General features: G+C 38.2%; 7 protein-coding genes and 1 long non-coding RNA gene across 14 annotated transcripts; 6 read left to right on the top strand and 2 right to left on the bottom strand.

Moving 5' to 3' along the window:
- Window positions 1-62,831: 62,831 nt before the first annotated feature.
- LOC132103226 (membrane progestin receptor alpha-B) lies at window positions 62,832-72,205 on the bottom strand. The gene is made up of 2 exons (XM_059508153.1): window positions 72,048-72,205; window positions 62,832-64,315 (listed from the first exon to the last, which is right to left on the bottom strand). Exon 2 carries the CDS (start codon window positions 64,277-64,279, stop codon window positions 63,215-63,217), a length of 1,065 nt encoding a protein of 354 aa, XP_059364136.1. The 5' UTR covers window positions 64,280-64,315; window positions 72,048-72,205; the 3' UTR covers window positions 62,832-63,214.
- A 749-nt stretch (window positions 72,206-72,954) lies between these two features.
- On the bottom strand, window positions 72,955-76,675 carry LOC132103227 (stathmin-like). The gene is made up of 5 exons (XM_059508154.1): window positions 76,582-76,675; window positions 74,864-74,909; window positions 74,556-74,728; window positions 74,288-74,479; window positions 72,955-74,185 (listed from the first exon to the last, which is right to left on the bottom strand). The coding sequence occupies exons 2-5, from the start codon at window positions 74,877-74,879 to the stop codon at window positions 74,120-74,122; spliced, it is 447 nt and encodes a 148-aa protein (XP_059364137.1). The 5' UTR covers window positions 74,880-74,909; window positions 76,582-76,675; the 3' UTR covers window positions 72,955-74,119.
- A 445-nt stretch (window positions 76,676-77,120) lies between these two features.
- On the top strand, window positions 77,121-84,534 carry LOC132103681 (uncharacterized). Its single transcript, XR_009423432.1, has 3 exons — window positions 77,121-77,316; window positions 77,395-77,448; window positions 84,448-84,534. It is a non-coding gene; the product is annotated as an uncharacterized LOC132103681 (long non-coding RNA).
- An 18,458-nt stretch (window positions 84,535-102,992) lies between these two features.
- Window positions 102,993-112,539, top strand: LOC132103225 (serine incorporator 1-like). 2 transcript variants are annotated; one of them, XR_009423350.1, is made up of 11 exons: window positions 102,993-103,149; window positions 104,746-104,907; window positions 104,990-105,177; window positions 105,295-105,374; window positions 106,613-106,750; window positions 106,872-107,041; window positions 107,532-107,622; window positions 108,046-108,196; window positions 109,440-109,649; window positions 109,933-110,868; window positions 110,900-110,948. XR_009423350.1 is itself a non-coding variant. In XM_059508152.1 (11 exons), exons 1-10 carry the CDS (start codon window positions 103,111-103,113, stop codon window positions 110,069-110,071), a joined length of 1,368 nt encoding a protein of 455 aa, XP_059364135.1. In that variant the 5' UTR covers window positions 102,993-103,110; the 3' UTR covers window positions 110,072-110,081; window positions 111,265-112,539. The 2 variants fall into 2 exon arrangements, 1 of the variants encoding a protein (XP_059364135.1); XM_059508152.1 differs by lacking the exon at window positions 110,900-110,948 and adding an exon at window positions 111,265-112,539 and having other exon boundaries at window positions 109,933-110,081.
- A 9,148-nt stretch (window positions 112,540-121,687) lies between these two features.
- Window positions 121,688-204,800, top strand: LOC132103224 (transcription factor HIVEP3-like). 2 transcript variants are annotated; one of them, XM_059508150.1, is made up of 7 exons: window positions 121,688-121,943; window positions 191,891-196,462; window positions 196,600-196,742; window positions 200,272-200,447; window positions 200,588-200,689; window positions 201,846-202,459; window positions 203,550-204,800. In XM_059508150.1, exons 2-7 carry the CDS (start codon window positions 192,287-192,289, stop codon window positions 204,210-204,212), a joined length of 5,874 nt encoding a protein of 1,957 aa, XP_059364133.1. In that variant the 5' UTR covers window positions 121,688-121,943; window positions 191,891-192,286; the 3' UTR covers window positions 204,213-204,800. The 2 variants fall into 2 exon arrangements, with proteins under 2 accessions (XP_059364133.1, XP_059364134.1); XM_059508151.1 differs by lacking the exon at window positions 121,688-121,943 and adding an exon at window positions 175,305-175,461.
- A 3,155-nt stretch (window positions 204,801-207,955) lies between these two features.
- LOC132103680 (endothelin-2-like) lies at window positions 207,956-212,583 on the top strand. Its single transcript, XM_059508778.1, has 5 exons — window positions 207,956-208,651; window positions 209,347-209,497; window positions 209,833-209,946; window positions 211,025-211,204; window positions 211,311-212,583. Exons 1-5 carry the CDS (start codon window positions 208,594-208,596, stop codon window positions 211,378-211,380), a joined length of 573 nt encoding a protein of 190 aa, XP_059364761.1. The 5' UTR covers window positions 207,956-208,593; the 3' UTR covers window positions 211,381-212,583.
- Window positions 212,584-220,275: 7,692 nt separating this feature from the next.
- On the top strand, window positions 220,276-279,540 carry LOC132103223 (phosphatase and actin regulator 4B-like). Of its 5 annotated transcripts, XM_059508148.1 has the most exons (16): window positions 220,276-220,427; window positions 231,153-231,267; window positions 231,711-231,755; window positions 262,050-262,220; window positions 262,646-262,726; window positions 265,999-266,448; window positions 268,244-268,633; window positions 272,621-272,752; window positions 274,283-274,793; window positions 275,549-275,832; window positions 276,137-276,317; window positions 276,632-276,687; window positions 277,029-277,090; window positions 277,650-277,787; window positions 277,985-278,061; window positions 278,169-279,540. In XM_059508148.1, the coding sequence occupies exons 3-16, from the start codon at window positions 231,743-231,745 to the stop codon at window positions 278,182-278,184; spliced, it is 2,562 nt and encodes an 853-aa protein (XP_059364131.1). In that variant the 5' UTR covers window positions 220,276-220,427; window positions 231,153-231,267; window positions 231,711-231,742; the 3' UTR covers window positions 278,185-279,540. The 5 variants fall into 5 exon arrangements, with proteins under 5 accessions (XP_059364131.1, XP_059364128.1, XP_059364127.1 ...); XM_059508145.1 differs by lacking the exons at window positions 220,276-220,427; window positions 231,153-231,267; window positions 231,711-231,755 and adding an exon at window positions 243,972-244,215 and having other exon boundaries at window positions 266,005-266,448; XM_059508144.1 differs by lacking the exons at window positions 220,276-220,427; window positions 231,153-231,267; window positions 231,711-231,755 and adding an exon at window positions 243,973-244,215.
- Window positions 279,541-280,431: 891 nt separating this feature from the next.
- On the top strand, window positions 280,432-287,514 carry LOC132103222 (regulator of chromosome condensation-like). The gene is made up of 10 exons (XM_059508143.1): window positions 280,432-280,591; window positions 281,227-281,332; window positions 281,960-282,147; window positions 282,269-282,448; window positions 282,528-282,624; window positions 282,704-282,826; window positions 283,407-283,553; window positions 283,650-283,769; window positions 283,881-284,033; window positions 286,754-287,514. The coding sequence occupies exons 2-10, from the start codon at window positions 281,257-281,259 to the stop codon at window positions 286,927-286,929; spliced, it is 1,260 nt and encodes a 419-aa protein (XP_059364126.1). The 5' UTR covers window positions 280,432-280,591; window positions 281,227-281,256; the 3' UTR covers window positions 286,930-287,514.
- The last annotated feature ends 844 nt before the right edge of the window (window positions 287,515-288,358 follow it).

Here is a 288,358-nt window from a genome sequence, read left to right as displayed (position 1 = left end):
TGTACTGGCTCCCAAAATAAAGAAATTGCTGCCTCCAATTTGCCTTCAGCAGAGAATAAAAAAACAGCCGCTATTTGCTCCTGGGGACCTGGGAGATGACGCAGGCATAAATCATCCAGCGTGCACCTGTCCAAAGCATCAGGCACAAAGTCATGTGTCATTGCGTTTAGGATTGTGCTGTGGATCCCTTGCGGTTTTGAACCAAAGCACCTTGTGGTGCCCTGAAAACCTGCCCCCACACCTCTGGCAAAGGAAAGACCAAAAAGAGGCAGATGTCCATAGTTTGAGGCGTCATTCATTTTGGTGATTTACCATATGTTGTTCACCCTCTAGCTGATTAATTTGTACATCTATGTCAATTCTATAATAAAATCCCTAGACGGCTGTCTGTTTGCTTTCAAACCAAACGACAGGTGAAAGGACATGCAAAGGAACAAATATAATTTGAAATGAATACCACAGAAAGACACTTCGTTTAAGAAACAAAATGGGTCAGTAAACTTAAAAAGAGGTATTGCATCACTTGTCATTTCATTGCTGTGGTGGAGGTTGTTTGAAGTGCCATGGGCTAGTAAGAAATCATTATAAGAAATGGAGTTGTGTGAGACAATAAGAGATCGATGTTTTCCCTCCCTCCACAGTTCTCTGGCTATCGCAAACTACAAGTTTAGCATTCCCTGGAGTGAACAGTAGTCACGTTTTTTTTTTTTTTTTTTAGTTTTTCCTTTTAACATGTTTGTTAATACGTTTTTGTTATATAATAGCTGAAGCAGCACTTACAGTTCTTTTGATTCCACTTTGCTAACAAGTTCTTTAGTTCCAAGATTTTGTTGGCTGTGAGCAGGTCACACTGGAATAAGTGACATTAAAGCTGCCTGGCATCTTACCACTGAAACAAAAAAATAAAAATAAATCCTACGGTTCTCATCTTCCACACTGCCATACCTTTTCTCTACTTTTATTCATTTGGCACACCTGCTTATCCAAAGCAACTTAAAGTGCATGCAAAAAATCTGATCAGTTCACTTGGAGTTAAATCGAGGATTTTGGATGCTGAACTTCTGTTTTTCTTCCGTCAGTAGGAAACAATTTAAATCATGCAGAATGCACAGAAAGGGGTTATGATTAGCAAGTATCAGTAAAGAAATGCCATTTTTTCAATTATTTATTTCTATTGTTCATCTGAAACCCAAATCCTACTGTGTATCTAAACTACTGTATCATGGAATTCAAACTGCATGGTCCAAACTGGTTCACAAATGTGTCAGAATGTATGGATTAATGTGAAACATTAATTATTGAACTATATGTGTATGACAAACCAGGTTGCTTAAAAAACATCACGCTATGCATGGTGCTCCACAGAAGCTGTTAGTGGGATTTAAGTGGGTTTTTAAACATGGGTTTTAAAAGTTCTCAGCTTATTTCAGACAAATAAGTCCTATTACGTTAAGGATGTTACTGTTTTACTTTGTACACCAAGTTTGTTTTTCCAGCATCTGCAACTGTTATGCTTTTTCAAAGCTATTTTTTCACCCACAGTAGTGCACACAGAATTGCTCAGTTTTACGTTGAGAGCTTAAAACGTGCTGGACCAGCCACATGTTGACAATAAAACCAATTTTCTGAGCATTTTAAAAGTGGATAGTGTGTGTGTGTGAACACATGCTTTTGAAGATAAGCACAATTACAAGGACAACTTCTTGGTTTTTGTTTGAATCTTACACTGATTATTAAACACATTATTTTCATGTTTGGATGAGCTATCCCTTTAGTGTTTCTTTATTGTGAATGTTAAAAGTGGTTCAGGAAAACTTGTTGGACACATTTTTTTGATTTTTGCCTATTACCCATATTTTGTGTAAACACTATTCTGTTGGCGTATTCAATGTCAGTGCACAGCTTGTGCACGTCTGTGTACATTGTGAAGGAAAAAAAGGATTTAAAAATCTGTCGTGTTTGATAGTTTTCAGCATTTTATTGTGCATGTAAACACACTAAAAAACTCTACCACAGAGATAAGCAATGATAACAGGAGGGGACCACAAAAAGTGATTTTAAAGTGTTGGTCGGCCAGAGTCTCTAATCTTCTACCTACAGAGGTTTTTATTGTAGAACAGGCTACAAGCGGTTCTGTAGATGGGCCAAAAACAGACCGGAGAGATCTTTGACCACCTCATGCTGCAGGTGTGTAATTGAAAGAAAGCATGGCAGGGAAGACGCAACGGGGGTTTGGGGGTGGAACAGATTTCCAATTGTGTAACTACCCATGGGAGAAGCCTTCACATAGCGATTTTATTATATTGCTTTATATTTGTCTCTGGACTGACTCATTAATTAAGCCAGTTATCTTCTTAAGCAGCCTGCTGCAGAAAGATAATAAGGTTAGCTACTAACATTATGCACCTTTTCTACAGTATATAGATGCTCTCTATACATTTTAACCATTATTAAATATTTAAGCTGTCAACAGCTGTCCACATTTATTATTAGCATGCCACACCAGAGGTCCACATTATCCAAAATAATATGATAAGAACTTATAGGGATTACATTTACATTACAAATATGTGTGAGCCTTAGACTTATTTGACTAAACCTCATTTGTTAAAATGTTTTGGTGTGATCTGGCCTGCTTTCAAACAAACCAGACCTTATGGAAAGCAAGAGATAATTAACTGTTTTTCATCCACTATAAGCAAAAAAGAAAACTTGTTTCATCTTTTGCATAGTAAGTAAAGTGAAGCTGTTTCTACTTATAAAGACCACAGTGATAGTAACAACTGTTTATGCTTTTAATTGACACATCAAGGTCTTGGCTAAAGAGAAGCCTTAAGGGCTTTGCATGTCAATGCAGATTATCTTGAGAGGGAGATCTTTAATTTGTGTCTTACAGACTCTCAGAGGACAATTTATGCTCTCAGAGAGAAGAACATAACACCACAGCCAGCAGAGAGTCACAAATTAGTTTCTTTCACTGTGTTCTCAACAATCAAGTTCTTATTTCTTTATTAACATTTTAACTAGAATTGTAATAATATGGACTACATTAAAATTAAGATGGTTTAAACTATTCATTGAATGTTTTAATGCTGAGGCTTTGTTCAGACAGGCAGCAAATATCAAATCAGCCTTAATCAGTACAAACCAAACTATATCCATATGTGGTTTGAAATCCAAGTAAAACCAGATTTTTTGGAATGCATCTGCAGAACAGATCAGACACGAGAAATGCAATGTTACACAACATGTGCTTTATTGTCTGGAGCTCGATAAACCGGATTTCAACAAATAGATCAAATTTCATCACTAGTAAGATGACAGTGTGAGCTCCTAAAGAACGGATTTGAAACCCAAATCAGATTAGTGAGGACTGACTGCCATTGGATTCTGTTTCCTAGTGTTTCTTATATAAGGAGGTTCTAATATTGATCAAACTGATACTGGTTAAGATCTAGGCTATCCCTATGCAAGCTATCAAGCCACTACAACAGCAGCTCTCACCATGAGGAAGGGAAGATGGATTTCTATTGCTCACTGCTGGATTATGTGGCCTGCATGTTTCTTATACAAGGATGTTCTAAAATTGACAAAACTGATACTGGTTAAGATCCAACCCCATACAGGATAGCATCTCTCATCATGAGGGAGGGGAAACAGTTTCTAACAGTCATTTTAAAGTGATGGTTCATCCAAAATGTAAAATTCTATCCTTTACTTGCCCTCATGTTGTTCCAAACCTGCTTAAAGGCCCGTTCACACCAAGCACGATAACTATAAAGATAACGATAAAGATATAGTTCTAAAAATCGTTCTCAATAATAAAGAATAGCGGAGTCCACACCACAACTATAACGATAAAGGCAAAGAGAAACGATATCATTGGAATCACTTTCAGAACAATTTTTTTATCTGATGAACGATAAAAACATTGCCAACCAATCAGAATCAATCCTGCTGTAATGAGCTCGAGAATTTAAAGCAGCAGACGCACGTCCGCTTAGAATACACAGACAATATCGTTCGCTGGTGTGGACGCTAATATCGTTATCTTTATAGTTATCTTTATAGTTATCGTTCTTGGTGTGAACGGGCCTTAAGTCTTTTCTTTTTCTTCTGCAGAACACAGAAAGTAATATTTTGAAGATTTCTGGAGTCCAAACAACATTGTTTTCATTTTTGGAAGAACTATCTCTATAAGGCCCCATTTGAGGTGGTTGAGGCCAGATCAGATTTCACATACTGGTTGTCTTTCCTATTCTGAAAGCATCGAAACCATAAAAAGTTATTTCTCCTGGTATGAAAGAACCAGACAAACTCCATTGTACTTTGCTGACATCATACATTGAACTGTAAAACACAGCAACCCATCTCTTAGTGTTTTCACCATGATATATAAGCTGAATAGAAGTGTGGAGAGTTTCTTTGGAATTGACCACAGGGATCTTTACTCAATCTGCCAAACAGTCTTTCACTAAAGGAACTAGTCCAAGCAGTGCAGATGAGTCAATAAACAAAAGGCAGTGCAGAGGTGGTCCGCCCCGGGTTGCTGTGAACTCTACATCAGTCTGGTGGCCTGCACATCAAAGGCTGAAACTGGTACTTTCATCTAGTGCTGAAAATGAATTATTCATAATGAGTTGTCGCTGCCCCCTCCAGCCACTCCTACCTATTACCTCTGCACAGATTCATTTTTATGCGGAAAATTCATCTCTTTAAACTCTTTCATTTTGAAGTTCACAAATTAATACCTCTAGTGTTTTTATATGGCTCATTTACCATATTTGCATTATACAGTAGTTTGAGTTTCCATCAGCGCCAGTTTGAGATCAGGTGGCACACATTAAGTTTTGGGGAAGCTACTTCAAAGCTTTAGCTGCTTTACAAATGTAAAATGCAGCAACAGTGTCAACACTGAAAATGAGAAAAATGACTTCAGACTTTGATGACTGAATTCTAATTGATCTAATACCCTATTTCACAGCTTAGTTGAAAACGATCATTGTCTACAAAACCCAGTTTTGATCGGGAAGCTGCATGTGCAGTTCCATATTAGAAAAATAACAATGGACTACTAAAAATGTGGGTCACTACTTTAGTGTAAAAAGTTTGATTAAAATAAAGTTAGTTAGCAGCGTCACTACTTTATGTTTGTTACTCCACAACACAGCACAGATGGAGAATCTATCAGCAAAGAAAACAGGATCAGGTCATATGTGTAAAATACACTTTTTTTTTTTTTTTGTAGGATGTAAACAGAGTAAGAACTTATTAGGATTACCCAGCCTTCCTTGCTCAATCGATTACACCAGAGAACTGGCCTCACTTTCAGCTCATCACCTGACCTGTGTGTGTGTGTGTGTGTGTGTGTGTGTGTGTGTGTGTGTGTGTGTGTGTGTGTGTGTGTGTGTGTGTGTGTGTGTGTGTGTGTGTGTGTGTGTGTGTGTGTGTGTGTGTGTGTGTGTGTGTGTGTGTGTGTGTGTGTGTGTGTGTGTGTGTGTGTGTGTGTGTGTGTGTGTGTGTGCGTGCGTGCGTGCGTGCGTGCGTGCGTGTGTGTGCGTGCGTGTGTGAGGGAGAGAGAGCTTTCAGTAACTGAAGCATCTCCATGTAAACCTGAAACTTACTCTGACATAGTTAGTTTCTCCCTGATGGCGCTATAATATATATATAGTCATATACATATAATTGTGTTCTGCAGAAGCAAGAAAATCATTCACATTTGGAACGACATGAGGGTGAGTAATAGACATAATTTTTTTTTTTGGGGGGGGGGGGTGAACTATCCATTTAACATTTAATATAATCATGCATAAAAGTGCCTTTTCATTTATGAAAGATGACAGACAGCAGAGAAACATACTTTGGACATACTATATATAGATAGATAGATAGATAGATAGATAGATAGATAGATAGATAGATAGATAGATAGATAGATAGATAGATAGATGATAGATAGATAGATAGATAGATAGATAGATAGATAGATAGATAGATAGATAGATAGATAGATAGATAGATAGATAGATAGATAGATAGATAGATAGATAGAAGAAAACAAGATAAAAAAGAAGCCCTGAGAATTCCTAAAACAGTTCCTGAATTAGTTTATGATCAACAAATAATACTAATTTATACAGAATTTTAATAAATTACCTTGAAATACAGTTAATAAGTAATTAAATTACAGCAGGTTTCCAGAGCAAATTGTTGGCAGTGACAAATGAATGACATTAATTTGCTTAGTGAGTAATTTGATTATTGTTAGTTATGACACTAATGATGATTATACTTTAGAAGCTGAACAAAAGCAGCAGGGAGGAAAAATTAAAAGAACTAGGAGAGAAAAGGGGTGACACCTGAAAGAGAGAGAATGACATAACAAAAATGTTTTACTGAGTTAAACTGCCATAAAGCAGACATACATTGTTACATAAACATCAAAATGTGAATTCACACAAATGCCATCAGGCTTATCAGAGGTGCATCAGACTGCATCATGCTTCACTTTGAAATTCCTCCAGCTGAAAATATCCACGCTCCAGATGGGAGAGTGAAGCAGATGTGGTTTCTTTATAGCTCTCTCCAACAGAACTTTACAGGAGACCAGGGCTCGGATCTGCTCATCAGAACAGCTGGTTATGGATGAAGGCGTCTGTCACATTTCAAAGCTGGCCAAACAGCAGATGCAGAAGGTCACTGTGGGAGTTTAGGACAGCCGTAGTGATAATTGTGAAATGTTCATATTCAGTAATGAGAATCTGTGTTCGCTATGCCAGTGAAAGGCTCTGTCATCCTCTAGTACCAACCAGAAGTCTATAATATCTGCAGAAAGCTGTCTGCTTGCATTAAAGATCAATTCCCCTCATCCAATCAAAGCGAGTACACAACAGACTCTTTCAGTTCTTGAACATACTCCATTTGGACACAACATTTTTTTTTTTAAATAAATGCATCTCTGAGGCCCCTGACCCACACCAAGTTTTTCTATTACTATAAGAATTGTCTTCGTTTTCTTTTTTGAATTAAAAGTGGCATAACAGGGAAAACAACTAAATTGTTGAGTAAGGTTATTAGCAGCCATAACTTCTGTCTTCATTATCACATGATCCTTCAGAAATCATTTTATTATGCTGATTTGGAGCATAATAGAGATTTTTCATTTCATTATTATCAATGTTGAAAACAGTTGTGCTGCTTAATATTTTTGTGGAAACTATGACATTTTTTTCAAGATTCTTTGATTAGTAAGAAAAAAGTAAAAAAGGACAGGGTTCATTTGAAATAAAAATCTTTTGTTACATTATACGTCTTTACTTTTATAGCATCCTTGCTGAATAATATGTGACCCTGTTTGTGAAATCCAGGCTAAAGTCTCAGAATCTAATTATGACATAACAAGCATCAAAATTTGATTTCAACCATTAATTTCACTATGATTTCAATCTTTGATATGGCCTTACTCAGGCAATATTAAAGATACAAATGTTATATTTTCATAGATTGTTCTACATCTTTATGCAGGATGATTTCTGTAGAAAACAGTAAATCACACAAAAAAAATAAATAAATAAATAAACCGAGCTGGGTTTTCACAGGCAGGGTCATATATATATATATATATATATATATATATATATATATATATTAATTCTAACAAGTATAAATTTTATTACATATTACTGACCTCAAACTTTTAGATGATAAAATATTAGTAATTTATATTAACAGAAAAGAAGAAGAAGAAGAATAGCAGTGTGAATTCAGGATTAATTGAATCTTCTGTTAAACTTGGTGGTTTCTGTTCACATTTTCATTAAGATCTTGATCTGAAAATAAAAAACTGCCATTGCTGTAAGTCTCTTAGAAAAGATAACAGTGACTGCTAGTTGATAAATGTAAATGAAATGTAGGAATAGATGAAAGGTCCGAGCTGAGAAGAACAATGAAGGGCAAGGCTGTGTTATGGCCAAATTGCAGTGCCACTGAACCTTGAAAACACTCCCCACCTACAGTCCTGGTGAGGAAAAGACAGTCAAACTCAGTGCTAATGAGGCACCAGGTGTTTCTCATCACCATCAGCTCCATTTTTGTTCCACCCAACAACTGTAGACATGGTGCTCGGATGTTTGGAGACTTGGAGAGAGGTGGTTTCTACAACAAAAAAGAATAGAGAAGGTGAAATATCTGTACTTTGTGAACTTTTCTTTTGCAAAGCAGTAACTTGAATTTTCAAATGCTAGACAGTTTAGAAGGAAAACAGCTGCAGAAGACATCTTACATGTTAGAGATGTTAGAGATAGCTCATGCATAGCCAGAATAAACAGGGAATTCCAGATAAACCTGCATGCTGAAACTACACAGGTTTTAGTGCCATCTGTCTTCTCCGGTCTGCACTAAAAACATGAGAAGCATTTAATATCTCCAGCTGCTTCTGCTGAGGTGCAAAGCAATGATATGTAACCCTTAATGGCTCCATGGATTTAGATCTTTTTAAAAGTTTAACAAGTGGTTTGTCCTTTAAAAAAATATCCAATCTTTTTACTTCCTTCAAAAACACCAAAGTCAAACAAAAAAGTTATTAAGGTACTTTCACATACAACAATGTCAGCACTTTTTAAGAAGAGTTTAGGGACTTTTAGTCTGTGGGAGTTTGCTTCTATATTCTAATGTACTCCAATAATTGGACAAAATTAACCATTAGCAGAAAAACATGAGTGAAATCATGAATAAGAACTAAAAAATTGATGCAATTATTTTTGTCCCCTATAAACAATATGGACACTAAATACATCCTGAGCAACGAAAACAGGGCCCCCGTGGTCATATAAATGAATTTAAAATGTCTATAAATCTTTTTTAATAAAAAGAAAGATTTCGAGTGATAATAATAATGATGTGATATTGATCCAAAGCGAAGAAAATAATGAGGTCTTAATGAAACTTTCTGCAGCATTGCACATCAGTAAACTGTGATAAGATACATTTCCATCAGAGATGCCTGTTCATATTGTTTATATTCTATAATTTTCTGAAAATGGGAGAGGAAGGGAAAGACTGTTTCTTCTCTTATCGTGCAAAGGCAGAGCTTCCCCCATGGATCATTCATGTACGCTCGTGTTCTGCTATCTTATCCCACATTAAAAACCATCTTTCTGCAGAATTTCTCTACTGCCCCAGTAACCAGTTACTTATTAGATACAATTTGACCAACTCCCACAGATCACATCCTTTGTTATGTATTGCTTGGATGAATTTTGCTCTGCATGTAGATCTCTCACTTGGGGTCTTGTGTTATTTATTTTGGGGTGCTTAGTGCACCTGCCCTGAACACCTCTCCACACAACCGTTCACACCAATAACAACTCCTGCAACCAACCCTGAATGCCTCTCCAAACAACCGTTCACACCATTAACAGCTCCTGCAACCCATCCTGAACACCTCTCCAATCAAGCACTCTCACCATTCACACCTCCTGCATCCCCCCTCTCCCCCACACCTGCAATACAGATCAGCGAGGATGCGGTGCGCCAGGTCTTCCGGAAGCAAAAAAGGAAAAAAGCACCAGGCCCAGATTGTGTTACACCAGCCTGTCTGAAATCCTGTGCTGACCAGCTGGCCCCCATCTTCACAAAGATCTTCAACAGATCGCTGGAGCTGTGCGAAGTCCCTTCATGCTTCAAACGCTCCACCATCATCCCCATCCCAAAGAAATCCAAAATTACAGGACTAAATGACTACAGGCCTGTGGCTCTAACGTCTGTAGTCATGAAGTCATTTGAAAAACTGGTGCTGGCCCACCTGAAGGACATCACTGGACCCTTGCTAGATCCTCTTCAGTTTGCCTACAGAGCAAACAGGTCTGTGGACGATGCAGTAAACATTGGACTGCATTATGTTCTGCAACACCTAGACAGACCGGGGACCTATGTGAGGATCCTGTTTGTGGACTTCAGCTCGGCTTTTAATACGATCATGCCAAACCTCCTCCTGCCCAAACTAACTCAGCTCTCCGTGCCCACCTCCGTCTGTCAGTGGATCAACAGCTTCCTGACAGACAGGCAGCAGCTAGTGAGGCTGGGAAAATACACATCCAGCACCCGTACAATCAGCACCGGAGCTCCCCAGGGCTGTGTTCTCTCCCCACTGCTCTTCTCCCTGTACACTAATGACTGCACATCTAAGGACCCCTCTGTCAAGCTCCTGAAGTTTGCAGATGACACCACACTCATCGGCCTCATTCAGGACGGTGACGAGTCTGCTTACAGACAGGAGGTTAAAGAGCTGGCTGTCTGGTGCACTCTCAACAACCTGGAGCTTAACACGTTCAAAACAGTGGAGATGACTGTGGACTTCAGGAGAAACCCCCCTGCACTCCCCCCACTCACCATCATGAACAGCACTGTGACTGCAGTGGAGTCATTCAGGTTCCTGGGCACCACTATCTCTCAGGACCTGAAGTGGGACATTCACATTGACTCCATTGTGAAAAAGGCCCAGCAGAGGTTGTACTTCCTTCGCCAGCTGAGGAAGTCTAACCTGCCACAGGTGCTGCTGAAACAGTTCTACTCCACCATCATCGAATCCATCCTCTGCACTTCAGTAACTGTCTGGTTCAGCTCAGCTTCTAAATCGGACCTCAGAAGACTACAGAGGGTAGTCCGGACTGCTGAGCGAATCATCGGTTCAACTCTCCCATCTATTCAAGAACTGTACTTATCCAGAGTGAGCAAAAGGGCTGTTAAAATCACTCTGGACTCCTCACATCCAGCACACTCCCTCTTTGAACTGTTGCCATCTGGTCGACGCTACAGAGCACTGAGCACCAGAACGACCAGACACAGGAACAGTTTCTTCCCTCAGGCAATCCATCTTATGAACAGCTGATACACACTGAACACACTGAACACACTACACTTTATATTTATATACACATACACTTAATTTATCTAACACACATACTTAGTATACACTTAAATTTTGCACATAATATACATGTACATACATAACTGCATTTTTGTAATATACCTGCCTACAATTGTAAATTTTTATATTGTCATTCCTTGTCTACTTATTTGTATTTTTGATATTTTTATATGCTTTATGTTCTGTCGCTGTCATTCTGTTGTACTGCGGAGCTTCTGTCACGAAAAAAATTCCTCGTATGTGTAAACATACCTGGCAATAAAAGCTCATTCTGATTCTGATTCTGATTTATGTATGCGTTCTATTTTTTTATTTAATTTTTTTCTCCTAGTTTATATTGAGCTTATGTTTGATAATATTTGCAGTACATCTAACAGTACTCTCCCTCTATCTTAAAGCTCTGTTGAATCTTCATGGTCAGTGGATGACAGGCCATTACAAGGACAGGCAGAACACCTTATTTTTTCACATAATTGGTTAAATTTTTATAAGGAAATACATAAATAACACCCCTTTTACAACAGGGTGAGAGCATAGTCAAAACAATGAAAAAACAAACAAACAAAAAAGGTCCTGCATACTATTGTAGAAACATTTCCTGAAAATAACTGAACACATGTTAATTAAAGAAATGTGGTTATTCTTTTATTTCCTTCAAAATGTCCTCAGTGGAACACAAAAAGAGCTTTCTTTTCTATAGATGATAGTGAAATGGGCAGATTAAGTGTGAATCATGACATACTGTATATTCAGCCTGTTTCTAACGCAACTCTATTGTATGTCTTAATATAAGTTAGTATATAGTGCACAAGTTACTTTAGTGATACTTTAAATTTGCTTTATATATATATATATATATATATATATAATATTCTTAATTTTAGAGTATCACAGCCAGACCACATTAAGATATTGTATTAAGTTTTTCTATAAAAAAAAAGAAATAAAATAAAAATATTTGAATGCCACAATAATATGCAAGACTTTATTTTGACTATAAAGAGATCTATAAAAAATATCATAAAAGGTGCTGCTTGTGATGAGAATAATGACATTTTGTAAATTCCCAAACAGATCTATTGTATGTTTTAATATGGCTTGGAATATAGAGCAATAGTTACTTTTATGGTACTTTTAATTATTTAGTTATTTGTTGTTGTTTTGATGATGATTATGATGATTTTAGAGCCTGACACCATTAGGTTAAAAAGAAAAATGACAATTTTCAATTTACATTTTAAGTATTTCTATTTACTAATAATAATAATAAAGGATTTTAAATCTATGGTGTGCAGGGATCTATTTTGTCTATAAAGAGATGAATAAAAGATGTTCTCTAAAGTCCAGGTAGGAACAGTAATCTTTCTGAAGCAGAGGCAAAGAGCTGAGAGGTGTTGCTGTAGGTGTACATTGTCACAGAGTGACAGATATGGGGAGTGAGAGAGTGTAAAAAAATGATCCTTTTAAATGTGATTGAACATTCCTTTACATCAGCAGGTGAAATCGTCAAGTGTCAATTTTCTTGTCCTTGCTCCTTTGCTAACACACTCGGCTGAGCTCAGCTGATATGCTTGCGTTCCGCTCCTCCTTAATCCCATGCATTTTTAAACAGGCACACCACCTCAATCGCACAAAGTCATTTACAAAGGCTTAGCAACATTGTAATGAGAGAGAGTAAAAATGCTTGTTTGACACTTCTCCCCAGGTTTCCCCATTCATCATAAAATAAGGCCATGGCAATGATGAAATAAATATTCAGGACAAGAATGAGGACAGAAAAGCCAAACAATTTTCATAGAAAGAAAGAATGCAACTTTATCTTCTTTTTTGTGCTTTTATGCTTCCTGGTCTCTGACGTCACCCGCCTATGACGTCTCGCCCATCCATTTTACTGATTACACACATAATTCAGAGACGTCACGCTGGAGGCATTTCTCAAACATTCTCGATGCAGCTCGAGTTCCTGAAGAGGAACCAGGGTTACATACGTAACCTTAGACGTTTTTGAGGCAATATTTAAACAACTCTATTTGCTGTTCTTTCACTGAGGCGGTGTTATACTTTTATAGACCCCTTAGCTGCTCAGTCCAACAGCTCATTATTCTTATGAAAAAAAAGGAAGAAAATGCTGTTTAACATATTTTACAACCTTTAAATTAAATATCTTTAAAAATAGGAATATGTCCAGGTACATTATGCATAACCAAAACTAGTGCCTGTTTTTCTAGACCACATCATGAAAATATTTTCTCCTTGTAGGATTAATGTTTTTTTATAGTGCTTGCAGCCTGTTTGAAAAGGGAACTGTCTGTGTCAGTGTAGACAGCAATTAAAAACAAAAAAGAGCATTTTATTCAAACTGACCCCTGAAGAAACAAACAACAAAGTAGCAAGCTTTAAATAAGCCCACAGTTGCATTGGTGATTAATTAAACGTGTCTATAGTTTATTATTCTTTTTTAAAGTAATGTAATGGGTTCGATACAAGGCAAACTCCACTGAGAGAGCATGTCTTTCTATAAAGCCCTGTTTTCATGGAGCAAACAAACTCCACTCACAAGTTCAACCAACTAAGAGGTGACAAAACATTACCTCTCTTAACATTGACAGGGTTTTACTGAATAATTATAATTATGTTTCAGTGCTTTAACAAAATACAAGCTTCATATTTTTGCTTGTAAACCCTCCTGAACACTGATCTGATCTTATTTACTTGCTTTGTAGGTGTTACTGTAACCAGGGATAGTAACCAAAATACTATTTTGTTTTTAAATGCCATTTAAATCTTAATACATTTAATCTTAGTATTTTTGTAATTTCCAAATACATAAGGTACTTTGCGAATCAACCTCCTAATTAGACTGGTCATTTTCTGCAGGGATGGGCAGTATTTTAAATACATGTATTTGAAATATTATTTGTATTTTATATTTAAATACCTTTGTAAAAAAGTCAAATGTATTTTGTTTTTAAATAGCCTACATTTAATCTTAGTATTTTTGTATTTTGAAAATAAAAAAATACTAAGATTAAATGTATGTAAATGAAAAAATAGCCTAGTATTTTGTATTTCAAATACATGTATTTGAAATACTGCCCATCCCTGACTGTTACCAAGAGTTTCACTTTTATGAGAAAAATTTAGACTGCTTCACTTTTTTATGTGGTTTCAAATATGCTACACATGCTGTTGATAGAGATTTCGTTTGACCAAATGTTGAAACCCCGTTATCATTTACGCTGTCAATGTTCCAAACCTTTATGATATTCTTTGCAGAACACAAAAGCATAAAATCTCAAGCTCAAGCTTTCAAACTTTAAAAAAGGACAAAAAAAGTATAAAACTATCATACAAGTCAAAAATATTCTGAAGCTGCATGATATCTTTGTCTATGGAGCTTAGAATATGACAAAACTTTAGGAAATTTAATTGTGTACATTTGAATTATTGACAAGTTTTATTTAACAAAACTGTGGCATTTAACAGTTTCTTTCTTTTTTTTCTTTTTTTTTACAAAAATATTGAACATTTGAAATTTAACACAATTGAGTTTATGGCAACATTTTATAGAAATGTATTTTCAAACAGCCGATTTTTGTTCTGAATTCATAGAATGCAAATATCCTGTTTATAAAAATACAGTTTCAAGTTTCAGAACATCAAATTCAGTATTGTAAAATTCAAACCGCAGAAATTAAGATCACACAGAAAGTAGGTCAGTAGTCATATTTTTAGTGAATCATCATCATTTTTTTTGTTAGTTTTTTTGTTAAATGTCAAATGTTCAATATTCAAGTTTAAAATAAAATAAAAAAATAGAACTATGTTAAATCCAACATAAAATGCAGTTTTGTTAAACGACATAATTAACATGTACACAATTCAAATTCAAATAGTTTTGTCATATTTTAAGACTGGTATTTAAGATATTGTTCAGAGATATACTCCCAATTCAGTGAACTCTTGATTTGTAGTCAGATAATTGAGATCATTGAAACTGTTCCTCCTTTAGTATACCATGGAAAAAAGAAAACCATATTGTTTGAAATGACATGAGTGAACTATTCCTTCAATTTACATCCCAGAACACACTTTTTTTTAAATTAGCATTGAAATATGCATTTACATTTTGCCACCACATTATTTTAAGAACGCTGCTACAGCGACATCACTTGTTACTTTATGCTAAGACGTTTTCTAGCTCTGTCAGATCATTCTGCCTTATTCAAGTTAACAGGGCCAAGAAATTTAATGGATTGTGCAAATGATTCCAATTCAACTAGAAATCCTGAAACTATGCCAGCCGGACAACTCAAAGCACTAGAAAAGAAGTTGTGAGTATCATTATTATTAGACTATTTTGTTAATCGGTTATATCCCACACAAGTCTCAACATACAGTATAAAAAAATCAGTTTTCGGATGTAGCATGCCATTAAAAGCACAGTATACAGAAGTAGTTGTCTTAATGAGACATGATATACCCCATGAGAACTGTCAAAGGGTCCAACAACAAAACAGCAATGCAGAAAATGGAGCCAAGTGAAATGGCTAATAAAGTGATATTAGATCTTGCTCAGAATGGATACTGGGAATTCAGTTAGAGGTACTGTAGAAGTCATTTTAGAAAGCACAACAACAAAACTCCCCAAAGCAGTCCTCCATCTTCATCTGCGCAGCAGAAGAGTCTCCGAGCGTGACAGGTAGAGATGAGGAGGCTATCTAAACCTTCGTCCTAATGAGAGTAGGGAATGAGCATTAAGGCTTTAATCTCACCCTGAGAGCCAGAGAAACATTAGTGGACGTCAGCCATAATGGAAAGTGATAGGATATTTTAATGAAGTGACACAAAGTGATATTAATGGCGTGTTTAGCATGAGAAGTAAGACAGAAACACATGGTGGCTGTGATTGGCATGGAACTACACGGCACAAGTATCGATCCAGCAACACATGAGGGGACCAGGATGCAAAATCTGCTATTGTTGAAAAATGCTTGCTGGCCACTTTTAACAGATGTTTTTTGACAGAGCAATGGTCAAATGTAGAATCCCAGCCCAAACTGACAGGATCAAAGCAAGTCAGCTTCGTAGCCCCGGGGAGGTGATGATGGGATTCTGACATCAGTGCCAGGTGCCATGAATATGTTTGCTTTTCCGAAGAGCAGCATTCAGTGTGCAGTGTCTACTGTAGAAGTCACTATGATCTAAAATTAAGAAAATAAATTCTGGAATGAACATCTCTTTTCTATATAAAACTTGATTGTCAAGTTGATTAATACAATTATTTGAGTGCTCATATATAATGTTTGCTGGTAAAAAAAAAAAAAATGTTTAGATATGACTCATTTATGAGATATGACTTCTTAAAACTGCTTAAGTTCTCTCTTTTTTAAATATGACACATTGTTTGCATCTATATCTCTGAGTTGTGCACATTTGTGGATTTTTGTACGTTCAGTCTGATGTTGGGTTTTTTGACAGTTAACACATCATTAGTGGTCTCGCTGTGGCTAGACCCATCAAAGACCCAGCTGTCTAAAAGGGAACAAATAACAAGCATTGTCTGTGCTATTTCATTTGAAATGCCTCCAGTCACTGCCCAAAAATATGATGGATAGTGCATATTTGAGTTTATGATTTGCTGTGTGCCAAAATCTTTCTGAGTCTCTCTCTCTCTCTGTTCTATATATATGACAGACAAAACATTGACATAAGCATAGCTCATATTTATGTTCCTGAAGTAAAGGTGTTTTGAAATCTTTCTGAATCTTTTTTTGTTCTGTACATAAGTGGATAACAAGCTTAGCTGTGGGCCCAGATGAAATCTGCAGACTTTTCACATTTTATGCTCTGACTTTGGAGGAAAATACAGGATTCTGTAGAACAGATTATAGGGTAGTAAAATGTGTTAAATGGCATTAAGAGGACGACCCTCTTGTTGTTTACTGAAGCCTTATAATACTGTGTCCTAACCAGATGGACAATCTGAGAGCAAATTAGCCAAAATACTTTTTAAAAATGCATATGGATGTTGCTACACTGCTTAAATCTGCAGGGTTCTGTGGACACAAATTTCATGTGGAGTCTGACCCATATTCAGAATACTTTGGCTTTGTTCAGTCAGTTTTGGGAATAGTCAGCTGCTTTTAATTACAGGTATGAGTCTCAAAATGTCCCATTTACACAGTGCCTTACAGTAGTGTCTCGAATAACTGTATGAATGTGCAAAGGGAGTCAAGCCCGTAATCCTTACCGGTAACCATAGCGACAGCACTGACCAAAGTAATATCAAAGATGCCAATGTACATAAAACTGAAGAGTCTTATAACTTTTTGACATGACAAGAGTTCAGTCGAACTGCGAGCTCATCTGTCAAGTCTTTATTATCTGACAGCAGCTTTTATGTTTGGGTGGAGAGCGGAGCATTTGTGCCACCCATAGACCACAAAACTGATCGAAGCAGCTCCGGTAGAGAACAGTGACAGGATCTGAACCTTCAGATGACACACAGCTCATATCTGCATCTCTGTGAGTTTAGGGAACCACACCTGAAAACTCACAACACAGGCTCTCATCTCTCTCTATCTCTCTCTCTCTCTCTCACTGTTTGATGTGACAATCATCTATTTGTCCAGTCCTGTGCTGTACACAAAGCACTGGTTTTTCCCGAGAATGTGGTTGTGAGTCCTAAAAATATATACAGTATGTATCCTGGCAAGAGAAATTCAATTTATCTGAACAGCACACAAGCAGATGCACTGCACTTGACCTCTTGCTCAGCCCAGTTTTGTGCCAAAAGGTAATTGTCCTACTTCACGTGCTTGTAGTTATTCGATGTTGTCTGCACTGCTTGAATCTGAAATGCCATGGATGGCAAAAATAATTACAGTTTACTCGAGTTGTGACCTTGCTCTCTGAATGAAATGCAGTAGGATAAAAGACCACAATAAGAAAATAGTCTGCATTGAATTGACTATGCAGGCTGCACACAAACAAAAACAAAAACAATACTTTCTCATCTGCACTCATGTTTATATTTATAGTAAGAATGCATTGCTCTCTCACTGCCGTGCATGCGTCTAACGCCTCGTCTGATAAGGCATATGTGCTGCTTCAAAATAGATATATATGAACGCATGCATCTTTGTATTAGCATGTGCAAGTTCGTTTGTCTCCAGAGGAGGCAGTGTGGGAATTTCACAGGAGAGAAGCCAAGTGGGAAGGGAACAAGTGCTGGCGATAGTCTCCCCTGCAGTCTCTGACAAGTTCATTTGTTTATAATTACTTACACTACCCGCACAGGAGAACAGACATTTGTCACCGTCAGCATGACGCTTGGATTTCCGGCGGAGACGAATGTGCCTGAAGTCTCTTTAGTTGTAGTTATTAATCCCTCTCTTGGTCTCATATTAGCACAACTTAAACCTTAGTAATAAGGCCATGGGTCTTAACACGGACCTTATTGGTGCAATTTATCAGGGACCCACTTCAGTGGTCCCAACTTCAAGTTCAAGATCCTGCATTGACTTGAATTTACAAAGCTATATTAATCTAAAACTGAAAGAGACTTGGCTGATCAGACCAAGCAAATTCATCGTGTTTGTGCAAAAGATGTCTGCTTGACTTTTGTGATGGGCATAAATGGATATTAAGTTATTAAGTAAGCATTTGATGACTTTTTGGTGTAACTAATATTCGCCTTGAACAGAGACTCTGGTTGAGGGGCTGCTGTTTTACATTTTAAGGGTTGTCATTATTCCACCTACTGTAGCAATCCATTAAAGTTTTTCTGAGAAGTTTTCCTCTCAATTTGCAGAACATTTCAACCTTAAAGCGCAAAGAAAGGACATTAACACAAAAATTTGAGGTATAATTGTATTTCTGTCATGACAACCCGGAGGGATTGGCATGGTAATGTACATGAAAATGATAATGTATTTGGTCTTGGTGGAATAGATCTGTGTTGTGAAGGTGGGAGGTTGAACCCAAAAGCAGACTGTTGTCACAGCAACACAGTTTATTATACAAAAAACAGGAAAACAAACCCACGAGGGGGCAAAACAAGGGCAAGACTGACGAGAGATAAACTAGACTAACACTTGACTAACTACACTATAACAAAAACAGGATCACACTACTACTTAGACAAGACTTTCAATACACTTACTCACAGACAGATCTCACACAGATTGACACGCAATGTTAGACAGTATTTGACAATATTTGACAACAGTTGGCAATGAACCGACAAAGGACAGAGAAACACACGAGGTTGTAAAGGGAGGCTACTAATGAACACAACAGGTGGGACAGGTAAATCAATGATGACAAAACTAGGGTAACAAAGGGGGGCGGGGCCAGGAAACGAGACAACACAAGCACATGGCCCAAAGACAAGGCCATGTGCTTGTACACAAAACACGGGCCTGTCATGATCCTGCCACAAGACTAGAGAAAAATCAGGACATGAAGGCAGAACCATGACAATCTGCTACGCTGCTGCTGCGACAGAGCAAGTACCATGACTTGCTACTGCCAATACATCCACAACATGCTGCTTTAAGCATGTAAGAAATATTGCTGCTGCAAATATAACATACATGAATATAACCCCATACCATACATGAATCACCTCGTAGCAGATCCATACAGGTGGTGCTGGGGAAGGTGGGGGGTTTCTGAAGCCAGCTGCACTGCTATGGCAAGTTCTAGTCATATATTTGAATGTTGAGCAGCTAGCTCATTGGCTACCAATACAGGAGAGAACTATTCAGCTGTGCCATGTGATGATGTCATTACGTCAGACTGAGTTAGACCCATTGGACTGCTCCATCAGAGTTTCATGCTAGAACTCTGTATTTATTCATGTGGAAATAACTGGCTAAAAATAACTCTTCTACCTTTGATCCGAACTTTGATATATAACACAAAATTGACCGTAATAGAGATTTTACAGCTTTGGGATACTCAATTCCAAATTGACAATTTAAAAGGGGGTTGTGAGTGCAGTCATCTTGTCTGTTCTGCTACCTCATCGTCAAATGCATTTTTCTTTTTGAAAAGATAATGATGGATACTCACTATCTCATTCCCCATATGAATAACCACTAGCAGTAGCACTTAGATTCAATGGGTGCACAATTCCCATTGATGACTGATGTATTTCGATCATTTAGGAGAGTGCTTTTTGAGTGTTCACCAGATTTGATGGCTCACTTCTTTGAGACTTAGCTAAGCTCTCTAAAACTGTACGTTTAGTTGGACTATTGACTCGTCATTAAGCAAATCAATTCATAATGGACAATATACTTCAGTTCTGGAGCTGTGTGATTATTATAGTGATTCATGCAGTGAAGTAATTTTAAGCTTTTTTACTTTAATGGTGCTGTGAACTTTTCTGAACTATATAGTGATGCAGTTTGAGCCTGCTGAGAAGATCAGCATGCATGTAGCTCATCACATTGAGTTTTGGATATTGGTGTCCATAAGGGTTTGACTTAACTTGCAGTACTCCCCAGATAGGTCAGCACCACCACACTGGATGACATGGTCTGTTGGCTCCCTTTTTTACTGAATGAGTGTAAAATACAAATTGTAATTAACATCTCTCTATCTATCCTGCTGTCAAAGCCTATTCACACCAAGAATTATAAATATAGCTATAATGCTCACTATTTTAGCATCCACACCAACTCACAATAACATTCTGATTATTATAAGCATGTGCTGCAGTTATGTCATCTGCGGCTTTAAGTGCTTGTGCTCTGAAAAACAACAAAGATTCTGATTGGCTGCCAATGTTTTTAGAGTTCATCCACTGAAAAAAAAAATGTTCTGAAAGTGATTCCAATGATACCGTTCCTCTGTTGCGCTATTGTATAGTTGTGGTGTGGATTTTCTTATTTTCATAGAATTGGAATCATTATTAAAACTTTGTAGTTGTTGTTGTAGTTATTGTCGGTATAAACAGGCTTCAAAAGCTAGAAACCTTCGAACTTCAAGGCTTTTATTTTTCTAAAAAGAAATGTATGTATGTGTGTATATAATTTTTAACATTCAAATCAATTCAAATGTTATTCAAATTCAGGAATTCCCAGTTCTTTTTTGCATGGTGCTTAATGATCATGATCCAGCCAGACGATTACAAACTCACCAACTAATATAAACTGTAAGAAATGCTGGTCTGAGATGGTCTTTTTAACAGTCCATTTTGTTTGCTACCAATCAGACAAGTTAATTCAATCTGTCTGATCTTATCCAGATAGTGTCTAAAGAAAATGACTTCATATTCGATTACATAATGTATCTTTTCCTGTACTGTCACGGCTATCATGTTGTATTTGGGGATGTGGAGTAAATTCAGGAGATTTATGCTAGTCAGGATGACTAGATTATTTACAGGCATACAAAAGACACATCCATTCTTTGAAAAAGGTTTTCTGCACGAGTAAACCATCTGAGACTGCTTACCCAGTCCCAGGTAACTAATTTTACTCTTGGTTGGTGTTATTGAGTGCAAATTTTTTACATTAAGCACTGCTTGCTGTGGCACCATCTGAATATCAATGTTACTTGTTGGAGAAGCTAAAGATAGAGCAACATATCTGCAAAAAAGGTACGAAAAAGGCACAAAAACGACTCCACGAGTGTCAGATGCGCAACTGAATTGGCTCGACACCAATTCAGTGTTGCAAGCATAGTTCAGCTTTTGAGACGACTTATGTTAAGCAATTTGACATCAGTATAAAAGATTAACAAACAGGTAACAGCTGGCTTTTAGCTATCACGGCAGTCCTGTAAAGCAAAAATTAACCCCCTCCCCTTGAACACGAGCCAGAGATACAGAGGAAGACATCCAAGTCATAAAGGACTAAATGAGCTTTTCAAGTCTACGGAAAAGAGAGCAGATCTTCTCTACTTCATTAATTTGACGCACCCCTATCAAGCCCTGTTCAGAGGAGGCAGCACATGCTGGTGTGTTAATGTGACGGTAAGTGATGCTGAAGCGGCTGTAGCAATCAGTGTAGTGCAGTGATCTCTGACGAGAGAGCCATTGGCGAAGCTTCAAAGAGTATCCATTAGCCTCCCTTTAATGAAACATGCTTGTTAATGATAGCTATCTTTCTCATTCTCGACTCCTCCGAGAAAATGCACGAGAGAGTTTGGAACTTATATTTTTATCTACTTATAAAAATATTTAAGACGTGTAGCAGGTTGCAGGAAGGGACTCGCAATACCCTCCAGTATCTCACCTGCTTACATGTTCTTTGAGGAGGTTGCAGTGATTGTCTTTTGGAGAGGTGTGCAGTATGTGGGGCAGTGTCATGGGCAACTGCGTGCTGCTAATGCTCTTAGTGTTTTATACTCAAACCATGAGTAGCATGTAGAGGCCAAAATGAGACAGTAGATATGGACAACTACAGTAATGAGACCATGTGTTCATGCCCATAGATTTTTGGAGGAGGTACATATGGAAGCTAATTTGCACCTCAGAGTAAAAAATAAAAAGTTGTGATTGTGTGACTATGTGATGAAGTTTAAAAGAAGAAATAAAGTTGCAGTTGTGACATATAAAGTTGCATTTTTGAGAAACATTTTAAAAAAAGTATTTTTAATTGCTGTATGATCCTAGTATGATATTACTCTAAATGCATGAACTTGAAGTGAGATGGTGAGATATATACAGTGAGATATATACAGTACTGGTCAAAGGTTTGGGGTCAGTAAGATTTTTATTTATTTTTAAAAATACATTTCAAATGCTGTTCTTTTGAATTTTCTATTGAAATAATCCTGAAAAGAAAAGAAAAATACAATGTTTTCCTAAAAAAGCTGTAACTGTTTTCAACATTGACAGTAATAACAAATGTTTCTTGAGCACCAAATCAGGTCATCAGGATCCTTTGACACTTAAAACTAGAGTAATGGCTGCTGAAAATACAGTGAAATATATTAAAATAGAAATCAGTTTTTATTGTAATCAAAATTTACAATCTTACTGTTTTTACTGTATTTTGATCCTATGAATGAAGCTTTGTTGAACATTAAACACTTCTTTCAAATGCATTTGAACAGAAGTGTACCTAATTGAGAAGCTCCTTATGAATAATTTTTGGTAGGTGACTGCTCAATAAATTACTCAATCGTGGTCAGACATCTTTCAGTAAACTTCAGTGACCTTGATTAAAATGGTACAACAGTTCACATGAAAGTAATGGTGCATTGTGTAATCAAATTGCGTGTCACTGAGAATATTAGCCTAGGTGTGGTGTTGACAAAACAACTTGAATTAATTTATTCCACAGCACCTGATCATTCAACAACATTATATCAACCAGTTCAGGGACCAATTTACCAGAACAAGACAAGTTTTGTTTCACTTTTCAAACAACTCTCAACATCATCATCAGATGCTTTGTAAACTTGCATATGATTTATTCACAGCCATATCTGTATGTGTTACCAAACATTGAGATCTGATATTGAGAGCAGGTGCAAATTACATTCCTGCATTTATAATAGGTGAGCAGTAAGTAATCTCAATGCAAGGTGAGAGACTATCTTGCATTTAGTGCAAATATGACTGATATTAAAGGGATCATAAGTGATAAAAACATTTCTTATGACATTCATGGTGAGGTAAAGGGATATCAGATGCCATCTTAAGTGTGAAATGTGTATTTTTCCCCGGCTGTCAAGTTAGGTAAGGTTCTTAATCCGTTCTCTCTCATGGGCTTTATTTTTTCTAAGATAGTTTCTTTCTTTTTTTGAGAATCGCTCACAGCATTGACGTAGATTTGAAGGAGGACGTTGGCTTTTAATGACACATGAAATCCGCTAATATTTTCTAGCTACTACTAAGTACTACAAAACTTTTCATAAATCAGAATGAAAGTTCGCATAAAGCAATATCTGTTCAGTAAGTCAGATCCCATAGCAACACATTCTGTGGACTGCTCACCGTTTTTGCTTTTGCTCATATATAAGCCCAACTGAAAGGTTAAGATTCTGAAATGTTTAAGTCTGTGTGTTCTTGTAAAGTCATCAGCCATGTGCCATTAAGTCAGTATTTATGACTCTTGAGTCATGTTTTTCACATGCCATTTTTGGCTCAGAAGATTGGCTCAGAGCTAGAACTGAATGATTTATAAAAATATATTGTTTTGCTTTTAGAGAGTTCTGTGCCAGATGAGCAACTGACACTGAGATGAACAATAATGTTAACAGTTGGCTTTTATATTTAACTAGATATTATAGTCTGTGGTTCAAAGGAGAGACTTTTTTTATCAGTTTTGCTCATATGTCTGATGAAGTGTTGCTTCATGAAGGTGCTTGGGCTGCTCATTGTATTTTATTTATTAATATATACATGATTTGGTTGAGATTGCATTTTTAGGGCATATGGTTGCCGTATATATGAATAATAGTCTTGACTGTTCAACATTATATTTTTTATTTTTCTGAAACAATCATCCCCCGGAAGGCTTGTTAAGGGTCTTGTAAACAGACCTCATGCTGCAATAAATTGTGCCGACAATGAATCTGATTTACACTTTTAAAACTAAAGGTTTTATTATGGCCATTTGTAGTTGCACAAAAGGTTCTTTAGCATGAAAAAAAGGTTCTTAAGATTTTTCACATGTAATTCACAATGAAATGGAAAAATATATATATTTTTAAGAACTGTGCACTGAAAGATTCTTTGGAGAATTCTTCTATTCAGAAATCCCCCTTTGAAACCTTTGAGTATGTGGTTCTGCAGCAGTATTGAAAAGTCTTTAGAGAATGCGCTGTGCTTGGCAAGTGTGTTGTTCACTACTGTGTGTAATCTAGTGGGTAGAGTGAGAGTGAAGAGTGAAGTGACATTTAGCCAAGTATGGTGACCCATACTCAGAATTTGTGCTCTGCATTTAACCCATCCAAAATGCACACACACAGTGCAGTGAACACACACACACACTGTGAGCACACACCCGGAGCAGTGGGCAGCCATTTATGCTGCGGCGCCCGAATGAAGTATAGTCTTTTATACTGAAATCTCCACTAAATCTACTAACTAAAATCTCCTCTGTTTCTAAAAACATGTTTTACTTATATAGTGGCTGAAACAGACCTTGTCCCTGCTTCATTGTTTTAACTCACTATAAGATTCATCTGTGTCATTTGACTGTGGCCTTTAAAAGGGCAATAGCTGCAAAACAGCCCCAAAATGCTCCAGTGGACTGGATAGGTCTTTTGCTAAAGCCCTAGGGAACAGTAGGGCTGAAACCTCTGCATGTGCTGTAGTGGTCAGTAAAAGCAGGACCACGTAAACTTGATTTCTGGCTATCTTGCTCCTCCTGCTGAAAGTTACATGTACTGCCGCTGAGTGAAAAGCAGATTTTCAGATAAGGGGAAGCTTTGATTTCAGGAGGGAAATTGATGGAGGTCGTAAAATAAGCTATTATAGTTAAAACTAGAGAAAGTGGCCTATTGCATGAAGCTCTGTCGCAAGTGTGCAAGAAATAATATCGTGTAGGAAATATATACATTTTAGATTCATTAACTTTATGTATTTGCTAATGGAAGATTGCTATGTTCTGCAAAGCATGGGGAAAAGAAAGATACAACAGAAGCACAGAGAGGCAGCAAGCTTAAGAAAGATTGAAAGAGAGAGAGAGAGCTAAGACAGGCTCTGTCTGATCATAACACATGGTAGTTTCCCATTTTCCTCTCAAATAATCCATGTTACGACCTACTGTTCTCGTTCCAGCTCTGCTCTGGCTTGGATCCTATAGCTGTAAAAAGAAACAGCATTTACAAATAAAGTTTTTATTGCATATAGCATTATCAGGGACTAATAGTGCCAGACCTAAGACCTTTCGCTCCACCTGTAGCAAAGCTTTGTTGCCTCCTTCACTACAATAAATGCCTGTTACCTCTTTTCTCATCCTACAGAGATGAAACAATATGATCAACATAAGTACCACCTACTTACTGACTGGCACTGCTTTGTGTCTGCCCACTACACAATCAATGTTCATGAAATTCTTAGCATTAAAGGGCTCATGCTGGGGGAAGTGAGCATTGAGGCCATTGTTCAGTGTGTGGGTGTGTGGCTTGGCAGTGCTGACTACTTTGTCTCTTTGTTTGGCACGCTGTGATTTCGCTTCAATGAGCTTATGCCGAAGCTGAGCTGCTCTGCTCAGAAAGTGATAGCATAAGAAGAGAAGTAAAAGATGGAAAGAGGGAGAGATGAAACGAATGTAGATGAAAGAGAGGATCTTAAAAGAAACGGTCAGTGCCGTAAATAAGCTTGTGAGGAGCACAATTCACGGTCAGGGAACATTGCTCTTATGCTACTTATAGTAAAGAGACAAGCACACTAAATGTTATCATTCATTTCTTCATTTTGTGAATTAAATGCTGGTGTGATGATGGGTTGTCCCCAACAGGCTGCTTAATTAGTGTAACCAACAAAACTATCTTTTAACTATTGTGGAAATTCATGCAGGTGTAACCTAGAGTTTTGAAGAAACACCAAGGTCATGGGTTTGATTCCCAAGGATTATATAAACTGGGAAATAAATAGATACTTTGCATTCACTGTAAGTTGCTTTAAATAAAAGCACCACCCAAATGCTTATATCTACAGTAAATGTAAATCGTAGCATGCATATGCATGGTTGTTAGGCTGTTTCTCAGACAAAATTGTATATTGTTGTATTTTCTTACAACATACATACTCTTAAATATAGAGGAATTATTGTTGGGAATGTTTTTCCACTATAAAGCACTAAAATGCCATGCAATGGAAAGGGTTCATGGGTGTTAAAGGTTATTAATGGAACCATTGAAATCAATCATCTAAAAATGCATAATCATCTTTATATGACAATAGAGATACAGATTTGAATGGCTTCATATATAATTAAATTATATATCTTTTTCTTACCTCCACTGGCTTTTTACTTTCATTTTTTGTCTTAATAAAGCTCATAAAATTTTTGAGATTAATGTTTAAGACAAAGATATTTTAGCAGATTTATGCTTGAGACAAATAAAAATAAAAACAATTTGCCAATGGAGTAAGAAAAATATCATTCAATTTTTCTTCCCAAGTGCTTCCCAAATGTTTCTTGTTTTAAGGATGCTATAATAATTATACAGCAAAACAAGACAAAAAAAATTAAGAAAATTTTGTTTTACAGTGAATACTGTGGAGCAGAAATAATATGCATCATTAAACCAGTGACAGTATCTCACTCTGTCAACAGATTCCCACAGAATTCAATACTTCAGTTTGACAGCATATTTTAATGCTTTTATGTGCTGTATGATGATTTCCAGATGACAGAGCAAACTGGTCCATTGGGAGAGTTATGTGCTTACTTGTGTTAGTTGTGTAATATATGGCGTAACATTGAAGCATAAATATTGTTGCTAAAAATAAATAAATAAATCTCAGTTTATTGCTAAATGAAGTGATTTGATTACGCATGCTATACCCATATTGTCCTCAGCACCAGACTCTGTTAAACCCAGCAGTCATTTTCTCATCTTGGCTCTAATAATGGACAAGAACTGCAGCTGTGGTTGATCAGCACATTTTGGCTTTCATTATTACAACTTTAGCTTTACCCCCTCACAGGAAATTAGAACTCTCATTGCATGTGATGATCTCAGCTCATAAAATATAGAGGACAGGGATAAAGGGTTTCCTGAGGTATGGCTCTTTCATGGAGAGAAGAACAACAGCTCGTTATCTTGTGTCAGTTCTACCTGCAGGTATACAGCAAACTTTCCCTCAGCCTCAGACACTGAACACCCACTGGCATGATTTCAGGCACTGTGTATATGAGAATTAGAAGTATCTACCAACACGGCTCTGCTCTAGATCATTTGCATATTCAATGCGGTGTTGGATGCTTAATTATTTACATTAGTGGGGACAGTTGAGATGTATGTATGATTGGTTGTGACATCAATATAGTAATAGCTTAGATCATGAATAATAATTAGAATGTACATGATTTTTACTAATACATAAATAATCCATGTGATGTATTAATATGGATATCAGATCTGGCAAATTTGCTCATTGACTATAAAAACAGAAATGTGGTTAGAGTTATTGATATTACATTATATTCATATATATATATATATATATATATATATATATATATATATATATATATACAGTACAGACCAAAAGTTTGGACACACCTTCTCATTCAAAGAGTTTTCTTTATTTTCAAGACTATGAAAATTGTAGAGTCACACTGAAGGCATCAAGGGCTATTTGACCAAGAAGGAGAGTGATGGGGTGCTGCGCCAGATGACCTGGCCTCCACAGTCACCGGACCTGAACCCAATCGAGATGGTTTAGGGGTGAGCTGGACCGCAGACAGAAGGCAAAAGGGCCAACAAGTGCTAAGCATCTCTCGGGGAACTCCTTCAAGACTGTTGGAAGACCATTTCAGGTGACTACCTCTTGAAGCTCATCAAGAGAATGCCAAGAGTGTGCAAAGCAGTAATCGAAGCAAAAGGTGGCTATTTTGAAGAACCTAGAATATGACATATATTCAGTTGTTTCACACTTTTTTGTTATGTATATAATTCCACATTGTGTTAATTCATAGTTTTGATGCCTTCAGTGTGACTCCACAATTTTCATAGTCATTAAAAAATAAAGAAAACTCTTTGAATGAGAAGGTGTGTCCAAACTTTTGGTCTGTACTGTATATATATATATATATATATATATATATATATATATTTGAATATAATGTAATATAAATATAAGTTCTTTTTACACAGTGATTCATATTGAAAGGAATTATAATTGCTGATCATTTTAAAATCATTTGATCTGATTGAAAATAAATTTTAAAACTTGATCCCCACATCTGCTATTCATCTGGGATTTTTTCATCAATTAATAAATGGTAAAGGGATAGTTCAGCAAAAAAGGAAAATTCAAACATTTACTCACCATTCGTGTCTTTCCAAACTTTCTTCTGTGGAACATAAAAGGTGGTTTGAATTTTATTTTATTTATTTATTTATTTTATATATTTATTTTGACTGGAGGTCAATGGTAATTAAAACTTTTTCAAAAAGCCTAAACAGTGAATCGTTTTTGAGTGAACTGTCCCTTTAAGAATGATTAATTCATCTGGTGGTTATGTTTTCACCTTGACTGTAATCCACTATTATAAGATATTCTATTTGATTATTACTTTTATGCACCTTAGATGTCACATTTGTTAGCATATTGCTTTGTGATTTAAATAAATAAAATATGCTGTTGATATTAACAAGCTGACATCACAACAGCCACAAGGCAATTGTTTCAGCTTAGCTTTAGTTTTTCGGTTCCCTGTTTTCTCTGCATATGGAAGACAAAAGTGTTTTGTTGTCATGTTGACTACATGTATATCCTTCTCCACAGCCAACTACATATATGGCTGTTTGCCCAGGTGGCAACAAATCCAGGAGAAAAGAGAGGGTTCTCCTGAGGCCTGTAATGTAACTGCCATTTTGAAGTTTACTCTCACATCCATCTATTACCACCTGAGTCAGCAGCTGTCAGAATAAATTCCACATTCGTCTCAGCCCTTTTGTTTTCATGTTGAAACCAAGGTTGAAGGGGTTGGCAAATAGAGCTCTCCTAACTAATTGTGCTTGCTTAAGTCAAGAATGCTTAAGAATAAACTATTGAAAAGAAATTCAGTCGCATTAGGAAACATTTTGTTTTCTGTAATGAGTTTCCTTTAATGAGTATGCTCAAAAGTTAGGTGAGCTTGTTAGTCGGAAGTTCAAATACAAGACTTGATTAAACAAGGTCTTTACTACCGATTTGCTCAAAGCAGTAACTAAAGTAATTCCGAAGCCTTTTTATTATGCACATGAAAGAAAAAAGTGGCTACAAATTCATTCCCATATCAAACAAGGCTAATTTTGTCTGTGTTTATGATTAACTTTTATCCTCTAACAAGTGCCAAAATGGCTTATAACATCTAATCTCGAGTGATATGTTTACTCTCATCCTCTGCCCCTTTCTAACATTCGTAATTCCCGTAACACCCCCAGAACACACAAAAGCCCCAGCCAACTGCACAATAAAAGAGATATCATCTCCATCTCATGCGCCGTCTCTACATTGTACTGTGCAGAATTGTGGAGGGAGGCCAAAGCTGAAGGATGCATTACCTGTTTGGCTCATGTTACGCTGGCCCATGGAGAGCCACGGATCAAGATTAAGTCACATTTGCATTTTAATATGCTATTCGGCACAGCGAATTTCCTGTTCTTTCCTATTTTGTGCTTGTTTAATGGTCTTCCGTGAACCGAATGCACAAGTTTATAATAAACAGAGGACTTTATTGTGTAAATGCAGGGTCTGCATTACACCCCAGAGTGGTTAAAGTGTCTCTGGGGATGGACTGTGAAATATGTCCCGTGAAATTCCACATCAAACTGGTGCAAAAAAAGGCAGGTTGACGTTATTATTGGATTAGATGGAATTGCTGACATAAATAAGAAGCTGCATGGGATTTCAGGAAGGACGAATGCTGTAAAATCAGAAATATTTGTGTTTGTATTATTGGTCATGATTGGGTGGCAGAGGATGAAATATTACCATGCACCTGCATGTGTACTTTGAAAACGTATTTTGTATTCATAGCATGTCACTGAGCCACTTTTGGAAATGTTGCCTTTTTAATGTTGCCTACATATCAGTCAGCTGGTGGCACGCAGGACTTTTTTTTTTTTTTTTTTTACTCCTAGGATTTATTGGACTGAAGGGAATGATAATTAGACCTGTAATTGGCATTTACATTACCCAGTCTCCTTTGGAAAATATCTTATCTTAATTCAATTTTCCCTTTGCTATGACCTTGTCAATTATGTTACATTTCTAGATACAAAATATAAACAATTCTCAGGGTCTTGAAGAGAAACTAAACACATGCTACTTGCACATGAATGTGCGACTTGATGATTAAAATCATTCATATTTAATTGACCACAGCGTGGAGGAATCTGGCATGTCAATGCTATATGTTCTGCTGTCTGCTATGCAGTATAAATATCTCATATTTTGTTTATGAAACATTTGTTCTGTTTATGCACTCCATGACTCTTCATATTTGGGTTTGTGTTGCAACAGAAAGTAATTGGAGGTGGAGAAGGGTTTGTATGACTTCCACGTCTTTATACTGAATTGAAAATGAAAACTAAAAAAAAAAAAAGTGTCCTCAAAACCATCTACAGTAAGTGTTTACTTGAAACCATTTCAGTGGAGTCGTGGATATGATGTTTACTGTGCGTTTATACTGTTTCAGATGATAACTTTTTTTATATTTGCAAGGAATCAGTCCTCTTACATTTTTATTTGTAAGTGTCTCAGAGTTTTTGATTTTTTTCTGTTGATCACAAATTCAGCTATAGATATACTACTATAAAAGCATGTTTATCATAAAGTTCCATAATAATAGTTTTTTTTTCTGTAAGTATTCTTGACATTTTTTTTAATGTACATATTCATAGAGCATCTCATTTCTGTCTGGACAGAGAATTTCATCCACATCACATAAGCTATGCATTCAAGGAAAGAAAAGTGTGAATGTTGAATCCAAGCCTGGCACTCATGCATCGCAGTATCTCCCAACCCAGTCTCACGACAGTTCGTGATTTGGTCACGTAATTTAATCTATTTATTTGTGGCAGAGACACGTTTATTTCGTTATTTTCGTGATTGCAGCACGTTTTTTAAACTAAGGCATTTCAATTGGATGCATCTTTCGTGCATCAGCACGATACTTTCTGAATTTTTTTTCTTTTTTTTCCACAGGACAACAAAAGAAACTCACTGAAACTTAAAAAAAAAAATCGGAGCTTAACTTACTGAAACAAAACTGAGCAACATACTGTATTGCTGGTGACAAAAATACATATTAACCCTCTATGGTACGGAGTTGCCATATGGCAACAATTAATTTATACTCATTTCCTTGTTATTCTGAAAAAACTACGATATATCACATTATAGGATCATGGTAACCATGACACCTACAATAGTAGGTAAAACCCAGTAAACAAGACATTTACCATGTTTTTTTTTACCACAGTAACTGTAGTTTTACTATGGTATAGTAATAGCACAATAATCACCAAAATAACTATAGTTGTACCACTGTAATGGTATTGTTTTAATGTGCTTTTATATGACATATTTCAGAGTAATCACATTTACTGTACCATGCTTGTAATACCTTTTTAATGTAAATCAAAAAAAAAAATCCCATCTTGCAGTTCATTCATATTAGTTTATATCTTAAATATTTTGCTCACAGATCACTATAAACATTCTGTATATAATTCTGTTTTATTTTCTTTCCCCTTGTATTTATTTTTTAGCTGAAAAGACGTAAAGGAAGCAGTCACCCCAGTCGTGTTTGTGGAGAGGTATTCCTTCAGAAATGGAGAAGACAGAACGTAAATCAAACGTTCCTGCTGTTATCATTTAGCACAGCATTTATTGTTTCTTAAACTGTTGTACGGTCCAAATACCCACACTTGCCATCTTTGCACATTTCCTTTATTTGGCCCAAGTGAGCATGAAGATCACAAGTGTGTGTCAATCTTAACATGACAAAGTTCGTTTCAACTTTGCATTTTAAAATAAACTTCTAAATGTCTTTTCAATAGTCCCTATTAAAGACGACAATTTAATTTGTGGTGCTTCTAATTAAGTGATAAAAAGCAGTTGCAAATGATGTACAAAATAAATATACTTTTCTGTGCACCAAGAAAACGTGCAACACTTTGTTTTACTACTAAATTATTCTCAATATCTAATTATTATTATTAATATTTCACATACATTGGAAAGGTTTGCGTGACCTCTTGTGAGATCTCTGCAAAAAGATTCCAAAACATGATGCATGATGGGATACACTAAGCGTTTTACAGCGCTCCGGAGCAGTATTGGAGAGGTTTAGTGTGTGTTAAGGACGCTGCGCTTTGGCATTATTAAGACCGGGGACAGTCTTGTGCATGCACTGTCACATACACAAGCTTTCAAGTGACTAAGACCTCAAGTGTGGGTATTTGGAAAGGGGAAAAGTCTTTAAAATGATCCCTAAATACAGTCGCACATCAAAGTCTTAAAATGACATTTTAGTAAAAGAAGCAAAATGTATTTTCTGTCCTTACATAGCTATACATGAATATACACTAATGCAGTTGATGTGAATGCATCAGTTTTCAGTCAAGCAATTAATACACGAATAGATAAAATCTTTAAATTTTATTTACTGACAACAAGAAACATGTCTAAATGATTAAAAAAAATTATAAATGTTAGCATCACAATAAATGCATACATGTACAAGTCAACAACACATGAAACAAAGCTTCATTCAAACTTGTTCTAACAATCATGTATTTACAGATGGTGAACCCCACATCTTACTATCATCTCAACACAGCTGTTCTGATTCTGCTGCTGCGCTGTGCTTCACAGTCTCACTCTTCTCAACGGGGATGTCGTTGAGCAACAGGATGAGGAACACCATGATGTCGGCTCTCTGAACTTTTCTCCAGGTTGGTCAGAGGATTGTAGGCCCCTGTAATAAGAGCACTGTCAATGACTTCAGATAAAAGCTCCATCACATTTTTTGATTATGCTTTTGAAGCTTCTGAAAGTCAGCCTTCATTGTATAAACAGAAACCAGCAGAACAAACTTTACCAAAATCAAATCCTCAGTGTCTTTTGGTCTTTCTCTAGATGCTCTCGCTGCTCTGGGGCCACTGATGATGAAGAGACCACAGCAGCATCTGGTCCTGATGAGACAGTAAGACCTGGAGTGATGGTCATCTCATCCCTATCTCTGGACCATTTCCGGATGCTGCAGTGGACTTCTCCATCCTCAGTGCACACACCAGTCTGCAGACATTTTCATAACCTACACAAATACACACACACACAATACAAAAAGTCATTGCTTTATTCTTTTGTTTCAGGTATTTCCTTTTTTCCCCCTTTACTTGCAGGTCCTGCTCCACCACAAAAGATATGCAGCAAATGCACAGAAATCAACAATAAGAAAAGCGTGTTATAACTCTTTGAAATTACACTAATTAAAATATTTCATTATTGCAAATGGACAAATAAAATAGATAACCTGTGTTTAGTTACTGTATGTAGATTTGATTACATGCCTTACACTCATCTAAAGCAGTGTTGACAACAATGAGTGAACTCAGATGCCGGTTTCATGTCTGTTAAATGTGCTCACCTGCAATACTTATCAAAGACTATCCTGTCAGATGATAGACATTTAGTAATAGTCTTCAAGATTTATATATGGTTTATGTAAATTCACTTTTGAGTCGTGTACTTAATGGAGCTCCCCTGTTAGTTATTCATTATAAAACGTGTTTTTACAGCACAATCACAAATATGATATATTATGTAAGTAACAAACAGGGTTTAGATTAAGCCAGGATCAGGCCATGGCTCAATTAGTCTTGTCTGTGAAACCGGAGGATAGCGTCTTTACACCTTTTGCTTATATGTTGCTGACTTTACACCTTAGATTTAATAGATTATTAACTCCAAAATCAATATCACTGTATGAAAATAACTTGTACTCTTAAATTGAAATAATTATTTCGTGAAAAAACATATTCTCACCATTGTAACTCACAGCAAGCTGTCAATTCTCTTCTTCTTTCCAGTTTAACGGCGGTTGGGTTGGTATCCAGCTTATTGGTGCAATACCGCCCTCTTCTGTCCCGGAGTGTGGATCAGATAATATGTTTTCCTACTAAACGTACACATCACTCACATTGTTAATATCACATTGTCACATTGTTAATATCTACACAAACCTTATGCATCAAATCCTGCCTAAAACCCCTGCTTCCCTTAAAAAACGTAATCAATATTCTACTCTGTGCCCTCTGTGAAAGCAGTCATATTGCCAACAAATTATCGTTTTGACTTCATAGACAGTAAAAGAAATGGACACAGCGACCCCATTGGAACTCAATTGAGACAAGTGAAGCCCATTTTTAGCGATTTTTAGCACTTCCGTTTCTGACGCGCAGACTCAAACTAAGCTTGATGACGTCAGCAACCTGTCTGAGACGGCGGACAGGTGCGGGGAGTTCTTTGGCGTGAGTGAGCAGGAGTAAGTATTCTGATTAATTATTTTGTATAGTATTTTAAAATGTAACGCCAGTACGCCATATTAAGTTAATTGCCTGCGAGCTTCTCCTCCTGTCTGTACGGTAATGCGACAGAAAGTCGAGTGGTTATGACGCAATCGTTAGCCTATTTTTACAAAAACTGTTTCTACGGGGCCATAATGTAACATAGAAGGTAATGGAGCCCTTTATACATTGTCGTGTATCTTTAGAAATAAATAATGGACAAATGGAGTCTTTAAACGCCTCAGATGTAAAGTTATTCGTCAAAGTGACGCCAAAATGAATGCAAAGTCAATGGGATGCTAACGCAAGTGAAGTTCTGCTACAAGATGGCAGCTCGCGGCCGACTTCAACTTCCGGTCGACTTCCTTGCCGCCTGTTTGATTCTGTGAGATTTCGACAACTTCAAGTTACGCCTCTTTCAAGTTACGCCCCTGTCTTGCAGTCTGCAGACGTACACCTGCAAACTAAGCAGTATATAGCGCCTCTCGCGGCTTGTAGACGGTACTGTTTTCTCTTGGTTCTTGGGTCTAAATAAATGCGACTTATAGTCCAGTGCAACTTACAGTACAGACCAAAAGTTTGGAAACATTACTATTTTTAATGTTTTTGAAAGAAGTTTCTTCTGCTCATCAAGCCTGCATTTATTTGATCAAAAATACAGAAAAAAATGTAATATTGTGATATATTATTACAATTTAAAATAATTGTATTTAAATTTATTATACTTTAAATTGTCATTTATTTCTGTGATGCAAAGCTGAATTTTTAGGATCATTATCACATGATCCTTTAGAAATCATTCTAATATGATGATTCATTATCAAAGTTGGAAACAGTTCTGCTGCTTAATATTTTTTCACGTGATACTTTTTAGGAAACTTTGATGAATAAAAAACAAAAAAAGCTATGTTTTTAAAATATAAATATTTTGTAATAACAATATACACCACTGGCCAGTAATTTGGGGTCAGTAATTTTTTTTTCTTTCTTTTTTTAAATAAAATCAATACTTTTATTCAGCAAGGATGTGTTAAATTGATAAATAAGTGATATTAAAGAAAATATATTATTAGAATATATATTATTAGACTTTTTTTTTTAATAAACGCAGTTCTTTTTAACCTTTTATTCATCAAATATATTAGACAGCAGAACTGTTTCCAACACTCATAATAAATCAGAATATTAGAATGATTTCTAAATGATCATGTGATAGACTGGATGTTACATGTGACACTGAAGGCTGGAGTAATGATGCTGAAAATTCAGCTTTGCATCACAGGAATAAATTATTTTTTTTAAGTATATTCAAATATAAAACTATTACACATACATACATACATACATACATCTTCTTCGGCTTATCCGGGGCCCGGTCGCGGGGGCAGCAGTCTAAGCAGAGAACCCCAGACTTCCCTCTCCCTAGACACTTCCTCCAGCTCTTCTGGGGGGACACCGAGGCGTTCCCAGGCCAGCCGGGAGACATAGTCTCTCCAGCGTGTCCTAGGTCTTCCCCGTGGTCTCCTCCCAGTGGGACGCGCCTGGAACACCTTCCCGGGAAGGCGTCCAGGAGGCATCCAGAACAGATGCCCGAGCCACCTCAGCTGACCCCTCTCGATGTGGAGGAGCAGCGGCTCTACTCTGAGCTCCTCCTGGGTGACTGAGCTTTTCACCCTATCTCTAAGGGATCGCCCAGCCACCCTGCGGAGAAAGCTCATTTCGGCCGCCTGTATCCGGGATCTTGTCCTTTCGGTAATGACCCAAAGCTCATGACCATAGGTGAGAGTAGGAACGTAGATTGACCGGTAAATCGAGAGCTTCGCCTTGCGGCTCAGCTCTTTCTTCACCACGACAGACCGGTACATCGACCGCATTACTGCAGAAGCTGCACCGATCCATCTGTCAATCTCCCGTTCCATCCTTCCCTCACTCGTGAACAAGACCCCAAGATACTTAAACTCCTCCACTTGAGGCAGGAACTCTCCACCAACCTGAAGAGGGCAAGCCACCCTTTTCCGACTGAGGACCATGGCCTCGGATTTGGAGGTGCTGATTCTCATCCCAGCTGCTTCACACTCGGCTGCAAACCGTCCCAGTGCATGCTGAAGGTCCTGGCTTGATGAGGCCAACACGACAACATCATCCGCAAAGAGCAGAGACGAAATCGTGTTGTCACCAAACCTGACCCCCTCCGGCCCCTGGCTGCGCCTAGAAATTCTGTCCATAAAAATCATGAACAGAACCGGCGACAAAGGGCAGCCCTGCTGGAGTCCAACACGCGACTTACTGCTGGCAATACGAACCAAGCTCCTGCTCCGGTCGTACAGGGACCGGATAGCCCTTAGCAAAGGGCCCCGGACCCCATACTCCCGGAGCACCCTCCACAGGCCGCCGCGAGGGACACAGTCGAATGCCTTCTCCAAATCCACAAAGCACATGTGGACTGGTTGGGCAAACTCCCATGAACCCTCCAGCACCCTGTAGAGGGTATAGAGCTGGTCCAGTGTTCCACGGCCTGGACGAAAACCACACTGTTCCTCCTGAATCCGAGGTTCTACTATCGGCCGGATTCTCCTCTCCAGTACCCTGGCATAGACTTTCCCAGGGAGGCTGAGAAGTGTGATCCCCCTGTAGTTGGAACACACCCTCCGGTCCCCCTTCTTAAAAAGAAGGACAATATTACAGTTTTTTCTGTATTTTTGATCAAATAAATGCAGGCTTGATGAGCAGAAGAAACTTCTTTCAAAAACATTAAAAATAGTAATGTTTCCAAACTTTTGGTCTATACTGTATATATGTTTTTTTTTCCTCATCATGACGTATTTTTGGACTGATGCGACTTATACTCAGGTGTGACTTATAGTCCGAAAAATACGGTACCTAAAATAATAAACATGTTTGGAGAAACTGTATTTGAAGAGTAGGCTAGTGTGACTTTTATGAAAAGTGTGGGGCTTATGATGACCTGTAGCCATAATAGCCAGCCACAAGGGGTCTCACTTTGACTGAATGTTATGTCCTCACCATAGACTGTATCACTCATCATGTCATCACTCTCTGTCATGTTCGCATGTTTAAACGGCTGCAAGAGCCTATTTCCCCGCCCACCCCTGACCAGGTACGGTAGCTATTGACGCTACTGTCATTCAAAATGTCCAACGAATGGGCGTTAGCCGAGAGCATAGGCTCTTGCTGGCGTTTAAGCATGCGAACCTTTTCATAAAAGTGACACTAGCCTGCTCTTCAAATACAGTTTCTCCAAACGTGTTTATTATTTTAGGTAGTCATTATCACGATAATCCATGTCCAAGAGTCAATTTCCTCGGATGAGATGGTTTTTATTCGTTACTTATTTGACACGATGCTATAAACACACACTGGCCTCATCGAGCTTTTATTTTGGCACTTCCGGCATTTTAAATTTGCATATTAGCTAAATATTTAGTTTCAACCGAAACATTTAGATTCAACATTTAGATTTAGATTTAACATTTAGATTTAACATTTAGATTTTACATTTAGATTTAGATTTAACATTTAGATTTAACATTTAGATTTAAAATTTAGATTTAACATTTAGATTTTACATTTAGATTTAGATTTAACATTTAGATTTAACATTTAGATTTAAAATTTAGATTTAGATATAGATTTAACATTTATATTTAACATTTAGATTTAAATTTATATTTAACATTTAGATTTAAATTTAACATTTAGATTTAACATTTAGATTTAACATTTAGATTTAACATTTAGATTTAACATTTAACAATCAGGTGTAACATTTAATATTTATAATTATTTAAAATATCTCTAAGTTGACAAATATTGTTGTAAATGTGCTAAAAAGTGACCGTCAAAAATTCATACCAGTTTTTTAAACATTGTTTGAAGCTAAATGTGACAAAATGTTGCTGCTATTTTCAGCGTGAGCCGCTTTACAAAGGGCGCCCTATAACTTGTGTCGTCTGACTTTGCTGCTCTTGGAAGTATATATATATATGTTTTACTTAACAACAGCTGGGCTAGAAGTCTCAACTATAATCATGATACTGATGTGGCTTGTGGGCTATGCTGATGATATCTGGAAAGCTCTTTTGCATGCTGTTTTGCAATTCCTTGTTGAATTCAACATCACACTACAGGGTGGCATCCTCTGCAATACCGTGGTACTCCACCCAAAATGTCATATTTCACGATACAATTTCCCCATGTGTTCTGATCGATTTAACACCCACAATATAGTCTACAATAATAAAATGAATTATGAAACTATCATCTTTGAGCAATAGCTTGAAGCAGAGGTGGATCATAAAGTGATATTGGATTTCACCATTAGAAAAACATTTCCACCATGTGATGACATGGTAATATTGTGTATTTATAGTTCAATTCAACATTCATCATTTATCTGTATCTTTAATCTCTTTTGTTTCATTTTATATCAAGATAGAAAATACAATTATATTTATTGCTTTGTTTTTTGTCTTCATCATATACACACTGAACTCTGACAGTGATGATAGAACACAACTCATTTTAGCAACATTACATTTAGGGTTTTAGTTTTTCAATGCCATTTACTTCTAAAACAAAGCTGAAAAAGTTGCGTGTCACATGCATTGTGGGTTTCTTTGGCTTCTTGTGGTTTTGGGTTTGTCTTCTAAGATGCAATTTGGTTCAACCTCTTCACCTGTGATCGATTCCTTCAGTGCCCCAGAGACCTGTAAGTAGGGCTGTTCTTCTTTTTTTTTTTTTTTTTTTTACTGCTTCTGAAGCAGCAGAAGGACTGATTTAAGTTTTTAAAAGACAGATGGTAATCTCTTCAGCTCCCTCTCTCTCACACACACTCCTTCTCTTTCTCTGTCCAGATTCAGTCCAGTCTTTTCTCTCTACTGCTTAAAATAAGTTGTACGCTAGTGATTTGTCTCTGTCCATAGCACCTGCTCATTATTCCGGCTGGATGTTAAGGGACAGCTTAACCTATGCTGCTTGTCGACGAGAGCATTTGTCAACATTTAATAGCATCGTCCGCTGACACACCAGCAATCCGTACAACCAAAAGCAGAGAGCGGCAATAGAAGATGAGCCTAAACAAATGTCACATACATCTTAATGTCTGTAGGACAGCTTCATCAGTCATAGTCAGTGCATTATATAAGAACAAACAACTAAGATAACATCAATGAAAAACTGGTAACTGGCAGATGGATACATTATTTTGGAAAAACTTTCTTAAGAAAGGAAGCTTGTTTCTGTTTCAGAGAAAAATTAATTGCTTCTGCATATATCATATATTGTTTTTGGAACTATTTCTTTTAAGTTTGTCTTTAGATCTCAAAATTGTGGCTATATATAGATATATCTCACAAATGTGAATTCATCCTTTTTTTCAGAATTGTGACATTATATGACAAAACTGCGACCTCATATCTAACAAATGTGTCTGTTTCTTAAAATTGTGATTATAGTTATATCACAAAATGTGACTTAATGTCTCACATTGTAACCTTATATGACTATCACAGTTTTATTTCTCGTAACTGTAACATTCTAACAGTTTTCGATTTCGATTTTACAAATGTAACTTCATATCTCAATGCAACTTTTTTTTTTTTACCGCACAACTGTGACTTTTCCACAAATAAACTTTATTTTTTGCAATTGTAATTTTATATCTCATAATTGGTAGTTTATATCTCATAATTTCTTCTAAAAAAAATTTTAACTGTGTATATATCTCACAATGCCACTTTATATTTTATTTTTCACATTTTCAACCTCATATCTAAAAAATGTGACCGTTACTCACAATTGTGAGCTCTCAAAATGTGACTTTATATCTCAGTTCTCACTTCTGGTCATGTGCTGCATATGGAAATATTTCTTATAATTTTGCCTATATCTTCAGTCTGTCCTTATACTCATAACTGCACCTTCAAATCTCACAAATGCAATAGTTTCTCCTAATTATGAGTACATATGTTTCACAATGTGACTTTATACTTATTTCTCACAGCTGTGACTTTATACTTAAAAACTTTATCTCGCAATTACCCTTTTTTAAGTTTTACTTTGAGGGGAAATCGGTCTTCCATTCTCAACCACTGTCTATTATGGAGCACTTTGTATGAATGAGCTCACTTCTAGTTCTGACCCTGCTGGATTCAAACAACTTAGTAAATTTTTGCCCCAGTTGTTGCTTAGCCTGCATTTTTCACTGTCCTATATCTTGTGGGCAATTAGGCAAATAAAAATTGCATAGCCTTACTTGAAAAGTAACTTGATAAGTGAATGAATATCTTTGTAGGCAGGCTAGGATTGAAAAGAGGTCAGCCAGGCAAACTATGCCTACAGCATTCACGACATAGTGAACTGGGCTAATCTTACTTTTCAATCTAGAATCAAGTGCCTGATTGGTAATATGTATCACATATTTACTAACAAATTGTGCAGAGATAAGTTACAGTGAAGTCTAAAGATAGTTAATGTCCCCTAAAACCCCATTCAAAGCAGAATCGGTTAAAGGCTATTATCTGACACTGTCATTAAGACTAATTACCTGCCTCAAGGGCAAGTTAACCGAGGATAAGTGAGATTAGACCTTGTTTGCACAACTGATGAGTCCTGAGCCTTATTTCAAGCAGCTATAGACATCCAGTGACAGCTGGACATCTGGACACAAAGTCAGTGATGATGTGATGGAATCGTGCGTATGGTCATAAATGCATGATTGCTTCATCACACCTTTGATCACAGAGGTTTGTCCTGTGCATATGTCCTCAGTGGAGGGGAAAATCTGGAAAATGACAATCAAGGCCCATGTGACAAATCCATGCAGTGAAGCGGTATGAAATCGATTTTTCCAGAACCAAGATGAATGACGGAGTTACGGGATTGAAATGTTTTACAATCCAATTCCCTTTTTAAACATTTGTATAATATCACACACATGCTACATAAGAAAGCTAAACAAAGATTATATCTATGAGACACTTTATTCAGAATTAAAACAGAAGTCACCGAGTGATAAAAAAAAGTATTATTATTAGATTGCTTTATCCATACTTCCTAGTATATTTCATATTCTTACAAATTTGTCATGCTTGTAATGAAATTGGTTGGTCCAGTTTATACAGTTAACAGAGGAAATGCAAAGATTGAATAAATTGAGAAATAAGCATGTTTTTGAACACCACTGCATTTTCATTTTCTGGTGTTTTTCTCTCTTCATTCAGAATAAGCAAGAATGCATTACTATGATTCATACTAGAAGGCATGTTAATGGAAGCAAGGGTTGATGAGGCAGAACCAGGTCTATCAGTCTGCAGTAGTCCCATTTTTGGAATCCAATCCATCATAGGAAAAGAGATATTAAAGGTGAGAACTAAGTAGTCTTGAGCTTATACTAGTGGTGTGGATGATGCATGCATTACACAAAATTGTAGAAATGCTTTACTTGCTTTTAGCCATTACTAATTAATTCCACAAACGAAAGTGGTCGTGTAATCTCAATATGATCGTGCTAGCGTTTAATATTTGATCTTTAGCAGAAATGTTTGTTTAAACTCTGCTTCTGATGCTTTAGATCAAGAGTTTGTAAGGAGTTTCATCTCTTAACACCTGGCTTTTGTTGGATCTGTCTTTTCAAGCCTTTCCTTTAAATCTCTTGTGCCTGTTCCACTTCCTCCAGCCATCTGCCAGAGAGGCAGAAAGGCCCCATTTCTCTGGCAATGTCTGTCAGGAACCTCAAGGCCCACCAGTCTCTGCTAGTGCATCGTTCTTGGCAAGCTTTCCCCCATTCCATATGTCTGATTTGCAAGGCTGAGAAATTGCCACGGGAGGACAAGGTAAGAAGGAGTATATCAGGGGGTGAAGAAAGACAAGCTGTTCCTCCAGTTTTCCTAAGAACATGGACAGATAGTGAGAAGTTAGGTCACAGAGCAGAAGTCTTTACTGGTGGGAATGCTCTTAATGTTATCAGGTGCATCACGGCAAGGGCACATCTCTTAATTACTGAAATAAAAAAGGAGTAATTAGACAATAATTTGTTTATAGAAGGTTGTAAGCAGTAGCTTTCTTTGTAGTATATGTAACATTACTGGAGGTCAAAGTTTAGCTGATTATCATGACACAATTAGCTCCTGCTGATAAATGTTGGAACTACACCATCTGGATGAAAAGATGATCTTACTCCATTAATGGCCATTCAGAAGTAGCTGTGTATTATGACTATATTATTTGTCTAAGCAACATAATGTATATTTCGTTTTTGGTTGGGTTTTTTTTATTGATTTTTTTAAATGTACATGTTTAGTCCTGAAGCCATTTGTTTGTAATACTTCTGCAGCACTATGTACACTTTACATTCTGTAACTTTCATGGCGCTAGATACACATAGCATTTCATTAAATACTCTCTAAAATTCCTCAGTGTTATCATCAATAGGCCCAAACTCCTTATCACCCTCTGCCAGCCTTCACAGTAAATATTTACAGCAAGGATCGCTGGTCTTGAGGAATACTAACACAAAGCCGAGGCCCTTTAAACAACATGGGAGGAGTGTGTAGCAAGCCATCAAGTCTACTTTAACATGACACTGATTAATACTACAAATATTCCCTCTAGCATTATTCTGCAACCCCTTTTTAATGAGTTTATTTAGGCTTGAGTGAACTGAAAGCGAATCACGCCTTTCAAATAGGTTTTCTGCGTTCAACACCATCTAAAAAGAATGAATAGAAATTGGCTTTTAGTCTAGAAAGCATAGGTGAAAAGCAGCCTAATCTCAATTTAGAGGGCCCTTGAGAGACAGAAATCATAATGTTGAAGATAGAGTGTATTTTTCTGGCTAAAAGCCTACATAAAGAGTTGAGATGTCTTATTGGAATTAAGGTACTTTTATGGTATAGTGCAGGAAAATTCTGTAAAATGTCAGAGGCACTTTAAGAAAAGATCCATACATTCATCTTGCCATCAAATTTCACAGTTTTTACTTTATGTTAATGCATGTTAATGTTTTGTGAACATCTTTTTTGATGTATATTTAGCAAACTTACTGAACATCCAAAACAATGTGCTGGGGTAAATGCGCTAGATCTGTGTAGGGACTTTCATGCGACATCATGTCCTGATTTTTGTTCGTCTTTGGTCTGTGTTACAATCATTCATCATTAACCGTCCCAGAGTTCGGACCTGTCAAGTGTAAACATCCTAACTTGTTCTGCACTTTCCATGCATGCAGTTGGATAATATTAACCAATAGCTATCAACAGAGATTAAATCTACAGAGTTCAATCCGACTCCATTCTGATACTATATGGTACATCCGCTTTTCAAAATCCAGATTATTTCTGCATGATTATCTAGTTTCAATAACAAATATGTCTAATTGTTGCAATTAATGTAGACTTTACATCTATTGAAATGGCAAGCATGGAAATAAGTAGCATGTGTCGTGTTGGAAACAGAAACATTGTTCTGCTGTTCTAATGTGCAATGTAACTTCATTTTTTTATTTTATGTCAAATTCAGGGCATGCCATTCTTTGAAAGAGCAAGGCTTGCTCACTGGTGACCCTATTACAATAGCAGAAACTCGGTTGCCATTTTAGAAATATTTTAGCATTTGGCATATTGACATTTATAGGTGAGCGAACAGAAAGAAGGGAATATGGCTTTTGATAACTCAATTGTTATCAATATCTTTGAGTCCTGCTTCTCTTGATTTGTACTCTGTTTTGAAGCTGTCAGCATCTATCCCTCTGTCAATCCACCGAGCTGATTTCAAACTTCAGCAGCTAGACCCCTTAATTTCCTTGTTTTCTCACAGACACTTTCATTTAGATTTTGTCAAGATACATTCAGCACATTATGTGTTTTGTTGCTCAGAGATTACAAAACGATTCAGCCTTTTTCCCCCTCCCCTTTCCTTTTGTGATAACATCAGGTAATGGGAGAATGTTGTAGTACTCTGAAGAGGGTCGTTGATGAGAGCGCATTTTACTCTTTATGAAACCAATATTGTTACTGTTTTTCAGAATCATTAACCTGATTTACAGTACTTTCTGACTATCATAACAGTCCACCTCACAAGCTACAAAACCGAATCTCTTGAAAGGCTGGCTGCAAGGCTTTGAATTCACAGGAAACAAGCTAATTAGAAGGAAATTAGAAGTTCATTGAATGAATATAGCTAAAATGCTATGTTGATTGTGATTCCAATATATCACCCTAACTAAGTTTTCCTTACAATCTAAACTGCATATACGTAGATGTTATTGTCACAAATGATTACTTTTTGTGGCCATTTTATTCACAGACGGGAGACCGACTATTACGTTTGAGCAAGCATAAGAGACAAGTGAAATATAAAAGTACAAAAAGAGTTGAAAAGAGTTCCAAACTGGCAACCATCTACAACACAGTGGCTTCTCCATACAATGTTAAAATATAGTTGCTAATATAATTAATGCTACAGTTAATTTCATCTGACACAGTTAGTTAGGTTACACTTTGGTTTGTGCTTTGTTGACATACAGTACAGACCAAAAATTTGGAGTTTTCTTTATTTTCATGACTATGAAAATTGTAGATTCACACTGAAGGCATCAAAACTATGAATTAACACATGTGAAATTATATATGGAATTATATACATAACAAAAAAAGTGTGAAACAACTGAAAATATGTCATAATCTAGGTTCTTCAAAGTAGCCACCTTTTGCTTTGATTACTGCTTTGAACACTCTGGGCATTCTCTTGATGAGCTTCAAGAGGTAGTCACCTGAAATGGTCTTCCAACAGTCTTGAAGGAGTTCCCCGAGAGATGCTTAGCACTTGTTGGCCGTTTTGCCTTCTGTCTGCGGTCCAGCTCACCCCTAAACCATCTCGATTGGGTTCAGGTCCGGTGACTGTGGAGGCCAGGTCATCTGGCGCAGCACCCCATCACTCTCCTTCTTGGTCAAATAGCCCTTGATGCCTTCAGTGTGACTCTACAATTTTCATAGTCATGAAAATAAAGAAAACTCTTTGAATGAGAAGGTGTGTCCAAACTTTTGGTCTGTACTGTATGTATTTCTAGGATGGATCTTTTGTAAATAAGTATAGTGTTTTGTGCCATTTATAGCTGGTACTGTTTCTACAGTATTTCTATGAAACAAAACAAAATATGCACAATGTATTTAGTGCATGTGTCATAAAGCGCGTAGTATGTAATGTAATGAGGTTATTCATAATTATATTCAAATATTTAATTGTACAGTGTGGTTTTTCAGTGTTGGTTATAGCGGTGTTGAATTATTTGTTTTGTCAGGGTCAGTCAGATCTGAATTGCTGTTCTATGAATGTTTTAATGAATGTTTTATGAGAGTTTCATAAATTTTTTCTATTGATGGTCTGATAGTCAGTTGCGATTGGTTATAAGGTGTCTGAACATTGTGTGTCCATGTGTGTGTTTTTTCTGAGGTGTGTTTGCTCACAAGCAAGGTCCTTGTATCGATTCTGTCACTGTCAATATCATTCACTATTGTTTGTACCTGCATTATTATGTATATGTGTTTTTGACAGACAGTGAGAAACGTCAATGTCAGCACTTTGTAGTGTTACAGAAAATGTTGCAAATGATCAATTAATACACAGAGAGAAGTAATAGCTTGATGCTAATTGAGATTTATGAATTAAGTTCAATATACACTGAGCTTAATTTACACAGAAAGTGTGCATGTTTATGCAGAAAAGAATGACATTCATTTAAATATAGTTATATGCATTTGCTTTTACGTAATTGTGAGTATTTAGTGAATAAAATGCAGGTTTTTGTACTGACATGCTGTGTGCTAAAGTGGTACAAGCATTTACTGAATGTGCCACTATGTGCTTGCTTCCTGACAGTTGATGAAGCATCTTGGATGAGTGCAAAAAAAGTCTTTGAATCACAAGAAACAACTGAGCCTTTCCTGACGGTTAATGTGTTTTTGATTACTAGATAAACAAAACTCCATTAAAAACATCTCAACAAAATTAGACCTTCAAGAATCATAAGGACAAGCCTTTGAGGTCAATTAAGGAATATTAACGGAGCAAGAGTGCTGTTGTACTACAATTTAAGCAGTGATTTTGAATGTTAAATGTCAGCACAGCACTCAGCCAATCAAATTAGAAGAGCTAGCAACCACAATAAATGTTTCATGTAAAAAAAAAAAAAAAAAAAAAATATATATATATATATATATATATATATATATATTCTCAGATATCAGTCTGATGTGGATTGGGAAAATAGAAACTATTTTCACTTGTCGCTGTTGTTTTGCATCTGCTTATTTTCACAAGAAAGGATTTCGTGGCAGCAAATTCATTTTCCTTTTTCTGTTTAGATTTTTGGCAGGTCGTCGACCTTCAAATAGAAATGTGTGTGTGTCTCACCTACTCTTCCAAACCTTTTCCCAGCCAGCTGTCATCTTTTCCATGATGAATTGGCCTGATCAGGAGGCAGACTGGCCGATTAGCTGAGCAGGTGGAATAGCCAAACAAGCAAAGGTGTGGAAGAGCACAAACCAAAAAATATAAGTGCAGTCTGTGCTGTGAACAGGACCTTTCATGGGTCTGCTTACTCTGTTTTTCCCAGTGCTTATTTGCTGTTTTATGTAAGCATCATTTTGAGTAGTTTCAAGTGCCTTTTAGCAATCTGTGCCATCTTGTCAAAATGAATAGCATATAGTTGATATGTGTGCCATGTAAACAGAGATGAAACAGCCTGCAATGTGCCGCCGGCCTTAAAAACAGATATCAGTTCCTGTCAGCTTACCTCAGAGCACTTCTTACATAAAGCCATGCATAAATAAAAGTGACCCAAGAGCAAAAGTTGCCCGAGGTTCTGTTTAGTATGGTAATTCTCTAAATCTTCCTGCAATCCTTCTACCCAATCTAATGCTTTCATTTAAGTTTAGCCTAAAAATGTATGTTCGCAAAAATTGGCAAATATATCTTCAGTGGGCCGGTGTCCTACATAAGTGTTTTAATTCATATTGAGTTAAAGGCGAGACGAAATTCACTCGTGTTGCTTTGGGGTGGGCAGAGATGGAAGTTGGAATTCGGAGTTTCTTTGAATCTGATGGTAATATACCTGTCACACTATACTGTCAATAAACACATGAAGATGAAGGTTTAGAAAGTCTTTAATCCAACACATGGGTAATCCATAAACACTGGGTAGAGTTGACAAGACCAGACCAAATTAACTGGAACAAAGAGAACTGAAATACAGGTGATTAATGAGTGCACAGGTTTGAGGATTTGTAAATGGATACGTATCACCCATAATCCTATTAATCTCATTGTCTCAAACTTTTGGCTGAGACATGTTCGACCTGCGTTTTTGTTTTCATCAGTTTATAGGTAACTCCAAATGCCAAAAATCCAGTGACTAAATGCAGTTTTGGCTTAAATAATGACCAAGGTTTCACTAAAAGAAGGACATAACAAGTAGAATTTGTCACAAATAAATAGCATAATTAAGTTTTTGCATATATATTTACTATATATACTAATTATATTAAACCACCAATAAATACTACCATTAAAAAACAGAAATGTAAATTAAGTATAATTAAATTGACTGTAAAAGTAATTTAAACTACCTGTACTCAGGTCCTCCGAAGCTATATTTATTTGTGACCCTGGACCACGAAACCAGTTTTAAGTCGCTGGGGTATATTTATAGCAATAGCAAAGAAAAAAAATTGTATGGGTCAAAATTATCAATTTTTCTTTATGCCAAAAATCATTAGGATATTAAGTAAAGATCATGTTCCATGAATATATTTTGTACATTTCCTACTGTAAATAAAATTTTTGATTAGTAATATGCATTGCTAAGAACTTCATTTGGACAACTTTAAAGGGGATATTCTCAGTATTTATATTTTTTGCACCCTCCGATTGTATCTCAATCTCAGATCAAATAGTCTTAACAATCCATACATCAATGGTAAGCTATTTATTCAGCTTTCAGATGATGTATACATCTCAGTTTCAGAAAATTGGCCCTTATGACTGGTTTTGTGGTCCAGGGACACATTTGATCAATAATGCTGAAAAAAAAAAACAGTACTATTCTAAAATATAATTATAATTTAAAATAATGATATTTGTGTTATTTAAAATAATTATAATTTATTTTGTAATATACTTTAAAATGTTATGTACAGTATAGCTATGTTAAGTTACAGCAGCCATTATACTCTGGTCTTCAGTGTCACATGATCCTTCAGAAATCATTCTAATGTATTTATTAATACAATATACCAATTTTTACTGTATTTTTTAACAAATAAATACAACATTGGTAAGCATTAGAGACTTAAAAAAACATAATTATATATATATCAGGTCTGATATTTTTCATTTTTCAGGATGAAATATTAAGTATGAAATTCAAGCTTTGTTTACAAAAATGTGCCTACATGCAGGCCTTATCTGTACAGCTCAGAAGATTAAAGAATACATATTCCTTGCATTATATTCCACAGTTATTATTCTTGTTACAGTGTAGTCAACACTATTTCATGGAGCATTTTTATCATTTGTTTTGTTTGTTAAAATAGCATGTGAAACGTGTAAAATTGGCTGTGTGATGTAAAGCGTTCAGCAGAGGATGGAGTAGGTGCTGGATGCATCATTAGTCCACTGGAGACAAGTGACCTTGTATTCTGGTATTGATCATATCCGTTCACCGCTACACAAAGTCAGTCTGCCTTTTGATTACCTCCAGAAATGAAACGGTGAGGGAAATGCTTGCCCTAACCTGTTCCTGTTTTCAGACAGGAATGTTCATTTTAAAGTTTTGTGTTACTAAAAGCAATAATTGGAAAGAATAGCATCTCTGCACATGCCCTCTGCCATGAAGCCATTACTCCATCTTAATGAGGCCATCCATGTCATTTAAGTCAAGCAAGACGGAGCACCTCTTAGCCATGAGCTAAAATACACCCCCTCGCACAATCATTAGACAGCTAAATACACGTAATGTTTACACTGATCTACAGGCTGGGTGGACAACGAAAGCACTTTATCCTCTCTGCATTGATTCTGCCATGAATCCTAAATCTCCTCCAACTGTTATGGGTGAAAACTGCATTACATGATTCCCCCCAAGCATTAACATATTTTCTTCACCTTTTTTAGTAATTAATTCTGTACAACTGAATAATGCTGCCACTTCCATGTGGTCTGTCATTAAGTGAAAGTGACATGACATACAGCCAAGTATAGTGAACCATACTCAGAATTCATGCTCTGCATTTAACCCATCCAAAGTGCACACACACAGAGCAGTGAACACAAACACACACACACACACACACTGTGAACACACACCCGGAGCAGTGGGTAGCCAATTATGCTGCAGCGCCCGGGGAGCAGTTGGGGGTTCGGTGCCTTGCTCAAGGGCACCTCAGTCACGGTATTGCTGGCCCAACACTTGAACCCACAACCTTAAGGTTAGGAGTCAAACTATCTAACCACTAGGCCACGACTTACCCTTAGGTCGCAATATCAAATAATTGCTTATAAATTATATACGAATGGCCACAAAATAGATTGAAAAAATATATTTATTATGTATTTATTTTATTATATCAAATATATGGAATTTATTATATTTGAATCTAGAATATTAAAGTATATACAGTAAGTATAAACTTTGGGATTGTTAAGAGTTCGTCAATGCACTCTAATGGCAATTTGTTTTACGGTTTGGCAAATTGGTGGCTAGTTTTATGAATGTTTCACTGATTTGAACATTTCCATATGATTCCGTATTAGTTTCAGATTAGACCTTTGTGCTTTTTTTCTTCTAAAAAGTATGTTTTCATACAAATCACATTAATTCATTAAAAAAATCATCGCTTCACGAGATTGGGTTGGATTTTGTAATATTTTTGAAAGAAGTCTCTCATGCTCACTAAGGCTATAGATTTATTTGATCAATACAGTAAAACAGTAGTATTGTGAAATATTCTTACAATTTAAAATAACTTTTTTATTATTTTAATATATTTTCAATAAATTCTATATAAACTTGACACGATGTCACATTTCTTAAGAAATCATCCTAATACGCTTCATTGCTACTTGAGAAACATTCCTTTTATTATTAATGTTAAAAACAGTTGTGCTGCCTAATATTTTTGTGAAAACTTTGATGCATTTTTTAAGGATTCTTCAAATCGAAAGTTCAAAAGAACAGAATTTATTTAAATATTTATATCAATTAATTTCAATATTATAAATGACCTTTCTGTCACTTTTGATCAGTTTAATGTCTCTATTATCCGTCTCAATAAAAATTTGAATTTCTTTCATTTAAAATGTAAAAACTTGCTGACCCTAAACATTAGTTAGTGCTTTGTCCTAATTTAGTAGCAATGTTATTGATGAATCATGTTTTTTGCTCAAAATGTTCTCACACATGTTTTATGCATGTTATTGAATGAGTCCAATTATATTAATCCTTTCAGTGCCTGGGTAATGTAAGTTAGCTTAATCTCTAAAACTTTTAAGACCTTCTGAACCTCTGGCGGTTTATTATTATAGCCAAATGCCATGTGGATTAAACACTAGCCTCGGGCACATTTAGGTGTTATGAAAGCACAAGTTTTGTATCATATTGAGCCAGAGGGCCTCTCACGACGTGTGTGAGCTGCATTTCTAAATGTCTCTCCAGGTTTCTTATATCATCTATGCTTGAGCAGATTAGTTTTGAAGAATGTATTGATTTCTGCTTTTGTGATTTTCTCAGTGAGAACATGAAAAGGTGGGACATGATGGAAACGCAGTAACAACAAAGGGAGGAATTTAAGGCGAGATGCAGCCCGTCTGGCAGAAAAGCCAGAGGTAAGGTGTCACAGTGAAGGGTCCTGCGATTGAACTTTGAACAAAGACCTAGTGTGATCTTTAATTATGCCACATGGAGATTGCCAACCTCACCAACCTCGGTCCAAATGATTTAGAACATTTAGAAAAGGAGCTGTGAATGTGCAGATAGCCAAGGTTCCTTGGACAGAGGAAAGGTAAAAAAGATGGTTTTTTAAAGGTCCTTTACATGCAGTAATGCTTTCATTTAGAACAATAGCATTCTGAAGAACCATTTTATGCTGAAATGATTCTGTGTGTTAGTCAAATCTATAACTGTCAAAGCATTTCATTACTGATTTTCTGGAGTTCAGTGATCCAGCAACACAGACTGTCAACAAACTCTCAACAGGTAAATGAATTCATTCTTAAATTTAAATACAAATTGAATTTTAAAATTGTAACTGGTTTCCAAACAAATATGGTTTTATTTCTTTTATTTTTTGTTTTTTGGTCACATACAAGTGTGAGTGCAGCAAGCTGTGGAAACTTCTCTCCTCTTTACCATAAAGTTATTAAAAGGGACATTTATTTTATAATTCATATTGTTAGATTTTTTTAATTATTACTTGGGTTTTTTATTAATTATCTGGTACTGTTTAGAACCATTTTTCGTTAGAGTGTAGTGAAGTAAGAGTACATTAGAAGAGTAAAATTGATGGAGACAAGGGAAGGAATTGATGGTTAGAAGACAGGAAGCAGCCAGCAAGTGATTATACCCATCTCACCTGTACGATTTAGAGCCCTCTGACCATATAATACAACAGAGAGAATTCATCAGTGCACAGATATATGGCACGAGGCAATTTACACTTTAAGTTTCAGTGATTTTCTCAGATGGATTTGCTGAAAAATATGGATCCTCTGTGAATACACTCTAACTCCTGCTGGCTCTCATATTGCATTATGTACGGCTGCTATGTGAGTAAAAAGGAAGTGATGACACATGAACAAACAAATAATGCCGGTACCCTGGATGCCAATCGAATGTTTTTCAGCAGCACTGGTCCAATTGGCAAATTTGTGTAGGAGAACATGACAAAGTCGTAATTGCTCTTACCATTCATTATCATTCATTATCTCTAGCATCTTTTCCCATAACTGAAAAGTCTTACTACAGTGTGTGTGCTTGTGTGTGTGTTTATGAATTCAGTGCTGTCTACACATCAATGTCTGAATAATATTCATAAATTTTTATATATATTTGTCATTTACAATAAGTATTTCAACTGTTTTATCTAATATATATATATTAGGGGTGTAACGATACGCGTATTCGTATTGAACCGTTCGGTACGAGGCTTTCGGTTCGGTACGCGGTACGCATTATGGACCGAACGGTTCGTTGGACTAATTAATTATATTTGGAAAATAAAAAAATTGTGAAATATAATGATCTGCGTTCAACAAGGTAGCCCAATAACCCAAACGACGTAACAGGCAACGCCCCTGACACCCCCGAAGAAGAAAAAAACACCAACTTATATGTTTATGTTAGGCTACTCAGTCAGGCGCTCGCTCACTCAGTAATACACGCTGAAGGCTTGTTGCAAAATGGCCAATGCGTTTAACAGACTAGAAATAGAAGATCCTCCAATAACCAACAGGTCTGGTGTTTGGGTGCACTTTGGATTCCCTGTAAGCTATAATGGTGATGGCAAGAGAGTGGTGGATAAAAAAAACAACGATATGTCGCATCTAGGGTAGGCTACACCAGCCTTCCCAGTATCTGGGAAAAGACGGAAAAAAGGAGAAACATACAAGCAAAACAAAACAAACTATCCCCGCAGCATTTAGACAGACATTTCCAACGGATTCAGACAGGGCAAAAGACATCACCACGGCGATTGGTAGGGTACATTTACGTTATAGCCGCGGATATGAGACCTTACTATTTACCATTCATTCTATCATCACCATTATAGCTTACAGGGAATCCAAAGTGCACCCAAACACCAGACCTGTTGGTTATTGGAGGATCTTCTATTTCTGGTCTGTTAAACGCATTAGCCATTTTGCAACGAGCCTTCAGCGCGTACTGAGTGAGCGAGCGCCTTACTCTGTAGTGGAAAACGTAGGTTTTAAGAACATGCTTAATGTAATTGAGCCCCGTTACAATATTCCTTCACGAGCCCATTTCAGACAGACCGTAATTCCTGCTTTGTTCCAAAAAACATAAGCCCTATAGAGAACCAATTGAGTAAAAACACACTCAATATAAAGAGTTATAGAGTTCCATATAAAAAGTTACATCTGTGTATTTGTTCAAAACTAATATTTTCATTTTTTTTATAAGGAGCTGTTTTTGTTTTATACAGTATGCTGCTAAGAAAACACCATAGAAGATGGGTAAAGAATAGCTCCATCATTGTTCAATGTAAAAAAAAAAAAACATACTTTTTTAGTTTTAATAAATAAAACATTTTTTAAAAATCAAGGAAATTTATCTGCCAATTTTTTCTTTTTGCTGTATCTAAAACGTACCGAGCCGTACCGAACCGAACCGTGAAACCAGTGTATTGTATCGAACCGAACCGTGAATTTTGTGAACCGTTACACCCCTAATATATATATATATATATATATATATATATATATATATATATATATATATATATATATATATATATATATATATATATATATATATATATATATATATATATATATATATATATACATGTTTTCACTGTTTTTGTTCAAGTAAAAAAATAATAATAAAAAATATATATATTGAACAAGCAGTGTTAACATAATATTATTGTTAACTAAAATTATTTAAAAAATTGTTCATTGAAATAAATCTGAAATAAAATATTAAATATTAGATGGGGGAAAAAATTGCCTTGCCAACTAAATAAAATAAGTCTGTTGAAGCACTAAAATAAACTGAAAATTGAAATAAATAAATAACAGATAACTTCTACGTTTTAGTTTCCCTTGTGTTTTTGCCATGTGCTTTTGTTTTCAACTGCGTTTCATTCTCATTGGTTTCATTATTCAAGTGATTCACATTTTCTCATTAGTAGTTTGTATTTATAGCCCTGATTTTGCCATGGATCTTTGTCTAGCTTTGTTATCTTTTGATGCTGTAGTCCACTGTTGAGAGTTTCATAGGGTGACCATATGAGCCATTTTACCAGGACGCGTCCTTGCCAGGATTTTTATATTGCCTAAAATATAACATTTTTTGGCTGTTTGTGCTGTGCAGATCGATCATTGTATGACATTCATAAGAGCTATAGAGAGCAGAGCAGATGGCTCCTTATGCATTCAAATCACTCTCTTGGTACTTTGGTGTCATACAATGATCGGTGCGCAGCAACGCTTCAAGTTGAATGAACGAACAAACACCTAACATGTACGTGTATTTGCATTGCTTTGATCATTCTCTGTAGATCTCACCTTCTCACACGCCACGATTGGTTGATTATGTAACATACCTGCATGTTATTGGGCAAACTACTTTGGATGTTTTAGGCAATATAGAAATCCTGGCAAGGACGCATCCTGGGAAAATGGCTCATAGTCACCCTAGAGTTTCATCTTCCATGCTTTATCTAATTAAGTTTAAGTCGTGTTTATTTTCAAGTTATTGTTTTGTTTGTACACTTTTTGAATCATGAAAAAAAACTGCATTTGGGCTCAGCTTCAGTGGATTTATATATATGTGTGTTATATATATACTGTATATAAGTGTTTTCAGAGTTTTAGCTTTATTTTATTTTCTTCAACAGTAGTTAAATTCAAAGTGGGTGAAGAAGTGTACTAAACACATTAGTACAGGTTGTAGCTTTGACACCGCTTAAAAGTGTAGGTTTTCAATTTTAGCGGGTAGCACAGTATTTTTACAGTGCAAAAAAGCCAACTCCTCGTCAACATGAGTCAGCCCACTCTGACTGACCTCCGAACAGCCCTCCCACAATCCCTCAGTCATCAGAGCATTACTCAAACTCCTGTGTAACCCATCGGGAAGTTAATCAAAGGAGACTCGGGATGTATAAGATGATAAAGGAGCCCAGAATCAGTTTATACTACTGAGCTGGTCATGGTTGAGAAATAACTTTTTTAAACCTTGACGATGAAAGCTTTTCCTGTCCACCATAATTCTGATGCAAGAATGACATGTTAAAATGAAATGACACAATTCTGTTTCAGACAGATTTACAGATTATAGCTTCAGAGAATTTTGATCAGTTTGTTGCATTATTTTATTATGTTTTGCAGCATTAAGGCAAATTGACATCAGTGTTTCGGAATATTAAGCACTGGGTAGACAAGCAGGCCTTTGTCTTTAGGACTGAGTGAAAGAAAGAGGGGGAGAGAGAACAACAGAAACTGAGTGGGAAGGAACAAATGCTTTATAAAGCATATATTAAATCTAAAAAAGATATGATGTGTAAGATAGAGCCCCTGTTTCATGTGACTTGCTTTAGACTGTCAACAGTCGTCCTGGACTTGCATTGGACCTTGGAGCCGTTGTATGCGATCAGAGCCTTGAATGCTGCGTGTCAAGCCATGCACTTTTCTATATACTGTAAACCCTAATAAGTTGTGACTACTCAAATGATTTGAGGAAAGTGATTCCCTCAGTTTAACTGAGTAATGGGAAAGTGACAACTCAGTTTAATTGAGTTCACCTAATGTGGTCTTCTCATTGAATTAACTTATTTTTTAAGTAAAGATAACTTAAAAGGCAAACAGACTAAACACAAACATTCCAGTTTATATATTGTTGTGTTTATTGGCTTTAATAAAATTGTAAATCATGAAAACTCTTTTTTCTTCACATCAACAACTTTATTTGGGTTACACTACAATGGAATTTTGATGATGTATACTGACTTAACTGCATAATAACATTTAATAAAAAAAATAAATAAAAAAAATAACAACAGACATATCTATCACCTTAATGTATTTAACAGAAACAATGCTTTTATAAGAGTAAGCTCATATTGTTAAGTCACATTTTCAACAGAAACATCTTAACAGTCGCCAAAATGTGAATCTGTATGGAGCATAGAAATTCGCACAGTATTTGTGAATGGAAGTAGCTATTCAATGTGTGCAAAAAAAATTTAAAAAATAAAGTGTTTTACTTTTTAACTAAATAGGTTTGCCAAAGACTGTATTTTAGGATGCAGGTCTTTCTGCCCCATGGAAAGTAGAATCCATTGAACACATCAAGGATCATGCTGCGATCATTGGTCATCTAGAGAAGATGAATAAACATCAACATATTAAAATTGATTCACATGCATCCAAACTCACATACATTTCAAAAGGTGCAAAATAAAGGAATATTTCACCCAAAAAAATAAAATTTGCTGTTAATTTACTCACCCTCAAGCCATCCAAATGTAGGTGACTTTTCTTCTTCAGTTCAACACTAAAAAAGTTTTTAGCTTAAACTGTGGTGCTTTGTGATATATATATAATGCAAGTCAACGGCTACTTGCACTATGAGAGTAAAAAAAAAAAAAAAAACATACACAGGAAAAATGTATTTAATAGTGTGGCTCCTGACGATAAATTGAGGCTTTATGAAGCGAAGTGAGTAAATTAACAGTAAACTTTCATTTTTAGGTGAACTATCCCTTTAACCTAACAGCACACTTCATTGAGTCTCTCTTCCCGCCTGCTTCAGGATGACCGCCTGTCTGCTAGTCCTGCTGTCGGAGGAAAACAGGAGATTTAACACCACTCCAAATGTGTTTATACCATAGACTGTATAAAAACAGGTTTATACCTTGGAAATAAGGCTGGGCGATAAAGCCAAAAAAAAACGCTATAGAATTTGTGGTGATACACGGTCCGTTCAGCTTGCAAAAACATTATTTTTGTTCAATGTTGTCTTTGACAACACTGCCATCTTGTGGCAGATGTATGTGCTTTTCCATAGTTCAATTTCACAGTAATAAGGGGGAAGTCGTGGCCTAATGGTTAGAGAGTTGGACTCCCAATCGAAAGGTTGTGAGTTCGAGTCCCGGGCCGGCAGGAATTGTGGGTGGGGACTCCCAATCGAAAGGTTGTGAGTTCGAGTCCCGGGCCGGCAGGAATTGTGGGTGGGGGGAGTGCATGTACAGCTCTCTCTCCACCTTCAATACCACGACTTAGGTGCCCTTGAGCAAGGCACTGAGGCCCCAACTGCTCCCCGGGTGTGTGTTCACTGCTCTGTGTGTGTGCATTTCGGATGGGTTAAATGCAGAGCACACATTCTGAGTATGGGTCACCATACTTGGCTGAATGTCACTTCACTTCACACTAAAGTGTTGAGTGGCATTAAGATGATGATGATGAACCATTTAACAGCATATATGACTCATTGTCACTACGTCCTCATGCTATATACATTTTGTAGTAATTAAAATTATATATATAAATATATATATATATATATATATATATATATATAAAATAATAATAAATATATATATATATATATATATATATTTTTTTTTTTTTACTTTTTTTTTTTTTTTTTTTTTTTTTACTCATTTATTTTTTCTTCATTTAAATATACCTATACATTTCGCCATAGCTGTTTTGAAATATATATTACTGGAAAATGTTGTAATACAGTGCAAAACATAACTGATTTAAAATTTGACATTGACCATTTCACAGATGATGATACTACCCAATATCTGTTCCTGGCTATATAATGCAACATTTTTAACACTTCAAATAAACGATGTAACACCAAGCTCATTTCTATTAAACACTATTACTGGCTTAAAAGTTTGAAAAAAAAAATCTAAGAATGAGAAAATGTATCTCATGAATGTCTTGAATAAATTAAATGTCTTATCGTTAACGTCACAAAAAAAATAATCATCATCATTTTTTTAAAGAATAAAATCATTAGGAAATGTTTTCCTTGTTAACTACTTCATTACAGTGTATTAAAACTGTCATAGCATGGTACAATGCTTCATTAAACAGATACAAAAGGGACTGAAGTAAACTGTCTCTACACTTTTTCTGGGATATTGTGTTATTGGTTGGACATAGACCACAATTGAAGTCAGATATATTATGGAAATTTGTTAAAAGATTTTTTTACAGTTAGAACTATGATTAATCAAAATAATAATAATAATAGGCTCAGTATAATAATGTCTAGAAAAGTTAAAAAAAAAAAAAAATCGTATTTGGCATATATGCCATCCTAAAAGGTATGGATTTATTGCATCCAAACATGATCAGAGTGATGATTTAATGGAATAAGCTTCTATTAGACAGACTAATTTACTGGCCTGTGAACTGTTAATTCATATTCAGACAAAAAACAATAATAATAATAATTCACTGTCATGTTGTTCTAAGTGTATAATGAGAGATTTTTAATCCTTTGAAGTGATCTGACGTTGTTTTTCCACTTCATTTGACACTGACAGATGCTGTAGCTGTGCATTGAAAAGATAACAATAGCTTTATTGTGCACAATAACGGATTGTAACTCACTTGTTATTGTCTGCATATATCAAACTGATGTTTTGTTACTCCCATGTATAAAGAACTCTATACATTGTTTTGAACTTTTCTGTCTAGACAGGAAACACGATGACATTAAGTGGAATATGGGACTTACAGTTTATTCACTTAAATACACCATAGTACATCAACACAGCCATTTCCACACACAACAGTAAAGGTAGGTTACCACCCGTCTTTATTGTTCCTGTTCTGCATTGCAGCAGAACATGAGTGTTAGTTCCGCTCCGTGAAGAAAAAAAAAAAGAGTTCCAGTGCTGAAAGAAAATCAAGAGGTTCTAAAGTAACTTTCTGAACAGTTCTTCCTCTTTACATAAGTGCAATACCAAAAGAAAGACAATCGTTAAAACAAACTCTAAATATGGTCATGTTTCAAATAGTTAAGTCTTTTGAGATTCTGTAAGTTTCTTCGAGGTGAGTAGATTAGTACAATTTTAAGAAAAAGTTTAAGAAAGAGACGCTTCGCAGTTTAGAGAGTTCCTTATAATTCCACTTGGGCATTATGGGAAATGAGGCTTTAGATCAAATCCCGGTGATGGCAGGAGGCAGATGACCTCATCTTTTGTCTTTCTCAGTGACATCAGCTCTTGGAGGCTCCCCTGTTCACTCTACTGTGTGATTTCAAATGGTGTGTTTAATAATTAAACTGTGGTACCGCAGTAAATACAACATATTCTGTTTACAGTTTACATTTAATATCTACAGTATGTAATTAATATTATAAAATAATTTCCTAATTGTATTGTTATGGTATATACCTATTAATTAAATAAAGCACCCACCATGTGATCATTTTCGGCGATATTTGCCTTGAGCCAGCTGACAACATGTCAGTCATACGTTCCAGTCTTTGATGACATCATCAATCTGTGACATCATTGTCTGCTGGTGCTGTGCACACTAAAGGGCCATTCACACATTTTTACATAAAACTGTGCTGCTTTCCCATTCCCGTTCTTTGTAAATATGCACTACATCTCACGTCTTTTACAGCATCTCACACATGACACAGCATTCTAAATATACATGCTCAAGTTAAAAGAAGTTAAAAGAAATTCAACTTTTTAAAAAAATGCCACTCTAGACCTTAAATTTTTTTTTATTATTCCACTGCCCTGCGTCTTGTATTTTCATACACAAAAATACACTTGTACATTATTGTACTATGTGTTGCGCTAGATGGTGCATTTGTGTCTTTTGCAGTGTCTCGTGCATGAGAGCCATGTTTATAAAAGGCTGTGTCATGTTAAGTGCAACTTAAATGTCTCTACACCTTTTTTTTAAGTGTTCTGTATTCCACTGTATTGCTTTTCATTGGTTTTCTTTTATAAACATGATAGATGTGTGTCTTCGACCGTTCTGCTTGCATCTCGCATCTTCTGCAACATCGTGAACTGGCTTTCTAAAAAAAAATATGCTTCAGCACTGCATTTTAAAAATGCAGTGCTAAAATAAGATATGCTTTAAAAAAAAAAGCATCTCTAGACCTATCTTTTTTTATATTCAATTACCTCGTGTCTAACATTTTTAAATGCACAAATGCATTCGGTGTGAATGGCCCCTTTTTGTTCTCCGCATGTTCCTGGTTGCAAAAATAAATGCTGGTCACCGTTAATCATGACTTTGCGTATTTGCTACTTCACAAAAGGCTCATACCGCAGGGACAATTTCTTTTACTGGGACCGGATCATAAACCAGCTTTTACACTACATCGCACAGAACCTTTACTGGTTAATGCAGCAGCAGCCTAGTGACACAATATTCAACTCAAGGGAATATGAATCACTTAAATGGGAAAATAAATCATCCTTCCACCTTCTATCTGATGGATCTGTGTTGGCTTATGAACAAGGAATAGGACAAGGGGAGCTGCACAATTCATGATACAACAGCTAGATGCATTTCATGGTCATTAAAAGGCCAGACAGGTCCTTTCTCTTCAGTAGCCATCTCACACAGGTATACATTAACATTCAAAAATGCACACACACACACACACAACAAGCACCTGTATGCATACTCACACAAGGACGCATGCATGTAGTCAGGCACATTAGAATATACATTTAACACAGATTAGTTTTGATGCTCAGACTGTTCTTGTAGATAAAGTGCTGAACTTCGAATAGAAAATTCCACATATGCACAGAACACACAAAGGCATTAATATCAGGGCATGAGTAAAGGCAAAGGCCATAGTTATAGCCCTTGTGTACAAAAGGAACATTTTCATGACAAACGGAGACATCATAGCTGTAATGGACATAATTCATTGTTTCTCAAAAGCCACTTTGGCTGGGATAGTTCACCCAAAAATGAATATTATGCCATTATTTATAAAAAATATATTTTTTATTATTAAATTTAAAGGAAGGAATCAAAAGTTGTTTTTGAACCCCAGTGACTTTCATAGTATGGGCAACAGTTGAAGCACTCTTCAAAATATCATTGAGGTTTGGAACAACATGAAAGAAACTAAATGATGGGTTTTCATTTTTGAATGAACTCACCCTTTAAAATGTTCCAAACAAAGAGTGTTTACTTTCTAATAAATCTGAAGCATAAAGATGAGCAGAACACGCTCATCTTTTCATTTTTGTGTTAAATTATGAATCAGCCAGGGTTGCATCTGATACTGCAATCCAGTGACATCACATTCTACTGTACTTTTCACAACATCCGGTAATTTAGCGCTCTTCACAAGTCATACTTTAGGGAAGTGTGCACTGGCAGTGCAAAACCAATAGATTGCAATTCGCAGGTAATTATAAACTAACCTCAACGTGGCACTTGATGGGTCGGACACTCTGTAAGGCAAGTCAGAAGTCAATTTGACAATAATTTGCATTGGTTTATGAGTTAATAGTAGCCAAAACAGAAAATTGGAGTCTAAAAAGCACTGCTAAGGGGTAAATTTGATCTGATTAATGAAAAAAAATATATATACAAATACATATCAGTCACCTCTCAGTAAGGTATTGCTTATGAAGTTTGCAATATTTCAGTCATGATTTAAGAGTTCATCTGAGCTCCACATTTTGCTAATTGCACTGGTCTAATGGCATGGGAACTTTATTTACTTTATTTATCTACTTTATTTTACTTATTGTGTGCATTCCTGTAATTCAAACAGTAGCACATGGTTCTAGCAACACCAAAGTCATGGTTTCGATTCCCAGGGAACACATGAAAAAGTGTATTTGGTGTATTGAATGCAATAGATGTCTGGCAAATGTGTAAATACCATGTGAGTAACATAGTTAAGAGCAGCACACGGCACCAAAATGAAGTTGGATTTAGGAGGTATGAACATCTCCAGTGATCCAGTCTACCTAAACTATCTTGTATACAAACTAACCTGTCAGCAAACATGCTGACATCCCTTTACAGATCTCATGTAAACCCGGTTAAATAGGTTGTAATGGCACCTTTCAGCGGGCAATCCATTCTTTAAATGTAATGTGGTTTTAAAGCATGTCACCAGTTTGGTAAACAGAAAGTGGTTGGTTCAAAATGCATTGGCAAGCCACAAAAAACAATTAACGACAAATATAACATACACTGAAAAAAAAAGAAGGGCCTTCATTGTTTGTTGCTTCAGTTGTTGTAGACCAGTTCAATCCTTCCTACATGGGCAAGCAAGTGTCCCTGCTTTGATATCTACTCCTGTTTCTCTTCTAGATACACCTTCACCCGTTTGCGCACATAGAATGCAGTGAGTGCGCTGCAACACGCTGTGAAGATAAAAAGAGCCACTGCATCGTGAGCCAAGTCTCCATGGAGACTTTCATAGAAAGATCTCCTCTCGCTGTAATCCATTCGCACTGCTTCAATCTGCACTAGAGTGCAGAGCACAAGGAACACATGGAAGATCTGATGGCCCTGCCCGATGAAGTCACAACATCCCGGGAACCAGCGCTCAGGATGGGGGTATGAGAAGAAGTAGGCGCTGATCAAAAAGAAGAGGACCTGGTAGCAGTGGTACACCACCGCCTGGTCGGCACAGCCTTGTTCAGAGCTGTAGCATTTATAGATGCGATGGAACACTGGGCTGATGTCTAAACAGTAGGCTAGGCCTGAGGGAACCACTTGGAATAGCTTGTGAATGAATCTGGGCAAGTTCGGGCTGGCGTATTTGCCATAGCAGCAGCCCGTACAGGACAGCCAGGCCAGGAAGGCCGCGGCTGGCAAGAAAAAGCTTCGCACTTGAGCGTGCCATTCTTCTGCGATGACGTAATAGAAGTGGGCCAGGGCGCTGCCATACTGGTATACGGCTACGCCAACGTAGTCCAAAAAATAAAAGGTGTAGTGGGAAAGCTCAGACTTGGCTGAGAGCAAGTGGGCAAGCGCACTGCAGCCCAGGTAGGTGAACGCGGCTAGGAGCAGAATGAACAGCGGCTGGGCGTGTGGGTCCCGCAGGAAGTCCACAGTTTCAGACAGCTCCTGAAACTTGACTAAAATAATGAGGGAGGCCAGCAGGTGTGTCCACACATTTACAGACTCATTATGCCTCTGGAACAGGGTGAGGAAGTAGTAGCGCCAGTTCTGTTCGGGCGGCCTGTAGCCCGTGACTATGTGCGACTCACGGAAAACCCACGGAACATCGCTCACCATCACAGTACAAGGCAGTTTAGGGAAGGCTGACTCCAAGAAACGGGGGATCTGGCGAAGCTGCTGTGCGTTGATGAACAGCCTCCCAATCTGCTCCATCACAACCGTCGCCATGGTGAGGACTAATTAAGAGGCAGTCTTCTGTGAAATCTGTTGGGCAAAAGTATAACAGTTATATATAGTATCATTGCATTTGTAAATTTGTTCACATGGGAAACAAAATTGTAATATATATATTTTTTTTAATGTAATTTTGAAATGGTTTTCAAATATTTTAGGTAATTATGGTTTAAACATCAAGAAAGTAACTTTTTTAAAGTATGCACTGAGACAAGGGTAAAATCTTTTTTTTAAATACATATTTAAAAAAATAAAAAATAAAAAAATCATGAAGACATATTACAAAGTTACCAAGGAAATTCAATTCTACGTTGAAACCTGTTAGTTTTAATACAAATAAACTCCTGGGACATGAAACTTTCGAATCTTTTGCCTGTTACTGGTATACGTCACTGGGTAACATATTTGCATAATCCCGCCTGCCCACAAAATAGGAACACTCTGACCTGCCCACAAACACTTCTGCTAGTTAGTGTGTTTACATCATGTTGAGAAGACGCTGTGTTCAAGGATACCACAGAAATAAAATTCAAAACTTTTGTTGTGCTCGTCATTTTAACGAGGACCACTTCTATAATCTGTCTTTTTATCCTCTTTGGCTTCTAATCTTATTTTATTTGGACTAACAAGCATCTCCGAACCACAACCTGTAAGTATGATTGATATGTTATTTGTAAATTTTCAATTAAGTGCTCAAAATATCAAGTTTTTGTGCTAATATGTGATGCATACCTGGTGCAGCTTTAGGTGTCCAGGTAAAGCACGATATTACTGTCTTAATGAAGTAGTTCACATAATTCGCAGTGAACCTAAGAATGTGTCGATTAATGTAGACTGAGGTTGTTCTAATTACTTCGTTTAAAAATAAAGAATGTAGTGTAGCACACAGACTTTATAATCACTGTGAAATCGCTGTATATTTTGCTGCACCCGTCAGATTTTCCTACTCGGGTTTACTCCGTATGCGCACATCATAACCGCGTCCTTTTTCTCATACTAATCAACGATATTTAATGTATCTGCATTACTGTAACGGTAGGTTTAGGGGTTCGGGTAGGCGTAGGCTTTAATAAATACGCAATCTAATTGGTAGAAAATAATATTTAGGGAGAGACGAGGGAGTTAGCTATAAATAAGGCTGGTGCTCCTGTGATACTGTTCTGCATTTTGTTTACAAGATAAGACAGTGTCTTTTTTCTGTCCTTCTTCAAACATTACAGTAACTGTTAGACATATTTTGGTTTACAAACTGTATTGTTTCATCAGTCACGTTAGCACTCGGCTAACATATCCACCATTATTGTTTTTACAGTTTAGCAGCTAAATTTTAGCTGTTGGCACAATTTGCTTGCATAAGTGTTTTTGTATTTTATATCATTATTATAAGAAAGGATTGGAGCACTGTATTATTGTTTTATGTAAAGGTAAATGGTAGCTGGCTAACTGGCTCAAGGACTCCTCTCTGTGCCAATCACAACAAACGTGGCCAGCTGACCAATCAGAGCAAAGTAGGCTTTTGGATGGGAGGGGTTTGCTCCGAACATGCTTTTTTTTTTTTTTTTTTTTTTTTTTTTTTATTCAATTTTGAAAGTAACAATGACAATTTACATCAAACATAAGACAAACATACATTGGGGAAAACGTATAACAGATCTTACATTAGAAAGAATAAGAGTTAAATTCTACAAATAATTTTTTTCAACAAAAGAGATGTTTTTATGCATTTCTTATTTCTAGTGATTGAATTCAATGAGTCATGGAATATTTTAAGATCTTTACAAAAAAAATTAAAGGAGGGTGTTATAGACATTACTTTAGCTTTATGTATATGAAACTTCCCAAGAAGAATTATTAACTTTAATGTGTTATCAATTATATTTGAACCAGTATTACAGTCCAAGAAGAAGATCATAGCCTCATCTATTCTGATTATTTTGTAGAATGTATCAAAAACCATCATAGATACCTGCTTCCAAAAGTCTTCAGAGTGTTTACATTTATAAAATAAGTGTATAAGCGTTTCAGATTCAAGATTACAAAAACAACATTGTGGCGAGAAGTCTTTTATAAATTTACTAAGAAATACATTACACGGATAATACCTGTGTAATATTTTAAAATGAGTTTCCTTAACCTTATTTGGCAGTAAAAATGCATTACTTGCTGACCAGATTATCTCAATTGAAGGTATAGAATAAAAATGTTGTTTCCATTTCAGAATTGTTTTAGGGTAACAGCTGATATCTTGATTAAGACACTTTCTGATGTAAGAGTTATTACACTTCATATCCAAAATATGAACACCCCCAATAACAAGTTTAGGGGTTTGCCGTAACACTGGGTTGTAGCTGAGATGCGCTTTCACAAGCTGAAGCAATTTAATGGAGATGTTTTTAACAACCACATTGTAATCTCTGCATGTAGATTCAACCCCTGAGAGAGCAAGAAATTGTTGATAAGTATATATCTCACCATTACAATTTAGTAAGTCAGAAATAAAAATAATTCCTTTATCAAACCATTCTTTTTTATATATACTTTTCCTTTTAGATAATATATGTTGGTTATTCCATATTATACACTTGTGAGGGGAGAAATTGTGTTTAAAGGCTATTTTCCATGCATCTAGTGATTGCTTGTGAAAATTAGATAATTTGATGGGAAGTTTACTACATTTGAAGTCACATGATAATAAAAAGTTTAACCCACCACACTTTTCAAAAAACAAATTGGGGATATAAAACCATATAGAATCATTATGGGCCAAGCAATGTTTCAACCAATTGATTTTAAAAATGGTATTAAGAGTACTGAAATCAAGAACATTAAGCCCACCCTCTGAAAGAGTTCTGATAATCGTTTTTCTTTTTATATATTCAGTCTTATTTTTCCAAATGAATTTAAATATGGCCCTATCAATATCGGAGCACATTTTAGAATTTACGTACAATGAGAGAGCCGGGTATACCAGCCTCGAAATTCCCTCAGCCTTGGAAAGCAGAACACGTCCATGGATAGACAGGTTTCTCTGAGACCAGCAATTAAAAACCATCTTTGCTTTATGTAAACACGTAGAAAAATTATTTTCAAGTCTTTCATGTGGACATTTATTGATTATAATGCCAAGGTACCTAACCTTTTCTTTTACCTTAATTCCACATATGTCTGGGATAGCAGAAGGGTGAATTGTCATAATCTCAGATTTATTCTGATTAACAGAAAGGCCAGAGGCATGTGAAAAAAGTTTTAAAGCCTCTAATATAATGGGGACTTGACTTTTATCCTTCAGGAAGATGCATGTATCATCTGCCAGTTGACTGGTTAAAATAGTGCGGTCTGCTATTTGGATGCCTTCAATTTTCGAACAATTCACTACATAAAGATTAAGAAGCTCTGCAACCAACAGAAACAAAAAAGGAGAAATAGGGCAGCCTTGCCTGATGCCTCTCTCAATGACAAACCGTGGTGAAGTCCCACTAGACAAGGATACATTACTATTGATGTCTTTATACAGAGTCTGTACAGTTTTCACAAATTTTGGACCAAAGCCAAATCGTCTTAAGGCATCATACATAAAGGCATGCTCTACTGTATCAAATGCCTTGTAGAAATCTAAGAACAAGATTAGTGCATCATCATTAACCAACTCAGAGTAATCTAAAAGATCCAAAACAAGACGAATATTATTTGAAATGTGTCGACCTTTCATGAAGCCAGATTGTGTGAGAGAGATAACTTCTTCTAAGCAGGGTTTTAGTCTCCTAGCATATACTGCAGCTAATATTTTGTAATCAGAATTAAGCAATGTTATAGGGCGCCAATTATCTAAAAAATTTTTGTCTTTATTTGGTTTAGGAATTAACGTAATAAGACCTTGCTTCATCGATGCAGATAATTCCCCTCGATCTAAACATTCTTTGAAAAAGTCTAAGATTAAATCTTTTATATCACTCCAAAATGATCGATAAAATTCAAACGGTAACCCATCAGGGCCCGGACTCTTATTAAATGGGGTCTTTGTAATTAGAATGTCCAGTTCTTCCATAGTTATTTCTCCCTCACAAACAGCATGACTATCTTCACTTATAGCTGGAATAAAAGGATCCACATTCAAGAAAAATGTATTAGAAAATTCAGAATGAAAGGAAGAAGTATACAGTCGTTGATAAAAGTCAGATACAAATTTTGAAATCTTGCCTTCCTCAGAAGTGAGATTACCATTAATATTAAGGGTTGTAATCCTTTTTAATTCACCTCTTCTTTTTTCTAAATTAAAAAAATATGTAGAATTCTTTTCTCCAAATTCAAGCCATTTTGCCCTTGATCTGATGAATGCACCTTTGGCCTTTTCTGCATAAAGAACATCAAGGTCTTCCTTCAATAAATACAACTTCTCCTTGTCTTGTTCACTGGGAGATGGCATACATAAAATATTATTAATTTCTTTTATGATCGCAGAGCTTCTTGACTCCTTTGCCTTAGAAAGTTGTTTACCAAACTTTATAGAGAATTTTCGGGACTCATATTTAAAAAATTCCCACTTTGCAATAGCAGAATCTGAATTAACTTTACATTTTTCAATAATATTTTTAATACCTGAACAATATGTAGGAAGTTGCAAAAACGAAGTATTCATCTTCCAGTATCCTGGTCGTCTCTGAGAACTGTTACGAAGCTCAGATATTTCAAGATCGATACAGGCATGGTCAGTTAGAGGGGCAGGAGAAATAGTACAAGAGCTATTAAAAGAAACTAGCCGGTCAGATATAAGCCAAAGGTCTATTCTAGATTTTTGAGACATGTCTGCTTTAAACCATGTAAACGACGAGATACTGTTTCCATGGACGTGTCTGTAAGCATCCAACAAGGAAAGGCTGCTACAAAAATCACTTATAACTAAATTAAGGTGATTAACATTAAGTCTTGGAGGGAATCTATCTAAATGCAGATCAGGGGCTTCATTAAAATCCCCTCCCACAATGAATGCTGCTGAAGGAAATTTCAAATTTAAAGCAAGTAATTTTGTAGATAAAGATTGGAAAAGAATATGATTTAAGTTAGAACTGTTAAAGCCATATACATTACATAAAATAATAACAGCTTCTCCAGACTGAACAACAGCTATTATCCATCTGCCCTCTAAAGAGAAGTGTGACTCAAGAATTTTACCACTAAAATTATGGTTAAATAAAATTACAACTCCCCCTGAATGAGTAGACCCATGTGAAAATAAAGTTTTACCTCCCCACTGTGCTGACCAAAAAGACTCATCATTAACACTAGAATGAGTTTCTTGTAGAAAATAAACATCTCTTCTTTTAGAATTACAAAATAAAAATAAAGCTTTTCGTTTAGTAAGATCGCGAATCCCCCGAACATTAAGAGAGAAACAAGAAAAGTTAAATGACATTTGTACAGAAAACAAACACACACAAAAAAAGAGAACAATCTGCCCTAGAGGGCAAAAAAGTTAACTATGCGAGAAGGAACAAAGTGCAAAACTTATCTCTTTAACCTTCCATATCAAGCATCAATGGATTAGAGAATATCCAAACCTATAAAACTAATCAGGCCAACATTCAAAAAGAAATGCTATGAGAAAAAAAAAAGGACACCATCTTAGCAAGAGTTTACTTTAAAGTCATACTTGTAACTAAGATTCAATGTCACTTTTTTGGCCAAAAAAGGATAGAGGCGTTAATATGATTCACATATTATCCGCTGTAATCTTCTTTCCATCAATAATGGCAGCCGAACCCTTGAATCCAGCTCGTTTTCCATCTTTCCTGGCTTGACTTACCAGCGGCCACAGTTTATTCCGTGCGTCCCTCGCCCGTTGTGTCAGATCTTCTGTTATTTTGATGCCTTTCTGTTTGAGGACTTCAGAGTTTTTCGCGTCCATCCATATGCGATCCCGATGAGTGCGTGACAAAAACTGCACAATAATCCGCCGTGGGCTCGCGCCTCCCGCTTTCGGCCCGATTCTGTGTGCAACATCAATGGAAGTCTGAAGAACGTCTCTCAATCCCGGCGAGATTTGAGAAAAAATATCCATTGCGATCATTTTCACGTTTTCTCCCGTCTTCTCCGGAATACCAGACATTTTCAAATTCCACCTTCTTTTATATGCCTCCAGTTCGTCAACTTTTTCCCACAGTTGGTTGTTTTCATTGATCACGGCCGCTACTTGAACACCTAGTTCGTTAGTTTTAGTTACAGCCCTCTCCGTTTTGACGGTCACTGAATCAACTTTGGTGGCGAGTTGAGATATCAGGTTCGAATTGGATGCAACAGACCTTTCAATGTCCAGTAACTTCTCCATGAAATCATCTTGCTTTTTTCCCAGCCTCTCAATCGCCTTCAGTATATCATTTAGTATATCCGTATTTAAGGGCTCGGATACCTGCCGTCGTATCTTCGGAAGAGGGCTGTTGATCGGGGTGTCTGAAGATAAACAATCCATGTTTAAATCCTCTTCGACGTCGGGAGTGGGTTTAGCATAACCATGCACACGCTTCACACTCTCCGCCATTCCTTCCATTTGTCTCAGGTTATGTTTCGGCAGCGCGAGTTTCAATCAACGCACTCTGCAAGCCGCGACAGACGTTCAATTCTAACAGTCCCAAAAGGCAAATATTCTCAATTCCAGTTTAAAAACGTTGTAGAGTCATTCAAAACATAAAGTCACTTGTAGAATTAACGCAAAAAATCAAGGAAGGAAAAAAAAGATTAAGTTTTGCACAAAAGTTTATGCGAGACAGAAACGGTTTAGCTACACAGACGCCATCTTGGCGCAGACGCCCCCGAACATGCTTGGAATTAATCGTTTCGAAATCATTGGCAAATGACTCTAATATGAATGTATATTCTGAGAAAATTACAATGTTTTCTGATTTTAGATGCATTTAAACCTGTTGTAGGGGTCTCCAACAATAATAGGACACTTTAAAATACCATATGACTTGCTCTTTAAAATCGTGGTCTAGTTTTTATTGGCTTATTTTCATTCTTCATGAATGCATGCAAACGACGCCACAATCTAAGCGATGTATGCAAATTGATACGTGTTCAAATAGAATCATCATGAAAACCTTATTTTGTGAGGGGGAAACACCTGTTATGGATTCAAAGGTATTGCAAAGACTAAAAACTGGTTTATCCTGAAATTAAGGTAAGTTAACGTTAACGTGATGTAAAACGGGGGGTTTCTTTTTGGACAACGAATAGACATCACCGCTTACGTAACATCAGATCTCTGCGTATAGCTCGAGCACATTAATTAATTAGTATAAAACTGATTAAACTAAAATCATCGTTCATAATGTCTGGAATACAAATGGTCTGCATCTCTTAAAACGAAGAGATTTGGGGGGGAGGCTGTGTGGATATAATTTTAGTGATGACATCCCAAAAGACAGACGCTTCCCACACCCTAAAGCTTCTTTCGTACAGTCTATGGTAAAATCCAGAAAAAGAAACGTGACACCCCGGAAGCTCAACAATGAACTGTCTTGAGGAAATTTAACGTCTAACAGATAAAAGCACTTCAACAAAACGTTTTCTTCCTTGTCACCTGTACACGTTTCAACAAATGTCGATAAGCTATCTTGGATTCTCTCATCGTACACACTACACAAAGGCTATATCTGTTTTTGAAAATTTTATCTAAAAGCATATAACTTACAGTGCATATAGGCATTTAATTTTTTTGCTTTCATCTTGCCTTAAACCTACGATCTGTAACGTAAATTAAATGATTTACCTTTTAAGAGGACAATCCCCTGAACGACATTTAACCGCGCCTTCACATTCGTCTTGAGGAAACGTAATTAAACAAAGAAACTTTAATTTACAGAAAAAAATATTACGTGAAAAATTGTTGAGCGGGAGAGGCTCCCGTCAGCTCCCTGCAGTAGCGCTGTCAAATAGCCGTAATCTAAAGATGCCTGATGGGCAGGAAAACTGTCCAATCAGACAAGCCGAAGAACATTGTCCCCGCCTCCGTCCAGAGTAACTCGCCAATAGGAAACAACCTTTAAGGTGGCAACACCCTCTAAAATCTATGGGCTGTGAAATGTGAAACTAACCTCTTCTTATTAATACAGCCTACATGCCCTCTTTAATAAAGGACGAAGTTAAGAGCCAGTGTGATATAACACAGACAGAATATATTTTTTTTAAAAAAGCATTTCACTTAATTGTAAAGGCAATTTAAATGTATTCATTGTTTAATATGTTTACAATGTGAGTGTACTGTTGTTCATTAATTATGCTAAGATATGTGACAGCTTATCTCATCACCCAAACAGGCACTCTGCTGACAATGTGTCCTTGTCAAACTCGATGTTAACAGTGGAAACAAAGGTCCATGTTGTGAATTTAGACACAGGAAGACAAAATATAACTTCATCAGACAAGTAATAATAAAAAAAACAATTCCCTCGCACTTTGCAGTCTTGTACCAAATTAAAGTTATCAATGACAAAACATTTCAAGAATTCCTGTTGTACTTGTCCTTTTAGTGTTAAAATTAATTCTTTTCATATTGATAGGCTTCTCCATCAATAATACTCTGAGTGATTGGATGATTCAGACTGGGTCATAAATAACAATCTGTGGGTGCTTTGAAGGTCATTTTGCTCCTTCCTACAACACAGACAAGCAAATTATTTCATTTTTATTTTATTCAATTTAAAAAAACATTTATTTACACAACATATTACTGGACATGATCAATTTTTGGATGCATGTAATTGCTTCTACTAAGGGAGTTCAGAATTTGGAAATAAGATATAATTTATTTATTTTTAGAAAAGATTGATGCACTATTTCTGAACACATAATAATGTGACAGCATGTGGACAACAAGCCATTCATCACTGCAAAGCTGTTTACAACTAACATACATTTTCATGCATCTAACTGTTTTGGCAACAAAGGATAAATCAATAATAGTTGTCATCATGTCAACAATAGGAATTTTTTTTTTTGCTGAAATATTTAGACCCTTTTGCGAAAAAGCCTTGTCTAATACCTGTTCGACGAACTCAAAACCACTAGATGCCAGTATGGTTCAAATACATTCTCAAGCAACAAATTTTATTATTTTTTTAACACATTAACCTTTGCAAGTACTTATTGGAATGCATTTTTTTATTAGTGCATATTGATTATGAATTACTATAAAAGTATTAGCTAGTAAAGGAAAGGTGTATGGATACTGAAATGTTTAGTTTTCACACTAGGATCTCATGCAGATTATAAAGAGCACATCAAAAAGATCTCATTATTGTTCTGGCAAAACATAATTTCCATATAGAATACAGAAACTGCCATTTATCTTAATAGTGTACCGATTTTAAGAAGTTCTTTTACTCCACATTACAATCTGGCTGACTGACAGATCAACAAAGAGGCAGTGGCAAAACTGGTACAATAACAAACAACTGTGCAACTTTAATAAGCTCATAGGATGGCAGTACTGACATACAAGGGAACAGGTGGACTTGCACAATGCAGTATACCAAGTATATAATAGACCTAAGCATAACACAGCCATGCTTCCCTATCAGTAAAACACTGCTCATTTTAAACGCTATAGAGCTGCAACTGGACAAATCTACAGGTTAGTTGGGACGATGAAATACAGAACTGAATACACAAACTGATGAAATGTTGTGCACCAGCTTTTACCCAAAACCCCTTAATAAAAAAGTGGCAAGTACATGGATCCAAACACGGAAAACAGGCCAATTTAATGGAACAAAATATATTTGGATACATTAAAAAACCCAAAACTATACCCTAAATGAAAAGGAAAATGAGAGCGGAAACTTAGTTTTCACCCTCTGCCCCATCTTTTGTTTCTTTGTTCTTTCGTACCTCTTCGAGCTTCTTGTCCTAAAATAAAGAAAAATACATACATTAACATAATGGAAATTCAACAGAACTGAAACTTTACAAAGTAACATATAATGCATATGCATTGATCCATTTACAGACCTTCTCTTTGAACTTCTCATTCAGTGCTGCCATGCGTGCTGTGCGGTTTTCTTTGTTGGCTTCCATTTTCTGGTTTAGTTTCTCCTCTGCCATCTTGCTAAAGTTGTTGTTCTCCTCCATTGCTTTCTGAAGGACTTCCTTCTCATGCTCTCGTTTTTCAGCTAAATGCTTCAGGACCTCTGCCTCATGGTTCTAATATGAGAAGGTAAACAAACTAGGGACAGAAAGCACAATCACTAATGCAACAGATCCTTAAATGACCACTTACCTTGCGTCTTTCCTCTGCCGCCTCCAGTTTTTTCTGGATCTCGTCCAGAGATACCTCCTTCTTCTTGGGGGTGGAAAGTGGGAATTCTCCCTTGGCATCTGGAGCCGTAGGACTCAGGATGACTTCAAAAGCCTGTCCTGAGGCACGCTTGTCCAGTTCCTTAACCTGAATGTCTGTGAACGATATGCCATTGCATTTAATTATCCATGCTTGACTTCCATTGCAGAATGATTTAAGTTAAATGACCTTATAGAGAAGCATATTGATTTCGATATTGGAGCTAAGCTGCTCATATTTTCATATCTTACCTCCAGAGGACGCCATTGCACTTCCAACCTCAACGGTTTCACACACCTGCCAAATGAATGCATATAATAATATCAAAAATGGAAACGTTTTGCTACTAACGCTGATGCAAATCTTTTCTCTTAACTATCTGTCTATCCCCACATACTGAAAACAATTCTCAACAACGGCAACATCTTTACTGTCACTGAAAAAAAAAAATCTTTAAGATAGCTGAATATGAAAAAAAGGAGTGGAGACTGGCCCTATTGTGAATTAAATACAATAAATAATACATATACCTAATAAATATCTAAATAATAACTAAAATACACTACTCAAAGGAGTGGTGTCGCCACAATAGACATGCATAATAAGTAAATGATATTATGGGAAGGAAACAAGCTGGAATACATAAGGTCAAACAAGGAAACAAGTCTATTAAATAGCAATATATCCTTTTTTATGCTGGAAGCAAAGAAGAGGATGAGTCGCTGCCAGCACAACAAGCACCGGATCCATCTATTCAGATGTGCTGTCATCATCATCTAATTAAACGATAACAGTTTAATTAAAATATATAATGCAGGGTGTACACTCGGGTGAAATGTAGAGACAAACAAATCAGCATCATACATAATGTAATGAGATCCAACTGGCCACTGAGAGATTAAAACAAAGGGGATATTGTGTAAGAATCGAACAAAGACAGCCTAATCCGTTGAAGTGGTTTGTTAAATATTAAGTATTAGACAAACTTGTCATCTTAAAAATGACCTGACAACATATTATCTCTTCATGGCTGAAAATAAAGATCCAGCCCCACTGTCTATCCGATGGGATGCAGGATCTCATAAGACAATAGATGGCCGAGATACACCCTGAACCCCAATTATTACAGCCTTCAAAAATCCAAAATACCACACACTATACTATATTAGGTATCAATAAGACCCTAATAATGTTCCAAGAAACATGCAAATATGGAATGCAACATTTACAAATAATGGTATTTTGGTGTATCCCCCGTTTAATGCAAACCAGATCACACCCTAATGTCTCCCATTTTACACCAGACACAACTGCACTGCCTATTGTACAGAATAATCTCAGTGTTGACATGCAAAACGCCTAATTTCATGTTTATTAATCGATGTCATTGATGCATTAGAAGGTAAATAATATTATTTGACAGCACGGTTGGTGAATGCACAAATAACAAAGACAAAAGACGTCGAGACCCATTAGATCACCTGTCACTGTACTGCGGGCTATATACTGGTATTGTTGTTAAAACTGTTGAAGTCTATGGCTGACAATAGAATTGATTTTGCACTAGCAAAACAGCTAAATAAACAAGCAAATCTCAACTAAACGAGAGCCAGACGGCTAATGGTGAGCTCGACCGTTTAAACAATTCCCTCCCGATTAAATGACGTCAAACACAAAACCTTAATGGTCGCACAACGACGAGCAGTTAGACTGCTGCGCGTGCTAATTTTAAATTAATAGACTTATTTAGTTATGGTACGTTAACTCTATACCTGATGTTTTTGTCTATTATCTGCACCCCCTCCTCAAAAAGGGAGGTAAATAAGGGTGTAACTGAAAATTAAAATCTTACATCTTTGAATTTTTATACTGTAGATGCCTCTTCCTCCTGTCATGTCAGAAACAGTTGATATGTATTGCAAAATAATAATAATAATACTTTTTGACAACAATAACAAAATACACCCACCTTTAGATGCAGTGGAAATCAGAGCTGGATTTGGCCGCGCGCAGATTCTTCTCTCTGCCTCAGCATCAACTGTTCGCGCAAAAGAGGACCAAAGTGTATTACGTCACATTTGAATGTGACCAATGATCATCGAATAGAAAATTCTGGGATATGTAGTACGCTATAATTTCAATAGAAATTATGTGATTTACTTTAAAATTATTCTCATAATATATATGACTGCATTCACATTAAAAGTGTACAATGTTTATTTCTCAAAATCAATTATCATAAATCATAAATGGACAATTAAAAAACAATTAATTTCTTTCGACTAGCCTATAATTTCAGACGCCATTTTTATTCTTATTTTTTATTGAACATAACCATTTTTTTATTTCCACTAGCCACTGAACCACACTTACAGAATTGTTTGATATCATAGTAAAAGATACATTAAAACTGACCAGATATACTTGTGATGACCACTTAAGCTGAGGCTGTCATGGAACGAGTCCTGACATCACCCCATTGTTAGTGTAACCGGCAGAGTAGTCACTGTCTGGGTGAAGTTTGTCCCTCTGCAGCCATGGTAGCCCTCTGATGTCATGGTGCCCAGCTGGCTGCTCAGTGATTAACAATTCATTAGCGGCCAGGCTGGGTGCTATATAACAGTCTTCACTGTTTGGTTAAGAGAGATTCCCTGGTCTACAGTTTTGTTGCAGTTTGGATGTGTGGCTCTTTTGTGTAATCAAGGTATTTGTAGATCTCTATACGATGTAGCATGCTAAGCATTTGGTATTGTTCGTTTAACACTGGGTCATTGGAAAGTAGGTGTTGGACCGATTGCCAGACGCTTCCAGGTAGTCGTGCGGTGTACTACTGAAGGTATTTGTGTGCATTTTACTGCTTTATTACGTGCATGTCATTGTTGGACATGCTTTGTGGTTTAAGCATATTTGCACACAGGTCTTGGGCAAGGCACCTGCCGGGTAGCTGTACCACAATTTAGTCACCGCATCTAAAAGGTAAACATTTGTCATGGGTAGAACCAGTGTGTTAGCCAGTATGCTAGCTTTGAACACGTGTAAAATGAGTTTGTGTTGTCCTGATAATGCATGGCTGTTAACAATTAATCCTTGATAGAAATGTATTAAATCTACTTTGTAACTTATGTAGGCTCGTGAAGATTGGCACAAGGGCTCCTTTTCCACTGTTACATGGAGACAGATTGCTCCTGCTGCTTTGCCTTGCCTAAATTAAGTGTATTGATAGCTGTGCCTTTTTATATTTTCTTTTCTTTTTTTAGTTATTTTGTTGTGGGCTTTGTCTAGTGCCCCTGTCAGACTGTTGTGGTATTGGCTGTTCCAGTAGTATACAGTCTTAAGATTGTCTAGCTGTATACCTTATCCAACTTGCTAGTGATTACGACTTTGCCTTCCATCTTTTTCCAGAGTATTAAAGTAGCTGCTTGTAGGAGAGGTTCCTGGGTCCATCTTCATGCACTGCACCTCGTATTGTAGTGGTAAACTGCACCTCACAATATTGATTGCCTCACTTGTTTGCAGCGGTTGTGCCTATGTCTGTGCATGGTGTGTATGCTTTTGACCGTAGGCACCAGAGTTTAGAGCAAATTTGTCCCGGACAGGTAACCTATCCTGACCGTGACTTAATATGGCCCTGTTACACTGCTAATTATAGGTTCCTGGTAGCAGCCAATACCAGTCCTGGTCATCCTCTGTGAGCCAAGTGTTTTGGTTGCAACTACTGTGCCTTTACCATGACTGTGGCTCTTTTAATTGTACCATTTACTAAAGTGTCTTCTCTTACTGAAAGCACGTCTGTTTATTTCATATTTTGGTGTATTTCTATGAACCTGCTTGCCTTAGGTTAGGTATTCATCAGTTAATAAGGAAAGTATATCTTGGTGTGAGGCACCAGGTGGCGTAGTCAAGAACCGTTAAGCCTAGATCTGGTTAAAGTTCTCCAAGGTCACAAAGTGGCGTCGTCGCCAGGATCCTTGCGCACACAGACATTTTTTTTTTTTTTTTTTTTTTTTTTAAATCTGGGGGGGGGGGGGGGTTCGGTGTATGTGTATTTTGATTTGAAAGGCATAGTAATAGGTTAAGGGCAAAGCAGCAGCAGGCATGGCGTGGTACTGAAAGGAGCAGCTGGTAGGCTGCTGACTATTCCACTGCCTCTCCAGTAACGTGTGCACTACTCTGCTGCAGCAGTGGATCAAGTTGAACCGCTGAGGGAACAGATCCGCAGGCAGACAATTACCGCCTACAGCAGCAACCACCGCCAGTTCAGCTGGAATGTTTTGCTAACCCGGTTTCCCATGAACGGCTGGTTTATCTCCCTAGGGAACGGGTCCTGTATTTAGGGGTAGGGTGGGTATTGGTATTGCTGAATGGGTGGAAGAGGTGGAGGTTTTTGCGCGTACCAGACATTTAGGTACCCTTGACAACGCTTCATGTTTGATCATCTGGATGGGGAGGCTAAAGATGAGATTCGTTATAGGCCAAGGGCAGATCGGGAAAACCCAGAAAGGATCGTAAATATACTCAAAGGACTCTATGGGTGTTCCCAGTCGTATGTTGCCTTACAAGAGTTTCTTTTCTAGAAAACAATTAGACGATGACTCTTTACAAGAATATTCACATGCTCTTTTCTCTCTGATGGATAAAGTTAAACGGGTTTCCCCTGACTCTGTGCCCCAGTCTGAGATGCTGCTCTGTGACCAGTTTACAGCGCATGTTATTTGATTCTGACCTCCGCAGGGAATTGAAGAGACTTGTTCATCAGACCCCAGGGATGTCCATGCTGGAAGTGCGTGCTGCGGCTATTCAGTGGGAGTGTGAGGGTAGGCCCAGTGATTTGAATAGAGGTAGGAGTTATTCAGTTCCCTCCCTTTGTGCTACGCAGTATTCCAAAACTCAGCCAGGCAGAGCCTCACCACCTGTTAGTATGGCAAATTTAGAAATGGCAGAGCTGCGGTCCATGTTGTTGAAGCAATAAGAACAGATCAATAACTTAACTAGTGCCTTAACTACTTTACAGGGAGCAACTTGCTTGGCCTATTCTAGTCGCCCCTTTCCAGTTAGTCGCCCTTCAACTGTCATTTGTAAGCTGTATTTAAAGCCTGGTCACTACGCTCAAGAGTGTGACAATGAGAGTGGTAGCTCCTAATCCCATCTCCCAGGCCCAAGCTCAGGCTAATGTTGTCTCCATTTCCCAGTCGGAAAACTAGCTCCCTTCAGTGTGCAGAGCCACACGCTGAGAGGGGATTTTAGTGGCTCTAAGAATCCGGACACTGTTAGCCACCCTGTAGCCTCCCTTGTCGCTCAGTGCCCAAAGGTAGTTGTGAGAGTAGGGGGGAGTAGTTGTCAGTTGTCTTTTAGACACGGGATCTATGGTATCTACCCTGGTGGAGTTTTCTTTGTGCAACACTTCAAGGATCAACTTCAACAATGTAATTGGTTGCAGCTGCAAATGGTCTAGACATACCCTATACTGGGTATGCTGAGTTTACGGTTGAAGTGCTGGGGAAGGTAATCCCCCAACGAGGTTGGCTAGTGGTTAAGGATCCCCCAGGTCAGCTCACCCCTCTTGTGCCAGGTGTGCTTGGGATCAATGTTTTTCGAGAATGCTATGCTGAACTGTTTGGCCAACATAGTTCTTCTTTGTTCGATCTTCCACTGGTAGTTCATGCTTCACCGCCATGGCGGCACGCCTTGCAGTATTGTCATCAGGTCCAGCTCGGCTCTTCTCTACCCAAAACCGGTGTAGCTAAAGTTAGAGGTCGAAGGCCCATTCATATACCAGGAGGCACCGTACAATTGGTGGCTGTCACCTGCTCTCCTCACTTCTGTGATGTTCCTGCTGTCCTGTTGAAACTGGCTAGCGGCTCCTTACCTGGTGGTCTCCTGGTTTCGCCTGCGCTAGTGCGTGTAGAACAAGGTACAGCTTTCATCCCTGTAGTCAATGTGGGGTTTACACGCGCTACATTATACCACCGCCGCTTGCTAGGGTTGCTTGTTCACGCCACGGTTGAGGGTCTGCCTGTGGGGATTTCTGAAGACCCACCAGAAATAGAGGCTGTTGTATCTAGCATGCAGGTTCCTAATGGGGAAGCCAGGCCCGAGTCAGTGAGGAAGCAGATACAGGCCCTTGATTTGTCAGTGTTATTGGAGGCTGAGCAAGAACCGGTAAGGGCATTCCTGTTAAAACATGAGTCAGCATTCTCTGCTTTTGAGGGTGACCTTGGCTGTACTAATCTGATCTCCCATGATATACCTTGGATGACAAACCAGTCAGGCGTCTACCCCCTTCTGATTATGATGCTGTTAAGGCCCACCTGTGACAGTTACTAGATAGCCAGTTCATATGGGAAAGTAGTAGCCCCTATGCCTCTCCCATTGTGATTTGTGTGGAAGAAATGTGGTGGCCTACGTATGAGTGTTGATTACAGGCAACTTAATAGTAAGACCAGAAAAGATGCCTTTCCTCTTCCCCGTATTGAGGAGTCCTTGGATGCACTATCAGGAGCTCAGTGGTTCTCCACATTGGACTTGGCTAGTGGGTATAACCAGGTACCTGTGACCGAACTAGACCGTCTAAACACAGCTTTCTGTACGCCTTTTGGGTTATTTGAATTTAACCGCATGGCCTTTGGACTGTGTAATGCTCCAAGCACTTTTCAAAGGCTGATGGAGAGAATGTTTGGAGCACAACATTGCCAGTTCCTCTTGCTATATTTGGACGATATAATAGTTTTTTTCTTCTAGTGTCGAATACCATATACACCGTCTGGATCTAGTGTTGAGCCATCTACAGAAGGAGGGACAAAGTAAAGCTGGAGAAATGCAGTTTTTTTCCAGAAGGAAGTCCAGTATCTGGGCCACCTTGTCTCCCGCGAAGGTGTATCCACTGACTCGGCCAAGGTGTCCGCAGTGGCTAAGTGGCCCCGTCCCACCACTGTGTCTGAACTGAGGTCTTTCCTTGGTTTTGCAGGTTATTACAGGCGATTTGTGGAGGGTTTTTCCAAGCTGGCAGCTCCTTTAAACCACCTGGGGGTGGAGCTAGCCGGCACAAAGTCCCGGAAGGGCCAAGGGCGTGTGGACCGATGTCTGTGAGACCAGATTCCAGGCATTGAAGCAGCGGTTGGTGAGTGCCCCTACTTTGGCGTTCGCTGATTTTAATTTACAGTTTATTCTGGAGGTGGATGCCAGCCACACTGGTCTCGGAGCAGTATTATCGCAGGAGCAGCAAGGAAGGATCCAGCCAATCGCTTGTGCCAGTCGTAGTCTTAGTCCAGCAGAAAAGAACTCCAGTTCGATGAAGCTGGAGTTCCTTGGAATGAAGTGGGCTATGACTGACAAGTTTCGGGAATATCTGTGGGGCCAACAATGTACGTACTGTTTGGATGGATAATAATCCTCTGAGCCATCTGGGGACTGCCAAGCTAGGAGCAACTGAACAGCAGTGGGAGGCCGAACTTGCTGCTTTCAATTATAACATCCGGTATAGGCCTGGTTGTACTAACAGGAATGCAGATGCCCTCTCACGACAACCTGCAGGACCAATGGGACCGACCACCGAATCGTCCATACTGGGGACATTTATACCAGTCCTCGTACAGCAAACATCCAGATGTCAAAACCTATCATTGGCGACCCAGATGGCTATTTCTGCCTTCCCCTCCCGCACACTTGAGGAGTTAAGAAAACTACAAGCAGCGGACCCTACTATCGAGGCCTTCCTGCCGTTCTGGCTAGCACAGGGACCGCCTGACCCGATAGTGCGGAGGAAATTGCCTGGCTCTACCCGTGTGCTGTTGCAACAATGGGACCGTATTGTGGGAGCCGATGGACTGCTCTACCGCCAAATTTTCCGTCCAGATGGGGGTGAGGAGGTGCGTCAACTCTTGTTGCCTGCATGCCTAAAAGAGGAAGTTCTGCAGCAGCTTCACAACAACCATGGCCACCAGGGTGTTGAACGTACCACAGAGCTGATAAGACTGCGGCGTTATTGGCCAGGAATGGGGGAAGATATAAAGCAGTGGTGTCAGAACTGCGAGCGGTATACTCTGGCGAAGTCTTCGCAATTCATACCCCATGGGGCATCTTTTGGCATCCTGCCCAAATCGGATATTGGCTGTGGATTTCACCTTCCTGGAGCCTGCAGTGGATGGTAGGGAGCAAGTGTTGATCATGACTGATGTTTTCACAAAATTTACACAGGCCGTGCCCACCAGGGATCAGAAGGCAACAACTGTTGCCAATGTGCTCATCCGGGAGTGTTTTTTTTGTTTTGGGGTCCCGGCTCGGCTGCACTCTGATCAGGGACGCAGCTTTGAGAATGCGGTCACCTACCAGCTGTGTGCCCTGTACGGGATCCAGAAGACCCGGACAACCCCTTACCATCCTCAGGGCAATGGCCAGTGTGAGCGCTTCAACCGCATGATGCACAATCTGCTCCGTACTCTGCCCGTGGACCTAAAGCGCAGCTGGCCAGAGCACCTACCTCAATTAGTGTTTAGTTACAACACTGCTGTCCATCAGACAACTGGCGATTCACCGTATTACCTGATGTTCGGGCAAGATCCCCAGTTACCGGTGGATTTCCTGCTTGGCAGGGTACAAGAGCCTGAACACAGGCATGTGTGTGAATGGGTCCGAGAGCACCAGCTTCGCCTAAATCTGGCTTTCCAGAATGCTAGGGAGCGTTTGCAAACCGCTGCCTCTAAGAGAAAAGAACGGTATGACCAGAAAACTCAGAGTGAGCCACTGGTAGAAGGACAGCATGTCTACATCAGAGACCATACAATGAGGGTCCGTTCGAAGATCCAAGATGCCTGGGGCGCCACGGTCCATCAGGTCATCTGTGCACCTCCACCTGGTGGGGTGGTATACTCTGTGGCTCCAACACAGGATCTAAGTACGACAAGTACATCGAACCATGCTAAAGCCTGCTCACTTGGACCAGGACCCACAAACTACTGACAGGCCTGTGGAACTACAGGGGGAAACAAGCCAGCCAGCAGAAGGTGATACCCCTGGCCAATGGGTCCTTGTCCACTGCTGAGATGTTGTACCTACCCAACTTGGTGTAATTCCTCCAGTGGATGCCCCTTGGCTGGCTTTTCCAAATTCCTCGCAGGTTGCCTCAATCACGGATGAGATGCAGTCTGGTTCAGTGGCATCCCGGAGGACAGCCTGGACCAATGCAGGAAGACATGCCAACCCACATCACCTCCCAGTGTCAGTGGTGAGTAGGGCAGATGGGGCTACGAATTCTCAAGTACTTGGGTCTAGTAGTAAGGTGACAACGGTTTTCTGTCCTTGGTATTAGGTTCCCCTTTTGGTTTTTATTTATTTTTGGAAGGTAGGGTTATGGTCTCGAGTTTACCGACGGGACGCCGATAATAAATCTGGGGGGGGGGGGGGGGGTAGAGTGTAACCGGCAGAGTAGTCACTGTCTGGGTGAATTTTGTCCCTCTGCAGCTATGGTAGCCCTCTGATGTCATGGTGCCCAGCTGGCTGCTGAGTGATTAACAATTCATTAGCAGCCAGGCTGGGTGCTATATAACGATCTTCACTGTTTGGTTAAGAGAGATTCCCTGGTCTAAAGTTTTGTTGCGGTTTGGATGTGTGGCTCCTTCGTGTAATCAAGGTATTTGTAGATCTCTATACGATGTAGCAGGCTAAGCATTTGGTATTGTTCGTTTAACACTGGGTAATTGGAAAATAGGTGTTGGACCGATTGCCAGACGCTTCCGGGTAGTCGTGCGGTATACTAAAGGTATTTGTGTGCATTTTACTGCTTTATTACGTGGGTGTCATTGTTGGACATGCTTTGTGGTTTAAGCATATTTGCACACAGGTCTTGGGCAAGGCACCTGCCGTGTAGCTGTACCACAATTAAGTCACAGCATCTAAAAGGTAAACATTTGTCATGGCTAACACACTGGTTCTACCCAGTATGCTAGATTTGAACACGTGTAAAATGAGTTCGTGTTCTGATAATGCATGGCTGTGTTAACAATTAACCCTTAAGTTAAACACAGTAGATTTAATACATTTCTATTATGTAGGATCGTGAAGATTGGCACAAGGGCTCCTTTTCCACTGGTCCTCTCGTATGTTACATGGAGACAGATTGCTCCTGTTGTGTTGCCTTGCCTAAACTAAGTGTATTGATAGCTGTGCCTTTTTATATTTTCTTTTCTTTCTTTTTAGTTATTTTGTTGTGGCCTTTGTCTAGTGCCCCTGTCAGACTGTTGTGGTATTGGCTGTTCCAGTAGTATACATAGTCGTGCGTGCTTGCTAGCTAGCTAGCTAGCTACCATAGGCACCAGAGTTTAGAGCACGTTTGAACTTCATGTTTGTCCCGGACAGGTAACCTATCCTGACAGTGAATTAATATGGCCCTGTTACACTGCTAATTATAGGTTCCTGGTAGCAGCCAATACCAGTCCTGGTCATCCTCTGTGAGCCAAGTCTTTTGGTTGCAACTACTGTGCCTTTACCATGACTGTGTGGCTCTTTTAATTGTACCATTTACTAATAAAGCGTCTTATTCTTTTACTGAAAGCACGTCTCTGTTTAGTTCATATTTTGGTGTATTTCTATTAACCTGCTTGCCTTAGGTTAGGTATTCAGCAGTTAATAAGCGAAGTATATCTTGGTGTGAGAGGCACCAGGTGGCGTAGTCAAGAACCGTTAAGCCTAGATCTGGTTAAAGTTCTCCAAGGTCACATTAGTCATCTCACAACAAGTAACCTAGACTATACATTACAGCCCAATCAATTCTTAGAACAAAACCGCGACATGTCTGTTACCTGCTTTAACATTGTTTTTGGAGCAAAGCAATATGGCAAATAATTCTTCCAATGCCTCAATGAATCCTGTCAGTGCATGAACTTTAGCTAAATGACAGAGCTTATAGTCTCAGCAATGTGTTTCAAGCTGACTGGTTTTACTGCTGGTGTTTGTTTCCGTGCCATTGGAAGATCTTGGTCTCTGCTTGAGAAAAGCAAATGTGGGAATCAGTTGTTTTGACCTATTTTAAGTACGTTTTAATGCATTCATATTACACTGCATTCGTTAATTTGGCATGCTCTTATCCAAAGTGACTTCCAAATGAGGAAAATACAACAAATACTGGCATGCATTTGCATTAGCCTACATGAGAGATTATTTGAGAATTTTTTTTTTCCTCCTATCTCTTTAATATTTTCCTGTACTGGCCTCATCTCTGTCCAAAAGTGCTTGTATCATGCTCTGCCAGTCTCCTCCTGCCCCTCCCAGGATCTCATTCATCCTGTTTGAGGAAGACATTTTGTAAGCTGTCCGGAGCAAGGGGGAGCAGATGGTGCTTAGATGCCTCGCTCTGCCTAGGGTCTCTGTGTCTTACACAAAGACACAAAGAGAGCTGAGAAACCCCCTGCCATGGACTTTATTTTAACTGTAATCACTGGGGCCAGAGGGTTTCATAAAAGCTATTTTAAACATTTGAGTACAAATGAGTTCATTAGCAGGCTTTTCCATAACTATAAACATACTTGCTACACATGTGTTGCTTCCCACACGCTGCTGACTGTTTGGAATTAAGCAGAGATTTTTGGGGGGGGGGTTTGTGAGAGTCTGACCCTCCTATTTTTTTCTATTTATTATTTTTTACAAACAAGTTAGAATAAAATAGAAAAGAGTATTTATTTTATTAAGTACTTTGTAAATAAATAGAATAAGTAATCTATACATGATCAAATATGGCTTAGTTGCACATTTATGTTAAATTAATTTATTTTCTATATGTGTATGTATATATGTGTGTATATATATATATATATATATATATATATATATATATATATGTGTGTGTACAGACAAGTACTGTAGGCTATACATACATTTAAATAGTGTAATTAGTTGCTCATATTTAAGCTGAATAAACACTAACAAACTAAATGTGTGTGTGTGTGTGTGTGTGTGTGTGTAAATCGTATAGAATACATATTAATATACATATGATTTAGTTTTGTATGTATATCTTTCTGGCACCCAGTTAGGCAATGTTTTTTTTTTAACAGAGTATAAAAATATGGCAATACAGTCAAGCATTGATTTGTGTCGCCTTTATTATTAGTGGACTAGACACACTCATAACAGGCTAACATTAGATCTGTTTTAAATCCAATTTATCCACAGCCAGATGTGCACTTTGACTGACCCACGTGCACCAGATGTGCATAGATGAATGTAAGCTGGAAGACTTTATGCCAAAATATTTTCTGAAAATGCACTGGAACATCTATTAGCTGGATTGTGGATCATACTGCTGGGAGGCAGACAGACAGATATCATGCATTTCATTTCCCACCGCTGATAGTGACCCACTTTACAGAACCACTGTGCAACAGAGAAAATCTCTCTCTCTATGATGGACCACTGAATCCACATTAGCCTGAATGAGTACTGCATGAAACGCCTCTACTTGAATGTTGGTATGCTACTAATTTGCAGTGTTTGCTTTTTTTTGAGACAGATTTTTTTTCCTCTAGGCTGAAGTCATCTCATTTTTTGTTGGATGCATGGATGATGTCATAATACGTAATGCCATAGTTTTATGTAATGTTCCTTCTCTTTGGACAGAGTGGGGGCTGTTATGCTCCCATGAGAGCGAAGCCCTTCCCCTATTCTAACCACAATAACATACTGGTTGTATTTCAGTACTTTATTTATTTATTTTACTTTTTAGGCAAAACAGAATTTTGATTCGATCATAATTTCTATATATTTAAAAATCAGTATTTAGTTTTATATAATTTTTTTTTTTTCAGTCAAGGCAAAATGTATAAATTGATCATCATTTCAATATTCAGGAATATGTGAGGGACTGTCATTGACTAGCTTTATCACAGTCATCCGTCACTAATGTATTAAGCAGTTAACGCAGTGTAAAGCATTAGTTTGCCATTACATCACTAGGATCTAAGTTTAACATGTGCTCTGTGCCACCTCCATTAGAGGCTGAATAAGCTGGTGATGAATTATAGATGAATGAAGCCCTCAGTTCTGAGCTAAATTGTCAAATCCCTCTCCAGAAACTTTTTTTGCCCCTGTGACCTGAGTGAACCAAGGTTATTGTACAGTCAAGGTTGTTGTATATTTTGATGCTTATGTAACAGGTAATCATTTATCAATGACTTTCCATCAGTATTTTTTAATTTTTTTTTTTTTTTTTTTGTGGATTAATGATGTCACTCATCTGGGGTCACAAAATATTCGCAATCTTTTCTGTTCACTTCCACATATATACTGTCTCAATATAAAATAAAATGTAAATTTAAATTAGATATTTAGCAAGAAAGTCTGTGATGCCACTTTATGCAGATTTTTTGTCCATGTGCAAGCCAGAAAATTCAATTAATTGCATATGGAATCCTGTTTCTCCCACAAAATAAAAAAATACAAACTTTTTATCTCACAATTCTGAGTTTATATCTCCTGATTCTGAGTTTACATTTAGCAGTTCTTACTTTCTCTGATTTGCGAGTTTGCATTTCACAATACCAACATTTGAAAATACACTGTAGTATCTAAACAATCTAAACTCAACTGCTCCCCTTGGCACTTTCCCTTTTTTTTTGTCTGTCCCAACGGTGCCCAAATGGAAAAATACCAGCATCTCTTGGGAGCGAGCGCTGAAAGGCTGACGGTTGCTTCAGTATAAAGTTGTAATGCTGGTATAGCTGCCTCGTTCAAACAGCACAATGAAGAGGCAGATATCAGCTGCCTGGTTTCCCTCAGCCCAGAAAGGCTCGCCAACATTTCAACAAAAGATCCTATTATAACGGTAAGAAAGCTGGTGAGGTGAATACCCAGTCGGTCACAAGGGAGGGGGTAAAATCTGTCTCCTGTTCTTTAATCCCTATGCATTGAATGACACCAAACACACTGTAAACTGATCAGGGGACAAGTACTGTTCTTAGCATATGATAGTGATGGCAAGACACACTTAAAGGGTTACTCCACACCAAAATGAAAATTTTGTCATTAGTCACTTACCCACCCCCATGTCGGTAAGTGGGGGTTCAAACCTATAAAAGATTTGTTCATCTTCGGAACACAATTTAAGATATTTTGGATGAAAACTGGGAGGCTTGTGACTGTCCCATAGACTGCCAAGTAAGTTTCACTGTCAAGGTCCAGAAAAGTATGAAAGACATCGTCAGAATAGTCCATCTGCCATCAGTGGTTCAACCGTAGCAGGCAGCGTACGTTCTTCTGAGTCAGCAGCGCTACAAATTTGCACGTACGCTGTCTGCAGGTTAGGAACGACATGGGGGTAAGTGATTAATGCCAAAAAATTCGTTTTGGGGTGGAGTATCCCTGTAACACAGCAACTGAACTTGATCTTTAACTATACTGTAGCTACAGCACAATCTGTGTTTAATTCTTGAATGAATGCGTCTAATTCGGTTGTTTTTAGTAAATAAAAAACATTCCGAGCAATCGGTGAAGTCCAAATCCTGAATAATTGACTTTAATGAGTCGGTTCTGTTTGGTGAATAAAAAAACATATAGTTTACAGCTAAAGTCATATTTATCATTAAATACTGACTGATTGTTCATATGACAAAATGTAGTCAAAGATGAGCAGGAATTACATTATGATTACATTATGTATTACACCAATTACATTATGAGTTTTGTCAGTACTTTATAAAACTACTTAATAAATAAAATTATTTGATACACGGTAAAAAACCAAATCGTTTGAGCCATTCCTAAGAAAATCAGACTACATGGTTGCGCAGTATGTTTCTGATTACCTACAAAGAACTGGCCAATAAAATAATTCATTCTTTAATAGAACTACAGCAGTTGCGGTGTCTTGTTTTGCTGTGGATTATGTAATGGGTTTGTGGTCCAATGCACTTCCGTTTATGGAACTGAACGTCATTTCCGATTAGTTTTTAATGGCTTAAATGCTTGCTTACCTCATTGTTCTTGACATTCACATTTATGATACAATTTTATACACACTTTTAAAAACATTCAAGGTATACAATATGTGGGTTCCATGGGAATAAAAAACCTTGACCTTGCCACTGATAATGCCATGTTATTGCCAGAAACTCAATTTCCATTTAAATATGCTGTTGACATATACGATATTGTCCAACACAGGCTTTTACCAGCTTGAAGCTGCCCTTTTGAGTCAGAACATCAAGTGTCCAGATCCAGGCAATCCACTTGTGTTCAGTGATTACTCATTCATTCCCTTTGATGTTTGAAGTCATTCAAATGACTGGTCATCAAATGGTGGATTGCAGGAGTACAGAGAATAAATGGGATTAAATGCAACTAAACAAATTATCATGCAAGAAAACCTTATCAGTTAGTAATGAATGGTTTTGTGTTCAGTTGCCACATATGTTCAGTGTAAATCCTATTTCCAATTGCAAAACCAGTGATTTAAGCCATTTCATAATTTAAATGTAAACCATTTTCCCATTTTGGATCACCGTGACTCATGCAGTAAATCACATATAAGAATTCATTGTAGTTTTCGCCAAGAGGTCCGACTAAATGTTTGTCTGCATGTCTTTTTCCATTATTGCACCTCTGTCTCACTTTTGCTCTCCCCTCCTCCTCTTGCTCTGTCTCTTACTCTTTCTCTCTCTACCTCAGGCAGTCTGACTGGCACGTTAAATGGCATGTGCCATGTGTCTGAGTGGGTACCGCCACCCCACACCCTTGAGCTGCAAAAGCTGATGATTATTTTTCATTGGCTCACGTCAACACATCATCATTTGCGACAACACAGCAAATTCCTCCACCCCAGCAGAGACAAATAGCCACAAAATACTATTAGGCTCAGCACCGAAGAAAAGGTCACCCCTCGATTAAGGTCTCCACCTTTATTACAGAAGATCTGAGGGTGCCGTCGTGGCTGATGTCGGCACTAATAGCTGTGCTTTCACATGACATGTAGTTATTAACTGATGCATGATGCGTGCTTCTTGTCTGCACATCATGTGGGCAGATGGGATATTATCGTGCTGCTGTAAGGATGTAGCCTTTTGTTCAGCTTTGCTTCGGGTTTCACCCATTCCACATCCACTTAGTGTCCCTCCATGTTGTGCTTCTGTAAGGACGAACAGAATCACGTGATGCATGCAGGCTGCTGTTGGTGTTTGGCCCTTGTCCTTGCAAGATTTCCGAGTACATCAGATCAAAGAATCTTGAAAATGTTCTTTGTGCAAAACATACAAGACAAAGCATTTTTTTTAGCTGAGGCGGTTTCCTTGGCAACATGTTGCCATAGCAACGGCCCAGGCACCATTCTTTGTTGGTTTGTTATACAAGTGTGAGGCGGGGGTGGGACTACACTCCCTCACAGCATATTTGGGTGACTACATGGAAGCTAACACCATTCTCAGACAGCCAGACACAAAGCCAACGCATGTGCTGGATGTGTCAAGGGATCTGCCAACCTGCCATGTTTATCACTCACATAAATAATAATAGATGTTGTTGACATTTAACAGATTGGGGATTTGACAAACGTTTTGTTATAGCGAACACTGTATAGGGATAAATGTGAAAATATTATGAAAATATTCATTTTGATTGCATTTCCAGCTATTTGTACATTAACAATGGGGGATTTTGTTATCCTTTGACAAAGTTTAGTCATAGCAGATGCTGTATAGAGAGAGAGAAGAATACATGCAAGGCCTCACATTGTAAACAAATAAATAATAAATAAAAAATAATAAATAAAATAAGCTGCTATGTCCCTATGAACATAACACGATGCATGCAAATCTTGCATTTCCAACAATTTGTATATGATATAAATCATATAGTTATGCACAATGTTGCTAGGCACAATGCAAAGTGCAGCATTTAAATTATATTTTATTACATAAATTCATTAAAGGAATAGTTGATTGAAAAATCTAAATTTGTCGAAAACTTACTCCTCTGATACACAATACAAATACAGTATTAAATGAGATTAAATGATAAAGGCTGAACACAAAACCTCAAATGTCCTTTTCATTTCAGATTAATCACAGATGTTGTTGCCTCAAACTTTCAGTGTGGCAAAGATGGGCAGATGTTTACGAATGGGTGTTATCATGACGAGAAGCCTCCTTTAATATTTATTGGATGTTGTACTCACTCAATAGAAATGTTGTAATGTTGTACTCAATAGAACATAGGAGGCACTCCATAATGTCAGTAGAATGTCACTGTCATCTAATTAATAAGTGAAACTGAGGCCATATGAAGAACATTATATGAAGATCTTTAGGACGATTAACAGAGAGTGTGAAAGAAAAAATACTGGATGACTCTAAATCAGTGCTTTTCAACCGTTCTGATATCCTTCCCATTACCGAACAAGAAATTTGATCCGGTATTTTGCTGTATGACAATGCTGCTTATTTTTAGACTTTTTTTATTAACAAAAACTGAGAAGCTCAGGTTTCATACTCTCTTTTTGGATTAATTTTTTGAGCCTATGCACCGTTTTACACCATCATTGCCAGTCTTTGATTATGTATGTTTTTCAATATAAATAACAGTTGTTGAAGAGACAAATCCTGTGGCTCCCCGGGGGGAAATTATTCACTAAGAATTAAGTATAAGATAATAAAATAGGCTCCTATTTTGTAAAATATAATAATTAAGAATATAGATGCAGGTTTCAGGAAAGATTTACTGGGATAATTAACTCAAAAAAATACTATTCTGTCATCATTTATGCATCTTCATCTCATTCCAAACCTCTATACTGTAGCTTTCTTCCACATACAAAATCAGATGCTATAATGTTCATTCTAGTGCCAGAAAAGTACCATAACGGTCACTACTTTATATAACTAGTGTGCTATATTTCAAGTCTTGTGCTTTTATGTTTTTTCTATGGTGAAGCTTCGGTGTTCTGGAGAAAACTGTTCCTTCAAAGAGTTAATAACCTTCTCACCTCCAGACTTTTCTCAAATACTGCACTGTCATAAATTGTTTCCTACAAATCTAGATTATCTTTGACTGCCAGGCCTCACATAGTGCTCTGTGATTTTCAGACAGACCATCAGTAGCAAAGGATCTTTCCTTTACCCTGACTTACTTGTTTATATCCTCTGCTTGGATGCACTACCCAGAAATAAATTGCTTTTGACTGTAGAGCCTGCTAAGATCAGTCCATTCGTATTGATTGTATAGCCTACTCAAGAACAGTTTCACGTGCCTTCTTACTTTCTGTAAAAAAACAAGTTAAATATATTATGGCATACGTGTATGACATTAGACGCTTATTGCAGAGAAACACATGGTCACCCTCTTATGGTTTCATAATGACAACAAATGGCATTTAGATTGCAATGCCCCCGTGTGAATAGTGGCTCCACCTGGTGGTAAACAACAGCACTTCATTCATTTAAATGGTTTCTGAGGTACAGCAGGTTTCAATTGATTTTCTAATACTGGCCCCTTTCAGTATCATTCATTTTTGATATATGCGTATATACAGATACAGCTTCTATGTCTTTGTAATGCTAGATGCAATACACACATTGTGTGACTTCATTGATGTGTTTTTAACAGCACAGTTACTGTAGTGTAAAAACATACAAAGGCAATTTTATCCCAGTTTGGCAATTACAACAATTTACACTGATACATTAAGTTACCAGCGTAGAGTATTAAAAACAAACAACATCTTAATAAAGAATACCAGTTTCATTCACATCATGACACAGACACTAAAAAAGATCTCTCTGGACTTGTCAAAGATCACAGTCATATCCCTCCCTTTAGTTTGCATGTTTACGTTATACAGACCTTAAAAAGGCTATGGCTCTTAGACATCCTTGCACCACACCCAATGAAGGTACTCTTTTTTTATCCTATACTTTGGATTAGCTCAATTACTCAAACGTGAGTTTGAATCAAACAGACATCAAAGATCTACTAAACATAAACATATATTGCAAGTACACTCTGTTCAGTACACTCTATACAAAACTCTGTACATCACATACAGTATGAGTTTATAGAGATTACAAAGTGGACTTTTTTTTTTTGTTTGTTATAAAATCTTTTGCATGCTCAGATTAAATTCAGTATTTTTATTTATTTAGAATCCGCTGACCCATTCAAATTTAAATCAAAATTCTGCCTTTGGAGGGCATTATGAATATTTCTTAAAATCCTGCAAACTATTTTTATCCTAGTACTGTATACTCTTAACTTTCTGATTATTCTTCCCTTCCTGATTTATGCTTTTTCTACTGCATTTTGTGTTTGGCAGTTCTGATTACTTTACTCACAAATATCTATTTTTGTTTTGCAATATATATATATTTTTTAATCTTTTTAAATGTATTATTATTAGTATTATTTGAAGGCTGGAGATAATGCTACATGACGCTTGAATATCTGCAAACATCTGCTCATATTCTTTCATGGTTACCCTTTCCAAAATCTGAGGCGATTTTTAAAGACACATTACTGAGATCACATAATATCATACAATATCAAACAACAACTGGATGTTTACGTAACTCACAATAGTCATTATTGGATAGAAAGCTCATAAAAAGAACAGCATTTTGTCAAACAAATGCGTAAAATTCATTAAAGCGTTCCCAAGCAGATCCCCCAGCGTTTTGGCTTGTCTGTGTTTCAAAAAGTGAGGATTGCTCTTCCTCTTGCAATTTTCTGCTTCCATTACTGTCTTTTTTTTCACTGCTCAAACCCTTTGAAGACCTTGTCCTTCATTTAGCATTTTAGCTGCCCTCTGTTGCTTCCTATAATGCAGACTGACAGGCATCAGGAACAGCCGGTAGAGGATGAGCTCCAGGGGAAAGGCGGGGGCTGTTGAGGCCCCATCTCTGTGGTTTTGGCATAGACTCAGCCACCTAGGAACCCTCCTTCACCTCTGGGCTCTCTGTAGGAGTGGGGGGTTCCTCCATAGACGGGGACTGAGCATCACCTGGACCGTCTGAAACGGAGAGACATAAAAAATAGACAGTAACACTTTATTTTAAGGTGTCCTTGTTACACGTTACATGTACTTATTATTATAATAACAGTGAATTATACATAATTACAAGCAAGTAACCCTAAACCTAACCCTAATCCTAACCCTAACCATATAGTAAGTACATGTAGTTAATTAATATTATTCAGTACTTTAATGTATAATTACTGTAAAAAGGACAGCTTAAAATAAAGATTAACCAAATAGACTGAGGAACAACTATTTGTTATTGTTTCTTATTGTTCAGAACTGAGATTTCACACTTTTGGAACTTCCAATCAGTTGTCATAATTGGATAAGTTTCAGAAATATTTAAACCAAGTGAGATTCACTAAAGAAATAGTTTGACTAATTCATTGAGAACCAATATTTTTAGAATACATATTACAGAACTACGCATAATAAAAAAAGAATTACTTTTTTTCTTATAACCGTTTAAGATTTTATTAATTCAATTATAATAAATTTTTCTAGACTGGAAAACTGATATTTGTATGAGTTCCATGACTGAGGAAACCCTATATAACTACTTGCATACTTAAGTTGTATTGACATCTTAATAATATGATAATTGTTTATCATTTCTGCAATATTTACTTTATTTTCACATTTTCAAAAATTTTAGGCTGTTACAGGTTATCATAAAAAGCTAATAGTCTAATGTCTATAAGCCTTTATAATTACACATATATTTTTTTTAAGTTTTATAGTTTAATTTATTATTAAAAATATTTAAAATGATTCTATTTCATATATATATATATATATATATATATATATATATATATATACATATATATATATATATATATATATATATATATATAAAACCAGCAATTATTATAATAAATTTAATAAATACAATCATTTTACTGAATAGATCTATTATAATTATATATCTAATATTTTATTAAAATAATAAATATTACATAAATGTTCATTAAAAGAATACATAAAATACAAAGTATAAAAGCATTACCTGTGAGGGATAGTTCTGCCAGTTTAAGAGACAGGTCAGGCGGGACTCCAACAGGAGACCCCAGGATGTCCGGCAATGCGTTGCGACGGCCAGAGCGGCCCGATGAGGCAAAATCCAACACCGGCTCCACCTCTGTCATCTCTAAAGATAAGGCAGAGCTGACATGAAGTTTGCAATCAGTACAATGGGGAAAACTGATCATGCATTGTCTTCTCTGACCACTAGATGAAGCTGACACCCCAGAAATTGTTTCTCGCCCACAGGAGGAATAGCAGAATTATATAAGCAAACATTTTTTATGCTTGACCCATCTGTGGCCCAAAGCTTGTCTTTCACGAGCACAAACAGGCCACTCTAGAACGCAAAGCCTTCCCAAATTTCTCTCCATTTTCTCTCAGACAGGAAGCAGTTGCCTTAGCAACAAGATGAAGCACCTATATTGCATAGCAACAGGTAATCTCTTCTAACAAACAGTGCTGAGATGCACTTTTGCTCGGTTTTCTTTTGACATGCGTTGTCTTTCCATGCGAGGCTTGTCTCTGTATATGTAATCACACGCATGTGTAAGTGAACACTTGGGTGACTTGACCATATGCTAACATTCATATCCCTGTCTTAGCATGTGCTTGCCTAAACATATGTCTGTGCATAATTATAGCAGAATGCACATTGCACGGGTGCATCTTCGGACCATCAGGACTAGTATCAATCTGCTGATTACGTCATCAGGGCCAATTCAACTGGTTTATAAGACTGGGGCCAGTTGCATAAACAGCCACTATGACTGTCTTAAGAACTAGTTTGACCAACTAACAGTTAGTTAAGGGGTAACCAGTCTTATTTTTCAGATTCAAGTTAGAACAAGCTACATTTGTATGTAACCGACTTTTTAAAAAATTATATATATATACATATATATGTTCCATAAAACAGACTAATAAATCAGTGCTTATACAGTGTGCAGTATAAATAAATAATTGACACCTAAAGCCATGGTGAATAGAAACTGAAAACTGAAAGTAGGTGTTTTTTACTGAGATTTTCTTTGACTCATATTATCAAAGATAACATATCTTTATGACGGCAAACATAAAATATAAAACTTTATTTGTTCTTATGGCATAATTCAAGTGTTTACTGCAGTGTAAAAGCAGCATAATTTAAACGTGCAAGTTTCTATTTACTGAACCTTTACCCTCTGAGCATCGCAATTACTGTTTATACATACACTTTGTTTTTCAAAAGGGCAAATTAAGCATCATCCCTTAAATATCACATATCGTACTATTTTATCACTTTCCTAAACACCTTTTTGTCTGGTGGATGCTAAAACATCCATACAACACTGATAAACCACACAATAAATGTAGGCATCATTTTACAGCCTACTAATGCTATTAAAAATTATTATTCAAGTCTCTCTCTGCTGAGGATCTCAAAAACTCTTCTCAGGTATATACAGTAATAGTTCACCCAAAAATTAAAATGTAATGAAGATTTACTCAATCTCAGTCCACTCATCAGTGTTCAAACAGCTCATAAAAGCAGCACAATAATTCACAAGTAATCCACACGAATCCAGTCCATCAGGCACTGTTTAAAGTGAGTCGGTAAATTTTGTTTAGGTCTGAAGTTATAGGGGTCATATGATGCGATTTCAATTGGAAAATTTAAATTCAACTTTGGAGTGTTACAAGCTCTTGGCACATAAAGAAGATCTGTAAAGTTGCAAAGACTAAAGTCTCAAGTCCAGAGATATTCTTTATAAAAGTTAAGAATCATCCATGCGCTCCTAAAATGTCTCGTTCTAACACGCCCCCACATCTCTATGTCACTATGTGGGAAGATTTCCATAACGTCGCCCATATGTTCACTCAAAGAAAGAAAGCTTTTATTCTCATTGTAGTATTGTTGTTGCCGCCGCCACCATGTCATATAGATGCTGTGTGTTTCACCGTGAAACTACTTTGTATGGCCTTCCAGAAGAGGACACAACTAGAAATCATGTTTATATCACGTTTGTAATGGGTTTTAGGTTTATGTCTCATCGATCCAGCCGGACAGGACATCACAATATTTTAAGGGGCGTAACATTTCTTTCACACACTTGAGGTATGTGGCCAATCACAATGCACTGGATAGCTGGCCAATCAGAGCATACCTCGCTTTACAGACCGATGAGCCTTGTAAAATTGACGGGTTTCAGAAGTCAGGCCATAGCGGAGAAACAATAATGTACAGTTTGTGGAAAATAATGTGGTTTTTTTAACCTTAAACCGCATAAACACATTTCAAAACACAAAATACACCAAATACTGTTCTTTTTAGCAACATCATATGACCCCTTTAAATCGCCTTAATGATGGATTTCACTTCAGTATTTCAGACATTAATTGATGGACTGGACTGGATTATTGTGATGTTTTTATCAGCTGTTTGGACTCTCATTCTGACGGCACCCATTCACTGCAGAGGATCTGTTGGTGAGCAAGTGTTGTAATGCACAATTTCTCCAAATCTGTTCAGATGGAAAAAAACTAACATTTTGGATGGCCTCAGCAAATTTTCATTTTTTGGTGAATACTCCCTTAAAAGCACAGCAAGGCTAAAGACAGCTTAAGACCGCATCATTCCCGCTCTCATTCTGTTTGTCTGTCTCCTGGCAGGCTGTCTGACTAGCTGTGGCTCTTGTAGTTTTATAATCCATATTGTAAGAAACTGTAGGATTATGGATGAGAGACAGCGCTGGATTGGATCCGCTGCAATCTCAGCTAAACACTTTATTTATAGTGAACTCCTTATTTTTACTTAAACTTCTCATTTGTCCAGACGTGCTTAATCACAGATCTTCAGCTAAACTTGATGTCATTGTCTTAAGGTACAAAGAACAGTGTCTCTTGATTTCTGCCAAAGCCTCACCCAAGAAAAGTAGATAAGTAATAGTAGATAAGTAGATGGGAAAAGGTGAAATCTTCTGCTTTCAGTGAGTGTGCCTGTATCATGCAACTGCAGGAAAGACAGAATAAACAATTTTCACAGTCGCTGATTCAACTTTTATGTACAAGTTGGAGAAATGCAAGAAAAGATGATGTTTTTGCTTGAAGATGAATCTGTAAATAACAATTATAAAATAATTGGTTCGTTTGAGCAGCTTGTGCAGAATTACATCATCTGTACCTGTTTGCTTTCTCACACAAATAAAAGTAAAATAAAATCTGTGTTTGGGTAACATACTCTAACCCGCTGTACATTGAACATGGCGTAGATTGAATGCTCTTTTTTTGAGTGATGTGTTTGTTTTTCTGTTAGACTCACATGATCAGTCAGGCAACAGCTGGAAGCCCAAAGCAATGACCTTCACTCTGAAAACCTAATTCTGTTAGAGGGGACACGGTGCACCCAGATTACTGATATCACATTCTGTTGAAAGATCTCATTTTGTGATTGTTCTACAGAAAAGGAAAATATCATGCTACAAGTCCATCACGGTAAGTATCCGTTCAACAAGAGTGTAAAGAGAGAGTGTTGCATAAGACGCAGAGGAAGTGACAGACTTTGTATGACAGTCTTTGTAAACAAAGGTGGCCCGCAGGAGTCACTTCACTTCTCCAAACATTCAGACTGAACAACTTTGGCCACGCTTTGGGCATGACCTCATACTGTCTCTCAAACTGGGCAACACACATTTGGACACTGCATTAGGGGAATCTTAGGACAACAACATGAACGAGACTAAAGTCATCTTAAGAACTGTCGTCTGATCACTCTCAAGATGACAGATTCTTCTTTCGCTTCATTTCCATGTGTCCAGATGAAAATAATGCAGAACATTATTGGGCACTTTTTGTTTTCTTTAAAATGCAGGCCTTAATTTTTGAAAAAAATTGCTTAGCCCTGATGAAGTGAAGACTTGAATCTGAGCTAAACTGGAGCAGATGATGTCATGTTAAGCCTATTAATCATGTTTTACCGTAAAAAAATATTTAGTGACAATGACTGTGTCTGGAAGCTAAGGCAGCTGCCTCACTGCCAATGTACTTCTCAGGCAGTGTTTGTGTATGAAGGTATTTCCTTAACTGGTTTCACACAGACTTCCAAGGCACCATAACATCATGTCTAATGATCTGGAACAAATTCGTATTCGCTTTAGAAATAATTAGGCAAATTACACACTAGAAATAGAATCACATGTTGAAAAAAAAACATTAATGTATTAGTTTACTTCTTCAGCTGCTCCAATAAAATGCCACTTTTTTTGTGGAATGACTGCTTTTTTTTGACAATGTAGAGTGCAAAGAGAGAAAAATCTAATGAGATAAAAGCATCTTCATGAAAATTATGTTAAACAAATACTACCAGCGTCTTTCAGCGTGACTGTATATTTGTCACGTTTGGGAACATAGGAGACAGAAGATCCAAGTGCAGTGTGAGTTTTAATAGGGTAATCCAAAATCAGAAACCAAACAAGCAGGGGTCATAACCAAACATCAGTCAAAAACAAACAAACAGGGAACAAGAAACTAGAACACAAGGAACGCGAGGAAACGCGTGGAAACAGACCGGATTATATAGGCAGGGTAATGACTATCAAGTGAAGACACCTGAGTGCAATTAACAGGAGTGCAATTACTGTGATGAAGGGACAAGGCTTTGTGGGAATTGTAGTGCCTGCGGTGAGGTGCCTATGGGGAAGTGAGACCACTAGTGGACACCCAGGGAAACAGAGACCAGACACCGTGACAATATTTAACCGTTTCTAACTGTATTTCATGTAAATTTAATGCACAAACCTATTCAATCTGCAATCCATTTCTAATTATAATTATAAAAATGTGTGATGGCAAGTGGGACACAAGTTCAAAATGGGCCTCTCGGTAAACTGTATCCAACAATAAAAACATTTAAATAAAATAAACAGCACAGTGTTACCCAGAAAATCTGTGTTTGGGTAACAGAATCACTGGTAACACACAGGATAATAAAATAATAAATAACATATGTTGCTGTTATGTGTTTTATATAATATATATATATATATACACACATACACACACACACACACACACACAGTAGTCAACATTTGAAGTCGATCAAAAAAGTTAATCAAAATTGTCCTAAGATAAGAACACATTATGGATTTAGGACAACTTTGATGAAAGGTTTTGATCCACTTCAAATGTTGACTACTGTATATATATATATATATATATATATATATGTGTGTGTGTGTGTGTGTGTGTGTGTGTGTGTGTGTGTGTGTGTGTGTGTGTGTGTGTGTGTGTAACAATGTAATATGTAAAACAAGGATACAGTGTTGTCCTAAAATATAAAATTAATTCATACTATTTTCTTCTATACTAAGGTAATAAACAGTTAGACAGTAACAAGAACCTACTCCAGCATTTAAATTTTTCCTGTTTTTACAGTGAATATATTAAAGTTGCCCTCGGGTTACAGCTGAAACTGATCTGACAGCCCTGGGTGTACAGTACATGTCTAAAGGTTGCTCACGCGTCCCCTGATTCTCACCTCTGCGCTCTGTCATCACACAACAGTTTGGCAGCTATTCGTCTAAGAAGTGCGTTTATTTTTGTATTTGTAGAATTTTGCTAGTATCCTTATTTTATTTTTTGTCAATAAAAAGGGGGCGATTATTCTCCCGATATGTCGTTATACTATTATTTATCTTGAATGTATTTCAGTGCAAGTGATCGTTACAGCGAAGCCTCGAAGCCTCGTTTCAGTGTTTCACATTAATAATGATAATGAATGAATGTCATAAACTGTGATAGAAGCTCAAACAGCCAAAGGAAGAGGCGAGAACTTACCAGCGGTGTAGACAGATATCCACAATATCCCCGACGGGTGCAGATTTTTCACGTTACTGATAAATTAATGCACCTTTTTCACGGGAGACGGTGTGTTTTGAGAGCACCTGCCCCAGTCCTAAGGTCTGACATCATCTCGGCTCCCGCTTGCCATCGTGATTTCAGAGGAATAATTGACAGGCAAAGAGGAGAGGACGATACCATTAATTATTCGTAGGGGGGACGCTACACTGCAGCGAGAATGAATAGGCTGAAAAAATTATAATCTTTGTCGTTTAAAATAGCCATGGCATAAAGATGGCAAAGTAATGATTTTCTGGTTATTGATTATTATTTATTATATATGTTTTTTTTCTACAAACGGATTAGCTTGATTCAACAAGTCAGAGAGGTGGGCCTCCGATGCACAATCTTGCAAGTAAAGTATAATATATATAATTCAGCTTGAAATGTCAGCACAAATCCCCATTGCGCACACAAATGTCTTTCCAGTCAGATTTCAAAATATGTCGCTTCATTAAAATGTGTAACTAACGTTACTGCTGTTGGTCAGTGTTGGTTATGGTCAGTAAGAGTGAAATCACATATCTTTAACATATACAGTTGTTGTGGGTCTAATAAAAACTCACAAAATCATAGATGGTCGTTTTGTCAAAATGGTAACAATCAAACTGACCCTGAGAGTCTATGGTCCACCTTACATCTCAAAGATGGAGCTGGGACATTATCGTTACTTAAAACTGTGTTATACCAGGATTTCTATATAAAATTATTATGATCAACACAGTTATGTTTCACAAATACTGACATTATCACATATTCTATGTATGCCTACGTTCTCTGGAATCGTTATCTAAATTAATCTACTTACACATTCATAAATCCAATACAATTTTCACTTAAATATTCACTGCAATGTCAAAAAGAGATGTAGGTTAATTACATCAGTTTGTGAAATACATGCCCTACTCAATCAAAATATGTTATCAGTTTGATAGAAATATACAGATATCATAACTGGAATTTAATTATCTATAATATCAAATTAATTTAAATATCAATATCACATATACTCTTAGTGCACTGATTTATATAGATACACGGCTTAATATATATTTTTTATACTTTTTTAGCTTAATATATTAACTATCATAAATAATATAAGTAATATAAAGGTTTATTTTGAACTAAGCTCACTTTTAAAAATTAAAGTTACCGCGTCCTAAAACTGCCTAGTATTCTAAACCGATGTAAATATGAATAAGAAATTAATACTATTGAAATACAGTATTTTAGGCATTGTTATAGTTATATCCAATAACAAATAATTTAAAATACATTATTATAGACATTTTTGCTGAATTTACATGTTGACTTTAGCAGCACAAGCAGGAGTTACTGAATATAAACATATTAATATGAACATACCCAAGCCTACTAGTAATCTTATGTTAATGAGGAATACTTATGTTTTTCAATCTATTTGTAGCGTTTATGGGGGAATTGGAGGATATGGACTTTTATTATGAAATAGAACGAATTGCTCATTACAATCGTCACCTTCAAATACCGGAATCAACTGCCAGAACGTTAAATAGCTCATACTGTAATTTACTGTCAGTTTATCCTCTGAAAGTTCGTGGAGTCGTTTGTTGTTGTTGTTTCTAATACAAAATGGGAGCCTGTATGGCTTTGTGTTCTCTCGCGAGCTGTGTAAGTGTTCTTGTTTATTTTTCATGGTTTAGCTAACCGAGTTGCTATCCAACAGCGTCTCTAAACTGTTAATTGTAAGAAAACATATGAATAAAATAAATAAGGTAACGTTACTGGACGGCGATATCTAAATAAAAACATGTGTGGTTTCGAAGAGTTGTAACATTACTCTGAAAAACAACAGCATACTGAGGTGTGCTCATATTTGCATTACGATTAACGTTAGTTATAGATGATCCTCCATGGCTTCCTGACAAATAAAAACTATATTATTAACTGAACTATTTATAGAAGTTATACAGCAATGCAGGGGATGATATTTCAACCAGCCAAGCCAGCTATTAGGCTAATTTTTTTTTTGTATAGTGTAGTCTTTGGTGTGATTTGGTCTTTTTGTAGGTTAGTTTCGATGTTATTTTATTTGAGATGATTTGCTCATAATCAGGTTATACAGGATTTCAGTTTTCGCAGTCAGTTTTTGTAATTGAGGATAACAATTAGGGTTAAACTGTAATAATGTCCCTTGCCCAGTTAAAAAAAAAAAAAAACTTTGACGTACACATTAGTTTAATACTGAAATGTAAAAGTGAAGGTCTGACTTGTGTCAATAAAAAATTTTAAAAAAATTCCGAGCTGATCAACCACTCCCAGCATGAGTAACGGGTTTAAAATGGCATTTATACAGTATGCATAACTGGATTTACAAGCGTAATTTCCTCACTGTTTCCTGCAACAAAACAAACCTTCCTTCTGAGGTCATATACAAATTAGGCCATGAATGTCATGAAAATGAGTAGAATACATTTACACTTTAAAGGAATTGTTCAAAGTGGCCTGGAATTTTTTTTAACAATCATTAGATCAAATGTAATTATACATTAGATTTACACACACTATAGGTTCTCATTATCAAAACCCTTTTTTGTTGGGGGTGGGGGGTATATCTTGTAAAAAAAATATTATAGGGTGTGTGTGTAAGTATATAATATAATATATATATATATATATATATATATATATATTTTTTTTTTTTTTTTAATTCATGCTTTTATAGTTATTCAGAATAAAAGATGCATTAATTTGATCAAAAGTGACAATGAAGACATTCTTAAAAAATATTTATATTTAAATAAATGTCGTTCTATTAAACTTTCTATTCATTAAAGGTCCCTGAACAAAATGTATTATGGTTTCCACAAAATTAGTAAGCACCAAATTTTTCAGCATTGCTAATAATAAGAAATGAGCATATTAGAATGATTTCTGAAGGATCATGTGACACTGAAGACTGGAAAATATTCGTCGTTGTAGTCAAAGGATTAAGATACATTTTGAAATATAGTAAAATGCAAAACTTAAAATAGTTACTTTAAATGTTAATAATATTTCAACATTTTAAAAAGTTTTTGTCAATTAAATGCAATATCTGTGAGTGTAAGAGACATCCAAAACATAAAAAAAGAACTCACAAACCTAAGAGCAATATATATTACATTGTATAATGTTCTGCAGATTCTTTTGTGAACTATGGCAATTTAACAATAAATGCTTGAACTGGTGATAAAATTGCTCTTTCTCTTACTCCCTCTGTTACAGGCCTCGTGTTTGTGTGGCTCCGCTCCATGTCTGCTCTGTGGCTGTTGTCCTTCTTCCAATAACTCCACCATCACTCGGCTGCTCTTCTCTTTCTTCCTTCTGCTGGGGACACTAGTGTCTGTAATCATGATCTTGCCTGGCATGGAGACGCAGCTCCGCAAGGTGGGCCCACCATCAGTCTAAATTTGTCTCATTTGTGCTTTCATTGCAGTGTGTTCATTTTCTGTTTTTAATGTCTCTTCAGATTCCTGGCTTTTGTCAAGGAGGAACCACAATACCAGGGATCGAGAACCATGTCAATTGTGATGTGATTGTAGGCTACAAATCAGTGTACCGCATGTGCTTTGCTATGGCATGCTTCTTTTTCCTTTTTTCTGCAATCATGATTCGTGTAAAGAGCAGTAAAGACCCTCGTGCTGCTATTCAGAACGGGTAAGCCCTTTAATATTATTTATATACTGTTACATTAATATGCTACTATTATTGTAACATTTGCTAAATTAACTGAAAATGAAATTAGCTTGATTTTATCATTGACTGTCTTGTCAGGTTCTGGTTTTTCAAGTTTCTGATACTTGTTGGCATCACTGTCGGAGCCTTTTTCATTCCGGATGGAACATTTCATGATGGTACGTTTTAGGTTGAACTATTCTGTTAACAGCACATAATATAACAATTTCCAGTTTCATATATTCTCATAGGGAAATAAAAAAAAGGCAATGACAACATGGCAAAGATGTTAAACTCTAAATGCAACAATAGTCATGATAATGTTATTTTGGGAAGCCGTTGTCATAACGCAGGGTTACATTTCAAGGGATGCAGAAAACACCTAGTCTCCTGCAGGGAAGAAGTCAATTACTTTTTAATGACTGTTTTGAATGTTATGAGATGCATGGGAAAAGAGCGTATTAAAAGTGGAATAGGATGTTATTATTTTTTTATAGCATATTACATTAGCAGTGAGAACAGGTTGTTACTGTCTTGCCAGAATTCTCATGGTGTGGAATTAAAGATGCAGAACATGAGTGACTTCCAGAACAAGATCTTGACATTAGTATGTTTCATTGTGAATTTAAGTATTAGAATATGGGCCCTCCAGAGAAGCATGTTTTATTAAGCATAGTTATAAATATAGTTTAACGTGTTTACCCAAAAACTAAAATTCTTCCCCTTGTGTTGTTCCAAACCTGTGTGAATTTCCTTTATATGTTTTTTTCTGTCTGTAAAATAAAAGTCGATGGTCTCTAGAAGAGTTTGATTACCAACATTTTTTTTTAATATCTTCGCTTGTGTTTCACTGAAAAAAAGGAAATGTCGCCGCAGTAACAGACTACAGTGTAAAACTCCCTGACATATTCTAAAGATTCTATGCCGCGAACTTTAAATATTTTACATACTTTTGAAAATCCAGTGTTTAGTTGATCCTGATAAGTGCTCGTTGTCACAATTGTAAACACGATGGTTTTCTTCTTTCGTGAGGGGGTTTGGCGCCGCAGTATCTTTGTTGCCAGGCGGAATGTTGAAGAACGAAACACACACGTCTCGCGGAAATCCTGTAGAATTCAACCAATCCAATGACGACTTCATAAGGGGTTAAATAAGGGGTGTCAACTCACTTCCTGGAGGTCCAGAGCCATGCAGAGTTTTGTCCCAGCCCTGCTTTTAATTAGGGTTAATTGTGGCCCTGCAGGAATTTAGTTTGACATCCCTGCATTAAATTGTTTAATAGTTACAAAATATTTCTATTTCAATTAAACACTATTCTTTTCACTTAAAAAAACAATTCTCGATTTTGATGTTGTGTTGTTGTTAAGCACACTTAACCAGTATACTACTGAAGCATAACATCTTTTTTTAATCACAGTTTGGTTCTACTTTGGTATTGTGGGCTCCTTCATGTTTATCCTGATCCAGCTCATCCTCCTGATCGACTTTGCCCACTCCTGGAATGAGGTGTGGGTGAGGAATGCTGAGGAAGGCAACAGCAAATGTTGGTTTTCAGGTACATAGAGAGCACATACACTGCAGGATATCCTGTTCCTCACAATAGTCTTGCAAACAAGTGTGTCCCAATCCACTCTTTTCAGAAAAAGATACTATGAGACTATTTTCTATGTCTACAGGTTTGCTGTTCTTCACTATCCTGCATTACGCCCTGGCCTTTGCTGCAATTGTGCTGTTTTATCTCTACTATACCAAACCTGACAACTGCGCCGAACACAAGTTCTTCATTAGCTTCAACCTTATTCTCTGCGTCATCATATCTGTGGTTTCCATTCTGCCTAAAGTGCAGGTAAAAAGAAAGTACTAAAGCATGTCAGAATGCATTTCTGCACTGCAAAATTCCCCAAAAACTATTTTAATCAGCAATACTGATAAAAGACCACCATATTAAGCAGCATTAAGTCCTTCAACGTAAAGCACCAAACAGGAAATGACTAAACCGCTTTAACTAGCTGTTTCAAAATATGCGATTGCCTCAGCACACAAATTCTGACATGAATGCTGATTTATAATAATGTGCATAAGAAACAAGCCTCTCCGTTGTACTAAAGGTCATCTGCTGTTGACATTACCCTCCAGCTTTTGTCTTTGTAAGGAAACTTCTTTGTTTCCTTCTTTGCATACAGAATATCAATGCTGGCCTGCCACAACAGACAAGCTTTCTTCACTGTGCGAGCCATTATGAAAATCTGCAGTTTATATTCAGTTGTTTCTTACAAGGGTAGTGCAAATCGGATGTATGCATTACTAAATATGTTGCTATTTTTTTGTGTTTGTAGGATGCCTCGCCTCAGTCTGGTCTGCTTCAGTCCTCTATTATTACTATGTACACTATGTACGTCACCTGGTCCGCCATGACCAACAATCCTAGTAAGTCACATGCAAAAAAACCTCAGTAAATATTTACTGTCTGACTTTTTTTCCTTTTTTTTCGTTTTATGAGCTTTCCTTTTGTTCCTACTCAGGTTGATGCAATTTTTGGTGAGTTTTGTGGTTTCATGCAAACCAGCTGCTCAACCTTTATAGTCTCCTGATGCTTGTTACTGAAAGAAGTCAAATTACCTATTAGAATCCAGATTTTAAATTTAACCCACTAGCCCCACATTCTGTTATGGTCTAGTAAGTATACCTATTAGCAACCTAGATAAGTTAAAAAAAATATTAGCTCATCACTAGGTGTTTGATCATAGTCTTTATTAGAGAAGTATGTGATTAATTGCCGTAGTTGTATTATATTATGTTTCTGTATGTTCACTATGTTCAAACCTTTTGTTTGTCTGGCTCCACCCATAGATCGTGAGTGTAACCCTAGTTTGCTCAGCCTGGTGTCCAATATCAGCACCTCTGAAGCCATGCCCACAAGCTCCCCTGGGATGGTGCAATGGTGGGATGCTCAAGGCATTGTGGGACTGGTGATCTTCCTCTTCTGCACCTTTTATGCCAGGTACATCAAGCAAAAACATCTTTGAACATGACTTTTGTTTCTTTAATTGAGATTGAGTTTATGAAGACCATCTATTACTACATCAGCTACTGTAGTTGACTGGTGTTTTCCACGCTGATTCATTGTACAATTACAATTTGACATTTGTATCCAGCTGCACAGAGACATGGGTTGATTGATTGATTGATTGATTGATTAGTGGTGTCAGAAGCTGAAACCTGAAAATTATCATTTGCCAAGCAGCAACTATGAGTTCAGTTTGGCCTCGGCAAGTAGACAGTAAAGAGTTACTCGCTCATTAAATGGTAGCTTTGACCTTTAATATGGTTAGTGTCTTATATGTGTTATTTTATTAATTGTGCTTCTTAAAATCTTAAACATTTATATTCATATTGTGTCAACATTTCTTTCATTTTTTCAGACTCCTAAAGTTTTTAATAAATTTTATTTCCAGATTTCCAATCAGATTTTTCTTCATTTTCATTCAGACTTTTGAAAGGCACTTATATATATATCTGAAAGAATACTCAACAAGACTGCATTTATTTGATTAAAAACACAATTAAACAGTACTATTGTGAGATTTTGTTACAATGTAAAATAGCTTTTCTCTTTATTAAATTAAATTTAAATTTATGCATTTAGCAGACACTTTTATCCAAAGCGACTTACAGTGCATTCAGGCTATCAATTTTTACCTATCATGTGTTCCCGGGGAATCGAACCCAATGCTCTACCAATTGAGCTACAGGAACACTTTATATATAAGTTCAAATGTAATTTAATCCTTTGATGGCAAAGCTGAATTTTCAGCAGCCTTTACTCCAGGTTTCAGTGTCATGTGATCCTTCAGAAATCATTCTAATATGATAATTTGTTGTTCAAGACACATTTATTACTGTTCACGTTGTTTACATTGTGCCGTTTAACTATGATCATTAACTTTGTTTTTTTAGATTCTTTCATGAATATAAAGTTTAATAGAATAGCATTTATTTAAATTATTTTTTTCTTTACTGTCAGTTTTAATGTCTTTTAAGTATTAACGTTTAACCCCCAAATTTTCATGCCATTCATTGGCAAGTGTGAGAAAATGTTACATTTTACCATATCAGAAAAAAAAACAACCTCTCTGTCTTTGAACTCTACCCCAATATAGCTCAACATCAATTAAATCTGAAATTGAATCTGAAAGATTTGAACATCATTGTCATGCTAGTGTCCATGTCTATTCTCTTTTCAGCATCCGTTCATCCAGTAACGCTCAGGTGAACCGGCTGATGCAGACGGAGGAGGGGAAGGGCACTGTGGGAGGAGAGGAGGTGGGGGAAGACGGACTGCGGCGTGTCGTGGATAATGAAGAGGACGGCGTCACATACAATTATTCCTTTTTCCACTTCCATCTCTTACTGGCCTCTCTCTACATTATGATGACACTCACTAACTGGTACAAGTAAGTGCTCATTCTTCCCCTTTTTGATTCTGGAGTGAACCGAAAAGTTAAAGGTGAAGTTTGTCCTTTTAAAATACTTTCACCTATCATAGTTTAAAGGGATACTGAAGTTCTCAGATGAAAATAGTCATCATTTGGGCACCATCATGTTGTTTCAAACCTGTATGACATTCTTTACTTTTGATTCTTTTAAATTTTGAAGGATGTACTGGCAATTTTTTAAGCAGTCACAAAGCATTCAACAGAACTGTACCATAGACTAGCTTTTGTTTTTTATCTTCAGACCTGACACAAACACTCAGGCCATGCAGAGCACTATGCCTGCAGTGTGGGTGAAGATCAGCTCCAGCTGGCTGGGTCTGGGGCTTTACCTGTGGACGCTTGTGGCTCCTGTTATTTTCTCCAATCGAGACTTCAGCTGAGCTCCAGTGGGTGAGACTCTCTCTCACCTGTTCAAACTACTCATGTTTGTGTTGTATAGAAATATTGCAATCTGCAAACACCATTAAATCGCCAAGACTTAAAGCAATTCGAATCTGAAACAGATGATTGGTGACTAGTCTCATAGGGCTGGTAGGTACTTAGTCATTTAAAAAAAAATGCATGGACAACAACAAAAGTATATGATTCCATGACAAGTATTTAAAAACGCAAAAATGACACCAAAGTGTTTCAGTTGTTCAGTAAATTGACGCATAACATGTAAGGATTACTGCTGTGCTGAAAGTTGCCATTCACCGCTAGATTTTCTTCTTTCCTTAGTACTGATAGATATTTTTTGAAGTAATATAGGTGCACAAAAATGTCAGTTTGAAGTAATGCTCGAGTGAATAGCATATTCCGTTTTCCTTTGATTCCTCCGTCCTTTTATCTCATACTCGCGTCCTTAAGATCTTAAGAGAAAGGAGCTATATTGCAAGAAAAAGTAAATTGGTTGGACAATAAATGAAATGAGAAGCAACCTTTTTGCTTAATGAATGATTCACAGCTGTCTCCCTTCTTGCACTGTTCAAATGTTTGGCATCTGTAAGATTTTTTAAATGTTTTTGAATGAAGTTACTTATGCTCAAAATAACTGCTCTCTGTTTATTTAGTGAGAGCGAAGCTGAATTTTCAGAAGCCTTTACTCTGGTTTTCAGTGTCACGTGATCCTTCAGAAATCATTCTGGTGCTCTAGAAACATTTATTATCATTAGCAATTGTGAAAACAGTTTGTGTTGTTCATTATTTTTGTAAAAACGTTTATTTAGCATTTATTTGAAATAGTCTTTACTGCCATTTTGATCAATTGAATGCATCCCTGCTTAATGAAAGTGTTATTTTATGACCAAAATATCTTACTGACCCCAAACGTTTGAGCAGTAGTGTACTTCTATCATAGGGGTCACTGTGTCTCCACACATGAAGGATAAATGAATGAAAGGACTTTTACTGTACTTGTTGTTGTACAGTAAAAGTACAACACTCTACCGTGTTGTTCATATCCTCAATAATTCACTTCTCATGGTCCTTAAGGGTTATTTTGCTGTCTTCTTCGCTGATGTTTTATAAAGTCTATATTGTTAGTTTATCTTGTTAAGCATTAAGGTAACAGCACTACTCTTCGGTTTAACAGGTGTAAGCTACTCAAACCTAAGGCCACACATTTCCAGTGCTACAAATAAACTTAATAACTATCCTACATACCATCAACAAAGTGGTCCTAGCTTTGAATTCGATTATGCATGATACTGCTGCTAGAAACCTACTCTACCTAAAGAAGAAACCTTTTTTTACAGTGAAAGCATTTCAACTTCAGGGTTCAACTTCTTCAATGCATTGTACAGTAGACACTCTATAATATACACTTTCGCTAGATACAATTTAGCAATGTGGAGAGAGGGCCATGGGGGCTTAAACAGGGGGCCGTTTTCACTCATGTCCTCTGCAGAGCCCCTGATACTTGTGCATCCAACAGATAAGCCCAATCCGACACACCCTTCACCCGTACAGCTCACTCCACCGTGAGGTCACACGCTCTGACCGGGGTCTCCCGCACTGCCATGAACAACAGACTGTGCTGTAATATTAATCGCTGATCCAAATTTATATATTATGGTGCTACCAGTCCATCAGAGGCACATGTTAGCATATCTAGCTTGTTGTTTAGCAGTATACTTGTGTAAAAGGTACTTTAGTGTGGCAATAGGTCATTTATTGTGGAGTAACACATTTAAATATCACTTATATATAAATTAACAGTTAAGGGCTGGGTACTATGTTAAATATATATATATTTAATGGGTAGATGTTGTTTCTGAAAACAGATTGTTAATCCTTCAGCCTGTGACACTTGGTCAGTTTTTTTATGTTTTTGTTTTTTTAAGTTTTTGTTTATTTAAAAAAAAAGTTCTAAAAGTGACCATACATTTAGTTTCACTTTTTTTTAACACTGCTAAAAATATATGAAAGCAAAATATGAAGTAGGCAAATTTCATAACTCTTAAGTATTGTAGGTGTGTCTGTCTCAAGTTATTCTGTATTGCCTGTGTTATGCTTGTGACATTGGAAGAAACTGATTGTGAAGTATGTTCTGTATATATAAAGTATATTTGAATGTTTCCCAAAGTAATAGATTAACACAAGCATGACGGTTCATCTGTAGTCTATTATTAGGAGCAACATGCAAGATGAGTATCTCTTCATGTGCCTTTCTACAAAAACTTCTTATCAAAAGTGAACAGGTTTATTTCAGACCTGTGAAAAAGTGCCTTTGCTGTTTTATAACATTTCATTTTTCTTACCATGGACAATATTGCTCTTTTCATTATTTCAGTAGAAGTACTATTTCAGTGATATGGTGTTGTTCAATCTGTGCTAATGCTGTATTTCAATAAACTCATGCAAAATGTTGGTTAGTCAGAGTCGAGTCTTTACAAATCAAATTAAAAATCTTGCACTTCATTATTGGATGTAGACTGAATGCCAGGGCAGTGATTAATGTTCAGGGCTCAGCAATTATAACAATGTTCCATATAAAATTGTTTCCTAAAAAAAAAAAAGCTTTGTCTCTCTCCATACAACATTTAAATACATTAAATGATTAAAAATGTAAAATAATTAATATACAAATAGAATTACAAATTGAAAATTATTGCAAATAATTTTAATTGTATCTTATATATATTACAAATACAATATTTTAAAGGGGTTTAAATTGTATATTTTAATATTTGTTATACTTTATTTTTATTTTGAATAATATTGAGCACTGATATTGGATGTCAAACATTTAAATTAAGTCTGAAACAACAGAATGAGAAGGCTGTATTTTTGTTTGTCTCTCTGCCCACCAGGTGGAACTGATGTTCTGAATGATATTCATTGCTCAGTATGGATTGACATCACTGGTTGAACAATGTAGCCTTTAATTATTGATGCTACTCCAGTTATGCAGTTTCATATCAGCGCTATTTCAAAGATAAAAAGTACCATCAACGACTTCACATAGACTCAATTATTGTTTTTACCTCCACCAATATGTCATTTAATCTGTTTATCTTTTAATTCGTTTTTTTGGTCACCCAATTTAATCTCAGTGCACCAAACTGGCTTAATTGTCCATAAACCCCACATCCAGTTACAAGCAATAATCACACTCAGAATTGTGTAGCCTTTGGCAGTTCTTACAGCAAAAAAAGTTACTTTACTATTGCCAGACAAACTTAAAAAAACAGGCTTGGAATCGTTTTCGAAAGCAGCGATACCAAAAGGCAGTGAATTCGTGAATTCCTCTCAGTGCTGGAAATGTTTTGAGTGGCTTGCGGTCGGATAAGGAAGGTATTGAACATTAAGTGCTTTTGGGCCCTGCAATTCAGGCCCCTCTTCTCAAATGTGTGGTTTATCAGTTGGCAGCTTGACTAAGCATAGATAATATTTGCTTATGCAATAGTGTTTTACTAATAGTGTGATATGTTTATGCACACTTGTGTAATACTAGCGCAACAGAAGGTCGGCTGAGGTCTGTATCTGTAGGTCAAGGTTCCATGATTCTCTCTGTGGTTTTCCTTTAGAACCAGGTGGGTGTGTTACAGACCAATGAGATGATGTCAAGAGCTCAGTGGTGCTTTATTTACCTTCTGTAGGCAGACTCTGGGGTATTTCATGTAGTTTTATAAAAACAATGGAGTTTAAATATTGAATGGCATAAAATGAAACATTTATAAAAGTCATTGCTATTTAAAGCAAATTCTAGGATTGGCCTTGCTCTTAAAGGGATACTCCACCCCAAAATGAAAATTTTGTCATTAATCACTTACCCCCAAGTCGTTCCAAACCTGTAAAAGCTTTGTTCCTCTTAGGAACTCAATTTAAGATATTTTGGATGAAAACCGCGAGGCTTGTGACTGTCCTATTGACTGCAAAGTAAATTACACTGTTTTACACTGTTAAGGTCCAGAAAAGTATGAAAGACATCGTCAGAATATTCCAGCTAAAATCAATTCAAATCAAAGCGTAAATACACATAGAAAATTTATCCTAGTGTCGTGGCTGACACAGAATAACGTATGCAGTTTGAGTTTGGCAGATGTTCTCCAACATGGCACTATGGTGATGCGGAGAGACACCGAGGAGACAAATTGTTAAATAAAGTCTTTTGTGTGTGTGTGTGTGTGTGTGTGTGTGTGTGTTTGTGTGTGTTTGTGTGTGTGTACTCTTTCAAAATCTTACTGAAAACGGTCACATAACCGAAGTTAAATGGTTTGTGAGTCCTGTTTCACTTTGACTTAAAATAAACTAAAGAGAGATAGAGGATTTAAATGGCCATAGCTATAATTTACCGACACTAGCAGCCAATGAGAAAAGATGGTAATGACTCTGATGCTGAAAAATAAAGACAGAGAGCTAATGTGTTTTTGCACAGATAAAGCTTCCCAATTAGACATGAGATATTGACTGAATGCTCTGTAGGATTTTACTCTTGATCCACATAGCTGCTGTGTCACAGAACTCTCTCAGCTTGGCTACCAGAGTGTATAGCTGATTTTGGCTGCGGTAGTGGAATATAACATTTCACATTGTCTATGTTCGTATTTTTAATCAGGTCTGTCTCCTAGCTGATGCCTTTGGTTTCTTCTTGTTAGAGTTCAGGATCTTGTGACTCTGCCTAGTATGGAACAGAGATTCTAAGAACTATATGAACTTGGTGCCAACACGGTCAGAGGATAATAAATGTGTCAGTGAGGGTGTGTTTGTGTTTGTCTCTCTATACTTTTCAAATGGGGCTTTGCAGCTGTTCAGGGCCGGAACTATGTGTCTTTCTCCATGTCAGACCAAAACAAACTTGATATTACATGAAATCAGAGTAAGCATGAAGCATTCTTCTATGTTGTTTTGATTTTACTATGAGAATGACAAATATTTTCATCCCTTCAATAATGCCACAAAATGAAATTCTGCAGTAAAACCATGTAGGAAAAACTGTTTTGAAAGTGACGTGACCCATACTCAGAATTCATGCTCTGCATTTAACCCATTCAAAGTGCACACACACACAGCAGTAAACACACCCGTAGCAGTGGGCAGCCATTTATGCTGCGGCACCTGGGGAGCAGTTGGGGGTTCGGTGCCTTGCTCAATGGTACCTCAGTCATGGTATTTTCGGCCCGAGACTCAAACCCACAACCTTAGGGTTAGGAGTCAAACGCTCGAACCATTAGGCCATGACTTCCACTTTGCTGGTCTTAACTGGCTTTCTAAAGCTGGGTGGTCAGCTGGTCTCATGGCTTGAACCCTCTAAAACCTAACATGTTTAAAATATGTAAAAAAAAAAAAAAAAAAAAAAAAAAAAAGATTTTTGTTATATTAGAACGATTGAAAATTCAGCTTTACCAGAAGAAATTACATTTTAAATTACATTAAATTTACATAAAAATAACATTTGCAATGACATTTCACAGTATAACCTTTTTAATTTGATTTTTTTAATCAAAAATGCAGCCTTCGTGAGCACAATAGACTTCTTTCAACTGTTGAACATTGATGTGCGCCTTTCCTGTTTTCTCCATTAACATTTTGAAAACCCCAACCTAATATGGTTAGCTGGTCTTTCAGGCAGGCCAGCTGGTTTATTTGAGGAGATTTGAGTGCTTTCTAGCTTGGGAGACCAGTGTAAACCAGCTAAGACAAACAAACCATGCTGGGTATTCATCTCGGACATTCTTTAGTTTTAAGTCCGTATAATGCAGTGTTCCTCCCTGAATTCTGAAGTAATGTGTTCTCACTGTATCATTTCCCAGCCCACTCTTCATCTAAAGGCTTGTGTTGTTCTCTCAGCTGCACACACAATGTCTTATTGCTATATGAGAAACAAACTTTGGAAGAGACATAAAAGAAAAATAACTTCCCTCATCAATTCATATAAACTACTTACTCCTGTCTGGAAACTCTCGCTTTCTGGCAGGCTTGCCTAACATTGAACAAGGGAGAGAGACACATCAACAAAATGATCTCACTCCCTCAACACCAGCACACACACACTGACTCAGCAGTGCTGCAGGATGTTCTGTCTCTGCTTTGACCCTCTTTGCTCCTGAGTTCCCAGAACCAGACTTGTAAGTGTATCTCCAGGGATCCCTTTGACCCAGTGTGAAATCACAATACTGATCCTCAGCCTGCTGACAATGGGATGAGACGTGCAGTTGTGCATTTTCACAACAAGTTTCACTAAAGAAATTCTGCATCAGTTGTTGTAAAAAACTATATTTCAACATTTCAGGGACCATAAATCTGTTACATATGCACAGTACAATATTTTATTCGTTTTTATCATCTGAAAAACCAAAAGTTCTCTAAATTCTATCTGTCTGTGTGCATGTCTATTCATCCATCTGTACATCTATACATATTTACCCACCCAAAAAACTTGTTCACTTTCTATATCAGTCAGATCCCTATTTCCTGTCTAAGTGGGTGGTTTACTCCAGGATTAGCCACAGTATGACCCATTGATTGGCTTTGGGAGGCTACTACTTTTCTAACATGATCCAGGAGTTACACCACAAGCAGTAGAGAAGTTTTAAAAAACAATCATTTCCTGTGAGTCTTCTGTTTTTATGTGACCATTTGAGAAAATGTAAAAGAGAAGGTGCAACTTGTTTTTAGATCAACATCTTTTTGAGAGGCGAAAAAATCATTTCGAGAGCAACTGTACTCTATTTGCAGGCACTGCTCTTATAGTGAAATGACTTAAACTGGCTGTCAGAGGTGTTATTGCATTCTAAGTGTAAAACCCAAGCACATTGAATTAGACTGCAGTATGGAGCAGAGCTAATTGAGTTTTGGTCCTGCTGGCATATGTATATGCTGGAAAAATTTACCCAATATTACCACCCATTAAACTCCACAAAACCCAGAGTCTGGCAGCAGAGTGGCAGAGGATTGTGATGCCTTCCTATAAGGGTGGATTATCTACTCTGAAGCCAAAGAGCAAGAAACCACCTCTGGCTTTTCCTGCACTATGCAAATACACTACATAAATTATCCACATGGGCATGATACAACAGGAAAATTCTGAGGGAATGTAAAGGTCATAGATGAAAACACAAGATAATTTTTGTAATTCCTCACTGTTAGGCTCACATCTTGCATGTGTGTTTATTCACTATTTTGATAATATGACATTTTACTATGTTTAAATCCATTCTGCAGATCCTCTTTCATCATTTGTTTTCATTTCAGCCTGTTCATCAAATTATACTGTCTGCCATTATATATGGAATACATTTGGGACAATATGAACTCCATGTACAGTAGGGGAGAAGGCTCAGATGTACTGTACATACTGCAACTAATGGACACATAAAAAAATCAGATACCTGGTGTGTGAATTACCAACATAGAGAGATGTATTACAATCTATTGATTTTACTTTCCACTATTATATTGCATGTATATCATAATTAAATCTTATACACACATAATATGTAGGGTCACTATATAAAGTCTCATGTCCCTTACAAAAAGTATTCTGAAAGTACTGCAGTGTTATCAGTGTCGCCATTGTTAACTAAAACTAGAATTAATCTAAAACTGAAAAAATTTGTTAATTGAAATAAACTACAAATATTAGATGAAAACCATTGACTTATGATTTATTTAAAATAAATAAATGTTGCCTTTGTAAATAACTCAAGTAAAATAGCTTTAAGTTGAAGTACTAATATCACTTAATGTAACCATATTACTACATATGCAGTGTATCACATCTGAAACAGACATTTTGAAATCAAGATTTTTTTTTTTATAATATTACATAACACTATACAAATATTGAATTATTTCTGAATATATAACAGTATTTCCATTGTTCATACATGCCCCCCAAAAAACTGTATTACATGAGCGATGGCTAGATTATTTAATGCATTACTTTTATTGTGACTCCACTGATGGTATCCTTTTCCGAATGTTTTATTTCACTCCTGCATAGTCTTTGACTCTCTTTGTGTTCCTGCAGCAGGCAGCATTGTTTCTCTCTATCTTACTCTCTACGTCTCTGTCTCTCTCTTGCTCTCTTTGGCAGGCTGCTGTGTGCCGTGCATAGGCGCACCCTTGCTCTGTGGGGAGCCTGATCTAGTTATATAACAGTCTGTGCAGTCGTTGTCTGCTGGAAGATAAGCATGCAGGCATTCCTGTTACATAAGACGGTTAGGATCAAATTGTCACACTGTGGTGCATTTACAACGCAGTGTCCTTGCTACTGTGCTTCTCTATCTCGCTCGGTCTTGGAAAGAAAGCCCAACATAAGTGGTCCAATGCAGTTCAACTAGCATGAACTGTGCAATCACGGTTCTGCCAATCACAACAGACCTCTCTGTATGGCCTAAAACCCCCACCCACGCGGCGTCATGCACCTCACAGCCACACGCCCAACCAGGTGTCCTGTTTGACTCAGGCGAGGAAGGTGGCTGTCATGAAAATGGAGCCAGCAGCCCTCTCATTCTCCATAGGCAGTCTGAACGACAGTGGCATCCAGTGACAGGATCAGGCAGCTTAGGGATAGGACTTATCACCAGAATGCCGGGTGAACTTTACTGTACACCGAAAAGGCTCCAAGAGTCTGTCTAATCCTTCTAAATTCACAGCGTTAACCCCACTGAGATGAGTCTCACCTTATCTCTTCGCAAATTTTAGAGCCAGAACATTGACATACGTTTTTGTGACATCACTGGGCTTTACAGTGGAAAAATGCACAATAACACACTAGTTTTGTCATGCAATGTCACTCTAATTGACCCCATGGTGACCACCTTATGTGTTCAAGTTTTGCTAATTTTCACTCAGTTCCTCAAGCACCACTATGGTGCTTCCTTGAAAGTAATTTGACTCTTGTGAAATAAATATAAAAAGTACACTAACACGGCAGGTGCCAAGTTGAACTAGAATGAAAATTAAACAAATTATTTTAGTTAATTGAAGTAAAGCTGAAATAAAATAGAAATATTGGATGTAAAAAAACTTACATAAACTTAACTAAAATTATTAAAACTGAAAATATAATATAATAATATTATATAATAGGCTATACTGTAATATAATGAAAATAAATTAAAGCTAATTTTATAGTAAATGGAAACAAAAACTATATAAAAAAATGACAAAAGTGCATAGCAAACTTTCTATACAGTAAGATCAAATTGAAAACTGAAAATATTCAAATAAAAGTTATATTAATAAATACTGTAGTATTACATTAATAATCTTAAATTAACACTGGGTGGTATCTGATGTAATACAAAGGTACCACAGTGGAGTCCCAAAGTCTGAGACCACATTAAAAATATGGTTATTACTCTTACACATTCAAGTTTTTGCTCAGTTCATCAAGCACCACTACTGTGCCTCCTTGAAAGTAATTTGACTCTTGTCAAATAAATATAAAAAAGCATAATAACAGGTTGGAGGCCCAACAGGCGTAGAGTTTGGAAAGCTATATTCATGCCCAGTAATTAAACTGCCCTTGGGGTATCGACCCAGTACTGAATTCGCATCCGTTAAACAAAGCATTCCTTTGTCGACCATTTGTCATATGGTAGTCAGGGTGACTGTTTAGATTCATAGCGTGTTGTGAATACTATAGAATATTCAGAGACAAACAACAGAACAGATACCCAAGCTTCATTGTGTTTTGCTGAACTCAACTGCAAAACACTGTGTTCAAATCGAGTCCTGTTTTAAAAGGTGGGGCAAGTAATCTGATGGGAAATATAAATCCAATATGGAAAATGAAAAGAGAACTAATTCTCAACAGATTTGGTGAGGCTTTGAGCTACTTAGAGCTTCTTTGTTAGTTCCTTAGCTTTGGAACTGGTATACAAAGAGACTTTGGAAAGTTTAGGGGAAACACAGAGTGAGTTTTTATAATATACTTGGGAATAACTGCACTTTCCTGGGGGTTTACTTTTCCTCCATCCCCATGGGAAAGGGTTAAATGAATGAAAGTCCATGCTGATGGTTAACCCCACTAATAGTCCCTATGTGGGCCATGCTACCATTAGTGCAACTGAGAAGCTTCATCCTACTAAAGAGCTCAACTTAGTCAGGGAATTGTGCTGACATAAGCAGCCCAGTACGCATCCCCCAGTAGGGCTTGCCCCTGAAACACTTGCTCTGTGTGTATTAAGGCATTCTCACCCTTTATTCCATAAAATGTGACTTTGGTTATGATCACAGTTAATAATACCAGTTTAACCGATATTCCACAAGCAATTAGAAATAACATAAACTATTTGAAATTATTTGGAGTACTTGACCCCGCCGCCCCCCCAAATGTACTCATCGAAACACACACTCACATGTATCGTCTCACACACAGACATTCCACATTTCACATTCCGGACAGTCCTTAGCCATCTTCAAGAATCGGCTTAAAACACAACTTTAACACTCACTATTCTAATTCTATTCTTTAAAAAATCTAACTACCTTTCTAATCTTTTTGTATTCTATTTTCTTTTCATTCATTATGCAATTGTATGTGTGTGTGTGTATGTGTAAAGACCTCTACCACTAGCTTGCTCTATTCTTTTTTTTATTCTATCTGTTTTCTTTATATTATATTATTTAAAATCCCATGCTATGTGTACTGTGTTAACCTAACTGAGACTTGTTATAACACTTATATATCATTGCTCTTTTTGTTGTTTTTTATTGCTTCCACTGTCCTCATCTGTAAGTCGCTTTGGATAAAAGCGTCTGCTAAATGAATATATATATATATATATATATATATATATATATATATATATATATATATATATATATATATATATATATATATATATATAGGCTGATTTATTAAGAGGTTTTACACTGGCAGGAAAACGGGGCAGGCAAACATTTATTGCTGCAGTACCTTCAATGGGCTGATGGCCGTGTTGGAATGCTGAATAACCGGTAAATGCAGTATATTACATTGAGGCCAATTTGGTTAGGAGTTTGACGCAATTAATTAATACACGTGTGTGTGTGTGTGTGTGTGTGTGTGTGTGTGTGTGTGTGCGTGCGTGCGTGCGTATGTGTGTCATTTTATGTAATAAAGTACATAAAATAATAATACAACTTTTTTGAGTATTGATTGTGAATATCATCTGACTACACTTATAATTACTCATACTCATTTGGTTACATGCCCACAAACTGTTTAATGGAGAAATCTAAACACTTTTAAGAGTTATTATTATTATTATTATTATTATTATTATTATTTTAAATACAATACTGCAGAAAGAAAATAGAAAATCAAAGGTTTCGAACAAAATGAGGGTGAATTCGTGACAGAATTTTAATTTTGGGTATTCGTAACTAACATCTACACATGAAATGAAGAATACCGGGACAAGGAATTTTTGGAATGTTCCATGACGTCACCTCGCAGCGGACGAAAGCGAGGAGGGAGCTAAAAATTAAGGTACTTTCTTCAGCCAATGGGCGTCGCGGAAGCATACTACCTCATGATTATTAATCGCCTTTATAAGTGCGAGGGCACGGAAGGGGGCGAGACCCCCGGGGCGTGAGTCGCGTGTAGGGTGGTGCGGTGTGGACTGTTTGCGTTGCGCGACACTGGCTGTTGCGCTGATCAGCTGAACGCACGATACGTGCTTCGAGTTTGACAAGCAGGAGGGGAAGCCCTGTTGGCTCGCGAGCGTCCAAATAACTCCGAGAGGCGTCAGCGGCGATTCCGTTTGACAAGCGATGGGATGCGGACCACGACACGTTGCCCTGGAGAGTAAATGGTTACAGCATCCGTGTCAGGTATGGTCTAAAGTGTAAATTTTTTGTCTTTCTTTATATTCGTCTTAGTTGATGGACGAGAATTAGTAAGCATATTAAGTAACGTTAAGTATTTTCCTTTGATGACTTGATTAGGCAGGAATAACATTTTTGAGTCTTTCAGTAAAACTTAGACGTGGCGTTTTGCATGAAAAACATGCAAAAACATGAAAAAGCTATACACTTTTCATACGTTAAATATGAAGATTGACTTCCTGTTAACAATGCGGCACGATATGAGTCAAATCAGCTGTCTGGGTTGTTCAAACAAGTTGAAAAATGTAGCGCGAGCCCATGGTTTGGTCCCGACGGTCAGCCAGGAATAATAACGTTTTGCTACATTAGAGTAACATTGCAAACCACATCTGACGCTTTTTCCTAATTCTTGGAAACGACTGAACGTATATAGACGGTGTCCCCTGTCTGGGGAGTAGCTATACATGGAGCACTGGACGTCTGCTAATAGAGAAATTATGGTAAAAGGGGTAGTTCATGTTTTTCCAAACTCGCATGACTGTCTTCCATCGAACACAAATCGAGATGTTAGGCGGGATGTTAGGGATTGACAAGCCTCCGTCATCATCCACTTCCATTGCATCTTTTTCCATTCAGTGAAAATGAGGCTGTCATTGTTCCTTACATTTCATTAAATAAAGTCACGCAAGGTAGAAATAACACGAGGTTTAGGAAATTATTGAAGAACTAATGTTTTGAACTGTTAAAAAATCTCTGGGGGAGAAATAGTTGGTCGAACATGTTTTGTGAACGATTATGAACCATATGAGAAAAAAACTGGAACAATACAGTCACTAATCCAGTTCAGTCATAGCCTACATATTTTTTTAAATGATTTTTGAAGTGTAAAGTTGGCATGAAAATGTACACTTTATTTTCTAAATGCATGTATAGATCTTTAAATGTATAAAACAAATTAAGTGCATGCTTCATTTAAAAATATATATATATTGACCTCGTTATGTTTAATGTTTAACCTTTCAATGAAAAAGACTGACTTTTCAGGACTTATTCAATCATTTTGTCCATTTAAATCCTGCCCCTTCGAGCTCACAGTCATCTGCCTCCAGTTTTGAATTTAACGCCCACATCTCAAAATCCAATCCACAACTAATGCATAGAACCACAGATGTCCCTGCCCTACATTTTTCTTTTGCAATAATCAATTTCACTCAGATGTATGTCACAATAAGAGAAAACAGATCTGTCTCTACTTCTGTTCATTGTGACTTTAACATTGACACTGGTTTAAAAGGTGATGTTATAGTCTGGGAGGTTTGCTTAGAAAATGTATCTTAATTAACTGAGTATGATCATCTTTCATATTGTGATAATATAATCATGCACTGTTCTTGATGTCAGGGACTATATGTTTGATACAGGCTGGTTTTGTTTGGAGTGAACTCTCTAATGTGATGCAAACAGTTTCCATTATATCAAGTAACATAAAGAACTTGGCTTCGTTCGCCTCCGACACAGTTGGCTAGAGCTAGTTTCCTTTAATGCAGTGTGTGGTGGTGTGGAGGGAGAGCTTAATGATATTATTTTCGAGTGTATCAGCACAAAGCGAAGAACTCTGTGATTGAGACATGTTATTGCTTGAATTAGGTTGCAATGGTGCTTGAGCAGAATCTAAAGGGAGGAATGGTGTTGGCCTCTTTCCTTTGTTAAATTTACCATAATGTCACGATTGTTTAAATATATCATAAGCAACACTATTGCAAAGACAGATAGTTTGTTTTTCTAAAACTCAGGAAAAAATGTTTGCTTTTAGCCTGCTAATTTGGAGTTACTCTGCAGTCTGCATTAAAGAATCCATTTTTTAAGCTTTAATCTTCCTTAAATGGACTAGAGACTAAATTACTCATTGTCTATATGCATTGTGTTAAGTTAAACCACTTTTCATTTTCATTACGAATACTTTTTTGCAATTTGGAATATTTGTAAGTTACTTTTTGGCAACAGTGATTGGATAGTCTGATTTATGGTACTGGCTCTGTTGAAAAGAACTCATTCAAAACTAACTTCCTGCATTTGAATATGCCTACTTCCCTACTATGGATGCTAGAAAGTATGCTCTTTGTAGTGCAAAAACATAAAGGTGCCAAAGAAGAACCATTTTTAGTTCCACAAAGAACCCTTCAGTCAAAGGTTCTTTAAAGAACCATCTCTTTCTTACCTTTTTATAATCTGAAGAACCTTCTTTTGCTACAAAGAACCTTTTGTGAAACAGAAAGGTTCTTCAGTTGTTGAAGGTTCTTTATGGAACCATTTAGACAAAAATGTTCTTCTATGGCATTGTGAAGCACATTTATTTTTAAGAGTGTGTGGGCAGTATGTTTGAATACTAAAAAACAATAAATACCTGGATTGTGTTCTCCTTCCATTCCTTTTTTTCCTTGTAGAAAACAAAATTATACAATTTTGGAATGACATAAGCATGAGTAATTACTAATTAATACATTTTGGGTTAACTATCCCTATAACTCTCAAAGATGGCCCTATTATGTTGAAGTAAATTTTATTTCTAAAGAAACATAATTTTAATTGCGTATCTTCCTTCTAATGGTTTCATTAGAAAAGAGCATGGCATGGTCAAAAAAACATTTGTAACTTTCATAGTCAAACTCTCTTGAAATCCACGGAGGTTGCAGAGGTTAACGGCCGTGTGTCTCCAGTAAGTGTGAGAGAATCTTTAATGACCGTTTCTTTCCTCGTTAGGCAGGACACCGGAGCACCTGTGGTGTGTTCTAACCATCAGACTAATGAGCTGTTGGCTGAATTTTTTTTGAAGTTTTCCCTGGCTTTAACTACTCCATTTACATTTCTTTCACATGCAAAATGGAGGACATGAAAGATAAGTCTAAGTAAAACAATGGCATTGAAATTCACACTGTGAAGAAAAATAATAACGTTCTCTGCTGATGTTAATGTCCTTTGTTTTATGCCAGCATGCCACGTGGGCACCATCAGTGGCGAATGGCATGAAGTGTTGTAGATCTGAGGAAGAACTCAATGGCCATTATCACAGTAGGCCTATCTGCCTAGTGCCTTGTCCTTATTAGCCCTCACTGCATGTTTTTTCTCCTCTTTTACTCATTCTCAAACATATTTACCACCATAAATGTTTGTGGACATCAAGTTCACCGTTTGTTTCTCCCCCTGCCCACACTCCTGTAGCAAGTTGTTTTTTTGTTTTTTTTTTACTTCGAACAAGCTTAGTTTACCTAAGGCATACTGCAGTACAGATACTTGTCACCAGAGGCGTCGCACATGCCCCAGTATAAATCTGCTGTGCCCCAGTATAAAGCTCAAGTTTAAGTTTTAACAATTTACATTATTAGGTAGGCTGTGAAAACATGACCAAACAAAAGTAAGTCTCTAAATAATATTGATGATCAATCATCTTATTTTGACTATCATTATTATCTCCTTTAGATGAAGATCAGATTTTTTTTTTTGTGCGAAAGAGAGAAGATGAGTTTGAGGGAGGTAAGAATTGATAAACAAACTACTGTACATCCCCAGCCAGACAGGTCTCATACATTAGAAGAAAAAGTCTCAGGAAAACCTGTCAAGTCTGTAGAACTGCATTGTTGCTGAAAAAAAAAACATTTATGTGTTCTGTACTTTCAAATATAAAATGAATATTTAATTCACTAGCTCTAGTTTAGGACATAAATACATAAAAAGTTGGCAGTAAATAATTATGATTGAGATAACTACGTGCTAGGCAGTAGAGTTTAATGCTTTAAAAAATGAACCAACCTTGTTTGGACTTGGCTGGGAAACCGGGGAATACATTTGTTTGTTTGTTTGTTTGTTTTCTAGATTAAATTTGCTCTTTATTAGTTGCAGCCATAAAATGACTGGTTTCTAGAAATATTGTAATTGTAATTTCTTGAAAAGATGTCATTATTCATTGTTATCATTGTGTAATGTAGAAGAATGCAAGAAAAATTCTCTCTTTTATTATTTCCATACAGTGTATGCCATTTATGCCTTAAACAATGTAATTGTTCATATTAAGTACATAAAAAATACTTAAATATTTTCAAATAGATACATGTTTACCTTCCTCAGTATTGTTGCACTGTAAGAATAGTGGTTTAAGCAACGGAAGTTTTTACAGTGCATTGTGTTGCGCACACTTGCACACAGCAGGCTTACAAGAAAAAAAGTGATAGAAAAAGACATGGGGACCTGGGCCCCAGCAGAGTTTTAGATCTAGCAACACCCCTGCTTGACATATTTAAAATGTTGCTTGAATGCAGACAAAAATCATTAAAATAACTTGACTGGCCAGACAAAAAAAAAATCTCTTCTGATTTGGACACAGATTATTTAATTATTAACAGGTCAATCATTCATCATGCATCGTTTTTTTTTATCATATCATTGAGAACTTGCATATTCTTTCATTAAATATTATGGCTTATTTTGTAATGCTTAAGTCCAGTGTTTTTTTTTTTTATTAAGGTAGCATCAGTGTTATTTTAGTATGATATACTGTTATAGTTTTTGTAAAACTTTGGTATGAGGAACACACATTCATTATTAACTACAACTTTTGCCTCAATAAACTCCTAATCTACTGCTTATTAATAGTTCAGTAATGTAGTTGTTTTTAGGTATGGTTTAGGATTAAGGGATGCAGAATATGATCATGCAGAATTAGCCATTAATACTTGCTTTATAAGTACTAATAAACAGCCAATATCCTAGTACAAAGCAACTAGTTAATAGTGAGAACTGAACCATAAAAATACAGTGTTACAGTGTTGCCGTTTTGGTTAATACTTTGAATTTGATTCTGTTTTTATTGTCTGGTTTCACTTTAATTTTAGTTAAAGATTTAGTAAATTAGTTGTGCTTTGCCATTTTTTTTTTAAATACAGGTGCATCTCAAATTAAAATGTCGTGGAAAAGTACATTTATTTCAGTAATTCAACTCAAATTGTGAAACTCGTGTATTAAATAAATTCAGTGCACACAGACTGAAGTAGTTTAAGTCTTTGCTTCTTTTAATTGTGATGATTTTGGCTCACATTTAACGAAAACCCACCAATTCACGATCTCAACAAATTAAAATACGGTGACATGTCAATCAGCTAATCAACTCAAAACACCTGCAAAGGTTTCCTGAGCCTTCAAAATGGTCTCTCAGTTTGGTTCACTAGGCTACACAATCATGGGAACACTGCTGATCTGACAGTTGTCCAGAAGACAATCATTGACACAATTCATAAGGAGGGTAAGCCACAAACATTCATTGACAAAGAAGCTGGCTGTTCACAGAGTGCTGTATCCAAGAATGTTAACAGAAAGTTGAGTGGAAGGAAAAATTGTGTAAAAAAAAAAAAAAAGAGTCCTAGAGTCTGGAGGAAGGGTGGAGAAGCTCATAGCCCAAGTTGCTTGAAGTTCAGTGTTAAGTTTCCAGTCTGTGATGATCTGGGGTTCAATGTCTTCTGTTGGTGTTGGTCCATTGTTTTTTTGAAAACCAAAGTCACTGCACACGTTTACCAAGAAATGTTGGAGCACTTCATGCTTTCTTCTGCTGACCAGCTTTTTGAAGATGCTGATTTCATTTTCCAGCAGGATTTGGCACCTGCCCACACTGCCAAAAGCACCAAAGGCTGGTTAAATGACCATGGTGTTGGTGTGCTTGACTGGCCAGCAAACTCACCAGACCTGAACCCCAGAGAGAATCTATGCGGTATTGTCAAGAGGAAAATGAGAAACAAGAGACCAAAAAAATGCAGATGAGATGGTGAATTGGTGGGTTTTTGTAAAATGTGAGCCAAAATCATCACAAATAAAAGAACCAAAGACTTAAACTACTTAGTCTGTGTGCATTAAATTTATTTAATACACAAGTTTCACAATTTGAGTTGAATTGCTTAAATAAATTAACTTTTCCACGACATTCTAATTTATTGTGATGCACCTGTATGTATGTACAGTTTTTATTCATTTTTATTACTTTTAGTTATTTTAGAACTTAAAGTTAAACTGAATGAAAATGAGAAGTAGTTTTGCATTATTTTGGACTGCAGCAGTCAGTAAAACTTATAATAAAAACAAAATCGATACTTGAATGCTCAGTCAGTGCTGTCTCTGGTGCATCATCTCAAAAGATGCCATTTAAGCACAATTACTGCACGCTTTGCTGTGAATAAGCACTGTGACCACAGCTGCAATGGGTTAATAATTAGTCCTTCCATAACAGTTCCACATACCAGCTTGGGTGCCGTCACAAACTTTACTACCCACATTTTAACCACACTCTCTGCATTGTATTTTCACAGGTCAACTTCTTTATCTTCATGATGCATAACATTTCAATGAGATCTTGTGTTGATCCTTAAGGGTTTTAGAGTGTTTAGAAACATAATTTCTGTTCATAATTTTTGCATTGGGCTTGAAGATTTTGTCTTTCTGGTTTGGCCTTAATAATATACTAATGCCTTTGTTATCTTCAATTTTAATCTGTGTTTTATTATTAGCATTTAGGCTGACACTGCTGTAAATTCTCAAATGGTCATAATCTTAAAAGTACCACCGTGACTGTTGTTTAAATGTTGGTCTGACAAAGCAAATGGAAGTCATTCATTTTTAGTGAACGTAATTGAATTAAAGTGACATGGACAACCATTGCTGATGCAATGTGGGCGTGCCCACCAATGTGGAAAAGTTTTGAAAAGTTTAACTTTATGCAAATGAAAAACAGAAAACATTTGTGCATTCAGGGTGGGTTTGCTTATGCCTTGAAAATGCCTCATGTCTTTAAATTGCATCATTCTATCCGCAACACTTTAGTTAAATCGTTTAGCTGCATCTTATTGTGCAAAATTTGGGTCAGGTGTTAGTGTTTGTGCTGTGCAGTTGTGTTGAACATCGTCTGGCATGATCCCAGGGAACTGTTGGCTGCCACTGCTCATGAGGATTGCATTTCCTTGTCTGGTACAGGCAAGGATGGTAAACTCCCATAATGCAAATAACTATGTGCATGGCCAATACTAATGACAGCATAAACAATAACACATTGCAGTCTATATTTTGTGTTGCACGTTTATTAAAACAGGTAGACATAGATCAAGAATTATGGCTTGGGAGTTAATAAAGTAGGAGCAATAATTCCTCACTGTTCCCTTAGGTCCTGTGTTCTTTTTAATACTGAATTTTGTGTGTGTGTGTTTGTGCTCTTTTAATGGTTCATATTTTGTCCTAAACCGTTTCAAGACAACAAATGGCTCCCATTTGTCAGAGGCTCTTCTAGGCCATACATCTTTACAAACTCGATTCCAAGTAAGTTGGGACACTGTACAATTTGTGAGTAAAAAAGGAATGGAATAATTTACAAATCTCACTTGTATTTTATTCACAATAGAATATAGATAACATATCAAATGTTGAAAGTGAGACATTTTGAAACGTCATGCCAAATATTGGCTCATTTTGGATTTCTTGAGAGCTACACATTCCAAAAAAGTTGGGACAGGTAGCAATAAAAGGCCAGAAAAGTTAAATGTACATATAAGGAACAGCTGGAGGACCAATGTGCAACTTATTAGGTCAATTGGCAACATATAAAAAGAGCCTCTCAGAGTGGCAGTGTTTCTCAGAAGTCAAGATGGGCAGAGGATCACCAATTCCCCCAATGCTGTGGCAAAAAATAGTGGAGCAATATCAGAAAGGATTTTCTCAGAGAAAAATTGCAAAGAGTTTGAAGTTATCATCATCTACAGTGCATAATATCATCCAAAGATTCAGAGAATCTGGAACAATCTCTGTTCGTAAGGGTCAAGGTCGGGGAAAAACCATACTGAATGCCCGTGATCTTCGGGGCCTTAGACGGCACTGTCTATTACTGTCACTGATTACTTTTTTTTTTTTTTGGGGTAAAACTTTGATACGCATCGTCTCGGTTTAATATGTGGACATAGCAAATTATGCGATTGCAAAACAATCAGGAAAAAAGGCATTACATGCAAAGTTTTAAGTTATAACGTGTCAGTGATGACCTCAGCATAAACTTCACATGTAATGTTTTAGTTACAGTTTGGAGCCCTGTATGTACAACGTTACCCAAAAGTAACATTTTGGTTATTTAGATTGGCCACAGCTGTGAGTTTCGCTGGAGTGCTGAGACATTTGTCTGATGGGCATTTTTCCTATTGTTTGCGGTTTACTTGCATAATTATTGATTGGTCTGAAATGGATCATATTGAACGGGAGGAGAACACTCGGCTCTTCCAGACGTACGCTGTTGATATTTTAAACTGTCTTATCCTGTTGCTCTTAGGGTCAGATGTATACAGTTTCCCATAATCTGAGTGCTGACAACCATGAACGTCTCTTGACTTCAACATCATACAAAAATAAGATTCTCTACCCCAAGGAAGGGCAATCCAAAATCTCTACTCTCTGCCTAAGACTTCTCCGCCTCTTGTCCTTTTCTCACTGAAAACGTGTGTATCTGCATGTGTCTTCACGCTTGACCTGGCCTTACTTCTTCCTTGAATATTGGAGAGATCTGTGTGTGTGTGAAAGAGAGCGAGACACTTGACCACGGCTGAGCTCAGCAGTCAGAGACAGACACTCACTGTCTGTTTCACTCTCGCACACATTGCTCCTCCCTATTTCCCTTATGGTCTTACTAGGGATGCAGTAAACTATATATTTTTTAAATCGACAAGTAAAAATACATGTACAGTTATAATTAAACAACAGCTGGTATTTGTGTCATTGAGCTACAGGTTTCATTGGTCTGTTCAAGTATACTTGACCAAATATAAAGGATTAAATACATATTATGTGACTAAGATGAGCTACAGTTGCATTATTTTCCAAAAATTGCATTGTTAAGGCCAAAGTATACTTGGAATGTTATGCATTTAGCTGTACACATTTTCTAGAATTTGCATCAAAACTTCGCTTGGACCTTAGTCCGACTTTGCAAAAGACAGACAGATTCATAAAATATTTGTCCAACTAAAGCATTTATATAATACTATAGAAATAAACTTGACATTAGGGCTGCCCGATTATGACAAAAATCATAATTGTTGATTATTCTCTTAAAAAATTGTAATTGTGATTATTAATTAAGATTATCACAGTTTACATTGAATGACAAGCTAAAAACATTTTACATTTTTTTAAAACATAGTATTAAGCCTCAAATGTCTACTATACATTGGATTGGTTTCTTCTTAAAATTATAAAAAAGTAAAAATATGATTGGTATTGTAATGTTATAATAAATCTAAAATGTAAATAATGGGAAAAACCCTTAAGATAACATTTAGAAATAAAAAACACATCTTAAGCATGCAGAATAACGTAAGTAGACTTTGAATGATTAATTGCCACTTTGAACGATTAAATAATTGTGGCCTCCAAGAAATTTGATTAATTGTACTTGGACATGATTTGAGAATGTAAAATTGCAGAGCTAGTGCAAACATATCCGCATCACTATGATCGGATGCTTTCTTAAATGTTGTTTTTGCTGACATTTTTGTTTTGTGTTTATTTTGATATTGAGAGGAAAGCGCATTATTACATATTATTCAGCACATATTTAAAAATTAATTTAAACCAGCAGCATGAACCAGCAGGGTGGCATTGAAATGTTCGCTAACAAAGGTTTTTTAAACTTCTTTTTAAGAGTAGCGAAGAACAGAAAAACTTTACCAGTATATCAGAGACTTTATTGGTGGCTAGAAACATAATCAGATTAGCCAAAGTAGTTAATAAATGAGCATGTAGGAGGTGGCGAATATGTAGAACTTGGCTGATGAATAATAAATGTGTTTTAGTTCAGTGGAAATCAACGCACTGATTGGGAGCGGGCCTGGTGATCGGCCGTGTGACTGGAGCTGCTTCTTTTCTCTTCGCTCAGATGGGACGAGGGCTTTAGGGGGCTTTGGCTGGTAAATCCCCAGGCGCAGAGGGGATCAACAGCACCAGGCTGTGCTCCAGCAAAGCATCTCTGGCATCATCTCTGTCATTAGCATGGGCCACTTCAATTCCCTAAATCTCTGACGGGCCTCTCAGCGTGATCTAGTTGTGATATCCCGCACCTGTGATTCTGAGTTCTGCCTTGCCTTTTATGTCTTCAGTGGTCTTGACTGAGTTTGGCTGTGTGCACAAGCATGGAAAATTATGGGGGTTTTTTTTCATTATTTGCTGTATATACTGCACAGTTTGCTGCACAGGTTGTCCGTGCATCTCTGCCACCTCTGCATATTTGTATCAGATGTCAGTCAGTGCTGGTGCTGGTTGCACAGACGCTGATGCACAGACTGCATGTCTGAATCTATGTTGATGGTTACATAACCACACATCCTATGAGTCGCTTGTCGCTGCAGCTGTCTGCCCAGCTGCCAGCAGTCAGAGAGCTGCCAAACATCCTCGCAGTCCAACAGAAGCTGCCTATAGCACCGAAGCCGACTTTACACCTTCATTTGACAGTCCAGTCTTTCACAGTCTCATGCCTTGTTGTGATGAATGATCGGCCCAGAAACACTTACATGGTGTGTCAATGGATGATTTAATTATTTAGTCACTCTTTACCCGGCCTTATGTCGTTCCAAACCAGTGTGACTTTTTTTTCCTTCTGTGGTTGATTGCTCTTTTTTCGACCCAATTACAAGCAGTGTGGACTGAAGCTTCCAAGTTTCAAAAACATATTAGAATTGTTGTATACAAGTTTGTATGCTATATTACTGGTCTTCTGAATTCAAACAAAAGCTTTGCATTGGAATCAGACTTTCTGTTTTTTTATTTCTCACACAAAGCTATCAAATGACTTTGGAAGACTTGGAAAATAGTGAACTTGAAAGCTGCTGTCGCCCCTGGAATTGCATAAAAAAGCGACTAATTACATTTTTCACATTTTTCCCTTTCATGTTCCACAGAAGAAAGATTTGGAGCAAAATGACAACTTTTCATTTCTGGAAGCACCTGGTAGCAAAAGATACAAAGTAAATAAAAATGCAAATACTGGCTAAATGCAAATGGCAGTATTTTGTGGTTTGCGCTCAAGCTGAACTCTTTTGTAATGCAGAATGGATTCGCATAATGTACTTTTGTTTGCGTTGTCCATCACATTGCCTGGTTACAGGAGCAACAAACTCATGACTCGCGTTTGTCTAAGTATTTAAACTAGTGTGCACTTGAGTGTTTAAAGATCAGGTATCAGTTTGTCTATGTTATGTTGGTTTTGCCATTGTGCCCTAACCCTCTGTAAACACAACTCAAGTAATGTGTAAAGTTAGACTGCAGTGTGAGGCCACTGAGCTTCCTCAACTGAGAACTACCTGCCTCTTGACATAGTACAGCTGTTATCAGCAAGAGAGTGCACATATTCAGACTCGTCTGTGCCAACTTAGACATGTGCCAGACTACAAGAATAACCTGATTTGGATCTACACAATGGCCATACAAAGCTAAATGACAACAGATATCTTAACCATCTCTCACCAATCTATCTATAGCATCCTTTTGTCTTTATTATCAAATAGATGCTAAAATCGCCAGAGGCAGGTGAATTGCAAATGTTTACCGGGCATGAAACTGTATATTAAATTATTATTATTTTTGACTGTATCACATTAGAATGTAGCTTTTCTGTTGCAAATTAATAACAAACACATTGCACTTCGTATTGTTGTAAAATACATTAATGAAAAACAAGTTTATACATTTATATAAAAATATGTATAGCACAGTAATAGGCAGCAACATGTGATAGATACGCCTATATAGAATAAGAAATGCTATTAATAATCTTTGATTTCACAGAAAAGTATTATAATACTAAAGGCGCCAATATAGAGCGGAACAAAGTGTTTATGCGCATCCCGTGTGCAGAATGATGAGCTTGAAACAACACAAACTCACAGTGTGCAGGCTGCGCAGCCCTCCGAGTTCACATAGAACAGTTAGTACAACACACAAGCTGCTCGGCTCGGCGTTCATCTTCAGTTTTCTCTTCACAGCAGTTCAGTCAGTGTACCGTTTCAGTAAATTAATTGCGTGAAATGAATCAGAAAGAGTGTCAGCCACGTTAAAAAAGTTAACATCTTAAGTAATTTGTGGATTAATGCTTCCTGGAGACGCAAACCATTTTAAACGATTCAGTATGATTTGGTGAACTGGTTGAACTGGTCCACTAAGAAGAACCGGTTAAATCGAACGATTTGTTTGCGAACCGGATATCACTAGTACAAAGGGAAGAGCTATTGATATGTAGTAAATTAAATGTGTGTTAGTTTATTGAGCCTTTTCTTTGAACAGTTTTAAAACTCAGTTACTGTTCACTCTTGAAGAGAGTTTCATCGTTTTGACTGTAACCGAATGTGACACACAGTTTAATTGCTGAATGGAGGATGACAACTTTATTGACTTAAATATTAATCTGTACCTCACACTGAACTATGGAACAGTTTCAGAAGACTTGAAATATAGTGCACAAAAAACGTTTTGGTGCTTTATGTTTTTGTGCCTTTCGTGGGTCTCAACAATAACACAGAATAGTATATGCACAGTATCGGATTTGGATCGGTCTCGTCTGACCGATACCCAGTCCGCAGAAAATGGCATTATGGAACCGCTAATTTTTATTCTTCGAAGATTTGAGAACCAATTGTTTTTTTTTCTGCTCTGCATGAACCACTTTACCTGTAAAACAGAATCTTGAATGCACAAAATCTCATTTCCTTTGATTCACCCCAATAATGGCCCGCGCTGCATTACGCAACATCCGTGTGGTATTTCAGTGAACAGAAATTTTCTGACAAATGAACGCCTACTCATGTCTCTGCTCTGCTTCTCTGCCAGTTCATCTTTCCATAACAGCAGCTATTTTCAGCATTGCTGTAATATCACATTGTATGGCATGAGCCAATGGAACGGATTTTAGCTTGTAAACTGCCCGCCATTAGCGTTAAATTCATTCCTATTTCCTCAGCCCAAAGAAGAATGGGACCCCATTTGATAGCGAGCTGAAGTGCTGCATATCACAGCCAAGTATTGATAATGCTTTCTTAAACGCAGCCAGATTTATTAATAAGTGCTTGAATTGTTTTATAACGTGTGTCTCAATGCGCCATAGCTCTGCATGCACACTAAGGGTTTAGCACTTCTCCAGGTGTATGTTTTTTAGGTGTAGCCCAAATTGAGCTACTGAAGAGCCATTTAGGCCTCATGCTGTGTCTAGTGTACATTGCTGAAGGGCCTTCATGCTGTGGCGTTACAGGGCAACTCAGAAAATCCCCCCGGACCCATAGGGAGGCCTGGGTTCCCCTCGTTCTTCCCGCTGATGCAAAATATATAGGGAAAATAAACATTAGATTAATGCTAGACCATGTGGCACTGACAGTGTGTTTATAGTAAGCCTCTGTATTTGAAAAAAGCCTGTTTGTCACACTGTAACATTTGTATAGGCCAGGTTTTATGAATGTTCAGGCTCCATCTCTGAATATGAGGAATATTCCTGTGAATAGCAATTATGTCCTTTAGAAGACTAGATCTGTGGTTTTTGGTCTCTCTTTTGTTTGACAAAAAGGCTCAGTGTTTGGAGAACGGATTGCCAAAGGATCAAAGAGGAAATAAGACATAGGCCTAAACTTTTTATTTTTATTTTTTCAAATGTGTTGATATCCATGTTTTTATTAATAATTGAGAGTATTTGATTAGAATAGTGAGGTGGGAAAGAGAGTTCCAATGGGCTGAAGTTGCTAGCATGTAAAAACCAGCTTGAACCAACCTAAGCTGGTTTCCTGCTCTGAAAATGTCATTTTTACATTTATGTACTACAGTATATTTTTATATTATATATGTTAAGTACACAGTTTAAATCACCTTAACATTGTTGGGAAAGAATAGCATAGGTACTATAGATTATATTTAATACTATATCCAAAACAGTTACCTGGGGTGTCAGTAAGCAGTGATTTTTGCAGGCTGGAAGATTCAAATATACATTAATTTCATGCTAAACTCATCTGAAACGTTTAAAATTATGAACTGTTGTTATTATGTAGTTTTAGGTGATATTTTGTCAAAATAGGTATTTAATCGCTTTGTTGCAGTTTTTCTGCAGTGGGTCTTTGTGGGTTATGATCTGCAAAGCACTGCAATCTGGTTTAAGATGACAAAATAGAGTACTTGCTCTGTCTTAGCCATGTGCTCATTTTTGGCTGCGATTAATCGCACTAAAATTGCATTCATGGAATTAAAACAAAAAAAGTGTTAAACAAATGTCACACCAGTTTCAGGCTTCATCTAAGCTCTATCTTTACTGAGCTGATATTAAACTTAGCAACCTAAAACGTAATGAAAACCCAGACACACTTGCTAAACCAGTAACCATGGAAACACACTGGAAGTCTCAGATAACTCCTAATTCAGGCTCAGGTCCCAACTGTTCCCACTCGTGAAAAATAGACTGTTTTGGAAGGTCAGTGAAGTACCAAGCAGAATGTTTTGTCAGCGATCACTGACTTTGAATAGGCTGAGCGCTGACACACTGACCCAAAGCACCATCCCCGCATTGACTGAGCCTTGTTAATAACTTTACAGCTCAACAGACTTATGACTAGTCATGAGTGTATGCTGGGTCAGTATGTGAGGTGTAAAGAAAGCATGCCTGGCTCAGTCCAGTCATTGACTCATTTCTCAGAAATGAATTTCACCCTGATGTGTTGGCCAGTTTTGAGATTCTGTGATCACACTTCTTTTGGTTTATGGTCTTTCGTGAACTCAAAACAGGGTCAGTCTCCTTGAAGCAACCATAGTTGAAGTTTTTCCATTTGTTCTCTAAAACGCATGTCCTATGTAGTGTTTCGGGCCAACGGCAGGGAAACACTCTGAACACGTGTTATTGTTATTTTTTTTTTTGGTTTGGTTTTGGTTTGTTTGATTCAGTTTAAATACAGTTTCATGGCACACTGCAAAAAATCATTCACCTCGTTGGTGAAAACCCTTATTGTTATTTTATTTAAAAAAAATTGTCCTGTCCTATCCATCAATTGCTTTTCCTCAACAAAACAGTACTCCTTCATTTTTTAGTTTTTCTTTTTATCTATGATTTCTTAGAATAGCAGTCTCACATTCTCATTTTAATGGAAAATGAGACAAAAATACTGTGAATTTGATTCAAGATTCTTTGTCACTATACAAAGTACAGCAAAATTAGGGAAATCCTTATTGTGCAGTCTAGGGCTGGTCTGAATACCATTTTCTGAGCTTCGAAGCTTCGGTAGTAATCAACACCGAATATTCGAAGCTCCGGAAGGAGGGGCTGAACATATTCTTCCCTCTAATAAAGGCAAAAATCTCTGCGTGTCTGTCTGTCTGTTTGCATTTTTATTATGTCGAGAACCATTCATCCAGTCGACTTCACGCGTGGCGGGGCGGGTGTGTTGCTGCGGACCCAAGGGAGTGAAGTTTTCCATTTTGGTGCAACACTTTTAATTAAACTACAGAACAGCACGAGTCGGTAGCGGTGCGCCACACATGGTCAGGGATTGTATCCTCAGAGAACGGACACTGCACTACTGATACAAAACACACAGGTTTGTTTAGAGCAGGTTTAATATAGACAAATTATTATTAGGCTGGGCTACTGCCGTTTTTTTACATTTATTTTTATTGTCAGGGACCAAACAGTCCGGCAATGAGGAAAACAGAAGTTTCTTTGGAAAATGGGTTATTTTATTACACCCCAAAAAAACTACTGAACAATAGAAACCAAAATATTAACAACTAGGCCTATAAAAGAGGTCAACAAAATATAACTATACTCAAAACAGCATACAACAAAACAGGATATGAACTTAACAACCTGACCTCACAGAATGAGACACCAGGGAACATATATAGTGGCTTGGCCAAACCAATTTACACAAAAAGGGGAAAACGAAAAATGGGAGACAAATACAAACAATCACAAAGCCAACAAACTAAACCCAAAACCCCCCCTCCAACATGGCAGCACATGGTATGGCTTAATTGGCCGGTCATAGGATATCACAGTCCTCCACCCTTGGCCACACCTTTCCTTCCCCCAGGACAGAGCTCTCTCCAACACGGTAACAAAGAAACAATGATTAATAAACAGAAAATATTTACATAGCCCTACAATGTGGAAATGTGTGCACTCCATTTAAACAGTGTATGGCTAAAGCAAATAATATTATATTATAACTGAAATAAACTATATTATCAATGTTTGTAAATCATGAATTGTTTGGGGGGTGGCTATTGCAAAAAATTACTTAACCTGTGTACCTATATATATATATATATATATATATATATATATATATATATGTGTATATGGCTGCCGTATTCGCAAGTATTTTCCAAGTAAATTAAGTGCACATTTTTATTGTGTGTAAAATTACTGATTAACACGGCGGACAAAAGCAGCTCGTTTTTTTAATGCCAACAATATACTATAGGCGTAGGCTACTACTTACAGAACTTTTTCAAACTTGATGTACTGTTGTAGTAGGACAGTTAAGACTGCATATCTTTCACACTGCCTTTGTCTTTTAAAGTTTTTAAATTTAAAGTGCTCTAACACAGCTGAGGTCTTTCGGCATTTTCGTCTTCTCTTCTGAATCCTGACGATCACTCTTAGGCAATTCATAAGCCACTTTTCCACTTCAATAACAGAAAAAAAGACTGTTTATTTGCGCAAATGTTTCCTCCAAAGAACAAAATGTCTATATTTTTTTCTTTTTTATATTAAACTTAGCGTAATGTTAGCTGTTTAACTTTGCTGTTTGATTAAATAGTGCGCTTCCACTTATCCAGCTATGGAGAAACTGGTAGCCAGGCAACACAGCGGTTACATCACGTACTCTTACAGCACAGCCGAGAATTTGAGAATTCCGGGTCGAGAACAATTTGCAATTGTGCTGCTCAGTACCAGGTTCACGTAGAAATACAACTGTAACTGTATATTCAAACGCAAATGTAGACTGTTTCGCAGGGTATGCCAGGTGTTCATAAAAAGAAAAAATTATTATTCAAATCTCAAATTTGAAAATCGAATGCCAACACGCCGAAAGAATATTCAAATAACTTATTCAAATAACCTATTATTAAGAATTGAAATAAATAATTACTCTTAATAAGATTACCCACAACACTACACACAAAGCAATTAGCCTAATTTCAATTACCACTTTTGCTTTGCACCTGGTTAGTACGCTGATTTACACTCTTTCTGGATCAGCTTTTTGCAGCTCTTTAGGAACATAAAAGGTGGTTTATACTCGCTCATGTCCTGAATGGTCAACCTAGAAGGCCATTTGTAATAGCATTGTGTTTTTGTGAGGAATTCCCTCTGCACACGAAGATGGATTGGTTTGTATACGCCTCATCCTCCCACCCCACAACTGACCTGGCGGAGATCACAGGATGCAGTAATTCTTGTTGCATGCAGCGTTGTTCACCAGAGAAATGGCTGTTACTGTTTTCGTTACATTTTCTAAAGTAGGCTCAGTATTAAATTTGGAGGGACTTTGCTTATCTGAATGCTTTGATTTTCTGAAAATTGTGCGGTGTAGCACAATAACCTCAGTGTCTCTGCCTTAATTTTGTCTGGGTGTTTGCATTGGGATGTACAGACTTGCATGCTGCAAACACATCATGCAGATTCCTTTCGTCTAAAGTTCCTCAACCATGCCAGGCTGTGACAGCTCCTCTCAGCCGCCAACAGGAGGGAGCGGAGTGGATGTGTACATCCATTATTTATTTTCTTTCACTCCAATCTGTTTTCTCAACTTGGAGCAGCTGGGTTGTGTCAGTAGTCTATGGAAGACTATAACGGAACGTCTGTGCTTAGCCACTGTAGAGGTTTTCCACCCCGAAAACTCATTCCAGCTATTTATGCACTTAAAAAGCAATGTACTCTATTTTGGCTGGGGCTCACAAAAGAGACTTGTGATTTTCCAGTTTTTTAAATTTTCTTTTAAAAAATCTGTTCAGAAATTTGTCTGAGAAATTTTCAGGTTATGTGTTTTTAATAGGTCTTCCGTTTGTTGCTCATTTTCATTTTTGCTTTATAAACTTAAACATTTGATGTCTATTAGTAAATGTTGTTGTTGTTGTTGTTGTTTTTTTTGGTGAATGATTTGTCTAGGAAGCATCAGTTGCAGCAGTTTGACTGTAATATTATAAACCATTACCTATCATTACCTATATTGATTATATTGTTTAGAAGTGTTACAATTATATTGTTATACAATTATATTGTTTTTAACTTAAAATTTAATTAGAAACACACAGCAGCTTTCTGTTATTTAATGCCAAGGTAAACACAAACACACACACAAAATATAGTGTTAGAAATTTATATTATTTTACATATATAAAACTTTGCTAGATTTACAACGTTAATAACTTTGGAAATGGATCATCACATAGTCTGTGAAAAGCATCCATAAGTATAAAATATTGCATAATAATATTAATAGACGTATCATTTCATTTTTATATTTAATAAAAACGTTTAATAAATATACAAATTTAAATGATATTGTTATTAATATTATTATTTATATATTTTATTATGAGTTTAACTGTTATGTGGGTTAAAGGAATAGAATCCACATAAAAGCGTATAAGTCACAGTCACACCAGACTTTGAAACTTTTATACGGACACTGCAACAGTCGTAATATGATGTCATGCTCTGACATTCAGTGCTCCCCATAGGTTTAAAATATACTTGTGGTGGTAGCCTAGTGGAAAATCCTTCTATTACCCACGGCACAAGAATACATGTAACAAATAACGTGTGTCTACAACATGTGACAAATAACAAATAATGTGTGTTTTGAACAGTATTTTTATTTATTGAAATTCATTTTAATTGCATAGGCTATTATTACATTTAATTACATACTCATATTATGCATCATTATGCATGGTAAATTATGCAAAATGACAACATTTAAATGGTACAGTTCTCCTTGTTTTGTCATATAGTGTCTCTCTCAGTAAATGGGACACAGATAATGCCAAGGCCGATATATCGGCCGATATTTTTCAAAATGGCATTTTTTTGTCATTGTTTTTCTGCTTGGCTGATATGTTCGAGGTGGGGGATTTATTTTGATGGTGCTAAACATTATTTTAGATAAAAAGAAAACACACAGTGCTCACATTCTCCATCAACAGCTGTCGTCGTTAACAGTTCTGTCTAATACCGATAGAAGTCTTACTAATAATCAGATTGAACAGTTATACAAAGTAATTAATGTATACAAAAAATATTATAGGGATTGCTTTTATATTAGTAGTAATAGAAAGGCGAACATTTATAATACTTTCTCGTTTGCTGTCAGCATTAAGCAAATATGCATTTGTATCATTTAAACAAATCTTTGAATGGCTAATGAATATTTAATTTCACAAACCTTGCAAACTTAGTCAAATCCAGCTGTGAGATCTTGTGAAGTGTGCATTTTTATCCAGCATGATCACATGGCCTTTGTGTGACGGTTGGTCTGTGTTAATTGAATGCTTTAAACTTTAAACTTGTGATTTCAAATTATGCTGCGCTTTATGCATTTGCCCACTGCCATATTCATGTAATTTTCTCTGTGTGCTGTATGAAAAATAAGTGTTACCCCCCCCCCCTTTATTCGAAAAATATGATTCACAATGCACACAAACTTCCCAGAGTACTGAATGCCCTGTTGGTTAAAGTGTTCACTTCATTTTTAGTTATATTTTTATTAAATATTTATTTGTTTGTGAAAAATAATTTGTCATCTAAAGTATATTTTACACATTTATTTTTTAATCCATTGTCAAATTATTTCAAATTTATTAAATATTAATTAAAAAAAAGTAAAAGATTATATCCGCTATCGCCCCCACCCCTGCTTTCCAAGATACTGGCATTGGCATCGGCTGTCAAAAAACCAATATCTGTCGACCACTGCTAAGAGGATAAAAATAATAATAGCAAAAATGTTTCTCCAAATAAACTTGGGCAGCCATTAATATAACTGGATGGCCCGCTCAAGTAAGTCTATGTGTGGCGAAACACTGACGTTTAGTTCAAAAGCAGCTCAACGGAGGCGCTGTACAGTATGTGGACTCTTGGCCTTGTGTCTGTTAGAGCTGACTCAACCCTTCAGTCCCCCTGGAGGAGACCTCCCCACCTCAACCCATTACAGCCATGCTAGCACCCAGAAAATGGACAAGTCAGCTCACCAGTAAATAAGATTAAGGATGATATGTGTATGTGTGCTGGAGTGTTAGGGGGGATGGCTGTGTATGTGTAGCTGGATGAGGGCCAGAGGAAAGGATGCAGTCCTGTTCTGCAATAGTGATGTGTCGTTCTTGAACGATTCGTTCATTTTGAACAAATCTTTAATGTGACTCGGGAAGAACGAGTCGTCTTGGGGAGTGATTCGTTCAGTCGCGCATGCGCATTATTCTATAGGTTCTGTTCTAGTAGTAGTGATTCACCTGTCAGTCAATGCAGTCTTGAGCCGGAAAGAGAATTGATTAGTTCATAGTTCGGGTCTATCGGGTTTTTGACTCGTTCCTTAATCACGTGACAGCCACATACGCTAAAACCAATGCAATATGAGCCGGAAAGAGAATTGATTAGTTCATCTCATGAGTCTTCGGGTCGGGTCGAGTCATTCCTTAATCACGTGAAAGCCCCATACCATACGCTAAAACCATAGACAGTAAAAGAATGCAGTATTGAGCCGGAGAGAGAATTGATTAGTTCATCTCTCGGTTCTTCGGGTTGTTCGTTCTTTTGTACCGTGATGTGACAACATTGGCTAGAGTAATTATTAAATCAGATTGTCTGTATAAACCATACTTTTGTAACATATGACACTTTATAAACATTAAAAAACACTGTGTACATACTTTTGAATTGTTGTTTATTGTTTATTTTTGTGCCAGAAAAGCTTTGTAACAAAGAGGACAATTATTCCAAAATAAATCAAAATAATAAAAAAGTAAATAATTAAAAATAAAATTAAAATTAAAAGATAATAAAGCCACAGGGTCTAATAACCTTAACAAATGAACTTTAAAAGTACAAAAAAAAAGAAAAACTAAATATTGCACAACAAGCTTTGCTTTTTTTTTATAATAATTTAAAATGAATACATTTTAAAATAAATAACACTTTTGTGCCAAAATAAAAACTTTATATCAAAGAGGATAACTATTCCCCAAATAATTTTAAACCATTTAAATAAAAATAAATGAAAATTAAGAGATACTAAAGCTACGGAGCCTTATAACAATAACAAATTACCTTTAAAATCACAACAACAACAACAAAAATATTGCACAACAAGCTGGTCTTTTTCTAAATAAATAAAAATAAATAAGCTTTAAAATAAATAACACACTGTGGCTATATTTTTAGGACTTGCTTTAAGGCATGTTTGCATTAAAAAAAAAACAAGCTCCCTGACCTTGGATGGGCTGAGTCTGTTTCTTCTATCTTAGATAATCTGCCCAGTTTTAGAAAAAATTCTTTCAGATGGCACAGATGTAGCCACAATGCAAAGTCTTGTCTTTGTGACTTCAGAAAGGCTTTTGTATACTGGTGAACATCTGCTCCACCAGGCCAGAGGGTCTGATGTGCGGGGTAAGAGTGGCTCTGCAAGGTAGGCCTGCACCTTTATAGCATCTGAGGTCTTAGAAGAGGTAGCAGAAGGCCTCAAGCTTGCTACCCTCTCGTCAAAGTCTTCCCAAAACATGGCCCCTGCACTGGATCTGAAGTATCCTCCTCACTCTGAGCTGGGTTAAAACTGTTAAAGCTGAAGTTATCATAACCTTAATGTTTTAAACTAACATTAGTAATTCAAATTCAAAATTTTATTTGCTTTTAATGTATATGTCATTATGTCCTTTTTTGAGCAATCTTCTTATACATATATTACACCAATATGTCAAGTCTACCTAGGAAAAGCAATTATTATACCAGCAAACTCAAAATTGGAGTAAAAATGAACAAACTAGTATAAATACTTTTTATTGTAAACTTGAATTATTATATTATTATATAGCCTAGTGTTTATTTACCGATAGACAGTCAAAAAGACAAATTAATCAATATTTTATTTATAACAGGGTTTTATTTATTTATAAAATAATAACAAACCACAGATCCTCAACAAACAGTAACAAAAACACAGTGACAGAAAATGTCAGAAATAGCGTATGGGTCTGTCACGTGATTAAAGAACGAGTCAAACTCGACCCGAGACCCGAAAGACTCATGAGATGAACTAATCAATTCTCTTTCCGGCTCAAGACTGCGTTAGTTATGCGTATGGGTCTGTCACGTGATTAAAGAACGAGTCAAACTCGACCCGAGACTCGAAAGACTCATGAGATGAACTAATTAATTCTCTTTCCGGCTCAAGACTGTGTTAGTTATGCGTATGGGTCTGTCACGTGATTAAAGAACGAGTCAAACTCGACCCGAGACCCGAAAGACTCATGAGATGAACTAATCAATTCTCTTTCCGGCTCAAGACTGTGTTAGTTTTGCGTATGGGTCTGTCACGTGATTAAGGAACGAGTCAAACTTGACCCGAGACTCGAAAGACTCATGAGATGAACTAATCAATTCTCTTTCCGGCTCAAGACTGCGTTAGTTATGCGTATGGGTCTGTCACGTGATTAAAGAACGAGTCAAACTCGACCCGAGACCCGAAAGACTCATGAGATGAACTAATCAATTCTCTTTCCGGCTCAAGAATGCGTTAGTTATGCGTATGGGTCTGTCACGTGATTAAGGAACGAGTCAAACTTGACCCGAGACTCGAAAGACTCATGAGATGAACTAATCAATTCTCTTTCCGGCTCAAGACTGTGTTAGTTTTGCCTTTGGGGCTGTCACGTGATTAAGGAACCAGTCAAACTCGACCCGAGACCCGAAAGACTCATGAGATAAACTAATCAATTCTCTTTCCGGCTCAAGACTGCGTTAGTTTTGCGTATGGGGCTGTCACGTGATTAAGGAATGACTTAAACCCGAGGACTTCTTGTCAGATAAGAGGTGAGGTGAGCTAATCACAGACTGAAGATCCAGGTAAAGAATGAATTTTTTTTTCTGTATCTTATAGCATTTTAGTTTTGTATTGTTTTTAGTGTGATCAACGTTCGCGTAAGTACTAGGTGTGTTGGGGAAGTAAAACATAACATTTTCATTACATTTTGCTAAAATGAACGAAATGACTCGAAAAAAGATTCGTTCATTTTGCTGAACGAGACTCCGAGTCGGTAAAATGATCCGAACTTCCCATCACTATTCTGCAACAGTCTGCCTGTGTCTCACACTCAGTAGGAAGCGCCACACTTTCTTCTCACACTCTCGTGCCCCTCCCAATTACCACTGAGCCCTCCCATGTGTTTCAGTTTGTGGAATATTGTATTACATAATTTAGAAAAAGGTCTTGAGCTCTCTTTGTCTTTTGGTTATCTGTTCCAGTATTTTTTATGTGCTGTAGTAGTATTTATTGACACTCTGAAAATACTTAATATTTTTTATATATACATTTTATTATGAATTATTATTAGTTTTAGTAATTTTGTTATGTGTTTTTTAATGTAATTTTTAATTATTATTTTTTTTCTACAGCTTTAATGCATTTTTTAAAATGTATTTCTCAATTAATTTATTAGTTTATGGAGCTATTATTATGACAAAATTATTTGAATTTGAATTGTGTAAGTTTGAATTATTTGCAACAAAATTGAATTTTAGGTGGTAGTTTAAATAGGAATTAGATTTTTTTTTAAATAATATTGAACATTTGAAATTTAACAAATTGAAATGTTTTTTTGTTCAGCTAGTTTTTTTGTTCTGAATTCTTATACTGCAAATATTCATTTAAAAAAAATTCAGATTCAAGTTTTCAACATGAAGAAATTCGGAACTTCAAATTCAGTTTTCTAAAATTCAAACTCAAAAATTCAGATCTTACTGAAAGTAGGTTACAGGTGATCCACAGGGAAGAGTAGATGATCTCAGAAAAGTCAAACAGAGCATTTTGGCCAATTGGGGACTGCGGAAGTTTTCCAGCGCGAACATGGTGGTGGTTCAAGAGGTTGCCACTCTCTGACTCTGATCATGAATCGCCCGTAGGTAAGTGATTCTTAAACATAAATGATTTTGTGTTTTTATGTTAGGTTAGCGTTCTCAGCACGTGAGACATTTGTCTAAGCGGTCTCTGGTGTTTGTTTTAAAGTATATTTTGTGTAAAATTGATTAGAATGCCACCATGTCTAGTAGACACTGTCTACTAGGCCTAAGTTACACAGACAGGACGCGAGCGGCGCGACGCAACACAGTGCTTGAAGCGACTGTTGCAAAGAGCTGGGACTAGGTCAGAAATAGGATGGGGAATCCGTGTGCTGTTGGGGATTTCAGGGTCGCGTCGCACCGTTCGCGTCCGGTGTTGTGTAATATTCGGTTCCCGTGAAAAACTGTTCCCGTGGGTGGAGTTTACATGAACATTCATTAGTTCCCTTATCAGTGCACGCTCCTCAAATCGCTACTTGGATTACTTTGAAAAGGTGACAAAGTGTCTATCTTAAGCACTGAAGCATTGAAACAGTGTCAAAACAATGCAGTTTGTGTAATATTAATTGTCTGTAAGCTGATTTGCTTGATTGATTGCAGGCACACAGAAAAACAATAAGCGAATAACCTATGCTAACCTTGAGATATATAGTTTCTTAATAATCATATTAGTTTGTATGTAGCCAGTGTTTCTGTTACCTAAATAAGTCACATACATAGGCTACTGAAAACAATTTTCTTGCAGTGAAAATGTCAATATTGTAATCAATCTAATTTGTAATTGGTTATATAAAACGGTGCATAAACCTTAAAGTAGTGTTCTGATTCAGTCTTCTTGGACATAGGTGAGCAGCTACTCCAAGAATATTATTTTTACATTTGGATAAGAAATCATGTGTCTCATCATCACCAGTGTTATAGTATGGCTTTGATTTGCTTTTGTGATGTTTCCACATATATTAATCATCATGTAAAGTCACTGTCTGTTTCAGACTGGATGAGAGAGCTGAAGTCACTGGTACAGTAGCTGATCATTGTATGAACTGGACATACATGGAGGCTGTTCTCATTGAGAGACAATAAATATCTCAGACACTCACCTAATTTTGCATTGCTTCATTCCATGCTTACTTTCACACAACCTTCCTTGTCTTTTCAATTTGAGTTATATTCATAAAGCAATTACTTCTGTACTTGTCATAGGAACATTTAATGAATGTAATATTTATGTGATCTACGATATCGTTTTTTGAGTATAATTTTAAACGGTAAACATACTTAAAGAAAACATGTTATTTGTTAACCTCCATGTCATGTTACTATTAATACTATTAATACTATTTAAAAATGTTACGTGGGAAGTCGTGGCCTAATGGTTAGAGTCGGACTCCCAATCGAAAGGTTGTGAGTTTGAGTCCTGGGCCGGCAGGAATTGTGGGTGGGGGGAGTGCATGTACAGTTCTCTCTCCACCTTCAATACCACGACTTAGGTGCCCTTGAGCAAGGCATTGAACCCCCAACTGCTCCCTGGGTGCCGCAGCATAAATGGCTGCCCACTGCTCCGGGTGTGTGCTCACAGTGTGTGTGTGTGTTCACTGCTCTGTGTGTGTGTGTGCACTTCGGATGGGTTAAATGCAGAGCACAAATTCTGTGGTATATATATGGGTCACCATACTTGGCTGAATGTCACGTCACTTTCACTTTCACTTATACACATCAGAGAACTGTCAACATTAAAGAGTGTTGTAAAATTATTGAAATATTAACTTTAATGAATCTCAGAGGATACTAATTTCGGTAAGCGACAGGAGAACAGAGTTTGGCTGACAAAGAAACCTTTGGGTTTCATTGTATGTAATAGTTGTAAAATGTGAAAAACTATTTTGAATAAGATTTTCAAATGTTAAACATTATTTACACAATGGATCACTATTCACTATTCTTAAACATGACATGATGAGGTTGTTTTTCAGTGCCTATGGTCAAAGAACAGACACAATGTATGCTTAGACATACAGATACAATGTATGCAATTTATGCTTATGATATTCATTATTGTTATATTTATTATTAGTAGTTCCTTCTCAGATTGTCTAAACCGTTAAGCTCTGTATTTGACTGTTAACTCAATGCAATAAAGAAAAATGTGTCCATTTTAAAAAGACTGTTCATTTAAATATAAAAATTAACTCACATGTTGTTTCAATGTTGCATGACTTTAAAATCTTAGTAATAGGATAAAATATGTGACAGGTAAATGTGCATTTATAATAATAAATATACTGATGGGGCTGTGAAGGCTGGTAAAAACTGGTTATAAAAAACAAAAAAAAGATTTTATTATGACACAGATACATTTGTAGTGGTTTGTTTCAGGTTTTGTATACAAATTGTACTAGTCTCTCTCCAATGACAACTTGGTAGTCTAATCAAAGCAAACTATTATAAAAAAAAGCCCCACAAATTAAATATATAAAAAGCGAAATACACCAAACAGTAAAAACTATATTAGGTAAGATAGGTTAGATTAGCTTATTGATTGTTTTTCTGTGTGCCTGTAATCAATCAAGCAAAACATGAAAGACAATTTATCATATTACACAAACTATCCATTGTTTTGGCACTGTTGCAGTTAATGCTAATTAACGATTAACATTGACACTTCGTTACCTGTTCAAAATAATCCATTAAATCAAATAGAGATTTGACGAGCTTGCACTGATATTTTTAGTTCCATTCGTTTGCATGTTGTTTCAAGGTGACGCCCACAATAAGGGAACTAATGCATATTCATGTTAACTCCACCCACGGGAACAGTTTTTCACGGAACAGAATATAACACAACACCGGGCGATTCATGATCAGAGTCAGAGAGTGGCAACCTCTTGAACCACCACCATGTTCGCGCTGGAAAACATCCGCAGTCCCCAATTGGCCATAATGCTCTGTTCGACTTTTCTGAGATCATCTACTCTTCCCTGTGGATCACCTGTGACCTATTTTCTGTAAGATCTGAATTTTTGAGTTTGAATTTTTGACATTGAATTTTAGAAAACTGAATTTGAAGTTCTGAGTTTCTTCATGTTGAAAACTTGAATCTGATTTTTTTTTAAACGAATATTTGCAGTATAAGAATTCAGAACAAAAAAACTAGCTGTTTGAAAATACATGTCTATAAAATTCAGTCATAAAAACATTTCAATTTGTTAAATTTAAAATGTTCAATATTCGTTTGAAAAAAATCAAATTCAGAACTATTTAAACTACCACCTAAAATTCAATTTTGTTAAATTACACTTGCAAATAATTCAAATTTACACAATTCAAATTCAAATCATTTTGTCATAATAATAGCTCCATATTAGTTTTGGTAATTTTAAAGCACTTAAACTCCAACTTATTTGTTTTAGTTATATATGTAGAGAGATAGGTGCGTGTGTGTGTGTGTGTGTGTGTGTGTGTGTGTGTGTGTGCGCTTTCCTGGCAAAGGGTGTGTGTGAAGCGTCTAGTGCAGTAGTGTGGAGTTGGAGGTGTTTGTAGTTAGTGCATGCTGTATGCTGCACGCTGCTTGCAACTTTCTGCTTTTTAGCTACTGCCGCTGGCTAGCCCCCTTATAGGGGTGAAAAGAGGAGCCGAGTGCGTAAGTCTCCTCCACCAGTACACAGCCTCTCCACCACCAAGACTTTTGCAGTGCCTCCACGTGGCCACACATGGTAACTGGGTACCTCGCAGTCCCAGGCTGAACTGCAGGGGATCTCGGAGCAGCAGTGGGCCCCAGACATGTGGTGTGCAGGCCCATAACACATCTGGTTGAAGTCTGACGACGGGGGCGGATTTGAATGGGCTGGGAGCTCTTAGTCAGAGCCCTGCATGTCAGCGGCACAGGGTATTGGTCGCTAACAGCTGGGGTTGAGTGGCAGCTGTTCTCGGCAGACCCCTGTGCGACTGAGCAGCCCTATTCAGGGACCGCACTGCTCACCTCAAGTTGAGGAAGGGTCTAGAAAAGGGGGCCTAAAAAATATCCACTCAACTCATACCTGGACAGGATACCGCACCTGTCGGGTCATTCCACTTCTGTGGTCGAAACAGAAGAAACAAATCCTACAACCTTAAACTGGCAACATGGAACATAAGAACTCTCCTGGACTCCTATGGCAGGTCTGAAAGACCCCATAGAAGAACAGCGCTGGTTGCAGCCGAGCTGCACCGCTATGATATCGACATTGCTGCCCTGAGTGAAACCAGGCTCCTTGATGGGGGGTCTCTAACAGAGGAGGGCATGGGCTACACCTTCTACTGGAAAGGCTATCCCACAGGTGGACAACATCTGCATGGTGTGGGACTGGCAATTAAGAACACACTACTGCCAAGACTCACTGAAACTCCTGTGGGCATCAGTGAAAGACTGATGACCCTCCGTATCCCCCTGGTGAAGAACCGCTATGCCACACTTCTAAGTGTGTATGCTCCAACTCTACCATCTGACAGTGAGTCTAAAGACTCTTTTTACCAAACACTGGATGAGGCTCTCCACCAAATCCCCAAGAACGACAAGATCCTCCTGCTTGGAGACTTCAATGCTCGTGTTGGGCAGAACAGTGGGATATGGAAAGGAGTACTTGGCAGGCATGGGATTGGTCAGGCCAACTCAAATGGAATGAGGTTACTTACCCTCTGCTCTAAGCACAACCTGACCATAACCAACACCATCTTCCAGCAAAGGACTAAATACAAAACATCATGGATGCACCCACGTTCCAAACATTGGCACCTGATTGATTGTCATCGTGAGACGTTGTGACCTCAGAGACGTTCTCATTACCCGGGCCATGAGAGGTGCGGAATGCTGGACAGATCATTGAATGATCATGACCAAGGTCCTCATGAAAGTGCGCCCCCCCATGCGAAAACGAGGATCTAGTAGGAGGCGACTAGACTGTGTCCGCCTGGAAGATACCACTGCAAGGAATGAGTTTCGTCGCTCCCTGGCTGAGAAACTAGGGGAGCTAGAACTCCTCCTGAGGGATGGTAATGCCACAGAACAGCAGTGGGCCTCTATTACTACAGCCCTTCATGGAGCAGCAGCCCAAACAATCGGCTATAAGAGCAAAAACCATCAAGAATGGTTTGACAACAACTCAGAGTCCATCCATAACCTACTAAGCAATATGCACATCAGGAAACCCTAAGAAAACCCTTATCCAGCACTGCCAAACAGAATTGGCAAAAAGTTTGTCGGGAAGTCCAGAGAACTCTGCGGACCTTACAGAACAAGTGGTGGATGGAGAAGGCTCATGAAATTCAGTCATTCACTGACAGAAATGACATGCACAACTTTTATAATGCAGTCCTGAAAGACCAGAATAGCATCCTGGAGAGGTGGGCTGAACATTTTAACACCTTACTAAATCAGGACTCTGATGCAGACTATACCATCCTGAATGAATTGCCTGAATTTCCCCCTATTGACAACCTTAGCCAACCTCCAACCTTCCTGGAGGTTCTGTCAGCTGTCCGCTCCCTGAAGTACAACAAGTCTCCTGGCTCTGACAATATTCCTGCAGAACTGCTAAAACAGGGAGGGTATCTCTGCACAAGAACATTACATCATTACATCACCAAGGCCTGGGCTGATGAAAGCATCCCACAGCAATGGAGAGATGCTAGTATTGTCACCATATATAAGAGCAAAGGGGATAGGACCATTTGTGACAACCATAGGGGCATATCACTTCTTGCTGTGGCAGGCAAGGTCCTGGCTAAGGTGATGTTACAAAGACTGAACAAAACCATCACAGAGTCTATGCTACCCGAGTCACAGTGTGGGTTTAGAAAGAACAGAAGCACAGTCGACATAGTCTTTACAACCCGGCAACTTCAGGAAAAGTGCATGGAGCAACATAAGACCTGTTTATGGCTTTTGTCGACCTCTCCAAAGCCTTCGACACTGTGCAGAGAGATCTCTTGTGGGAAGTCCTCCTCCGGTTTGGATGCCCCACTAAGTTTGTCAACATCCTCCGTCAGTTTCATGATGGAATGACTGCTATGGTGACAATAGGAGGTCAACAGTCTAGCCCTTTCCCTGTGCGCACAGGGGTAAGGCAGGGGTGTGTACTGGCACCAGTGCTTTTTAACATCTTCCTCATTTGTGTCACCCAGCTTCTCCACAAGGAAATACAAGACAACAGTGGAGTGACAGTAGGATACAGGCTGGATGGTAACCTCTTTAATATCAGGAGACTGCAATCAGCCACCAAACTGCACAGAGTGAGGATACTTGAGCTGCAGTATGCAGATGACTGTGCTCTCGTATCTCACTCTCCACAAAACCTCCAGTCTGTCCTAGATGCAGCAGTGAGGGCATATAGCAGGATGGGGCCTAACATCAACACCGCCAAAACAGTGGTAATCTGCCAGTGGAGTGCCAACATCCCACCCGCACCACCCACCCCAAATACCTGGGGAGTATTTTCTCTGAAGACAATGGCATTGACAATGAGGTCCAGAACAGAATCCATATATATATATATATATATATATATATATATATATATATACATACTATTTTTAATGTTTTTGAAAGAAGTTTCTTCTGCTCATCAAGCCTGCATTTATTTGATCAAAAATACAGAAAAAAGGAATATTGTGAAATATTATTACAACTTAAAATAATAGTTTTCTATTTGAATATACTTTAAAAAAAATAATTTATTCCTGTGATGCAAAGCTGAATTTTCAGCATCATTACTCCAGCCTTCAGTGTCCACATCCAGTCTATCACATGATCATTTAGAAATCATTCTAATATTCTGATTTATTATGAGTGTTGGAAACAGTTCTGCTGTCTAATATATTTGATGAATAAAAGGTTAAAAAGAACTGCATTTATTAAAAAAAAAATTCTAATAATATATATTCTAATAATATATTTTCTTTACTTTCACTTTTTATTTATTTAACACATCCTTGCTGAATAAAAGTATTGATTTTATTTAAAAAAAAAAAAAGAAAGAAAGAAATAATTACTGACCCCAAATTACTGACCAGTAATGTATATTGTTATTACTAAATATTTATATTTTAAAAACATAGCTTCTTTTTTTTTTTTTTTTTTTATTCATCAAAGTATCCTAAAAAAGTATCACATGTTCTGAAAAAATATTAAGCAGCAGAACTGTTTCCAACTTTGATAATGAATCATCATATTAGAATGATTTCTAAAGGATCATGTGATAATGATCCTAAAAATTCAGCTTTGCATCACAGAAATATAAAAATATAATAAATTTAAAAACAATTATTTTAAATTGTAATAATATATCACAATATTACATTTTTCTGTATTTTTGATCAAATAAATGTAGGCTTGATGAGCAGAAGAAACTTCTTTCAAAAACATTAAAAATAGTAATGTTTCCAAACTTTTGGTCTGTACTGTATATATATATATATATATATATACATACATATACATATACATATATATATATACATATATATATACATATACATATATATACATATATATATATATATATATATATATATATACATCTATATATAGAAATAAGGTGCTTTTTTACAGCAGTATTCCTTTTACATAGTAGCAGTTAAAATATTTCTTGTAAATCTTAACTTATAACATTAATGTAATGAAATATAAAACAAGCTATTTGTCACTGCCAGGACATTGACTTTTTTATAGCAAATATTTTATAGTTATAGAAAAACAAGTTATGCTCAGAGTCCAGAGCCTCGATCATAACATTATAACAGGCACCTTCCTTTAAGAGACCTGCACGATCGCGGGACCCATCGCAGCAGAGTGCGGCACGGCACAACACTTGAGGAGCAGGTAGAGACTCGTGTGTGCAGGAGAATAATTAGGGTGTGCTCACACTAGGCAATCTTAACCGTGCCGGAGCACATTTGACTACCAAAGCCTGGTTTGTTTTAGTAGTGTGATCATTCCATTTAGCAGTCCTTGGCTCGGTGTTAAGAAATGGGCAAGAGCGCGGTTCAGTTAAGCTGCGTTTCCACCGCAGGAACTTTACCCAGGAACCAGGGACTTTGGCCTGGTACTCAGTGTGTTTCCACTGCAGGAACCAGGAACTAATTAAAGTTCCAGGTAAAAAAAATGCCCCTCAGAAAGTCCCTGCTGGCGAGGTAGTACTTTTTCAAAGTTCTGGAACTTTCGGGGACAGGACTTGGGCGCTAAACATCCTGATTAGTTGAGTTCAGGCAGCATTAGTTGAGTTCAACCACCATTTATTCAGATCATTTTCAAAATATTATTGTTACTGTGTCATGAAATGTAATTTTAAATGTATTTCAGGCGAGAATGTAGTTGTTTGAAACTCAAATCTGTGGTTTGTTTATAAAGACAGCGCCTATTTAAAAAATTTGTTTCGCCGATTTCGGCGACGGTCAGCTCCACGCGATCAGCGGGAGCTCAGTGCTCATGTATCCGCCGAGAGCAGCCTCACTTCGGCTAGACCTTCTGGTATGTGCTGCTGGCTCTGATGTCTCTTTAGTGGTTAAACATAAAATATAATTCGTTTTGGGTAAATCTCACAGGTAATCTTTGGTCTGTATTCAATTTATCTATATGTTAAAATGAAAATAAAAAAGGCAAAGTGATATTATATTTCGTTTCATTGTAATGGCTGTAGCCTATATACAGTATACACATATAGCAGTTGTTATTATGTTTAAATGAAAGCGAAAGGAGGCAGTAGTATTTGATATCATAATTAGTTTTATTGTAAATATACAGATAGGTAAATTGCAGTAGTCAAGGCGAGCTGACTGAAGTTATCAAGTACGCTGCTGTTTGCAGAATTACCGGATTTGCATCGTCGCGGACATCACACTCCCGAGACAAATGCACAAAGAATGAACTACCGAGGATGCACGTCCAAAATCAGCGTTCTCTGTGCGCGCAGACCTACGTCACCAGTCTATTTGCCTAATCTTCCCGGTACTTTAGACCGCGGTGGAAACGCAGAAAGCAACAGGTCTGGGGGGAAAAAGTTCCTGGGAAAAAAAGTTCCTGGTACAAATGTTCCGGGTAATTGTCGGTGGAAACGCGGCATTATATACAGATCAGTGAGTTTGAGCACTAACCACGCCGGAGCCCAGATCTTCTGATACATGCTGCATGATTGTGTGAAGCATAAAGCGATAGATGTGTACAGCAATATATTGTGAGAGGGCTGTATTACCGCATCATACAACAAAATTAATAAACCATAAAGTAAACAAAACAATGCACTCCACTGTGCTGAGTTAGCGCTTCTCTGCTGTCTTCACATGCTATAGGAAACTTCCTATAGCCCATTTATGAAGTTGTGATTACGAGCTCGTTGCATTCTTTTGTGTTAGAAATAACAGTGGACAATGGTTTGTGAATGCTGATGCATAGCCTAAATAATTTGATCGGGAGCATGCCCTCATGTGACCCATGTTTTTTCTGTATATGTATTCAGAGCCAGTGAGCAACAGACTTTCATAATAATACCAAAACTGCATTAATGCGCGATAAAATAATTATTGGCATTAATCAATTAATGCGTTAACACAATAAAGCGATACAGTATATATCAGCTTTATTTAAATTGCCGAAAGCAATTTTTATTTTAGTTATAGTTAGTTGTAGTTAACAACACTTAACTATTCACACCCTGAAGGGATAATTGTTCCCTAATACTTCACATACTCTGTATTTTTCCAGTGTAACTGAAATATGTTTATGCAAGGATGCAAAAGTCTATTTTGAAATATTGTATATAAATTACAAAAATAGTGATTGGTGTGACGAGTGGGGCGGGGCCGAGGGACATGGGAGCGAGGCCGGGGGAGTGATTGGAGATGAACTGCACCTGTTCGACCCACCGGTCTCGAGGCCCATGGAGGAGATGGAAGGATATAAAACTGGAGCGACGACAGTGAAGGACGAGAGAGGACCAGGCCTGGGCTTTTAGTTGTGTTTTGGTTTTTATTTTATGCGCACCAGTCGTCCGTGAGGGGCTGGTGCGCTGTTTTGTGTTTATTTTGTTATTAAAATGTTTTTGATTGTCCGCCGGTTCCCGCCTCCTTCTTCCGGATGAATATGAAGGTTTTATCGTTACAGTGGTGCCGAAGCCCGGGAGAAGGAGGGACGCGCTGCTGAAGATCCCTCGCCGCTGTGGTGAATCCGCGGTGCCATCGAGCTGGCGAGGAGTGTGCCGCCATGGACGCTCGAGGCGGTGGACTGGAGCGAGTTGCCGGGGACGGGCGAGCTCGCTACCGGCCGCCCACGATGTGGAGAGACGGCTGCCGTCCGTGAGGGAGCGGAGGAGTCGGCGCCGTTCGCCAGGTGGCCGGAGCCTGCTGCCTCCGCCGGAACGGGGAGGAGCAGGGAACGGGGGACTCCTGCCGGCTGCCCAAAACCGGAGGAGCCGTCGCCGTCCACCGGGCGGCGGAGGAGTGTCGTGCCGTCCGCCGAGGGCCGTCCAGTGCCACCGCCAGGCACCGCGGAGGAGATCACCCAGCTGGTGGAGGGCCGAGCAGCGGTGCGTCTGGGAACCGGAATTTTTTTTTTTTTTTTTTCCTCTCTCCCCTCTCTCGTCTCTGTCGCTCCTCCTTCCATCTCCTTTTCTCTCGCCTCGCCTGTCCTACCCCCAGGTTCCCGCAGGTCCCCGGGAGCGGCCCCCCCGGAGGGAGGGGGGGGGGGGGGAGTAGAGCGCAGTCTCGGGAGTACCCCCCGGCCTGCGAGGGGCGATGGGGGTATGTGACGAGTGGGGCGGGGCCGAGGGACATGGGAGCGAGGCCGGGGAAGTGATTGGAGATGAACTGCACCTGTTCGACCCACCGGTCTCGAGGCCCATGGAGGAGATGGAAGGATATAAAACTGGAGCGACGACAGTGAAGGACGAGAGAGGACCAGGCCTGGGCTTTTAGTTGTGTTTTGGTTTTTATTTTATGCGCACCAGTCGTCCGTGAGGGGCTGGTGCGCTGTTTTGTGTTTATTTTGTTATTAAAATGTTTTTGATTGTCCGCCGGTTCCCGCCTCCTTCTTCCGGATGAATATGAAGGTTTTATCGTTACAATTGGTTTTGAACAGGGTTTCATATACACCCTCGGTCAGGAAGCCCTGATCTAACTCGAGTCATTGGTTGGCATGTCAGAATCAACAAATCAGAACAGTGATTTGAAATCTTCACAGAGGTTTAGTGTTTATATTGTTATCAAAATACCCTTTCAGTGAACAGTTCTTAAAAACATTTTTGGCCAGAACATTTTTTTTTTTAAAATAACATTTTAATGTTCTGAAGAACTTTTTTTCCAACATAAAAAAAAAAAATTGTGCAATGTAAAGTTTCCATTGATTTTTTTGAGGTTCTTCATGGAATCAAAAATGGAATCCCCACCTTCACCCTAGATGCCGTTGAATAATGTATTACTGAGAGATTATGAACACTTTTTTGAACACCTGTAGGACACAGTGAGATGGTGGTTTTCAGATCAGCAAATATGGCCCGCAGCATAATAGAGCTGTTAAAATTGAAATCTTGAAATCAAAGTGGACATTTCATTATTGTGATCAAATCCTTTTTGTTACTGGAAAAAAAGGTTTGGCATTTCAATCAAAGGACCTTAAACGCAGGCCAGATGTTATATTCAAATATTCATTCACATTTAGCTTTCATTCTCAGAAGACCTGTTGTTTCTTCTTTCTTTCTCCCTGGTCTCATTATACAGCAGTTTGGTTTTAAGTCAAAGAAGTTGATCAGTTCCTTGAAATAAAAAGATTCTGGCAGGAACCCAGGATTGGGGTGCTCGATAAAACATCTCTGCTTGATCTCTGCTTCCTCTGTGTGTTCTCCAAACTCAATACATACTGTAGATTGATTTCTGAGTGCAGTGCTGGAGTTGAAGGCCTTGGCCCATTCCCATTCTGTGGCAATTCACGAGTAGAAGAGTTAGGGAGTAAAGAGAGAGAGAGAATGTCTTTTCTTTGTCTCCTCATTTCTTGCTTGGAGCTGCTGAGGTCATTGGGTGGGATCCAGAGATAGAGGCCCTGGGATATCAGATATTGTGGTTTAGAATCCTTATATTGGTTCCCTCACTTTTCCAAGAAAAAAATTATATTATGTTAAAAAATATATTATGTTGGTAAAAATGGATCACAATCATTAGTAGCATAAGTTTGCAGCATTTTTGAAGTTACATATGATGTTTTCCAGGAATATAAATGGTAAAAGCACCAATCTAATTTCACAATTGTTTTTGCTGCACACACGTCCTTAGGGATAGTTCCCCCCCAAATTTAAATTGCATCATCATTTATTCACCTTTCATGTCATTCTAAACTGTATGAGTTTCTTCCTTCTGCAGAATGAAGAGATTTTGAAAGTCAGTGCCGTCAAAACAACACAAAACCAAAATAAAACGACAGGTGCGTTCCATTTGAATTCACAGGGTATTCTGCCATGTTATGTGAGTTCCCAATCAGAATGGAATGCACATGTTTAGTTTGAAGGGCAAAATGAACAGCGTAGGGAACAAGGGAACATCACTTCACAGGAAGTGGAAAAGGAAACTTACATACTGACTGTTCATTGCGTATCACTTCAAGGGATAGTTCAATCAAAAAAATTTAATTCAGACATCTTTTACTCACCATCGTGTCATTCTAAACATTATGAAACCTAAACACAAAAGATGCTTTTGAAGAATGTTGATAACCCAACCGTTTTGGTTCTCATTGACTTCCATTGTATTTATTTATTTTTTGTCCATATATCTTCTATTGTGTTCAACAGAAGAAAGAAAGTCATACAGGTTTGGAACGACTTGGGGAGTAAATGATGTCAGAATTTTCCATTTTGGGTGAACAATCCCTTTCAGAATTATTAATGACCAGGTATGTTTTGTATATGGCTGTTTGTGGGTATAATGTTTGTGAGATGCAACCAATACAGGTGCAACCACCATAATTATAGTTAAATAACATAAAATACACATATAACCAAATTACGTTTCATATTAAACATATTAGCACTTTAAAAAATTACAGTTTATATTTTATGATAATGTTGTATTTATATAAATGCACATGTGTAAACAAATGTATATTAAATGAAACCACAATAATTTATTACTTTTATTTACAGAAACCTTCTCTAATGTGTGCAAATCAAGTTTCGTCTGCCGGGTTTTGTGAATGAATGCATTTTTTCAAGTGAACTGAAATTTAAGTAGGGAGCAGCGAAAACTGCGTAGGAGCCCTGTCAAACGCAACACATATCAAAACATTTTTTCAAAATTGTCCACAGAAGAAAGAAAGGGATACAGATTTGGAAATGTTTGGGTTAACTATCCCTTTAAAATGACTGATATTTGTGCACATGTACCATTTATACCCCATCATAATCATTCAGATGTGCCTGCGGATCATCAGGAAAGATTAATGAAGCATTATGTCAGCGTTAAGACAGAATACTTTGACTATGTCACTCTTGACTCCATAACAGCAGGATGTCGTTGTACAGCACATTTAGAGTATAAAAAAGACAGGCTGTGAGCTCAGTGGATCAGAGTCTTTCCTCATCTATTTCCTCTACACACACACACACACACACACACACAGACACACAATGCTCTTCAAGCAGCGGGTAGATCAGAGACATAATAGGCAGTGTTTTAAATTGCAAAGCGTCTTTATTGGAGCCCAGTGCTTGAATGGTATTAAATCAGTTTGACAGCATGAGGCCAAAATCAATAACCCAAGGACCTATAAAAACTGAATCATAAACCTCAGGTGGTTTATCATACGTGAATGTTGTATAATCTAATAAATGCTTGCACCCAATGCATTTGATTTTTTTTTGCACCCAATGCATTTGAACTAAACAAATTTTGGGCTGGCTGGAACAATCTCTCTGGGGTGCTGTAACATTGACATCCTTCTACAGCTGTTATCCTAGGGGTGGTGTTGGTGCCGTGGATAAGACACATGCCTTTGGTGTGAGTGACCCGTGTTCGAATCCACTGTGAGTCACCAATGTGTCCCTGAGCAAGACACTTAACCTCTAGTTGCTCCAGAGGCGTGCGACCTCTGACATATATAACAATTGTAAGTTGCTTTGGATAGAAGCGTCAGCTAAATGAATAAATGTAAAAGTAAATCCTTTGTCCTTGCTCTGAAGTATGAAAAATAAGTATGCCTTGCTGAATACAGATCCGCATTTTCTCAAAGTTATATGTGGAGATGTTACCTCTCAAATTGTTACACGTCTTCCTTCTAACTAGGTGTGTTGCATCACCGTGTGTGGGATAATTCAGCGTGATGCGTTAAAAATAGAAACCAAGCATCCGTCAAAACATTTTAATGTGCAACATTGTTGTGGCTAGTCAGGAGATGTCATTTATCACTTTATAGTTTATTGATAGGACATTGCACTGCTTTTACCTTTGACATTTTAAAATTTTTTACTTTTTTTTTTTTTTTTTTTTATCGGTTTACCCAGACTTTAGGTCAAATTTTACAGGCAAAAATGCCCATTGCCGATTGCCAATAGTGAAGTGATGTTTGCACATCTCAGCACAGCTTCACTTCACAGAAACACTTTAAAACCAAGCACTTTCCTGGTGGTCAATGAGGAGAATCCACATGAATAACTTGAATTGTTTTTGAAATATGTGTGGGGAAATCTTTTGCCTCCATGCAAAATTCCTTAATGCATGAATTCCTATTAAAGTAACTGGATTTCACCCACAAAAAATTTATTAACAACAGTGCATGTGACCACCACACATTAACAGATTAACATTGTATTATGTTGGTCTAATTCAAGGGTCCTCTTTATTTGAACTGGGCATGCACAATATTAAATTCTGGCCAATACCGATAAGCTGATATTTATTTCCAAGTATGAGTCATAACCTCTGTTCAAATTCTACACTATTTTCTTTAAAAGAAATTCAAGTAAAACATTAAAATGGATATTCATTTTGAAATTTGCTAAAGATTACATTAAGCCGTGTTATTAACAATTATGGTTTTTAAACTTTAAGTGAGTGTTAGATGACTGCAAAGGGCATTTAAATGTAAAAATATAGAAAATGATACACTATCCAATATTGGCCTATATACATTGTGTTGACAGATTACAAAACAAATATAAAAAAATCTAATATCGGCCAATATATGATATGGTACAGTACATAATTACTGTGAATCCATAAAAAAAAATTAAAATAATGGGGCTAAAAAGAAGTATGAGGTTAGTTAAAGTAAAGTTACTCAACTATACTGTAGATGGTGTGGGTTTTTTTATTTTATTTTTTTATATTTTTTTCATTTGGTTCCAACTATACATTTAAAGTGATTCATTTGAAGTATTCCTTCTCTACGCCCATTTGTTCCCAGTGTTCAAGAAGTAGTCTCCTTTTCCCGTTTTGTTGGTATTGGTTGACACATTGACTCATACAAAAAAAAAAAAAAAAAGAGAGCGAGAGAGACAAAACAAAATCGATACACAGCAGAAGCTCTGAGCCATCAACCAAAGACACTTATATGTGCCCCCCTCCCAAAGTGAGAGGGAAGATGAGATCCTAGGGGTTTTGTTTGAGAGCTGCTGGGAGCGACGGGCCATGGTGGAAGCGAGGTCAGATTTCCCCTCAACAGATTTTTATGAGTTGATGACAGCTGCTGGAGTGTGGTGCCAATCCCCCTGACAAGAGTCATGTGACCCCTTCCTCAATTACTTGAGCCAACCCTCAACTTCTCAATGACACATGTGGCATAGTATGGAAATGTAGGCTAAAGTTGCTCTGTCAGCAGTCATTTGAAATGCATTGCTTGTGCAGTAGATCAGGGTTACTGCTTCAGCCCGTGAAAGGGATCCCCAACCACTCCTCTTCCTCTCTGCCAGTGTGACTACGGTGAATAATGTTGCTTCTTGTTGGGTGTGTGTTACCACATCCCTGGAGTCCATTCTAACCTGATTCCAGACACCGGCGAGCCTTTCTCGCTTCTCTGACACACTTCTGCCTTGTTGATGGTGGAAAACTGGGCCAGTTGGGTCTGTAATTGAGAAGAATCTTTCACTAATGCCAGAGAGGGTTAATAGTGCCATATCACATCATGCCAGATTCTTTTTAATTCATCTTTATGTTCAGTGTGACCGATAGCCACCACATTATTGTCATTATTATTTTTTATTATTTTGCGCCTTTGCAAAAATTTGTATTTTAAAAAATGCTGTTCAGTTGAGTTTACCATTTATCAAAGAATCCTGAAAAAAATGTATCACAGTTTCCACAAACACAGTACAACTGTTTATCAAAAATAAGAAGAAATCTTAAGAACCAATTCAGCTTATTAGAGTAATGTTTGCTGAAATTCAGCTTTGCCCTCACATGAATAAATTGGAGTTTGAAGTATATTAAAATAAAAATAATATTATTTGTAATTGTTATAATATTTCACAATATTATCTTTTTTTACTCTATTTTGGATCAGTAAAACGGTAAATGAATAAATGTATAAGTAAATCTTCTTTCAAAAACTTTTTTTCTTTAATTACAAAACCCCAACATTTTGAACGGTAGTATTAATGTAAAAAGATGAGTGTAAATAAGTATGCACAAATAAAATAAATTTTTGACTTTTGACTGATTTTGGTAAAAAAGTATATTTGAAAATATATGCCACAGATATATTTTGCATAAGCAAAAATTAGTTGCTTTGTTGCTGCAAATCACTGTCACCCCTTTAGAATAATGACCTAGAGTTACTCTGAACTATGAAACATTAGCTCATTTTCACCACAATGATTGATTGATTTGTCTACAGGAGGAGAAGTTTTAAATGGTCTGTTCATCATGTTTTTCCTCCAAAATGGAGTAATAGGTTCTGGTGGTGAATGAGTTTGCTTGCCATTAACCCCTGGGGTACTTTTCAGACCCCTACTTGAGAAATCCCCTTTTAAATGATATTTGTCTGCATGTGTGTGTTCATACGCCATCCATATGCTCCCCATGGAGGCTTGCTGGGGATATCGTGCACAGTCAATCCCCAGTTTCTCTGCTAGCTCTAGTGAGCCAGGAGACCAGAGCGAGAGAGGATGGAAATAGACGCCGTTGTCTGGGGAGAGTCCTCGAGACTGCTCTCATCCAGGAACATAAACCACACAATGTAAAGTAACCTACCCTGGCTTAATGTGTCTCTGAACGACAGCTAACTGCGAATTAAGCCTCATTTTGTTCAGGCCATTGTATAAGAAAAACTACCAGCAAGTCACTGACTCCCAACCATTGTGCCCTTATTGAAAGCTTATTAAGCGTTTCCAACGGGCAGATGAGAGTTTTTTTCCCTCCATTTAACTTGTTTATGTTTGTGGTTCTTCCTTTTTTTTGTGAATGTGCAATTTATTTGCGAGAAGAGTTGTTTGGGACCAAACTGCAGCGATTTTTGCACTGGAGCTGCACTGCACTGATGGCTGCCAACTGTAATTTAATGTGCGACTGGCTGAACTATCCCTAATATTATTGCCATGCCTGATTATCAGTGTCTGTAGCTCAGCGCTCGACGAGAGATGGAGAGCAGATGGTGCACAGCTTATGTCTGCTGATTAGGAGAGCTTGATGAGATGATATCTGCTTTCTTGCAAACTATGCTAACGTGTGTTTGATAAATGCAAACACGGAGATGGCCCTCTAGGAATGAGAGCCTTATGGGGAATATGCTGTGCATGATTTGAGCTGTGCAAATAGGCGACAATAGGCAAGCATGATGCTGTACATATGAATTACAGAGGAATAATTTGTCCAGGAAGTCGTTAAATTAGCTTTTTACAATTGAGGTCTGGCCTTGCAGTCTGATTGGCTGAAAAACACTGGTAATCTTTTGTTGTCCCCCAGATTTACCCTTTGGACATAAATCTACAAAGATAAACAGAAAGCCTTTCAGCATGGAATAGGCGAAATAAAGACAAAAGTATTTGATTGAATTCAATTCCCGTTTCATTAAATGTCTGTCTCCATCAGTGATACTGTAAAACCCAGTGCTAACACTCGTATGTGACCTCATTATTTGTCAGCAGGGGAATTACAGGGAATTTATTGTATCATTAGCCCAATATTAAATTTACAACTGTGCATATTAATGTCATTTTGATGTTATTGGTATTGGTCAGTGACCACTGATGTGACCACATTGTCATTTACTACTTACAGCCTTAATGGTGAATAAGCATTTTATGTATTCAAATTGTATTATGGGGGGGAAATTTTGTGTGAAAAACATTTATTGAATTTCCAAAATGTTTGCGTGTATTTTTTTTCCTCAGTGAATTGTATTGCATACACCCCTTTAGTTCATCAAGGCCGTGTTATTTTATTAAAGTGCAGTATAAACAGAATAACTTAAAATAACTCTTTTCAATTTGAATGTATATAAAATTGTAATTTGTGATGGCAAATCTGTATTTCTAACAGCCATTATATTACAGTCTTATTATTATTATTACAGTGCCACATTGTTTAGAAATAATTTTAATATGCCGATTTGGTACTCAGGAAATGTTTCTTCTTCTTATTTTTCTTGGAAACAGCTGTGTTCCTTAATTTTGTTTAAACTGTCATACATTTTAAGGATTCTTTGTTGAATAGAAAGCTCCAAAAAACATTTATTTAAAATAAACAGCTTTACGGCAGTCATTGCTAAATATAGTTATTATATGGATTTGAATTGGCCCAATGCTTTATAGATTTTAAATCAGCTGTTACTATAGCGATTAACAACTATAGATATAGTTATAGATATAAACTTATGTCAGTTAATAAGAGTGTTGTTTAACCTCTAACCTCAGCTCTAAGCTGAGCACTAACCCTAAAAGTTGAATGGTTGGTGATCTGTCAGTCCTTTTAGCTCATCAATGGGACAATACCGTTAAAAGTATACTTTGGTAGCTGTTCTCTAACCATAAAGGGTGCATATTACTACTTTTAAGGGAACTAGTATGCACACTTTATGAGTAGACAAGGCACAGAGACAATGGTGTCTTTTTTTTCAGGACTGACAAGGATACTGCTGTTCTGGCCATAGGTTTTGGATCAATGTCTTGCCTGTTTATATTGTATGTTTTTGTGATATACTCCCACATAGTGCTGGACTCAGTCTAGTGCAGTTTAGAGGCAATGCATGCAAATGAGTTTAAAAAAAATGAGTTAGTCTCCGTGACCTTGGCTGTGTTTGCTTTTTCTTCACACACAGTTGGAGAAGCTCTGTTCATGTGCCAAAGTTTAGAATCAGACTTGCTTATTTTTTTACGCTTTTGTTGTTTTTACACTGATGAATTCCCTCTTGGATCATGGTCAGGTTGATGTCTTTGAAAAATATCTGACAAATTTGAAAGGAGCTAATCTAAAAAAATAATGACCAGTAATGTTCAGAATTTAAAAAAAATCAGTAGTTAGTTAAAGCTGGCCAATTCAGATCCCCTCATTTTTAACCTAATGCAAGTGAAACCAGTTTTGTTCTTTCTGACTTCGTGCCCCCTCTTTAATTTAATGTCACTTCCTGCATCAGTACCACTTCCTGGTCTTGTCGGTCATGTCTCAGCAAGTTTAAATTGTTGCTGGGGAGTGTATAGAACAGTGTGTGTTGTGGTTTCCCTGTGCTTTTGAGTCTTGTCACCCACGCAGTGACAAGTGAAACTTGTCGGCTTCGAAATGAGTAGGCGGCTTCTAAAAGTGTGACTTCCTCCTTCTATTTTTATCACTTGTGTTCTCTTCCCATGACATGTCATGCTTATTTCTCTCTCTCTCTTTCTCTCTCTCTCTTTCTCTCTCTCTCTCTCTCTCTCTCTCTCTCTCTCTCTCTCTCTCTCTCTCTCTCTCTCTCTTTCTCTCTCTGTCTCTCTCTCTCACCTTTGTTGCACCCTTTAATTTTTCTTCTGCTAAGTAACATGAGATTCTGATTGTTGCCATGACAGCTGGAAGTTTCTGTCAGAATGTGTCCCTTTACTTTCACAGACGTCCCAGTTTTTTATTTATTTTTTTTATATGGTTGCTTTCCGAACATAGTTTTATCCCATCCTCTCCAGTATTTTTAGCTGTTTCTTTTCTCTCATAATGACAATACAACCAAAACCTCTATAATGTAACACACAGAAGCCAACAGTAGTTCCTGTAGCTGAACTGGTAGAACAGTGCTAGTAACATCAGGGTCATGTCATGTGTCCAATTCCCAGGGAACAAACCTACTGATAAAGTGTCTTCCAAAGGCATAAGTGTAATGCAAATGATTGGGAAGGATGCACAAGTGCTGTATTACACAACACATACCACCGAAGAGCTTCACTCCTACTCATGCTTCTGCTGAAAGCTTCAAGCTGCAGTATTGCACTGTGCCACCTGAGTTTGAACAGACTAGATTTGTGTGTACTTTGAATTTGGCATTGAGCCCAAGAGTTTTTTCCTGGCTTGGTTAAGAGAATTGTGAGGGATATTGGTGCTCTAGTGCAATGCAGACTACACACAGAATCGGGATTACTCTGTTCAGACATAATCAGATTACATATAAAAGCCAAAGAGCAGCCTTATTGATCGTTCATAAAACAAAAAGGACTTGCATGCAGCAGTCAGTCAAGATCTTATTCACATTGGGCACAGAGGTTGGGAGGATGTCCATGTGCACCTGTCTGTGTGTGTGTGTGTAGTATATACAGTATGAATATACATATGTATGTATGTATGCATGTCGACCTGATATTGGGAATAATTAAGGTTTTTTTAATGTGTTTTAAAAGAAAAGAAGTCTCACAAATGCTGCATTTTTCACTTTAAAATATAATAAAAACAAAAGTGTTGTAAAATATAATTACAATTTAAAATAACTGGTTTATATTTAAAAATATGTTTTAAATGTGATTTATTCCTGTTATCCGAAACTGTTTTTTAGCAGCCATTACTGCAGTTTTCAATGTCATATGATCCTTCAGAAATCATTCAGATATTATTATTGCTGCTCCATTATTAATAATGGTTATTTTTTATTAATGGGGTGGTTCGGGATTTTTGACATCGGACCTCATTTTTAAGTCAGCCTGGTTGTTATTCATTAGTGGAGACATTTTTAAAAAAAAAAATTATCCAGTCTTTATATTTGGATAGATAGCCGATGCTAGGCTAGCGCGAGTCAATGGGTATATGTTAGCCAGCCATTAAAAAACGTTTTACCCGCACCACAGTGCACCAAACGCAAATCAATTATAACACTAGACTATCGATGCAAATGTCCGTTGATAGAATAATGTTAGAAATCAAACTTACCTTTCATCACATTGCATTAGTTATAATTTGTTCCCTGTAATCATAAGCCTTGTCGACAGCAGCAGCGGAGTGATATTGATTACCTAGGCAACCGAGTGAGCCGGTCCACACATGACGCAAGTGTATTTACCTGCCGCTGGCACACTGATTATCACTAACATCACATAAGCAGAGCAAAGTAGAGCCGGAGCAAAGTAAAATTCTGCAGCGGCTGAGAAACTAGTTCCTTTAGGATCATTGAGATGAAAGGTAAGTTTGATTTCTAACATTATTCTCTCAACGGACATTTGCATCGATAGTCTAGTGTTATAATTGATTTGCGTTTGGTGCACTGTGGAGTGGGTAAAACGGTTTTTAATGGCTGGCTAACATATACCCATTGACTCGCGCTAGCCTAGCATCGGCCAACTATCCAAATATAAGGACTGGATAATTTAAAAAAAAAAAAATGTCTCCACTGATGAATAACAACCAGGCTGACTTAAAAATGAGGTCCGATGTCAAAAATCCCGAACCACCCCTTTAATGTTAAAAACTGTTATTGTTGCATAATATTATTGTAGAAACTGTGGTTATTCAATAAAAAAAGCTTTTTATTTTCTATTGTTTTCAACATTAATAACAAGAAATGCATATTAAAATGATTTCTGAGAGATCATGTGACACTGACAGCTTTGCCATCATAGAAAATTATTTTTTAAATTTGTTTATTTTTCTTTTTTCTTTTTTGGTCAAATAAATGTAGCTAGGGTATTTTGAGAAATAAAATCTTAATTTTTCAAAATCATAATTATTTTACCACTTAATTACAGCCATACACATTCTGTACTGTACATTGAATGTCTGTTTACATGAATGCATTTAGCAGATGCTTTTATGACACCAAATGTTCAATCCAAATGTTCCTGGGAAATTATTTTCTAGTTCTAGCCAGAGGAGCTACTAAAGTCGCAAGCTCAGTTTTAGGTGGGATTTGGCATTTGAAAAATGCCAAATATTGGCCGATATATCGGCCTTGGCGATATATCGGTCGACCACTATTGAGCATTACTGAATTGTTGATTTGTTCTTTTTTTTAACTCCAAAACCCTGTTGTCTATTTAGTCCAACATTTGAAATCTCTGAGCAAATATTTTCACAAGCAGATCCACTTATACCTTTTCCCTTTTTATAGGTCCTCGTTTTGTGGGCGGCAGTGCAAAAATACTTTTTATCTGTCTACAAATCTAAGACCGCTAATTTGATTTAAATTACAGTCCAGGATTGGGCCAAAATGACATAAATGTGCCTCATAAAGCTTGATACATACACGTTGCATCACATTGCCCGTCTAGCAAGTATAACTCAAGTCAAAGTTACAAGATTAACCATGCAACCTTAATGACAGAAAACCTGACGGGTTATGAGAGAAAATAGTGTGGAATTACCCAAGGAGGCACATAACGGTCAAAATTAGGGGCACTGTGGATGCTTGTTCCAAACCAAACTACTATCTCTGTTTGCCATCAGTGGTGTAAGTGAGTGTCATTGGCTGTGAGTAATTCATTTTTTCATGTGTGGATGTTTTACTGTTGGGGATCGTGCTATTTTTGACTTTCAATCCCCCACCTTTATCCATCTCCCCTCTGAAGAGAGGCTGGGTGGTGACATGGATGGATTCAATTCTTTTTAAAGAGTGACTTCAGCTTTCGAAGGGGTGACATGATGACCATGTTTACTTGACAGCAAAACTCAGTTGTCAGTGCTGTTTTAGAGCGCTAAATACATTTCTGTAAATGCACAGTTTAGTTAAAACTGAGAATGATGTCCACATTCTATAAATGACTTTCCAAAATTTTCAGGACCACACCTGTTTAAATTGTTGCTTTAGTGCCTGCAGCTGAATTTCCGGAGAAGATGCATTAGTTGCATAAGAGTCTCAAGGAGAATAACAAACAGGATTCATGTGGAGATGGCACCCTGGAGGTATGGCAAGCTTCTTTATGCATGTCATTCCACCTGGAGGAAATGCAATACCGACTTTCAGCAACCACACAAAGCTCATTCTTAGTAGTAGTGCTTGCTAAGTAATTACTATTGCTCATGCTTTGGGTAAGGGTAGGATGACCAGGTGTAAAATGACAAAGTGTGTCTCCTCTGAGACAGTCTAAAAAGCTGAACTTAAGCTTTGTGCCACAATAGTCTGGGAATAAAAAAATCATAGAGAGGTTTGGCTCTTTTGACTTTGGAAAGTAAGAAACCCCCTAGCAACACTGTTAATGCACATAACAGCCGCATAGCAACACTCTGGCAACCACTGTCAAGACCAGGGCCATGCACAGACCTTTTGAGGGGCATGTGCTGAAACTGAAAAAGGGCACCCCCTCCCTTTTTTTAATATCAATTATATATATTCTCTTTTTTTAGCTATTCTGTTTGGTTTTATAAGCTAATTTGTATTATTTGGTTAACATGATTATGAATGACATTGAGAAGAGGGGAAGGTGAGCAATGAGTCAAGTATTTTTGACAAACTTTTTTGAAATATAATTTAAGTAATTATGTCCAACTCAATTCCAGATTATAAGAAACTATAGCCATACCGTTACTATAACATATCCAACATGTATCCGCCTACCTGGCAAAAATTTGATACTGTGAGGGATGTTGGTCTCTTGAAGGTCTCTTATTCACTACACTTTCCCTAAAATAAGCCAGCAATGAAAAAATAAATAAAAATAGTGTAAAAAGTACAGTTGCAATGAAAATCATTTCTGAAGGATCATGTAACACTGAAGAGTACTGAACTGGAGTAATGATGCTGAAAATTCAGCTTTGATCACAAAAATAAATTACATTTTAAAATATATTCAAATAGAAAACACATTTAAAATTGTAAAAATATTACACAATATTACTGTTTTTGCTGTATTTTGGATCAAATAAATGAAGCCTTGAAATGAATCATGAATTACATTCTGCATGATAAAATATAAAGATTTCACGGTGATCTTCTGTAATTTTTTTTTAGTTACTACTACATTACTGTAGTAAAACCATGTTTTACTACATTTTATACATGTGAGGACGAGCGGAGAGTATACCATAACACGATTAGCCTAAATGTTAATAAATTAAGTGTATCAGCAATCATAAATCAAAGAAGAAATTTCTTAGAAATATATGTTATCTAGGTGACGAGGATCACTCGTCGCTCTGTGTAAGTTCCAGTACGACACAGCGCGGGGGCGCACCTGTTATGATTTTCCGATGGTAAAAACAAATTATATGTTGTTGTATTACTTATCAATATATAGTTTTTGACCAGCGAATGTGTGCAAATGTGATTTTTTTTGTCCGTCATTAAAACGGCGACGGTGCCTGCCGCTGCCGGCATCACATTACATTTTCATCTACAGGTTACAAACTAGGTTTTGTAGCTATATAGACGGAGCGCTCAGTTTTTCCTGTGGTAAAATGCATTTGGCCAAAATCTTATTTTATAAAAGATTAAATGCTACTATATGCACAGGCTATTTAAGTGTTGGCTATGTATTGGCTATGACTAGATGGCAATTGCTAGCCCTCCTTCTCAGGCATCGTCCCACATGTCTCAGTCAGTGAGTCAGTCAGACATCAAATAAATAAAATATGAGCCTTTATAGACATAGTGTTTAGTAGTACTTACTCAAACAACAAGATATTTATTTACCGTTCGGAAAACTTTTTTCAGGTCAGCTGTTGTCTACTGTGCGGCTGCTGTGGAACTTCAGTTGATGAATATAGAGGGGGCGGAGTTATCAGCTTACTGACAGCTTGAGGATCGAATAAGATTAACACAAGCTCGTTTCAAGAAGTTTCATTTGCTAAAACAGACAGACAGACGTAAAAGGTGACCAATAGCATTGATAAAAATAAAAAAAAAACACCACCACCAAAAAAAGGGCACTTCGGCGTGTAAGGGCAAAAAGGGCATGTGCTCTGCACAGGTTGAGCCCTACCTGTGCACGTGCCTGGTCAAGACTCTAGCTTGAGGGCTGAAAGAACTTTTAGAAACTTCTATGTAGAAACGAAAATAATCTTTGTTGTGTCACAATGCCATTTCCTTAAATTCTTGACGTACAATGTGGTGTGAAGCAAACACATCTGGTAAAGTAATGGTCCTTAAGCACCCTGTCATGTTTAAACAGATGCCTCAGCAGTGAAGAGCCTCAGGCTTAAACCATTTATCTTCCAGTTTGTAGAAACAACACTGGCTCAAAACCTAATTTTATTTATGTAATCGCTGTTGCTTTTGTGATATCAAGGTATACCAATAGTTATTTTTGTTTTAGTGTGGAAATGGCAGTCTACAGTAGATTATTTTCTAATTCAGTGCAGTTTATTTTATATTGTCTAACCAGGTCCAAGGACACTGGCCTAGCTCTTTTCATATGCTGTGGCAAAGGAGATCGCTCTAACAAGACAATCCATCATGCCATTGTTGTACAGTACTCGGCCTGTTGATCAGATCTACAGAGCCTCTGTTGTTGCATCTTTTCTTGGAAAAACAGAAGACAAAAAGATGATGGAAATGTGAGTTCCCCTTCTTAGGGGGATACAGTATGGGCAATGCCTGGCCACGGGCCACCCTCCTTTAAATAGGCTGACCAGTGGAAAGAAATTAATAAGGGGGGGATGCCGTGGCCTAGTGGTTAGAGAGTTTGACTCCTAAACCTAGGGTTGTGGGTTCAAATCTCGGGCCGGCAATAACACGACTTAGGTGCCCTTGAGCAAGGCATCGAATAGGGGTGGGCGATATCTCGATATTTAAAATATATCGAGATATTTTTTAAACACGATATGGATTTTGACACATCGCATATATCGATATATTGTTTATATTTAATTCTTATTCCACCACTTTGCTTCTTTGTCTTCTCTGTGCTGTGCTCGCCCCCCGCCTCCTTGATTTTGTTCCCCCTCACCTCGCGTGTTGTCTCATAAACATGGCGGGGTCCGCAACCAGACTGGAGGCTGGAATCGCGGAATCCAGTCATAAAAACGGAATTTACAGTTTAACGTGGAATGTCACGGAATTTGTCAAATTTTAAATTAATTATCAAAAGTAGGTCATTGCACTCACATTAAATCGCGATATGGGCTAATATCTACAAATATTAAGCCGGAATAGTCTATTTAAATATGAATCCTGCATGTTCTGCGTGTCTGTGTTAATGAATGGCGCAGAAGCGCATCTTCAATCATTAAACACACGGAAGCGCGCGTGACGCTCTGGTGATTTCAGCTTCTGTCCTCTCACTAAATAAAGACGTGAACACATGAACAACATCTGTGTGTGTGTGTGTGAGTGTATGTGTGTGTGTGTGTTTTCACTGCTGTGTGTTTGCACTTTGGATGGGTTAAATGCATAGCATGAATTCTGAGTATGGGTCACCATACTTGGCTGAATGTCACGTCACTCACTAAATATTTCCATGAAAAAAATCTCCATGTTTGGTATTTTTAGTTATTTTTTATTTTATTTTATTGCACATTAGCAACACATTCAACAAGCTTTGTCCCAGCATTTTAAATATCTATGCAATTTTTGTTATTTTTAGTTAGATTGATAATTCCTTGGCCGAAATGTCACTTTCTGGGTCCAATTGTCCAAGAAATTATCGCGATAAATGATAATATTGTTGTTCTAAGACCAGTTTCAACTAATATAATGATGATGGCATAATAACGCAGGTACACCTTTTCAAAGATCAATAAACTTTTATTTTATGTCAGATTCCGAGCAAGAAATTACATGTGGACTTTGTGTGGCTTAAAATTAATAAATTTTGTATGTTTGTATGTTATATTATGTTTATATGCCATTATCCAAAAGTAAACATTTTGACCGATGAAGGTCCGTTCACATATCACGTCTTTTGGGCGCTCAAGATCGTTATTTCAAATGCAGTATGCACGCTCATAATGGAAGAGACGCACGCAACGCGCACGCGGTGCGACAAGCTCGTTTTTCCCAGGCACGTCCCCCTCACATCTAGTTAAAAACAGCTGTTCAGAATGACTCAAGCACACCAGGTCATGTGACAAGAACCAACTCAATCAGCTTCCTTCGGGGTGAAATTCCCCGTTGCACCTAAACACTGCAGAGTTTTTTTTTTTTTTTTTACTTTTCTTCATAAATAGATCTTGTTACAGCAAGCAAATCTTGTCGTTACAGCAAGTGTTTTTCGGTAGTGGAAACCCATTACTGAAATGTCCTTGTTGAAACGGATATCGCGGCTGATGGATGCTTAGCAATGACAGACGCCTTGGGAGCACAACTGCACGAGCGCTTTGGAAAGAAGGAGAAAACGACACGTCTGGTGTTTTCCACGCGTTTTTAGGTGCGAAATTTTGAGCCCCTTATACTATCAATTAAAATTTTTTGTGTGTGTGTGTTAACTCACTGGGCGAGTTGACACGCAACTACACGCCTACAGACATATTTAGATGAGCAAGCTAAATGAAGCGAGTGAAAAGTAGGCCCACTTCGACAGAAAGGGCAACGAAGTTACTTGCAAAATATGCTACGCGGTATTAAAATAAAGCAGTAGTGCAAGTACAATGCTGTATCACTTGAGACGCATCCACTAACAAATGCTGGTCCCAAAAGGACCAAAGCTGGCCACTCAAGACTTATCTCTTTATTCCCGGGACATCTGTGCCATCGGAGAGAGTGTTTTCTACTGCGGGCTGTCCACAGGCTGCGCTCCAGACTAAACCCACATCATGACATGTTACATTTTGAAAAAAGGAAATTATCATGGTCAAAAAAATTATTGAGCTAATTTTTTTTTATCGGGCGATTAATTGATTTATCGACATCGCGACAGGCCTAGCTGGGCGGAAGTTTTCTGTAGTGGTATTTATCTTGCTTTGAATCTTTTGTACAATATAGCAAACTCTGATTTTCCCAGAATCCTAATTGATCTCAATATCTAGGAACTACTCAATGTTTTAGAGCTTCTTTTCTGGCTCAAAATCAGTTTACATTTCTTTATATTAATTCTTACTTGTGCACCCAGTCAGTGGTCATTTCATCATGATGTTATCACCAAAATATGGACCTGCGCTTTTTAATTGAAGAGTGGAAGTTAGTTAGGCCAGACTGAGTTGACCTGGCCGTAATGCACTAACTGTAAGTCTACAAATTCCAATATGTGTAATGAGATATTATGATCTACTCACTGTCACTGATTCCTATCTACAATGTATAATTTATCTAAAGTATTTTATTGTAAATAATAGATAATAGTATAGGTTTAGAGTCAGTAAGATTTAGAAAATTTTGAACTTTCAAATAGGAAAATTTAACATATATATTTAATATATATTTAAAAATGATTTAATATATAGTTAAAATATATTAAATATATTTTAATATAATGTATATCTATTTATATACTGTATAATTATAATTATTTAGAAATATTAATTTTCATTCAAAATGGAAAGAAAATGAAATGGGATAATTAAGTTAACATTGTAATGATAATTTCTCAATCATGTCAAAGTGTAAATGTCTCTCTCAGTGTCTATGATGATCATGGCCCTGTAATCTACGTGACCAACTGACAAAGCCAGAATACATAATTGGTTATCACAGCAATAACACTCCTGGTTGTCCTTGTGCATGAAGGAGAAGCTTGTTATTCACTCACTGTAACCGTGTTCATTCATACACCCTTTTCCTCTACCTCATTCCTGCCATGTGTCTCCATGTCTCTCTCACACCCTCTCGCTTTCTTACTCCTTGTCTTTCTCTCTCTTACTCTCGCCCTCGCGTCTCTCTCTGTCTTTCTCCCCTCTTCACCCTCCTCCCCCTTGCTCACTTCACAGAAGTACACCCACTCAAACACAAACATTCATATCCGCTGTGTCGTTTGGTGGCTTTCATTCATGCTTTAGCAGTGTGAGGTGGCAGAACTCCTCAGGTAATGGACGGCACTGTCATCTATCCAACCGTGCAATCTGTTCAGTTTGGAGAATGAATGCTTATTGGAATTATTAGATATGAGGGGATCAGCTTTCAGAGTGAGTATTTCACTGTTTTTGTTAATGGTGCATTTAGGTTTAACATCATCGCATTTTTTGAATATGTGGCATGTGAGTTAAGTTACACCAGACTGAATGTGTGTGTTCACTGAAACATTTTCTTAATCTTGTTTTGTTTGTTTGTTAATTCTTGTTAATTCTGCTTTTCCAGTAAAGATATCTAATCATCAAAAATCTAAAATAAGATTGGATCTAATGTAGTTTTGCTGCTTAAGTCAATTTAAGGCATTATTATGTACCTTGAAATTACATAGTTCCTTTAGAATGAAATTCCTTTCATTATATAGTCTTATATAATCTTCTTATTTTATTCCAAACCGTTTTGACCTTGTTTTGTGCTTCCACTTTAATAGTGTGGAAAAGAGTAGCTTGGACAATCTGTTAAATATCTCTCACTCCAAAAAACAGGTTTGGAACGTCATTAATGAAAGTAAATAATAAAATATTGTTTGTTTATTGTCATTTTATATAATTCATTTAAATTAGATGTCAAATCATTTTTCTAATTCTTGTTTTGTATAAATAAAAAATAGTGTTTTCGTTTTAACCATGTATTTTATATGTATTTTGTATTTTATATGTACTGTATATTGTATGTATTTTACTATATAAATAGTAAATCCACAAAATTTTAAATTCATGCAGAAGAAATATAGCTATCATGGCCACAAATGAATAATTCATTCCCAAGACTAAGTTTGTGGCCACGTTTCACTGATTCATTTCCTCATTTCAACGTAGCCCTGATTTAACTGAACCTAGATTGTGGGAGCGAATTCTTAAATCATGGTCACGATATATATATTTTTTTGCCCTCGCATGTTATGTGGAGGCATCTATTTGACCTCAAAATTAAATATGTCATCTTAATGATGTTAATGATAAAAAAATAATGACTAAGAACATTAAAAAAAATTTTGCCGTTTTTTTCACATGTTTTGCGCATTCAGGGAAGGGAAGCTCTAGCCCCTGTCCCTTTAATCGGCAATACTAAAGTGCCCTCGATCTATGTGCCCCCGGACCTCGATTTCAGCCCCCGCCAACCACATCCACCCCCACTCCCACACACACACCTGAATCACGATTGTGCTCGTAATGCCACTCGTCCTCTGCCCCTCTGTAGGGCTGTGCAGTGTGTTTCAAGGAAACCTGTTAACTAAACAAGTTTTTTTAAGAATCTGTTAAGTTTAAACCTCATGATGCTGTGTGATTGTAGGATCTTTACCATGTCTTTTTAACTGGGTGTGCTAGGTGTTGAATTTGAGCTTGAACCCTTTGCAATGTCCGATGCCTTATATTCCATGTTTTAGTTAGCGAATCTCTCCATCTGGAGAAAGATGCCGGAGTACAGGTAAAGTGCACTCTTGAAAAGCCCTGTGAGGCTTCCTCATTAACGCTGCTTTGTTTTTGGAAGGTTAAAGCCAAGAGAGACCTGAGAGGTGGCACTAACGAGGGAATAAAGAAGCTCAGAAATGCAGCCGGAGTATGACTAATCATGTCAGAATGCTCAGCGGCGGCTGTGTGGGCTGGCCCGTGTATCACTTGTGTGCTTGTTAGAGTTCTGGAGGCCACCTGATTCACCATCGCTCCCTGTTAGAAGCACTGCTTGATTCATTTCCTGATGTGGGCGGAATTTTCCTATCAGCCCTGTGCTCTGAAAGCCGAAGGGTTAAGGTGATTGACGGGCCCATGAGCATGATGATGTAGGTGGCATGGAAGACTGAACCATTCCACTTGTTCCTCTGTGAATGTAAATGAATGAAACTCACACAGCTCATCATTCTCATTCTTTGTCTCAGGTTACTATGGAAGCCCTGAGTGGCTGTGTTTAGCAGTACACTTAAAGTAAGCATGTGTCACCCAGTATTTTTGTAGTCTAAAGCTTTTTAAAGGAATAGTTCATCTAAAAATGAAAATTGTCATTATGTACACAGGTGTTCCAAACTCTTTCTTTCACACCGTAGTGTTGAATACAAAAATAATTTTTGAAGACAGTTTTCCGTGTGGTTACAAGGAATGTACACTATTGGCCCTATCATACACCCGGCGCAAGGCGCAGCGCAAGAGTATTTGCTAGTTTCAGTCTGGCGCCGCTCGCATTTTCCCGTCCAGCGGTACATCGTTTAATTAGCTAATGCATTTGCGCCCATTTGTGCACCCATGGGCATGCTGGCCTAAAAAAGAGGTGTGTTCAGGTGCGTTGCCACATTTTCCGTCGTTAAAATAGCAAAAGTGGATTTGGACATGCCCTGAGTGCACCTGCGCAATGCGCTTTACACTTTGCATTTACATCGTTAAAATAGAGCCCTATAGCTTTAAAAACGATGAAAAGCACCATAGGTATATAAAAGTGTTTTGCATGACTTATGTGAAGTATTTCAAATCTTCTCAAGCTAAACGGTAGTTTTGTGTGAGGAAAGGACTCAAATGTATATTTTTACATAAATTGGGACTCGATTATTAGGTCACTGAACCATATCAGTCTGATTTGCGAATAAGTCATTTAAACTAGTTTTGTGAACTGGTTTTAAAAGAATGATTTGTTCATAAACGTAACTACTTCTGTCATGATCTCTTTAGAATCTCTTAGGATGAATGAAAAATACTTTGTTAATAACTGCATAAATTTTGGGCTGTTCCTCACAGAAAGCTATAGTAGGACTTCAGAAGACCTGGAAAGTATTGCACAAGTCGTAGACCACATGATACCTTTATGGTGCTTTTTGAAGCTTAAAAGTATCAGGAAAACTTTAGATTCTGAAGTTTAGAGCTTGGGATATGAGAAATATTCACAACATTATTTGGTTTTGGTGAACTATTAATTTAAAACCATTAGTTTCCTATTTAAATAAGGTGAGGCTGAACAAATAAACTGATCAAACATGGCTTGGTTGTTTTTGTTTTTTTGCTGATATGTATACCTGCTTAGAAACAAGCACCATGGGCTGGTGAAACTGAAGACCTGCTGACTTGATTCGCCCTTGTTGCTTCTTAATCAAAGTAAAGCCTCTTGAACTCCCCTGTTCACAAGTCTGTCTGCCAGCATCTGAAGGTCTGTGAGTTATTCGGCATGTGTGGTGCTTTACAAGTGGTCTTTCTTGTGATGCATGGTGATATTAGGCTCATTTAAGTACAACCCGAATTCCGGAAAAGTTGGGACGTTTTTTAAATTTTAATAAAATGAAAACTAAAGGAATTTCAAATCACATGAGCCATTATTTTATTGTCAATAGAACATAGATAACGTAGCAAATGTTTAAACTGAGAAATTTTACACTTTTATCCACTTAATTAGCTCATTTAAAATTTAATGCCTGCTACAGGTCTCAAAAAAGTTGGCACGGGGGCAACAAATGGCTAAAAAAGCAAGCAGTTTTGAAAAGATTCAGCTGGGAGAACATCTAGTGATTAATTAAGTTAATTGATATCAGGTCTGTAACATGATTAGCTATAAAAGCTTTGTCTTAGAGAAGCAGAGTCTCTCAGAAGTAAAGATGGGCAGAGGCTCTCCAATCTGTGAAAGACTGCGTAAAAAAATTGTGGAAAACTTTAAAAACAATGTTCCTCAACGTCAAATTGCAAAGGCTTTGCAAATCTCATCATCTACAGTGCAGAACATCATCAAAAGATTCAGAGAAACTGGAGAAATCTCTGTGCGTAAGGGACAAGGCCGGAGACCTTTATTGGATGCCCGTGGTCTTCGGGCTCTCAGACGACACTGCATCACTCATCGGCATGATTGTGTCAATGACATTACTAAATGGGCCCAGGAATACTTTCAGAAACCACTGTCGGTAAACACAATCCGCCATGCCATCAGCAGATGCCAACTAAAGCTCTATCATGCAAAAAGGAAGCCATATGTGAACATGGTCCAGAAGCGCCGTCGTGTCCTGTGGGCCAAGGCTCATTTAAAATGGACTATTTCAAAGTGGAATAGTGTTTTATGGTCAGACGAGTCCAAATTTGACATTCTTGTTGGAAATCACGGACGCCGTGTCCTCCGGGCTAAAGAGGAGGGAGACCTTCCAGCATGTTATCAGCGTTCAGTTCAAAAGCCAGCATCTCTGATGGTATGGGGGTGCATAAGTGCATACGGTATGGGCAGCTTGCATGTTTTGGAAGGCTCTGTGAATGCTGAAAGGTATATAAAGGTTTTAGAGCAACATATGCTTCCCTCCAAACAACGTCTATTTCAGGGAAGGCCTTGTTTATTTCAGCAGGACAATGCAAAACCACATACTGCAGCTATAACAACAGCATGGCGTCGTCGTAGAAGAGTCCGGGTGCTAACCTGGCCTGCCTGCAGTCCAGATCTTTCACCTATAGAGAACATTTGGTGCATCATTAAACGAAAAATACGTCAAAGACGACCACGAACTCTTCAGCAGCTGGAAATCTATATAAGGCAAGAATGGGACCAAATTCCAACAGCAAAACTCCAGCAACTCATAGCCTCAATGCCCAGACGTCTTCAAACTGTTTTGAAAATAAAAGGAGATGCTACACCATGGTAAACATGCCCCGTCCCAACTATTTTGAGACCTGTAGCAGAAATCAAAATTGAAATGAGCTCATTTTGTGCATAAAATTGTAAACTTTCTCAGTTTAAACATTTGCTATGTTATCTATGTTCTATTGTGAATAAAATATTGGCTCATGTGATTTGAAAGTCTTTTAGTTTTCATTTTATTAAAATTTAAAAAACGTCCCAACTTTTCCGGAATTCGGGTTGTACGTTTATAAGGCCTGTTTTGCTCTGTTGCAATATTAACATTGATATTTTCCTTTTCACTCAATTCAATTCAGTGTGTTTATTTTTTTATTATACATTCAAAAGTTTTTTCTTTTCGAGAAGTCTTATTTTCACATTTATTTGATAAAAATTTTTAATAAAACGGTAATATTTGGAAATATTATTGTTTTAAATAAAATGTTTATATATAATATATTTATATAATATAATATAATATAATATAATATATATATATATATATATTTTTTTTTTTATGTAATTTATTCCTGTGATGGCAAAGCTGTATTTTCAGCAGCCACTACTTCAGTGTCACATGATCCTTTAGAAATCATTCTGCTGTTTTGGTTCTAAAGAAGCATATTTTCTTATCAATGTTAAAACAGTTGTGCTTCTTAATATTTTTTTTTTTGTGAAAACCATGTTTTTTTTCCACCCAGGATTCTTTGACGTTCAAAAGAACAACATTTATTTGAAATCGTAATCTTTTGTTACACTGTAAATGTCTTTCTTTGATTTGATCGATTAAAAAAAAAATCGAACTGACCCTGAACGTTTGAATGATGTTGTATTATCTTGTTTTGATTCGATTGATTTACTATTATTTTCCTTTGTGTTACACAACTGCATTTAGCACTTTTTTTGGTTATCCTAAATCCCAAAGCCTATTAATTTTTTCTACTCCTTTGTCCAAGTTCAGCTGTGCTTTTGGACTAAGTATTCACACAAAGTTGGAAAGCTCATGTTTTTGTTCAGATTTAGAACAAAAAAACGTACTCGGTTACTAGCGTAACCTCGGTTCCCTGAGATGAGGGAACGAGTACTGCGTAAGCTAGCTTACGCTATGGGAAAAGGTCCCCTTTTCTCGAGAATATGAAGCCAAAAATTATCCTTAATTTTTAAATAATGTAAAACGCAGTGCTGCAGCACAGCAGACCCAAGCGAAGCGGCTCGCGCGCTTATTGGCTGTGCTGCGGCAGCTGCAGCAACCTATGGTGAGGCGGCGGAGAGGAACGAACCAATGGGGGCGCTTCGCGCCCATTGGGCGTCAGGGCGCGCCAAAATAGGCGTGGCTGGAACTATATAAGCCACCGCTTCACCATAGGGATCAGGTTTTAAATCGACTGAAGCGATCACCCGGTCCGAGCACATAGCACGGCAGGTTACGCAGTACTCGTTCCCTCATCTCAGGGAACCGAGGTTACGCTAGTAACCGAGTACGTTCCCTTTCGATAGTACTCTCGTACTGCGTAAGCTAGCTTAGGCTATGGGAACACAATGTAAAACGCCGTGCGTGCTCGGGAACTTCGACCTGTCACAGCCCAAGGCGAGAGCCCGGGGCTTTATAGCAGGAGAAATCCCAGTCCCAACAGCCAGCCTTAGTGAGCTTTATATAGGGAACGAAAAAAAGGGGGACGTGATAAGGCTTAGCACGTCTATATAGAAAGTACCCTGGCCTGCAGGGCAGGGACTTGCAGATTATAGAATCTAATAAATGTGGACGGAGAGGCCCAGCCTGCCGCCGCACAGATATCATCCAGTGGTATCCCGCAGGACCACGCCCATGACGAGGCCATACCTCGGGTGGAATGGGCTCTGATGCCGAACGGGCAGAGCAGGCCTTTAGATTTGTAAGCCAGCGAGATAGTGTCTACTATCCATCGCGATAGGCTTTGCTTCGTGGTGGCGAGACCTCGGGTGCGCCCACCAAAGCATATGAAGAGCTGGTCCGACCTCCTGAATAAGGCGGAGCACGCAATATAGGTTTTGAGAGCCCTGACGGGGCAGATGAAGCTCGCGTTGCTTTCGTCGCTTTGCGAGGAAAGGGCTGACAGCGATAGGACCTGCGCTCTGAACGGTGTTGAGAGCACCTTGGGGACATAGCCGTGTCTTGGTCTGAGAATGACTCTGGAGTCATTAGGCCCAAACTCGAGACAGTCAGCGCTTACAGATAGCGCATGTAAATCCCCCACTCGCTTGACTGAGGCCAGAGCCAGTAGAAAAGCGGTTTTGAACGAAAGAAGCTTCATATCGACAGACTGAAGCGGTTCAAAAGGGGGGCCCTTTAAGGCCTCTAGGACCGTAGACAGGTCCCAGGAAGGGATTGAAGGGGGTCGGGGAGGGTTCATCCGACGAGCTCCCTTAAGGAAACGAATGACCAGTTCGTTTTTTCCCAGTGATAGGCCGGCCACCGGAGCATGAGAAGCTGCAATGGCTGCCACATACACTTTGAGCGTAGACGGGGATCTGCCCGCATCTAAACGCTCCTGTAGGAAGGAGAGTATCTCCGTCACGTCACATAAGTGAGGGTCTAGGTTCCGTGTCCCGCACCAGGTGGAGAACACTGACCATTTCTGCGCGTACAGGCGCCTGGTTGAGGGCGCTCTGGCTTCCGTAATGGTCTTTAACACTCCCTCAGGGAGGTTCCCGGGTACCCGTTGAGGGGCCATACATGAAGGGCCCAAAGTTCGGGGTGGGGATGCCAGAGCGCGCCCTTCAGCTGCGTGAGGAGATCTTTCCGCAGCGGTATTGGCCATGGAGCTGTACTGGACAGCTGCATCAGCTCGGAGAACCAAGATTGGGTCGTCCAGAGTGGGGCTACTAGCAGCATAGCACATCTGCTCTTCCTGACCCGATCGATGACCTGCGGTAGCATCGCGACCGGTGGGAAGGCATAAAGCGGGCGTCTGGGCCAATCGAGGGCCAGCGCGTCCCTGCTCTTTGAAAAATATATTGGGCAATGAGCGTTGTCTTCTGAGGCGAAGAGGTCGACCTCTGCCCTGCCGAAGATGCTCCACATCAACTGAACCGTTTGTGGGTGAAGAGACCACTCCCCAGGGGGAACATTCGCCCTGGAAAGCATGTCCGGGCCCCGGTTCAGGATGCCAGGTACATGCGCTGCCCTTAGCGAGCGCAGATTGTAATGTGCCCATGTCAGAAGACGTTCGGTCAGGGTGTGCAAGGTTTCTGACCTGACACCACCCTGGCGATTTATGTAGGCCACCACTGACATGCTGTCTGATCTGACCAGAACGTGGTGGTCCTTTAAAAATGGGAGGAAAGCTTTCAGGGATAGTTCGACCGCTATCATCTCCAGACAGTTTATGTGTAACAGTCGCTCCGGGCTCGACCAGGCGCGCGCTGGAACACGGTCTCTCAGCCAGCGCTGTAGTGGGCGCATGCGCAGCAGGCCCAGTTTGAGAACCGCAGAGGCTGATGCCATCAGACCTAGCATTTCCTGAAATCGTTTGAGCGGGTAAAGAGACCCGGCTTTGAACGACACGGCTAGATGCTGAATAGTGAGAGCGCGCTGTGACGTCAGACGCGCTGTACATGTCACAGAGTCTATGTCTATCCCCAAAAAGGAAATCCTCTGGCTGGGAGACAGAGCGCTCTTGACAGTGTTGATCGTGAGACCCAGGCATTCTAAATGGCTGAGGATCCAGGATCTGTGTGTCGTCAGTAGTTCCTCGGAATGGGCTAAAACTAGCCAGTCGTCGAGGTAGTTCAATACTCGCACTCCCCGCATTCTCAGGGGTGCGAGAGCGGCATCCATGCACCGTGTAAACGTACGGGGCGCTACGGAGAGGCCGAATGGAAGAACCATGTACTGATAAGTCTGCCCCTCGAAGGCGAATCTCAAGAATGGCCTGTGATGGGGTGCTAATTTGCGCGAGTATTTGTTTGGTAGTTAACATTTTGAACGATCGCGTCATAAGCGCTTTGTTCAAACGTCTGAGATCTAGGATGGGTCTGAGACCGCCATCCTTTTTTGGTACGAGGAAGTAGCGGCTGTAAAAGCCTGACACGCGCTGCGCAGGGGGGACAGTTTCTATCGCCCCTTTTGCAAGAAGGTTTATCAGTTCGGCGCGAAGGACGTGTGTCATTTCGCTTTTCACTTTCGTTTCGACCACGGCGCGAAAGCGCGGCGGTCTGCGAGCGAACTGGAGCGAGTAACCTCGTTTTATTATATTCAAAACCCAATTTGATATGCCGGGGATGGCCTGCCATGCAGCGGCTCGTGCGGCTATGGGTTGAATGTGCTTCGGGCACTGGCCGCCTGTTATGAGGGGACCAGTAGCTCGAGTATGCTGTGCTTGTGACACTGTGGTGACAGCGCTTATTTGTAGGGTTGCGCACTGAGAAGTGGGCACGCGCGCTACATTTAGAGCACCTCCGGCGCGAGCGGGAAGTTGGGCATGAAAGGAGACCCGAGTGTGCCTTTGTGACACTTGGGGGAGTGTGTATACATGTAGGGGTGCGTACTGTGTAGTGGGCACACTGCCTACATAGAAAAAGCTCTTTTTGTGCTTTATTGAGGTCGCCGTGAAAACGGCGTTTGTGTGCAGGCGTGCGTGCATTGTAACAGGCTCGTTTACTGCAGTATAGACATCTCCAACCGCCTTTAGTGAGGGGATTGGAGGAAGCATGTGAGGTTTCTTGTGTGGTGGTCCGGCCGCAGCAGGACTTAACCACGGTCTTTTCAGCCCGAAGGTCAGGAGGGCTTCGGAGGCTCGGGGTTCAGCACAATCCTGGGCCGAGGTCCCCGTCTCTCTGGCGGCTTGCGGCTCGTAGAGCGAGAGCGGTGCTGGGTTTTGGTCGCTGGGCGAGACTGTAAGTCTGGCTGCGATGGCTTCGAGGTCTGAGGGGGCGGCGCATTTCTACGGCGTCCCGCAGCAGAGCTAGAGCGTTTCGGCAGGAAGTGTCTCATTGCCTGTGACGTTTTCTGAGCCTCAGTGAAGCGTTCAGCGAAACCCTTAACCGACTGGCCAAAGAGGCCGGAAGGCGAGATAGGAGAGTCAAGAAAGGCGGATTTGTCGGCGTCTTTCATCTCCGTGAGCGTGAGCCAGAGGTGTCGCTCTAAAACAGCGAGGCTTGCCATGCTTCGGCCGATCGCTTGTGCTGTGGTCTTTGTCGCACGCAGGGCTAGATCAGTAGCGCTGCGGAGATCTTTAAAGTCATAGGTATCTGGGGCAGACTCGTCCAGGTTACGGAGAAGTCTGGCCTGAAAAACCTGCAGCACAGCCATGGTGTGTAGAGCCGAAGCAGCTTGACCAGCGGAGGTGTAAGCTCGGCCAGCGAGAGCTGAGGTGGTGCGGCACGGCTTGGATGGATGCACAGGCTTCGACCGCCATCCTGCGGCTGAGGGCGGGCAGAGGTGTGCAGCAATAGCCTCCTCGAGAGGGGGGAGGCTCTCGTAACCGTGGTCTCGGGCGCCGTCGACAGAGGAGAGCGCTGACGAGACAGAAGTCTTCAAGCGTGCGGAGAATGGGGCTTTCCACGACTTCGTGAGTTCATCGTGAACTTCCGGGAAGAAGGGGGCGTTTCTTTGCGGAGGGGCAGAAGGGCGCCCCTGCAGGAACCATTCATCCAGCCTGCTTTTAGCGGGCTCGTCTGGAGGAGACCAGTCGAGCTGAAGGTCGCTGACAGCCCTTGTAAGCACGCGAGTAAGCTCCGCGTCGATATCATCGCGTTGTCCGGTGCAGCTGGGTGCTGTAGAGGGGGGGGGTCCGCAATGGAGCCCGACCATTCCTCACTACTGGACGCGGCGAGAGAAAGGCTGTCGTGTCTGTCCTCTTCCGCCCCAGGCGCTCCGAAGGAGAAGGGGGCGCTGGTGAGCAGGGACTGGCGCTGCTCGTCCACGAAGAGGACAGGCGAAGGAGAGAGAGCGGGTGAGGCACGCGGGGAGTGTTCCGGCGTGAGCTCGCGTGTAGCAGTGTGCTCAGGCATTCTCTGACCGCGGCGTTTCTTACGCGGCACTTGAGAGAGAAGAGGCGGAGCGGGTGGAGCATCGTGGCTGGTTTGAGCTAATCGAGCCCGCAGGGTCGATATAGCCATGTCGTCGCACTCAGGGCAGCCGCCCTTGGAGAGTGCGCTCTCAGCATGCTCGCGGCCCAGGCAGGAGACACAGATGATGTGGCGGTCCTCGCTGGGCAGAGGGCCTCGGCAGGAAGCGCAGGCCCGAGGCATTTGAAACAACGCCTCGAATTCTGGAGGAAAAAAGTGTGATGCAGCGGCAAACACACTAGCTTTGTAAAGGATATAGTCACGCCGGATGGCGCAGCAGGAAGCGAGTGCTGAAGGCGGCGTCGAGATGAAGCACGAGCCGGCGTCCTCAGATCTGCGTTGCAGTGCTATCCCGCTGAGAGGCTTTTCGACGGCGTGTAGAGGCTTCTCCGGAGAAGACAGCGAAGTGCAGGTGAGATCGCTGAAGGAGATGAAATCTGATCCCTATGGTGAAGCAGTGGCTTATATAGTTCCAGCCATGCCTATTTTGGCGCGCTCTGACGCCCAATGGGCGCGAAGCGCCCCCATTGGTTCGTTCCTCTCCGCCGCCTCACCATAGGTTGCTGCAGTTGCCGCAGCACAGCCAATAAGCGCGCGAGCCGCTTCGCTTGGGTCTGCTGTGCTGCAGCACTGCGTTTTACATTATTTAAAAATTAAGGATAATTTTTGGCTTCATATTCTCGAGAAAAGGTCCCATAGCGTAAGCTAGCTTACGCAGTACGAGAGTACTCTCGAAAGGGAACACTTTTTTGGGTGGTAATTCAATCACAGTGTGCACACAACTCCACTGAGCCAGCAGACTGCATGCCTGCAACAGGGTGTGGCATGTGGACTTCCATGTGAGGTCCTGAAAACATTTACAAGGTGTAATTCTATGCTTGTACGGTCGACTACAGATTGCGGAAACTGACTGATTTGCATAAGCAAATGATATTCATATTGGCTGCCTATTGCTCTTTAAACATAGCTATGTAGCGTATCTTTCTGGCATGTAGCTGAACAAGTCACAAGTGATTATTCCTTCACAAGGAAAGGATGTTTCCTGTGTGTTGGACAGAGACGATAACCAGCACGGTTCAGAGGGGTCGTGATGTCTTTCCCCCCATGCTTTCTAGTGAATGTTGATGTTTGTGCCAGTAAAGGTGGGCTGGTGAGATGTGCCTCTGACTCCTGCAGCGTGACATTCAGGAGGGGCCTTCTGGCGACGTGGGCCAGTGGCACTGCCTCCTCTGTTTTGTCTTTGATGAACACGTTGAGGTCTCAGCGAGGGGACACGTGTGAGGTCATGAGATTCTGCCACTGGCGTGTGGAGGTCAGCCTGTTTATCTGCTTCCTCTTGCCTGCATGCCACTACACTCAGATAGGATGCTGGGGGACAAATTTAGACCTCCAGCTCACCCTCCATCTGCCGTGGCTAGCTGTAGGCCTGTATCCATGGGAACCGGAGCCAGGTTGCCAAGAGTAAGAGCTGGAAAGAGAAGCACTAACTCTTTATTCGTCATTCTGCTCAACTAACAATAAAAAACACAATTTTAATGGATCTGACATGATGACGACAATGAGTTATTGTCTTCAAATAGAGCGTGATCAGATTATTATGATCACTTAAAAGCCAGCACGCTGCCATCAGTTTTGTAAGTATTGTTTTTTAATTATACAAGCGTTAGACAAAATGAGCTCCTTTAATCAAGACGGTCTACTTATTTACTACAGTCCTGACAAGCCGCCACGCGGCCTCTGGGGTCCTTGAATTTACTCTCAACTCCTTAAAAAAGCCAATTTTATAGATCAGCTGGGTCAGCTCACCGAAACCACTAGAAACGAGCCAACCAAATCCTGTTGAGAGATATTTATATCATTCTTGGTGGTGCAATTAGCATACGACGAACAAGGTGACATTTCTGTTATCAAATCTGGCGAGTTGTCACTAGGAGAGTGGGAGGCAGAGAAAAAGCAAGAAGGGAGAGCTTTAAAACGTGTTTTTCCATTCCTGTCTTGCGTCTGTGGGCTATTCTAGGAAATGGCATGACGATTTTATTATTTCATATACTCAAGCATACTTACTTTACATTTTCTTCCCAATATGTAAGACTTTCTACATACAAAGGCAAGTTTGCTATATATTTCATCCACAATTTATGATCCAGGTCAGATTGCCATGCCAGCATATCTTGAAAGTGAAACCAAACCTAAATTACAGTTGAATTTCAGTGACTTTTCTGTGCGTTTAAACATTTGTGCAATATTAGTACTAACTAGAGTTTAAGGAAATGTTGATAGTGCTTTGGGTTACAAGTATTATTTTACACTAGGTGAAAATAGTACATATCATTGCTTAAAGTAATTATTTAAACATTTCATTCGATTTTTATTTATTTATTTATTTACATTTAGCATGCATGTAAATAGGAAACAAAATAGGAAGTAGGATGGTGTTGTTATGTGTCAGTACAGCAGGGTCTGTATGTCAGTTTGAGAAGTTCCCCTCTTCCTCTATATGTTTGAGAGAGGGAGCAAGAGAATAAGGAAAGAGTATCTTGCACCATCTTTTATCACATTCTCCTTGTGTCCTCAGTTCCTCCTTCACTTGACCTCTGCCTGGCTTTGTTTTCTCGCTATTGTTGATGTTTCATGAGTCTGTTACAGAAAGGCAGACAAAAAGTGTCTTTTTATTTAGGGCTCCTGTATTCGTGGTCCAGCATCATTTTTTTTTTTCTGCTGCCTATGCACAGTTCAAACCCTTTTCTTCCACTTCTCTTTTTCTTATGTCAAAGCCTTGTTTTTCTCTCTCTCTCTCTCTCTCTCTCTCTCTCTCTCTCTGGCAATTTTAGTATCATCATTATAATTCAAGTGAGATTTAAAGATAATCAAGCAAATATTAAATGAATACTTATTTCTTGATAGATATGAAACAAAGCCAGAAATCAATAGAACTTGTTGACTTAGGTCTCTTCTTAATGCCGATTATTGCCATAGTGAAGATTTGACCGTATGCTTGCAATTCTAGTTTTCTATAAAGATGATATGAGTAATTCATAAACTAACCACATTTTCCAGTTATTAGAATTATGTAGACCTGGAAAGTCTGATCATTTTTGTTTGCTACTTTGTGATCACTAAGATGGAGATTTGTGATCTTATGTGCAAACTTCCTTTCATTATTTTCTGTCTGCATGAAAATGTCGTAATAGAGGGTCTCCCAATACAGTGCATTGCACATAGACACCTATGAATAATTCACATAATGTTCTTTCCATCCGAAAGCCTCTTAATTGGTCTGTTTAAGAGCCACATCAATACCGTGTCAGAGGTCATTAAGTTGTCTCTCACTTATATATGACGGATGAACAGACATACATTACAGAGTGATAAGTCTCTTGTCTACATTTCTTTTCTCTCTACCCTTTTAGTTTAAATCCGTTTGTATAAATCCAGACAGAAACTCCAACCATCAAACAATGTATTTCTATAATAAACTATATGCACCATTCGCAGTAATAACCCTGTGCAAATCAGGTGCGTTCATTATAAATTTGTTGTTCAGATATTTTTCAAGTCAAATGTATACCTATTTCATGAATAATGATGAAGGTCTTAGTATTGTTATATCTATAACAATTGCTTGCTGTTGATAAAAACACTGTCTAACCAAAGCTTACCTCTGTGCTGAGAATGCTCATTAAATTGTTGCGCATCACTCAGCCAGCAGCAGCTGTTTGAGAAAGCAAACTCAGAATCTGTTATTAAAAGTATAAAAGTTATTAAAAGTTATTTTAAGAGGAAAGCAGTTTTTCTGCTCACTGCTTTTTCTTCAGTGAACAGGAAGTAAGGAAACCGAAGATGCTGTAGTTTATGTGAACGTATGGACAATGTGTAAGGCACTTCACTGAAACAGCAAATAATTGCACAAATCCAACATTTTTGTTGATTTCCAGTTAAATTATACCTAATATAAATTTACATTTATGCATTTTACTTGTGACTTACAGTGCATTCAGGGTATACATTTTTTACCAGTATGTGTATTCCCTGGGAATCGAACACAGGGCTAATTGAATAATTTAAAATTAGCTAAGCAGTAGTTGGTAGATTAGCTTGCTGTATTTTTGAATAGCTTACCTAGTCTCCCATGGCCTAGTCTCACATAGCCAGACCTTCAGACTGACGGCTGAAGGCCTGGAATCTATGGCAGCTTTCATTGGCCAAGGCCTGCACATCCTGTATAACTCAACCAATCCGATGACATCTTCGACACTACTAAAGTGTTTCCACTTTTGTGTCCCATATGCATCAGACGTTTAGCCAACGGTCCGTGGACATGATGTCTGAGGCTGAGACTACCCGTAGCAAGACCTTCAAAATGACAGCAGAAGGTCTGGGAACCTTAGCCGCTTTCAATGACCAAGGACCATCCAAAAGGCCATATGACTGACATATAAAGCAACCAATCATGTTTTGTTTTGTGTGTGTCATGTTTAGGGATATGGAAATGTCCCCACAATAACAGAACGGTCTGTAAAACTCTTGGACATATATTAAAGATTCTATGCCGCAAACTGTAAATTTCACATAATTTTGAAAATCCATCGATTAGTTGATCCTGATAAGCACTCATCACTGTCACGGTCACAGAAGTAAACACAATGGCAAGAGACTAAAGGCCCCGATATACTTCAAACGAAGTTAACTTTCAATCTTCGTTTGGGGGTAAAAAGAAGATTGAAAAGGCTAAGTGACGTTAGACTGTTTGCGAACTTTCCGACACCCCTGCTGGAGATGTAGATGTAGGTTAATGTAAACATGACTCGTGACACTCGCGCGTATCCCTTAAACACAACAACAATGCAATGATGGTGTATGTACAGTAGGTGTGAGATGGGTACCGATAGTCAGATTATAGACAAGAGAATAATGATTAGCAGTAGTTCAAAGTCAAGTTTGCAATTGAAAAGAACCTTTTCATTTCCATAATAAGTCCTTTAAGTATGAATGGCTTATAGTCTGAAAACTTAAGCATGATGTGGATAAAAAGTCAGTTTGTTACTTTATTTTATTAGTGTTCATTTATTTTATTGAACTGGATAAATTATTACACCTTTTTATATTTTATGTGGTGTCATGATTTGATAAAAACAAAAGTTTATTATTGTATGTTCCTGTGGCATTTCATTTATTGTATACCTTTTAAATTTGCTTACTGAAAGAACAACAGCAGCAGCAGCAGCAGTATGGTGTAACGTTTATTTAAAACGCATGTATTTGGTACTTTTAACTTTTATCTTTACTCTTTCCTTTCATTCTTTTCATGGCTTTGGAAAACTTGCATCTGAGGTTTCTCTACGTCACTTTTTGCATAACTCCGGGTCGTCGACACCAAGCTTTGTTTTTCTTTCGCAATTTCTTTCTAGGAATTAAATTCTATATCTGAATCTTTAAAGTCTCTCTGTGAGCAATCGTACAGGTGCAGATATATCTGTGGCAGCTCAGCAATGTGACACAGTGTATTCATGTCGCTAGTGACTAGGAGCTGTTGTTCTCCTGCCGCCTGACCTCCGTTGAATGAGAAACGAGTCGGGAAAAAAATTTGCACGTCAAAGAAGGTGGAGTTCCAGACCACACCCACCAATTGCATAACTACCACAGACCAATGGAAGCTCAAATGTGTTTAGGAGCCAAAACAAATGCCCCCAGAAGGTTTGCTTTGGTGAGCGGTTTCTACTTGCTGAAACTAACTCAGAAAAGGAAGTTTGGTTCTGCCCGATTTTTTTCGAAATGATGTCATATCAGTTTGTTCTTCGATTTCTTTTAAATTATATCAGGGCCTTACCCTGCACTAACCACTTCTTTTATGTTTCTGTGTCTCTGCAGGGCCAGTAAAGTGACAAGCTGAAGATGGGAGACAAATAAGTATTAAAGAATTATTCAATGTCAGCAGAGAAAGTGCCTCAAAAGCATCTTGAGACAATCTTTGTCAAGCCCCATTGCCAGGCATCAGCCCAAAAGACACACAAAGATGAATTTCAAGGCTATATGTGAACAGGAGAGGCAACATTTAGCACACAACCAGCAGTCAAATATATGGCGGCTGCATACTAACACTGTTTAATTATGCCTTTGTTGGTTAAGACACCATCCAGTATCTTACATTAATTATGGCATAAGACAATTAGTCCCCTAAAGTGAGTGTAAAGACTTTTTCCTGTCGGAAGAGGATTGATGCAATGATGGTTATCGGATTGGTACTCAAAGAAGCATTCTCAATGCATGCTTAAGGCCTCCTCCCAACATCTTATGGAGGCAGAGGAAAAGCAGTCAGCTGATGGGAAGCAGTCTGGTGGGCAGCAGCAGCCATCAGAGTCTTTTTTAGCAGCACAGCTGCCTCAGTTACAGCAACAATCTACCTCGCAATCTGTCCAAGGATCACATGGCCACAGGCAGCCTAAACACTTTAAAATGCTCCAAAGGCAGAAGCAGCAGCAACAGTCACAGGCGGGTGGGTCATCTTGGCAGCTTACAGAAGTACCTGGTCCTTCAAGAGGCAGCTGTTCAGATCCATCTCCCCAAATTCATAATGTTAAGCAAACTCAATCTCTGCCCAGTGTAGAAGCACAGGAAGGCACCCCATGTAGACACGAACGTAAGCCCCAAAAACCAGGGAAATATGTGTGCACATACTGCGGCCGTCCTTGTGCAAAGCCTAGCGTCCTCCAAAAACATATCCGTTCTCACACTGGAGAGAGACCTTATCCATGTGTCCCATGTGGCTTCTCCTTCAAGACCAAAAGCAACTTGTACAAACACCGCAAATCCCATGCGCATCGAATAAAAGCAGGCATGGCTTCAAGTCGTGAAGAGACCAGTTTTATTGGGCCGGAAGGTGGAGCTTTGGGAGATGAACAAGAAGAAGGTACGGAAGGAGAGAGTACAGGTTCTGAGGATGAGACTGGGCAACAGCAACCATCTACCTCACAGGGCAGGCCAACTCTGAAAAAAAGTAGTAAAGTGGAATTGTCCTTTGTAGATGAGGGTCCCCAAACTGAGGACTCACAGGCAGTCAAGCAAAGGTTAGCAATGAGGCTAAGTGAGAGGAAGCGAGCTCCCAGAGCATCTTCAGATGAAACCCGATCCTCACTGGGTCCTGGCAGTAAGGGGAGCACAGAATCTGGCTATTTTTCCAGTTCTGGGAGTGCTGAGCTCTCTCAAGTGAGCCCACCAAATGCCAGTGCTAAGACATATGCTGAGATAATTCTAGGAAAGTACGGACGCATAGGACAACAGCAAAGAATTTCACATCAACAACTGCAATTATCATCATCTTCAGGTCAACAGGAAAAATCAATCGCTTTCACTGTACCTAAGACACAAGTAATTGAGCATATAACTAAGCTAATTACTATAAATGAAGCAGTGGTGGATACAAGTGAAATTGATAGTGTCAAACCAAGACGTTCCTCACTCTCTAGAAGAAGTAGCATTGAGTCTGTAAAGTTCTCTTCACCCAAAGAACCCTGTGTTTTTGAACCAAAAGTGGATGCACCAGGCTCTTGCGTCTCTGCTGTTCAGCTTGTTCCTGGTGGTTTTGCAAGTGAATTATCTGGCTCATACTTGGCTGAAACAGAAACATTGGCTGGTCAGAGCTCCAGTGCTCTTCTCTTTAGGAGTCAATCAGTGCCATCTTCTTGTAATACTCCAGATACAGCTTCACATGGCTTTCGTCTAAGTCATTCTTTTGATGATCAGCAGGCCATAGCAGCTGAAATGAGGATTGGGCCACATCAGCGAATGTTACGACGTCAACCTGCTATTGAGGTGCCGGTTGGAGTGGACCTTAGTATTGAGGATGCAGGTCCTTCTTCTAGTTTGAATGAAATAGAATTAGGAAAGAAGCCAGACAGGGAATTACACCTTCATGAGTGTGACATTTGTGGGAAACACTTGAACAAGCAGGACTCTTACACATCACACAGACTAGCGTGTATGAGTAAATCTCCACATGGTCCACAAAGTGAGGAAGACAGTTATTTTACTGAGAATCAGCCACAAACTATGAGCTACAAGTTCAAAGCAATGGCTATGGCTGTGCGCAAGAGAAAAAAAAAAGAAGAAAGTCTTGAGGAAGACCCTCCCAGTCCAGGTCCAACAGCAGTGTCTTTCAGCACCCAGCCTCCATCCATGCTAGTCAGTATTGATAATCAGGGCACACCTTATGACCTTTCACAAAGTGAGATAGAAAGGAGGTGTCCCTGGAAAGAAATTTCTGTTATCCAGCATACCAGATCCTTTGAAAAACAGGAAAGCATCTCTACTGCAAGTCAAGAAGCACAGTCAGAACAAGAGCAATCACAGGAGCCTAAACCAGCCTCCATATCCCGGTTAATCCGTCAACCCAACATTCAAGTGCCAGAAATTCTGGTTACAGAGGAGCCAGATACCGAAATGGTCTCCCATCCAGCAAACACATACACCTCTAAAGAGTCAGAAAAGGTGGAGGAATTCCAGTGGCCTCAGAGAAGCCAAAGTCTGGCTCAGCTCCCTGCAGAGAAGCTGCCGCCAAAGAAGAAGCGTCTCCGTTTGGCTGAGGCAGCCCAATCCTCAGGAGAATCTAGCTTTGAGTCAGTATCCCTGCCACACAGCCCAAGCCAAGAGAGCAATGTTTCCCATGCCTCCAGTCGATCTGCATCCTTTGAGGAATCAGGAAGGCCAGACTCTGAAATGCAAAGTGGTTCCTGGAGCTCCCAAGTGTCCCACATGCTGACTGTTCCATCAAGTATCCATCAACACCATCATTCTCACAGAGAGATGCGCCGCTCAACCTCTGAACAGGTATCTGCAAGTCCTCCACACCGTTCACATGTAGAGGAAACAAGAAGTAAGTCATTTGACTATGGGTCCCTCTCTCAAGGGCGCACTTCTGCTACTTGGAAGGAGAAGAGGAAATGTCTCTTGGTGAAGCACGGAACCCTTGGTGAAACTGAACAGGAGGAGTCATGTAAACGTGTCATCTCAGCTGTTTGCCAGTCCTACACAGGTCATCCTCCATTCACAATCACAGACCATAGAATGGGAGGCAGGACCTCTAGGCATATAGGAAAGACCTTGCAGCTTTTCCAGTCCTCTCTTTCCCTCCCACCAGCAGTTTTCCCTCTACAACAAGCAAACCCTGATTTTTGTTCCCCAAGTCAGCTCACTAGATTCCTTCCAGTCACTACAGCAGTTGTTTCTACTCAGATGTTTCAGCAAGCCTTCCTTCACAGTGAGCCACCTCTGTCACATCCGAGACCCATAGAATATGTAGAACGCCTTGGATTACCCATTCAGCCACTCACCACTTTATTCCCTCTACAATCAAATGACGTTGCTCAGGCTGTTTGCTTGCCAGGTGGGTTGACTATTCAGGTCCCCTCGGGGCCTCTCTTCAGTGAGTCTAGGTCATCACCTTCCTCCTTGAGTACTCCCAGTCATTCACAACAGCAGTTAGTTGTCCGCCACAACCCCTATCCGGTGATTGCTCCTTGTCTTCAACAGCTTATGCCAGAGATGTCTCTTGTAGTGCCTGTGCGCTTACAGACCCACATTCCTACCTATGCTAGTGCCATGTATACAACCATCTCACAAATTTTAGCCACAGCGCAACATCCAGTCTGCTGCACAGCTATGGTAATCATGGGTAAGCTGGAGGAAGACAAGCTTCAGAGATCTTACCTTAGGCTTCCCTCACCTAACCCCAAGAGCTATATTCCCTTGCCACTGCCTATCGAGCATGGAGCAGGTGCTTCATCTGATGCAAGCTGTGGGCAGCTCAGTGCTGGAGGAAGCAAGCGAATGCTGTCACCTGCAGGTAGTCTAGAACTCAGTTTAGAGGCACAGCGGCACCAAAAACGGGTGAAAGAGGAGGAGGAGAAAGAAGAGGGTGACAAGGAAGGTGATGATAACAAATGTGACAGTAAATCTCAGGGAGTGAGTCCGGGAAAAATTAAACAGAGGCTAACAGTGGAGATGGTAAGGAGGGCCAAAGATCCAAGAGAAGTTATTGAAGCTGAAAAGTTAAGCAAGCAGGAAATAACCCAACACAAATTAGAAACCTTGAATGAGGAGGGAAGGAAAGAGGCAGGACATCAGTATTCTCCAAGAGTAACAAGTCCAGAGAAATCTGTGGACCCCTCATTCCCCAGTTTGCATACCACTACATCTGTCAGCTGGTGCTACCTGAATTACACAAAGCCCAACCCCTCTACACATAGAGATTCAGCTTCCGTCTATTCCTCATGGAGTGTTAGCATGCATAACCCCAATATACCTGGCTTGTCCACCAAAATATTACTGTCTCTGCTGCGCTCCAAACAGAAACATAGTGCTGAGACATACACTATGGCTACAACTCCACCACCAACCACTGACAAGCTGGTTCCTACTGACAGCAAGGCGACCAATGCGTCAGAGGTAAACATCACTTTAATTTTTCATTTCAACACATTGCCGAGATTGTTTAATAAGAAAATATATAAACTGCCTGCTGTTGTTGTTGTGTATAAATTTACTACAGTGTTGGTTAAGTAACCTGTCTGTCTGGAGTGTAGGTACATGCCTCCCCGCCCAGCACACCCATCAAAGTAAAAGAGGAACCACCATATGAAAGAGGTGAAAAAGAGAAGAGTGCTGATGACGTACCCGCTACCTTGACGCAAAGTGAGGCAGCACGTATTTGCATTTTTGAAGGCGGGTGAGTAAATTCTTACGTGTTATTTTTGAAACTAGCTTGTCAAGCTAAGATGCACTAGATAAGATGCAGTCTAGCTTACATAGTTACACTACAAGCTACAAGCTTGTTTGCGGAACATAGGTACATTTTCGTGTTTCCAAACGAACATATTAAGTGGCGGAAGTCTCCTTGTTCAGCGCAAATCCCGCCCTGCAGCTGATTCTAAGGCCGGTGACACACTGACTGCATGGCGTGAGCATGGCGTTTCTGCTGCGTGTCAGTTGCTTCACATTTTCTGTGTCTTTACACACCAGAATCGTGCCTGAAGCGGCGCTGGCACGCTGCTGCTACTGTAGGTGACATAGAGGGAGACCGCCGACAGACCAGGATCTTGTCTTCACGACAACAATATCTATACTTCATGTTGAGCATAAATATAAAGCCTGATGATAAAGGACACCGTCAACAGTATTGACGGCAAAATATACTATGTTTGACAGGTGCAATATGCCAGTGTGTCACCGGCCTAAGGTTTTCAAAAGGCATCACGCGAGTGTGAACATCACTACAACTAGGAAAAAAACGATTGTAATTCAAACGCAGCTCCCGTCGGCATTTAAACAGACCTTTGCTCTTAATTCCGATCGGTCCAACGCAATAACGAAATCTGAGCAGGTCTAAAAACTGAAACTGTTGATGCTGCACTTTACACTTTGGAAAAGTTATATATTTTTTTAAATATGAGCAGGCCTACAAGCTGGGATTGGTAATGCTGCACTGTAATCATAGTTATTTATTTATATTTTTAATTATATTTTATTATATTATATTGGTTTGAGACTGAGAGTATTTTATTTAGTGGAGAACTTTTCAGCAGTATTTTATTTCTTATTCTTTTTTTATTTTATTATAAATTATATTATATTATTTATTTTATAAATAAACCATTTGTAAACAAATTGTTAAAAAAAGTTTATAGTAATAAACAACCTGCAGTTTAATGTTTGCATTTCTTTCCCTTACTGTACCGAAAATGAACCGAACCGTGACTTTAAAACCGAGGTACGTACCGAACTGTGATTTTTGCGTACAGTTACACCCCTAATATATATATATATATATGGTCTTAAGTCATGTTAAACTAAGAGTACTAATAGTACAATTTATTAATTATCTTCCCACCATGAAAGTGCATTTTTGTAAGTGCTAATTACAGCACAGTTGCCGCTCAGCTTGAGGTTTTCTGTTTATTTGCTGTGTGAGTGATAAAGACATGGTGGTACAGGTGAGATTATGAAACATTAGGGACTTTATTCCTACCTTTTTCAGTTGTCTGCAGAATTCACGCCTTGCTCAAAGGTATGAATTTGGATGGCACGTTGAGCGGGTGCTGATTACTTAGACAGTAGCTCTGTAGATTTATTTTTGAAGTCTGCTGCTCATTAATGTTATGCCAACCATATCTGCATAGCACAGCTAACAAGTAAAAAGGCTAATTACTGAGATAATAATTTGTTATTTTTTAGGAACAATTGTTGAGTTGTTGTTTGTTTTATTTGTTTAGATGAGATGAGATTATCAAAATGCCACAACATTAATAACCGTGAGTGCATTATAAAGGGAAACAGTTAAGATTTTCATAATTTTTCAGCCCGAGTTTGTAGTAGATGATTCGAATAATATCATTTTTAATATAAAAATGAAAGCACAGCAGAATGTTGTATTAATGGATAATAAAAAGCAGAAATAGAAAAGCTGACCTGTAAACATCAAAAGCTTTGGATTCATTAGCTGGGTCTCTTGTAGTCATCTGCTTATGCGGGGCTCTCAGTGTGGTTAAGGGCTTAAACTGCGGCAACAACTCACCACAGCCTGCATTTTTATCCCTGCTTCCTTTGTCTCTCTCACTGCCTCTATTTCTCTCATACGGCTCTTCCACCTTGCACACCAACGCACTGCCTAATCACATCAGTCTTTGCGCTCTCTGTCTCGCACACACACTCCATTTTGTCTCCAAAACTTCTCACATCCATCAGCACCCTTTTGTCTTTGCACGTCTCATAGCTGTTATTGTTGTTTGCTTTCTTCCTCACGAGTAGAACACAATCTTACTGAAGGACAATCAAAGGTACCAGTTTTTCTGTAGTCACCGGGCCCTTTCAATGGCACCTTTCTAAAAATAGTTGACAGGTGTGTTTGTATATTAAAATACTTCAATGTCATCCCTCTGATTGCATTTGCAGTGTCCTGAATGAAAGCTGGGTCCTACAAAATGGAGTGTACTAGATTTTTTTATTTTTACCTAAAAACAGATGTTTAGTGAGTCTTTGTCTCTCCACCCCATCCATTTTTACATTTTTCATGAAAGCCAACAGACAGCTTTCAAAATGCATATGCTGTCTACATAAACACATCCAATCCTGTCACTATCATAGCTGCCATATAAAGCAGATGAGGATTCATACTCTAGCAGTCAATAATACAATTATACATTAATATGTTCTCTCTGACTGTGGGACTCATAGCATTGTCTCATAAGTATGTAAAAGATTGTTATTAATACTTACTATTTATATAAAAATAATAAAATGTATATACTTTTTATTATTTTCTTTTCTTTAATATTTAATATTATATATATATATAAGTATGTTTGTTAACCCCAAGAGGGTGATTAAGACCATTTGATTGTCTAATTTCACCCTATATGCGTTTAGTTTGCAATACTGACTGACAGGTTCTGCAATTTTTCACTTATTACATGGCCGCTCATACCAAATAAATACATATATATGGATATAAAATAAGGATTTCGGTTGTCATCTTTTTATCTTAGATTAGGGTAATGTCTCTGCTAAGAAGAATAGTGCAATGTGACAAAAATCAGCATAACAACCACACAAACACTAGAACAATATTACAAAATTAATTTATATGTATACATTATATTGTTAATCTTCAACACAAATTACTTTCTCTATGGACTAACAATCTAGCATATCTAGCCTCAGTGTAACATGTCCTTCTTTCTTTCTTTCTTTCTTTTTGTCTCATCCTTATCTTTTTGGTTGTAGCCAAATTTTCTTTTAAGAGCAATGTTTTATAAATTCCTTTTAGAATATATAGGTATGTCATTAAATACAACTAAATCTCTTGTACAATACATTATTTATTGGGTAAACTTGTATTATGTAAGAGAGCTTCAGTAGACACATGATATGGAGTTAATAGGTTTTTATGTAAGGCCAGTTTTATCTATCTGTTCTGAACTGGGATTGTCTTGCCAGCAAAAAACACCTAGTTTTCAGCCAAAGCGTGGTTTCTTGAGACCATCAGTGGACTGACAAGTGCTGAAAATATAGTGGCAGTCCAGACCTCTTTTAATTAGGGATTCAATGTTTTGGAAAATTCATATCAGGATCCTGTCAAAGTGTAGTATATTATTCATCTTAATGAGTCTATTATTTTTATTAACCTTTCTGTCTGTCTGTGTGTGTGTGTGTCTCTCTCTCTCTCTCTCTCTCTCTCTCTCTCTCACTCACTTGAGCAGGTATAGGTCAAATGAGGACTATGTGTATGTTCGGGGTAGGGGAAGAGGAAAATATGTGTGTGGGGAATGTGGGATTCGCTGCAAGAAGCCCAGCATGCTAAAAAAGCACATTCGCACTCATACAGATGTTCGCCCTTACGTCTGTAAGCACTGCAACTTCGCCTTTAAAACCAAAGGTAGACATATACCTCTTTTTCAAACTCATCGCATCCTGTTACATCACAGTTCCTCTATGTTTGTCTCTCTTACCACAGAAATGGTTTAATTTTTGTATTTTGTCATTGCCTCTTTCATTGAGAATATCTTTTCCTCAAAGGGAACCTTACCAAACACATGAAGTCCAAGGCCCACGGTAAGAAATGCCTGCAGATGGGAGTGTCAGAGTCATCTGTGGATGAGCTGGAAACTGAGGAAGCAGGTAGGATTGCCAAAAAGAGTTGTTGTGCTTTGATGGAAACTGTAATATGTAAATGCAGCTTGATCATTTAAACCATCTTCCACGTTTCTCAGTAATGATTCATTGCATTACATAAGTGAGGAATTATTATACACATTCAGGCATGGTTTATTTTCTTACAGGTACATGCATATAAAGTACATGCATATTGCTCACCCTTTGGGCGATAGACTAATTCAGAATCATATTCTACTATATTTAGATATTTATTAGCTTGTTTGCTTCATTGGTGCTAAAGTGATTTCAACCTTGTAGTGTGCTTTCAGACTTGAAAGTTTAAAGAGGCCAATGAAAATCTCTCTCTCTTACTTTGTCTCTTTCTTGACATTTCTCAATCTCAGTGTATCTAAAGCTACAAGGACATTTCATTCAGCCACCCTCCATTCACTAGATTTTAAATGTAGCTGATGAATGAAGCACAACTCAAAAACACATTTTTTTTGCATTAGAATGTTATAGATAGCTTTCTTTTGAGGATTAGTGAGAGTTTATATGAGTTTTTGTGAATCTTTGTGATGTGGTGGAACGGGAGATTCGCATCATGGATGTGCAGCCGAAAAAATTTACAGCAACTGCATGATGCTATCATGTCAATATGGACCAAAATCTCTGATGAATGTTTCCAAAACCGTGTTGAATCTGTGCCACAAAGAATTAAGGAATTTCCCAAGGCAAAAGGGAGTCCAACCCAGTACTAGCAAGGTGTACCTAATAAAGTGGCCAGTCAGTCTACTGTATATAAACAAAAACTACAAAAAACACACACACACACACACACACAAAAAAACTAAAATTCGAACTAAAATTACAACAGAAAAATATAAAAATAAAAATAAATTCAAAATATTAATAAAAACAATCATTTCAGCAAAATATTTCACAATATTACTTTTTACTCTTATTTTTTTTTAAATAAATAACGCCTTTGTGAGCATAAGTGATTATCAACCTTAGACTTTTGAACAGTAGTACCAAAATGACTTTTAAAAATGAGTCTACACCTAGAAATCTTAACTGGATTAAAAAGTGTGACAACTGATCCCGGTCTCCCCATTGGTTCATTTTTAAGTCGTGTCTATTTCTTATATTTATGAACCCATCTGTTTCTGTCCAACAGGGGGCAGTGAGGAGCGAGTGTGTGAGTCAGAAGAACAGGAGGGTCACCAGTTCTCTGATGCTGAAGATTCTGAAACAGAATATGATGAGGATGAGGAAGAGGACTTCTCTTCCCATGATGAACCATCTTCAGTCTGTTCCACTGATACTCGACAGTCCACAGGTGACCTCTCTGAAAGTGGCCAAGGCTCACAAACTGAGCCCTCTGACCCTACAGCAAAAGAGGAATATTCTGATCCCCACAGACCATGGCCTGGCATACGAGCCGTGTCTCCAGGCAGCAAGAGGGCATCGTTCTCCCGCAAGGGCTGGGAGGTTTCCCCAAGGACCTTCTCCCCCAACAGTGAAGGCTCTCCCCTTAGAAGCCTGTCTCCTAGGCTTGAATTGTCCTCACCTAGCTGTCATCTCTCTCCTTCCCCAGAGAGGGGCCCATCGCCCATCAGAGCCCTCTCCCCTCTCAGGCCTCTCTCACCTCTGAGGCCTGTATCCCCGGCGCGGTACAGAAGTCGCAGAGCTCTCTCCTCTCATATGCCCCTAAAGCTCCAGCATCGGCCACACAGCTCACCCGCAGGGCTCCACGGGGAACCTAGCCTGCCAGCTACTGAAGGTCAAAAGGTGGGTAACACAACACAATTTAAATAATATTTTCAATCCAGGCTTATTGGAAAACTGTGTCTGTGGTGACAGTTCAGCAAAAAGATATTACATTTCTTCTTGCACGTTTTGTAGAACTTTTAAAGTGAAATGTCCAGTGAGTGTGCTAGTACAAAAAAAGAGATGTGGCATTATTTTATCATGTTGGTGGTTGTACGGATTGCGGCAGCTCAGAAAAGAAAGGTCAATGCTGTGTCAAGTTTGGAAATATCATGCTTACAGCAGCTGCCAGAAAAGACAAACATGAGATAAGTGCAGTTTTCTCAGAAACAGATTAAAGCGATTGTGGTAACTTTTTTTATACGTTGTTTGCTGTACATAAGGTGTGAGTTCAGAAATGAAAAGTGCTTTGTTACATTTAAAATGAATGTACTACCTACACTACTTAATCCTAACTAACAAAGGCAAACTTTAGTTAAAAGCACCGTTTTCTCAGAAACATGAACGTGAATGTGGCAACTTGGTACAGGTATGTATCACAGCAAAGGCATACTTAGGATAATATTGCACTTATGCTGGATTTTTCTATTTCTATTATTTAGCTTCAAAATGCCACTGTCAGCAAGCAATGTGTTTGACAGATGTTCTGGGTTTTGTGAACAAAAAAAAAAGTAAATTGTGATGATAATTAGAAAAATATTTATGTATATAAACAAAAACAAAAAAAGTTAAATTAGGAATATATACTGTTGAAGAAAAATTAACAAAAACACTGAAAGATATTAACAATGCACAAAAAAATGTTTTTAAATGAGAATAATCCATTAATCCAATGCATCCCAGTCAAAATTATGTTATGTTGCAAATGCTTTCTTTCTGTAACATATGTTAAAACATGGAAAATTATTTCAACAAGGAAACACATGTATTACTCTTTTACACTAGTTTACTAATGTCTCCGATTTTCACAATGACCCTTTTTACAATGTTAACATTTTGCAAATTTTTGTCAGTTATACTGTCAGCTAAATTATTTTCAGTGACTAAAATTAGAAGCCATTTCAGAGTAAAAAAAAAAAGTTTGATTGCAATGCCACATCTCCCTCTACAGGACAAGCCTGGTACTCCAACTCTACAGGAGCGTATACCCCCGGATCCCTGCCTGCTTTCCCCATCCCTACGCTTCTCTCCAAGTGAATCTTTCCCTCCCACTCCTGTGACGCCATGGACCGTGGACCACATGTTTAGCCACCTTCCTTTACACTCCCAAGATCAAGCCCGCATGCCATATCACATGATTCCCATTGGGGGCATCCAAATGGTGCAGCTCAGACCCCGATCACGTCCCAAACTGGAACGACAGTCATCCTCCACCCCTTCGCCCACCTCTCCCAAAGAGGACTCCCCTTTTTCCCTCACCAGGAGGGATTATCCATGGATCTCGCTTCCAGAAACTAGTCCACAAAGAACTCTGGCAGACAAAAAGACAAAAAGCCAAGATGAGGGAGCCAGCCAGTCTGATCGGTCTTGTCCCAGTACAAGTTTGATGTTATCCAAACTCCCCACTTTACAACAAGGTGTAGGGGAGCAAAAGACTGCAAAGGTCAGAAAGCAATATGGTGACTTGAGCTCTGCCACAAAGACTCGCACCTTCAGTCCCGAAACATTTAGGAAAGCAGTGACAGACAGCGATGCAGGAGCTGAGAGAATCTCACAGGAAGGAGCGAGTTCTTCAGGTGAAACAGACAGCTGCGTGAGACTGAAAAGCCTGTAGCGGCGGCACTCAGGGGACGTGGCTCTTTTTCAGAAGGATTTTCAGGATCTGACAGTGCACCTCAGAGCCAGGAAGGTGATCCAGATAGCACTTAAAATCCTCTGTGCACAATTGTGAAATGCTTTCTACTGCTTATACTACTATTGTTTTGTTTTGTAATGCGCTTATTTTTTTATATCCAAAATTTTCAATACTATTGGTAACTTGGTAATTGTTTGTTCTGCAATATTCAAGATTGTAATATGATGCACTTTTTTTTTCTTGGAGAAAAATATTTCTTTAAATTGATTAACTCTGTCCCTCCTATCTTTATTGACATTGCAATCCTAATATATCTATTTGAATATGTACATGTACTTGTAAAACATTAAGAATGGGTATGAATACATTTCTAAGCGACCAAGATGAAAACTTAAATGGAGAGTAATTCCAATATTTTGTTTCTTGTCCAGTATTGCACAAATTCTAGTGATGTGTGCCTTTTTCTGTCCAGATTTACTGCTTGAAGTGTCAAAGAAGAAAAGCTGTGAATTATTTTTATGAATATAGATTTTTTTTTGCAGGAGGATTTTCTTTATACATTAGGTTAAATGAATAAACAAGAAACAAGTTTCGGCAGAGAGCCTTGCAGGGAAATTGCACTGAAGTCATTTTTTTATAATACAAGTGATTCAATGATTAGATAAATCATCTCTGTACAGATAGAAAGTCTATGGTCCATATTTATTGCCATTTGAAAATAAGAAAATGCCTATGTTTTGTTTACTTTGCTTTTCAAAGGGATTTCTATTGTCATTTTTATTATTCTTTACACTTTTTGTTAATAGTTCTTTTTTTGTTATGACCTCAAGACTTGAAATGAAGAAACTGGACAGGCTTTCAGTGAAGTTGGTCAATAGGCGAGGTTCTGGATGGATCAAATGCTCTCCAAATTTGTCACAGACATTTTGCATTTCTGAACCAATAAAGGTGCACCAGGAATTACTAAACCTGCTTATGATGGTGTCCAGTGTTTTGCAGCCAGCAGATGGCGCAGTCTGTTCATTCATGCCTCTTTCAGGACAAAAAACTTCATGTGAAATATTTAATCATTTATGGCCAATTTCATGCTTATATTAGATTACTTTTAATACTACTAAATAAGTGCTTACTTAGGCTCTGTGTGAATAAGAACAGACAATGTTCTATCAGTCTGGATTCCTTCAATATGAAATGCAATGATATTGAGTTATATTCAGTTATATGATCCCACCAGGATGGCTTTGTGTAATTATCATTCTCATGCCATGAGCCAGAAATGTAAGTAATACAATAATTAATAAATGGAAATCCACAGGTTAAATGGGTCAAGTGATTCAAATTTGAATGTGTTTCAACCTAGGTGCAGTTAGTGCCATGCCCAGGTATTTATTTGCCTTATCATTATCACTTTCTCTTGAATACAGTCTGGTGTAAACATTAACCTATCTCATTTAGTGATACACTCCACAACAATGCATTTTATTTTCTGTCTCCGTTTTCGAAACAGTCTGACATTTGGGATTGTCTTTATACAACACTGGAAGATATAGACTCAAGTGCACTTGTGTATATTACACACTTACACAGTTTTTCCCCATAATTTTTAAAAGAAAGCAAAAATGCTACTTAGTTAAAAGAAAATCACTATATAGAAAAACTACAGTTTTTGCAGTATTCACTTTTACTGAAATAATTAAAATATTGTAAGAATATTATTATTATTATTTCAATCAATAAATGTTTTTATTTTGTTTCATGTGAAGTTGTATCAATAGATAAGATGTAAAATATGACATTCCAAAATTTAAAGGTCACATTTATGAAAAGAAGTTCCGGGGAAACACAACATTTAATCATTAATCATTATATGTCCTGCTATGCTTTAAGTGTCTGTTTATCTTTTTACTTTGAAAATAACAAGGCTAAAGCATTTTAACTGTACAAGTATCACTGTTTGAGACTACTGGTTAGATACTGTAGTTGAGCGCAGTGGATCTAATCACATTATCCGTAGAACTATTTAACAGACCAGCCTTTTACAATTGTTATAGGCCTAATAATGAGAAAGGTTTCTTGAACATCAAATGAGCATATTAGAATAATAATAATAATAATAATTCATTATTATTATTTCTGAAGGATCATGTAACACTGAAGACTGGAGTAATGGCTGGACTGCAATCACAGGAATAAATGACATTTAAAATATATTAAAACAGAAAACCATTCTTTTCATTAGTAATAATAGTTCGCAGTATTGTTTTTACTGTATTTATGATTAAAAAAAAAAAACATTCATCATATGAAATAGCAGCTCTCTGATCAACATGCTCTGAAGGAAGAGACCGGAAAGAACATGATAGGATTTTGGAGGGATGAGCACATTTCCTCTGTCTGTGGAATGTGTTCTATCATTCTCCAGTGACTTCCTCCACAGTGTCACACATTCTTTCATCCATCTGCAGAAGATAGGATTTGGCAGAGCTGAGAAGAAACTTTCAGCCAAACGTCTGCTTAAGCTCATCTTTTGCTCATAAATAGCACAAGATATATATATATATATATATAGGAAAAAAAGTTTTCCTTCACAATTCCAAATATTTGCAGTGCATAAAATCTTTCCATCTAAGTGTGGGATGATGTATGCAATCTCTATGCCAAGCACTGATTAGTAATTCAATAAGATTTCCATATTAATATTCATATCAGCATGAGGGACTTTTCTCAGCTGCAATGAGAGAAATGCTTTAGCAAACTCTCATCTGTGTTTTAGGATGCAATTGATAAAACATGCTAATCAAAGTATGAGGTGAGATGATTCTGTTCACCCCACAGAAGCTGCTGCTGACTCTTGTGCTGGATGTCTGTGACTGGACACTGTGTGCACATCCCACGCCAGGGGGCTGCTTTTGTAAACTCAGCCCGATACCTGCGAGGCTGTGCCCGTGTTTCTTATCTTTTAAGATAAGAAACAGATTTATTTTACAGTGCAGAGGCACTCCACATTTATGGTCACTGGAATGTATCTTTAATAGTGATAGTTTAATAGAGTTTTATTAAGTTTTATTTATTTATATAGTCATTTTTATTTTGATATTGTGGATCTACTATTGAAGTTTTTATAAGATTTTAAATTTTTTTTTTTTTTTTAATGTTTCTTTGTCATTTTATTGTTTTCATTAGTATTGTTTTTTAATATGCACCTTTACTAGTGATTTTAGTAAATATGTATATATAGTATACATTTATAGTATTTATTTATATTATGTAAAATATAACCTAAAAATAAGAAGCTTAACATTTTATTTGTATTTAGGCATTTTATTTTTATATTTCACATTTTCAATTTAATTTAAGTTAAAAAAATGTTTAGTTAAAATCTTTGTATTTTTAATTAGTTTTTGCTTTTAATGTCTTGCTTTTATATATATATATACAGTACAGACCAAAAGTTTGGAAACATTAATATTTTTAATGTTTTTGAAAGAAGTTTCTTCTGCTCATCAAGCCTGCATTTATTTGATCAAAAATACAGAAAAAATTAATTTTAGAAATTAAAATTTTTAAGTACATAAATAGCAAAAGTGGTGACATTAAGTGAGTGATCTATGATACAATTTAATACAAGACGATGCGTAAATGTTACATATTTGATCAAAAGTACCCCAACAGCTCTTTCAAAAGGAAATTAACTGCTTTATGCTGGACCTTTATGCATCAACACAAAATAATCAAATCAACTTTGAATTATGATTTCATATCTGTGACTAATTTGTATAATCAGAAACAACTAATGGCCAGAGGGCACAGGAAGCTTCTTTGCCCACTGTCCTCCCACACCTCATAGACAGGAGCTGCCCTCCAGAATCTTCCTTCTTTCCACGGGACACTGTCTTTCCCTGCAAAGTCCATGCAACAAAAATCATGCAAAGCAGCAAATCTGCTGATATCCTCTTGTGACTCCTCTTATCCTGCTGGCCCTGCACAGCTTCCCACCCCCAAGTCCCATTTAACTGATTTAGATTCACATTGTTAAATTCCAGGCAAGAAAGATTCAATTATTTTTTGTTTTGATCATAATTGTTTGGGAGCTTGGGTCTCTTCCTCACAAACAATCCAGTGGCCCTGTTTGCCGAGGGGGCAGCAGAGATGTTTGGAATGTTACAGGTTACGAAGACAAGCTGGAGTTGTGTAACTACCACCCATAACAGTCAGCCTAGTGGGGAGTGGTGCATATCACGAGCTATAAGTGTGGCCAAACAGGACGCTTCAACATTAGACAAGCACCTGCGGCTGAGAGATCTATTGGGATTGCTTAGGTGAACATCTGCACTTTTTTCTGTCGAAACATTCATGCAACATGGAATCTAGAACTACTCTGATCTTCACTTTTACCTTGTGCACAATTCTTCTTGAAGGTAAAATATTTGTGTTTGTGTATGTGTGTGTGTGTTCATTAGATTTTTTTTATTTATTTCATGTGTTTTTTTTAATATAATTAACAATATTTAATTTATAAGTATATATATATATATATATATATATATATATATATATAAAATAACTATTTTGGAATTACGATTTTAGTTTTACTTGATTTTAAACCTGTAAATTTGAGATTTAAAATATTTTAACTCTGCCTTCATTCTCAAGCTTGAGATAAAACATTTGTCATTTTATTTTGATTCATTTAAACTCACTTTAAACTTAGCTTCATAAAAATGTGTACAGTTTTTTTTAATTAAATTTTAAACATCTGTCTAACAATATGTAGACACAGTCAGGGACTTTCATTTTCATTTTGTTCTAATCTGTCGCCTCAGTGTCGACAATTAAATCCAAAATTGATGAATTAGCACAGATGTGTGTAATAAAGCTATAAACTACAGCTGCCCGCTACTCATTAAGATCATCTGATACCTTGTTCGTCATTACATAAGATAGCGGAGAGAAGTGGGACTAGAATGAGGTGATAAATCAAAATCGTAAAAGTATAATAATAACATGTGGTGTATGAGGCTCATAATTTCTCTGATATAGTATCTTTCTGAGCTTTTTGACCCAAAATGATTACAGAAGCTTTTATGGACCGCAATATATCTCTTGTCTGCAGGCTGGGGGTTACCTCTAGTGCCCCAGACTGACCCGAGTGACCCATCTGCGACCCATAGCGTCAGGAGCAAACGCTGTTCCTGCAACAACCAGCTGGATTCGGAATGCCACTATTTCTGCCATCTGGACATCATCTGGGTGAACACACCGAGGTGAGATGCATGGGCTAACCTGCGTTAACCATAAAGCGGAGGTTCAGCCAATGGAGGGTGAAAGGAAAGGTCATATTCAGTAAATCTGTTTCCATTTAAGTAAATCATAGCACATTTGTGACTTCAGTGATAGTGTATTTAGAATTCCAAAAGATTGATTTTTGAGTTATTGTGCATTTTATTGCTGTTTATCTAGAATACTTTTGGCACCAGTTGCAATTCTCATTCTTAAAGTTAAGAAGTACAAAGTCCCATTGTGGTTTATTCCTGTGATGCCTTTTCTGATGAATTAATCATTGACTGGATGCTTTCTGGGTGTCTCCTCTCCTCCACAGTAAGACTACTGTGTATGGATTGGGCAGTCCGTTAACTCGCCGGCGCAGGTCTACAGGCCGCTGCTTCTGTGCCAATCCTGCAGATCGGACATGCAATGTATTCTGTCACTACAGGTGAGCTTCATCTCTCATCTCACATGCTACCTATCAAGTGACAGCTATATGCAAATTTGTGGGAAGTGGCAGTCTTTAGTATTCTTCTTTAGAAGGCTCATTTAATGTAAGGGTGTGCACGATTGGGGTGTGTAGAGATAGCATGAGGGCGTGAGGTGATACCAGACAAACACAGTTGGAGAATCCAGACTACATGAAAGGAGAGTGTTTTTAAATTTGAAGTACTAAGATGGAGAGAGTTTCATCTAATGAGTCAGAGTTTAGCTAATAGCTTTCAGGCTATAACCGCTATTTGATCCCACAAGAAAAAAAAAAAGAACAATTGTCATTATTAGGCTGCTATGTCATTAAGGCGATCTTATCTATTATCAGCTTTTAATCACTGTTATGTATGCATAAACGATGCAGTTGTGTTGTTGTAATTAGTTGTTATGACAACCAAATAGATGATATATTAGATTTTTCCACAAAAACTGAACTGCTTTCCTATTAATTGCTGAGAAAAACAGCTCAAACCTGCTGTTAACTGGTCTCAGCTGGTCTCTTAGCCTGGATAGCTGGTTTAGTGTCAATGTTTTTAATCATTCATCAGCTTGAAAAGGGCTCACTGAAATTGGTTCCATCTATATTGTTCATCGATGTGAAAGGGCATTAACTATCTTAAAGTACAATGCTGCTAATCTAGACAGATTTTCAATAGCATTTTCAGCTTTTCAAAATAACCTTTTTTTTTTTACATTTAAAGTTAGTTTTTTTTCCCAACAAGTAGCATTGTAGCGCAAACAAACATGGTATAGTTAGCAATGATTTGTTAGTTGTTTGTAGTGTAGTGCAACTACTACTTTCCTAAAGGGTAGCTTAGCTGTACCCGTAATGAGTAGTGGTGTAGCATCACCAAATCCTTCATTATATGGTGTTTATAAAGACATGATGAAATGGAAGTAGTGACATATTTTTTTTGAAGGTGCTTCCTCTACACTTATTGACTTTTTAAATATTTTATTAGCCATTATAGCAGTCATCTAAGACAATGCAGAGTTATTGGGACTAATTTAACTAATGCACATATTTCTCTAAGCTCTGAAAACCATGCCATCACGCTGGTGCACCCATCTGAACCTGTGCCTGAAAAACAGGAACAACCCAAATCAGATCATGTGACTGCCCTAATTAACTCCGAAAATGCCAGTCCAGGAGTTCTGGTTTTAGGGAAGTCTTCCTCCCTTGGAGCTCAGTCAAATGTCATAACCTTCCTCAGGTAAGGCCAAATTACACAAACCATGAAATTCATGTTTACACACCTTATTCTGCAAATGCATCATCATTAGCACCATCACTTACTACAAATCCATCTAACTTTTCAGGAAGCTGGTTAGGGCTAGAGCCAAAGCAATGGGAAAGGCATCCAAGGCCAGTCAACCTGGCAACAGATGAAGTCCTTACATGGGAGAGATGGAAGTGCGAGCACTTTAACAAAAGTTGACCCTTGGAGCAGGGGCAGCAGAACATGCATAGGCTGCGATCTGGAAGTGGTATTCCTCAAGGACAGTCCTGTGGAAACTGAGCCTCTGTTGCAGGTTTAAGACAGAATGGCAGAGATGAAGTCTTGTGAGATATAAAGGAGATACTTGTGAGTTATGGGCAAATCAGACCTGTACACTGGGAAAGCACAGATGAGGGTTAGGTGTTAGCGACAGTCCTGTAGTGCAAACAGGACATTAGCTAAGTGGCTATGCTAGAGATACCTGACAGCATCATAACTAGTCAAAAACACCACGTTTGAGCAGTTCGAGGTAAAAGAGACAGGTGAAGTGCTAATGAAATTTTGGTTGGAAGAGCACAGATAGGAAGAAACTGCAATACATTGGCACCATTGGAGCCGACCTTCATCTATTAGTTTTATTTTTCTGTTTAACAAAACAGTCCTATACGTTCTAACACAATCTGACATAATGACAACATTATCATCATGGCACAGCTGATTGGTTATTTTCATATTAGCAGCCAATGAGCTTGCTGTAGCAATTGCAGCACATATCAGAAACCCTCCACCTTCCCCAGCTCCACCTGTATAGATCTGCTGGGGGGTGATTTCATGTACGTTATATGTGAGGGTTATTTCATATGTGTTATGTGTGCAGCAGCAGTATTTCTTACATGCTCACAGCTGCATTTTTGTGGATGTATTGGCAGTAGCAAGTCTCTGTACTTTAACCCAAGTATTACCTGACTTTTAAAGTTGGCATAGTACAATACAATACAATATTTATGGAATGTTTCAGTGAATATAGCATAAGGATGACCACTTTGTATGGACTGTGCCCTTGTTTTTCATATCAATCCAGCTTTACAGCATTATGTATTCAAGTGATGCAGACAGTTGTGTTGTTGCAATCTGTAGCTGGAGGACTTTCCTATTTAATGAATAGCACTGGAACATCTTAGAGCGCTAAAAGTGTAGTGTACATAATAAGTATGCACTTTAAGATTACTTTTTGCTGTTATACTAATATATATACATATATATTTGTTTAATCGTTAAGAATTTTGTAGAGAATGATTCCTGTATTGTATATAAACAATATGGTTTTGTTATAAAATGTATATTATTATGATTACATTTATGTATTCCATATTTATTTTCAAATACTCTGAATTGATTTGATTTGTTATTAACAAAGAATCCTAATAAATTCATCTTAAATTAAGTATTATTGCTGACCCTAATTTTGTGTCCTTCTCCAGTACATCTAACTGTCACTCTGCTGTAGTCTTTTCTATCACCGACAGGAACGGAACATTGCCAGATTATGTTCAAAGTAAAGCAATAGCCCTCAATATCACTTCATGTTAAAACATTCTTGGCATAATCTCTTGCATACATAGGTTTGTATAATTGCTCTGGATCATTCCTTGGTTGACAAAGCACCTTGGCATGAAGACTTTTGAAGGGTGTGTACATGGTTGAAAAGTAATTAGTTTGAACACATTGACATGTTGTTGTGATGTGAAAGATAAGAGTCTTGTAGAGCAGGTGAATTGAGCAGGAAGCTTGCAGCCGCATGGGAAAAAAACAATGCCAGAACAACAACAGTCTTGATGGTATCCATCTTCCTGTCATGACTGATTATATAGGCCAACAGTGCACATAAGGCTAGTTTCCAAACTCCAAGACCTTATCCTTATCCTAATTATTTTATGTGTTCATCTTTTTAGTCAAAGACTATTGCACATCTAAACTGAGACTAAAAACATGGGCATTACTTCATTGTTCTGTTATTTAATATGTCATACATTGCATGTTTACTGTATGTGTTTCACACCAATCCCAACATTCCTTAAGAAAATTCATAATCTTTATTGCCTCAAGGTTTCTCACTATGTCTGCTCATTTAAATGTGTTTAGTAAGTGTGAGAAATGCAGCCACATGAATGAACCGCAGTAACCGGTGGTGAGATAACTGCAATTTCAATGAGCACCTTACCGAGGAAAAACATATACGTCAACATTACATCATTGTACTGGAATGAAAAGCCTTATAAAACTGCTTTTAATTATCAAATACTGAGCAACACAGGTAAAAGAACTTGAGAGATTTTGAGAGTAAGGAACATTTCATCATTTAGTCATTGGCCATTCTTTTCACAATAATAAAGAATGGGACAGTCAAGCACCAAATATTGTGACTTGTACACTACTGTATATTCCAAAGTTGTTATTCAGTGTAAATCTTGACCCAACTCGCAAACAAATCACATTTTTTTAAATAATTATCAAATATTGAACAAAACAGGTAAAAACTAAGAATTTGATGGATTCTGGGATTTTGAGAGTAACAAAAAATATACATAAATACATAAAATAAATAAATGAATAAAAACAAAAAACAACAGGAACCAAAAAATAATAATAACAATAAATCTCTTATCATTTACTTACCTTCATGATGTTTCTCCTGGCCACTCTTTTCAAAATAATCTTGACTGACAGTCAATCACCAAATTACAATATATATTATGTCTTGTGCACTTTAATGTATTGTATGTGACAAACAGACTGAAAGTTGTTATTCACTGTAAATTGATCCAACTCGCAAACGATTCGTTTGAGTCGAATATTTTCAATGAATCCTTTGATTCGTTGACAAAACCAGCCTGAATTATTCATTCATGAACCGGACTGATTTTAGTTCTCTAATTACTGAATGGAAAAATGATCAGCGAATAACAAGTTTAATTTCGTTCTGTTCCCTTTCGCACAGCACAAACTGTGGGCCACTTTTATTATAATTTTATGACGCTTAACTGCAGCTAGGGTGAGTGAATGATTACAGAATTGTCTTTTTGTGTGTGAAATATTACTTTAAGAGCTTCATTTTTACCAGAGATACAATCCTTTTGAACACACAAGTACTAAATTTGACATGTTCACGATGTTTATGTTCATATTTGAAACAATGGCAGCGTCCATCTCTCCCTCGAGCTCAATGTCTGCTGCGCCGCCAACAGCCATCTTTGTCCCGCTCGAAAAACAGGATGCCTTTACACATTCCATCCATCTCAATTGCCATCGCATTCAGAGTGAGGAGAATGTCAGGAAAGGCACATCAGAGTAAATCAGAGGAAGCGATATGAAGTAGAGAACGGTCGATAATGGAAAAAGCACGTTTTGCTCTCTTGAAAATATAACTGTTGCGTTCTTAATTGACTGTTTTAAATACTTCTTTGCGTCACAGAGAAGTTTCTGGTTATGGCCTGGTTAATCTGGGGTTAATTTCGGATGTCTATGTGTTCCGTTTCTGTAACCAAAAACCCTCTGATAAAGAGAGAACTGACATCAAATGGGAGATAACTAATCAGGAGAGATGTTAAAGTAGTGGAGTGATATCAGCAATTGCTTATAGGCTACAGTATATGTGATTATAATTACCCTTAAGGGGGATGGATCAATGGCTAGTTACATACTCTGACTGCTGTATATGTGCCAGATTGTTAATCTGAATGAATAAACTAAGTCGAGTAGAGGAAAATAGCATTATCTTTGATGCTTTGAACATATATTTAGGTAACCTTATATTGCAAAATTAAAAAGAAAATATTTCTGTAATATATATATATATATATATATATATATATATATATATATATATTTTTTTTTTTTTTTTTTTTTTTTTTTTATATTTCTATGGAGAAGTTGTGATGGAGTGCTGGGTTGGCTGAGACCACGAGCAGTTCTCTTACATACTGTCAATGCACATACTGTTCAAAAGCATCCACTTATGCTTACCAAAGCTCCATTTAATTGTTATTAATATTGAAAACAATTAATGTGGATTTTTATGGATCCTGTGATTTAGCATTTAATGAATAGAAAGTTAAAAAGAACAGCATTTATTTCAAATAGAAATCTTTTGTGAAATTATAAATGTCTTTACTCTCACTTTTAATTAATTGAATGTGTCCTTCCTTACTAAATAAGTATGAATAATTATAGTGTATACAATTTGTCATATATTTCTAACCAAAAATACATCATTATTGTTAAAGACCTTTTAAAATACGGATATAAAAAGCATAGAATGTAAAGTAAATTGTCACGAGCATTCAGATTGTATCAGAATTTCTATGACCTTTCAGAACTCTGAATGTAAAAATAAAGTAAATTCTCATTTTCAAGTTATCATTGTGGCAGATGAGAAAAAAAGGTTAATTTTAGACTATTCCCTACAGTCACTACAGTACATTGTATGAGCTGTGTCTTAGAGATACAATCAATCAGATTTTCCTTTGACAGTCCCTGTTGGGAAGCAGGAGCCAATTTATCATTCCAAAGCATTTGGGACATATGTCAAAGTCAGTGTTTATGTACGGCTCTGGCCTCAGTCAACCCCTTTCACTTTTCTTGCTCACTTGTAAGTATGTCTACAAAAGGAAGTAGCTGTTTCCTTCACGACCCACACAAACAAACAAACCTTTCTTCCTAGCCAAAGACTTCCCTTGCCGATAACTACCTATGGTTACATATTAGTTCATATTAGCTATTCAATTTTTGTAACCATTTCCATCACATCACCCAGTGCTCAATTAAAATATCCCGTTACTCTTTCAATGTGATGATTCAGTGTGTGAGTGAACTGTCAAATGAATCAAACTGAACCGCAAATAATTTCAGACCTTGTTGCCAAGCTGTTTGACCGATTAGTTCAAATGAGCAATTCAGTCAAGAATCTGGCATCGCTAGATAAACAGCTGATTGAAAATGCACATGACTTGATTGCTTCAATATTATAAGAGAAAATGATTCTCATTTCGGCCCATAGACATGTAAGGATTTATCAGTAATAGTTTATTGGGGTACATAGATATTTCACTGAGGCTTGTGCTCCAGTAACAAAAAATAAATTAATAAATAAATAATAATAATAATAATAAAAATGTATATATATATATATATATATATATGTATATATATATATATATATATATATATGATTGTGTGTGTGTATGTATATATATATATATATATACACACACAATCAACCAATCAGTCGTTTGAAATATTGCACTATGTTAAAGTGAGTGAAAAAAAGTGACGTGACATTCAGCCAAGTATGGTGACCCATACTCAGAATTTGTGCTCTGCATTTAACCCATCCGAAGTGCAAACACACAGAGCAGTGAACACACACACACACTGTGAGCACACACCCGGAGCAGTGGGCAGCCATTTATGCTGCGGCGCCCGGGGAGCAGTTGGGGGTTCGATGCCTTGCTCAAGGGCACCTAAGTCGTGGTATTGAAGGTGGAGAGAGAACTGTACATGCACTCCCCCCACCCACAATTCCTGCCGGCCCAGGACTCGAACTCACAACCTTTCGATTGGGAGTCCGACTCTAACCATTAGGCCACGACTTCCCTATGTTGATTTATTTAATAATTTTTAGACACACATAACCAGCCCCTAGGAGAATTAGACATGGTTCAGATGTCCCATTATATATTAGACTCTGACAGTTCAGATCAGTAATGTCTTTAATAAATTACGCAAATTATAAACCAGCGCCCCCTAGCGTATTATATCAATTATTATGCTTTGGTGCCCAAGACACATATGTTTAGCTTCTATTACTTGTTTAACATCTCATTTTCTCTTTTTGAAATAATTTAAATAACGTTAAATTCAGTCAGTCATGTATTGCAGTGACAGATGCGTTGTAGAACACAACTTGTTACAGATCTCCAAATAAAAAATGTTAGAATGTAAATAATTCCCCTCCCCATGTATTAAAATGTCACAGACTTGGGTATGGAGTACGGGGAGAAGCAGGTGCAAGAGGGATACAGCATCTGGAATAGATTTGAGATATTTCATGGTGAGGAATTTTTGGGTTAATAATCGTTTTAACCCTGAAATTGACCTAGAGATCACATTATTCAATAGAAATGGACATCTCTGGGGGAAAAATGGGTAATTGAATCATTGACTCACTTGATTCATTCAAACATGTTGATTCAGTTCTGTTGTGGCATTGTTTAAAACAATTTTCGATGGCTTGAGCAAAACAGGAATATTTAACAGAATTGTGTCTAAAAATGAACATTAAATTCTAAGTAAAAAAAGGTTTGCTGTCAATGGAGCAGTACCTTTTCAAAAGGTGCATTTTTGTGTCTTTTAGGTTCTAATATAATTTGTTTTAGGTAAAACCAGCAGTAGGCTAGGTGGTTTCAAATCTCTTGAGTGAATCACGGAATCATTTAATCAAATGATTCATTCAAAGCAGCTGATTTATTTAGTAATAAAACTGATTTGTGTTGCTCTGAACTACTTTGGAACTCTGGAACTACTTTCCTTGCAGATAAAAAAAAGATAATAATAGTAATTACAATTGTGTCTAAAATGTTATTCATTTAATTTTAACGTCTTTGTTTGTTGAAAGTGATGTGACATACAGCCGAGTATGGTGACCCATAGTCAGAATTCGTGCTCTGCATTTAACCCATCCAAAGTGCACACACACATCAGTGAACACACACACACACACACACACACACAAATCGTGAACACATACCCGGAGCAGAGGGCAGCCATTTAGGCTGTGGTGCCCAGGGAGCAATTCAGTGCCTTGCTCAAGAATACCTCAGTCTTGGTATTGAAGGTGGGAGAGAGCACTGTACATTCACTCCCCCCACCTACAATCCCTGCCAGCCCAAGACTTGAAAACTCACAACCTTTGGATTACAAGTCCGACTCTCTAACCATTAGTCCACGACTTGAACATTTGTATAAAATCGATATCGATACTATGTACCTTTAAGGTTTATGGACTCTATACAAAGGTGTGCCTTTGTAAAGCTTTATACCTTTACTGAACTGTTGTATAAAATCAATATCACATTTGCAATCATGAAGATATTCAGGAATAAAAAACCAGCACTCTTGCTCGTGTGATATTGCTAAATTATGCCGTGTATATATATAACATAAACCCATTGTATAGGGGCATTTTTGCCCTCATATCTTTGTATCTCATATCAGTTTTAGAGACCTATACGTACATTCATGGGCTACTTTACATTAAGTAATTGTACTGCATCAGGGATATATGTGTTGTTGTTGCTCTTACTCTACAGTAACCATACATGCTGTGTGGTAGACGGAGTCACTAAACACATACTCCAGAACATTATGCTTGCTCGCTATGCTCTTATTACTGATCCTCAGCAAGTATCCATATATAGTCCATGACACTGTTTGGCAATCAGATACATCATAAGTTTAAATGGTTGCAAACAATATATTTCAAAATTTCTCGTCTGGGATGAACAAAAACACAAAATTGGTCAATTTATCAATATTTTATTTATTTGTTTAGCTTTTTTTAACTACCAGCCCCCTTGGTAAGGTAAATTATGATAGTGTATTTGGTTGGGTTTTTGTTAAATGTGATCCAAAATCATTACAATTAAAAGAACCAAAGACTTAAACTACTTCAGTCTGTGTGCATTGAATTTACAATTTGAGTTGAACTACTGAAATAAATTAACTTTTCCACAGTATTCTAATTTATTGAGATGCACCTGTATATTATAACAGATTCTAACATTTCACAATTGTTCTCACAATTATTGTACTGTATCTATTGTCATAAACACATCCTTCTTACTTAGAGGTGTTCAAAAGCAGAAAAAAAAGAGAAAATGTAAATTAAATGCAAAAACACCTCCATTAGCACTTCTCTAGAGTTCCACTGGGTGGCAATATTCTGTTACTATAAATTCCCAACAGGAATTACTTTTAAATACTTACATGACAAATCTGTCTTTTTTTTTTTTTTTTGGTGTAGTTAAATTTGAGCTCCATGCTGTGTTAAATAAAACATTGGGATGTCAGCAGATATTCAATCCTAATTGGTTGTGGCTTTTAAAATCTGAAAATCACAGACATTACAGTGCTGATATTGAATCTTTGGATTTTAAGATGTTTTCAACTACATTGTTTTTATTGTTATACAACTACTTTGGCACTTAGCAGACTACATCTGTCATTTAAACGATTTACAAAAGTAAATGCAAGCACCCAAAAATGGCATTGACATACAGTAGCCTACATGTAAGTGACATTCTTATAGGCCTACATGATTACATTGCATGAACTACTGATGGAGTCATGGGGCTTCAGCCTCACGTTACCTGCCAAGGTTATCTCACTATACAGTATTCACTGACTCACCCATGATATGCATTACAGGTCAGAAAGTTCACAAGTCCTGTCACTGTTGCGAATTTAGCCAGGAGCATGATTATTATGACCTATTTTAGTCACATGCAGATGGAAATGAATATTTTCTTTAACCAAACCCTATATTTTCTGGCCCAAAAATGCCTGATTTGTTCATTTTTAAATAGGCCTATATATTTGTGTGCTTTTATGCACACTAGCCTATACATTTTCACAGATTTTTTTTGCAAGACAAAGTGATGTCACACATCCACAGGAAAAATTGATAATTCACTTGGTTCTGTAAAAACAATTTTGTGTGTATTGCTAAATGTGAGTATTTTTGTGAGTATGCAAAGTCCAATTTCTTGTTGTTGCTAAGCTTTTTATTTTCAAATATATCAAGTTGTATATAAAATTAACAATTCACAACAATTCAGATAATAAATACATAAACAGGCTAAATATTCACATGCATACAATATAACAACTATAAAGGTAGAATGAGGTTCGTTTCCCCTCTAGCGCCTCACGGGTAATGTAGTCAATGATGCTGAGGCAGACAATGGAAGTGGGAAGAGGTCCTTTAAACTGAAAACTTCAATGACCATACTTCCTGTTCTACGATTTCCGGTATCTTTGGGAAAAGTTTCAATGGGGGTCGGAAAAAAAGATTAAAGAAAAATTATCCCTGTTGTCGTGTACATGAAGTGTACTAGACGGAGGAAGAGGAGGGTCAGTGCCTTAGACGTAACAGGGGCAGGTAAGAGATATACTTACTAACCATATGATCCACGCGCAGGTAAACCGCACTGGAAAGAAAGTTGTTGCAAGGCAAATCTCAGCTTTTTTAAGTGTTATGCACAAAGGTGCTTGTGCACATACAATTTATTTTAGTCACATGTTTTCTCTCGACAAGCACAGCCAAACGTGTATATTGTATTATTTTGAGAAAAATAAACATTGCATCAATAGCCTATTTGTGATCAAAGCTCTAACGGCGCTGCGCTCATTGTGATGCTCCTCATCATCATCTCTGCACGCTTGCGATTCGTTTTTCCCCAGTTGCATGCATTCAGTGCTTGTAATAAGCAATATGAACGGTGCATTTACACTTTAGTCTGGCATGCAGTAGCCTACTGAGAGGATAAGCGAACCTAGAACACATGTGAGAATGTTTGCTGTTGGGATGATCAGCTGACTTCTCAGCAAAGCACGAGAGCTGCGCTTCTACGGTTTTTTTTTTATTATTTGTATTTTTTTTAAAAATACGGGATTTTCCCTACGGAAATATGACCGAAGCACCTCATTTTAATTTGTCAGAAAATGGCTCATGCTTTCCGAATTTATCACCGCTTATTTTCATCAGGTAGTTAATTTGAAATCCGAGCTACGAGGAGCACGCGCGTCCACTCGCAGTGAGCATTTCGCATCTACCGCCTGATATTTCCATCCCCTCCATTGTTACTTCAAATCTAACGGAACCTTTACGAGAGCCGGTGTTTTATCCTTAACACATGCAAAGACTGATCTCGTCAGCTTGCGTAACATAGAGGAAGATTTCATCCTGAGAGCATCTAATTTGCTCTTTGTGCACGCGCCGTTTTGAGGACTTGATCAGCTCGGAGCTCCATCATTCATCACTCATTGATTGCTCCAGTGAAGCTCTGATTTCTCTGGTGTGCCCGAGGGAAAGATTGAGATGGATTGGCGGTTGCAAGGTAGGGTGAAAGACTATTAAATTTTAAGAAATATCCTCACTACTCTCTGTGGTTAATGCAGACCATTATTTTACTCGCTTTGGCATTCTATCTGAATGAGGACACTAACGCTGACAATAACGTGTTTTTTAGTGTAAATATCAGGTTTTCAATTTTTATAGACACAGAAACCTCAAGTAATTGTGTTTTATTAATGATAACTTTTAAGAAAATCAACTTGCATCATAAAATAATTAACAAATATTTAGTTAGACAGTTGGAAATGTATGAAGCCTAGTGAAAATTGTATCCATGACACGAGACTTCTGGTTTGAATCACTATATTTTGTCTTCATTATAGATAGTGTTTTGGCTATACTACTTTGCCTATACAATTATCATGTCAAGTCATCTGTTTAAACTGGTATAAAAACGAATAAGTGCTTTCTATAGTAAATCTAAATAGTTACTTCAGAGAGATGTGTAGATGTTGAAGACATGAGGTGGTTTTAGTTGGTAAGGCTGTTGACTGGTCTAATATTCCTTTAAATTCCAAATTATGTTATTTGTATTGTCCGTGCATGAAAAAGTATTATTATTTTACTTCTGTTAGGACAGCCTGTTTCACACTGCATGGGCAAGTAGTGCTTGATAGTGATAACTGCAGGTTCGCTTTGTACTCTCACACTGATGGTGAATCTGCAGCATAAAGAAACTTTGGTTTTCTACAGATAATATAGTGATTTCGGGGGTTAATGCATTTAATGTTTCTTTTAATAATGACCATACAATTTAAAATGGTTATCTGGGGTAGGCATTGATATTTATGACCAGCTTGATCTTTGTGAAATCTAATTCATGTGAGGAGGTGGATCACATTTACATCCAAATCTGCTAGAATGGAGCCCAAAACTTATATTTTCTGACCTCAGTCACATGTAATCAATAAGTGAGTAACCGTGTGAGTAGTTTAATTTCGTAGTTGAAATTGATTTCATATTAAGCTTTTTTGTAAAAGGTTGTGTTGATAAATAGTATTAGTGAATTTTACTGTATGTTCTGCTTATTTAGGCATATTATACCTGGCAAAAATCTCTCTTCAGCAAGGTGATTTAACCAGCAAAAGCTAAACCATAGTAACATGCCAAATTTTGGTTAATATGGGCCTTATCGTGACTATTTTAAAATGTAAAAATTTGGGGGGGGGAAATTGTAAACCTGCAAGTCCACCTCTAAATCTAACAGTCAGTGTGCCATGTGCCAAAACTTATATATCCAATCATACAAAATGTATATAAATTAGCCACCAATTTGCCAAAACTTAAAATAAGTTATGAATTACCATGAGAGTGTGTTGCACTGAGCTGCTCTACTACCTAAACATCATCCGATTCTGATCGAGTTAGTTTATGTCAGGAGATCTCATCTCACTAAATGCAGTTTGCCTCTTATCAGGATTCAGTCACAATCTTCCTTCAGTGGCGGGAAATGGACAGTGCTTTTTCTCCAACTCTATAAAACAGAATTTCATTGATTCTGTTTTTTTTTTGCAAGGATTGATTTGACATTCTTTCCATGGAGCATGACTTGGACAAGGTTTGTGTGTTACATTAGTTTCCCAGGCATTGTAAAAGGCCGAGTGAGAGGAAGTCTGAAGTTTGGTTTGGACCAGCATTTTGGGCTCCTTGAAAAGTGGGCCATAGGTCCCTGGGGTGAGTGAAGCTTTTCTGGGGCAGTCATGGCAATGACGTACAGGCGGTTCGGAATGGGAACGTACAGCACCGTCCAGTCATTCTGAAGGGAGCCGGGGGTGTAATATGCGGTCTGGAGGTAGGAAATACAGGTCTCGCTTCATAGTTCCCTTACTATAGATCTTCCGTTCTGGTTGAGGTCTCGGCTTGAGAGGTAGGCCAACTTTTAGAGTGATTTTTGAAATTACAGTAAGATTGCATTTGTCTTGCATTGGTAGGTTGGAAGTTCACCATAGATACTGTCTTCCCTCGCAACTGGCAAAAGTTAGTGAAATCGAAACTCTCTGCTGACCTCCAGTGCATGTAACAATTTTTCTCTCAACCATCGCCAGCTGTCTCTGCCCAAACCCAAGCACATGAGCAAACCTCGACGCGCAGAGGTGGGATGCTATTTAAAGATCACACAAGCGTATCAGCTGCTCCCAATTCCGTGCTACGTAATTGAATCAGTGCATCCAGTTAAAGAACTAGTCCTTAGATTTGAAAGTTCTGTTCATAGAAGAGGACTCTACTTTCTGTCATCCTTTCTTTTCTGTCACTTTTTTCCCTGTGTGTTTGGAGAATCAACCGTGTGGTACTCAGGCAGCTTGATGTAGGACACTAAACCCATTTTTACATGTGTTAAGCTATTCTTAGGCAGTCAAATAGTAGGCCTAGTTTTATACATCTGAGGGTGGTGCCGTAGTGTCACTCCTTTAACAGCGAGCTTTGGGGATGCGTTTGAGCATGTCATCTGCTCTGATACAATTTCTGTCATGGTTTCATCATTTCAGTCATTAAGTGACATCAGAGCTTTTTGGATTGGTCCAACAACTGACTATTCGTTCTTTGTTGTTTAATTGATCTAAATATTTTATTATATATTTATGTATGTGTATTTTTGGATGTTTTTAGTGGCAAAATTCTTCAGAAAAGCCGACTTTAAAGCATCTCTTCTACAGTCATCCACATTCAGATAAAAGTCTTTGGTGATTGCATTTTGTATCACATCTCATGCCTATTTTTGGAGCATCCCACCATGATTGTTGTTTAAGGCTTTTATTTATTTATTTATTTTTTATTAAGTGTCTTGTCTTCTCCATTGTTGGAATGTTATAGAATAATAAAATTTATGATGAACAGGGGTTGAACAGATCATAGTTGATCCATGATCTTTGTAAACAAGGCCCCATGGTTTATTGCGCATGTGATCCTGGATTAATTGCAAAATGTAACCATAATAGAGTGAAAATATATCATTTGTACATGGTTACACACTCAAGTGATTTTAGATCATTCCAGCGTATGAAGAGGCGAAAGAGAACTTGATTCATTTCTCACACACTGTTTTTTATTTGAACAGCTGTACACACATGAAGCATGTGCAGAGAGGCGTGTTTCAGACAGAGCGTGAACACCGAACTGAATCCTCTTTTGCATCTCCTTGACAAATGCTGAGAAAGAAATCGGATGTGTATCATTATATTGGACCTGTGCATCAAGTCTTAAAGGGACAGCAGCTTATAAATACCTGCTGCTCCCATTAATGCTCATTAAACAACAAAACATCTTGGACAAATATTAATCTATATTTAATTTATTCTGTGAACTATTAAGTGTTTTATTTTACACTTAATACATTTCTGTATCAGAAATAATACTACTATTGGGCCTTATTTTATTCGTAACTTTGTTCTGTTGTATTTATCTATGCTTGTAATTTTTGTTGTTTGTTTCTCATCAGTAAAGCCGGTTATCTAATCAGCGGTAAATCAGGTGCGTGATTTCACATAGAGCAGCTGTTACTACACAGAGCCATTGTTAACTGACAAGCTGCGCAAATCCACGCTGATAACCGGCTTCACTGACGAGATGCGCATTAATTATCGGCCAATATTTATCATGCACCCCTAACTAGCTGTTCATTTGTCTTTATTTTTTTAGTTACAGTAGGTTAGTAGTTTTTGCTGTTGTATCAGTAAGAAGTACTCCTTTAAAGGTCAAGTTTTTCGTGTTTTTTTTAAAGCTTTGATTGTGTTTACAGTGTGCAATATAACGTGTTCATGTTTCGCGTGTAAAAAAAAAAGTATTTTTCACACAATTCACTTATCTGTATACCGCTGTTTTCACTGTCATTAGAACGGGCTGATGACTTCCTTGTTCTATGAAGTCCCTCCTTCAGAAATACGTGACGAGTTCTGATTGTGCCAGCGGTTCCTGTGTTGTGATTCGACAGCAGCTTAGCGCACACTGCCCTCCTGGAAACGCGATTGGGCAAGTTTTGGAGTAGTTTTGAGAAGCAAGTGGGCAGGATTTGTTTTGAAAACCTGGCAATCCTGATCTGAACGCACTTGCTGGAGATCACAGGAGCGTTTTTACTGATGAGATGCACATGAAAATCGCATTAGATTTTTTTTGCACAGCCCTACCATGTAGTTAACAAGGCTAAACAGCATTGCCCTTGGTGTAATGAGTTACAGAAACTGCTAAACGCACCAACTTAAATAATAAAATGCACTTACCTTTTGTGGTCCATAAACAAAGAGGGAACTGCTCCATCTTTCAAGAATAATCTTTGTGCGAATCCGGCATTAAACTGATTGAGATTGAGGAAGCTGTCCTCAGCAACATGTGCTGCACATAGTTTTACATGTGGATTATAATTTTCGGGAACATAAATTGAAACCATTGATCTCTAATTACAGCTTTCCTGGGAAGACCAAACAAAGGTGATTGGACTCTGAGATGAAAATAAAAGCGTTTCGACGACATGGCGACAAACACAAACGCAACTCTTCCTCTTCCCCGTTGGAGCGCAACAAGACCACACCCCCTTTTTTGTGTATTCCTGTAGACGGAGGTTAGTCAAAAAACGGTTTTAGTGACGTCATTACTGCAGGAAGTAGAGGGATGTAGTCCAAACTGGTCGTTCGATGTAGGCGAATTCTGTTAAATAAAATATTTTGCTTGGCATTGAACTTTGAGATTTAGAATTGTACAGATATTATTTATACTCTAACAATAACATTACACACTAACTTAAATTTGAAACATGGGATCACGAAGAACGGGACCTTTAAATAATAAATGGAAAGCAAAGTGAAAACTCAAAAACAGTAATATGATCCGAATAATGAGTATTGTTATTTGTTGAACCACTAGTGATTAATCACCTCACTGATTAATAGTACCTCACCTTACTTGTCTTGTGGCCTGACCCCAGTTTGAAAGCTCAGGTCTACTAGATTTTGTAGCTTTGTACTGCCCTACTTTGGCTCAAGAGTTTTTTTGTTCAGAGTGTGGACTGGCATTGGTGTTCACATGTAGGGGTTCTGAAGGAGAGCGAGACGTTAGATACACGCAGTAGATGCAATAACAGAGTGCACATCCGTTATATTTCTCTTACAGAATTTTGCTGCTTGGTGACTAAATTTGACGGTAAGAAATGCTTACTGTTAGTGACGTGCGAAATGAAGTACCATGTAAGGTTAAATGACATTTGAAGATCGTTTTATTTGTTTCCATCTAAATCTTTTTTTATTATTTTATTTAGCTTTTATATCATTTATGGGTCAGCACCTGAACAGTTTGGTACCACACTAATTTTGCCATGTGTAATTTACAGTACAAAGGATTTTATTTCCCCGAGTGCACATCCTAAATGGTGCACGACAGAGGCTGAGGAGTTAAGCACCCAAAGAAGAAATAGGCCACTTGCATCCTTTTCTTCACACTTCATGTCTTGAGGAAGGCTGTGTGTGTGTGTGTGTGTGTGTTGGAGATTAGCATGTGTTAGGTATCATTGAGTGTCAGGTTCTTGAGGTGACACTCTCTTTGCATTTGGAAATATGACTACATGCTCACTTTCTATTCCTGCGTTTTAATAGTACCATTGATCCACACATTAAAGTCAGATTCATCTCATAAACACTACACACATGAATGCTGCATGCATGCATACATTATCACCTTTTGCACATTGTTCCAGTTTACAGCGTGACTGTTGATGCTTCTGGTCCAGGGGTGTGAGAACAGATTTATCTGAGACACACATATTTGCTACGGCACTAAAGGGTCTCCAATTCATTCTCTCAGCTCTTTTGCCCATCCAGCACAAATTCCTAAGCCATTCCCATCAGCATGAAGCAACAGCAGCATTCATTTCTCCAAATCAGATGCGAGTAGTATGTGAAATAGTGCACTGTTTGCAATGAGAAATATTTTAAACCGTATTATGGAACACACCTCATTAAAATAAATGTTAAATTCAGTGAAAGTAATGATTATTTATTTGTTTTTATTTTTACATATATTATTATTGGAGATATATATATATATATATATATATATATATATATATATATATATATATATATATATATATATATATATATATATATCTATATCAGTTGATATTGAATATTTAATTGTGCATGCCAATTTTTCCATTGGGATAAGCTTTGTCAAGTTAATCTTTAAAAACAATTGAATAACTTGTCAAAAATCCATAAATGCAAAATGTTGTAATGCCTAATGCACTTGAGGCATTTAAAATATATATATATTTTTTGTGTTCTATTATTAATTTAAACCACTGGTCTCAAACTCAATTCCTGGAGGGCCACAGGTCTGCACAGTTTAGCTCCAACCCTAATCAAACACACCTGAGCCAGCTAATCAAACTCTACAGGATTACTAATTTCAAGCAGGTATGAGTTGGAGCTGGTTGGAGTTAAACTCTGCAGAGCTGTGGCCCTCCAGGAATTGAGTTTGATGCCACATTTACACATAGCCGGGTATTTAGAGAAACGAATATTTCCCCCCCTCCGTTTTCAAAAATAACATCGTGCACACAACATCGTTTTCAAAAAAGTTGTCGTTTACATCAACCCGCATAAATACGCCGTCGAGCGCCATCATAACTATGCCAAACCTATGGGCGGTAGTGTAGGGAGAAGGATAAAGCCATGCAAGCCAATCAGAATCCTCAAAATCAAGCAACTTCCTGTTCCTTTCAAAACAACACAGACATGGCGATATAATACAGCAGTTGTGTTTGCAAATGCAAACAGACCAAAAGCGTTTGCACAAACGTAAAAATGAGTACCACCTTAACAGCATCCATGATCAAACAGTAACGTTACCCAAACAAACTCTAAACATAGGGCGCTCACATGACGTTAAGCATTTTCTGGCGCATAATGTGACGTTTGAGAACCTAAAACCCCGTTTCTCCCAGTTGACACGGCAACACATAACCGGCGTTTTCAGAAATCTCCACTTTGGCCGGAGTTTTTAGAAATAATCGTTTTCAGGGATAAAAACTGCGTTTTCGTGTAAATGACAGGCCAAAATGCAGGGAAATATCTTTTCCCATCGTGTAAACGGGGCCTGAGTCCACTGATTTAAACAAAATGCAAATGTATTTTGCCAGTTTATTATTTATCAGCAATAACATGAAAACAATCATCGACATATCTGCTGCCATTGTAATATTGGGGAGTCATTATTTTTTAATTCAGTTTCGTGTAATGTTTTCAGTTCTGGCAGTTTGATCAAATAATGAACCCATTAAGAAATAAAATAATTTTACTAAAAAAAGTATATTTAAAAACACGATTTAATAACACTGCTGTCTTAAATGTATATATTAGAATCTTGTCATGCCTAAATTTACTTGTGGCATTTAAAATGATTTAGGTTAAATGATTAGGTACAGTTGATGTTCCTTGTGTACAGAAAATAAGCATACTGTGCACAGTATATATACTGCACTAAATACTGAAAAAAATAAGGAAGTATATTGTTCCAAACTTAACCACAGGTTCTTCTTCATTCTTGTGGTATAAAAGTGGTATAACATGGCTTGAGCAGAACGTCCTGTTCTTGTTTTTGGTTTTGAAATAATAATTCAAACTGTTGACTAGACACGGTTAATGTAGATAAGTAGGCTTGGAGAACTAAAATACCGGAACTAGCTTGTTGAAGAGCTAGACTATGACCACATGGAAGGATTGATTATTTGATTTATGCATAGCTTTGGTCAATATTACTTTGTGGTTTCGATACCAGAGTCACAGCACGCAAACCACTTGGCCCAAAACAAGAATGCAAGGTTTCAGAGACCAACCAACAAGAAACCCACCAAGAATTCATGTAAAAGCCTAAATAAATCTGCTTTCAAATCCTTATTGTGACATGCTTCAAAAGCACAAAAGAAAGCAACAGCTATGAAAATACTGGGTTTACAAAGATCAGTTTCGACATTGTGAAAACGCTGCTTGATTTTCACACTCGAATAAGTTGAAGAGCATGTTACACAGTATTAGTATTCCAGCTGCTTGGTCACTGCTTCTTCACAGCGGTATACACTGTTGTTCTCACTGAGATTTGCATAAGAGTGTGGGCTCCCTGCAGACAAGCTTTTTATAGTGTGTCCACGTCTGCAACAATAATAGCAATACACCTTTCTCTTGAAAGTCAATATTTGTGTTGTTTTTCCCATCAGAAAAGAACAGTGTGATAAGAGAACGCTAGAGTTATGATCAGACTACCAGCAGGGGTAGATGTAAGAGCTTGTTTTGCCTTTTGAAACTAACCACAATTGTACATGTACTTTCCACTTCTTCATAAAACCTAAATTCCCAGAAGAAAAGCATCTCTTTTGCATGTCCTTTTTAATTTGCACTTGCTTTCTTTACTTTTGTAGTTTGAGTCTAGTCGTGTGTGCTTTAGGTTTGATCATAGTTCTTGAGGAAGTTGCAAAGACAAATGACCACAGTTTAGGATAATTTTGGTGTCTGAAACCTCAAAAATTTGAGGCTGCTGGAGATAATGATCGTAGCTGAAATAGGTTGCTTAACTCCTTCACTGGCTGTCGCATGTTTATGCTTTCCTGCCTGCTTAACATACATATGCAAACTCTGTAGACCTTTTATTAATACTTCCACTAAGATGCAATAAATTGATCAAATGTGTCCGTAACGAGTTTTACATTGTTACAAAATATTCATTATAAATGTTGTTGTTTTTATACTCAAGGTATCCTGAATCTTTTTTTCTTTTTTTTCTTTTTTACAGCTTTCACAAAAAATTTAAGCAACGCAAATGTTTAATAATAAATATATCTTGTGCACCAGATATTACAGTGATTTCAGAAGGATCATGTGACACTGAAGACACTATTTTTGATCATATTAATGCAGCTGCCACTCCAAGGACCCTTTCCTTACTCTGTCTCTGTACATAAAGATTAAATTTAATTCTAGCTGGCATTCGATTGGCAGTGGCACTAACTGTATTTTGTGTAACTGTAGCTTTTTTTTTGTTTGTTTTTTTTAAAGAAGATCTATCGCAGAAATTACATTAGCTGAGCTCAGGTGAATGTTGTGCAGACTTCTGCTATTTCTATCTCTCATTGCGACGAAGCAGAAGTCGAAGTGCGGTGAGACTGCTGTCTGTCTACGTTCAGTTTAATCGATCAATGCCCCTGGAGATATTCTTGAGCATTTTTCTTTCTCGTTCTCTCACTCCTACATTTATCCATCCTCCACTTCAACTGACAGTCCATTACAGTCTGATGTGCCCTGTCTGTTTTTTGTGTCCCTCTGTTAGACACACTCTCATTTTATTTGCGTGTGTTATCTATCCTTTCCATCAACGTCTTTTCAAATAATTGCCTTCTATTTGTAGTCGTTTCTTACTCTCTTCTCATCATTTCCCTTTTCTTTTCTGGTGCTATTTTAATCAAACCACTATGTTTTTTGTCCCATCAGTTGTGCAACCTGGAGGTGTGACACATACTTTTAAATATGTCGGATGAATTTGCTTGCCACCCTAATGGTGTGAGACGTGACTAATCCGTGTAGGACCCACCAAATCTCCAAGTTTTTCATGAAATAACAAGCATCATTCAAGCTTACGAAGGAGTCTGGGAGTGAAGCTTTTGAGAATGTACTTGAGGATAACACGCTTTACTGATCGCTCAAATGAACCTGTGATCACAGCTAGTGAATATTTAAGAAAATGCAAGTTTTGCGTTTTCTATCTGTATTACAGGAATCCCCTGGAGATGAGCAAATGCACCCTGTCTGCTGCTTTGAACCATTATATATAGACGAACAGAGGCACCACAGACGACCACCCCCTTACAACACCAATGACCTTCACCATTGTACGTTTACCCATTCATTCTGAGTAGATTCTGTTTTGAAGCTCCCAGTGGTGATTCATGAGAAATGCGTGACTTTTTATGGACCCAAGAAGGCTAAATATCCCTATTTTTTATTATTACTATTATAATTTATTTCATTTATTTATGTTTTTTTAAATTGTTTTTATCAATTAAGTTTTATTAATCTTCACTTAAATAAAGTTTATTTCTGACACTGAATTCTGCCGAGGGGTAAGGGAGTGTGAATCACATTTTCCCGTAAGGACACCCTTTAAATGTGGTAAACTGACTGTAATGCTAAATAAAGCACAGCCTCTTGTGGCTTATTGCTTTATTAAATCATTTGAATGCCATGTCGTCTGTCTGTAATAATTTGTAATGAGTGGTACTGTAAATGAATGGGCTGCCTATTTAATTATCTGTTTGTTTTGCTTTAATTACAGGATCCATTTATTGTTGTGTCTCAGATTCTGTAATGGAAAATAGAGGTGAGTATTTATTGCCGTACTTTGCCTGGTCTTGATACTAATGATGCTCAATAAATTGGGAAGAAACGTTCCATTTGTAGATTTTGATTAACATTGATTAAGCTCCAGAAACCAAGGTGTGATTTTGATTTAACATGGCATGTCTTGGTACAGTTGTTTTGTCAAAACCACAATAACTACACAGTCTAGACTCTGGGATGCAGCGATTGTAGAAAAACATTTGTTATTCTTTTGCAGTTATTTTGATAATCGATTAATCTGTCGATTATTTCTACGATTAATCGATTAATCGGTTTATGTACTTATATTTTAGTTTTTTCCATTTTTTCCCCCCAAGTAAATTATTAATAAAGGGTCTTTATCATTCAGCATAGATTTTTAAGAGATTTTAACCATTCTGCATTGTCATATCCTCATCAAAAATTCAATTCAATTCAAGTTTATTTGTATAGCGCTTTTTACAATACAAATCGTTACAAAGCAACTTTATAGAAAATTATGTTTCTACAATATTTAGTAGTAGCTAGTAGTTTGTGCACGTTTGACAGGATTTTAGAAAAATAAAAATAATAATGATAATACAAGACGTAGTCAGCTAGATGATGAACTATCAATATTATTAAATAGTAATTATATGATGCAGTCACACATGTAGCAATAATTGTTAGTTCTGTTTGTTGATTCAAGGTTAGGATCATCTGGGGTCCTCTGAGGGTCATCATCATCTCTTCTCAGGTGTTCTGGATCCAGACTGGTGCTTGTGTAAATCCTATTTACCCCGTGGCAAAACATAGAAACAAAATAGAGACATCATTAGCATAGCTGCTGATCCAACAAAGTAAAATTAGTTTAACCCAAGCTAAAGAATAAAAATGCAGATGCAACTACTCACATTTTAAGAGATACATTATTCGAATGCTTGGCGAAAGAGATGCGTTTTTAATCTAGATTTAAACAGAGAGAGTGTGTCTGAACCCCGAACATTATCAGGAAGGCTATTCCAGAGTTTGGGAGCCAAATGTGAAAAAGCTCTACCTCCTTTAGTGGACTTTGCTATCCTAGGAACTACCAAAAGTCCAGTGTTTTGTGACCTTAGGGTGCGTGATGGGTTGTAGCGTGGTAGAAGGCTAGTTAGGTACGCAGGAGCTAAACCATTTAGGGCCTTATAGGTAAGTAATGATAATTTGTAACTGATACGGAACTTAATAGGTAGCCAGTGCAGAGACTGTAAAATTGGGGTAATATGATCATATTTTCTTGACCTGGTAAGGACTCTAGCTGCTGCATTTTGGACTACCTGTAGCTTGTTTATTGACGAAGCAGGACAACCACCTAGAAGTGCATTACAATAGTCCAGTCTAGAAGTCATGAATGCATGAACTAGCTTTTCTGCATCAGAAACAGATAACATGTTTCGTAGCTTGGCAATGTTTCTAAGATGGAAGAATGCAGTTTTTGTAACATTGGAAATATGATTTTCAAAAGACAAATTGCTGTCCAATATAACACCCAGATTTCTGACTGTAGAGGAAGTAACAGTACATCGGTCTAGTTGCAGATTGTAATCTACAAGATTCTGTGTGGTGTTTTTTGGTCCAATAATTAATATCTCTGTCTTATCCGAATTTAATTGGAGAAAATTATTTGTCATCCAATCTTTTACATTTTTAACACACTCTGTTAGCTTAGATAATTGGGAAGTTTCATCTGGTCTCGTTGAGATATATAGCTGAGTATCATCAGCATAACAGTGGAAGCTAATTCCGTATTTTCTAATAATATTACCAAGGGGCAACATGTATATTGAAAATAGAAGGGGACCTAGGACGGATCCTTGTGGCACTCCATATTTTACTGATGATAAATGAGATGACACCCCATTTAAGTAAACAAAATGGTAGCGATCGGACAGGTAGGATCTAAACCATCTTCGAGCCTGCCCTTGAATACCTGTATAGTTTTGTAATCGATCTATGAGTATGTCATGATCTATGGTGTCGAACGCAGCACTAAGATCAAGTAAGACTAGAAATGAGATGCAGCCTTGATCTGATGCAAGAAGCAGGTCATTTGTAATTTTAACAAGTGCAGTTTCTGTGCTATGGTGGGGCCTAAAACCTGACTGAAATTCTTCATACAGATCATTTTTATGCAGGAAGGTGCTCAATTGAGCAGACACAACTTTTTCTAAAATTTTAGACATAAATGGAAGATTTGAAATAGGCCTATAATTTGCCAGTACACTAGGATCTAGTTTTGGTTTCTTAATAAGAGGCTTGATAACCGCCAGCTTGAATGGTTTTGGGACGTGACCTAAAGATAACGACGAGTTAATGATATTGAGAAGCGGTTCTTCGGCTACAGGTAACAGCTCTTTTAGTAATTTACTGGGTACAGGATCTAATAAACATGTTGTTGGTTTAGATACAGTGATAAGTTTATTTAGCTCTTCCTGTCCTATATTTGTAAAGCACTGCAGTTTATCTTTGGGTGCGATGGATGAAACTGAAGTGTTAGATGCTGTAGAATCTACATTCGCTATTGTATTTCTAATGTTATCTATTTTATCAGTGAAGAAATTCATAAAGTCATTACTATTTAACGTTGGTGGAATATTTGAATCAGGTGGCGTCTGGTTATTTGTTAATTTAGCCACTGTGCTAAATAAAAACCTTGGATTGTTTTGGTTATTTTCAATGAGTTTGTGGATATGCTCTGCCCTAGCAGTTTTTAGAGCCTGTCTATAGCTGGACATACTGTTTTTCCATGCAATTTTAAAAACTTCCAAGTTAGTTTTTCTCCATTTGCGTTCAAGACTACGAGTTACTTTCTTGAGAGAGTGAGTATTACTGTTATACCATGGCACAGTACGTTTTTCTCTAACCTTTTTCAATTTGATGGGGGCAACAGCTTCTAATGTATTAGAGAAAATAGTGCCCATGTTGTCAGTAATTTCGTCGAATTCATGTGTATTTTTGGGTACAAATAGCAGTTGAGATAGATCAGGCAGGTTATTTGCGAATCTGTCTTTGGTGGCTGGAACAATAGTTCTGCCCAGACGGTAACGCTGAGACATATAGTTAATATCAGTTATACGCAGCATGCATGATACAAGGAAATGGTCTGTAATATCATCACTTTGGGGTACAATATCTATAGCAGTAAGATCGATTCCATGCGATATAATTAGATCTAGTGTATGATTAAAACGATGAGTGGGCCCGGTGACATTTTGCTTGACTCCAAAGGAGTTTATCAGGTCAGTAAACGCAAGTCCTAATGTATCATTTGCATTATCAACGTGAATATTAAAATCTCCCATGATTAGCGCCTTATCAATTGTAACTAGAAGGTCTGAGAGGAAATCTGCTAATTCTTTTAGGAATTCTGTATACGGCCCTGGTGGTCTATACACAGTAGCCAGAGCAAGAGATACATTAGAGTTCTTTTGCATGTCTGACAGTGTAACATTTAGCAGAAGTATTTCAAAAGAGTTAAACCTGTTTCCTGTTTTCTGGGTAACATTGAGAATATCACTATATATTGTTGCAACACCTCCTCCACGACCAGTCTGACGGGTCTCATGCTTATAACAGTAGTTTGGTGGAGTAGACTCATTTAGACCAAAATAATCATTTGGTTTTAGCCAGGTTTCTGTCAAGCAGAGTACATCAAAACTATTTTCTGTGATCATTTCATTTACAATAACTGCTTTGGGTGTGAGTGATCTAATATTTATGAGCCCAAACTTTAAAAATTGTTTTTGTTCATTTACTTTACACTTTTCTGGTTTAATTACGATAAGATTTTTTCTAGATCCTACATTATATTTTGACCTCACTATTCGGGGAACAGACACAGTCTTAATAGTTTTTACAGTGCAAGTACTTTTATCATTTAAGCGGGTGGAACAAAACTCATCATAATAGTTATTAGAGAATTGTCTTACTAGTCACATGGAGCGAAGTGTCCTGGAGATGTTGTCAGAGAGCAGCTCCGCTCCGATTCTGCTGGGGTGTAATCCATCAGCGCGAAACAGCCTAGGACGCTCCCAGAAAAGATTCCAGTTATTAACAAATAGCAGTTTCTGTTCTTTACACAATGACAACAACCATTCATTTAAAGCAAAAAGTCTACTGAACCTTTCGTGTCCTCGTCGATACGTGGGCAGTGGTCCTGACACGACGATCGTCGCCGCGGGCGTCGTGCTGCGAACCGTCTCGATCAGGCTGCTGAAGTCCCTCTTCAGCGTCTCCGTCTGCCGCAGCGTGGTGTCGTTAACCCCGGCGTGAAGCACGACCGCTCTGGGGCTCTCGTCGGCCTTCAGGATCGCGGGTATCTGCGCAGAAACATCGAGAACACAAGCACCAAGCAAACAATGAGTGTGCACTTTACCTTCGGCTAACGTAGCACTTACGTGTCGGACGATGGAGTCTCCGATGATCCCAGCGTCGCGTCCTGTCTCGCGGAGGGGAGCGAAGAGGTTCCGGATGGAGATGTCGAAGGCAGGAGGGGGAGAAGTCGTCGCCCGGGACCCGGCTCGCGTCCTCCGCTGTGGATGCACCCAGGGTCCGTGGTGTCCCGGCGTCGCAGTGAAGGACATCTGGGAAGATCGCGTCCTGGGTGCACCGGGCCTGTGCAGAGAAACACACGGAGTAGACGTGGTGGGACTGTTAGCAGATCGCTGTATACTTACCCCGGACTTGTGAGCGTCAGCCTGGGATGATTCCAGCGCTCTCTCCGCTCTCTCAGCTGGGCCTGCCTCACCTCCAGGTCGTGAATCTGCTTTCCCACGGCCTCGAGCTCGAGCTGCACAGAGTGGAGACATTCATCCGCCATTAAAGCAAGTAACAGTGAGTACAGCAGTGGTAATGTGTGTGAATAGAGTATTAGCAATGTAAGCGCAGTTAGCTGCAACCACGCCGCTGATGCTAACGGGCTAAAAGCTAATAGCGGACCCGGGAGATCAAAATAAAACTAGTGATAGCGAGGCGCTCTGATTGTTTTTGTTGTAGAATACAATAGAGGATATATTCACACGTTATATAAACGGAAACGATGATGTATAAAATTGATTTTTGAGTTAAAAATAGTCAATGAAAAGAATATAGTGACGGAGCTCAAATGCAGTACAGCCGCCAACAACAAACCAAATATACCTGGAGTTGTTTTTTATGTGTTAGTAATCCTTTTGTTGAACTCTTCTGCAATCAAAACACTGACCCATACTCTAGCAAATTTCACAATGAGATTTCAAATAATGTTTTCACCATGGCAGTCCTTAGAGCTCCTAAAGTAGTTTAACCTCCCGAACAAAGCTTATTAAGGAATCTTTCAGAACATATTTTCACGAAGAATAAGGATAAAACAGAATAAGATTGCAGTGCGTTGTATTTTATTATTTACTGGGAAACAGCTTTATAGCTTATGCTGTGAAATTGTAAACAATCCTTCGAATAAAGTGCCAGTGGCATGAAACCTGAATGGAACTCACAATTTAAAGTAAAATCCATCAGAAGGTTGTCCAGAAAAAAAAAACGTACACACGTGAAAAACCTGCTGTGTGAAAAAGAGCAGTGAATACTTAGAAAAAAAGTGCATTTCAAATATCTTTAAACATTTACCTCTCTCATTCAGTCATAATTAGGCTGCACGACTGAATTATGAACTGGTAAACGACAAACTGATCACAGAACATGTTTGTAAAGCTTTAAATGTTAACTGTTAAAAAGCAATGTTATCAGCTTTTACGACTAAACATTTGCAAACAACATTGTACTGGAGAATCTGCAGAAATAAAAGTCTTATGAACCGTTCACATATCGCGCCTAAAAACGCGTGGAAAACGCTAGGCGCACTGCTTTCTCCTCCTTTCCAAAGCGCTCGGGCAGAAGCGCCCCTGAGGCGTCTGCCGTTGCTAAGCAACCATGACGTGCTCTCTCCTTGAAGACACGGAAATTTCAGCAAAGGATAAATGGATTTGCAGCTCTAAAAATCGCTTGCAGTAGCTCTGCTACTAAATTTATTTCAAAATGGAAATCCATATACAGCTATGATCAGCTGTTCCTTCATCTTGGCTGAGCTTTCAACGTTGTTACGGGAAAGGATGAAGCTGATTATTTAGTTCTTGTCACATGACCCGCGGTGCGCTTGTCGCATTCTGAAAAGTTGAAATGTTTTTAACTCGATGCGGTGTGGACGCGCCTGGAAAAACCATTATGAGTATGAGCATACACAGTTTAATGTATTTCAATGGGGACATGAATGATTTGAACCTACAGTTACAGATGCATAAATAGGCTTAATGTTTTGTTTTTAACGTAAAACTTTGAATACTGATATTTGAAATGATTTAAAACATGAAAAAAATAGTCAAAATGTGAAATTGAAACCGCCAGTAGGTGTTAGCAAGTGAATGTTAATAAGTGAGTCATTGAGATTCAACGATTCATTAATACGGCTGATTCATTCAGAACAAAGGATTGGACTGTGTTAAAGAGTGAATCACTGAATCATTTATTCAACCGATTCGTTCAAAAACCTGATTCATTCAACAAGTAAACATCGTCCATTGATCAGAGACGCCAAACATTGTAATGATCTTTGTTTTGAACTATTTTCATTGGCAAAATGGCGCAAAAACAAGCAATATTATGTCTAAAATGTAAGTCACTTATTGCTTTACTGAACTTGTATAAAATTATTATTAAATGTGTTCATGCATCTGCAGAAAAACGTTACTCTTTGTGTGATATAGATTAAGTAAACTAGGCCTACATTAAATTATATAAATATTAAAAACAAACAGAATAATTTTTGCTGTCTAATATTTAGAATGCCTGGAATATTGAGTTTTAATAGACTAATGAATCAATGTGCGTGCAGTCTGTGTGTGTGATTTGGTGAGATAGGCTTCTTGATAACGTCAGATTGCACATCATTACAACAACAACATAACATATTATCGCAGACGATGCTGTATACCCCAGACTCAACTTGAGTGGAAAATGAAACATCTGCGGGTTGTTCACACCGCGCACTTGTTTGCACATGAGCAAAAGTGTTTTTAGGAGTCTAACTTGCAAATGCCAGACCAATGATTCGTCAAACCTGCTTTCCTGCAGTCTGTGTTCTTCTGACTATTTTATAGTAAGAAACGAATATACTTGGGCGAAATGTATCGGAGTAAAAGTATAAATTTTTAATTAAGAAATGTAGAGGAGTAAAAGTTGGCTGAAATATAAAAACCAAAAAATACTTAAGTACTGTATGAAAGTTACATCACTGTTCATCTGTGGGCGCTGTGTAATGAGGAAGAACTATATTAGATTAAAGTGGGATTCTTGCAGAAGTAATTGTTTGAGGCTTCCTGTTCACCAACAAAATACTGGTAAAGAGCTCTGTGTCATCCCTTTAGGAAAGGCATAAAGGCAGTTCCTTGAGCAGATCCATGGAGCTTGTTTTCCAGGTCATGTCGGGTTCTGGGTCTAGGCAGAACCAACGAGCTGATTCCCATCTCTCTGTTCTCTCTCGTTGGAAAGGTGCTTAGTGTAGCCAGTGTAACAAGCTGGGGAAGTCGTGGCCTAGTGGTTAGAGAGTATGACTCCTATCCCTAAGGTTGTGGGTTCGAGTATCGGGCTGGCAATACCAAGACTGAGGTGCCCTTGAGCAAGGCACCGAACCCCGAACTGCTGCCGGGCGCCGCAACATAAATGGCTGCCTACTGCTCTGGGTGTGTGTTCACGGTGTGTGTGTGTTGACTGCTGTGTGTGTGCACTTTGGATGGGTTAAATGTAGAGCACGAATTCTGAGTATGGGTCACCATACTTGGCTGTATGTCTGGTCACTTTCACTTTGTAGGTGCTGTAACTCGGACAGAGAGAAGCAAGGCTTCATTCAATTGTTTCGATGTAGATGCATGTGTGTTCTTACTGTGGTACTGGTCTTGGAACAGTTGCAAAGATATCAAAGATTTTGGAATGACTTGAGTTACGAGATGAATAGGTCAGTTCCTTTTGTGATTGTGATCTATCCATCTTAGATGTACAAATTTTATGTAACATGGCAAAACCCTATAGCACAAAGCTATTTTTGCTCGTCCCTCTTCCTTTGCTTGCCTTATTGCTTTGGCTTCTCGTTCGTGTTGTTATATCATTGCAGTATTTCCCTTTAGCTTCTTCTGTATCTGTTTCCCCCAGTTCACTATTATTATTGCATGGTTTGGGGATTTCATAGCTCATGCACCACAGAAAGAAAGGATTGTTTGTCCTTGGCTCTCTGTTACTTCATTGAAGCCTCAAACATTTATTTTTTTGTTCAAATAATTTAAAAGATGTGTTCGACCGAAGGAGCCTAAGATTATTACAGCATAAGCCAATTTTGTTCTAATGCCCTGTTTTACATAATTTTCCCATCTATAAACTAGGGGTTGCATTAACTACTTCTGCTGCTTGACAGTGCATCGGGTTTGTCAGCTAAGTCACAGATCACATGAAGTTGCACTTCTTTTACACTACCAGTCAAGATTTTTTGGAAGAAGTCTGTAATGCTCACCAAGGCTACATTTGATTAAAAAAATACAGGAAAAATCTGTAATATTGTGAAATATTACAATTTAAATTCGCAAGATGCCGGCTCAACATTGTGATGTCAGCCATCGATGATGGACGATGGCATAGTCTCTTGGCTCAACCTTAAACACAAGAACCGTCCTGTGTGAACACCTCCTTAGGCTGTATGATCACATGTTCATTGATGGTGACCAAAGATCTGGATCATTGTTCATCACAGGGTTCTCATCTGGCCCATGAATGATGTTTCCCATCTAAAAAGAAGCTTTATATACACATTATGTTATTCATTGGTTTGGTACAGAATTGCTTTGTTATACGATGCTGAATGAGAAGTTGTATCTGGCTGTAGGAAACAGGATTAGGAGTGCGATCTGCTGTTGTCAAGTTACATGGCTACACACTTCCACATTCTCGTTCTCTGCTGATTGCTTTCTTGGAATTCCTGTGGATGTAGATTTTGTAAAGTGAGAGGGCAAGAGTCCAGATCCGCTGATCACTCAGTGTACAGTCGTAGCCAAAAGTTTTGAGAATTACATAAATATTGGAAATTGGAAAAGTTGCTGCTTACGTTTTTATAATAGCAATTTGCATATACTCCAGAATGTTATGAAGAGTGATCAGATGAATTGCATAGTCCTTCTTTGCCATAAAAATGAACTTAATCCCAAAAAAACCTTTCCACTGCATTTCATTGCTGTCATTAAAGGACCTGCTGAGATCATTTCAGTAATCGTCTTGTTAACTCCGGTGAGAATGTTGACGAGCACAAGGCTGGAGATCATTATGTCAGGCTGATTGGGTTAGAATGGCAGACTTGACATGTTAAAAGGAGGGTGATGCTTGAAATCATTGTTCTTCCATTGTTAACCATGGTGACCTGCAAAGAAACGTGTGCAGCCATCATTGTGTTGCATAAAAATGGCTTCACAGGCAAGGATATTGTGGCTACTAAGATTGCACCTAAATCAACAATTTATAGGATCATCAATAACTTCAAGGAAAGAGGTTCAATTCTTGGAAAGAAGGCTTCATGGCGTCCAAGAAAGTTCAGCAAGCGCCAGGATCGTCTCCTAAAGAGGATTCAGCTGCTGGATCGGAGTGCCACCAGTGCAGAGCTTGCTCAGGAATGGCAGCAGGCAGGTGTGAGCGCATTTGCACGCACAGTGAGGCCAAGACTTCTGGAAGATGGCCTGGTGTCAAGAAGGGCAGCAAAGAAGCCACTTCTCTCCAAAAAAAACATCAGGGACAGATTGATCTTCTGCAGAAAGCATAGTGAATGGACTGCTGAGGACTGGGGCAAAGTCATATTCTCAGATGAAGCCCCTTTCCGATTGTTTGGGGCATCTGGAAAAAGGCTTGTCCGGAGAAGAAAAGGTGAGCGCTACCATCAGTCCTGTGTCATGCCAACAGTAAAGCATCCTGACACCATTGATGTGTGGGGTTGCTTCTCATCCAAGGGAGTGGGCTCGCTCACAATTCTGCCCAAAAACACAGCCATGAATAAAGAATGGTACCAAAACACCCTCCAACAGCAACTTCTTCCAACAATCCAACAACAGTTTGGTGAAGAACAATGCATTTTCCAGCACGATGGAGCACCGTGCCATAAGGCAAAAGTGATAACTAAGTGGCTCGGGGACCAGAATGTTGAAATTTTGGGTCCATGGCCTGGAAACTCCCCAGATCTTAATCCCATTGAGATCTTGTGGTCAATCCTCAAGAGCCGGGTGGACAAACAAAAACCCACTAATTCTGACAAACTCCAAGAAGTGAATATGAAAGAATGGGTTGCTATCAGTCAGGATTTGGCCCAGAAGTTGATTGACAGCATGCCCAGTCGAATTGCAGAGGTCCTGAAAAAGAAGGGCCAACACTGCAAATACTGACTCTTTGCATAAATGTCATGTAATTGTCGATAAAAGCCTTTGAAACGTATGAAGTGCTTGTAATTATATTTCAGTACATCACAGAAACAACTGAAACAAAGATCTAAAAGCAGTTTAGCAGCAAACTTTTTGAAAACTAATATTTATGTAATTCTCAAAACTTTTGGCCACGATGTATACTAACAGATTGAATGTTTGAGTAATACAGAGATTTTGTTTTGGACAAAGACCTATATTCAGTATTAACCCTAAAAAGGACATTTTACCCCAAAATAAATTGTTATTGTTTACTTGCCCTCATATCACTCCAAACCTTTCCTCTGTGAAGCACTAAAAGAGAAATGTTAAAGACTTGCTCCTTCCCCATTCAATTTCAGTGAATTGGGGCTGGAGCTTTTAAGCTTCACAAAGCACACAAAAGTATCATAAATGTAGTGACCTGTACACAATATTTAGAATCTAAAGTTCACACCAGCTTGCTGTGTGTGTGTGTGTGTGTGTCTATATATATATATATATATATATGTATGTATATATATGTATATATATATATGTATATGTATAATTTTAAAATACAGTCCACAAGACTTTTACTGAGTTAGAAAAACTTTGTTCCTAAAATAATTTTGAAGAAAAAAGTTTTATCACTCTTTCCACAAAAATATTAAGCATCACAACTGTTTTTAACATTAATGATAATAAGAAATGTTTCTTGAGCACCAAATTAGCATAGAATGATTTCTGAAGATCCCAGGACATCGAAACTGGAATAATGCCTGCTAAAATGTTACATTTTAAAATATATATAAATATAAAAGTTATTTTTATTTGTGATATTTCATAATACCATAATTTCGATCAAAAAATGCAGCCTTGGTGAGAAAAAGAGACTTATTTTAAAACATTAATTCTAACTCTAAGTGTATATCATATTTGACTAATAATCTTCTCTTCTATTGGGCTGTTAATTGTTGTTATCAGAGTTGAGCTGAACTTGAAAACCTGATCAGTACAAATCCACAGTTTTGTCAACTGGATCAGTGAATTCATTAAAATGACTCCAGTGAACAATTTGTTCACGAATTGGACATTGCTTTTTTTTTTGCCTTAAATCTTGATTCACTTTCATTATATTAAAAAGAGTGGCCAGGATATTCCCCATATGTGTTGCACAGAAGATTTAAGTTGACATGATTTATGACTGTTAGGAAAAAATGATAGAATTTAATTTTGTAGGTTAACTTCTTTTAGGTTAAACACCATCAGCTATATTTGTCCATGTTTTATCTTCTATCATCTTCACAAACCTCAAAGAGCACATTATATTCGAAGGTTATCAATGTTCTTTTTAATGTCAGAGAACATTATGACCTGTTTTTAGATGTTTTTTTGGTGATCAGTCCCTTTTGGTTTTATTACCACAAAGTCAAATGTCTGCCTGGTTGATACCATCTCTCCCTCCGTTGGCAGAACTTCCCTTTAAGCATTTGCTTTTTTTCTTTGCTTTTCATTAAAAGGCATGCGCATGCGCACACACACACTCTCACTCACTTTGCACTTTGACCTCTGCTTTAAGGAATGATAGGCATCCGTCGGTGTCTATGTTGGTCTGCTTTGCAAGCTCATTTATAAAGTGGAGGGAGAGAAAGTGGTATGGAGGGAGGGTCCCATGTGAGAGAGGGAGAGGGGGGTGGAGAGAGTTGCAGAAGGAGGAGTGGAGGAAAAAAGAAGTGCAGTTGGTATGAGAACCACTCAAAGAAGAGGAAGAGAGGAGTTTGGGAACATTGGCTTGGAAGGAGGAAGCATGCATGAGATCGACGCTTGGTGACAGAAAAGAGATCCTTTGAAACTGAAAGGAAAAGCAGACGATTTTGGGGAAACTGAATTGCCGCCACTGGGGTGCACCTGAGCAGAAGCTGCAAACAGAGGCCCTTTGGGGCCAGAGCATGGGACAGACGTTCCCTCTAGAGACTGCACCTCAAAACTCCTGCACACACTTGGGTGAGTCAAAAAAAGCCTATGGACATAGTATTTTAACTTTAAGGTAGTTCCAAAAGATTATGCTGCAATGTTGTCCTTTTTGGACAATGCAATCCCAAAATGCACTGCAATAAACTCCAAAATGAAAAAAAAAAATCCAAGATGACATTCAAAGCACTAAGATATTTATTTTGTTTTTAAAATTAGTATTTAAATTTGTGTAATTTTATTTATTATATTTTAGGTTATTAATGGTATTAAAATATTTTATTTTATTATTTATGTGTTGTTTGTACTACTTGCCAAATTTATTCCAATTTATTAGCTTGTATGGGTAAATATCTAGAAGAATAACAAAGTGCAGTAAACGGTTAAACTATTTTCGCTACAAACCAATGTGATTATGATCACAATAGTATATTTAAAATAATATGATGGCCAGTAAAGTGGTAGTAATATGAGGCAGCATAACAGAGTGCTTTTGTGCATATAATATAAATGAAAGTGACTGACACCAGAAGTGCTGTACTCTCTCTTGGTTAAAATAAGGTGGATATTTATGCTCATTAAAATCTTACACTTATCTTAACAACATGCTAATGGTAAACACCAGTATAATGTGTTCTTTGTGGTTAGTGAAGTAGATATAAGATAAAAGAGGTAAAATAATGATAGTGAAAATATATATTGTTGATGGAAAAGTCAATAAATATTCCTAAATATTCTAGCCACTCTGTTAAATGTAATGAAAGAGAAATGAGAATTAAGGCTGTAAAGCTTCCAAATGACAAAATGTGACATCCAATTTATGATTCAGTTAACAAAACTGTTGATTTTATATATATATAAATATATTACTGTACAAAGTTTAGTGTTTTTGAAGTCTTTTATGCTCATTAACTCAACAACATGCTAATGGCAAACTTGAAGTTCTGAGGTTCCAAGGCTGTTAAGAAACTCCCTTCGAAAGCAGATGCCAATGTAGGCAGTAAGCAGTGAGGCGGCTCACTAGGTTTTAGAAGTGTTAATTTCAGCAAGCATTACCTCAGCTTGACTTCAGCACAGCAGGAACTGGTTATGATTCAGCAGTGGGTCTCAGCTGTGAGTGGAAGGAAACGACGAGCGGGAGAGTGGCAGCGATCTTTGTGTATCTGTGCAGAAATTCTTCAGCATTCAGTCTTTCCTGAACTCACATGACTTCACATTGCGTATGAAGTCACAGGAACTGTATCTTTTTGGCAGCTGTGATTATTAACTGAGCTGACTGTCATCTGGTGGTAATTCTTTGATCTTCTCTGTGTACCGTAGTAGATAAACACAAGTCAAAAGATAGAAATCTTATATTGTTCTTTTTTTAATATGAATTTTACTTTTGAAATGTTTACTGTATGTAATTTATGAGCCAAAGCATCCTTATTCCACAAAATATCAACACTGACTTTGAAAACATGGTTGAAACCCAAACTTTTCCTCTATGCTTTTGTTTCTGGTCACTAGCTTCTATGCTTTGATTAAAGTGCTGTTGAGCTAGTCTCAAAATGCCATGTATCTTTATTTACATTGGTTCTTCAGGTTGACACTTTCTCTGTTCGTGGAGAACAGCCTGAAGTCTGAATCCTGGTGGTCTTTGTAATGTTTCCCCCAGTGCAGGGTGTGAGACACCACCGATAGTGACGACAAACAAGGAGACAAAGCGCAGCTGACATTCAGTTACTGCACAGAGGAAGCTATCAAGTCTTTACTGTTCTTCAGCCAAACAGCACGGCTAGGTTTCATGTCACAATACAAGCATCTTTGTTTTCTCAGCGGACTCCGCTCACTGTTGCCTCTGCCGACATTGTACTTGTTTCCAGTGGTTTCTCTATGTGGCAAAATGTCAGTTTGCTGGAAGCATCTGAAACTCTTTATCCCTACAACATGTTCAGTTGGAGCTTAACCTCAGAAACAAATGGGGCACAATCATTTTTATCCAAAACGACTTTTTTTACCTACCGTGTTATCGAACCCACAACCTTGCACTGCTAACGCAATGCTCTACCACTTGAGCCACAGGAATACTAAAAACATAATAAATATTAATAACATAACCAATATTATAATTTATATTTATAACTGAAAGTTTGCACAGTAAAAACATTTTGACAATGTATATATATTAGGTGTTTAATTGCAATTAAATATTTGTTTTAATTTTCAATAGTATAATATGTAAATGTGTATATTTAAAACAAATAACGTGATATTTAGCCCCTAAAATGCAAATTTTACCAAGGCAACCCTTCCAAAAAATGTATATTTTAACCCAGGGAAGCAATTTTTATTGGGGAACCACCTCGAAGCGCGATTGGGCTAGTTTTGGAGTCGTTTTGAGAAGCAACTGGGCAGGATTTGTTGTAAAAACCTGGCAACCCTGATCCGAACACACGTGCTGGAGATATACTTCTAATTACAGGAGCGTCTTTACTGGTGAGATGTGCATGAAAATCGCATTCGATTTTTTGCACAGCCCTAATATATATATAATTTTAAATTTATTCATGTTTTGTTTGTTTATTTATTTATTAGCTGTCGAACAGTAAAATGGACAGATTAGCTGTTTGCATAGTAAAACCTTGAAAAATTCAAGGCATATCTATTTATGCCCATAATCTACTACCATACACTACACCACAGTCATATATATTTAGTTTTCTTCTTCCCATTGTATTCTCTTAAGTGGTATTTTGAGCATGTCGTCCAAGTGTTGCGTTTTTTAATATGCTGTTCCAAGTTCTCTCAATCTGTTAATTTGTTGAGCTGTGTTTGTGTTTTGAATTAGTTTGCTCTGCTTGTGACTACAAGAATACATTTTATGTAAAAGCCCCTTAAGAAACACATCTGATTCTCTTATAGCCGATAAGTCAAAGTTGTTCAGGCAGCTCATTGACCAATTGATTTTTTTTTTTTTTTTTTTACTCCGTTTTAAGAGCTATACGTTAAATAGGTCTGACGAACAAGACTATCTAGAATGAGAGACTGTAGTTATTTGTGCATATATAGCAATGCATAATGGGGGGGGGTGTGTAGTTGCAGGGCAGTGATTGACTCTTCTTGGTTTCTCCCTGCGGAGACAGACTGTTACATAATGAAACGAGCTGCTCCAGGCTGAATGCCGGCCTTATTTCCGACAACACAACTGCCTACACACTCCTCTCATCTGCTTAGCATGTACACCTCAAGCCTCTGGCTCTGGAGTTGCATGTACAAATGTACAATGTTTTATTATTTGCTAGGTTACCTTACCAACAAGTCAACTTATCAGTCATAAGGACCAGTTTAACATAAGATGTGTTAAAAAATGCTTCGTGGTGGGCAACAGAATGCAGGGGACTTTGCAAAAACAGTGTGAGACACTCTTTGGAAGACAATTGGATTGTGTGTATGTGATGTAGTGGGGTTGTATAAAATGGCTTTGAGTTCTTGCTGTTCTGCTTAAGAGCTTGATTATTTCAGTCTGGTTAGGTAATGTAGTTGAGAGGTCCTTCAAATCACTGGGTCAATAGAGGGTAAGCTGACTCGTTATAGTGGAAAAAGAAGTCAATGCCACATCCTTTGAGAAACGGTTAAATATCTTTTGAAAGTACTGGCATCTTTCTGTGGGAAGAACTGGTTTTGTCCAGCTCTAGCTTTATTTGGAGTGTTATGGGCTGGGTATCGGCAGCTACCTCATGATATGATATATACCACACATTTCTCTCTTTAAGGTTTATCTGAAGATTTTTAGGAATTTTTCTCCATTTTGTGTTGTCTTTTTTTCAGTGTTGTGCCTTCAGTGTTGTGCCTACTTTATGAAATGATTCCTGGGGAAAAAAATGAATTTTAGTTTCCACAATATATTAAGCAGCACAACATTGATGCTCAAGAAATATTTCTTATCTAATCGGCATATTAAATGATTTCTAAAAGATTGTGACACTTAAGATTAAAAAAAGGCTGCTGAAAATTCAGCTTTGCCATCGCAGAAATAAATGATATTTTAAATAGTGCTGTCAAACGATTAATTGTTTGATTGATATAAGTTTTTGTTTACATAATATGAGTGTGTAGTGTACTGTGTATATTTATTATGCATACATAATTACACAAGCATGCATGTATGTATTTTATATATTTATATATATTTAAAAAAATATATATGTATATATATACAATACAAAGCTGCTCTATTGGATTGAGATCTGGTGACTGTGGAGGCCTTTTGAGTAAAGTGAACTCATTGTCATGTTCAAGAAACCAGTCTGAGATGATATTTGGCATTTTTCAAATATTGGCATCGGATGTTAAGTTTTTCTGCTTGGTTAATGTGTTCGAGGCGGGACTTTTATTTTGACAGCTGAGAAAGGCACACATTCTCCCTCTTGTTGGCCGTCGTTGTAAACAGTTCTGTCTAATATGGATAGAAATCTATCTAATAATCAGATAGAACGGTTAAACAAAGGAATTCATGTATACAAAAAGTATTATAAAGATTGCCTTTATATTATTAATAATATAAAGGCAAACATTATAATACTATCTCATTTGCCGTCAGGATTAGGCTTAGTCGATTCCAGCTGTGAGATCTTGTGAAGTGTGCCTTTGTATCCAGCATGTTTTCTGTGTGACGGTCGGTCTGTGTTAATTGAATGCTTTTAACTTTAAAACTCGTGATTTCAAATCTTTCCAAACACTGCCATATTCATGTCATTTTCTTTGTGTGCTTTATGTAAAATAAATGTTACCCTGGCTTTATTTGAAAAATATGATTCTCCCTAATTTTAAATGGTATCACTGGTCTTTTATTCTGCTCTCAGTTTTGAAATGGTTTGATTCGAGCTCACAGTCTTCATGGAAACAACTAGAAAAAGATCGTATTTCACCAATTCGTTTGCAAGATTTTTTATTTTCAGGCCTTTCGCACAAGAAATGCTCACTGTATTATGGTCCTATAATTTCCTACACTCTTCAAATATTCAAAAAGATTGAAGCCTGTTTTGCATCTAAAACTTTATGGCACACTCATACCCCGATTTGGCACAACCTGAACTTACTGTCTGGCGGTCAACCTTTCGTTCAGCCTTCCTGGTCTACAAAAGGCATTCTAACATTAAACGACATAAAAGGGGAAGATTCGATTTTGGATTTTCGTGACTTAATAGGAAGATTTAATATCTCGTCTAACACTTTATTTTTATATTTCAAATTACGTGCCGTGCTAAAGGCCCATAAGGTTCTTTGGGGTGCAAATCTTCATACTCACCCAGTGGTGAACTGGATCTCAAACGCTCCAAGCACAGGAATTGTCATATTTTTATCTCTGCTTTCAAAATCTTAATATAGATAACTTTTCTAAAGCTAGAGCTTGGATAATAGATCTGGAAGTTTCTAACAGGACAATTGAATGGGATACAGTGTGGGATAATACATTCCATGCATCCACAAACCCAAATCACCAATTCATTCATCTTAAAGTTATTCACAGGGCATATCTAACCACACGCATACGATATGTAATGGGTCTATCACCCCACCCATTTTGTAATTTCTGTGGACCGGGTTGTGTGGACACTTTGGTACATATGCTGTGGGACTGTCCAGATGTGCAAAAATTCTGGGATAGGGTGCTTGATGTTTTGTACAAGGCGTCGGGGATTTGTATCCCCAAAGATCCTGTTATTTTATTGTTGAATGACAATTCTCAATTTCCTCTGTGTGAGAAGGTACGGAAATTCTGGTTAGCCGCCATGACCGCTACAAAAAAGTTTCTTGTTCAACGATGGAAACCTCCCCATGACCTGTCTATTAAACATTGGCTTCACTCCTTACTGGAAATATTATACCTGGAGCTGTCATCTGCACGGACCAATCACGCTAATCCTAGGACTGTTTTGATGTGGGAGAACTGGATATCTACAGTCAAGACATTTCTGGTTAATTAATCTGCAGCTACGTATGGGTGTTATCATTAGCATTATTTTATTTGTCTTTCTCTGTATGAATTTTATTTTATTCCTTGTTATTCAGATACTGCTCAATGTCCCGAAGTGCAATGGGGTGGGGCGGGATGAGGGCTTTATAGGTAAATTAGTAGTCATATAAGTTTTCTTTACTTTATTGCAAATATTTTGTAAACTTTTTTCAAAATAAATAAAAACACTAAATTACAAAATAAAAAATAAAAATATGATTCCCAATGCACACAAACTTCCCAGAATACTGAGTGCCCTGTTGGTTACAGTTTTTACTTCCTTTTTAGTTATATTTTTTATTAAATATTTATATATTTGTGAAAGTACTTTGTCATCTAAAGTATAAGTATGTTTATTTTACACATTTTTTTAATCCATTGTCAAATGATTTCAGATTTCTTAAATATTAAAATGAACATTTAAAAAAAATTAATCTGCTTTATATCGGCTATCGGCCCCCCCTGCATTTCAAGATGTCGGCATCAGCTGTCAAAAAAACTATTATCGGTCAACCACTAGTCTTCTGCTGCTGTAGCCCATCTTCTTCAGGGTTCGGCGTGTTGTGTGTTCAGAGATGCTATTCTGCATACCTTGGTTGTAACGAGTGGTTATTTGAGTTACTGTTGCCTTTCTATCATCTCTAACCAGTCCATTCTCCTCTGACCTCTGACATCAACAAGGCATTTTTCGTCCACACAACTGCCGCTTACTGGATATTTTCTCTTTTTCGGACATTCTCTGTAAACCCTAGAGTTGACATGATGGTTGTGTGTGAAAATCCCAGTAAATCAGCAGTTTTTGATATACTCAGACCAGCCCGTCTGGCACCAACAACTATTTCACATTCAGAGTCACTTAAATCCCCTTTCTTCCCCATTCTGATGCACAGTTTGAACTTCACTTCAGCGTGAGCATAAGATTGTCATATATATTTTTTTTTTTAAATATTACCATCCCCTAAATTTTGTAATGCCATGAAGTACCAATGCAATATCATAATAAAAAATCCATATGATCATCTCAGCAGTCTGTTAGTATCCATCTGTCTGATAAAATAAAGTTATCAAATAAGAAATGAAAGCACATCTGTTTAGCCTGGACTCTACATATGTTTATTGATGTTTATTGAGTTTGTTTTATCTGCCGTTGTAGGTCTTTCCATTTCACGCTGCGGTGGACTTTTGGAGGAGGTCATTTTCAGTTTTCTTTTCTTCCACCCCCATGCCGCCGCCCCCCTCACCCCTTGATTCAGGATCAGGGTGGAGTGCCATTTCCTCCCTCTGTTTCCCAGGCCTCGCCCCCCTCTGTTTTCCAAGGCAATCTGAATCTCTCCCTGCCATAAATGCACAGCCTTTCATTCTTTAAACACCTCACTCCCGGTACTCTAAGTGACATCTTTAGCGCCACGGCATATCATTTGGAGCCCTGTCTTCCGGATTTGTTTCCTACTATTCCACTTATCTCACCGCTATTAGTGATGTCTGATCCATTAAGGGCTGATATTTTGACTCAGGCTGCTTATGCTCAAGTTTAATGTAGCTGGATGGTATCTGCGTAACATTTGTCTGTTTTCTCACCAAACTCAGTGGATGTGCGTCATTCACTGCTTGTCTTTCCAAAGGCTGGGACCCCTCGTCGATTGTGCTTTTAGGATCTGATCATGGATTTGTGGTAGACTGCTGGTGTTTCGTAGCTGTCTACAGGAGCAGCTCTTTTCAGGTGTTTCCCTTTGTGAGACATTCACTTTTACACTTATGTACTCAAGAAACTTTTGGAGTTGTGACACTCCCTGTTCCTCCGACTCGGTCTTCCATCTGAACTGTTGGAAATATGGTTTGTTTTAGATCTTATTGTGCTACAGGACTATCGTTTTTCCATTCATACTCCTATTTCAGCATTTTCACTTCTTGATTTGGAGACGCCAAACAGGAAAGGAAGTAGACGCTTGTATGGCTTGCTGCTTTCAAACAAGTTGCCATGGCAGCTGGAGTCCAGGTAGGCTGATGTGTTCACACATTAAAATGTATTAATGGGGAACACTGTATAAGTAGGGTTGGGTATCGATTTGTATTTTTTACGATACCGGTGCCATATTGATACTTTTAAAACAGAACCGGTGCCTAAACGGTGGATATCATTCAAGAACATTCAAATATTTAAAATAAATCCATAGCTTTCACACGCTCCTTGGATGCTCTCATTTCCCAAGTTGTGCTTCCCTTACTCTAAGGCTAATAAATGTATTTCATGATCTGGGTCATTGTTTAATACAGTGGTTCCCAACCTTTTTCAATTCGCGGCCCACACAACCAAACATAAATGTTTGTGTGGCCCACTGCAAAAAAAAAAAATGTACTGACCCCGCTATTGTTTGGTTAATAACTTAGTACTCAGAAGCTAGATTGTTAACTGTCTTTATTGAATGAACTGGCAATGAACAGAAAATAACCTGGGCTGGCACCGCTTGATACAACTGCTGTTGTTCTGTAGCATATGCAGCAAAAATATCTAAGATAAATTGGCAGTTTATTCTTAAACCAGTTATTCTTAAATCAGTGAGCTTGAATAGTGGAAGCATAGTTGCAGTTTAATATTATTTTTTTGTTATTTGATTATATATATGAAATGATGTTATTATATTATGACATTTTTACATATATTAACAATATTATTATTTATTTTAATAGTAATTGGCGGCCCACCTGCAATACCATCGCGGCCCACAGGTTGAAAACCACTGGTTTAATACAAAACCACACATAATGTTTCTACTGTATTTCTGTCAATCACTCTGATATTTAGTTAAAATGACTGCTGTCTGTCCCAGTCTTTAATCAGTTCTGTGAATTACTGTATGGTCATTCTTTATAAAGTAGCAACAATGTCGTTTGTAAAGTACAGTACCGTGTAAAAGTCTTGGGCACATTAGTATTCTCACCCCAAAAAAGGGTTTTAAGCCAGTTATTTATATCTTTTGGTGTAGCCTGTCAGTGGGAAATATCAGTTTACATTTCCAAACATTCATTTTGCCATTAATTTTAATAATAATCTAGTGAGTTTTTTGAATGCACAAGCAGTCTGACAACAGCCAGTGCTCTATCGCTGCGGTGATGAACGGTGAACAGAGCGAAAACTTTACAGTAGATGGGAAACCGATTGCTCCCTTGTGACCTTTTGTAAACTGTATTTATGAAAAAGAACTGCACAGATACAGATATTCTAACAATCTATCGATAAACGCACCTTGTGTCCTCGGTTTCTGTTTGAGTCCGCTATAGGCCGATATTCTCCAAATGGCAGAATATTGGACTTTTAAATGCCAGTCCTGTAGCTCACTGTACTTATGGAATGCACAGCTTCTTCATCGGTGTATAAGAGAGTACAGTGAAGCCCAGCTCCATCAACTGGAAAGTTCAAAGCCATGTTCAGCACCCATTTGAATGGGCCCCAAAGATTGTGATTGTGAGTCTCTTAACCCTCTGAAGTCGATTAATGCGTATACACGTTATGAGGCATATTCTCCTGATAACCCCGAAAAGAACTTAAATTACACTTTCAATTTTGATTGTACAGATAAGACCAATACATCAATCGAATCTGTACAGGGTGTACTTTTTTTGTATACAGACATAAAACTTAGTGCATTCATAAAATAAAGATAACAAACATGGTGTGCTGTCTGCAGCCTTTGTCTGCGCTGATCTTCATTCAGACATGCATCATTAAAATGAACTGTTACTCAGTGAATACTCAACGAAGAGACATGAGAGATATATCTATAGAAAGCTTGACATGTCTACTTTTAAACTAAACAAGTGCTGCCGAAAACAAATATTCTGTGATAAAGTAATCCATATGAAAACAACGCGATGTCCGTTTTTCACGTCTCCCTTCATTATCTTCTAATGTGACCACGCCCCCGCGCTGAACACTCTATTAAGATTCTAATGTTTCAAACTGAAGCGCGCGGCTTGAATACGCCCATAACTGAAGACAACGCAGCCAGACTGTTCAAGTTTTTTTATTTTATGGTTTGCTTCGCAATAAGTGGAATAAGACCTAATTCACCCCAAAAAGATGTGATGTGGTTGAGGATTTGAAGTTAATGAAGTTTCAATAACAATATACAATACTATACCATTCAAAAGCTTGATGTAAATAATATAAATGTAACAAATAAATGTAACGTAACAAATGTAACACAATGCTGTTTTTTTTTTTTTATCCCTCCTAAAAAACCTGAAAAAATATTGTTCTTTTCAACATTAATAATAATAATGATAATAATAACAATACATTTTTTTTGTAGAAAATAAGATTAAAAGGATTTCTGAAGGATTGTGTGACTGGAGTAATGATGCAAACAAATCAGTTTGAAAGTCAGCTTTGATTGTTTCTAATAAACTGTTTAACTGCACTCGCAAGTGGATATTAAATTATGTTGTGGGATAATTAAATATATTCTAAATAAACTACAAACATAAAATTATATAATTTATTTTGTCTTCACATTCTTTCTTGTAACTCCTTCCTCTCAGTGGCACAGATGACTGAATGGCTCAATATGCAGTTCATTATCCGGGCCTTTGTCTTCTCAGGTGTAAATCACAATGATATTCATGATAGTTGACGCCTACTAGCATATGACTTTTACCAACAAAAAGTGTCTTAGAAAATTTAAATCAATATATTGTTTTCTGTGAGTAAACAAGCTGATTTTCACAATTTAGAAAGAAAAATTATAGGCTACAAGCTCCAGTTCTCAAAAGTCCCGGGAAGCAATGTTCTCTTACGAGAGCTCTCTCGTACTGCGTCTTAGCTAAGACGCTACGGGAAAAGTCTCTTTTCACGAAATACTGAAGCAAAAAATTATCCTTAATTTTGTATTTTTGTAAAGCGCATTTGCAGCAGTACACAGCCATAGGCGAGACGGCTCGTTCGCTCATTGGCTTGTTCTGCGGCAACTGCACAGAACAACTGCGGCTTCGCGCCCTTCTTGCCACTTCCCGCCGAAACGGGTGTGGCCCAACCTATAAAAGGAGCTCGAAAAGGCTGACTCACCTGATTTTTCATCTCTTCAGCGAAGCTCACGCATCGCTGGATCACGGAGGAAGCAAGCGCCGTCTGAGAAAGCACATCAGCAGGACGAGCCATTCTGAAGCTGCTGGCATCGCCGCCTTCCATTGCCGTTCCTGCTGCGCTATCCGGCGCCTATATCCTTTCAATCCTGTTATATACAAGCTGTTCTTTATGTGTGTGTGTGTGTTCGCCCTGCGACACACACTCGTAAAAGAGCTCGCGTCTTTTTTAAGATGCCTTCCTGCGGCTCGTCAGAACCCCACTCAGCGAGGGAGACCGGTACGTCATCTGTGTCTCCTGCCTGGGTGAAGATCATGCAGCGCTCGCTCGCTGACGGCGGATGCCCCCACTGCGAGCTGTTGCCATGGTGACTCTGAGGACTCGCCTGGCCTTTTTCTCTGAGCCTGCATTCTCCGCTGCGCTGAGGCGCCGTAAAAGCATCGCTTCCAGCGGATTCTGGAACCGTCTTCAGCTCAACCGAGCTCGCCGGTTCGCCCTGCTTCACCGGCCCCCCCTGCATCGCTTCCCGGTGGGCAGCGCCCGCTGTTTGCCGGCGCGTCGTCCGAGGAAGTCGATCTCAGGGCCGCGTCGGGGGAAGAGGACACGCGCTCTCTGCTAGCTTCGGGCAGTGAGGGCTGGGCGAGCTCCGAGGATCTCGCGCCTTCTGCTCAGAAGCCCAGCAGACGAGCTGACATCGAGAAGGAGCCGGGGCGAAGGCTCGTGTTGGCCGCGATGAGTCTCGGCCGCGAGTGGTTTGCACCAGCGCCCCCCCCCCCCCTCTCGTTCCCGGCTGGATGGTATTTCCCTTTCGGATGAGCGTACTTCTCAAAGCCCGCCTCATTTCTTCCTGAGCTTCACGAAGAGGTGGCGAAGGCTTGGAACGCTCCATATTCAGCACGAACTCGTTCGTCTGTCTCACTAGCATTCTCCACACTGATGATGCTAAAAACAGGAACTACCACTCACTTCCGCCGGTGGAACAGGCGATAGCGACGCACCTTTGTCCGCCCTCTGCTGGACGGCGGCAAAAGCGGTGTTGCCATCTAAAGCCTCCTGTGTGACGCTGCGTCGGCACTACTAACGATGGCTGCTTCATCGAAGCGCAGGTGTACGAGTTCCGCTGTGGCCGAGCTCTCACCCAAGCGCACCGCTGTTTCAGTTCCAGGAATTGTGACTGTCTCAGCGTTTTCTGCAATGCGCAAGCCTGCACAGTTGCCCGCTTGCCTGCACACAAAAGCCGTTATCACAACAGCTTCAGCAACGCAGCTCGAGACCCCCGTTCTCGCTCTACTGGCCGTCGCCCCGCGCCGCGGGGACCGCGGCAGAGGATTACGGTGAGGCCGGGAGCCCCGAAGCCATCCTGGGAAAGCCATCTATGCATGCTGCATGACGCTGCGTCGGCACTACACACGATGGCTGCTTCATCGAAGCGCCGGTGTACAAGTTCCGCTGCAGTCGGGCTCTCACCTAAGCGCGCCGCTGTTTCAGTTTCCAGAGATTGTGACTGTTTCAGCGTTGTTTGCAATGCGCAAGCCTGTACGGTTGCCCGCTTGCCTGCACACGAAAACCGTTATCACGGCTACCCAGATATTTCCCGAAAAAGGTGTAATTCCTGGTGTCCCGGCCACGGCGAAGGTGCTATAAATGTAGTGACGATGCCCACTGCTCAGTGCCCATCTCCGCATATAAGCACAGCCCTTCACACAGGGCTCGCGCCTATAAAAGCGACTCAAGTCGATCACGCGCACTACATAGTAGACGTGCCCACTCCTCAGTGCCCACAATCACTATGTCACACGCGTCATGTGGTTTCTGTAAAAACGAAACCCGTGCACGTTCGTCCGGCCACGGCCGATGGTGCTATAAATGTAGTGACGATGCCCACTCCTCAGTGCCCATCTCCACATGTAAGCACAGCCCTGCACACAGGGCCTGCGCCCATAATGTCGACTCAAGTCGGTCGCGCACACTGCATAGTAAACGTGCCCACCCCTCAGTGCCCACAATTACTATGTCACACGCGTCATGTGGTTTCTGTAAAAACGAAACCCGTGCATGCTCATCCGGCCACGGCCGATGGTGCTATAAATGCAGTGACGATGCCCACTACCCAGTGCCCATCTCCACATGTAAGCACAGCCCTGCACACAGGGCTAGCGCACATAAGACCGACACAGATCGGTCGAGCGCGCCGCATAGTAAACGTGCCCACTTCCCAGTGCCCACATACACTATGTCACATACGGCGCGGGGCTTCTGTAAAAACGTGGCCCGTGCACGTACATTCTGCACAGGCAGACAGCGAGTTGAAAGTGGTAAAAGTGCACACATGCAGCCCACGGTTACTCGCAGATATATCGAGTCCCACGGGACCCGCTCAGCCTCCCTCCAGTCGGTTAAGCGCCGGAACGGGGTCGAGGAAGAGCGATCTGCCCGCTGTGATCAGCGCGCTCCCCGCCTCAGATGCGCAGCACACTCGAGCGCCGCCGTTGCCCAGTCAACAGAGCGCGTTTCGCATCCAGCCCTTAGCCATTCATGCAGATGCATGGTCAGTGCTTCCAGGGGTTTCGGATTGGGTGCTAGGCATTATAAAGAGAGGCTACTCGCTACAGTTTTCTCGACGCCCACCGTGCTTTTCAGCGCGCGTCGAAACTACGGTCAAAACAGAAGTAGCACACATACTTCGGGCCGAAATATCAAAACTGTTGAGAAAAGGGGCTGTAGAGCCTGTGTCTCAAAGCGAGGGGGGGCTGTACAGCAGATACTTTCTGGTGCCCAAGAGAGACGGGGGTTTCCGGCCCATACTGGATCTAAGACAGCTGAACAGGCATTGATGAAACGCAGTTTCAAAATGCTCACGACCAGGAAGCTCCTCGCGCAGATTCGCAGAGGGGACTGGTTCATGTCAATAGATCTGAAGGACGCGTATTTTCAAATACAGATAGCGTCAAACCACAGGCGATATTTGAGATTCGCCTTCGAGGGCCAGGCATACCAGTTTGCAGTCCTGCCATTCGGCTTGTCCGTAGCTCCTCGTACGTTTACGAGGTGCATGGATGCAGCGCTCGCTCCTCTTAGACTCAGAGGCACACGAGTGCTGAATTATTTGGACGACTGGCTGGTTCTGGCCCGATCATGAGCGGAGCTCATGGACCACAGATCCGTTTTACTCGATCACCTCGAGAAGCTCGGCCTCAGTGTCAATTGGGTGAAGAGTTCGCTGAACCCCAGTCAGACGATCCTGTTTCTGGGTATAGTTCTTTCCGCTGTGGCGCGACTGTGGCGCTCAAACACTGTCAAAAGATGCTGGGTTTCATGGCCTCAGCATCTCCGGTTCTGCGGCTGGGCCTGCTCCGCATGCGCCCCCTGCAGTTCTGGCTGAAGGCTCGGGTGCCGCGCAGAGCGTGGGCGTCTGGCCGGCTGCATTTCAAGGTCGATCAGAGCTGTGTTGCGGCTCTAGCACCTTGGACAGCGAACGGCTGGTACCGATCAGGTGTAAGCCTGGGGACTTCCCCGAGTGTGAAAATGGTGTCGACGGACGCCTCCACTTCGGGATGGGGAGCGCTGCTCGAAGGCAGACCGTCCTTTGGCCTATGGTCAGAACGGGAAAAGCTCCATCATATCAACTGCCTGGAAATGCTGGCAGTGGAGAACGCGCTGACGCGCTTTTGTCCCCATATCAAGGATCACCACGTCATAGTCCGTTCGGACAACATGTCCGTGGTGTCCTACATAAATCGCCAGGTCGGTCTCGGGTCCCGAAACCTGTGCAGGCTGACGGAACGCCTCCTGATTTGGGCTCAGCGCAACGTGCGCTCGCTGAGAGCAGTGCATGTGCCTGGACTGCAGAATCTGGGTCCAGACAGGCTGTCCAGAGGCAATGTTCCTACGGGCGAATGGTCTCTACACCCGCAAACAGTCCGGCTGTTGTGGGAGAGATTTGGCATGGCGGAGGTGGACCTCTTTGTGTCCCACGAAAACGCTCACTGCCCCGCGTTCTTTTCCAAGAACGAAAGCGCGCTGTCACGGAGATGGCCGTGCTGCCCGCTTTATGCGTTCCCTCCCGTCTCCCTCCTTCCGCAGGTGATAGAACGGGTGAGAGAAACGAGATGTTCAATACTGCTTGTAGCACCTCTTTGGAAGAACCAACCATGGTTCCCAGATTTGATGCAGTTAGCAGATGTCGCCCCGTGGCCGGTACCGTTGAGGAGAGACCTCCTCTCGCAGGCCAGGGGCTCGATTTGGCACCCTCAACCGGAGTTGTGGTCCCTCTATGTATGGGCACTCAATGGTTACCCGCTGATCTCGCAGTGGGAGTGCTAAATACCATCACTCAGGCTAGAGCTCCGTCGACACGACGTCTGTATGCCTCGAAGTGGTCGGTGTTCTCCAGCTGGTGCACAGCTCGAGGCTATTCACCCCTTAGTTGTGAGGTGACGGAGGTCCTCTCCTTCCTTCAGGAGCTGTTGGATAAGGGCAGAGCCCCATCCATGCTCAAAGTTTATGTGGCTGCCATCGCGGCGTTTTCTGAAACGGCGTCCGGTCAGTCAATAGGAAGGAATGATTTAGTCATCCGGTTCCTCAGAGGAGCTAGGAGGCTGAATCCTCCCAGACCTCCGTCAGTCCCTATGTGGGACCTCGCGGCGGTTTTGGAGGCCTTGAAAGGTCCCCCTTTCAAGCCTATCCAATCGATTAGCCTTCAGCATCTGTCGTTCAAGACAGTATTCTTGTTGGCTCTCGCTTCTGTGAAGCGTGTGGGTGATTTGCACGCGCTCTCGGTGAGCCAGTCGTGCTTGGAGTTTGGGCCCAATGACTCAAGAGTCATACTCAAACCTAGGCACGGTTATGTGCCGAAATCCCTCAACACACCGTTTCGGGCTCAGGTTATTGCCCTGTCTGCCCTGCCGGTGTCAGGGGAGGATGGAGACTCGAGTCTTCTTTGCCCTGTCAGGGTTTTAAGAGCTTATGTGTCTCGCTCTGCTGCCTTTCGGCAGACGGAGCAGCTATTTGTCTCGTTCGGTGGGCGTTCCAAGGGAATGGCTGTTTCGAGACAGACTCTATCCAGATGGATAGTTGACGCCATAGCGTTAGCTTACGCTTCCAGGGGCCTTCAGTGCCCGTTGGGCGTCTGAGCACACTCCACAAGAGGCATCGCCTCGTCGTGGCCTGGTCTACTGGGATCTCCTTGCAGGATATATGTATGGCGGCAGGTTGGGCCTCGCCGTCTACATTTATCAGGTTCTATAACCTGGAGGTTCCCACCTTGCAAGCAAGGCTGCTGTCGGTATAGGCGAATCAGGGCCCTGAGGGGAATTCTGAGTTCACGAGCGCTATGCGCTGCCGACTGTTATATGGGCAGTATTGCGTAAGACCCGCATTGCCACATTGGTCAGGCCTTGCCTCGGCTGTGTGACGTCATATTGCCGCATCTACGGATGCTGCTAGATATGGGACGGAGGGCTTTTTCCCTTTTCTGTCCTGGACTCTCTGTGAGTCCCTCAGGTGACTGTGCACTGTAAATCCTGGGCGTTGCTTCAGGTTTATTGGTGTGTGATCCCTGCGCGCACGGCGTTTTACATTGGGTTCCCGTAGCGTCTTAGCTAAGACGCAGTACGAGAGAGCTCTCGTAAGAGAACGTACTCGGTTACTAAACGTAACCTCGGTTCTCTCTAGAAGAGCGAACGAGTACTGCGTTCTCTGCCGTACGCACGATTCACTCTGGTTCGCTTCGGCGATGAAATAAATCAGGTGAGTCAGCCTTTTCGAGCTCCTTTTATAGGTTGGGCCACACCCGTTTCGGCGGGAAGTGGCAAGAAGGGCGCGAAGCGCCCTTATTGGTCTGATGTTGCATCAGCCCGCGCTCGATAGGCTGTGCAGTTGCCGCAGAACAAGCCAATGAGCGAACGAGCCGTCTCGCCTATGGCTGTGTACTGCTGCAAATGCGCTTTACAAAAATACAAAATTAAGGATAATTTTTTGCTTCAGTATTTCGTGAAAAGAGACTTTTCCCGTAGCGTCTTAGCTAAGACGCAGTACTCGTTCGCTCTTCTAGAGAGAACCGAGGTTACGTTTAGTAACCGAGTACGTTCTGTATGTGTTTTATTGCCTTATTCAAGTGTTTTAACATTTTTAGTTTTTCACTAACCACACATAACTTTTTTTTTTCTCAAAAACACAATCATGTACATACATGCTGCTCACATATTATTATAGCCCAGTATGTGCTGATTACAGTGAGGTTAGACTTTAGCCATTTAGATATTTATAAGAAACTGAAAAAAACACAAATGTCAGGGCATGACAAAACTTCTCCAAGCCCCAAAAATACCCTTAGACTCCAGAGGGTTAACAGTGCTGGACCTGATAGGAATGTGAGTGTGTATGTGTGTGGAAACAGCTCATCATGCTGAGATGTGATTGCAGTCTGCAATGGGGATCCGCTCGTCTTCTCACGAGAGTCCCAGGAAAAACTCTGCGTTGGGGTCTAAAACAATAGTGCCTGTATGGAGGCTCAGCAGTTTAGTATGTTTTGATATTGAGGTTGGAGAAGGGTTGTGGTATCAAGTATTTTGTGCATGAGGGCGTGTTTGGATCCAAGCCAGTGCAAAGGACACAGCTGCATATAAGGGGGACAGTATGTTTGTCGTGTTTGTTTGATGGCACGATATTATAATTCATCCTGATGTAGCACGCTATATAAAATATGCTTACATAAACACTCTGTGCAACACAAAGTTTGAGTTACGTAAACCATCTGACCCAAGGCCTACTTTTCTGTCTCTTCTCCAGATGATGAAGGTGACCAGCAGCACAGCAGCACAGGGAGCGAGGGGGGCACGGCAGGGGACAGCACCCCTCCTCCAAAACGCAAGGGCAAGTTCTCTACCCTGGGTAAGATCTTCAGACCCTGGAAGTGGAGGAAGAAGAAAAGCAGCGAGAAGTTTAAGGAAACTTCAGAAGGTCCTTTGTTCTTTTCTCTTCATGTTTGTGTTGGAAAATGGCTTTCCTTTCCTTGACTTTTTTCCCTTAAAATCACACCCTAATGTTTGTTAATGTTTTCTTTCCTTGGCTGATATGAATGTTTTCTCAGATGTTTTAAACAATAATGAGATGATTTCAAAATCACTTTACCCAGTAGTCACAACTGGTTTTACTTGAAGACTTGATCTCTGAAATCAAATACCAACCCAATGCAGTTCTTAAAATGTTTAACATACAAAAATAAACACAGTTGTCCTTATATTGGTTTATTATTGATGTCTAAATGTCTGTTAACTCCATGAACACTGAATGTATTCATTATGGCTTTAATAACTATGAAGGTGTAGATGAAAATGTGCCACTGTGAGTTACTCTTTTATATAGTGTTTTTGTTCTCCCTACAGTTTTGGAAAGAAAGATGTCGATGAGGAGGCCAAGACAGGAACTGATCGAGCAGGGGGTGCTCAAGGAGCTTCCTGACAATGGTAGGAGAGAGAAGTGTGTGTGTGTGTGTGTGTGTGTTTGTGTGTGTGTGTGTGTGTGTGTGCGTGCACCTCAGGCTTTCTTAACCATATTTTGTACCAAGAAGTTTGTACCCTGAAGCGAAACCTGGCAAAAGCTCTGTAAGGTGATGTCTTAGTTTTTTATACCATTTCTAGACAACAAAGTAAATAGCAGAAAGTTTTCTATTAGAGTTAGGGTAGTTAGGTAGTTTTTTAAATGAAAACTGTTTGTGTGTGTGGGTACATTCAAACAACAATTATGGATTTAACTATGGACACTTTGAGAGATTTATTTTTTTTAATTAATTGACCATTTTAATGAACTTTACGAACTAACAAATTTGCCACTTTTAAAGTGCTTTTTATGTATAGATGTTTGTTTGTTTGTTTTTCTCCACACCCAGAACCTATTATTATCTAAACAAAGAGTGAAATGATAATAAACCAATTCAATATTTATTGAATTATGTACATTTCTACACATGCCTGTCCATCAGTTGTCATGTTGTTTCCAACAAAACCAATAATGTTGCCCATAATATTTTTCTCTTATTTACATTAAAACTCATTACATATTATATAAAATATTTTTATTATTATCTAATTATGTCTGTTTTGGATGCATAAAATCCTGGCTACTGTAAGAAATTCGGAGTTTGCCATTTTGTTCCTAAAATGAAAATATTCTCCTGTGAGAAATGTACCTGTTGAAACTAAAATGTAACTGACTAATAGTTGGACACTGTTAGATATTAAAGGGTTAGTTCATCGAAAAATTATAATTATGTTATTAATAACCCTCATGCCGTTCCAAACCCGTGAGACCTCCATTTATCTTTGGAACACAGTTAAAGATATTTTAGATTTAGTCCGAGAGCTCTCAGTCCCTCCATTGAAGCTGTGTGAATGGTATACTGTCCATGTCCAGAAAGGTAAGAAAAACATCATCAAAGTAGTCCATGTGACATCAGAGGGTCAGTTAGAATTTGTTGAAGCATCAAAAATACATTTTGGTCCAAAAATAGCAAAAACTATGATTTTATTCATCATTGTCTTCTCTTCCGTGTCTGTTGTAAGACAGTTCAAAACAAAGCAGTTTGTCATATCCGGTTCGCGAACTAATCATTCGATGTAACCGGATCTTTTTGAACCAGTTCACCAAATCGAACTGAATCGTTTTAAATGGTTCGCGTCTCCAATACGCATTAATCCACAAATGACTTAAGCTGTTAGCTTTTTTTTAATGTGGCTGACACTCCCTCTGAGTTCAAACAAACCAATATCCTGGAGTAATTCATGTACTCAAACAGTACACTGACTGAACTGCTGTGAAGAGTGAACTGAAGATGAACGCAGAGCCAGATAATGATTCGTTCACGAGTCAAGAACCGTTTCTGTCAGACGCGTCCGATTCGAGAACCGAGGAGCTGATGATACTGTGCATGTGTGATTCAGCGTGAAGCAGACTGACACACAGAGCGTCTGAACCGAACTGATTATTTTGGTGATTGATTCTGAACTGATTCTGTGCTAATGTTATGAGCGCGGGTAAACCGAAGGCTTGAATCAAGGGCAGTCATCACAAATGACGCCATTAAGTCGAGCGCAAAAGAACCGGTGAACCGTTTTCTTCAACCGGTTTATTGAATCGAACTGTCCGAAAGAACTACTGGTGATCCTAAAACCGATGAGTCAATCTTTTGTTCATTTTCTGGCTCGACCAAGAAGCATGAGGGTGAGTTATTAATAACATAATTATGATTTTTCGATGAACTAACCCTTTAAAGTAAATTAGTGATAGTAAATAAACAGTGTTTTAAGAGAGTCGTTTTCTAAAAGTCCATAGAACCTGAGTGTGTCAGGGTTTGAGTGGTCTCACTGTATTTCTTACAGTCTTGTGATTTGTGGTAGACATACCAGCAGAAGCAAACTCGGGGCCTCAAAAGGAAATATAAAAATTAGGAATGATTTCTCCCTCTGATGCTTACTGATGTGCAGCATACATTACTGCTGAATCACAGTTCAGCTCTTTTGATACATGTGCTATACATTAATTTTAGTGCATCGTCTCTCTTCATGGTAGAGAAAGACAGACAGCTCAGTGAGGTTGTATATCATCTCAGCCCTGTTAATGTGGTAGCAGTCAGGGGAGCGGAGATGAAATCTGCAGTTTTCGAGGCAGTTTTCAATTTGATACCTATTTTTGACTCTTCATATTTTGGGAAGGAAATGACATGCAGTTTTTCTTAAGACAAGAAAGTGGAGCAAATTGTGCCTTGCAGCAAAAAGCTTTAAAAAAAGTCATGCGCTGTGAACTGGCTGCTTTAGAGGCCCATTTATTTGAGGGCTGCTCGTAACCTCTGAGAGATGTGTGAGGAGACACCACCTGTACTTCAGAGCTAATCGGAGCTACAGGCTCGTTGAGATTCAGAAGCAAACCACGTTAGTCTCTAACCCGATTTGAAAGGATTTTGCAAATCCGATCTCTGTTAGAAATAAAAATGCAAATCCTTTAGAATTTTGGCAAGGCTGTTGCTTTCAGAGAAACATAAATATTTGTTCAATGAATACAGTATTTAAACGGTGAAGCATGTCGTTTCTGTATGTGCACTTCCTGTGTTCTTTTGTTAATAATCACAGTGCATTTCAAATGCCTTTTATGCCTGTTGAAAACTTTTACTACATAATAAAAAATATTAATTATACATATTTTCAGTAAGGTAATGAAAACTCAAAAATTGTATGACATTATTTCCACCATATAACACAAAAGGAGCTCTTTGCTTTTTTTCTTTAAAATTAAAGTGAATAGTGACCAGTGGCTGTAAAACTCCAAAACGCATCATAAGAGGTTCATATGGATTTTGCAGTATATTCCAATTGTTGTAAAGTCATAAATTACAGCACCTTTTGTTGTTTTGCATTGGAAACTTACCCTTTAGCTCTTAAATCCCATGAATGTTCACATTTTGACATTTTGCACAATGAAATTCGTCCTGAGACATACAGTCCAATGTTATTTAGCATTATTGATGTCATACCTGGTGTGATATATCTTGATACACCATGATATGAATGAGATTTCAGACACATAGCAGAGGAGAAAATAAAAATAGTATTTTCCTTTTTTTTTCTGACGCAAAGATATTGTTGTGTTTTCAGAAAACATTACAGAATTTAGCACAAAAGTCATATGTGCTTCTTTAATAGTGCTTTTTGTAATTTTTTTTTCTTGGTTCCCTCTTTGTTTGCAGAATCAGGTGAGGCCCATGGCCACAAGACACCTTATGTGAAGAATGGTCACACTCTGCCTGTGGGAGGTGGTGGAGGTCTTGGGCTAGAGCAGAGACACTCGCCCACTGAATCTGAATTTAGAGTCAACCCTGTCTGGCTGCCGCAGCCCGATGATCGCAGAGGTCATGCCCCTTCTGACGGGGATCATCGCGGAGCATTGGGCCCCCGGACCTCCAATCAGGAAGATGGCAGGAAAAGTGGTTGGTCTGTTGGGACAGAGGACTGGAAATCTAATCTGGCCTGGCAAGGGGATGATATCCGACATGGAGGAAGACTACATGCTGAAGTGGACAAGAGGCCTGGGCTAATGAAAGCCCCCTCTGAGGATGGACGCAGGACTCGCCCCGAATCAGACTGGAAGCCAATGCTTCCTCGCCACTTGTCTGTCGAAGAGGCAAGGGGAAGACGAGGTTTGTAGCATCAATTCTAATCTTTTTCTCTAGTTCCCTTTCCACCTTCCTGTTCTTTGTTCTCCACACTTCCACCATCACTTCCTCACCTTCTGTTGGGCCAACTAGAGTGAGACAAGTGTCTGTGGTCCCATGGGTTCTGCTCCAGCTAAGGTTCTTATTTAGGAACTGAGCTCAGCTAAGCTGAATTCTCCTGTTCTTTCCTAATTAATAAACCACAGTCACCTCAATCCTCATCAAAGTGAACATTCTGAGACAGATTTGACCCTCCACTAGGACTGATGATACAGTTTTCATTTAAATTATTCAGTCACTATTCAAATATTGCTTCATGTTAAGAGCAATGTAGTTTTTAAAAGAAATGTATTTAGCTTAATATTCTTTTTGACATACTGAAATTAAATTGTCACTTAAAAAAAAGAAAAAAGTAACCATTAACCATTTAAACTGCTTTATATAATGAGACTAGTTTTTTAAATGTTTTTAATATTTATAATTGATTTTCTATCTTTATTTCAATAAACTACAACTATTATACTATAATTATTGGGGATGTAACATTACGTGTATTCGTACCGGAACGTTTCGGTACAGGGCTTTCGGTATGGTGCACGTGTGTAACGAATGACCGAATGCAATATTTTGTATGCAGAACATATACATTTTCGTGTTTCCAAACGAACATATTAAGTGGCGGAAGTCTCTGCGTTCAGCGCAAATCCCGCCCTGCAGCTGATTCTAAGGCCGGTGAAACACTGGCTACATGGCATGAGCGTGGCGTTTCTGCTGTTTGTCAGTTGCGTGACACCTGCTTCGCGTTTTCTGTCTTTACACACCAGAATGGTGCCTGACGCGCTACTGCTACTGTAGGTGACATAGAGGGAGACCGCCGAGGCGCCGACAGACCAGGATCTTGTCTTCACTACAACAATATCTATACTTCATGTTGAGCATACATATAAAGCCTACTGATAAAGGACACCGTCAACAGTATTGACGGTGTTTGACAGGTGCAATATGCCAGTGTATCACCGGCCTAAGGTTTTCAAAAGGCATCACGCGAGTGTGAACATCACTACAACTAGGAAAAAAACGATTGTAATTCAAACGCAGCTTCCGTTGGCATTTAAACAGACCTTTGCTCTTAATTCCGATCGGTCCAACGCAATAACGAAATCTGAGCAGGTCTAAAAACTGAAACTGTTGATGCTGCACTTCACACTTTGGAAAAGTTATATATATTTTTTTTAAATATGAGCAAGCTGGGATTGGTAGTGCTGCACTGTAATCATTGTTATTTATTTATATTTTTCATTATATTTTATTATATGATATTGGTTTGAGACTGAGAGTATTTTATTTAGTGGAGAACTTTGCAGCAGTATTTTATTTCTTATTCTTTTTTTATTTTATATATATTTTATTAAAAAGTATTTAAAAAAGCGTAAACAAATTGTTAAAAAAAGTCTATAGTAATAAACAACCTGCAGTTTAAAGTTTGCATTTTTTTCCCTTACTGTAACGAAAATGAACCGAACCGTGACTTTAAAACCGAGGTACGTACCGAATCGTGATTTTTGGGTACCGTTACACCCCTAATGATTATTAGTTTAAATTTTAGTTTTAGTTTACAGTAACAACACTATTAAATCGCTGAATCAGAGTTTTCGTTGTGAAATTTATCTTAGAAGTCTTAAACGGCACTAATTTCTGATCAGCTTGAGTTATTATGAGACACATAACACAGAATAAGCATTTTAATTATTTTTTCTGAATATTATGAATTCTCTTACAGAGTCTGACAGCAGTCAATACATTCCTAACTCCGAGGGTTTGAGGGACACACTGCGGGAACCTCTGCCCCCCAAGCAGTCCGTCATGCCACCAAAATGGCTGATGACTTCCACAGCAGAACCTGGTGCTGACAGCTTGCCCCGCACTCCTGCCAACAACCCTGCATCTGTTTTCTCCTCTTCCTCCTCCTCCTCAGCTGTCAGCACAGCTGGAAAACCGCTACGAAACGTGTCCTCGGCTGGCGCCAACACACAGACAGTAGCCAGTAGCGCCCCCCTTACCACCTCTTCAGCGCCATCCTCTATGGGCAACGTCCCAGCCCAGCCCACCAAACAGCCCCCTCTCCCTCCACCCAAGCCAATCAACCGCAGCAACCACCCCGCAATGTTTGGTGAGTGGTCTCCGATATGTCATAACATAAATAATACGACCCCTTATAAAAGACAGTGAAATTCATTCAGCCACAATTCATTCGCTTCCTCATGCGAGCTAACTGATCACTTTCTCATAATTAATTCTCCCTATTAAACGCACAGGCATGGGTGTAGATTTGGGAATGGATAGTAAGGACACGTCTGTGCAAAAATACTGTGCTGCAAATCACCACTGATGATTCATCTCTAAGTATTAAAATGTATGTATTTTTATTACTACTTATATGATATAATATAATACTTAGATTTATGAGGTTTATGTATTCATGACAATAGATATATCCGAAAATATTTTAGTGTATAAAAGATAGTTGATAAATATTCTTTTAAAAAGTCAGGAACAACTGATCAGCAGTGGAAGCACTTGTGTTTTAGGCAAACAAATGGTGCAAATGAGGAAAGTAATAAAATGGTCAGTGAGGGAAGTCAAAACAGCTTAGAATTAAAATGGGAATTTCAGTATTCTTCAGATACTTTCAATTTCACAGTTGTTAGATACTGTGACAACTTATCCTTTATTAAATAAAGATTGCAGTATTAATAATTTCTGTCTGGGTTTGTAACTGTGTATTAGCATAGTTTGAAAGAATTTTTAATATTCTAGCTAATATTCAAAACAAACCTACTGGCCTTGCTCGCAGGCACACACTACAGCATCTCATACAAACCACACTGCTGCTTATATGTTTGTTAGTGCATTAACAACAATTCTTTGACCATTTTTACTTTTAATATATTTTTTAAGCATTTAGACATTGTGACATGCAGTGCTGCTTTAAAACCGTGTACATGTGTGCCATGGCATACATCATAAGATCTTATCCATGTATGTAATACACTTCTGCTGTTCTCTTCTTGCTGAGCCAGTTTTTTTCTTTTGGGGCCCGGACCATTAAGCTGATCAACTTGATAATAGTCTTTGATTGCGAGAAACTGAGTTATTACTAAAAACAATGTTTTCATTTATGCTTGGATTATCTTGGATTTGTCGTTTGTCCCAAGGTATTGCGGAAAAACAAAAGGCATGCTTGTTCCAATTTCATGGGAACTCTTTCTAATTTGGGAGAATTTGTCCATTATATGTGTTTGTTAAATCATATGAGAAGTTCACTTCACAACCGTACATCTCATTTGTGTGTTGTATTACTGCTTAGAAACCATGTGCTGAGTCTCTGTACACTGGAACGATCCAGATCTTTATGTTGAAATGCAACCACCAGACTGTAGCTCTGCTGCATTATAAGAGCAGATATTGTACATAGGTCTTGCTTGACACCATTTGTGTTAGTAACTACACTCACCTAAGGGATTATTAGGAACACCATACTAATGCTGTGTTTGGCCCCCTTTCGCCTTCAGAATTGCCTTAATTCTACGTGGCATTGATTGAACAAGGTGCTGAAAGCATTCTTTAGAAATGTTGGCCCATATTGATAGGATAGCATCTTGCAGTTGATGGAGATGGGATGCACATCCAGGGCACGAAGCTCCCGTTCCACCACATCCCAAAGATGCTCTATTGGGTTGAGATCTGGTGACTGTGGGGGCCATTTTAGTACAGTGAACTCATTGTCATGTTCAAGAAACCAATTTGAAATGATTCGAGCTTTGTGACATAGTGCATTATGCTGCTGGAAGTAGCCATCAGAGGATGGGTACATGGTTGTCATAAAGGGATGGACATGGTCAGAAACAATGCGCAGGTAGGCCGTGGCATTTAAACGATGCCCAATTGGCACTAAGGGGCCTAAAGTGTGCCAAGAAAACATCCCCCACACCATTACACCACCACCACCAGCCTGCACAGTGGTAACAAGGCATGATGGATCCATGTTCTCATTCTGTTTACGCCAAATTCTGACTTTACCATCTGAATGTCTCAACAGAAATCGAGACTCGTCAGACCAGGCAACATTTTTCCAGTCTTCAACTGTCCAATTTTGGTGTGTTGTGGCTTCACAAATGCTTTGCTGCATACCTTGGTTGTAACGAGTGGTTATTTCAGTCAAAGTTGCTCTTCTATCAACTTGAATCAGTCGGCCTATTCTCTGACCTCTAGTATCAACAAGGCATTTTCGCCCACAGTACTGCCGCATACTGGATGTTTTTCCCTTTTCATACCATTCTTAGTAAACCCTAGAAATAGTTGTGCGTGAAAATCCCAGTAACTGAGCAGATTGTGAAATACTCAGACCGGCCCGTCTGGCACCAACAACCATGCCATGCTCAAAATCGCTTAAATTACCTTTCTTTCCCATTCTGACATTCAGTTTGGAGTTCAGGAGATTGTCTTGACCAGGACCACACACCTAAATGCATTGAAGCAACTGTCATGTGATTGGTTGATTAGATAATTGAATTAATGAGAAATTGAACAGGTGTTTTTGTTGCTTTACTGAGAGTTGGTAGCTAGTTCAACCTAAGGCCGGGCATACACTGTGCGATTTTCATCCGATTTTGAGCCGAATTCTGACTCGTGCGACTTTTTTTCGGGTCGGGACGATTTTCAGCATTTTTGTGCATCGTTTGTTGTGCAGTGTTCGTGCAGTGTACAAGGGGAAACGAGAGGCAATTAACCTCTCCCCACCAGCAATCGGTTGGTCGGATGGATTTCTGAAATTTTGGTCGCCTCTCGTGAGGTATCGCACTATTGAAGCAGGGCTACGAACTGTTTTCCGCGTTTCCCTCACTGCGCATGCGCGAAACCATAAACGAAACCATGGTGACACGGCGTGTAGTGTGGACTGAAGTGATGGAGGGAAAACTTGTGGAGTTATGGCAAAGAAAAATAAAAATAAAAGAGGGAAGAAAACGCCTGCTTACCTCCAGTTTGTGTTGCAAAATGGATAAACCATATAGGCCACGTCTTCCGAGCCACCTGCGTGTCTAGATACGCCGACGCCTTTTTTTTTTTTTTGGACGTTTCAGCACACAGAATTGCGCATATCACCAAAGCAGTGCATTTATTCCGGGAAAGCATGTTTATTTTGAAACCGCCACAAACATCCGGGTTCTGAGGGATCCTACGTGTTGATTTGGGTGATTCCCCACGTATAGTGTGAGCAGTCAAATCGCAACTCGGCGATCGGACCGTACAGTGAGTGCATAAAAAGTGAGTTTTGGCTTTACATCGCATGCGATCTACTCGTACAGTGTGAGTTGGTACCTTGCCGAAATCGCAACAGAAATCTCACAGTGTATGTCCGCCTTAACATGTTAAAGATGCTGTTTGACGTTTTAGGATAATCTAGGGATTCATATCTATCGCTTTATCTGGTTGTTTATCTCACATATGCATTTAAAGTCAACGTGAATTTTACATTTGCAACCCATTTAACTTTCATAATGTGACACATTTCCAAGTAAAATGAATATATTCAAGTAAAAATAAAAATGAGAGGAAAAAAATAACACAATAGATTTTAAAACTTGACAAATTGTGTGAAATGCCTAAAAGGTTGATGAATACCTAAAACCAGTAGCTATCTGTTTGACTTGGTTAATGTTATCCAATCCGCTTGTTAAGTAATGAATACTGCTTCCAGGTCCAAGCCTCTTTTTCTACTGAAAGTATGATTCTCAACAGCCTTTTATGAGAACTGTGAAGTCAAACTTAGCAAGTGGATACACACGTGGCCGAAGTGACATCACCAGAAAAGGAAAGTTGTTTCCATTTAATATTTTGATTGAATGTTAGGAACTAATTTTTTCTGTAAAGTAACCAGCACTGATGAATGATTCACAGTAATACCAGGAATGTCATTAGGAAAACAAATGGGGTCAATTTTGACTTCACGTTGACTTTAAAAACCTTGTGTGTATAGTGTCACCGTCATGCACACTGGTGTGATGTTTACAGTCATTTAGAGGAATAAGTCGTCCCTGCTTTGTAAAGATATGTGGTGTTTAATGCCCGGGGACTGTATGTTTTTGTCCCCCGCCAGCCTCCACCTTGCATGGAGGTGACGGCAGCGATTTCCCTCTCTACTGGTCCTGTTGGAAGCGTGAGGGTGACCGTGACGTCTACCTGTCCCTGCCTGTCTACCTCTGCCGGCGGGCAGGAGGCATGCACACAGGTAAACGTCGAGGCCGGGGCTGTCGGCAAAGCTGCGTCCTTCATCTGCTGCTGTGTGTGCTATAGCCTCTAACATGCTCCCTTTGCTGCTTCTACTCTACTCCTTCACTCTCACTCACATTCTCAATGGCAAAACTGCATGTTTTGGGCATTAGAGTTTCAAGAAGCACGTTGGCACATTATTAACAGGTGTTTAAATGGCTAGAAGACCCCCTGTGAAATTGCAGCGATCTTAGCCATCACTGCTGGAGCAGATGCTAGCATATGTTGTTCATGTAAAATACTTTGGGCAACAGTTGCTCCACAAGCAGCTGTGAGATTAGAGAACAAAGACTGAATCCATCCACCTCATCACATGCTGAAACCCTGTGGGTTGCTTCGATTTAGAGCTGAAATTCATGCTTTGATTCATAGAGAGGCAGCTAGTCTAACCCTAACATGCTTAAACATGCAGTTAGCATGTTCAGTTTAGTTTATGCTTTCTCACAAAAAGAATGTTTGGCTGCTGTGCTTCATTATACTTGCACCATATCTTTGGCAGTTATATGAAAAACAAATCATCTGTAAGTCATGAGACATGGGCTTCTGAATGCATTGATTTAACAGACACATGGCTTTTTGTCAGTGAACATGCTTGCTTAGATTGTTTTATAAGAATAAGTTGGTCTTTGCTGACGTTGTTGCAAAGTCAGGATGGGAGCCATTTGATTCGACTAATATATCACTTATCTGAAATATGAAAACTTTTAAACCCAGTGTTCATCAAAAATGAAATTTCTGTCATTTACTCACTCCTTCGTCTCATTCCAAACCTGTGCTGAATGCTTTTTACCATACAGTTACGTTGAGATTTCAAACTTCAAAAAGGGTACAAGAACACTTTAGAAATGTAGTCCAATTGAATTTTAAAAGCATACAATAACCTTAAGATGGAATAAATGGAAAGCCATTTTGACTGATGTTCTTTTGTGCAGCAGTATTTCAGTACGTTTAATTTTATTTTGAATGATCATTTATTTTTATATTTAAGTTTAAATTCTATAGTAATGATGTGCTTGTCGTCATATTTTTTTAGCTTTAATTTATAACTGATTCTGTTAGTTCCCAAGGCAACTTTTTAAAATTGCATTTGTTTAAACTTTTCATTTAATATTTGTTTGTTTTTTTCAGCTTTGTAAGGAAAATGATTTTTAATAGTTTAGTTTCACCTAAAAATAAAAATACTGCTCCAGGGAGCTGAATTAATGAGTCAGGGAGTTGAACTTGAGAACAAATTATTTTGACTGGTTTTGTGATCTCAATTCATTGACAAGATTCATTTGTCCTCCTTTTGACTTCCATGGAAGAAAGGCATACAGTTTTGGAATGGAATGAGGACGAGTAAATGATGGCAGAATTATAGTTTTTAGGTGAACTGTTCCTTTAATTCTGTTGAGTAATAGTACAGTAATTTTTCAACGCTGTGTGTTTGAAAACTGTTCCTTACATTTACAATTTTTTTAATTGTTTTTTTTTTTTATATATAACACAGCTGAGCTTGCACAAGGAGGCACCAACCTAGTACCGGCCAAGCCCTCGCCCCCCATGCCCCCAAAAAGAACCACGCCTGTCACCAAACGCAATGCAGAGGACTCCCCTCTGACCATTTCCTCCCTTCCCTCCATTCTGTCTGAGGACATGAGGGCCAACATCCCCGGGGGCTATCAGTTGCCCTCACTTCCCCCATCCCCACCTCTCCCCACAAACACTCCCCTTTCCCCTCCACGGGCCCACACCCATCATCTCCTCCACCAACACTCCTACCCCTACCCCCTGCCCCAGCCACTCCCTGTCCACTTTGACCCCCCCAGCCCGCCGGAGGAACCGCCAACCCGTCAAGCCCCCATTCCCTTACACATTATGATCCAGAGGGCGCTCAGTAGCCCGGGACCCACTCTCCCACACCCAGATGGCTCCCAGCGTGCCCACTCACTGCTGTTTGAGACACCACCGGAGTACCAGGGCAGCCGCCCACTGCCAGTCACCATCCAGCCTCTCAAACTGTGAGTGAAATCTGGGCACATTCTATACTTATTAATAGAGCTGCCAATCAAAAGTTAAAATAAATGTTTTCAAATATTGTTTTGATGCTGAACATTCTTTTAGAAAATGAAAAGAAACACGTAAAAAACTTAGTAATGGTGTTAAAGTTTGTATGAGATGAAAATTCACTGTAGTTTGTAGATACATATTACAGTTCTTATTGTGAACGGATCATCTATGTATATTAAATATAATTTATATACGTTACATTCCAACCAACTCTACTGCTGAAGCCAAATTCTCTGTAAGGTTGTAGTTTTATTTTGTGTGTGTGTGTGTGTATAAGAACAGAATGTACATATAAATATAACAAAATAAATTGAGCCTGTACATTAAATGTGAACAATATCTTTCCTAAGCAACAGTTACAATTATTTATAAAAAATAAAAATAAAAAATTATAAAGCGAGCTTACATTACTAAACCTATGTTGAGACACACTTTCAATTACTTGTATTTGAAACCTCTCAAAGAAAATAATATACTACATATATGTTTTTCCTTATGGTCCCCAGAAATTTTTGTGATAAAACATCACATCAGTTTTATAACAACCATTTTCTTAAATTTTATTTTTTCTTAACTTCTATAAATATTATCTTAAATTTTCTGCCCTTCCTTTTTATAATCTTGCTGCTGCTTGAATCCTCCATAAAAACAGTACATTTAAATGTATATAGTATATCCTGTGTGAAATAGATTTTTATTTGTGCAGGGATGAAGATGACTATTCTGATGATGATGAGGAGGAAGAGGACGATGAAGATGATGATGAACAACCTCTACCTGTTCACCTCCCATCCCCTCATTCCCAGCCAGATCTCGAGCCTCGTAGCCGCAGATGCCTGGTGGGGGATCTGAGCGTCAGCGTCATCCCTGAAGGAAACAACAGCAGCGATGAGGAGGAAGATCAACGGCTGGAGGAGAGCGATTCGGATGGGCCTGTGCTATACAAGGAAGACGAATCAGATGAGGAAGATGACGACGACAGCCCACCAAGTATGTTAACAGCTTTTTCTACTTTATATTGCATATAAGTCCCTTTTGTTCACAAAGGCTGCATTTATTTGATCAGAAAAACAGTAACACATTAATACTGTGAAAAATTTTGCAACTTTATTTGAATATATTTGTTACATTTATTCCAGTGTTGGCAAACTGAAACCGCCTTCTGCTGTCTGTTAATTTTTTTTACAGTTCGTTTTTTAGCAGGATCGTATACTCTGACATCTGTCTATATAAAAGAGAGCCAAAACTTCTGACTGATTGCATGCATGTGCGCATGTGTGTTTGCCCGCTGCAGGTGCTCTGGCCAGCAGGGTGAAGAGGAAGGACACGTTGGCGCTGAAGTTGAGCAGTCGGCCCTCCGCCCCAGACAGGCAGGCTCCTGAGAGGCAGGCCAAAGTAGAGCACATGGGTCTGTCGTGGCAGAGCAGGGAGCAGTGGGAGGCCATCCGCACACAGATTGGTACTGCACTCACACGGTAATAGCCCTCTCAGCTACACACACCCCCATAACTGATTTACTGAATGAGAACACAGCTATGAATCAGCCATAGGTTAAAATTCAGTGCAAGAAGAACCAACTAGAAACAAGACATCTGGATACATACATATTTTTTTATACATGTATATGTATGTATGTATGCTGTGTGTGTACATATATTTGCTGGCTGTATATAAATAATTAATTACAAATTTTTTTATTTAAATGTATATATTTTAGTATTATTTATTTAAATGTAATTAAAGAATATATGAATAATAGGGGTGTTTTTGGTTTGTTTTTTGTCTGTAGGCGATTGAGCCAGAGACCTTCTGCTGAGGAGTTGAAACAGAGAAACATTCTCCAGCGTAAATTGCCTCTTTATACTGACTCCAGTTATTTGCATTGTGATTTATCTTTGTGCTTCCGTTATGTTCTGTCCCTTTTCCTCGTATCATTAGTTACTTATTTATTCCTGTTCATTTATTCCCTTAGTATTCACTGAAGGATTGACACTGACACACTATGAGTTCTATTTTGTGATATTTTTGTCTATAGGAAGTGAAATTAGATCTAAAATACTTTGCTGTTCTCATTTATTTTGTACTTCAATGCGCTAATAGTTTATCAAACTCCACATAATTGTCTTATGAAATTGGATTTGAATCAACCTGATTTGGTGTTGATGGTATCTCTCATTTCTCTCCAGCCAAAAATGAAGCAGACAGACAAGCGGAGGTCAGGGAGATCAAGCGCAGACTCACCAGAAAGGTGCGATTTGGTTTGCCTGCATTACATTTCACCTGGAATATAATATGAAAGGATTAGTTCACTTCCAGAATTCACTCACCTCCATGTCATCCAAGATGTTCTTTCTTCATTCGAAAAGAAATTAAGGTTTTTGAAGAAAACAGTCCAGGATTTTAATCTATATAATGGACTTCAATGGTGGGTTGACGGGTTGAAGATCCAAATTGCAGTTTCAATGCAGCTTCAAAGGGCTCTACACAATCCCAGCCGAGGAATAGGGGTCTTATCTACAGAACAATCAGTCATTTTGACTTCCCATTGAAGTTCATTATATGGAGAAAAATCCTGGAATGTTTTCCTCAAAAACTTTAATTTCTTCTCGACTGAAGAAATAAAGACATGAACATCTTGGAATAAATTGTCAGGAAACTTTTATTCTGGAAGTGAACTAATACTTTAGTGTTGATTTAAGGAAGAAGAGAGAATTAATCTAATATTGCTTCGAGGAATTTCAATCAAACAATCGTCTAACTGTCAGTATTTGTGACATGCATTTTTCCATTTACTTTTCTTTGTTTAGTTGAGTGAACGACCGACTGTTGCCGAACTACAGGCTCGAAAAATATTACGTTTCCACGAGTACGTGGAGGTCACAAGTGCTCAGGACTATGACCGCCGTGCTGACAAGCCATGGACCAAACTCACTCCCGCAGACAAGGTACATCTCCAAAAAAAAAAAAAAAAATCACAGCCACACACACATTTGTGTCTGTATCTAGAGATCTTTATATAAAATTTGACTTAAATACTTGAGATTATAATCTCAAAAGACACTGATTTTTTTTTTAAAATGTCTTTCTGATTGATCTATATCTGCTCTACACATAATTAACCATCTGTAACCGGTTTGTTTAGGCTGCTATTCGTAAAGAGCTCAACGAGTTTAAAAGCTCTGAGATGGAAGTGCATGAGGAAAGTAGAATTTACACAAGGTAAGTGTCATTCATCATTTGTTAAACACATAGAATTACAAAATACTTCTTGTGCAAACCATCTAACTACGTATTTACATTTTTATGTGGTTTTGTGTTATTTCTAGATTCCATCGTCCTTAATTGCATCTTTTAACTGGAAAATGAAGCACTTGAAGGCCGGTGGATACTGGGAAGAAATGGCTGTTTTTGGGGGGGGGGGGGGGGTCTCAGAGTGTCAGAGCTCCCTTCAGACTGCTTTTACTCTGAATGTACTTCTTCAGATGCACAGGGACGCCTGGAGCTTTCAGAAACAAATCAGAACAAACAAAACGGACCGTTTCTCAGTTGTCCACCCACTATCGTGTGGGACGGGTGAGCTGTGGGGGACAGATGCAGTATTTCTCCTGGACTATAGGGGACCCATGTGCCAAGACAGAGAGGCGATGAAGGACTTATTAGAGGATGTCACTTGTGCCAATGGCAGATATTCCTCTCTCTACTCTCTGAAAGTTACAAATAATAGTAATAATAATGATGTGACTAATAAATATAGTAATACTACAGTAAGTGTTAGTTACTGCGCATAGCGAGGCAGACAGAAGTACTGCGAGAAGGCCTGAGCCTGAATGTTATTGTGTATTTGTGTATGTTTGTATAGGCTGCTGTAATTTTTCTCTTAGTTTGACTCTTTGGAACGTTCTAAATATTAGAAACTTTAAGGCACAAGTTATTTTTTTCTTTCTATTATTCATAACTTTGGCTTTGACCCTCTTTATTCAAGACAGGGTTACTGATTCCACCTTACTTTGTGATCCTCACTGTTTGAGAAGTCATAGAGAAGAATAGAAGATAGGATCAATTTTTTAGATAGAATGTAAGCGTTTCATATTTCACTATTGGTTTGCAGAAAAAACTGTGATCTATTATCTTTTACTATCTTGTTTTTAATCATGTCGCCGTCCGTAAAAATGAGGTCCAGCTATTTCAGTTTTAAGAAGTGTCCAAACCATGTTTACAAAATCTTTTATTTCTTAATAAAAAGGATTTCCTGATTATTTATTGCCCATTTAAAAGGAGAATGAATTTAGTCCAGACACGCACTGATACAAAAATGAAGTTTTAAAATGAAGTTTTTGATAAGTGTTGTTGACACTGAGGTTATTGCGGCAGGAATTCTTCTTCATTTTTTCCAATTTTGTCTTTTTTTTTTTTTTTGGCCAGTAGGATAATATGAATTGCTCTGCTGTACAGATCCATTCTGTAGATGAAGCTGACTGTTTCTGTATATCTTGTCTTCCTTTTATTTTGGAAAATATTTTAAATATATTGAAACTCATATAGGTTACTATTTTTTTAAGCACAAAATTATTAGTGTATTATTCAACACTACAATGTAATGTAGCGTTGTATATTCTTGCTTTTTAATTATATGTGAACTTTTAGAAACTGATTTGATGTAAACACCTCTAAATCTAAATTAAAATGCTTACCAGTAAAGTTTGTTGAGGCTCTTTTTTTTTTTTTTTTTTGCAAATGTTTTCTTATGACATATTGACTATCATTTTGTGCACAGAACCGAAACATTAATGGTTCACATTTTACAATTTAATAATCTTTAACGCCATTTGGGTAATTGAAATAAAGCTGGAAAATATGTAATTATAAATATTATATGATAAACTTAAATGAAATTGAGAAATGTTGCTTTGGCAACTACATAAAAAAAAAAAAAAAAAGTTTACTTCTCTATTTTCACTTATAAATTGCTAGAAATATCACAAATAATTACCAAGAAATGAATGACACCTTGAAGTAGAAAGACTGAAATAGTATTTTCTTGTAAAACATACTCCAGTGTTTTTTGTTTTATTTCCAGCTAAAAAGTACTAAAATACTACAAAGTTATTTTAATTGAAATTTTATTTGAAGTAGCGAGTTACTTAAACTGAAATACAATTAAATTGCAGCTAAATAGACATTTTTTAACAATAAAAATGGCAGAGCACAAAACTTACAAAAACCTAAACTAAAATAAAATTAATTGAAAATATATAACTTCAAAATAGTAATGAATACCATAACAGTATATAATTAATACAAAAATAATACTTGTCTGACCATAAGTAGCTGAAGCCTATTAATGTAAATAAGGCAAAATTTTATTTTGCACACATTTTGTATAAAGTATAGATTTTCGCGTGTCATAAGTCCATTAGTCATTTAATATAGTTTTAAATGCTACTAAATAAAATATGCCGTAAAACATAACGTTTGGTAACGTTTCAATTAAATGACGATTACAAATCAAACTTATTCTTCATCCATTACATGTTCCGACCCGCCTTTCCAACAGGTGGCGCCTGCGCATTTGTTTATTAGCGCGAATCCGTTGAAATACAAGAAGTAGTGCCGGTGTTCGACACGCGTGCGTTATTCTTTCGAGGAGTTACTCGTGTTCTCAAACCTCCTCGAAGAAGCAAGCAGAAGCTTTGAACCTGGACAGTTTTCACTCATAGGTGTAGGTTTTCATCTCAGCTGCCTACCGACGGTAAGATAATACATATAAGTCTCTCAGAAGCACAGGAAATGTAATAAAAACAGAGATTTGAACTGCAACTGAGCTGAACCATGTAACCTCTGACTCCAAAGGGTCACTACATAAGGCTTGGTCTGGTTAAACTTTTAGCGGGTTGTTTCTTTACGACCCTGAACTTGAACTCGAGCTCATATCTTATTCCGCCATGTTTAAACCAACCTGCATTTAAATTGTGTATGAAACGTAAAAAGAGCCTATTCTTTCCCCTGCCATGTTTGTCCGATAAACCGCCATCAAGCATTTAACGCAGTCAGTCGTCTCAAAACCTAGTCCGTTACATAACTTGACATCATTTTAGCTGTTGATGTAATCACAAGCCAAGGCAGAAACAATTTATAATTGTTTGCAATGAGCAATGTTTCCAATGCAATGAGCCTTGTACAGCAGTGCAGGTCCTGGGAAGTATTGTTTGCTTCATAGGAGTTCGAGGAATTTAAAGCAAAACGTACATTTTCACTTTTTAACTTGACAGCAGTCCAGGCCTGTTTCACGTGTAATCCTCAAATGCTGTTTAGTCTGGCCTAGGTTTTTTTATTATTATTTTTATGTATATAGGAAGTTGCTCTATTGTTAACATTTTTTTCTAGTTTTAGATTTGTCACGAATTTGGAGTCGCTATGCCTGCAAAAAAAGCTGTGAAGAGACATACAATTGCAGCACCTGAGGACTCAACGGTAGTGAAAAAACTAAAAGGCAAGTCTCTCTTTTTTTTGATATAGCCAGACTTTTGATTAAACTGATCCACATTGTAGCTGTTTTTGTCCAAAAAGCATTTTTTATGTGCCATTTAGGAGAGAGGTTCTCTTTAAGGATTGGTCCACATCCAGAATAAAAAACACCTTATTTACTCACTCCCATGTCATCCAAGATGTTATTGTCTGTCTTTGTGCAGTTGCAAAGAAATTAAGGTTTTTGAGGAAAATATTCCAGGATTTTTCTTTATATAATGGGCTTAAATGTTTACCAGCATTTACCATGGAAAGGTCCAAATTACAGTTTTAATGCAGCTTCAAAGGGCTCTACACAATCTCAGTCGAGGAATGTCTATCTAATGAAGCGATCTGTCATTTCTCATCATGTCTTTACCAATGGTTTTAAAGAAAATTCTTTCCATGGATAACTAGTTAACCTGCTAACTAGTTAACTGAATGCATTTTCACATCATCTGAACTTTGTAGCTGTAATATTGAGTTGTATAACAATGATTTAATGTGGGTCTAAAATTCACAGCCAGTCTTATTGACATAAAATAATAACAAAAATGCAGATGTTGTTTTGAAACTGAAAACACACGCATTCTGTTTTTGTGGTGGTTTGTAGCCTCGCACAGTAGTCATGGGCAGGAGAAGGGCCTAGTGCTTGTTCTGGGGCAGGGAGATGTTGGGCAGCTTGGCCTGGGAGAGGATGTGCTGGAGAGGAAGAAACCAGCTCTGGTGACACTTCCTGAGGGGATTGTGCAGGCCGTGGCTGGAGGCATGCACACAGTCTGCCTCAGCGACACTGGAAACGTAAGTTTAAGATTTAAATATATGTTTTGTGCTGACCTCAAAACACCACTGACGAGATCTTTCAATGTGGTTTTATCATGGCTTTCTGACATCCTGCCTGATTTCTGTCATCCCTGTGTAGATTTATACATTTGGCTGTAATGATGAGGGCGCGCTGGGCCGTGACGCATCAGAGGAGGGCTCCGAGATGGTGCCAGCTAAGGTGGACCTTGGTGAAAAAGTGGTGCAGGTTTCTGCTGGGGACAGTCACACAGCTGCCCTCACAGAGGAGGGGGTCGTCTATGTCTGGGGCTCTTTTAGAGTGAGTGTAGCCTTTTTGTATGCTGCAGCAGAGCGGAAGCACTGTACCTCTTTTGATTGACCTATCCTTTCTGTTGCAGGACAATAACGGTGTCATTGGACTCCTGGAGCCCATGAAAAAATGCACATTTCCCGTCAAATTTCCTTTAGATAAGCCTGTGGTTAAAATAGTCTCAGGTGGGTTATAGAGAGTCAAGCTGTAGCTTTACATCATTGTTATTGATCTGCATGGTAATATTTTGAATTCAATATAAAGGTAACGACCACTTGGTGATGCTGACTGTGAATGGTGAGCTGTACACCTCAGGATGTGGAGAACAAGGACAGCTGGGCCGTGTGGCTGAGCACTTTGCAAACCGCGGAGGCAGAAAGGGATTGAGTATGTATCTCCATTTTTATTGAACTGTCACTGCTGGAGTTTAAATGGTGGTTACTTAGAAAATGTTCTCTAAAAATCTTATTGTTCCAATACTATAAGTCTCGGTTGCTAAAGTAGACCACATTTATTTGATCATAATTATAGTAAAACGGGAATATTTTGAAATATTACAATTATTTTCTATTTTAATGTTTCATAATATAAATCATACCTGTGATTTACAAAGCTGAATTTTCAGCCATTACTACACTATTCAGTGTCACATGATTCATTTATCAAGCTGAACATCATTGTGCTGCTTAATATTTTTGTGGAAACTAATACTTTCATGAGACTTTTGTGAGACTTTGGTGAAGTTCAATAGAACAATTGGTTTAAATTTGAATTCTTCTATAGCATCATAAATGCCTGTTTCACCTTTTGATCAGTTTAATACATCTACTGAATAGAAGTATTTTCTTTCCACGAAAAAAGTCTCACTAACCAAAAACTTTTGAAAGGTAGTGTGTGTGTATTTAAATATCTTGCAGTTTTCATAATTTAACACAATGTTTTTATTTAATATAATTTTTTTCTTCAGTGAGGCTGCTGGAGCCGCAGATGGTTATCATTAAGCCACGGGGTAAGGTCGTTTTCACCGATGTCTTCTGTGGCGCGTACTTCACCTTTGCTGTGTCTAAAGAGGGGCACGTCTATGGATTTGGCCTTTCCAATTACCACCAGCTTGGTACAATTCCAGCTCATTCAGTCCTGAGGATTAGATGGAATGTCTGTTGCAGAATTTAGATTTTTTTTTTTTTTTTTTTCTTACTCCTTTTTACAGGTACCCAAAGCACAAATACCTGCTTTGCTCCTGTGAAACTCAGTTCTTTCAAGAACTCCACCACATCCTGGGTGGGTTTCTCTGGGGGGCAGCATCACACACTGTGCCTGAATTCAGAAGGTAATTCATCCACAAACCTCATTAGTGTTACTCATACATTAAAATGAGCGTTTTTAATCATGTGTTCCACCAAAGGATCAAAAGATGTTCAACTGATGTATTCATCCACAGGACAAGTATGCAGTCTTGGTCGGGCAGAGTATGGTCGTCTGGGCCTGGGGAAGGATCCAGGGGAGAAGAGTGAGCCCACACTTGTTTCTGGGATCAGTGACGTTCAGATGGTTGCCTGTGGTGCCTCTGTGAGCTACGCTGTCACCAAACAAGGTGAGTCTGCACTAGGGCTGGGTATCGATTCAGATGTTCCAGATCGATTCGATTTAGATTCACAAGCTCTAAAATCGATTAGATTTCGATTCTCGATTAGATTTTCTATACTCGATTGTCGATTCAACTCCATGAATATAGATTTAATACAAATACTATATTTATAAAAAAGAACAGTGAACATAAGTTTACAAGTGGGTAATTAATAAAAAGAAATTAAGAGCCACAAACCTGTATATTAAACTTTTATTTTAGGTCCACTTGGGTACATTAAAACCGAACCCATCTATATTTTTCAAATGCATACAATTATGTTAAATACAATACAAATTTGATGCAAGATGAAAAATGTATGCTGAAAGTCAGAACAGTCGCATTCCTTGATCAAACAGGATCAAGTTATTTCATTTTTAAGAGAAGACAGCATTTCACCTCTGCATTACAAATCATGCTAATAGCTTTGTTCTTGTCCACATCACTATCGTCGTCGTCTTGCTTGCGAAATCTAAAATGCTTCCATACCTCTGACTTTTTATGTGAAGGTGGCATCAATGTCGACAAAGCACCTGAAATGCCATTTTAAGCACTGAATGAATGAATGACCGGTTCGCCTCTCGCTCCTTGGTCACATCGCGCAAGGAAAATAAGAGGGTGACATCTAGTGGAGAAGACTAGTAATTAGATTAACGTTAATCTTATGTTCAGGGTTTGCAAAAATAAATATGAAAAAAAAAATTGATTCGTGGCCTTTGAGAATCGATTTTGAATCGACCACATATTAAAAAACGATTAATCGAAAAATCAATTATTTTTACCCAGCCGTAGTCTGCACCCTGTCCTGGACCACTTTAAATGAACCTAAAAAGAACATTTCTGGCTTTGGGTTCATTTCGTCTAATCCTCAAGGTTTAAGCCACTACAAATTATTGTGCAAAACTTGAAATGCAATGTAAGCAGATTCAGACCAAACACATTTTCTGTAGAAATGCAACTAGTCATCAAGCAGTATCTGAAAGGTCCCTCCTTTTTTGAAATAGAAAGTGCCCATAATAACACTACCTTTTAAAAGATTTTGTTAGTTTTAAAAATATATTTTTATTATTATTATTTGGTGCATAAGAAACATGTTGAGTTGCGCTAGTTAATATTTAGCTTTTCAGGATTTTTTGATTAGTAGAAAGATCAATAGAACAGAATTTATTTGATATAGAAGACTTCTGTAACATTGTAAATGTTTACTGTCATTTGATCAATTTAATGCATACTTACTAAATGAGTTTTATTTTTTTAACCTTACCTGAACTTTTAAATGGTGGTGTTTTTTTTGTGTGTTTTTTTTATTTAAAGTTATTTATATATATTTTTTGGAATATTTATTTAACATTTTTTTCATAATTTGCATTAATATGATGGATGCCCAAGTTAATTTAGAAATTTTATTAAATGCAAACTACTTGGTTTAAGGGTTTTATTTATTTTTGTAATTTAGATTATACTGGCCCTGGCAAAATTGATCAATGCATTTTATAGTTTCTGATATCATGGTTTGGGTTCTAGCATTGCTTGTCCCCAGGGCTTGAAAACTGAAAAAAATTTAATCGGTTCACTCCGAGCAGATACGTCTTTTAACGTTTCTGTTCTGCGTTCCTCTATTACCGTTCTGAAACCAGTTCAGGTGGAAGAAATACCGGTTAATAACGTTATTTTTTTAAAACAATATTATTTGCCTATAATTTGCCTAATAATAATAATAATAATATTTTAGCACAGTGAGGCGCAGTCGCGCTGAACACAATTTGTACAACGGAGCAGTGTAACTTTTAATTTGTTTTTTAACTGTATTTTATTTTGATAATGAACAGGCTTCAATATTGCAAAATGTTGTGTCAGCGCGATGGTCATACCAACGCTGGTTGGTTATACAGAAGCAAGACGTTATTCAAAGCTGTCAAGCTTTTGCAAATAATTAAAACTGTCAAGCTTTTGCAAAATAAAGACTACTCTCTGCTGTTTTGTTTTCCTTTCCGAAAACTTTGGAACGTGTCACAATGAACCGTAATTTAGCACTTTTTTTTTTCGTTTCATTAAATATATTTCACTTAAATCATATTGACAGATTAGTGTATATGCCTATATTCCTTTTTGTCATCCTATAGTTTTTCTGTTTTCTCCATTCACAGAAGCGCTGCAGGTGCGTGTGATCTGTTGAATTCATCTCACTATCCTCCGATAAACTCTAAGGGCAGTGCATTGCCATTGTGACTGACCTATGATGAGTTCACAGCTGAGCGGACATTTCACTTGTTGGCTTCAGCATATGCCGTACTGCTGGAATTTGTGATTGGTTGACAGCAAATTTCAAATATTAAATGGAACGATAAAATAACGTTATTAACCGGTTAATGGCCATTTAAAATTTTTGATTCTGTTCAGAACTATACAATTTGATTTCGTTTCTGGTTCTGTTCCTGTCCTAATTTCGTTCGTGGTTTTCGTTTTCCTTCCTTGAACTTGTTCAGAGCCCAGTTTTAAATGGCAACTGCTAAAAAAAACGCAATATGTGCATTGTTCACAGGTTTAACTTCAACCTTCTATTACATTAATTGCACAAAGCAGAGCAGTTTATTTTGACATTACCAAATAAAACCAAATTTACAGTTGGTATGTTTTTATCATCAAAGCTGTGTTTCAGTTTTCTAACATTGCTGTCTGTTGGCCAGGCTCGGTGTTTTCCTGGGGCATGGGCACAAACCTGCAGCTGGGTACAGGAGAGGAGGAGGATGAATGGAGCCCAGTGGAGATGGCAGGCAAGCAGCTGGAGAACCGTGTAGTGCTATCGGTGTCCAGTGGAGGGCAGCACACTGTCCTGCTGGTCAAAGAAAAGCAGGAGAGCTGATCTTTAACTCCTTGACTAAAGACAGCTGAGCCAAACTACTGTATCAGTGGTATCTGTAACCCATAGCTTGATCATGATCGGGAGAGTCTGGGGGTTGGGAATGCTTCCTGTGCTGAGAAATCAGCATAGGATGAGAACCATCTAATTAAACCTTTTATCCTGCTTTATGGGGAGCCCAAACATTCACTGGATATGGTCCGGAAGATGATCAAAGATAACTTTTTTTCTTTTTCTTTTTTTTCTTTTTTTAATTGACTTTTTTTCCTTTGCTTTAAACTCTTAATTCTTTTTAACAGATATCTTTAGTATGCTTCCTGGAGACCACTTGTCATGAGTGATTGTATGCATGTATGAGCCGAAAAGTGATTTAATGTCTTTTAAAGTCCCAGAAAGCATTTTTTATATTCCACATTTTGGTCTGAGCAATAAAAGGTTACCATAGCAGGTCTATATTACTCTCAAAAGACAGATTTGGTATTGCTGTACGTTGCAGTGTTAAACTGTTTTCCTAATTTCGTAATTTAAACCTGTATCCATGCATTGCTGGTCTTGTGGACAATTAATAAAAGTGAGTCTTTACAGAAACTGATGCATGGTTACTCATTTAAATAAAATAAAGTAAATGTTTAGGGAAGATCTAAATTTCATTTCATAATTTCAGAGAAGTTGTTTTGGTTTTGTGTATGTGTTTCTACAAGAATTTTGTTGTTGCACTTTGTTTATTTCATTTATAGAAGTGCTGAATGTTTCTTTGTATTTGTGTAGTTTGTCCACTAGATGGCGACGATGTGCTCCCAAGATTAAAGTGAAGTTCTTCAGTTTAATTGCTTATATTTTAGTATATTCCTTACAAATTGTTTGGCTTTAGGAGCATGGAGGTATATATTTATTTTCATTAGCCTGACAGCAACTGTCTCTGTAAAATGCATACTTTGTTGAGAAAAAAAATGTTGGTTACACTTTCCACAATTTCTTGGAGGAAAAAAAAAGTTTACTCTGATATGTGAAATCTCAGTGCTGATGTGTAAGTATGTCCTAAATTGTTGAAAAGGCTTAAGGCTGAAAATGGTTGGGTCACTATTGATAAAGTCTGCAGATCAAAGTGCCACTTCAGCATCCATGAAGGGGAAATGGTATTGTGCTCCTGGTCTTGTCTTTATGTTCCAGCCCACAGTGAGTCATCCTGAGACTTTGTGGGGTATTTCAACAGAGAAGCCCTTCAAGGCCCACTTTCTCTGAAAGCTTTGAAATGCTAACAGCCTCTCCTGCAAGCATTTAATTGTGACATTAACATGTAACATCATTTAGTGCCATCATCAATTTGTTTAATGCCTGGTGTGAGGCAGCATGAGGTAGCTGCACTGAGAAGTGGACAGGGCACTGGCTTTAAATGTTTGTTTTTAATGGCAGCAATCTACAGTCGTGGCCA

The sequence above is a fragment of the Carassius carassius genome, chromosome 24, assembly GCF_963082965.1.
Source record: "Carassius carassius chromosome 24, fCarCar2.1, whole genome shotgun sequence".
Classification (NCBI taxonomy): Eukaryota; Metazoa; Chordata; class Actinopteri; order Cypriniformes; family Cyprinidae; genus Carassius; species Carassius carassius.
The sequence above is the reverse complement of the archived record's forward strand: the minus strand, read 5'-3'. Positions and strand labels throughout refer to the sequence as shown.

Excerpts from the sequence above, each read along its gene's own strand:
- LOC132103226 (XM_059508153.1), bottom strand. The coding sequence starts at position 64,279 with ATGGCGACGGTTGTGATGGAGCAGATTGGGAGGCTGTTCATCAACGCA.
- LOC132103227 (XM_059508154.1), bottom strand. Across the intron at positions 74,480-74,555 it reads CGGCAGAGGAAAGACGCAAG|AACCATGAGGCAGAGGTCCT; the intron begins GTAAGTGGTCAT and ends TTCTCATATTAG. Across the intron at positions 74,186-74,287 it reads ATGAGAAGTTCAAAGAGAAG|GACAAGAAGCTCGAAGAGGT; the intron begins GTCTGTAAATGG and ends TCTTTATTTTAG.
- LOC132103225 (XM_059508152.1), top strand. The coding sequence starts at position 103,111 with ATGGGAGCCTGTATGGCTTTGTGTTCTCTCGCGAGCTGT. Across the intron at positions 106,751-106,871 it reads CAGCAAATGTTGGTTTTCAG|GTTTGCTGTTCTTCACTATC; the intron begins GTACATAGAGAG and ends CTATGTCTACAG. Across the intron at positions 109,650-109,932 it reads ACACTCACTAACTGGTACAA|ACCTGACACAAACACTCAGG; the intron begins GTAAGTGCTCAT and ends TTTTATCTTCAG.
- LOC132103224 (XM_059508150.1), top strand. The coding sequence starts at position 192,287 with ATGCTTAAGGCCTCCTCCCAACATCTTATGGAGGCAGAGGAAAAGCAG. Across the intron at positions 196,463-196,599 it reads AGGCGACCAATGCGTCAGAG|GTACATGCCTCCCCGCCCAG; the intron begins GTAAACATCACT and ends TCTGGAGTGTAG. Across the intron at positions 200,690-201,845 it reads GCTGGAAACTGAGGAAGCAG|GGGGCAGTGAGGAGCGAGTG; the intron begins GTAGGATTGCCA and ends TCTGTCCAACAG.
- LOC132103680 (XM_059508778.1), top strand. The coding sequence starts at position 208,594 with ATGGAATCTAGAACTACTCTGATCTTCACTTTTACCTTGTGCACAATT. Across the intron at positions 209,498-209,832 it reads ATCTGGGTGAACACACCGAG|TAAGACTACTGTGTATGGAT; the intron begins GTGAGATGCATG and ends TCTCCTCCACAG. Across the intron at positions 209,947-211,024 it reads AATGTATTCTGTCACTACAG|CTCTGAAAACCATGCCATCA; the intron begins GTGAGCTTCATC and ends TATTTCTCTAAG.
- LOC132103223 (XM_059508144.1), top strand. The coding sequence starts at position 244,161 with ATGGGACAGACGTTCCCTCTAGAGACTGCACCTCAAAACTCCTGCACA. Across the intron at positions 262,221-262,645 it reads GTTTAAGGAAACTTCAGAAG|TTTTGGAAAGAAAGATGTCG; the intron begins GTCCTTTGTTCT and ends TTCTCCCTACAG. Across the intron at positions 276,688-277,028 it reads ACAGAGAAACATTCTCCAGC|CCAAAAATGAAGCAGACAGA; the intron begins GTAAATTGCCTC and ends ATTTCTCTCCAG.
- LOC132103222 (XM_059508143.1), top strand. The coding sequence starts at position 281,257 with ATGCCTGCAAAAAAAGCTGTGAAGAGACATACAATTGCAGCACCTGAG. Across the intron at positions 281,333-281,959 it reads GGTAGTGAAAAAACTAAAAG|CCTCGCACAGTAGTCATGGG; the intron begins GCAAGTCTCTCT and ends GGTGGTTTGTAG. Across the intron at positions 282,625-282,703 it reads TGTGGTTAAAATAGTCTCAG|GTAACGACCACTTGGTGATG; the intron begins GTGGGTTATAGA and ends TTCAATATAAAG.